Raw genomic sequence first — 288,358 nt, 5'->3', positions numbered from 1 at the left:
AGATACCTGTGTGAACAGTAACAGCACTAAGACAAAGAGTTACTAAAAGTACAAACATGTTTGGACTCCATATTGCTGTTTACAGCATCGTGATTGCTGTATACTCACCCCATCCTCTGCATCATGTCTACTTTGGAAGCTGTTTTGTGTCGAACAATTGTTTGATGCTGTCATCAGGAGCCCTGTGTGTCACTTTTCATCTAATCACATTTATTGTTTATCACTCTGTGGGTCCTTTTCATGGGCTGCTAGGGAGGAAATTGGGCCAAACAATTCAAGCTTTTGTGTGCTCATCTCTGGCAGGCCTTTTGCACTGTAGGGAGTTACCAGGGAGTTGGGCTGTTTCCATACAGGCTAGCTCCAGTGCCTTTGATCTGTTCATTATCAGACAAAGAGATAAGGAATCTCGGTAACACTTAACAATAAGGTTGTATTTGTTAAAATAAGTAAATATATTAGGTGACAAACAACGAACAAAATTAAACTTAATTTTATTTAACTAAGTTAATGTTAGTTGGTAGTTAATTGTAAGTTTATTATATGCATTATGTCCCTACCAACTTTCAAATAAATCCAACGCCCTTGGTTTAAGGGTTTACAGTGTTACATCATCATGTTTTTGCCAGTGCAACAAAGTTGCAAAATTAGATATCACTTTACACAGAAAAGTTTAGTAAGCTATTTTATCTCAGTAAAAGCTTTTTAACACATGTTGTTTACATCTTGTGGCTATACTTTTGAAACCGCAAGTATTTTAACGTTTCCGGATTGGCCCCATTCACTTCCATTGTAAGTGGCTCACTGTAACCCAGTTTTTGCTTCTTTTTCTTCTTTTTTTTTTTTAATAACTTGTTTTGAACCCAAAATATTCCTTTAATGTCATAAATCAGTGGTTTTAATATTCTAAGATTGTTGACGTTTCACAGGATTTGTTCAGGGGGTGAACATCACCAGATTAGAGACTGTAATCAGAGGGACAGTGGGTGGAGAAGCTCTACTCTCTGTCCGATATTCAAGCACCAGTCTGGATCGTCCTGTAATCAAATGGCAGCTGAAGAGGGACAAACCCATTACAGTGGTCCAGTCTATTGGCACAGAGATCATCGGTAACCTGCGGCCAGAATACAGAGACCGTATCCTTGTGTTTGAGAATGGCACACTGCTTGTTCATAACCTCAGGCTGTCGGACGAGGGCACCTATGAAGTGGAGATCTCTATCACCGATGACACCTTCACAGGAGAGTGCAGCATCGAGCTGACAGTTGATGGTGAGACCCTGCAGTTTTTCATTAGAGTGGTTTGGAGTAAACAAGACATTGTAGACATTGCAAAATCATAATGGGGAAATGATAAATCTATATGTTGGGAGATTATGTACTATTACTACTCTTAAAAAAATTGATGTGACAGTACCATAGTACAGGGATTGTATTGGATAATATGATGCAGTTTTTCCATAAAGTATTTGGATACTAAAGCCACAAAAAACATTTTACACTATAAATCCAAAAAGTATGTGGACACATGAACAGCATACACATATGTGTTTGTTTAACATTTCGTTTTAAAATCAAATGATTTAATCCCTCCGTTTGCTGTTCATTAGATGTTGTAACTGTGGGGATTAGCTACTCCCAGGCTCTGATGTTGCGTGTAGGGTCCTGGCTTGCTGTTCCAATTCATTCCACAGGTGTTCAGTAGGGTTCAGGTCTGGGCTTTGTGCTGGCCAGTCAAGTTCTTCCACACCAGACTCAGTGAATACTTTCTTTATTAAGGTGACCAGATTCCTGCTTGTGGAAAACAGGACAGCCCCCTTCCAGCAAAAATTAATTTAACGTGTCCTTACGTATGTGCATTCACATCTGTAACTGCTGTTACCTTGTACTTTTCACTGGCAGCAACTTTTCTCAGTGTGCGCTTTTATTTTAAGTTTATCGTAAAATGCACAGCAGTCCAGTCCAAAATTGAGACGTACGAAAAGCTTTGCATTCATGACTGTTACATTGAGTTGATCCGGTGTCCATGCTGCATTCATTAATGAGAACAGCTCACGAAAAACATCTGTCCATCTCTCAGACACAGCCGTCTTGTTCATGATCCATTGTCCAGTGACAATGTTTTTTGCGCAAGGCCACTCATCAAAGAGCGTGGTTTTGTCATTCAAACTGAGAGCGGGGATTCTGGAGTAGAAATGTATGAGGCAGGAGGATGAGAAATCATCGTCTTGCACGTCACAAGCTTCAACCAGGGCATCCAACTGCTTTTTAATTTCAGAGGGTATGAATGATTCCTCCAACCTGGCAAGACTTTTCTCAGATCAAGAATGTGCAAAGCTATGGCCGTGCACAACAGAGTGATTAGCAAAATGTCCTTAACTTGCGTGCACCTTGTCAGATTCTGAACTTTTCTTCACAAAAAAAAAACATTGCTAACACTTGGTGTGGCACACTTAATTTTAGCAGCATCCATATGCCAGAAGACTCAAAGTCTGAGGCACACAGTTTGCAAGAATGTAATTAAAAGGAGTAACATGAAGCACTGTTCTCTCAGAAACTACTGGAATAGCCAAACCTATCAAATAGAAGTGGGTGTCCACTTATGGTGATATAGTAGATGTTCTGTATGTTGTATTAGATGACAAAACCAAGTAGTACTGCAAACAAATGATACTAGACCTAAACTTTTCTTAATAATTTTTTTAATAACTGGTCAAAATGTGTTTTTAGTGGATTTAAGTCAGTTCCCTCAAGTTCATATAGGTGTCCTAGCAGAGTAACCACATGTATTTCACCAAATAAGTGGACACATTCTTAATTTCACAATCAGAACATGTCCATATTTTCTTTGATTAATTTTGCAAAGTATAACTATTTTTCTATAATGTAAAATATAGGATTTTGCTTAGTGTGTTTAAATAAATGCCACTTACTTTGATATTTTGTTTTTATTAATTTATTTTTAAGTGTGGTTTAAGTGTCCAAGTACTTTTGGGGGGCCACTGTACCATACTGAATGATTGCCATAATCATATTTGTTGTACTTACATGGTATTCCAATTCTATACATGGTATAATAGTGCTACGTGTCCATAAAACATGGTACTACCATGGAACCACATCCCATGTCCACAAACACATAGTTATGCCATGGTGCTTTGATGCTAGTGTATGACAATGGTTTCCTCAATCTAATTATATTAAAACGACAATTCACCCAGAAATGTAACTGTTTCATCATTCACTTACCCTTATGTTGTCCCAAATCTGTATGACTTTCTTCTGTGGAACATGAAAGGAGATGTTAGGGAGAATGTTAGATGTAGTGACCATTCACTTTCATTGAATGGAGAAAGAAAAGAGCCATGCCAATATTTTTCAATATATTGGCATGGCTCTTTGTACTTTATGGAATAAATAGTCAAATGGTTTTGGAACAACATGTGGGTGAGTAAATAATGATAGAATTTCCATGTTATGCATATATTCATAAATATTCATGCTAACAATGTAAACTCCATTAATAGCATTAATAATCTGATTCATCTGATTCATACTTTACAGAGCCTATCTCAAAGCCATACGTCCACATGGGCACATCCACTGTTCTGGAATTGACAGAGCATTTCATGCTAAACTGCACTCACGACACAGGCACCAAGACCACCTACAGCTGGACAAAAGGTGGCAAGCCATTACTAAATGAGACTCGCCTGCTCCTGTCCACTGATCAGAAGGTCCTGAACATCACGCGTGTTCAGATGGTTGATGACGATGTCTACATTTGCATGGTGGCGAACCCTCTTGGTAGCACGAAAAGCCTGCCAGTCAAACTCACAGTTTACAGTAAGAATGAGGAACATATAATGAATATAATGAATAAAGATACTGTAATGCACATTCAATGTCTTTTTATGAAATTTGCTGTTTCTTGTGGTTCATGTTACATGATTTTGATTCCTAAGAATATAGTAATTCCTAAGAATCAAAATGAAAAAAAAAAGATTCTTGTTTGCAGAAAGGAGTTCCCTTTATATTATACTGTCTATAGTGGGCATCTTTCTCCTTGTCACTCTCGTAACTGTGTGTGCTTGCTGGAAGCCATCAAAAAAGTAAGAGCCTATTTTTTTACTTCTCATTCCTTTTTCTTCTTTCCTTAAAGATATATTTCACCAAACACACAATGAAAATTCTGTCATTATTTACTCTGCCTCATATTGTCCCAAACATGTTTGCTATTTGTTTATTTATTTATATATTTGTGGAACGCACAAGTAGAATATTTGATAAATCTCCACGCAGATCATTTTCATACCTGGGGAATTCACAGTGACCACATCTGCCAAGCTCCAAAAAGTACAAAAAAGCCCAGAAATGTCCATAAATTAGTTGACTCAAGGCTCCTGAATGTGATTTATTTGTATGAGAAAAGATTGAAAGTTGTTATTCACTGAAAATGTATCCCTTTGTGGTTGCGCTCGAAATCTTCTTTACGCATACCCAAACTGGAGTACCACATTCTATGAAAGGTGAGAGATGCCGTCAATTACGTCAAACCTGGTGCAATGCTGTTTTTGAATCTGAATGTGAATGCAAGTTACATTTTAGGAAGATCAGTGAAATAACAACGTAAATTTATACGAGTATACAGGTTTGGAACAACGTGCATCATTTGTGGGTGAATTATGCCTTTATGTTGACAATATTGGTGTAAATAAACATGTAATTAAAAAAACTTATATTAGCAGATCAAAAAGAAATAGATCAAAAACTATGATACCAAGATCCATTCCACAAAACCACCACATCATATATCAAGACGTCAAGTCAGAAGGTATGTAATCAATATAATTCTGCTATTATTTTAGGTCTATTTACTCTCTAACTCTCATGAAAGTAATTGTCCACTGGGCAAACAAGCTTACTTCCCTGATGATTGATTCGGTAACACTTTATCAAGGGTTGTATTCATTAAGTGAGGCATAATGTACAGTCAGCCAGTTGTTACCACACAATGAACCCTGAAGGGGTTTATTTTGCGATTACAACCAGATTATGGTACATACTCCCACTTAAATTACACAGCTACTAACAAAAAAAAAAAAACTGGAATCAAACTCCGGTTTGCATCAGAGTTCTGTTTATGTTTATTTTGTGAAAATGACCATCTGACTCCTCAATATTCAGCCTATTACAAGACTACTTTCTAAATAAATAACTGCACATGAAAGTTTTATTTGAAATTACTTTGTTAGCTTACTTGTAGAGATTGCACAGTGATCCGAGAAGCAGGAAAGACGGCTCACAGAAACCGGATGAATGGACATCTTATTTCGGATGTGCGGTTGTTACAAAGCAGTATCTGACCACTGGATGGTGCCATTGACCAATCAGAATCATGAGAGAGAGCCCAGTAGTAACATTATTTAACTGTTAGGGTATCTGGAAGGAGGACCCAAGAGCAGAGGTGAGATATCACAAATAGTTTTATTTCAGTAGGAGAGGAGGGTAGGGGGGCGAACAGGGGCAATAGCTGGCTTAAGCCTGAGAAAGCAGCCTTGGAGGACTAAGCCAGGGATTGGAAGGAGAAGGACCAGGCCCAGAGGGGACATGACAAGGACCTGATTAGCTGATGGATCCTGGAGAGTAAACCAGACCAGTATGATGGACAGTCCAGACTTGGATGGAGAGCAGACCAGACAGGAAACCAAACCAGCGACCCACCGCAGGAGAACCAACAGATATGAGAGAGCCACAAGGAAGCCCGTGAAGAACCAGAGGGCTGGACGCTGATGAACCAGGACCAGAGAACCGGGGTGAGGAGTGAGCGCTAATCTGGAGTATATCTGAGAAACACTGAGGAGAAATGGCCAGGGATAACTTGGAAAAAAACACTGAATACAGACAAAAGACCACAGCACTAGAGAGTCAGCCATCAGAGTCCAAGTTACTAGCTTGGGAACCAAAATGGACTGGTAAAAGACAGCAAATGTTTGTAGTTTAAGAAGAGGGAGAGTGGTGATTAACAGAAAGGAATCCAGCTGCAGTAGACCACTATTAACGAGTGCCACCAGCTGAGCCGGGCAATTAACACAATGGCAGACTTGTGAGGCAGAGGGAAGCACACTAATACACACACAAAGAGCGGAGTTACCGGCTGATCAGCCCAAAACCTCACCAGTTAGCAACATTAATTATCATGAACTAACAATGAACAATGCTTTTACAGCACACTTCTTAATCTTGGTTAATGTTCATATCAACATAGACTAATTAATTTTTTAAATGAATTGATGTGTGTTAACATTAGTTAATGCATTATTAACAATCACAAATTAACAATGAACAAATTGTATTATTATTATTATTAATTAACAAATGAACAATTAACATTAACAATAAATTTTGATAATTATTGCTTATTGTTATGATGAGAATTTACTTATGTTAACAAAAAAAACCTAGTTTTTAAGTGTTACTACTGATCCCAATTTACTTGAAGCAATAAAAATAATGCTTTATTGGGCAATTTAAAGCCAAAATAAAATCTAAATTTACTCTCTTTACTTTCTTAATAAGTGTTTCTAGTAGTATTGTGAATTGTTCATTGGTCCGTGTTATTCCAAAGTTGAATAATGTTTGTCTTTTTAATTTTTAATCAAAAAATAAAAATAAAATAACTTGCTTTGCCACTGGAATGATTTTCCTGTGCCACCAAACACTCTTATTGTTCAACAATTCACCTCTAACCATCCAGAGACAAATACAGTGTGTGTGTGTGTGTGTGTGTGTGTGTGTGTGTGTGTGTGTGTGTGTGTGTGTGTGTGTGTATGTGTGTGCGTGTATTTATCACTTTGTGGGGACCAAATGTCCCCATAAGGATAGTAAAACCCCAAATGTTTGACCTTGTGGGGACATTTTGTCGGTCCCCATGAGGAAAACAGCTTATAAATCATACTAAATTATGTTTTTTGTAAATGTAAAAATGCAGAAAGTTTTCTGTGAGGGTTAGGTTTAGGGGTAGGGTTAGGTTTAGGGGATAGAATATAAAGTTTGTACAGTATAAAAACCATTATGTCTATGGAAAGTCCCCATAAAACATGGAAACACAACATGTGTGTGTGTGTGTGTGTGTGTGTGTGTGTGTATGTGTGTGTGTGTGTGTGTGTGTGTGTGTGTGTGTGTGTGTGTGTGTGTGTGTGTGTGTGTGTGTGTGTGTGTGTGTGTGTGTGTGAGTAAAGTGGTTTGCATATGCCATTTCATGTTGACTTTAAGCAGCATACTGTCTCCGGAACCTAATCTAAAAAAATTAATAATTTCATATGGATCTACACACATTCTTGCCCAGAGGACATTACTTTGAAGAGATTTATCATTGACAGTAATATCACAGCTTTTATTACCATATGTTTGCATTGTAATATTACTGTTCATTTATATATCTAGATGATGTCATCCCAATAATTACTGATCAGGGGCGTAGGAATCCTGTGTCACTCTTCATCCTAAAAGAAAAGGTATTACGGTATCATTATTTAGCTCACACTCTCAGCACATCCATTTATGTTTAAAAATAGAAATTCAAGTGGATAAGTGGTCCATTACCTCAACAGAGGTGTCTATTGTTCAGAAAGCGAACTATCTAGGACAGAGTGCTTCAAAAACAAGGATTTCTTTGTTTTTATATTAATATTCATGCATTCGCCACATATTCTAATATAGAATAGGTTAGGAGACTAGGCTGCATATTTTTGCTTTATAAGAATCACCAGAAGTCTTGACAACAAAAAAGTGCATGATTAGAATGAAAGTTCATTGGCATGTGCAGACTGCAAATGCATGAACTTTACAACCTCAGGATTCTCTTGCTGGTGAGTCAACGTCAACATGTGAAACATGCTCATCCAAAGGCATTGTGATTGGTAACAGTGCTCTACCACAAGAAAAAAACACATTGTAACTTGAAACTTTTAATGCAGTGTAAGAAGGCCTAAGTAATGTCTTGATCCAAACTTTTTACAGTTAATCACAGCAGCCCTTTTTTAATCTTGTGAATTGTGCCTAGAACACTGGTGTTAGTAGATCCAAATTTAGTTTGCAATGAAAGGGTGAATCTCACAAATAAATATATATTTAAATCATATTTAAAAAAAGAAATGTAGAAAAACAAAAAAAGAGTAGACCTTACTGGGTCATCAAGACTTTTTGCATTGTGACCTTGAGATTGCAGTTTTCTCCCAAAATTCTCATTACTGTGATAAAGTAATCAAAATCATCCTGTCCAGAATAGTGTTAGAATCAAAATAATAATAATACAAATTTAGCTAAACTAAATACATTTTCATTAACCTAAAACTAACTAAAATAATATAAAAATACTACAAATTAATTACAGAATATTAAAAAAATTGAAACCTTGAAAACCGTCTTCATTAAACATGAAAATGTTTCAAATGAAACCAGAAAATAAAAAACTAAAACTAACAGTCACAGACAGACTGAAAATGAACAAAACATAAACTAAATAAAACAATTGTAAAATAATAATTGTATACTATAATAAACCTGGTCCTAATACAATTGGTTCTTTTTTTCAGCATACATTACAAGAAGTACAACAAGCCTACCTTGTTGAATTGTACTTCAAAAATGTACTTTAAAATCATTACTGATTATTATTACTGCAGTTCTGTAATGAGGAGAATTAACATGTAAGTAGGCTATTAAGAATAGGGAAATTCTGAGAAATAATGGAAAATTATTTAGCATTTTATATTGATATTCATGTATTCACCACAACTATCTGTAAATGCATGTACTTGACATTTTCAGGATTCTTCAACTGGTGATCCAACCTCAGCATTTGAAACGTGCACCTCCAATGGCAGCAGCCCTCCCAGCTACAGCATCTCAATGCCTCCTCCAATCGACGAGCCACCAGCGCGCTCCTCTCGCAGATACCCTCGTACTCCCACTAAATCGCCCCCTACACACCACCGCCGGAGGAAGGGACAGAGCCAGAGCCCACCAGCCCCCTCCCCGTCTCACAGCCGAGGTTCCAACCGTTCTTCTCCACCGCTTGTGCCCACTTCTCTGGCCAGGAAGCCTGAAGTCCCATCCACACCTCCACAAGAAAGCAGAGGCTCTCCAAAAACATAGATACTGATGTACTGACCAAGTCTGCTGAACCCACATGCTGCAAAGAGACATTGACCTGCACAAATAAATATGCATCGTATGTAAAACTTTAAACACACAGTAGCCTATATAGTATGGTCCAAAGCAAAACCTTTAGGTTTTTTTCTCTCTCACTCTTTGTTAAGACACTTTTATTAAAATGCACTTTGTGAATGTTTAGTTTATCTGTAGGGTATCTTCCCAGTGAGAGATGCCTGGGTTCTGAATTGTGCACATGATGGCTTGACAAAGCAAAATTTCAAAATCCTTAACCCCTTTCTGACTCCTAGAGCTTTTATGCTACATGCACCAAATTCTGAAACCAGCCAGAACACCCTAGCAACTGCTGAGAAACCAGGCAGAACACCCTAGCAACCGCAGAGAAACCTGTCAGAAAACCCTAGCAACTGCCTAACTATACAGAACACCATACCAACTGCTTAGCAGAACACTTTACAATAGCAACTACCTAGCAACCAATCAAAACACTATTTCAGACCTGAACAGAATGCCCTAGCAACTACCTAGCAACCACTTAAACTTTAAAGGCCTATATTCCTTTAAACCTCTTCAAATGGCCCACGTATTCATACTACACAAGGATAATAAAACCTTCAAACTTCAAACTGTTGTAAACTTCCAGGCATGGTTTTGTCATGCCAACAGTCAAAGTTTGTCTTGATAAACAAACTTTCATTGTCTGTTTTCTTTTGGTAAATGTAAATGACAAGTAGAGTTGATTTGTAATGAAGATGGTGAATACAATTTTGAGAAATAACTATGATGTGGTTTAGTGCAATGTTTCTCTTCTTATAATTATCTAGGGCATTATGTAATCATGTCTCTCTAACTGAAGTTCATTCTGTTCCTGAAAGGGCAGAGACAATGTGCTTGCTAATTCACACAAAAGGCACAGTGGTCTCTTTGTTATTCATAGATTCATACCCGTTCATAAATGCCCAGTTGGGGACATGGAATGCTAAAAAAATAACCCTAACAATAATCTTGCTGTTTCTGGCCTGAACAAGCATTCAAAAAATGTAGTGACATCATCAATATATCACACCAGTGAGCTGGCCCAGTTCTACGGGGTGCTTGAGGGTGCTAGACGGACGTTAAAGCACCCTCAATTAAATAATGTTGGTGCATTATTGCGTATTCACTTTAACTACTAGAGCAACCCCAAAATATTCAGAAGCACCCTCAGAGATTTTGATCTGGAACCGTGCCTGCCAGTGAGGTTTTACAGGACTAGTGACACATTAAAAGAATAAATTCTGTAAACACTCTCTCTCTCCATGTTTATTACTGTATTCAAATGTTGACGGAATATAACGATTCTCACGAGCTTACAGCGGGAAACTCTTGAGGAAAACAAAACGATAAATGTCCTTCTTCTGCCACTGTAGTACCGAGTTTTTGCCCACAAGTCACCATTCCATGCATCCTCGATTTCAAGGACACATCTGGGTAATTTCCCTCACAGAAATGAGTGATAAGGAATAAGCCACTCTTTTGGATGCTCCAGTGTCTCCAGCCGGCCTATTTGGTGACTCTGTAAATAAGTTTGCTGAGCATTACGTCACAATTCAGCAGCAGTCACAGGCTATGAGACACTTTATGCCCAAACGGAGTATATCACAGTCGGTTTGCCCTCGCTCTGTTTCGAGCTAGCGCCCAACTAAAAGCCACATACCTGCTGCCACACAGGCACCTGCATATCAGCAAGCACAGCAAAAGAGTACTGACAGGCACAACCATTTGAAGCGGAAAGCAGAGCCTGCGGTTCACTCTGGGTCTGCTCCAAAAAAGGCTCGATTGGAGACACAAAACACTGTTCCCCAACTCCCCACTATTGTTTGTCGGGAATGTTGTTTCTGTGTCTTGCACTCAAATAAATGCAATAAAAAATGCAATAAGTGCAAAAAAGAATACAACATTCGTTGCAAATGCACGAGATGCTTACGCGTTCTCAATAAAGAGCCAATTTCTGCTCTTCAAAGCACACACATTATGCGCAACAGCTTCCCTTATGTGAGCGTTGCATCATATCATACAGTGAGCAAGCCAAATTGCCCTCTGTCCCATTACGAGAATGTGTGGCGAGCCCTAACGGGAATTTCAGAATGGGTGCAAAAATGATCAAACATGGTTATATGATCCATTTTTGCACCCTGGCCACCCTGTTACATTGGCGTTCTGTCTTCCATGGTTTCATCCGAAGACGCGCCTTTGTTACGAGCTGAAATACACAATCTCATCGTGAAAAACGCAATAGAGATCGTGCCAAATTGTCAAGCACAAAAAAGGGTTTTAAAACCGTTATTTTCTTGTTCCAAAGAAAGATGGCAGGCTTCGGCCAATCTTGGATCTGAAACATTTAGTCTTGCGCTACAAGACTGTTTTGATCAAGCGGACTGGGAGATGTTCCAGTCCGCCTCTGATGACGACATTGAGGTTTACGCTGACAGCGTAACGTGTTTCATCAGGAAGTGCGTAGAGGATGTTGTTCCAACCAAAACAATACGGATATACCCCAACCAGAAACCATGGGTTAACGGCGAGGTTCGCGCGGCACTCAATGCGCGGTATTCCGCTTTTAATTCTTCTAACACGGAGGAGCGTAAACAAGCCAGTTATGCCCTCCGTAACACTATCAGTGCAGCCAAACGCCAGTACAGGCACAAACTTGAAGGTCAGTTCAACACCACTGACTCCAGAAGTATGTGGCAGGGAATTAATACCATCACGGACTACAAACGGAATAAAGACTCCGCCGTGAACACCGCTGCATCTCTCCTGGACGAACTTAATACTTTTTATGCTTGTTTCGAGGACAACACCACCGCCCTCGCGGAGAGAGCACTCGCGGCTGATGCTACAGAGGTTGATTCACTCTCCGTCTCTGTTGTGGATGTAACCCGATCCTTCCGACGGGTGAACATCCGTAAAGCCGCGGGTCCAGACGGCATTCCGGGCTGCGTCATCAGAGCGTGCGCGAATCAACTGGCTGGTGTTTTTACGGTCATTTTCAATCTGTCCCTCTCCCTGTCTGTAGTCCCCACATGCTTTAAAACATCAACCATTGTGCCTGTACCGAAGCAAGCCATAATCACTTGCTTAAATGACTGGCGTCCTGTTGCTCTGACCCCCATCATCAGCAAATGCTTTGAGAGGTTAATCAGAGATTACATCTGCTCTTTTCTGCCCCCCTCTTTGGACCCATTGCAGTTTGCCTACCGCAACAACCGCTCCACTGACGATGCCATTGCATCTACACTACACACTGCTCTCTCCCATCTGGAAAAAAGGAACACATATGTGAGAATGCTGTTTGTAGACTACAGCTCAGCATTCAACAGCACAGTGCCCTCCAAGCTTGATATGAAACTCCGGGCTCTGGGCTTAAACAGCTCACTGTGCAGCTGGATCCTGGATTTCCTGTCAAACAGACGTCAGGTGGTTAGAATGGGCAGCAACATCTCCTCATCACTGACCCTCAACACTGGAGCCCCGCAGGGCTGTGTTCTCAGCCCACTCCTGTATTCCCTGTACACACATGACTGTGTGGCAACACAGCTCCGATGCCATCATTAAGTTTGCTGACAATACGACGGTGGTAGGTCTGATCACTGACAATGATGAAAGAGCCTACAGAGAGGAGGTGCACACTCTGACACGCTGGTGTCAGGAGCACAACCTCTCCCTCAACGTCAGTAAAACCAAGGAGCTTGTGGTGGACTTCAGGAGGAAAGACGGAGAACACAGCCCCATCACCATCAATGGAGCACCGGTGGAGAGAGTCAGCAGTTTCAAGTTCCTCGGTGTCCACATTACTGAGGAACTCACATGGTCCGTCCACACTGAGGCCGTTGTGAAGAAGGCTCACCAGTGCCTCTTCTTCCTGAGACGGCTGAGGAAGTTTGGAATGAACCACCACATCCTCACACGGTTCTACACCAGTACTGTAGAGAGCATCTTGACTGGCTGCATCATCGCCTGGTACGGCAATAGCACCACCCACAACTGCAAAGCCCTGCAAAGGGTGGTGCGAACTGCCAGAAACATCATCGGAGGTGAGCTTCCCTCCCTCCAGGACATATACACCAGGCGTGTGTGAAAAAAGCTCGGAGGATCATCAGAGACTCCAGCCACCCAAGTCATGGGCTGTTCTCACTGCTACCATCAGGTAGGCGGTATCGCAGCATCAGGACCCGCACCAGCCGACTACACGACAGCTTCTTACCCCAAGCAGTCAGACTGTTGAACACTTGATCTATCAGGATCAATAATTAGCACTGCACTTTATTAATCTATAATCTCACACCGGACTGTCAACATATTCTCCTCAATATACTACTTCATATATATATATATATATATATATATATATATATATTTCATATACTCCTTACTTATTGTATTGTATATTGTGTGTATTGTTTACTGTACATTGTATATAATTATTGTGTTGTGTAAGTATGTGTACATTTGATATGTAAATTGTGTTGTGTAAGTATGTTGTTTACTGTAATTGGTATATGTCTCGTCACTGTCATGACTGCTATGTTGCTCGGAACTGCACACAAGAATTTCACCTACTGTTGCACTTTTGTACATGGTAGTGTGACAATGAAGTGATTTGATTTGATTTAAATCATGCACTTATAAAGTGCCCATTCAAAATGATTACTCAGAAACAGATGTACTCCCACACGATTAGTTTGCGTCTCTAGATCTGAAGGATGCGTACTTTCATATCCAAACTGTACGACATCACAGGATGTTTCTGAGATTAGCGTTCGAGGGAACAGCATATCAATTCAAAGTTCTGCCCTCCCGACTGTCTCTGGCTCCTCGCTCATTCTCAAAGTGCCCCTCTGAGACTCAGGGTGCTTTAGCAACATGGACATCTCCTGCATTTTACCAGCGAGGTGTCACGCTGGGGAAAGTTGTCATGCAGCGTCTAAAGCTATCGGCTGTATCTAGACTTAAAGGCATTTCAGTCAGAAATATCAAACTGTCATGTCCTGCTTCGCTCAGACAACATGACAGTTGTTGCATATATAAACCGCCAAGATGGAATTCAGGAGACTTCACCCTCAAACTGTATTGAGGATTTGGGAAATATATATTTGCCCCAGTGGAGAATACCCAGTGTTCCCTCTGGTACTCAAAGTCCCAAGTTGTCAGGCGGAAAGTGGGGACCACAGATGTTTCCAACACAGCTTGGGGGGGGGCGGTGTGCGATGGACACCCAACTTTCGGCACCTGGACAGGTGCGAGGAGGGCATGGCATATCAACCGCCTAGAGCTATCGTCTGTAATTCTAGCCTTAAAGGCTTTTCAGTTGGAAATATTGAACTGTCATGTCCTGGTTCACTCAGACAACATGACAGTTGTGGCATATATAAACCGCCAAGGTGGAATTCATTCACTGTCACTGTTGAGACAGACGCGCCTATGGGGTGAGCATCATCCCTGAGAGCGACATATGTCCCAGGCCACCTGAATTGCAGCGCAGACCTACTGTCACACCAAGGGGTGATACCGGGCGAATGGAGACTTCATCCTCAAACTGTACTGAGGATTTGAGAAATATTTGGCAAAGCAGAAATCGTTCTATTTGCCTCTGTGGAGAATGCCCACTGTCTCCTTTGGTATTCGAAGTCACAAGCCCCGTTAGGAACAGATGCAATGGCACACAAATGGCCGACGAAACGCAAATATACGTATCCACTCTGTCATATGCAAAGTCCGAGAGGACAAAGAAACGGTTCTATTAGTTGCACCGAAATGGCCCATCCAGCCATGGTTTCCGGAAATGATGGAGATGCTGTACAGCTCACCATGGGAGATACCACTGAGGAGGGATATCCTCTCTTATGCGCAAGGCACAATCTGGCATCCCCAGCCCCAGCTGTGGAACGTTCAGTCATGAACACCATTTTACAAGCCAGAGTACCGTCCACAAGACGCCTCTACGCACTAAAATGGAAGGTGTTCTCTGATTGGTGTCTTTCACACAGCAAGGACCCAGTAAACTGCCCCATACAAGACATTTTTATATTTCTTCAAGAGCAATTAGACGCAGGACCCACCCTGTCAATGATCAAAGTGTATGTGGCAACTATATCTGCATATCACGCACATGACACTGTGCCTCTATATGCAAGCATGATTTAATCATAAAGTTCCTTAAAGGAGCAAGACGATTAAACCCACCTCGGCCGGCTATAGTCCCAACTATAGTCCTAAAATCTGAGGCCAGACCACACTACTGCTGGCTCTGGCCTCAGAAAAAAGGGTAGATTACCTGCATGCATTATCAGTCGACAATTCATATCTGGAGTTTGGCCCTGGTCTTTCAAGAGCCACTGTCAAACCCAGGAAAGTCTATGTACCCAAGGTCCTGACCACACCCTTCAAAGTGCAGGTGGTTCACCTTCAGGCCTTCTTCTTCTTTTAAGTCAGATGAGGAACAATCATTGCATTTGTTATGCCCTGTGTGGGTGCTACACCCATACGTTGAGCTCACCCGCCAGTTCAGACTGTCTGATCAGCTCTTTAATGCAATGGAGGACGCACAAAAGGAATGTCCGTCTCGAAGCAAAGACTTTTTCACTGGATTGTCGATGCAATACCCTGGCTTATGAGTCACAAGGTCAGACTTGCCCAATTGGTGTTAAAGCACACTCAACTAGAGGCATGGCCTCCTCATGGGCATGGTCGAATGGTGTGTCCTTACAAGACATATGTTTTGCAGCAGGATGGTCCTCACAAAACACATTCGCAAGGTTTTACAACCTAGACATAACGTCTCTTTCTTCACAAGTCCTCTCTGTTTGTATTTGCTATTTATTGGCCATACATATGTATGCCATTCCCTTTAAGTATGGGCTCCCCATCATTTACACAACTCCCTGCATTCAGCCTGTTATAATTCCACAAGTCACAAGCACTTAATTATAAATAAACTCCCTTCCTAACTGGGTTCATAAGGAGTTAATTCATACTATATGACTACAGTTCATATTTTCATCATGAGTGCTCTCCTCATGGCCAACATGAGGATCACTCACTGCGGCATGCTCTTGTCGGTCGCTGTCCCATAAGACTGAGCCATCATGTTTACTCTCTGGGAAGTTATGTCGTGGAGTCGTAAGGGAATGTCTCGGTTACATACGTAACCTCGGTTCCCTGAGATGAAGACTTCTTGAAGTACGAGCGATGCGCTCCTTGTTCTCAGTCAGAAATTCGGACGACAGTTTCACGCCAAAACAGGCGGGGCTCAAACACCATAGCCAATATTAGAATATTGCCGTTATTGTAGAGAGGTTTAAATAGGTTGTGTATGAAGGCACTCCCCATATGCGTAACTACACAATGTCTCATTCCCTCCGTCTCATGATCTCTGGCCACGATCAACCAAGTCAGAGCTCCCTCTACCAGGCAACTTTACGCCCTGAAGTGGTGCTTGTTCACGAATTGGTGTTCTTCCTGGTCTGAAGACCCACAGAGGTGAGCAGTCGGGACAGTGCTCTCATTTCTGCAGGAGAGGTTGGAGGGGAGGCTGTCCCCCTCCACCTTGAAGGTGTATGTTGCCACTATTACGGCCCACCACAATGCAGTAGACGGCAAGTCTAGTAGTAGCCCCTTTGTTGCTGCGTCTGGTATGTGCTTTGCGTATCTATTTGGACCGCACACAGAGCTTTAGACGTTCTGAGCAGATCTCTGTCTGCTTTGGCGGACAGCGGAAAGGGAACGCTATCTCCAAACAGAGGCTTTCCCACTGGGTGGTTGATGCCATAGCATTGGCCTATCACACCCAGGCTGCCCCCTTGCGGGCATCCTCATGGGCACTGGCCAAAGGACCTCCTTAGGCTTATCCCAGGAGATCCCACTAACTCGGCTCCCTGGATGACTCCTCCCTAGCCCTCTGGTCCGTGAATTCAGCGGAGGAATTCCCCGACCAAACCCAATGCGAGTACTCAAATTACTCTGTACAGGAATAGGTGCTCCACAGGTCGGGCCCCCGTGTGGACTTGTCCCTCTGTGTGTAATTTCCGCGGTACGGTCCCCTTGTGAGCGGACCTGTGTCTCCCTTGGGCAGTCCTCCCTGCCCCCTGGTCGCCATGTTTGTAGCAACTCCTCCCTCCCAATGAGGTAGGATCTACCACCACGCCATTCTCCACATGTGACTTAGAATCCCATGTGATGTATTCCACCACTCTTTACCTCCCCCAGCCTGGGCAGGTGTGGTCTCCGCAGGGTATTTCCCCCTGAAAGAATAGGAATTGGGAAAGAACGCCTTCCCCGATGCGTGTGATAGCGTTAAGATGGCCCCAGTCACTTTAACTCTATGCAAGAAACATACAGAGATAAAAGGCGTGGCTGGCGCGGCTTGCTCCCATGCTTGGCACGTCGCCTTGTTCCCCCCATATCGGGGTGTAGAGAACCAGAAGGCTATGACAATCTTATGGGGCGTTGGGGAAGGGTACGTGCAGTCTGACACGGCCTGCCGTTTTTGGCACGCAACTGCCTGCCTGCACCTATGTCAGCAGCTCACGTACACGGTTCAGCATGGCGTGATTAAAATTTGACCCCTAGTGTCGCTTCTGCGACACAGCGACAGATGGGAAACGTCTTGGATACTGTTGTAACCTCCGTTCCCTGATGGAGGAAATGAGACGTTGTGTGTTCGCTGAACCGAGCCACTGTTACGGCCGAACCTCACTGTAGGCTCCTCAGGCAAAATCCTGAATGAACAGACGCATTTCCCTCCCTTTATACCCATATGTCCGGGGGCTGGACATGCTAATTCTGTCTGCCAATTTCTCATTGGCCTTTTCTCAAGTTCAGAGATGCGCAAGGCTCTCAAGAGAGACCCCTAGTGTCGCTTCTTCAACACAACATCTCGTTCCCTCCATCAGGGAACGTAGGTTACAACAGTAACCTAAATGTTTAATTTAGTTCATAGCTCACATATTTCTAGACCCTAAATTCCCTTACATATAATGGTGTGAGAATGAGGGCACTTTAACGATTCCCTTCTAAATTCGGCATACCAAATACCCTTACATATGACAGCTTCTTTGAATTCTACACGCTCAATACCAGTTTCATGTACAACAGTAAAGAGAAGACTCAGGGGTGCAGGACTTTTGGGGAGAATTGCAAAGAAAAGGCCACTTTTGAAACAGAAAAACAAAAAGAAAAGGTTAGAGTGGGCAAAGAAACACAGACATTGGACAACAGATAACTGGAAAACTTAACCTCATTGAGCATTTGGGGGATCAGCTTGACTGTAAGGTGCATGAGAAGTGCCCGACAAGACAGTCACATCTATGGCAAGTGCTACAGGAAGTGTGGGGTGAAATGTCACCTGAGTATCTGGACAAACTGACAGCTGGAATGCCAAGGATCTGCAAAGCTGTCGCTGCTGCAAGTGGAATATTTTTTGACACTGTGAAGAAGTTCTGATTTTTTTATTTTTTATTGTAATAATAATTTTTAACATTATTAATGTCCTGACTAAACATTGTGATCAGTTGAATGCCACTTGGATGAATAAAAGTACCAATTTCTTTTCATAAGAGCAAAATCTGTACATTATTCCAAACTTTTGGCCACCAGTGTGTGTGTGTGTGTGTGTGTGTGTGTGTGTGTGTGTGTGTGTGTGTATGTATGTGTGTGTGTGAGCGTGTATTTATCACTTTGTGGGGACCAAATGTCCCCATAAGAATAGTAAAACCCGAAATTTTTGACCTTGTGGGGACATTTTGTCGGTCCCCATGAGGAAAACAGCTTATAAATCATACTAAATTATGTTTTTTGAAAATGTAAAAATGCAGAATGTTTTCTGTGAGGGTTAGGTTTAGGGGTAGGGTTAGGTTTAGGGGATAGAATATAAAGTTTGTACAGTATAAAAACCATTATGTCTATGGAAAGTCCCCATAAAACATGGAAACACAACATGTGTGTGTGTGTGTGTGTGTGTGTGTGTGTGTGTGTGTGTGTGTGTGTGTGTGTGTGTGTGTGTGTGTGTGTGTGTGTGTGTGTGTGTGTGTATGTGTGTGTGTACATATAAAATGTGTAAAATACTGTAATAGCACACTACTAATATTCTACTCTATATATTATCTGCTGCAGAAATAGAAATAGTAGTATGACAGCATAAGATTTGGAACATAGCAAATAAGGAACTAAATTACTTGGTGGAAGAATTGTTTATTCTTATAATTAGTAACAATAAATGTATGTGTGTATTGAACATTGGTGTTTTGTCAAATTGCTGTTGCAGACAACAAAGGTTGTGTGTTACAGTGATTTTACCACCATTGCGGGGTTCCCTGTCAGTTACTTGTATGAAAATAGCTGCAAAGAAAAACCTTCAGAATTAAGGGAAATTGTTTTCTCAAAACAATTAATAAAAAAATATTTTTTATACAGTATATATAGTATTGTATACTGTATATGGGAGCAGATCCAGTCTGCCAAGAGAGACAAGACCTCCATGCAGTCTGAATGGACCTGGCAAATGCCCATGGATCAGTTTGATTCCAGCTCATCCGCTATGCACTGGTGTTTTTCCATGTAACAGAGGTTAAGAGCTTGGTTGGTAGGTACTATGGGGACCTGAAAATATGTAATGCAATTTCTTCATTTGTTTTGACTATAAAAACTCTGCCAGTACAGTAAGACAAAATACACATGTTAAAAATACATTCTCTGAAAAAAAAAAATATCTTATCTACTTCAAGCATACTTCTCTGTCTGCTCATATGAATGTAACACATCATAAGAAAGGGTTTCACCACTGTTCAAATGTACTTTGGATCGCATCATTTATATGTATAAATGTTTTCCTTCTGAAAGGACTAAATATTAAATGAAACAAATGAAAATACAATGCAAAGTAATCCCTTCAGTAATCAAAATACTTTTTGAATGTAACTGTATTCTAATAACCAATTATTTAAATTGTAACTGTAGTGTAATACAGTTACTTATATTTTGTATTTTAAATACATAATCCTGTTACATGTATTCCGTAACTCCCCAACCCTGTGCAACACAGGAGTACACAACTGGTTGGCAGCAACTAGAATAAGGAATTGCAATGGGATGTTCAATCTCTCCCATCCTGTTCACAGCAGCATTCGAGATCATCCAAATTAGTGCCAGACTTCTGGCCTAAAGGAATCCGTGCTCAATCTGGGGTAAAACGGCCAGCAATGTGCAGCTATATGGATGATGTCACAAGTATCCTTTAGACTGCTGTATGTACAAACAGACTCTTAAAAAGGCTGGAAAAGCTTTTGGCATGGGCCATGGTGAAGATCGAGCCTGCAAAGTCACTTAGTCTTTCTTTTCGTATAGCAAGCATTGTAGAGCCTTCATTCCTCAAATAAATGATTGACTGTTTCTTTCTTTTTTTTGCCATTTTTGTTTACCTAATATTGACCTTTAGACATACCAGTCTATTCTGTGGGAACTCAAAAACAAACACAAAGACAATGTTAAGATTCATTTAATAGCTTAATAGCTTTCAACTGTGTTTGATATAATGGCAAGTGATTTTCTTGTTCCAAATTATCAATTTAGCATGATTACTCAAGGATAAGGTGTTGGAGTGATGGCTGCTGGAAGTGGTGCTGTTTTTTTTTTATTACATCAGTAATGTCCTGACTATACTTTGTGATCAGTTGAATGCCAATTTGGTGAATTAAAGATCCGATTTCCTTCCGAAACCTTTGGCCGTCGGTGTAGGTTTCCGCATTTCCCCCCAAAAATCTAGCATGAATGCAATGGTAAAACATGTAGAATTGTTCTGTAGAATTGTCTTTCTCCAACTCACAGATGAAAAGAGTTTAACGAACAGTTTTTTTTTTTTTTTTTTTTTTGCATTATTTATTTATTTTTTTCAGGCCCCGAGTCTTTTTTATTGATGCTCAAAACAGTACAGTAAAAAGTAACAGTCAACAACAAAATACATAAAAAAATATACATAAAAAAATAAAAATAAAAGCTTGGGGTGCACATAATATAAATATTATGATATATATAAAATATATTAACAAATTATGAGAATTACATGACGGTCACATCTGTTTTCTTTTTTTTCTTTTTTCTCCTTTTTCCCCCTCCCCCTTTTTTTTATCTTTTTTTCTTCTCTTTCTCTTTAAATGTTTTCCTCTTTTTTCCAAAAAACCATGTATTAAGCATAGTCAATTTTGCACAATCATAGGATACAGAATGACAAAATAAATAAATAAATAAATAAATACATTTAAAAAAAAAGGTTTAACGAACAGTTGCGTTGACTAGCGCAGCTCTGGTGACGTCACGGCATCACATGTTCACGCCACTGTTGATCCAGTGTGCGCCGCTGCCGGGTGTGGAAAACAGGAATGGCGGCTGCGAAACACCTTTAACACACACTCTCTCTCTCCGAGCTGATGATCAATGAATACTCATGTGACGTTGTAGAACAGAAAGAAGGTTATTAATAGCAGCCGGCTTTAGGCGCAGACGCACAACCGCGCGAAAGCAAACATGGAACTCTTTAGAAATTCAGAGCGCTTGAAGGGTTTTCCACATCTGGATTTCGGAAATAACAGCACGTCTTAAATGGAAAAGCGACTGTATATCTGGATTAGGATTGCCGGCCTCCAACCAACATGATCAAACGGACTTTTTAACTTGTGAGAAATGAACGGGATCGTTAGTTCTGATTAGTCAGCTGGTTTCGTTTGTTTCGAATATTTTAATTGTTCTTTCGAATATTTTAAGTTCGTTACGGGGTTTGTAGTTTTACATTTGCGTTTTTATACATCTTAATTGAAATGGAGCGTTTTATTAAACATTCATACCGTCAGACACACTTTACTTTAGCGTTTTAGCAAAGATACAAACAAAGGTACACATGTAAACATGAGATCTCCATTGGCCCCGGGCATCAGACTCATTACCTCTTTCTCTAGAGACAGCTGGTAAGTCCATGTAAACAAATGAAACTCACACGTTAGCTGTGGTGGGTTTAAAACGAGAGAAGATGCTTGACCCTTCATCGTGAGGGCTTTTATTTTAGCAGACATGACTATTGATTTTTGATAATGCTTTTGATTTTTAGCACTGCCTTAAAGTTGGTAACTAATCATCTATAATGGTTCCTAACAATAAATGCTAGTATTCTTTTCAGCATGACGAATACACATTTCAACATATCGAAGTCTCTTTATATAAGCACAATCACATTTTAAACATTCTTAACCATTATGGATATGTATCAATAATGGAAAATCAGATCTATTTCATTGCTTGTAATAACATCAGCTCTTAAGTGAAAGCACAGGGATGTTGAAGGTGTCTTTTTTTGCAACATGCACAGAGGTCAAACGGATTTACTCTTTGTGTTACCTGCAGGAAATGTTGAAATTTCAAATAGAGCTCTCAGTGTATGTGTGTTTGTGCTTGGTGAGGCTGTTTTCCTGTAAGTCACGTAATGTGGTACATTTCTATCACTGGTTGACTGTTTTTTCATTTGCAGCAAACACCTCCAAGTGTCTCCAGCTGTAGAAGACTTAGAAGCTCTCGCTCTGGAGTTACACTAACGTTTGTGCTACTGTACTTTTGACTTGTAAATCCTTTATTCAAGGCGTGTTTGTCTTTGATTTAGGTACCGGTTCTTCATCCTCGTCCTCACGTTTGTCTGCTACACCAGCTACCACATCTCACGAAAGCCTATCAGCATTGTCAAGGTAATAAAACATTAACAACAGAGTGATTGCAGCTCTGATCTGAAAAGACATGTGACAAACAGATTTGTTTTTCACATAATTTACATGATTACCTGTAATTACGTAGTACATTGTAAGGTGCTGCTTGATGTCATATAATTATGACATTTACAGTTGAAATCAGAAGTTTACATACATTTGGAAGTCATTAAAATTCATTTTTGAACCACTCCACAGATTTCATATTAGCAAACTATAGTTTTGGCAAGTCTTTTAGGACATCTTCTTTGTGCGTTTACAGACAGATTGTTTCACTTTTAATTGACTTTATCACAATTCCAGTGTATCAGAAGTTTAGACAAAAAACATTGTGGCAAAATGGCTTAAGGACAACAAAGTAACGATATGAGTGGCCATCAAAAAGCCTTGACCTCAATCCGGTTGAAAATTTGTGGACAGAACTGAAAAAGTGGGTTCTAACAAGGAGGCCTACAATCCTGACTCGGTTACACCAGTTCTGTATGGAAGAATGGGCCAAAATTCCAGCCACTTATTGTGAGAAGCTTGTGGAAGGCTACCCAAAATATTTGACCAAGTTAAACAATTTAAAGGCAATTCTACCAAATACTAACAAAGTGTATAAACTTCTGACCCACTGGTAATATGATGAAAGATATAAAAGCTGAAATAAATAATTATCTCTTCTATTATTCTGACATTTTACATTCTTAAAGCAAAGTAGTGATCCTAACTGACCTAAGACAGCTAATGTTTTCTACGATTAAATGTCAGGAATTGTGAAACACTTTAGCCAATTACATGTAAATTCAGTTTATGTACCGGTAAGCTTCTGGCTTCAACTGAATATATTTTTGTATTTACAGAGTCAGCTGCATAGAAACTGCTCTAATGTCATTCATCCAGCAGACCTCAACATTACTGACAATGACACCTGGTGTGATTGGGTCCCTTTTGGTGAGTTTCATTCTTTTATAATTTGCTTTCTTTTAGTGCATCCATCTGTCTGCTTATTTTAGGCCTCAAACAAAACACAAACAGCACTGAGGTATGCTAAAAGCTCCAGTTGTGTAAATCAATTAATATCTCTCTCTCTCAATACAGACCAGAATAATTACCAGAATCTGTTTGGAGTGCTGGACAATTGCTTCCTGGTTGCATATGCAATCGGCATGTTCTTTAGGTATGATGTTGGAGTTTCTTGGTAACGAATTTCAGAGAACTAGGTGCCCTGTATGTTGTTATAATCGGTGCATGGTAGATTACTTCTGAATTGTAATCTGGTACTGATTATAAATTACATGACTAAAATGTATTATCCAAATTATGTTATTTGGATAATACAAATGTTATCCATTACTACCCAGCACTGGTTAGAATAATAAGGATCACCACAGAAATAAGTCAGTAGTCACAAATGTAACCTGTTAAATTAAAATAAAATTACCCTAATTTACTGTAACATCAAGATACCAAATCAGTTATTCAAACATGCGTTGACTTTACAGAGCTGACTTGATTGTAAATGGAAAATTTCTGTTAAATTTACAGAAAAGGTGGTACTATGTGTAAAAAGTGCCTTTTTTGTGATCCTTGACAAAAAGTTAAGTTGCAACAAAAACAAATTATTATTTTTTTTTTTTGAGGTATAACACTTGGTTATAAATTGTTCTGACAGTGGGATGTTTGGAGAAAGATTGCCCCTGCGTTACTACTTGAGCACGGGGATGCTTCTCAGTGGGCTTTTCACTGTTCTGTTTGGTCTGGGTTTTTACTGGAAAATCCACTCACTTTGGTATTACTGCCTTATTCAGGTGAGCTACATGCCTTCATCTTCTCCCACTTTATGCAACTAAAAGCCAATATTTCCTAAAAAAAAAAAAAATGCATTTTAAGACCAAAATATTAGGAGAACTTAATTTTGTAATGTGTAAACCCAAAAAACAGAAGTGATTCTTATCTTGTGACATGTTGTTTTGTCAGGAACTAATTTACAAAGTGAAATTAAATAACATCATGGATCAGTAGATTAAAGACTGGAATGTATGTTATGCATTTCTGTTATGTTATGTATTTTCTAGACCAACATACATGTACGTTCCCAACATGTTTCTCTCGGTTATCTCACAGTAAACCACGAGTCATGTTGTTTTTAGTCACATGGTGAGCACATGACTGCATCTGTTGAGAATTACTTTCCTTCTTGGACATGTCAAGGCCATTTGCGAGTCAGGCTTGCTAATCACCTTGTTTTTTTTTTATCTTCTGTCTTTCCTTTACAGGCCATAAATGGGCTGGTGCAGACTACAGGCTGGCCAGCTGTGGTAGCATGTGTCGGGAACTGGTTTGGGAAGGGAAAGTAAGAGACTGTCATATTATGTGCTGTGTACGCAGTATTTATGCTGTTGACAGTGCAGAATCGTATCTGCATTTTCCATAAATGCAAGTAAATGCAGATCTCCACATAAATCATCCCTAACTATTGTCAATAAATCTAAAGCCAATTTTTTTTGTGTTAACCTCCTGAGACCCCCGTGTGACTGCTGTGTGCATTTTCCAGTTCTCTTTTGATTTGTAACTAGTAGCAGTTAATGAACAAGCAAAAAACAAAACCTAAACCATCTCTGTAGAATGACAGTATCAAGAATGACATTGTCAAGCCAACATAATAAGTAACAGTGTTTACTCTGTTTTCATTGTAACATCAATACATTTTTAGTTCATAAGATAGGGCTCATAATATGACCCTCTTTTGGAATAAAAAAACATTTATGTAGTTGTACTGTATATGTAGTCTTCATGATGGTCTTTGCATGCAGGCGTGGATTCATCATGGGCATATGGAACTCTCACACCTCAGTGGGGAACATATTGGGCTCTCTCATTGCTGGTGTCTATGTGTCATCCGCGTGGGGCCTGTCCTTCATTGTGCCTGGTATCATCATTGCTTCCACTGGAGTCCTCTGCTTTTTGTTCCTGGTTGACAGTAAGTCATGCATACACAGCTAGATCAGAGGAAATTGGCTTGTTTATATATGCATATCATGTTAAAATTAAGGAATAAAAGTGGAATATGAGGAAAACATATAAGCTGTGATAGTGCAGACTAAATTACATGCATGTAAACAAAGGGTTCAGTAATTCAACATACAGTGCTGTGAAAAATTATTTGCTCCCATCCTGATTTCTTCTGTTTTTATGTATATCTCTGTAAAGGGATTAATGGAAAGGAGGTGGCGAGAACCAGCTTGACAATATAAATAATAGTTTAATATAAAACTGTACCAAAAATACAAATTCACAATGTTGTCTATCTGTTGCACTGCAGCTTCCAGTCGGCCTTTTTCCCCCTCTGAGGCTTGATTAGCCTGATTAGGTGCTGGGTGTGCGGAACTGCCCCGCCCTCCACCCTGCCACATTCCTCCCTCGTTCTCTCAGGCCGCGGAGCCCCCAGCATGACGTACATTTTCCCTGTGGAGTGGCGTGCCTTCCACACTGTCTGCTGGCAGGTCATCCCTGTCTACCTGGATGAGGGAGGGGACAAGGGGTGGGAAACAAAAAAAAATGTCTGGCACCTACACACCATAATGTCAATCGTGCCAAATTAATAAAACATTTTAAAAAGAGAGTGAAAGGCCAACACGGAGTGGCAGTGGAAGTTAGAGAGAGAGAAAAAAAAAACACACTTACTCACCGGTTCTCAGATACGCCGTAGCTTGGTCCTCGGCCACTCATGTACCCTTTAACGGACGACAGGCTGACCTCCAGCCCCTGGCGGACGGAACTCCCCGCTGCGTTTTTGGCGGACATTAGGGGTCTCCCCTGCCCCTGGCAGCGATGACTGCTCCAGGCGGTTGGTTGGGAGCCCCTCCTCCCCCCGCGGTCAGTGGCCGTTCCTCCGCTTCCAGGCGGCTGGGCTCCTCCGGCGGGTGGCCGCGTCTGCTCTTTTAGGGTGGATGGTAGTGGCGAGGACTCTACTACGCCGCATCCCTCCTCCTTCCCGGATTTCGGCACCAGTGTAAAGGTATTAATGGAATGGAATGGAATGGAGGAGACGAGAACCGACTTGACAATATAAATAATAGTTTAATATAAAACTGAACCAAAAGACAAACACACAAAGGTGTCTGACAGCTGCCCGTAAATCTCTGTCGCACTGCAGCTTCCAATCTGCCTTTATCCCTATCTGAGGCTTGATTAGCCGGATTAGTGGGCAGGTGTGCGGAATCACGACCTGACCCCGCCCTCCGCCCTGCCACAATCTCATACTAAATTGTTTCAAAAATTCAAACAAACCATTTTTAAATGGTTATTTATTGAAGCAAAAAAAGTTATCCAATAAAAAGGATTTGCCCCCTTAGTTACTAAATCCCCAAATCTATGAAACTGCATTCATAATGGGGTTCAGCTGGACTAGACACACCCAGACCTGATTATTGCCACCCTGTTCAATCAAATCAACACCAAAATATTACTTTTTTAGCAGCATGAAATTGGCTAAAAGGTCTCACCCAGTAGCACACTATGCCAAGGTCAAAAGAAATTCCAGAAATGTTGAAGAAAAAGGTGATTTGAAATGAATTATTCTGGGAAGGGTTACAAAGCTATTTCAAAGGCTCTGTGACTCCAAAAACCACAGTGAGAGTCATTATCTCCAAATGGATAAAACATGGCACAATCTTCTCAGAAGTGTCCGATCTTACAAAATTCCTCCAAGAGCACAGCAAGGACTCATCCATGAAGTCACAAAAAAGCCAAGGAACTGCAGGCCTCTTTTGCATCAATAAACTGTCACTGTTCTTGACTCTCTCAGAAAGAGACTGGCTAAAAATGGCATGCATGAAAGAATGGCGAGGCGAAAACCACTGCTAACTCAGAAGAACATTAAGTATTGGTTGAATTTTGCCAAAACACACCTTGATGGTCTTTTGGGAGAATGTTCTGTGTACTGATGAGTCGAAAGTAAATCTGTTTGGAGGACAGGGGTCCCGTTACATCTCGCGTAATTCAAACACAGAATTCCATAAAAACAACCTTCGGTCAAGCACGGTGGTGGAAATGCTTTTCTGCTTCAGGGCCAGGATGTCTTGCAATAATTGAGGGAAACAGGATTTCTGCTCTTTACCAGAAAATCCTAAACGTCCGGCCATCAGTCTGAATTGAAGCTCAAGCGCAACTGGATTATGCAGCAAGACAACCGTCCAAAGCATAGGAGTAAGTCCACCTCTGAATGGATCAAAAGAAGCAAAATGCAAGTTTTAGAGTGGCTTAGTCAAAGTCATGACTTGAACCTCGACTGAGATACTGTGGCAGGACCTTAAATGAGCAGTTCATGCTCAAACCCTCCAATGTGGCTGAACAAAACCAGTTCTGGAAAGAAGAGTGGGCCAAAATTCCACCACAGAGTTGTGAAAGACTGTTTTCCAGTTATCAGAAGCATTTGGCTGCAAATAGTTGCTGCTAAAGGTGGCACAACCAGCTATTAAGTTTAAGGGGGAAGTTACTTTTCACATGGGTGATGTAGGATGTGTGTGTATTTGAAAACTATTTTGTTTTCTCCGGCTGCCTTTTTGTTTTTGGTTACATCTCGTTTGAGGATCTGAAAGATTCACAAAAACAGAAGAAATTTCACATCACTGTAGATGGGTTTGTTTTAATGACATTTATAAACACTTGTGAATGTTATCACTATAGAAACTGAACAGATAGTTTCAGATCAGTTTAAGACAAACACAATGAGGAATCAGGGGGTTTATGATAAACATTTGCTACAGTTACAAAAATTATATTCAGAATTATCTTACTGAAATATTTTTATCCCTAAAAATTGCAAGAATATAAAGGTACGTTTGTAAATTAATTAATTGCTATTTTCCAACATATTTGGGCCCACAAATAAATGTTCATGGTTTTTATTTTTCTTTAGCTTTTATTAAAAATTTTACAGTGTGTAACAATTTTTAAAATAACATGGAAAAGATAGGAACATTTGCTTTGATGTCAGCTTAGGTGCCTTCTCAAAAAATGCTGCAGTGTTACTTTTAGAGAAAGATTGTGAGACGATGCTAGACTTTAAATATGAAGTCACATGTCCTCCGTATTTGCAGGGACCCCCTTTTCAATATTTAAAAAAAAAAACATTTGCCGACTCAGTCATTGCTCTTGTCCTCAGTATCTTATATGTTGGCATCCCCCAGGACACAAATAACTTTTTAGGGTTAAGAAACTATGTCTTGCCTTAAACACAACATATCGTTTCTCTTTTCTAGAACCTGAAGATGTGAACTGCGCTCCACCACAACACCATGTGAGTTTACTTACATCACTGAGGTGTGAAATAGGACCATGATGAAATATTGGGAGCAGAACAATAATCTGATCACAATCGGAGACACTGAACAAAAAATGTAAATATTTGACAAATTGAGAATGTGACATGAAATCATTCATTACCCTTTAAGTAATCAACGCTGTTGTGAATTGGTTGAAAAATTATGTGTTGAAAGTAGAAATTGAAGTAACCATAATAAGAGTTTTTATATAAATACAAATTTAAAATCACATCCCAGGTGTATAGTGCCGTTGTTCTGAGTAAGTCACTGATATACACGATTTGACAAACGTTCTCATATTCTTATTCTGCTCTTTACAAAACATGCACAATATTACCTTCAAAGATGGACCATTTACAGGTTCTCATGTTTTTGTGTGTTTAGGAGAGTGTGGAGCAGGAACCTCTCCTGAGGAACTCATCCATTAATGAGGAGATCTTCAGCAATCACACCTCCACAGCCGTGGAGCCAGTGGAGGACCACACAGAGGCCATCAGCTTCTGTGAAGCGCTCAAGATTCCTGTGAGTTTCTTACAATTCTCACAGCACTCAGTCTGTTTCAATAGCTGTTTTACATTGAGTCGACCATATCCGTTTGGTGTCCTAAATCAGCCTGAATTAAAAGATCCAGTTTTAGCTTTCTCAACTATAAACGGCTTTACATATGTAATGCATGTATCTAAAGTTTCTCGAGCTATATTCTTCTGAATTTACATGCTATGTTTTTCATTTTCCAAACAACAACAACACAAGCGATTCATTCTAAGGAGACAGTAACATTCGTAGCACAGCTTTAGTGTATTCCAAAGTTGGCCATAAACTGCAAGTTAGGACAGGGCGCCACCTCACCAACATGCAAATGAAGTAATCATCATGTTTTCATGTCTTTGTTGCAAAACGTTCTGATACAGGGTGTGGTGGAGTTCTCCTTGTGTTTGCTTTTTGCCAAGTTGGTCAGCTACACCTTCCTCTACTGGCTTCCTTTATATATCGCTAATGTTGGTAAGAAATCTTTCATTAGATTCTCTCACAATCACCCTGGTCATAAAACGTCCATATCAATTCCAATATAAATTCTTTCTCAGCTCATTTTGATCCTAAAGAAGCTGGGGACCTGTCTACATTGTTTGATGTTGGAGGAATTGTGGGTAAGCACACAGACTTGACATCGGTCAACAAATAAGCCAGTTTGCTTTATGATTCACATGTGCTAATATTCAAGCACGATTGTTAAGAACAGGTGTTCTCTAAGCCTGTGTTTGTTCTTCTCTGTTAGGTGGCATCCTGGCTGGATTAATATCTGACTACAGTGGGGGCAGAGCCACTACCTGCTGTGCCATGTTGATCATTGCTGCTCCTATGGTGAGTGGCAGCTACAAAGTCACAGAATCCCAAAGTTAAACAGAAGTGTGCTGTTTGTCTGTACATCTTGAAGTTTGCTCAGAGTTTGAACAGACATCTGAAATCTTGAGCACACAACACCCACAAGCTGGTTTACCTGTGAAACTGTGTAAACACAGGTTTCTGTTTCCTTCAAACTGCTGTTTATTCCATGTTTACGTTTCTTTGTCTAGCTCTTCCTGTACAATAAGATCGGACAGAACAGCTTGCCAACAACCATTGGTGAGTATAGACACCCTAAAGAGTTCGACAATGATTTATTCCCAAACACATGGATTTTGCAGCTGCTGCACACTAAAATGTGATTTCAAAAATTCTAAATTTTGATTTGCCAAAAATGTACTTAATAGATTTTGAATAGATTTTCAAGGGGTACTTTTTATCATCCTTTTAGGACTTTTTTAACACATTACACAAACAGTAGTATGTTCTCCATTCATGTCAAATACTGTCACTGTGGTTTCTAAACCCATAACTACACATGCCTAAAATAGAATATGATTATGATACATTTCATAATCTGGGGCATTTTTGAAGCTTTCAGTGGCCTAAAGTTTTTTCCTCCCATGCGATGGTTAGTTTCCAACCCTATTTAGCACTAAATGGAATAAAATGCCATTAGAAGTGCATGCTGATGTCTTATTGCTGTTATGTGAATGGCAGGTTTAGTTCATTTTACTTTGTTCACTTTAAGCTTGCTTGTTTTTAAAATTAAAAGTAATAAGTTTTGCCTGGCTAAATCAGTACTAATTTACATTGTGTATGTGGTTTGTGAATTAACTCAAAGGCGCTGCACTGATGACTCTTATGCCAATACCACCTCCTATGCCCTTGTGTGACCTTTAGGCATGTTGCTGTGGTGTGGTGCTCTCGTGAATGGACCTTACGCCCTCATAACCACCGCTGTGTCAGCTGACCTAGTAAGCATTGTGCACCTTTCCGGTCATGTGTAAAGTCTAAAAAAATAAACAAATAAAGAAGATAAGCCAGCACTGACCTACAACTCTTGCTGTCAATAACTTTTCAATATACGCTTTTGTTGATGAAACAAGCATTTTGTATTGTAAATTTCATAAGGCTTCTTGTTGTTGTAGGGCACCCACGAGTGTCTACGAGGAAACTCGAGAGCACTGTCCACTGTAACAGCCATTATTGACGGCACTGGATCAATAGGTACTGTATGCAGGGAATGTGTGATCTTCATGCAAATTACTGACCTTACAATTAGTTAATGGGATAGTTCACTCAAAAAATGAGGATTCAGTTATCATGTACTCCCTCTTTTGTCATTCCAAACCCATATGACTTTCTGTCTTCTGTGGAACACATGAAGATACATTTTGAAGAATGTTGACGCTGAGCTGTTCCATATTATGAAAGTGAATGGTGACTGAGGTTGTCAGTTCCTAACATTTTGCTTATCATCTGCCTAACATTTTGTGTAATATATTTAATGGTCTCTAGGTGCTGCTATTGGACCTTTGTTGGCCGGTCTGATCTCTCCCACTGGTTGGAATAATGTTTTCTATATGCTCATTGCTGCTGATGTACTGGCTTGTCTGGTGAGACTTCAGATGTCATTGGTGTTTATTAACCTATAAATATAGATGTTATGTCTTATGTTTTAATGCTATGTTTTTGTTTTTTGTGGATGTAACTTTTTATTGTTTGTGGTTTGTTTTGTTTTTGTTTCGTCATGTATTTTATGTTCTGTTCTAAATTAACTCTAATTTATCGTATAGGATATTTCAGTATTATAATAGAAATGGTCTTTTAGTTTTTCATTTTTCCATGGTGATGAAATGGTGTATATTCAGTGTCTTTGTCTCACTGTCTCTATTTTTGAAGCTGTTGACAAGGCTCGTCTATAAGGAGATCCGAGGATGGTGTGGATACATAAGTTTGAGAGGGTGAACATCCACACTCATTCTTTATGCATTTATGATCAAAAAAATGTAAGGAGCCCCTCAAAATATTCACACTTAAACAGTGCTTTTGTTTAAAGGCATGGTTCATCCAAACATACAATTCTGTCATAATTTACTCACCCTTATGTTGTACCAAACCCATATTGCTGACTTTTGTTTCCTTGGAACACAATATGAGATGTTAGGCAGCATGTTAGACTCAGTCACCATTCACTTAAAAATAATAATTAAAAAAAAATATATATATAAAACATGCTTGTGGTAGATGTTCTATTGCTTTTTTTTTTTTTTTTAAGTGACCTTATTATTTTTAGCATTATCTTCCATTGCCAAATTACTCTTTTGCACCCTTATTTTTAACCTTCTATTTTAACCGAAGTCTTTTTAATGTGCAGGTTGATGCTGCTTGATTGCCATTATGTGTACTTGATATTAGAGGCAGCCAAAAATATAAATCGTGATGATCAAAAAGAGATGCAGTTCTCTAATTAATTAGGTCTTCCAGCAGTCAGTATGATTTAGTCATGGCTATTTTTAGTGGTTGCAAAGCAATTACAGATATTCTAAGAGCTTGTGACTTACCTGGGGATTTGTTAGTTTTCACTGTCTTCCCAAAGGATTGACAGCGTTCTGTGTGTTGAGGTGGAAAATGATTTTAAGCACTGTAAGTGCAATATCATTACATCTCTGACATCATTGTAATCAGTAAATTTTTATCTCATAATCAAAACTCTATGATAAATTTAACAAAAAAAATTAAACCCATTTTCATGCTGTTTATTAGAGAGTGGCTGATTTTCGATATTGTTTATTAGGTAACACTTTATAATAACTACACAGTATTAAGGATTTGTAAAGCAACAGTTTATAGTTAATTGATCATTTATACATGATTGTTCATCACTGTTAATGCTTTAATAGACTATATATAAATATTATGTTATTTGTTTATTCCCAGTTTGCAAACAATTTGTTTAAGTTCATATATGATAAGATTGATAATGTTTTTTTATCCTTAGTACACAACTTGTTAACCATACCTAACTAATGTGTTTTAATTGATGCAAACCAGTGGAAAAGAAGTGTTTATGAGAACATTTAGAAGGCATACTTTAATCATACAGTAGTAAATAAAGGTGTGTGTGTGTGTGTGTGTGTGTGTGTGTGTGTGTGTGTGTGTGTGTGTGTGTAATTGGATAGTGATTTATACTTGTATTACTTTTTAGGAACACTTACTATTACAGCAATGAATGCTTAATAAATTCGTAATAAATCACTGACTATTTGCTAGCAATGTATTTTGCATGACCTAATCTAAAGTGAGAACTGTATATGCCTAATTAAACATTTGTTAATGATCCATTACTCTTATAAATTGTTTACCAATATGAAAAAACCTTATCAATCTGAATATATATGTACTTTATTAAACAATAATAAACTGTTTGCATAACAGTGTAGGAACAAAGAGTTTAAAATGGTGAATTAAAAATAAACTAATGATTTCTGAAGACTTTATACCGTGTATTTATAAAGTGTTCCAGAATCAGATTGTTCATTATCGGTGATAACCAGTTAAAAAGCCAGTTATGGTCTGTCTCTCTTTTTTTTTTTGTAAAATTTTAAAATACATTTATAACACTAACATTTTAAATGGACTCCTTTGACACTTGAAATCAATAGTCAGATAATTATTCAGACTTGTGTTTTGTGTAACTGAAATACTGAGAGTATCTGATGACTACTGGGAAGTGTTTAATTTTGCACCATGTGTTTGCAGTGGTTTCATCTACGCTTTTATTTCAGGTTCAAAGAGATCTGAGCTGCCCGCAGAACAAGAGAATATCGCACCTGTGATAGAAATTTCCGGCAGCGTAACGACAAAAAGGGACCAAGGATTGATCCAACACGCTTAAGCCTTTTTTTGCTCCCGGGGTTATTTTATATGAAAATTGTAACATGAGACTTTCATCCTTTTATACTGACAACAGAACAAAGCTCACCTGCTGCCTTGAGGGAGGAGGAGAGTCACACACCCTCATCCACACCTGATCGAGACAACAAAAAAAAGAGAGAGAATCACTAACTTCATTGTAATACAGGATGTTTTAGTGCCTGATCCAAATGCACCTTTTTTCTATCATTAAATATGCCATCATTGCATTCTCCTTTTATCTGAGCTGTTTGTCTGTGATCATTTAAATATCACACCTGTTATGAACCACACATCTCAATATATGCACGACCTTTCTCACTAATGGATCGGTTTGCATGCAATATAGTGGGCACAAGTATTTGGACACACTACAATTCAAAATGTATGAATGTCTTTGCTTTATATAGCAAAATATAAAACCAAGTGGCATTTATTTTAAATAAATATAGCACAAATGTATTTTTAGCGAAAAAAAAATAAATAAATAAAAGACGTTTGTTTGGTTTCAAATGATAAAGCTATAGATAAATTGTTCAAAATTAAAAAGAGTATTTGGACACTTTATTTTGTGTTGTGCATAATCATGATACCTGTGTGAACTGTGAACTGACTTCACAAAATTACCTTGAGACCAGTTGGTTAAAATGTATTTTGTTTTGTAAAAGTTAGATTTTGAGAAACAGTCTAGTATCATTTGTTTGCAAATATCTTTATGCAATGACATTCGTGCACTTTTAAGTGTTCCTAGTATTTTTATGTCCAAAAGTGTCCAAACACTGTTTCACTGTCATTGGCCTGTTTGCTTATGTAGGTGAATCAGTGTCTTCCTCACAGTGGATACTGGGGTGCTAATCACCAACAATTACGCACAGCTTCTCAACCTGCATTCAGTATTTCCGTGTTTATATTCCAAGCAGCTTAGAGCATCAAGAGAATGGCTCTGAGGCTTTATTTTCTGTAAGGATGTTACTGATTTTCTAGCTTTAGGGAATTGATCTTATCAGCTTTTGACAAAGTGAGAACAGGCGAACATACCCATAACTTCAGAATGACTTCAAAATTATGGCGAATGGCATAAATACACTGCAGTAAATCCTTTTGGGTACAAGTTATCAAGACAAGCTTCATCCTGTAAATTTGTCTCAAACTTAATTAATGATTCTGAATGTAGAAGCAGACATTGTAATCAAAATAAAATAGTTACAAAAAAGTAGGCCCCTATATATTTTGAAATAAAAAAAAAAAAAATTAATATTAAATATACATTGGAGTCCAAAAAGAATGACACTTTTAAAATTCAAAATGTTTATTTTAATTAGGAAATAAATGGTCAGTTTTAGAAATTTTAACAGAAAAAAATATATATTCTGCATTGGGACACTAGGTTTGGGTCACTAATAAGCAAATTTGTGACTCTGACCATGTTAACTTCTTTTTTATAAAAAATCAGATTTCCTTGCTTTCATTGATTCACACTTATTCATAAATCACGCTGAAAAACGTGAATCATCAGGTTTTACACAAACTCCAGTGCATGATGTCATTAAAGCAAAAAGGCTACATACCAAATGCTACAAGATTTTTATTCAACTTTTCACTCTTTGTATTGCCTGTAAAATACTATTGTCATTCAATATTTTGTATTAAAATGCAAAAAAAGAAGCTTTTTCACTGATTGTCTCAGACTTCTGGACCCCATTGTATATAGATCACCTGTATTGTTCCTGAACAAACCTGTTTATGTGCATGCATGCTAATATTTAGATTAAACTTTTTACTTAAACATTATAAATTATATCAGCATACAAATTTAAGGCAAATATAATTTATAACTTTAACTATGTATTGAATTTGAGAAAGAGAGAGTGAAGCATTTTCACTAGTGATCTCAGAATTTTGGATCCCACTGTATATTTGCTTATATAGTTAAGCAGGTTAAATGCATGTTAGTTTTATTATTATTTAAATTATTTATTTTTCTATTTAACTTCATCACATTCAAATCAACTCAACTTTTATGCATATATAATGAAAATGTTTTATCAAATAAGACAAAAATTGAAAATAGAAGCATATACAATATACACAATTATTATTGTGTTGTGTAAATATGTTGTTTACTGTAATTGGTATATGTCTCGTCACTGTCATGACTGCTATGTTGCTCGGAACTGCACACAAGACTATCACCTACTTTTGCACTTGTGTACATGGTAGTGTGACAAAGTGATTTGATTTGATTTTTCACTGGTGGTCTCGACTTTTGAAATCTATTGTATATGTGTTATATGTGATTTATATCAGCCTTATAGTCACGTGCCTTCTTAACACTGTGTCAAGCCTGTAGTTTACTTGTTCACACACAGTACTCTTTGGTTAGATACACTTTTCTTAGTGTGTTTTTATAATGTGTCTTTTTGATAGGAAATCCCACCATCTTTAATATAAAAGATAAAGATGTCATGATTTAATGGTGTTCATACTAAATATTGTATTGTATAGACCGATATGTGCAATGCACTAATGGTCTGTTGTCAGATTTCAGTTTAGTACAGCATCTCACTATTCATCTACAAACAATATATCACTCAAATTATTCTTTGATCTGTATTTTAATACATTATAAATACAACACACATCAAATATGACCCCCAGCAGATTCATCAATGATCAAACATTGGGAGGATTGTATAATAATTGTACATATGTCCTTACCATTTTATTTATATTTATGTGTGTATGTTAGGATAGCTATTCCAAGTGTCATGACAAGGAACAGTGTTGTAATGGATAAGCAGTAGATGGCATCAGTAAACAGTCAGCTGTAACCGTTCCTTGGCAACACTGGATGGCCAACAGTACTTAAAGAGCAGCACTGAAAGTCCTGATGAATCTTCCTGCATCCAGCATCTCCATCAGCATCTCTGAGTGAATTTAGAGATTGAATGGCACATTCTCAGGTACGTCAACAGCTTTTATTTATGTGCTGTCAATATCAATTTTTGCTCTAAAAAATTATTTTAGCACCAAGTGGATATCAAGATCCATTGGATTCATGTCATGTGCACACTATGTAGCTTACATGTAATGCAGTCAGCTCTTGCATATCACCTGGTTTGTCCTATATGTAACTTCAGAAAGCAAATTATACAAGCGTTTTAATATGAAACATATAGTTAGAAATTTAGATTATGAGCATGACAAATTTAGTCAATAGATTAAATGAATGTTGTAGTATTTGGTATGTCTCTCTTTTGCTTCAATGACAGTATGCACTCAAGTTGCACAAGCTTGTGTAAAGCCTGATGGTCCACATTATGATTTCTGAATCTTCCAAAGATTATCTTGTGTGCTTAAATGGAAGCAAGAATATCTAATTAACATGGTCAGTTTTACATATAGTGCAGTATCTAAAACACATTTTATCCTTTTTTTTCTCTTAACATCTCTGTTTTCATTTTTTCTAAATTCTAAAACTTTAGTTCATTTCCAGGTTTAAATGGGAAATAAAAATGTAAATGGACTCCGCTGTATTGAAGGAGAATTGAAGGAGAAGACTGAATTGAAAGATGATTGATAATGAGTTAATATACTTTTTGTCCTCTTTTAGTGTTCTTCACTGGTCCAAAAAAGGTGGTAGCAATAGATTGAGGACAGTAGGATAACCATAATCATGGGGTCAAGCTCATCATCTTATGCCCCTAAAACTATTTATCTGGATGTGGATGGAAAGGTTCAAAGGGTGAGTCTCACAATTTCAAACCTAAAAGGCTGTTTGGTTAAGAATCTTAAACCACAGATAATAGGAACTTTAGGTGATGTTGTAACAATACAACAAGCATTCTATGTATCTGGACACTTCAAGGGAAAGTTCACTAAAAAATAAAAATTCTCTCATCATTTACTCACTCTTGTGCCATCTCATATGTGTGTGACTTTCTTTCTTCTGCAGAAACACAAATAAAGATTTTTACCAGAATATTTCAGCTCTGTAGGTCCATATAATGCAAGTGAATGGTGAACCGAACTTTGAAGGTCTAAAAATTACATAAAGTCAGCATAAACATAATCCATACGACTCTGGTGGTTTAATCCATCTCTTCAGAAGCGATGATATGTGTGGGTGTGAAACAGATCAATATGTAAGTCCTTTTTTAGGATAAATCTTCACTTTCACATTCTTTCTTTACAAATTCACATTCTTCATGCATATCGCCACTTACTGGGCATGGATGAAAATGTATAGTAAAAAAGGACTTAATTATGATATGTTTGTCACCCATATCTATAATTTCAATTCTGAAGAAATGAATTTAACCACTGGAGTCGGTTGGATTACTTTTATGCTGCTTTTATGTTCTTTATGGTGATTCAAAGTTCTGGTCACCATTCACTTGCATTGTATGGATCTACATAGATGAGATATTCTTCTAATAAGCTTTCTTTGTTTTCAGCAGAAGAAAGAAAGTCACACACATCTGGGATGGCATGATGTCAGTAAATGATGAGAGAATTTTCATTTTTTGGGTGAACTGTCCCTTTAAGACACTTAAAAACTTTTGAATGAATGTCATAGCATCAGAAAACAATACTGTATATCAAACCAAGCTACATTTATTTTAAAGAAGGACAGTTGAAACTTTTTGAAGTTGAAAAGTATTGTCAGATATACTGACACTTTGAGGTTGTTAAATGCAGTGAAACATGTCTATAGTTAATGTGGTTACTCTGCTAGGACACCAGTGAGAACTTGAGGAGAACCGGTTTCATACATCCACTCAAAATCTCTTCATGTCACTTCACTTCATAAAGGTCAACGTGTACCTTTTCAAGGATCATTACTTGAGTTAAAAATACACTGAGAGCCATTGTGGGTGACAGGTGCCTTTGACAAACAAGTCCCTGTGACACCTGCAAAGGGAAAATTCACATCTTTCCACTTAAACCCAGTATTGTGCTTAAGTAATCACTTCACTGGTGTTTCCATGTAAGGTTAGTCTCTAGGGATAACTTGCTCTTCATTTTTGAAGGTGCACAAATTTGATTGTTAGACATTTCTTAATGTTTACTTCTGATGGTTTTAGGTCATTTTCAGTCGACACTGTAGCCCATGTGACATCAAAGAGCTTCTTTGTTCATCATCCAATGTTGCCAGGTCAGCATCTTCTCATATGTAAAATTACACTTATTAATCTGATTTTAAGGATTTGTTTCCCCAAATGACACCCAATTTATTGTGCTCTTATATCTAGAAACACTGCTATACTTTTGGTTGACGTGGAAGGAGCACTGATATCTATCGACCCTGCCATGCCTACAAACACTCCAAAGTAAGTAAGGTTTTTTTACATAATTACAATGACAACAAAAAAAACATAGCAGTTTACTATTGTTGTTATTATTAATGAATAAATCAGAAGCAGTAAATACATACCTTCTTTGTCATTTTTTCTAGCAACTTGTATAAGGTCGTTCCCCATTGCGCAAGCCAGGGAGGAGGTATGAAAAGAGTTTGTTCTTAACTAATTTTACTAACAGAAAGGAATTGTTCACTCACTCCATGCCGTTCCAAACCCAATTGATTTTCTTCCGTTGAACAAAAAAGATTTTCGTGTACAAAAGGTCTTCATAAAAGCATCATAAACGCAAAGCTATCATTTGTTTCAGAAGACTTGCAATAGCACACAAGTCATATGGACTGCTTATATGGTACTCAAAAATCTTTTTTGAAAGAAAAATGTAAAGGATTATCATTATAATGAGCCAAGTAAAAAGGTTTGTAGAGATAGAAAATACAGCAATGGATCATAGGTATGCATTGTATCATATCAATAAACACCTTTTATTCTCTCAAAAGAGAAGGAAGACATGTTCCAGAATGTTCTGTCACAAGTGGCTGAACAATTCAGCAGGTGAGATTGTGTCATATCCTGTCACAATGAATGAGCATTTCTTGTATTTACAAATGCTTTGATTTAGATCAGTGTGTGCATGTTAATGAATGTGATCTGTGTTTCAGGGCCTTCAGGATAAATGAGCTGAAGTTGGAGGTGACCAATAGACTGGCCATGTTGGAGAAGAGAGTGGAATGTAAGTGTAGATATTATATGATGCACATTCTGACTGCTACTTGATGTTTTTGTGAGCTAATAGTCTGAATCTTTGTAATGAAACAGTGGAGGGGCTGAAAGTGGTAGAGATTGAGAGGTGTAAGAATGATCTGAGGAAACTAAGAGATGAGATGACCTCTAGAGGAGGAGTGAGGTATGAACACTGATCCTTTCTAATTTTTTGTTTTGTTTTGCTTTAATATTTGTTTTATTGTATTCACTTTTTTATTTTAGATTATTTATTATTATTATAGTATTGAACAAAATCTTCAATAATAGTCTAGTTTAGTTTTGTTTAGTCTTATGCTTTGCTCCGTTTTTTTGTTTCGTTTAGTTTAGTTTCGTTTAGTTTATCGTCTTCTTTTGCTTTGTTCTGTTTTTAGTTTACTTTAGTTTATAGTATTCTAATGCTTTACTTTGTTTTTAGTTTAGTTTACATTAGTTTAGTCTTCTTTTGCTTAGCGCTTTGCTTTGTTTTTAGTTTAGTTACGTTTAGTTTACTTTATTTTAATTTAGTTTAGTCTTCTTTTGCTTTGCTCTGTTTTAGTTTAGTTTACAGTCTTTTTTGCTTTGCTCTGTTTTTAGTTTAGTTTAATTTATAGTCTTTTTTGCTTTGCTCTGTTTTTAGTTTAGTTTAATTTATAGTCTTTTTTGCTTTGCTCTGTTTTTAGTTTAGTTTAATTTAGTTTACTTAAGTTCCCTATCTGTCACTCACTCGACGTTGTGTCGATGAAGTGACACTAGGGGTCACACTTGGGAGCCCGAGACACCTCTGATCTTTGTTAAAAGGCCAATGGGAATTTGCGAGTGGTATTTCCATGCCACTCCCTGGAACATACGGGTATAAAGGAGCTGGCGTGCGAACCGCTCATTCAGATTTTCCTCTTCAGAGCCGATCAGTCGCTATTCATTGAGCTGAATTCCCACGGCTTCCATTCACTTCTAATGGATTCTGATGGCGCATTACAGTGGCTTCTCCTCTCTCTGCACTGGTGCACTGCAGAGATCGCCCTTGGGTGCTTCAGCAGAACAAACTAAAAGAGTATATTCTAAAAGAGTATAAATCCTAAAAGAGTATATTCTAAAAGAGCAGCAGACATGGAAATGTCTTTTAAAAGACCCGTCATTTTAAAGATGCCTTTCCGCAAGTGTGTTATTCATAGTTGCGGTCGATATCTCTAGCCTTCTGTTGGCCACGATCGCTGTCTTTTGTGCCTGGGCACCACCCACATGGAGACATCGTTCGTGGATGGGTCATGTTCTCACTGTGAGAACATGACCATGGCAACGTTGCGGTTGCGGCTTGCCTTCATAAGCAAGCAAGCCACCCCAGCGGCTTCCTGCCTCGGTCCTCCTACCTACGAGTTTGAGGCCAGTGCTGCTAGTAATGGGGGCGATCTGGGGACCTCAATGGGACTACCTCTGCCAGGTAAATCCCCACGGACTTCCCATTCCCCAGCACGCTCATTTGCCCCAATCGGGCTTCCGAATGAGACCGCCGGCTCATCTCAGGGCGAGTTCGACCTCTTGTTCGGGGCCCGCAAAGGTGATGAGCTCTCGAGCGCAGCATCGGAGAGCAGGCTCATCCAGTTGGATGCAGAAACCTCTGCTGGGCAACACCCAACACATTTGCGAGGTTCTATCTCCGGGTTGAGCCGGTTTCGTCCCATGTCTTGGCAGGAACAAACAGGTAAGTCCAGGACAGTTGGCCGGGTGTATGGCTTGCGTATAGCATCTTTCACCTCCACTGAGCTGAAGACGTGTGCTGTTGACTTCCAGTAATGTTCACAAAATGTGTTCCCTGGATGACTTCCTCCTAGCCCCGGCTCAGTACATATGCTACTAACCCCTGTACTGAGATAGGTGGTACGCATGTTGGTTCCCCGTAGGCAACCCCATGCGACATATATCTTCTGCTAAATCGTTCCCGTGTTGGTAAACTGCATCTTCCTTGGGCAGAGGCCCCTCTGCCCTAGTCACCATGTTTGTAGAAAATCCTCCCCCGTTGGGTAGGACCTACCACGTGACTTCTCCACACGACATGCTTCCAACAAAGCTCGGCAAGACCATGTGATGTATTTCCACTCAAAATAAAACCCCCAACCCCCCACCCCCCCATCTGGGCGGGGTGTGGTCTCCGCGGTGTCTTCCCCTTGGGAATTTATTTACATAAGTGATATCCAACATAAACATGGCTTGACATGAACACATTACCAAACACACACAATACTTGACAAGACAATGGTAAACGTGAGGGCTTAAATACATAGACGTGGGAGAACGAGTTAACCGACAGAACAGACAGAACTGATGACAAGATAATTAAATAATAAACCAATGAAAACAAGACACATGAACATGGAGGGAACTGGAACCACATAACAAGGGACACATGACATGAAACAGGAAATAAACTTTCAAAATAAAAGACATGAAATACATGAACCAACAAAATACACAACAAGTTTAGTCTTTTTTCACTTTGCTCTTTGCTTTGCTTTGTTTTTTAGTTTAGTTTAGTTTAGTTTAGTTTACTCTTCTTTCACTTTGCTCTTTGCTTTGCTTTGTAGTTTAGTTTAGTTTAATTTACTCTTCTTTCACTTTGCTCTTTGCTTTGCTTTGTAGTTTAGTTTAGTTTAATTTACTCTTCTTTCACATTGCTCTTTGCTTTGCTTTGCTTTGTAGTTTAGTTTAGTTTAATTTAGTTTAGTTTAGTTTACTCTTCTTTCACTTTGCTCTTTGCTCTGCTTTGTAGTTTAGTTTAGTTTAATTTAGTTTAGTTTAGTTTAGTTTAGTTTACTCTTCCTTCGCTTTGCTCTTTGCTTTGCATTTGTTTTTAGTTTAGTTTAGTTTACTTTACATTATTTTAGTTTACTTTAGTGTAGTCTTCTTTTGCTTTGCTCTTTGCTTTAATGTGTTTTAGTTTAGTTTAGTTTACTGTAGTTTACTTTAGTTTACTTTAGTGTAGCCTTCTTTTGCTTTGCTCTTTGCTTTAATGTGTTTTAGTTTAGTTTACTTTAGTTTACTTTAGTGTAGTCTTCTTTTGCTTTGCTCTTTGCTTTAATGTGTTTTAGTTTAGTTTAGTTTACTGTAGTTTACTTTAGTTTACTTTAGTGTAGTCTTCTTTTGCTTTGCTCTTTGCTTTAATGTGTTTTAGTTTAGTTTAGTTTACTGTAGTTTACTGTAGTTTACTTTAGTTTACTTTAGTTTACTTTAGTGTAGTCTTCTTTTGCTTTGCTCTTTGCTTTAATGTGTTTAGTTTAGTTTACTGTAGTTTACTTTAGTTCACTTTAATTTAGACATCTTTTGCTTTGCTCTTTGCTTTAATGTGTTTTAGTTTAGTTTAGTTTACTGTAGTTTACTTTAGTTCACTTTAATTTAGACTTCTTTTGCTTTGCTCTTTGCTTTAATGTGTTTTAGTTTAGTTTAGTTTACTGTAGTTTACTTTAGTTTACTTTAGTGTAGTCTTCTTTTGCTTTGCTCTTTGCTTTAATGTGTTTAGCTTAGTTTACTGTAGTTTACTTTAGTTCACTTTAATTTAGACTTCTTTTGCTTTGCTCTTTGCTTTAATGTGTTTTAGTTTAGTTTAGTTTACTGTAGTTTACTTTAGTTCACTTTAATTTAGACTTCTTTTGCTTTGCTCTTTGCTTTAATGTGTTTTAGTTTAGTTTAGTTTACTGTAGTTTACTTTAGTTTACTTTAGTGTAGTCTTCTTTTGCTTTGCTCTTTGCTTTAATGTGTTTTAGTTTAGTTTAGTTTACTGTAGTTTACTTTAGTGTAGCCTTCTTTTGCTTTGCTCTTTGCTTTAATGTGTTTTTAGTTTAGTTTACTTTTAGTTTACTTTAGTGTAGTCTTCTTTTGCTTTGCTCTTTGCTTTAATGTGTTTTAGTTTAGTTTAGTTTACTGTAGTTTACTTTAGTTTACTTTAGTGTAGTCTTCTTTTGCTTTGCTCTTTGCTTTAATGTGTTTTAGTTTAGTTTAGTTTACTGTAGTTTACTGTAGTTTACTTTAGTTTACTTTAGTTTACTTTAGTGTAGTCTTCTTTTGCTTTGCTCTTTGCTTTAATGTGTTTAGTTTAGTTTACTGTAGTTTACTTTAGTTCACTTTAATTTAGACTTCTTTTGCTTTGCTCTTTGCTTTAATGTGTTTTAGTTTAGCTTAGTTTACTGTAGTTTACTTTAGTTCACTTTAATTTAGACTTCTTTTGCTTTGCTCTTTGCTTTAATGTGTTTTAGTTTAGTTTAGTTTACTGTAGTTTACTTTAGTTTACTTTAGTGTAGTCTTCTTTTGCTTTGCTCTTTGCTTTAATGTGTTTAGTTTAGTTTACTGTAGTTTACTTTAGTTTACTTTAGTGTAGTCTTCTTTTGCTTTGCTCTTTGCTTTAATGTGTTTAGTTTAGTTTACTGTAGTTTACTTTAGTTCACTTTAATTTAGACTTCTTTTGCTTTGCTCTTTGCTTTAATGTGTTTTAGTTTAGTTTAGTTTACTGTAGTTTACTTTAGTTCACTTTAATTTAGACTTCTTTTGCTTTGCTCTTTGCTTTAATGTGTTTTAGTTTAGTTTAGTTTACTGTAGTTTACTTTAGTTTACTTTAGTGTAGTCTTCTTTTGCTTTGCTCTTTGCTTTAATGTGTTTTAGTTTAGTTTACTGTAGTTTACTGTAGTTTACTTTAGTTTACTTTAGTGTAGTCTTCTTTTGCTTTGCTCTTTGCTTTAATGTGTTTAGTTTAGTTTACTGTAGTTTACTTTAGTTCACTTTAATTTAGACTTCTTTTGCTTTGCTCTTTGCTTTAATGTGTTTTAGTTTAGTTTAGTTTACTGTAGTTTACTTTAGTTTACTTTAGTGTAGTCTTCTTTTGCTTTGCTCTTTGCTTTAATGTGTTTTAGTTTAGTTTAGTTTACTGTAGTTTACTTTAGTTTACTTTAGTGTATGTGGCAGGGTGGAGGGCGGGGCCGGGTCGTGATCCTGCGCGCCCGGTCCCGTATTAGGCTAATTATCTGTCCCTGAGGTTTAAAGGCCGACAGCAGAGGGCTGTGCGAGAGAGAGAGATCGTTAGCGGACATGTCCGCCATGTGTGTTTGTTTATGTGTACTGTTAAGTTTTTCATTAAAATATTATTTATGTTGAAAAGCCGGTTCTCGCCTCCTCCTTGCCCCATCCTTGAGCTGTTTTACACTGGTGCCGAAAGCCCGGGAGGGAGGAGGGATACGCCGCAGTAGAGTTCTCGCCACTACCGTCCACTCTAACGGAGCAGCCGCGGCCATCTGCCGGGGGACAAGGAGCCCAGCCGCCTGAGCGAGGACGATGGCCGCCGACCGCGAGGGAGGAGGGGCTCCTAGCCGACCGCCTGGAGCGAGAGAACCGCTGCCAGGGGCGGAGGAGTCGCCTACCGGCCGCTGAAACGCGGCGGGGTTGGAGACCGCCGACCGCGAGCGGGGAGGGGCTCACTGCCGACCGCCTGGAGCGGGAGAACCGCTGCCAGGGGCGGGGGAGACCCCTTCTAGTCCCCGGGAACGCGGCGGGGTGTTCCGTCCGCCAGGGGCTGGAGGACTGCCGCGGATCCGCCCGGAGAGGCGCGGCTGTCGTCCGACAAAGGGTGGAGGAGTGGCCGAGGAACAAGCTGCGGCGTATCGGAGAACTGGCGAGTAAGAGTTTTTTTTTTTCTCATCTCTCTCTCTCCTCTCTCTCTCTCACTGTCGCTCTGCGTTGGCCTTTACCTCTCTTAAAATTTATAGTTTTGGGGGGGTACTACACTCTTACAGGAAGTACCCCCCCCCATTTTAATTAGTTCTGTTTCCCTCCCCTTGTCCCCTCCCTCGTCCAGGTAGATGGGGATGACCTGCCGGCAGACAGCGCGGAAGGCGCGCCCTTCCCCCAGGGAAAGAGGGGGATGTACGTCAGGCCGGGGGCTCCCCAGCCTGAGAGAACGGGGGAGGAATGTGGCAGGGTGGAGGGCGGGGCCGGGTCGTGATCCTGCGCGCCCGGTCCCGTATTAGGCTAATTATCTGTCCCTGAGGTTTAAAGGCCGACAGCAGAGGGCTGTGCGAGAGAGAGATCGTTAGCGGACATGTCCGCCATGTGTGTTTGTTTATGTGTACTGTTAAGTTTTTCATTAAAATATTATTTATGTTGAAAAGCCGGTTCTCGCCTCCTCCTTGCCCCATCCTTGAGCTGTTTTACAGTGTAGTCTTCTTTTGCTTTGCTCTTTGCTTTAATGTGTTTTAGTTTAGTTTAGTTTACTGTAGTTTACTTTAGTTTACTTTAGTGTAGTCTTCTTTTGCTTTGCTCTTTGCTTTAATGTGTTTTAGTTTAGTTTACTGTAGTTTACTGTAGTTTACTTTAGTGTAGTCTTCTTTTGCTTTGCTCTTTGCTTTAATGTGTTTAGTTTAGTTTACTGTAGTTTACTTTAGTTCACTTTAATTTAGACTTCTTTTGCTTTGCTCTTTGCTTTAATGTGTTTTAGTTTAGTTTAGTTTACTGTAGTTTACTTTAGTGTAGTCTTCTTTTGCTTTGCTCTTTGCTTTAATGTGTTTTAGTTTAGTTTAGTTTACTGTAGTTTACTTTAGTTTACTTTAGTGTAGTCTTCTTTTGCTTTGCTCTTTGCTTTAATGTGTTTAGTTTAGTTTACTGTAGTTTACTTTAGTTCACTTTAATTTAGACTTCTTTTGCTTTGCTCTTTGCTTTAATGTGTTTAGTTTAGTTTACTTTAGTTTACTTTAGTGTAGTCTTCTTTTGCTTTGCTCTTTGCTTTAATGTGTTTTAGTTTAGTTTAGTTTACTGTAGTTTACTTTAGTTTACTTTAGTGTAGTCTTCTTTTGCTTTGCTCTTTGCTTTAATGTGTTTTAGTTTAGTTTAGTTTACTGTAGTTTACTTTAGTTTACTTTAGTGTAGTCTTCTTTTGCTTTGCTCTTTGCTTTAATGTGTTTTAGTTTAGTTTAGTTTACTGTAGTTTACTTTAGTTTACTTTAGTGTAGTCTTCTTTTGCTTTGCTCTTTGCTTTAATGTGTTTTAGTTTAGTTTAGTTTACTGTAGTTTACTTTAGTTTACTTTAGTGTAGTCTTCTTTTGCTTTGCTCTTTGCTTTAATGTGTTTTAGTTTAGTTTACTGTAGTTTACTTTAGTTTACTTTAGTGTAGTCTTCTTTTGCTTTGCTCTTTGCTTTAATGTGTTTTAGTTTAGTTTAGTTTACTGTAGTTTACTTTAGTTTACTTTAGTGTAGCCTTCTTTTGCTTTGCTCTTTGCTTTAATGTGTTTTAGTTTAGTTTAGTTTACTGTAGTTTATTTTAGTTTACTTTAGTTTACTTTAGTGTAGTCTTTTGCTTTGCTCTTTGCTTTAATGTGTTTTAGTTTAGTTTAGTTTAGTTTACTGTAGTTTACTTTAGTTTACTTTAGTGTAGTCTTCTTTTGCTTTGCTCTTTGCTTTAATGTGTTTTAGTTTAGTTTAGTTTACTGTAGTTTACTTTAGTTTACTTTAGTGTAGTCTTCTTTTGCTTTGCTCTTTGCTTTAATGTGTTTTAGTTTAGTTTAGTTTACTGTAGTTTACTGCAGTTTACTGTAGTTTACTTTAGTTTACTTTAGTGTAGTCTTCTTTTGCTTTGCTCTTTGCTTTAATGTGTTTTAGTTTAGTTTACTGTAGTTTACTTTAGTTTACTTTAGTGTAGTCTTCTTTTGCTTTGCTCTTTGCTTTAATGTGTTTTAGTTTAGTTTAGTTTACTGTAGTTTACTTTAGTTTACTTTAGTGTAGTCTTCTTTTGCTTTGCTCTTTGCTTTAATGTGTTTTAGTTTAGTTTAGTTTACTGTAGTTTACTTTAGTTTACTTTAGTGTAGTCTTCTTTTGCTTTGCTCTTTGCTTTAATGTGTTTTAGTTTAGTTTAGTTTACTGTAGTTTACTGCAGTTTACTGTAGTTACTTTAGTTTACTTTAGTGTAGTCTTCTTTTGCTTTGCTCTTTGCTTTAATGTGTTTAGTTTAGTTTACTGTAGTTTACTTTAGTTTACTTTAGTGTAGTCTTCTTTTGCTTTGCTCTTTGCTTTAATGTGTTTTAGTTTAGTTTAGTTTACTGTAGTTTACTTTAGTTTACTTTAGTGTAGTCTTCTTTTGCTTTGCTCTTTGCTTTAATGTGTTTTAGTTTAGTTTAGTTTAGTTTACTGTAGTTTACTTTAGTTTACTTTAGTGTAGTCTTCTTTTGCTTTGCTCTTTGCTTTAATGTGTTTTAGTTTAGTTTACTGTAGTTTACTTTAGTTTACTTTAGTGTAGTCTTCTTTTGCTTTGCTCTTTGCTTTAATGTGTTTTAGTTTAGTTTAGTTTACTGTAGTTTACTGTAGTTTACTTTAGTTTACTTTAGTGTAGTCTTCTTTTGCTTTGCTCTTTGCTTTAATGTGTTTTAGTTTAGTTTAGTTTACTGTAGTTTACTTTAGTTTACTTTAGTGTAGTCTTCTTTTGCTTTGCTCTTTGCTTTAATGTGTTTTAGTTTAGTTTAGTTTACTGTAGTTTACTTTAGTTTACTTTAGTTTACTTTAGTGTAGCCTTCTTTTGCTTTGCTCTTTGCTTTAATGTGTTTAGTTTAGTTTACTGTAGTTTACTTTAGTTTACTTTAGTGTAGTCTTCTTTTGCTTTGCTCTTTGCTTTAATGTGTTTTAGTTTAGTTTAGTTTACTGTAGTTTATTTTAGTTTACTTTAGTGTAGTCTTCTTTTGCTTTGCTCTTTGCTTTAATGTGTTTAGTTTAGTTTACTGTAGTTTACTAAAGTTCACTTTAATTTAGACTTCTTTTGCGTTGCTCTTTGCTTTGTTTTTTGTTTAGTTTTGTTAAGCTTATCTTAGTTTTGTTTTGCTCTGTTTTCTTTTGCTTTGCTATTTTTTTCTTTTCTTTCTTTCTTTTCTGCTTTGCTTTCTTTTTTGCCTCATACATGCACAGTAATGCCATTAGTAACGTGCTTTCATTTGATTTGATTATTGTGTTCTGTTTAATCATTTTGACAATGTATTTATGTCCTGTTTTAATGGGTTATGCTGGCATTTATTTTATAAATAGAGTGACCTGCAACTGCAAATATAACTTTACCGATGATGGAAAGAAACTCTCTCCCAGGCGAGATGTCCCAAGCTATCCAAAGGTACAAATAGAAGACCTTACTAGTATTCCTTTTGTTTTATATAAACAAGGCCATATTAAACCATTATGTAAAACTGTATTTTCACATTCTCTTATGTCTACATGCAGTACACACTTTCTCAGGAAACTATAGAGGCTCTGAAAAAGCCCACCTTTGATGTATGGCATTGGGAACACAATGAGGTTTGTCATCTTAGTACAGTACGGTTACATGTGTTAACATTAGTAAACTACATTAGTTATCATGAACTAACAATGATCAATAAGTTTTCAGCATTTAGTAATATTTGGTTATGTTAATTTCTACATATACTAATAATGTTTTTATTAAAAGTTGGATTTGTTAACATTAGTTAATAGACTATAAACTAGCAATGAACAATTAAATAACAATAATAATTTCTTTGATAAATACTGTAATATTAAATTGTTTAAATGCTAGTTCATGAAACCTAATGCATTCACTAATGTAAACAAATGGAACCTTGTTGTAAACTGTTACCAGATATGTTTTGACATACTACATTGTTTTGATTTTTATTTATTTAATTTTAAATATTATTGATGACCAGATTGTGTACAGTTACAAAGAATTTATCAGTAAGATACTGATTGTTTGTATACTGAATTACTGTTGTTTACAGATGCTGAGCTGTTTGGAGTATATGTATCATGACCTTGGACTGGTTAAGGAGTTCAACATAAACCCTATAACTCTCAAAAGATGGCTGGTAAGATGATCTTTCTCTTGAAAATACTTGATCTGTAAAAGATATTGGATTTCTGAAAATCTCTGAAGTATTTCAATCCTATTCTATTGTGTTGTTGCTAATTAATAGCTGGGAATTCAAGAAAATTACCGCGACAACCCTTTCCACAACTTCCGCCATTGCTTCTGTGTAAGCCAGATGATGTATGGAATGCTACATCTGTGTAACCTTCAGGTGATGTGACATATTTATTGTTAAATGTGGTAGAGATTCATACATGCCAGATAAGCATGTAACTTGTTTTTGTTCTTTAGGAGAGGCTGACTAGGACTGACATGTGTATTCTGATGACTACAGCAGTGTGTCATGACTTGGACCACCCGGGATACAACAACACGTATGACACTGACATATCGCTCTTTCCAGAGATCAGAACCACTTACAACACTTAATGTTTGATCACATTTTATCACAATGCTTTAGATAGCAAAATATCAAACCAAGTGGCATTTATGGGAAAGTTCTCAGATTCAGTGGAACATACTGTACATGCATTAAAAATGTACTTGGGTAATTTTCATAAACATAATTGCAAAAATGTGAAGTTAGGTCTAGCGTCGTTTGTTTTTATATTTTATAATCTAATGCAATGAAATACATGTACATTTGTGTCCAAATACTTTTGGGGACCATTGTATTGTATGTATTAATAGACATCTCCTGTTTAAAACATTGTTTGTACCATGAGATACTAAGCACTGTATCTGAGAAGGGTCTTATGCCCCCTGTCATTCTATACTCAGATACCAGATTAATGCTCGCACTGACTTGGCAGTGCGTTATAATGACATCTCTCCACTGGAGAACCACCATTGTGCTGTGGCCTTCCAGATCCTTTCTATGCCCGAGTGCAACATATTTGCCAACATAGATCCTGAATCTTTCAAACAGATACGACAGGTACCTCTCATCCACCACTCATCCACCTGATGTTTGTGTGAAGCAAGTTTCATTGTTATTAGTGGTGACTGTATCACTATAACTATTGTTCATACTTCTGGTTGGGGATTTGAAGATCCCTCGTACCCTATTAAACTTTGGTGTGTAAACCATATCTCATATACTGTGAACTGGGAAATATTTTGTAAAGTAGCTTGTATGAAACAAGATCTAAAACAAGCCTGAAAATATTTTTGTGTCTGCTGTAGGCAATCATTACTCTGATTCTGGCGACGGATATGGCCAGACATGGAGAGATACTGAACTCCTTCAAACAGAAAGTGGACAACTTTGATTTTACCAATGAGGAGCATGTCAAATGTGTATGTGTTTCCCTGCTTTTTCCTCTGGTTCAACAACAATGACAGTATTACAGTAAATTGCTTCAAATACATGCTGGCTTTTTACAGTATGATATACATATTTCTTTGTTTTTGCAGCTCAAGATGGTCATGATCAAGTGTTGTGACATCTCCAATGAGGTCAGACCTACTGATGTGGCAGAGCCATGGGTGGACTGTCTTCTGGAAGAGTACTTTATGCAGGTATCTCCAGAGTGAAATGATTAATTTCATGCAAGTGCTTTGAAAATGAATGTGTTACAGGGATAATTGAAATTGAAAAAGGAAAATTATGTCATAATTTACTCACCCTCATGCTGTTCCAAATACATATGCAGAAAATTCTTCTGTAGAACACAAAAGGAGAAGTTTAGCAGAATGTTGATGCTGCTCTTTACCACACGATAAGAGTGAATTGTGACCAGAGGTTGCAAAGCTCCAGAAATGAAAAAAAGTGTCATAAAAGTAGCCCATATGACTTGTGCGCTGTACTTAAAGTCTTCTAAATCCATACAAAAGATTTGATTGAAAAAAGACAGAATTTTAAGTTGTTATTCATTGATAATATTGTCCTCTCCACTAACATGCACGTTTGTGTATATTCAAGAATAGGATGTTAAGACTTGTCTTGACAGGTTTGACATCATTTGTGACTAATGTCATTGGTTCTTGTGTGTCTTGCACAATTTAAACATGCGCATATTCATATCGCATAATTGAGCTTTGAAGCTGCGGCGTAAAGAGAAGATTTTCAGTGAATGGCAGCTTAAGGTTCGGTCTGTTCTACATGCAAAGCTATTGTATGGCTTCAGAAGACTTGGAGCAAAGTGCACAAGTTGTGTGGATTATAGTACTTCACATTCAAGTAAAAAATATATTTATTCAGGTTACGAATGACATAAGGGTGAATATTTATGATATTAGAGCTGTAAAAATTATCATGTTAAAACATGTGATTAATAAAAAAAAATTTTACAACCTGATTAATGACAAAATTTGACATTAGATTTTGAGATTTCATTCAGTTCTGAGTTTTTAACAGAGTTGGGTAGAGTAGACAAAAACTGTACTCAATTAAAAGTACTGGAGTTTGAAGCGCCATTAATCATAATCATACCATAAATGCAGCTTCACGATTGCTATATTAAAGTGGAAAGCCACAATTAGTATTGCTGAGGATGAGGGTTTAAAAGATTTAATGCTAATTGCAATGAATATGCAGCCTATGAGGACAAGATCTATCAATTAGTCAACCTCCCACTTACACTTTAGGAAATGTTTAATATAACTTGCATTGGTGCTATTTTAGTGCATTTCTGTCATTATACTGTGGTGTTTGGTTGGAAAGGAATTGACAGGAAAAAAGTTTATATATAATCACGGTTATCTATGAAAAATCATGTGATTAATTGCGATTCAATATTTTAATTGACTGTGAGCACTAAATTATATATATGATAATCTTGACTGCTTTTTGGGTTGATTTGGCAGAGCGATCGAGAGAAGTCAGAAGGTCTTCCTGTTGCTCCGTTTATGGACCGTGACAAAGTCACCAAACCAACGGCACAGATTGGCTTCATTAAATTTGTCCTCATCCCAATGTTTGAGACAGTCATGAAGGTGTGTATTCACAGACTGATTTATGAATTGGAATTTTAAATTGGAATATGTAATTCTAATGTCAAGACAACTGTCTGTGTTCAGCTCTTTCCTCAGATCGAGGAAATCATGGTACAGCCTTTGAGGGACTCTCGTGATCATTATGAAGAGCTAAAGCAGATTGATGATGCAATGTCAGCGGTAATGAGTCCTAGTATGCAGTAATGGAGAGCCTTTTTTTTTTGTCTTTTGAAGGAAAAAGTGTGAATGAGGCAAAAACAATCAGAGTGGACAAAGCCTAAAATTGAATTGCCAACTCAGTCTTTGAATAAGAGAAGCGTTGAGAGTAATCTCTGTGAGAATAATGTTTTAACCTCTGCTGTTAGCAACAATCATGACAATTTTTAGAACAATCATAATATGTACAGAATGGAAACCTCTTTTTGACTTTATTGTTTTGTACCTTGTGTTAATGTGATGTTTTGCCTTCAGGCACAGAAGAAGAAAACAGAGAGCATGTCTTTGGGTGGAAAGAAGAAATAGACAACCTGCTTCTTATATGGTATAAATGAATCACATGATAATAATTTACATTAATTAGACATTATTTTCATCAATTACAATTTCCTAAACAACATTCTGTCAAATACTGTATAATGTTTTCTCTGCTCATTAAACTGTGAACGGATCAATTATTTTATCATTTACAAATTTAAACACTTTTAAATTTTTAAATGACAGAATTGTCCCCTGCTATCATTCCTGCAACACAAAGCTTCTTATACCATGATTTCTTAAGTGCTCTGTCCTCATTTTCATGGTCCTGTCCTCTTCCTTTAGGGATCTCAAACTGATCCAGTTCCCAGTTTCCTGAAACTGAGGTCTAGAACTGTTTGGGCTCTCCAAGATCCAAAGAGAGTTTTGGACCTCTTCTGTGTATTGAGGCAAGAAGAATGTCCACAGAAGGCAAACAGCAGTAGTAAGGAGAGGGGTCAAGAAAACAGATCGATGCACCTCCCTGATCTCTGCCTGCATCATATTTGTCTATTGATGGACCACACTCTTATACTGGAATACACAGACTATCATTTAATTGCCAGCAAAAGCCTTCATCAGCCAATTAACAAAGGACAATGCATCTATGTGAACTTCTGCAGTTAATCCAGGATGGACTTCAAAGATATTTGTCATTAATCTTAAAGTTCATAAAAAATTATTTTATTTTTATTTTTAAAACACTGGACCACTTGTTCACTGGGTCGCTTACTTAATTTACAAATTTAAAACCATGACTTACACTGCACACAAATAACTAATACTGGCATTATATTCATGTTGTTTAGCCAGAGGGGAACTGACCCCCCCACAATGAGTCTGGTTTCTCCCAAGGTTATTTTTCTCCATTAACCAACATCTTATGGAGTTTTGTGTTCCTTGCCACATGCACCACCATCCGCATTCTGCCTTTATTCCTCTCGCAGGCTTGATTAGCCTGATAAGGGACCGAGTATGTAGAATGATGAGCTGGCCACGCCCTCCGCCCTGTCACAACATTTTACAATCATATTTAATCAAACTACACAATGATCACTGTAAGACTTTATAGATAGTATATATATACATTTTTTGTAAATGCACGATTTCCTGTAAAGCTGCTTTGAAACAATGTGTGTTGTGAAAAGCGCCATCCAAATAAAAATGATTATTGGGTACATATTTGTACCTAACAAATCACGGGATGAAACCGGCTCAACCCGGAGATTGTAAAATTTTGCAAAGGTATTGGGTGTAGCCCAGCCCGATGCTCTGCAGATGTCTGCTAGAGAGGTGCCATGGGCCAGTTCCCACGAGGATGCTCATATTCCCAAAGGGGCGGGCACGGCCTGGGCCTGGTATGCCAGAGCGATGGCATCCATGATGCAGTGGGCAAGCCTCTGTTTGCCGAAGCAGACAAAGAGCTGCTCTGAGCGTCTAAAGCTCTGCATGCGATCCAAGTAGCTGAGTAAAGCACACACCGGACACAGCAATGACAGCGTTGGGTCTACCTCCTCCAGAGGCAGCGCTTGCAGGCTCACAACCTGATCTCTGAAGGGGGTCGTGGGAACCTTGGGCAAATTGCTGGCCGGGGTCTCAAGATCACGTGAGAATCTGCCGGTCCGAACTTCAGGCAAGTGAGTGTCACGCCATTCTGCTGCCTCTTACTCAGCCCTTGGACAGACCTCATATTTTTGCAGGCAGGAGTGTCCTGATGCGTCGTGGTCACCACAGACACCTCCAAGTTGGGATGGGATGAGTGTGTAATGGGCACGCAGCCATTGTTTCCTTGAAGATGGCCCACCTGATTACTCTCACTTCCATCAAGAGGGTTGGGGACCTGCAAGCGTTTTCTCTCAGTGACACTTGCCTGAAGTTCGGTCCGGCAGATTCTCACGTGATCCTGAGACCCCATCATTTTTCGATTATTTTGAAACCAATGTCTAGACACAGGGAGGTTTTTGTCATCAACAAATAGAGGGTTGAGCTGAGAGGTGATTTGAGAGTCTCTGTAGTAGGAAATAAAAGCCAGGGATTGGTATGGCTGAATGGGGATTGGCAGACTGAAAATGAAAACTGAATGGATCTGTTGAAATGGATTCTGAAAACTTTAACAAAAGGTTTATGTGGCAGCTTAGACAGTGTCTCTGGACGTATTTGTGATGTCTATTTACTCTACAAAAATTATGATAGGTGATTGGATTAATATGGTTCTGTAAGCAGTATAACGTCTGTATTATTTTGTTTTCAGGCCTCAGTGTTTTGAGCTTTAGTCTTGACATGAATGCTCAGGCACTACTAATAAAGTTTTAAGCTGCCATTATGTGCTTTTTGGAGCTTCATAATATTGGTACCCATTCACTTGCATTGTATAGACTTAAAGAGCTGAAAACATCTTCTAAAAATCTTTGTTAGTGTTCTGCAGAAGAAAGAAAGTCATACACATCTGAGATGGCATGAGGGCGAGTAAATGATTAGAGAATTTTCACTTTTTGGGTGAACTATCCGTCTTCAGCCCCATTTTACCCTACTTTAAAGTCTTGACTACAGAAAGCTATGAACATTTCTGCCATTACTGCCCACAAAAAGAGAAATTTTACTGAACACACATTAAACTTGTTTGAACAGTGGTGTAACTACAGAGCAGGGTGTGCAGCCACATTCCTCCCAACCCCCCTTAAGGCAACAAATGTCCCCTAATCACTGAAGCTGTCTTCACTGCATTATAAATGGTGTTACTCTCATGAAGTTTATGTGGGAGCCAGAATAGAACTAGCCACTAGAGGGCAATGTACACAGGTGGTGAGTGTGGTGCTGGGGAACTGGTGCATAAGATGAGAGCAATGATCAAGTACAGGTGGTGGGAGAATGCGGTTCTTACCATTGGATTGTACCCTTTTTTCGGAGCATAAAGAACATCTCTACCACCCTTGCTTAAAGGCTTATAGGAAAGCCTCAACAGTATAGTCAGTGTGTTTTCTTTAAACCACATAATAAAAAAATAATAATAAAAATAATAAACTGTTGTTTTACTACATCCCAGAATACATTTTCACATTTGTTTGTGATTGCCATTGACACCCTTTGAAAAAGGGTATTTTCAGAGGTATTTATTTTTGTAATAATGCTTATTATCAGGTCTATCAGGAAGACTCGCAGACTTGAGTGAAATTTAAGATGACATTTATTTGATGAATATAAAACAGAAATGGAATGTCTCTCTTTTTTGCGTAGGACCCGTCTGGCGGTCCAAGAAGTTGTACTTGGAACCGTAATATCCTGCCGGAGATAGGAGACAGGGGCGAGGAGCCTACCCCCGTGCAGGACGGGACTCAACATGTGGTGGTGGGGTGGTGGAGGTTTCCGTGTTAGCACACTGAAACAGCAATGTGATAGATTGTGAGTAGACTTATAAAGCAACGGCTTACATGTGATTGGCTAGGAATTACCTCGCTAATGGTGTGATGATGTACAGCTCCTAGTCTTCCCGCTAAAACTACGCTGCGCTTACATTTTTTTGTCAACCTCATTTTGTTTATTAATTCCTAAGTGTGGCAGGGTGGAGGGCGGGGCTGGGTCGTGATCCTACGCACCCGGTCCCGTATGAGGCTAATCAAGCCCTTGAGGTATAAAGGTCGACTGAAGGGTGTCGTGCGGGAGAGAGAGATCGTTTACGGACATGTCCGTCATGTGTGTGTTTGTGTTTTCTTTTATGTTTACTATTAAACTATTATTTATATTGAAAAGCCGGTTCTCGCCTCCTCCTTTCCATTGAATACCTTTACACTAAATTTCATCAATGTATAAAAAAGTTAATCAATCATCAAATCACACAAAACAAGCATATTTGGAATAAAAGAAAACTGAATCATGCCCTTTTCATTTCAAAATAATACAAAATACAGTATATAAATACTGGTATATCAGTATCAACATATCAATAATCATCTTATACTATTCAATGTAGCCTAGACTTTATGCACTAGAAAATGCATGTATTGCATGATAGTCTATGGGCCAATTCATGATTACTTTTTTGTGCTTAGAATGGTTTATTTAAGACTGAATTAATATCTGATTACAATCTTTACAAAATGCATTATATTTCTGCCAATGCCCCTTCAGTCTCATTACAGTCAGCGCACTTTGCATGAGAATCAGCAATCTTTCAAACATTTGAACGTTCCCCACGACTGTGATTCCAGTGTAAATACAGTCATGTCCCCACTGTACATTAAAAAGTCTGTGTAGATGCACCTTTTCATGGTATACATGCCGCATCTGTTGCGGCTTCTCTGCTATGCCCTCCCTCATTTTGCCCCTTTAGCACAAAACTCCACCTACGTTTATTAAAACAAAACAAAACAAAACAAAAAGTTTGCACAGAGGACACAAGCCATTTGGACTGAGGTAACCCAGTTAGTTGCATTCATGGGTGAGGTCAATCAAATCTCTCGTTGCATCATTTTTAAAGAGTACAACTCTCTCTAAATTGAGAATAAAATCATCTCAAATAACTGTAATCTACTTTAACGCACCGTTTTTGGATCACTTGGTGAATATGAAACCTTCAGAGAGACATCCATGGACCATTTGGCAATGCAGCAGAATTTCACAGCAACTAAAGACTCTAGAGAAATGATCTATCTCTATTGGGCAAATCACACATCTGTGCTAATAAAGAGGTTATAATGCATTTATTCAAAGAGAGAAATGAGTTGATACACATCACATGATCCTTCAAACTCTTTCTCTTAAGAGCAGAAAACATTTGGGTTCCATTAGTAAATAACATTGTAACATGAACTAACAATTAACAATACGTTTACAGCATTTATAAATAGTTAATGTCAATTTCAACAGATACTAATACATCAAAAGTTGTATTTGTTAACTTTTGTTAATGCACTATGATGAACTAACATGAACTAACAATGATCAATTGCATATTTATTAACTTACATTAACAAAGATTAATACATGCTGTAAATATAATGCCAGCCTTTACATGTGCGCCATGCTATCTAAACAAATACAGCTATGCCAAGTTCAATCAAAGAGCAGCAAGCTCACTTTAAGTTTGCCAATGCACACACACACACACACACTGACTGGCAGCAAGGCACACATGCACTTATTCTCAAGCTTTACGAAGTTTGCCATCAGCCTATTGTTGTTTTATGCAAAAAGTCAGAGTGTGGATAGGACACACGAGGGCCTTATGCAAATCATCTGTCTATCGGCTTGTGTGGGATACTGAAGAGTTGAATACTCTTCTACTAAACCACTTTGTTAAATGTCTAAGTTTCTCTGTACCTTTCCGATACAGATGTACTGAGATTCTCTCTGAAGATCTTAAAAAAGCAACGTAGAACAAGGAGTATAATCTGGAAAGCAACATCCGTGGATCTCTCCAGTTAATAAGGCAAGTTCAGAAGTCCTTTTCAAAGTTCATGCCAATTTTAAAACTATGCTTTGCTTCACCGATGCCTGTTGTCTTCTCAAGCATGGACCGTTTTGTGGAATCATATTGTTTTGCATTGTACCTGTTCACAGCAGACTATATTGACAGATTTAAATGTTTTTGACTAGCAGAGATTAGGGTGGAGAGACAGAGTGATTGTGGTGAATGGGGATACCCTTGCTCGTATGAATATTACAACAAGCCCTTTACATAAAGGAGACCATTTGAAAGTTGGACACATTAGAATAAACCTCAAGATCATTTTACTGGCTGGGCTATACAATGAACTGCCCTAGTGTCTGCATAAAGTTGTGATCCTGTAGGAAAATCAGCTATATTTATCATTACAGATATTAAGATGAGCACAGACGCTGTTGAACAGACGGAATCTCAGCGTGAACAAGCTGGTAAGGAGCCGTTTCACTCTTGGGAATATTGTCCAACGTTGATATTTCACCTTTGCAATGGTAGAATTTCAACTTAACAAAAGTGTGGAGGCATTTCAATGGAAATAGCAAGTAATACGCACAAAGTTATTTGTGTTTTTCTTCTTGTCCTAGATAATTCTGTTAAATTAACATCAGTAATGTGTCATGAAACAGCACATGACTTGGGAAAATGACATTTACTAGGAAAACTCTCTTCTGAAATTTTTTTTACATTAGAAACATAGTTTTATTTATTTTTTAAGATTAAAAAAATTTCACTTCTTCCAAAGTTTTAATTTGTATCTTTGAATTCATATCCAATATTTGCACAGGTTTGTATTTCAAAATTGTTGTTTTCCTGTTATTTACCCCCTTTTTGCCTTTATTATGTGAGGTTAAATATGAAAAAAGCTTTTTGATTCAGCTTTACCTGTATTTAAAATGAGGATCATACATTTCATGAAGTGCCTCTGGGCTTTAATACAATGGTTAGTTTGTGGTTATGACCCAAACTTTAACTCTTTGTGTTGATGGGACATTAGTCATGCTCTCAGGCAAGTCTGTGCAAATGGCTTTGTGTCACCTTTAGCAGTAATTTCTCTGCAAAAATGGACTTCTAAGTTAATTATTATTATTATTATTAACTTTTATGTTTAATCCAAGATATAATTTCAAAAACACAAGAAAAGGATGCAACTTTTGTTTTGGGGTTTTACATCTTTAGGCGTGAGATGCGTGCGACTTAATGGATGTGAAGTGCACCAGGATGTATGTAGGGGTTTGTTTGCAGTGAAGCGCTCAGAGCCTCAGGCGATACTGAATCATGGTCTGGTTACAATGGCTCCTGTGAGGAACAGTTTTGCTGAAATGAGGATTCAGAGAGAGCAGAGTATTGTCTCTGTGTGTTAAATATATATTCCACTTGTGTTCCATCACCTTTGTGGTGTGAAGTGTTCGAGTCAGGTCATGTGATGACTACAAATATTTGAATTGTACAAGTATGGTGCTCATGTTTACAAATAGTCTTAATATTTCAATGTCTGACCCTTAAAAGCTAAAAACCAATGAAAACAATGTTTTATTTTCACAGTCCATGATCAGTTGATTTGAAGATTGCTTATAACGTATAATCGGTTATGGCACTTTCTTAACGAACAGGACTTGTGATGCCCTTTATGACCACAAAAGTTTGGGGTGTAATTGGATATGACGTCATTAAAATACAAGAAAGAGGTGAAAGCAAGTTTTATAATAGTAATGTTCTCATTTAAAGGTGTGAGTTTGTGTATATGTGTGTGAGAAAGAGGGAGATGCACCTGGAGGTCTGTAAGTATTCAAATGTGAAGGCCTCTAAAGGTTGCCGTGGAAACTGGCTCATTTGCATGATCTAATGATTTCCATACTGGAAGTTTGGCTCGGGAGAAGAGTAGATTTCCATATTGTGGGGTGACTGAGTGCTGTTCTAACCACGGCCTCATAGAGCTCGATTTGAATTTCAAATGAAGTGAGATTACCTGGTATTGACGACCTTTGAACCCCCTCCTTAAAATGTTTAAAGGAGATTTTGGGGGGTTTTATGGTATGGTTTAATACAGGCAATAAAAAGCAAATATTGAAAGACAAAGCTTACTGGAAACATTCTGTAAAATGAAAATGATGCAAAATGATTGTCTCAGCTGGCTCATCCAACTTTATACCCATCAGATGGATGGCAGACAAAATGTTAATACATAACTATTTTTTATTTTCTAGATATTGAACAAAATGGCATTAACTTCACCAGACAAGTAAGTATGCACATTGTTTTCCTCATGTTGTTCCAAACTCGTATGATTGTATTTCTTCTGTGAAACACAAATGTAGATGTTATGCAGGATGTAAGTCTCAGTCACCATTCAGTTTCATTGCATCTATTACCATACTTTGAAAGTGAATGGTGACTGAGGCTAACATTTTTCCTAAAAACGTCTCCTTTTGTGTCCCATGGGAAAAAAGGTCATACGGGTCTGAAGCGACATCAAAGTGAGTAAATGATGACAGAACTTTCATTTTTGAGTGAACTGTCCCTTTAAATGTACCGTTTTGGCATTCAGTGCACTGTTTCAAGTATTGGCACTCAAGAGTCTGAAAGCCTCCTATTTAAGGACAGATCTTTTGTAATGCTACACAGGACAATTCAGCCATAACGAATATAATTCATCAACTCTTCAAATCAGCCTGTCACACGGTGAGGACAGTAAAAAGTTGTGCACAGGAACTAGCTTCAAGCTCATAAGGGCATTTGCATACTCTGCCTGCGGAAAGGGAAGGAATGTTTGTTAGTCCCTTTTCTGTGGAACAAGTCAAGCAACCTTACTGGTCTCTGAGTACACATAAAGGGTGCATGTGTACACACACACACACATACACATGTTTGAGAACCACAACACAAAATTTAACTGACAAGCAGTGGTCCAAAAAGTATTTGGACACTTCAATTTATCAATTTCATTGCATTTATTGCAAAATATCAAACCAAGTGGCATCTGTACACAAATGATTGTAGACATTATCTCTGAACTAGCTAATTAACAGTTCTCCTCAAGTGTTCTAGCAGTGTGACCACAGGTGTAGGTCATCATATTAACTATGGACACATACCACTACATTTTGACAACCAGAAAGTGGCAAAATATTTTGCTTGAAAAGTGTATTTGTGCTGCCTATTTTGATTTTATAAATGTCATCTGGTTTGGTATTTTGTTGTATTGCAAATATATTTGTACATATTTAAGTGTGGCTTACTTTTAAGCACTGAATGTGTTTAATCCAACAAAATTGTTTATCTCTTTTGCAGATCAAGACGGAAAACCTGAACGATTCACCTCATTCTGGATCATCACACAAGACATGCCACATTACTCAGGGATCACCAGTGCCCGGTGGGCAGCTTACTGGGGTATGGCTTTCTCAACTTAACATAGAGAATCTGAAAGAAATAAGAAATTATAATGAGATCTTTTGCATGTGAATTAAGCACATCCTTCCCCCATTCTAATTGCCGTAATGCAAAATAATCTCATTTAATCCAAAAGATAGTTTTCTTGAACTTTTTTTGCCACTTTCATTGTTTTATTAGTCTGAAAAAACAAATCAGATTACAAGCATTTGCATACATTAAGTAAAACATAACTTCTATTTCATTGATGCTTTTCCATTCACATTTTCAAACAAACCAAAATTATACAAAAGAAAAAGATCATAATCTTAATCACAATTCTGTTTTAAAAATTAAATATCTAAAAATCTTAAAAAAAAAAAAAAAAAAGATTTAACAAAGAAGCAAAAGTGTGTACGATAATAAGACTTGTTTTCAGAGAATATATCTTGAGTTTATTTGTCTTACCCCACTGGCAAATATTTTTCAAATGACAAATATCTTCTTGTTTTAAGCATAAACTGCAAAAATCATTCAATGATTCAATTTAGCTTATCATGTAAATTGTATCTGGTTATAAGTACACGTGTACTGAAAAACAAGACAAAAACACTGATTATGAAAATTATTTTTGCTCTCATTTGGGTGATTCTAATGAAACCAGTCAAGAAAATGTCCTGGTCCTATTTTACTGCAAAATCAGAAGGAACAAATAAGAAAAATAAAAACATTTTGTCTGAAGAAAGAAAGCCTATTTTTAAGACCACTACAATTTTTAACGTGACATCATTTTTATGACAGTTTCATGCATTTTAACCCCCTAATTCTCATTACCGTAATGTGAAAAATAATATATATTATGTACATTTTAAGTATTTATTTATACCTGATAATGGTTCTCTATTAATTGGAGAATTTTGATTTAGAAAATCTTTGTACAAAAGCATCTTTTATATTATATTACAGTAAAACACGACTGTGTAACGGAATGAGAATTTCCATTGGGAATATTAAAATTAAAACGTCTGGACATGTTACAGTAATGTGAATTGAGGGCTACAATGTGCTTAAATGCCCTTAAAATCATGTCACAAAATAATCTTAGTGTAACGATTGAGCAACGAGGCAGACGAGGAGATGCGGATCCAAATGCAGTTTAGAATTTTATTAAATAAACAAACAAGTAAACATAAAGGAACAACCCTCAATGGGGAAAATAAAACATAAAACTGAAAACTAAACACAATGAAAACAAACAGAGAACTCGGGCAGGGAACACATACCAGGCAACAACAATCAACGAAAGACAAGGACTGAACCGAAAACCAGGATATAAATACACAAGGACAGGATGATTACAAATGATACACATGTGAGAACAATGAACAAAATGGCAGTGATGATGACAGGTGGATACTGGGAAGTGTAGTTCTTTTAAACAATAGACTAGTGAGACAGTGGAGCTAAACAAGGGACAAAAGTGAAAACTACGGAATGCAAAAGTGACAAAAATGGCAAACAAAAGGGCAACAGTGAAACGAGACAAGGTATACATAACACTTAGTAATATAACTAAATTTAGACTTATTTTTCTATATATATATATATATATATATATATATATATATATATAGATATATATATATATATATATATATATATATATATATATAGATTTTTATTTTATTTTTTATTATAGTTTTATTTTTCTGCATTGATTTGGGGTTGAATGACCAGGATATTTTTGACAGGTTTTGTGAGAACCACTTATTCGTTATTATATACAAAAATGATTCATGTGGCATTTTAAAAATATGAATGTGATGCAATGGCTGGTGTTTTTTAGGATCTGCCCTCCCTGCACTCTATACCCCAGCTCGTCCTTATGCCCGGATCTCACCTGTCCTCCCCCTCATCATTTCTGCTCTCTCAGGCCCAATCAGGACACCAAGGTCAGTGGATTTATCTGATCATATTAAGATGATCTTGTTCACTATTGTGCTCATTGAAAATATTCTCTACAGCTACATGAAATTAAGAAGTGTTTTCCACAGCACTGCTGCAGCCCAATCTACTTTCCTTGCCGTCCCAGTCTCAGACAGGACTGTTGCCACACCAGCCTGGTCTAGCACTCACTCCTCAGGTAAACTAACAGCCTAATGTAATGTTGGATTATTTATTTAAAGGTGCAAGGTATAATTTCTGGTCCTCTAACAGCAGACTAATACTTTTACATTTCCCACAAGGCAATGGGAAGGACAGGGCTGGCTGGCTCCTCTATGGATGGACATCTGGACATGTCTCACCTACAGGTCCCTAAACACATGGGTTCACAGCAGGACGAGCCCAATGACCTGGAGGAACTGGAGCAGTTTGCTAAAGCTTTCAAACAGAGGCGGATCAAACTCGGCTTTACCCAGGTAACGCTTTAAGTTTTAGATATTATTGTAGTTTTATTAATTAAATGTAATTGTTTATTTCATATTACATATTCTAATCATATTTTTAATATTTATGTTTAATTATTTAAATATAGTAAATAAATATTTAAATATAATGTAATAATTATTGTTTATATATGATATATAATTATCAATAATAATTAAATAATAGTTAATAATTACTGAATTTTTAAAAATCTAATCTTTAAGATCTTTACCTTTTAATTTCCTCAAAACTATTATAAATTTTATAATTTTAATATTAATTTAAAATATATATTATTAATATTTCTACAAATTAAATTGATTTGTTTTTATATTATAGCTTTATTATACTAATAATTTAAATAACAATTATTTTAATATAATAAAAGAATAAATAATATTCAAAATAATATAATAATAATAATAATAATGATTCACTTTTTAAACATCTAATCTTGAATATCCCTCCATTTGTATTTACTTAAGGGCACTGTAATATATTCAATAATTGTAATAATAGTTCTAAATGTGTTATTACTTTATATTTTTACTTAATTTGCTTATTTTCATATTTTAGCTATATTATGATCATGCTTTAAATAGCAATTATTTAAATATAAGAAAATAATGATATTTAATTAAACATAATTATTATATTTATTATTGTTTATATAGGCTGCTGTTTTCTAGTATTATTATTATTAAAATTTTAAAATATAGTAATTATAATAACTTGTGATAAATATAATTATAATATGTAATAATACAAATATAATCATGAATATCTTTACATTTTACTTTAAGGATTTTGACATCATTAATAATTGAATTATTCGTTTTAAATGTATGTGGACTTTATTCATTGATTAATCTCTATCAGTAAATAGACAATGCATTTAGAAAATGAGCAGCTGATACTCAACAAGCAGAACTGGAATTCATAGTGGCCTGTATTCACTGCTTCAGCTCTGCTCTGATGTTGTTCCAGGGTGACGTGGGTCTGGCTATGGGAAAACTGTATGGAAATGACTTCAGTCAGACTACCATCTCACGCTTTGAGGCACTCAATCTGAGTTTTAAAAACATGTGCAAGCTCAAGCCCTTGCTGGAGAAGTGGCTGAGTGACGCAGGTGCGTGCTGCAGCCCTCCTGTGAACACAACTCACTTTTTTTAAAGGAACAGTTCTCCCAAAAAGAAAATTCCATCATTATTTACTCACCCTCTTGTCTTCCAAACCCCTATTACATTTTCTGATTTTAGGCAGAATGTAATCTCAATGACGTCAGAAGATGTCAGACTCTAATATTCTGCCAAACATCTCCTTTTGTGCTCCACATATGAAAGAAAGTCATATGGGTTTGGAACAACATGATGACAGAATTTTTTTTTTGGAGTGAACTTTTCTATTAACCTTTGGTTACTGGACATCACTGAAATACCAATAATTTCCCGCTCCTCAGAAAACTCTCCATCTGACTCAATGACCAGCCCCGCCACGTTACCGCCCCTTATGGAGGGTTATGGGAGGAAGAGGAAAAAGAGAACAAGCATCGAAACTAACATCAAGCTCACACTAGAGAAACGCTTCTTAGATGTGAGTTTGCAATTTTTACTTCTCCTGTTACATTTCATCGCTGTCAGGCCCCATTCATGTCCATATGGGTGCTGCTTATCTACTGTTAAAGACCTCATGAAATGGCATGACAAGCAGTTTTCTTCCCTGTGATGACATACTTCCTTTGAAACAGGAAGTTGGGACAGGACATACTGTATTAGTCACTTTCAGCAATGGCAAAGTGTACCAGTTTGCTAGTAGCGCCCCTTGCTGGCTCTGACATAATCACACAATTTCTACCCTGTGCAGAACCCAAAGCCAAACTCTGAAGAGATCACACTCATCTCGGAGCAGCTGGGCATGGAGAAGGAAGTGGTGCGGGTGTGGTTCTGCAACCGGAGGCAAAAGGAGAAGAGGATATACTGCCCTGTCTCCACCTCACCTATAAAGTCTCACAACTACAATCCTCGTCTTGTGAGTCTGAGCAATCTGATATAAACCATACATTATAGAGAGAGCTGGGTGTCTGTCTGTTCCCACTCATCTTGCAGTGATTCATCTACTGCCTTAAAGCATTCTACAGTCTATTTTCTTCACTAATTTGGTTCCTTTCTTGTTTCAGCCTTCAACTTCGCGGTCATTCAGTCCACTTGCTTCTGGAGGTGGTGAGTATTGAGACAATCCATACTGTTGCCAGTTTCTGAATACATGCGCTTTTAGAGAGGCATTTGAAAATGTTTACGTGTTTGCTGAGGATACAACTTAATTTCTCCTGCAGTGTCTTCAAGCTCCTCCCCCGGCAGTCCGGGTCGAGGCTCCTCCCCCAACACTCTGTCCACCACATCCAGTCCGCTGATGTCACAGGGGGTCAACCAGAGTTTCAACTCCACAGGGTAAAACACTGTCAAACACCATAATTTACATTTCCTTTTTCAATTGATAAGATCATCAGAACTCTTAAAGGGATTGTTCGCTCAGTAATACAATTAATCTAAAACAAATGACTTTCTATTTTGTAAAACACATATGGAACAAAGGAGTTGACTCTCATTGTATGGAACAGAGCAGCTTGGAAATTCTGCTAGATCTATCCTGAGTGGGCTCATACAAAAACATAACATTTTTACTCCCACTGAGATAAATAAACGAACCAACGAACAATGTTATTAACATTTTTCCTAAGTTTAAAGCCCTAATCAAAAACTAGCCTTAAAGTGTAACCCCTTACTCAAACCCTAAACATAATAATGATTTTAATAACTTTTGTGTACCAAAGAAAAAAGAAAACATGGGGGTTTGGAACGAGAAGAGGAAAGCGTATTACATGTTGACATACATCAGTATTGCACAAATAAATATGGAATGAGCAATCAAATTTGTTCACTGACATTACTTTTCTCAAATAAAGTGTTGGATGCGAGGATAGCTACAATTTCATGCCTGTTTTGTATCGATTTGAAATTCTATTTGTTGATTAGAAGGTCTCTAAAGGAATAAAAGTCGTACCTTTTTGTATGAGTCAAGACGTACGATATCTTACTATTTTACCATCTTGTACGAATTATTAAGAGTTGTCATGTAGTACGTCGACCAGATCAGTGGTTCTGGTGGGTCGCAAATCTGTGCTGATGGGGTTGCAGACAGCAGTGAAAATACAATGCTAAATACAAATATTAAAATGAAGCTAACCATATATTCTTGTGTGTTAGGAAAGGAAAAATAAATAGGGTCATTTGAAGCAAGGATATACGTGGTTTGCGCTGACCACAATGTGTTTTGTGCAATTACTTATTAACAGCCAAGTGCATAAAACCATCAAAATTCAGGAGGCATTTAAAAACCATAATCGTTGTTTGTCTATTTCCTATTTATGTTTACTTTAAACACTAAACCATTTTTATATTGTGTTGGGTCGGTTTAGAACTGCTGTGCTAGATGACTCCCTGTGCATTTCAAGAAAAAAAAAAAGAAAATCACGAATTTTTATTTAAAGGAACAGTTCACACAAAAATGAAAATTCTCTCATCATTTACTCACCCTCATGCCATCCCAGATGTGTTTGACTTTCTTTCTGCAGCAGAACACAAATTAAGATTTTTAGAAGAGTATCTCAGCTCTATAGGTCCTTACATTACAAGTAAATGTTGATCAGACTTATGTTGCTCCAATAATCATATTAAGGAAACATTTATTTCTACATTTTCAGATGTGAAAGTGAAAGTCAAGATTTACTGTTTCTCACCCACACCCATTATATCGCTTCTGAAGATAGTTTCATGAGATATTCTTCTAAAAATTTACGTTTGTGTTCTGCACAAGTCAAACACATCTGGGATGGCATGACGGAATTTTCATTTTTGGGTGAACTGTCCCTTTAAGGGTAAACGATTCCTAAATCTATCAGCAAACGCCTACAACAATATTCCAGCTGCACTTAAACATGCTGCCATGTTAATTAAAGTGTCAGTAAAGGTCACATATGAATAATTTCACTCTTCCTCAGATCCTGGTATCGCTGGAACACCGCATCGTACCACCACTGAGCAACTCTGAAGACCTATGGCCTGAGGCAATAGCCTCTGACTTCATAACTCACCACACCAGAGAGTTCTCTGTGAAAGAAGGGAAAAAATATATTTTGAAATGTTTACAACCTGCACTAAACGTGGAGGCAAAACGCAGAGAACCACAGTTCTGTTTCTCATGATCTGAAGTTCAAAGGGCTTGTGAATAAAGCTTCACTGTTTATTACCAAAGGTAAAAAGCACTATGCAATGGCACATTGTTTAGATATGCAATCTTACTACAAAGAAAATGACTGCATTAGTGCAGAACCTTTAATGGGTATGAACCCCTACTTTGCATTCTGCTTTTCATGTGTGCTGATTTTGTTGGCAATGAAGGTTTAAATCTGGACTTTTTACTGGAAATTTGTTATTACAATGATGTGAAAACCAAACATTATCTTTTAAAGATCATTGATATTTGTATACATTGTTTACATATTGCTTTATTAGAAACATTTGTCAATGTTATTTTCAACTAAGTGTAATGCGATAATTTCATAATGAAGGTGTAAATGATCATTTTAGACACTAGTGCGCAGCAATATTCTTGTCAGTTTTTGGCCCTGATCGAGGTCAAGACTGAAACAGCTGGCACTAATGTGTAACATGTTAGGAACCTTATTTGGTAAATATAAACAGGCCTAAACAGTTTACAGTTCTTAGTGTATTTTTAAGCATGCACCTAGTTTTGTGTTTCAAAACATTTGAGAGGATTTCTAGCAGGGACAAACTTTTTTATATGCCTAGCATTTCACACTATTATTATGCAATGCTGTCCAAAGAATTTAAAGTTTCTTGAGTTTATTATTATTTTATGTATAAATAATAACATTACACCAATATTGTTTGTTTATTTGTTCTTTGCTCTTTTTTAAATGTGAATAACACTGTTGTATTTTTCAGTGCTAGAAAATGTGTTTCACGGTATGACTGTTATTAAAAATGAGTACTTAAACCATTTTTAAGACATTTTTTTTGAAAATCACAATTATTTGTCTTACCCCACTTTTTGTTTAAAATGGAATACTACTGTACTGCTTATTTACTGTACTACTGAATATTGCACAGTGTTCATTTGAATAATGCTTACCATTTGTTTTTATGTTAAAGGAATATTCTAGGGGTCAATACACGTTAAGCTCAATCAGCAGCATTTGTGGCATAATGATAATTACCACAAAAAAAATATTTTCAACTCGTCTCTCGTTTTTTTATTTTTAAAGCAAAAACCGTGGTTACAGTAAGGCACAGTAAGGCAATGGAAGTAACTGTGGCCAGTCCATACAAATAAAAAAATCACTGTCTCAAAAGTATTGCCAGCTTCTATATAGACATTGTGTTAATATTATTTTAGTGTAATAAAATCGCTTATGTACATTATCTGTTTAGCTATATCCAGTATTACAACTTCATTGACATGACTTTACAACTGCGATAAAAACGCTGTAAGCTATTTTATCACATTATAAAATCTAATGAACATGTGTATTGTTTACATCTTGTGGCTATACTTTTGATAAGGTGTGTATTTTAGCTTTTTTGGACTGGCCCCATTAAATTCCACTGTAAGTAACGTAACGGTGATTTTTCGAGGGACGAGTCGAAAATACTTTTTGTTGTAATTTACATTATGCCACAAGTGCTGTTGATGAACTTGTATTTATTTCTATTGAACCCAGAGTATGAAAACATTCAACAGTAAAGGTTTCGAACAGTAGTATGCTACATAGTCCTCACCATATTGCATATTTACTAGTCAAGCAAATAGCATATTTTTTTGACAGTCTATAGTCAGGATGTTTTCCAAAAATAATGCCATGAATTTATCAATTCACTTCATAAAAAGTACAGTAAACAAAAAAAAAAAGAAATCACTATTAGGTGTAGCCAACCTATGCCTTTAAAACAGCACCAGTTCTTCCAAGTAAACTTGAGCAAAGTTTTTTGTTTTTGGCAGTTCAGTTTTTTTTAAAAGCATCTTGGAGGAAAGGACTAAACTATTCTATTTGCAAAAGCATTGTTTGGAAATCTCAAATTGATATTTCCTATTTGACACACAAATAGAAGAAGATAAATAAACAGTCTGAAGAAAAAAAATGTGTATATATATATATATATATATATATATATATATATATATATATATATATATATATATATATATATATGTGTGTGTGTGTGTGTGTGTGTGTGTGTGTGTGTGTGAGCGTGTATTTATCACTTTGTGGGGACCAAATGTCCCCATAAGGATAGTAAAACCCGAAATTTTTGACCTTGTGGGGACATTTTGTCGGTCCCCATGAGGAAAACAGCTTATAAATCATACTAAATTATGTTTTTTGAAAATGTAAAAATGCAGAATGTTTTCTGTGAGGGTTAGGTTTAGGGGTAGGGTTAGGTTTAGGGGATAGAATATAAAGTTTGTACAGTATAAAAACCATTATGTCTATGGAAAGTCCCCATAAAACATGGAAACACAACATGTGTGTGTGTGTGTGTGTGTGTGTGTGTGTGTGTGTGTGTGTGTGTGTGTGTGTGTGTGTGTGTGTGTGTGTGTGTGTGTGTGTAATTTAGGACCACTGGGATGTTGTAGTGGGGTTAATGTTGATTCTGTGTATAAATGTTTTGTTTTTCTATGTTCAAATATGTGACTCAATAAAAATGGTTACTCTGAAATTCTACAATATACACTGCAAAGTCACACATTTTTTTTTCTTCAGACTGTTTATTTATCTTCTTCTATTTGTGTATATATATAAAATAATAATAATAATAATCACATATCCATAAATGACAGATATCCACCCCATTTCTCCACTAACAAGTTAAACTTCCCCATTCTTCTTCCCAACGCCGTGCACCACTCCTTAAATTAGGGTACTCTAGCCAACCTCCAACCCCTTAAAAGTACCCTTAAGATACAACTCTTTATGTGTCTATTTTCAACATCGATGACCACGCCATCGCCCAAAATAGAGTCTGGGGCAAAATTATACCCAAGTGCCCAATACATCACACACCAAACTCTGGACCTTCAACCAAAACTCCTGGATCTTAACACACCCCGAAAAGACATGGGTTATGTCTCCATTCTCTGAATGGCACTGCCAGCAGGTGGGTGTGTCTTTAAGTCCAAGACTATACAATCTAGAGGGGGTCCAATAGAACCAATGTCAAATCTTGAATTGCATAAGGCGCACCCTTGCGTCTCTACATGCAGACTTTAATTTTTTTTTAATCCTAGCCCACACCCCCTCCTCCAATACCAAGTTTAAATCTTTCTCCCATATATCTCTTGATAGAAGTTAAAGCTCCATACCCCAGACTCTGAATTAGCAGTGAGTAATACACTGATGCCTCGTGACCTTTTCCAAAAGCAGTAATCACCACTTCCAGATTATCTGCCACTTTGGTGGGTGCAAGCTACTCCCAAAAATAGTATAGAGCAAGTGGCTCTAAAAAAAAATTAAGAAATAAAATCTGTTCAGTTTCCTCGGAGAGTCAAACGAATGTTCAGTGAGCCGGCTGTTCATGAGTGCAGCAGATGACCTAATCCTTCCAATGTCCTGCCAAAAATAGTCCACAAAACAAACTCCAGCCAATAGGGGGCATAAGCACAAAGAATGATCAGATTCATCCAACTCTGTCCCAAATGAGTGTTACTCCACAAAACAAACTCCAGCCGCTAGGCAGAACCAGCACAAAAAGAAACAAAACAGGCGTCCAGACTCCTCTGACTTAGTGAATATTCAGTGAGTCAAGCTCACTAGACAGCAACATGAAAATCACCAAATGACTTACTCGCTCCATTGTCTCTATGACCGTCAGATAAATGATGTTCTGCCATGGTGGTCATCACAGTCATTATGTCTTTGGCTATGGCACTCCCCGCTGGCATCATTGTTACTGTGTTTTTCTCAAACTGAACTGGACACAGTGCAGTCTACATTAAATCACTCCAATTGCAAAGACAGATAATTTGACAATTAAAAACATTTCAGATATACTTAGGTCATTCACTTTATTTTTCAAAGTAATTAAAGTATATCCTAAGTAACAAAGTGAGCCTACAATGTAAGAAAATAAATACTCTACATTTAATATGACATCATGTGTGTGGTTGTTTTTTCTACATCTTCAATAGGATTTGTTTGCATATGGGGACCGAGGCTAGTTGTCCCAGGGGGTGCATCTCAGAAACTATAAGGTTTTATGACCAACTGCATAAATGGTTGTTTTCTCTAGCAATCGTTTTGTGTGTTGACAACCCATTAACATGTTGTAATAGCTTTTGGGAAAGTGCATACACGCACGCACGCACACAATAAGGCAAGGGTCAACTCAAACAGGGTTAGATACATTGGGATAATATTATTATTCATGCTTAAAAGCAAAAAAATAAATAAACAAATAAACATTTATACTGATGAAATAAGTCACATACGTAAGTATATGAAGTCACTGTGTTAATAAACTACAATTAACTTCTGTTGGCCAAAACAATGGTTTGACATGTTGTTGTTTTTTATGTTCCCGTTTCATTTTGAACATAAATCACAGTTTCCATGCTCTTAACATGTTATATAATAGATATAATATAACCATACCTTTCCGGAGTCTCCCGTATTTCACACCGATATCTCGCCCCCTCCCATTTTGTTATTTCTCTTGGGAAACTCCCGTAATTTGTATAACCCAAACCTCTTTAAATGAATAATCACATCAATATATTTTTCCAAAGCTGTCCAGTTGCCAGATCTTGAATGAAACACTACACACACACACACACACACACACACACACACAAATTTCAACCCATTTGTGACCTCAACCTGGCAACCTACAACCAATTGCGCTGTTCATATCTGCGCAGGTAGTAGACACGGGAAGTTGAGTCAAACTCAGAGGTGGCGGCAGCCGATTTTGTCGGGGCTTCAGCCCCGAATGTTTTGAGTGTAGACCCGAATGTATTTTGAAAAGTTGACTGACAAATATGAAACCGGACAAAAGCCTATGTAAACCTCCGAAATCATAAGTTGCCTTATTTCTTTGTCCTTTGGCTTTGCACATACTGCATACAGCCTGTAAAAATAGACATAGGCATAATCTTGCCTATAGAATAAGTTCCTTTGCTGTCGGTAGCCTATGGGCTACTCCGTTTATTCCTCTCTGTTGAATATGCAGCAGGTAGGGGAGGAGCTTGCACAGTCGTTGACATCAACTAACGTTACTTAGTGGCGAGTTAACAGCAGTTAGCAGGAAAGACAGCAAAAATTAAGCAAATGAGGCTTTGGGGATTTTTCCGAAAGAAGTCAGTGGGTAAGAATTCACATTTGTTTTTGTCCTTAAAGTCTGAAGATCATTATCTAGCTGGCTTTCACCCACAGTAGGCTAAACTTCAAGAGGTCCACTACCGACTGCCATTACATAGACTCTAGCCTCCTTGTATAGACTGACGCAACTTGGTAGCTTCTTATTAGCGCATTCGCCTCTCACGCCGGAGACTTCAGTTCTAGTCCCGTTCGGGGTGTACTTTTCTTGTTTATCAGGTGTTGTTTTCGCTAATGTAACCCACACAAGGTTACTGCAGTGCAATTCTCTACTCTGCCAGAGGGTGGCGCAAATTTTCTAGCAACACTCGCTTTTCCTTTCTTCCGGTGGAGACGTTGCGAGAAAATCTCAAGAACTGGTTGAAAGCTGTGAGAGAGTGAATTGAGCCGCATGACTCTGTAAGCTCAAGATAAGAGAGAGATCATCTGAACCTGACCCTCGCGGTCAGTGGCGAGCCAAACCCAGAAGTCGACTGAACGGACCAAGAGCCTGGTGTGGCCAGCCGTGGCATCTTTTGAGCCCTCATTATCCTGTTCCATCATTTGAGAAACAGATAAGATCACACGTAAACCTACCCGGGTAGTGAGAAGAACATACTTAAAGAAACACACACACACCAAGAACTTTCATGGACTCAAAAGGAAGCAACTTTAATTTAAGTTTGGCAAAATCTCACAAAGAGACACTTTTGTTTTGAGTTATTTATTTTGGGTCCCTTTGTTGTTCGCCTGTGCACTCAGAAAGCCGGCTTAGGTAGGCAGGGAATGTAAATAATTGTTTTATAATTTTGTACAATATATTTCTCAAACTTACCTGTTTTGTGTTGTCTGTTCTCTGCTGACCATTTACTACTTCAGGCTCCGTAGTCGTACCTAGAGTTTCTGATATTGGCCCAGTTTTACTTCATAGCTAATCAGATTAGTTATCAGTTATCACTTACCTACAAACACGGGTTACAAGTGGCGAGCCAGCCAAGGAGTGTAGTTATGCGTTAGCGGTGAACCACATTACAAGTTTGTGAAACTATTTTCAAGTGTGTAAGCTCTTTGTTATTTGTCTATAAATTATTCTTTACTAAAGATGGAGTTCATAATGAGCTCAGGTATCAAAGTCCCCAATGCAGTAATGGTGAGCGGTTTGCTTGAATCACCAGAAGATGAGGAGGTCATAGACTACCTTAAGGAGTATGGCTCCATGAGACGTGTCCCAGTTACTGACATTAACTCAGAGTTTTATAAAAACCTGATTATTGAGTATCAAGATGGTGCTGCTATTGAAGCCTTAGCCCCTCTTCTGCCTTACACACATGAACCTAAATGCAATACAGATGTAAAATACTATGTTCAAGCTCTAGCAAGTGTGTACACCACTAAAGTTGGCTGCAGTGTTACCAAAGCCTACCTTGATGAAATCAAGAAGTTAGCGAAACTGAGTGGAAGAGGCTTCGAAGAGGTGCTGAAAGACATGATGTCAGAGATCAGTGGGACAATTGAGACTGATAGCAGTGGTGATACTGAGTTTGTAGCCAAACAGCTCAATACATCTCTTGACACATTTGAACCCCCACACCCCCAGCTGCTCCCAGGTTCTTCTCAGGTACGGTTCATTCATGGTGGTGCTGAGCCATGCCCACCAGCTGATGTGAAGCGAAGTCTGTCCAGTGTGGAGGGCGACCTGAATCCACCCGAAATTCAAAAGGTCATTGTTGAGCACATTGTGAGGAGAGATGAATTAAACACACATTCACACTTTCCCATCAAGCTTCGTTCATTCTCTGGTAAGATCCCCAGACCCAGTAGTGAGACAGACTACGACACATGGTGTTCACATGTTGAGCTTCTCAGGAAAGACCCAACCATGTCTAATCTTCATAAATCACGGAAAATCTTTGAAAGTTTGCTCTCCCCTGCAGCAGATATTGTCAAAAGACTAAGCCCTGAAGCTACTCCTGAAACCTACCTTCAACTGCTGGACCTAGCCTTTGGAACCGTTGAGGGCGGAGAAGAGCTTTTAGCCCAGTTTATGAATACTCTTCAGGATCCTGGTGAAAAGGCCTCTACTTATCTCTGTCAGCCTTCAAGCTGCCCTGAACCTTGCTGTTAAGAGAGGAGGAGCTGCTGCTATAGAAGCAGATAGACACATTCTCAAACAGTTTTGTCGTGGGTGTTGGGACAACACCTTGCTCTCTGACCTCAACCTCGAAGAAAAGAAAAGTCACCCCCAGCATTTTCAGGGCTCCTGTTGTTAATCCGCACTGAGGAGAATAGGCAGGCAGCTAAAGCCACACGTATGAAGAAGCACCTTGTCTCACACAGGCAGCGGGCTATGGTAAGCTCTCAGAGTGCATGCGTCTGCAGTCAACAAGCAGCGTTCCAGCCTGAGTCCGACCCACTGACAGAGCTTAAACAGCAGGTGGCGTGTCTGCAGAGCCAACTCACCGCACTGATGTCTAAGAAAGTCAAGAAGACCCCGAAGACCAAGGGGAACACTGAGCATCCATCAGATGGGCCAGCATCTAAACTTGACCCTAGAGCACCAAGCTGGAAACCTACCAACTCAAAGACAAGCACCCAGCCGAGACCTTAGTATTGTTTCAAGTGCGGCGAGGACGGTCACACCTCCTCAGCTTGCAGTAACAATCCAAACCCCACTCTCTTCAATAAAAAAAAGAGATGAGTTGAGAGAAAAGCAGCGCCTCTGGGAGGCTAAAGAACATTCACCAGACAATAGGGATTTTTAGATGAAGTCTCAGTTGCAGGGCAAACTGAGGCTGGAGCAGTTCACCAACGCCCTGCTAAAGATAAACGTGATGACAAGTCCAAGTTCAGTGCTGCCTTGAACCAATCTTATATCCGAAAACACCCCTTCAGGGTCCCAGAAAAACTGATAGGCATGAAAATTACAGGCCAAGTTACCATCCAGGGTAAACCGTTCAGCTGTCTCCTTGACACAGGTTCTAAGTAACCACAGTCACCAAGTCTTTCTATGACTGAATACCTACCTAAGCAACAGATCGAACCACTCTATAACATTCTGGAAGTTGAAGGGGCCAATGGTCAACCTGTGCCCTACCTTGGATATGTTGAAATCACAATCATTTTCCCAGAACAGTTCCTTGGAGCTGAATATGAAGTCCCAACATTGGCCTTGGTTGTCCCAGACAGCGGTACTTCAGGGTACCAGATACTGATTGGCACAAACACACTTGATGTAGTGTATGGTATGTGCAGAGAGAAAAGGCCAGCAAGCTACCATCCTGTCCAGAACGGCTACAGGACGGTGCTGAAAGTACTTCAACTGCGACAGGAACAAAGCCATGACAGTAACATCGGACTGGTGAGGATGCAAGGTAGAGACGGAAAACTAATTCCAGCTGGAGGAACAGTTGTTCTGGAGGGAGTGGCATCAGTTAAAGGGTTCCATACTGAGAGGTCTGTCATCATGGAATACCCTTCATCATCTTCTCTGCCTGGAGGGCTGCTAGTAAAGCCTTGTTTCATTGATCTACAAAGCAGACAGCCAGGCAGACTACCAGTTGTGGTCTCAAATGAGTCGAACACGACATTATTATCCCAGCTAAGAGTGTGATTGCTGAGCTCAGTGCAATCCAGACCATTCTGTCTCACAAACAGTGTGTGACCAAGCCATCTGAACCAGAATGCTCCAAGGCAGCTGACCTAGCCTTTGACTTTGGTGAGTCCCCGGTCCCTCCAGAATGGAAAGACAGAATCACTCGAAAATTGAACGGCATGCCTGAGGTCTTCGCCCAGAACGACACTGATTTTGGAAGGACAGACAAAGTCAAGCATCATATCAAACTGTCCGATGAAACACCATTCAAACTCAGAGCTCGGCCGATACACCCACATGATGTAGAAGCTGTTCGACGACATCTTCAAGAGCTTCTCAATGCTGGGGTGATTCGTGAAAGTGAGTCTCCATTCTCCTCCCCAATCGTTGAGGTCAGGAAGAAGAATGGCCAGGTACGCCTCTGTATTGACTACAGGAAACTGAACATGCAGACGGTGAAAGACGCTTATGCACTTCCGAGGATGGATGACACCTTCACAGCACTCTCTGGTTCCAAGTGGTTCAGCGTCCTCGATCTAAAGTCTGGCTACTATCAGATCGAAGTTGACGAGATTGACAAGCCAAAGACCACCTTCGTATGCCCACTTGGTTTCTGGGAGTTTAATCGCATGCCTCAAGGAGTGACAAACGCCCCAAGTACCTTTCAGAGACTGATGGAAAAGTGCATGGGAGACATGAACTTGAAGGAAGTTGTCGTTTTCCTGGATGACTTGATAGTCTTCTCAAAACTTTAGAAGATCATGAAGCCAGACTCACCAAGGTTCTCGACCGCCTGAAGGAGTATGGGCTCAAGCTGTCCCCAGAAAAATGTCGATTCTTTCAGTCCTCAGTCCGATACTTGGGGCATGTGGTCTCAGAGCAGGAAGTGGAGACCGATCCAGAAAAGATTGCAGCCTAAAGACCTGGCCAATCCCTCAGCATCTAAAAGAATTAAAAGCCTTCCTCGGATTCTGTGGGTATTATAGGAAGTTCATCAAAGGCTATTCAAGTGTAATGAAACCCCTAAATGACTTAACATCTGGCTACCCACCTCTAGGGAAGCATACAAAGTCCAAGGAAAGTAGTGGCCAATACTTCCACCCCAAAGAACCATTTCTGAAACGCTGGACTCCCGCATGCCAACAGGCATTTGAGATGATCATCGGCAAGTTGACAACTTCCCCAGTTCTGGCCTTCGCAAATACTGCACTTCCTTACATCCTTCACACGGATGCAAGTTCCACCTGCCTCGGAGCGGCCTTATATCAGGAGCAGGAGGGACAGCTGCGTGTCATCGCCTACGCAAGCAGAGGGTTATCTCGTAGTGAGTCCCGCTATCCAGCTCACAAGCTCGAGTTTTTAGTGCTGAAATGGTCTGTAACAGAGAAGTTCAGTGACTACCTCTATGGCAACCAGTTCACAGTAGTCACCGACAGCAATCCTCTTACCTACATACTTACCTCAGCCAAACTCAATGCAACCAGCTACAGGTGGTTAGCTGCTCTCTCCACTTTCTCCTTTAAGCTCCAGTACCACCCCGGGAAGCAGAATGGAGATGCTGACGAACTATCGCGTCGTCCCCATGGCAATCTGCGTGACGACCCCCCATCTCAAAAAAAGTGGGAAAGGATCCGCCAGTTCACACAACACCATCTATCAGATCCAGATAACATTGAGGCTGTGGATCAGGGGGTTGTTCGTGCCATCTGTGAGAGACAACTTGTTTATTGTGCCAATGATGGAATGGGCAGTGATGGAGGTATTTCCCTCGTCGAGAGCCTTGCCATCTCTGGAGATGCTGTACCTGACAGCTTTGAGCAGGAAGATGAGCTTGGAGGGCTTCCCATCGTCCCGCATCTATCAGAGGCAGATCTCAGAGACAAACAGAGAGCTGACCAGTGCATTAAACATGTCATCTTCCAGATTGAGCGTGGCGAGAAACCACCGCCCGCTGTGAGAACTGAGCTTCCAGACCTACCTCTGTTATTGAGAGAGTTGAACAGGCTTGAACTGCGGAAAGGCATCCTCTATAGAACACGCCAAGAAGAAGGCCACACACAGTACCAGCTAGTCTTGCCTGAAGAACTACGTGAGACGGTCTTAACGAGCCTACATGATAACATGGGTCATATGGGAAAAGACCATACACTGGACTTGGTCAGAGCCAGATTCTATTGGCCGAGGATGGCCTCTGATATTGAGAAGAAAGTCAAGATGTGTAACAGGTGTGTGCTCAGGAAAACCTTACCTGAGAGGGCAGCACCTTTAGTGAACATAATGACAACACGACCGCTTGAACTGGTCTGCATGGACTTCTTGTCCATTGAACCGGACAGAAGTAACACGAAGGATATTCTCGTGATCACAGATCACTTCACAAAATACGCAGCGGCTATCCCAACACCAAACCAAAAGGCTCAAACGGTTGCAAAGTGCTTATGGGACAATTTCATCGTCCATTATGGTATTCCAGAGAAACTGCACAGCGACCAAGGTCCTGATTTTGAGTCGCGGCTAATCAAAGAACTGTGTGAAGTTGCAGGCATAAAGAAAATACTGAACAACTCCGCACTCACCCAAGGGGCAACCCGGTGGAACGTTTTAACCGCACACTGTTAGACATGCTTGGCACTCTGGAAAACCAGGATAAGTCACGCTGGAAGGATTTCGTGAAGCCTTTGGTCCACGCGTACAATTGTACCAGAAGTGAAGTGACTGGGTTCACACCATATGAGCTAATGTTCGGACGCCAGCCCCGCCTGCCGGTCGACCTTGCATTCGGCTTACCTGTCAAAGAAGAGCAACAGAAGTCACACTCCCAATATGTAAAGCATCTCAAATCCCACCTCGAGGAGAGCTACAAAATAGCTACAAGGAGTGCTGCCAAAGTAGCTGAAAAGAACAAAACAAGGTTCGACAAGCATGTGACTCCTTCTGCTCTGGACGTTGGAGACAGAGTACTTGTCAGGAATGTACGTATTCGAGGAAAGCACAAGCTCGCTGATAAATGGGAGTCCACTGTCCATGTGGTAGTGAGGAAAGCTGGAGATCTCCCCGTCTATACAGTAAAACCAGAGACCGGAGAAGGACCCTGGCGACGCTGCATCGAGACCTCTTGCTTCCATGTGGGTTCCTCCATGTAATAGAAGAGTGTGCACAACCTAAACCACTCGAGCCAAGAAGACACGCCAGAACACTCGTAGTGACCCAAGAGAAGTTGATCAGTCCTCAGATGAGGATAGTGATGATATTCCTGTTACCTGGTCCCAAAAGAACCAGTTCCAGAGGTAACCAGGTGTATTGTCTCATGAGATGTTCCAAGACACCATGGTACAAGCCATTCTAAAGAGAATCTGACGACAAACCTCAACAAGGTGACTGATGATGTTCCAGCTAGTGCGGATAGCCTACCTGATGTTACTCCAGTCAACCAAGTAACACTAAACCTACCTGAAAATGAACCTGTGGAAAAGAAAGACCTACCTGGAAATGAACCTGTGGAAAGAGAGACAAACTTACCTGACAATAACGACCTTGTGAAAGACTTGTCGGATGAGGACTATCTTGAACAACTTCCAGTCCTCTCTGACATGCCAGAATGTGATGAGACAAATGTTCTTGAAAATGAAGGAGAAGAGGAGATTAAGGAGACTGAGGAAAAAGCAGACAGTGTTGACTCGATCAGGAGATCCGAGAGGAATTGTCAGCCACCTAGGCGGCTTGACTACACTGAACTGGGAACCCCCTTAGTCACAGTGGTGAAGTCATTCTTCCAAGGGCTGACTACTGTCTGGAATGACATCATACGTGAGAGTAATGCATCAGCTCATTCCCCTGATCTGTCCCCTCCGGTGATACCTGTTTGAACATTGCTATGCACAGGGACGTGCATAAGTTTGGAGGGAAGAATGTAACCCACACAAGGTTACTGCAGTGCAATTCTCTACTCTGCCAGAGGGTGGCGCAAATTTTCTAGCAACACTCGCTTTCCTTTCTTCCGGTGGAGACGTTGCGAGAAAATCTCAAGAACTGGTTGAAAGCTGTGAGAGAGTGAATTGAGCCGCATGACTCTGTAAGCTCAAGATACCTCCGATTGGTTTTTTTTAGAGAGAGAGAGATCATCTGAACCTGACCCTCGCGGTCAGTGGCGAGCCAAACCCAGAAGTCGACTGAACGGACCAAGAGCCTGGTGTGGCCAGCCGTGGCATCTTTGGAGCCCCCATTATCCTGTTCCATCATTTGAGAAACAGATAAGATCACACGTAAACCTACCCGGGTAGTGAGAAGAACATACTTAAAGAAACACACACACACCAAGAACTTTCATGGACTCAAAAGGAAGCAACTTTAAATTAAGTTTGGCAAAATCTCACAAAGAGACACTTTTGTTTTGAGTTATTTATTTTGGGTCCCTTTATTGTGCTCTGTGCACTCAGAAAGCCGGCTTAGGTAGGCAGGGAATGTAAATAATTGTTTTATAATTTTGTACAATATATTTCTCAAACTTACCTGTTTTGTGTTGTCTGTTCTCTGCTGACCGTTTACTACTTCAGGCTCCGTAGTCGTACCTAGAGTTTCTGATATTGGCCCAGTTTTACTTCATAGCTAATCAGATTAGTTATCAGTTATCACTTACCTACAAACACGGGTTACACTAAGGATAACCAATAAGCATTAGCATAAAATGTATGTGTGACTTGTTTTGTGATATTAGTTTGTAGTAAATATACACTTTGATTTGATTAAATGGTTTTGTAGAGTGTAGCAAAGATGAGCTACAGACTGAGGAGCAGCAGATGTGCCAGAATCAGGCATGGAAACTGGTAACAATTAATAAGTCACTTTACTTTAGAGAAAGTTAAAAGTGAAACATTGTTTATCTCAATGATCCTAATGAAAGGATTTTGACAGATGAATTATTCTCATAGAGATGATGAGAATTATATATATTTCGATGCCATGGTGTGTCAATGAACTTAGACTAAAGTCATTCATGTATTGCTTTAACTTAGGATCTAATACATCATTTTGACTATTTATGTCAAAAAATATAAATTATTTATATTCAATATTTTTTTTACCTCACTTTACTCACTATAATATAACTCTTTTGTGATGACTTTATGGTAATGTACATGAAAATTCAAGAATCATGATAGATCTAAGGGCAATCCCACTGATCTGCTCTTCCCAATACATTTTCTTCAATGGTATTGGTCCACAATTTGAAATATGTAGCACTTGATGAATTAGTTGTTTGAAGCTGCAGTAGGATTACTGGTTTTGCCTCCATTGGTTCATTCTTATCAGTTTTTTGCCTAAAGAATTTCCAATGTATAAACTGTCTCTAGGTTCCCCTCATCTCCTGTGTCAGAAATGCAGCTGCAGTTTCCTTTTAGCATTTTTGGTTTTACATATATTTTCTAGTTAGTTACACACATCATTCATCATTTGTTAACATGCATACTTTGTTTAAGATTAGTCACACACATATATACTGATTAAGATTGCAACACACAACACAACGACCAACCAGTTTTATCACAGTAAAATAATTGACTGAACAACCCGCTCGTGCATAATTCTTAGCTAAATAAAAAAACATCCTGGTGTCACAGATGACAAACGGATTGACCAGTGTTTGGTGCAGTGGCATTACCTGAGAATCTCTAGAACAAGGGTTTTAAACAAGGGGTCCGCGACCCCTAGGGGGGCACTCGTAATAATCACTTGCGCATCACACCTAACCTAACCCTAACTCCTTAACCCTATACACATATTATGCAGTCTGCGTAGGGCACCAACTCCTTAGGGGGGCAACAGAAACTTCACCAGCTGCCCTTACTCGCACATTATACGTTATTAAAGGACCTGGTAGTAGTCGCAAAACACAAATGGTTGCCTCGCTGTCGCATGTCCCTGGCGAGAGAGAGAGGAGTATGTATTTTAGTCAATCCACATTCTGAAGTCCCACGAACCTGCAAGCCAAATCTTACAGTAATCCTTCCTGATATTTGTGCATCCCGTTTAATTATGTTATGAATTAAATGGAATGCTGAACATAGTTAAAGTTTGACGAAATTAGCCCATCATCCATGCTCATTACGAGCCAGTGGCTGAGCTAGGGGGTGGCCAGGGGTGGCCGTGGCCACCATGGACCGAAGCCTGGCCACCCCATTGGCCACTCCACTCGCAATTACTTTTTTAATATTTTTTTTGGTCAGTTTTGGCACAATTTAGTTCATTAGAGGTGAAATCATCTCTGTACAAACTTAACATGTGTGCACACCAAGGTCGCCAAACCTCTCCGTCCCAGTTGTCATTGTATCCACTCCCCCGCCCCCACAGTCCGACAATATGAAAATGCTGCCCAAACATTTCTTTGCCACCACAGACTGTAATAAAATGGAATTTCAACCCCAATCCATATTCCTGATGGGAATTTTTGAAGGATTCCAACATTAACATGTAAAAGAAAAGAAAAAAGTAATTTCAATCCCAATGGGATTTATTTGAAAAGATACATTAACGTATCAACGGGCCAAAAAAAAAAAACCTGCATGCTTTATTCAGTAGGGTTTTTATTTAACCTCATTAGCCCTCTGATTCGTGACTAATAAAATCAAAAGGGAAAAATATCTTAATGTTTATTTAAATGTCTGTGCTTTAAAAAAGAATATAAACACTTATTGTGTCCATCTTTCATAATTTTGCTCTTTGTTGAACATCTGTCTATTCTAATAGAGTATAATGGTAACTATTTGAGGGATTTTAGGGACCCATTGATCCTGCCTGATGAGACCTGCCTGAATGAGTCAGTGCAGGACACCTCCCTTTCCAGCGAGTATCAGGTATGAGTAAAGCAGTATTACATAGATCTCTGGTTTGCATGTTGATATTGATATTATGTCATGTAAATGGCCTGCTCATGCAAATATCTCCTCCAATTGAGAGATGATTTGTGTGTGGGAGAATGGAGCTGGGCTTAAAGGGACAGTTCACCCAAAAATGAAAGTTCTCTCATCATTTCATCACCCTCATGCCATCCCAGATGTGAATGACTTTCTTCTGCTTAACACTAAATATTTTTAAAAGAATTTCTCAGCTCTGTTGGTACAAACAGTGCAAGTGAATGGTGATCAGACCTTTGAAGCTCCCAAAACCACATAAAGGCAGCATAAAAGTAATCCATACAACTCCAGTTATTTAATTCTTGTCTTGAGAAGTTATATTATTGGTGTGGCTGAGAAACCGATCAATATTCAAGTCCTTTTTTTAACATAAATTCTTTCTGCCCAGTAAGTGACGATGTGCATGAAAAATGCAAATCGCCAAAAACAAAAGAGACGTAGAGATTTATGGTAAATGAAGGACAAATATTGATTGGTTTTACACCCACACTTAACATATAACTTCAGATGACATGGATTTAACCACTGTATTACTTTTTTGCCTTTTGTATGCTTTTGGACCCTGTAGACCTGCAATGTGAGCTGAGATATTCTTCCAAAAATCTTTGTGTTCTGCTGTAGAAAGAAAGTCATACACATCTGGGATGGCATGAGGGTGAGTAAATGATGAGAGAATTTTCATTTTTAGGTAAACTATCCCTTTAAAGTCAACATAAAATAAAACTAGACCTTATTTCCTTTTTTAACACACATTCTGGGTATTGTGCACAATTGATCAGTGCATATATATATTGCTTTCCTTTTCCACTTGCATTAGCAGGGCCACATGGATGGAGATAATATTAACCAATAGTCAAATAGCAATTGCTGCAGGTAATGCAGTCTTTCGAAAAAAAATCTTGCCAAGATTTAATGTAGTAATTTAATGCCTGGTAGCTGAAGGTTACAACAATAATCGCAAATAATGATACATATTTAAAAAAAGGTTCATTTTCATTCATTTTGCATGGTTTTCTTATGGACACCAGAACCAGAAAACAGGCAAAACCTGTGGATAAGCAATGGCCTATGATCTTCTTAGGCTTACAATGCTTTTGGAAACGCAGCCCAGAACAACTTGGCTAGCAACATTGCTCGAATTGAGGAGGGGCAGGGGTGATCCAGGACCTCCAGAAGGCATTAGGGACTCCCCATGAGCAATAAAGCCTTGATGGCTGTTTTAGCATCCATGTCTTAGTCTAACATGACATGACTGATCTTCACCTTTTAAAATCATATTCATGTTTTGTTATTCAGTGTCTCTCACATATACCATTTCCTGTTTTCTTTCTAGAGAGCACTTCCCCTTTATTCTAAACAGTACTTACTGTACTGAAAAATAAACATGGCTGCTTCCAAATCCAAATTCAAAAATATGTAATTTATGTTTAAGATCTTCAAGTAATTTCTAACACGAGCTTAACTCATATATCAAAAACTGACATTATAAAAATACATAGAAAAATCCAGAGGGAACACATTGTTTGAAACCCCTATTTCTCTTTTTAAATAAATATTCTGGGTTCGTTCAACCCAGAATATTGTGTGTAAGCTCAGTCAACAGCATTTGTGGCATAACGTTGATTACCGCAAAAATTAATTTCGACTTGTTCTTCCTTTTCTTTAAAAAAGAAAAAATCAAGTTTACAGTGAGGCACTTACAATAGAAGTGAATGGGGACAACTTTTGGAGGGTTTAAAGTCAGAAATGTGAAGCTTATAAATTCATAAAAGCACATATGTTAATTCTTCTGTTAAAACTTGTGTATTATTTGAGCTGTAAAGTTGTTTAAATTGTAATTTTTACAGTCGTTTTAGGGTTTGTTGACATTACATCATTATGGTAACCAAGTGCCTCACTTTTACCCAGATTTTTTCTTTTTTTTTTTCTTTTGTTTTTAAAGAAAAGGAGGGACGAGTCAATATATTTTTTGTGGTAATCAACATTATGCAACAAATGCTGTCGATTAAGCTTCACTTGTATTGAACTCGGAAAATTCCTTGAACGCATTAAAATATCAGGGAATTTAAGAGTTAATGCATATATATTTCTTGTTATGCTCAGATTTAAACTATTTCATCAGCCAGTCAGATATTTTAATTTGTGCGCCCAAGACCTATAAAGTGACTTGCTTTTTCTATTCTGGAAGATTCATGGGAATTCATTGTTTAAAGTAAGTTAGGAACCCATTCAAAAGGGGTTGAATTAAGCAATCTCACTTTCAACTGCACCTGTTTTACAGATTCAAGCATTGTTGGAGCTGTGATCCAGTTTTGTCCCACATGAAATTGTCAGGCTGGACAACTATTCTTTTTCCTTTATGAACTTCACATAAGAACTTTTTGTTCTTTTGGAGTTTTTCCAGAATGTTTTCATTGTGTAATCGTTTTCTTATCGTGGGTCTGTGTCCTTTATTTCTTATTTTCCCTTGTAAATAAAATGCATCAAACGATTACTGTAGCTCTTCATCCCAACCACAAGCGGGCAGTGTAACTGTGTTTACTGAAATATCACGCGCGAAAAGCCCCTGCAGTCGCCATGTAAACAAAACCAAAGTAGCCAAATGGGTGCATTTTACTGTTCAATCTGCAGGAAAACGGATTTTTCTGGAAAAGGACACATCTATGGAAAAAGCCACCAGAGTAAGCTTAAAATCGTTATCGTCAAATTCATGGAGAAGGTAAGTGTCCTAACTAGATAGCGGCAGATTTAGCCAAATTCACATTATTTGGACACTTAAAATGTAATGAATGATTACAGAAAATAATATGCTAAACCTGTCATTATTTACTTGTCATGGAAGTGTTTATACTGAATTTAAAGATTTTATTTCTTCACATTCCAGTAGGTAAGAAGTTTACATACACTGTTAGTATTTGGTAGCATTGCTTTTATATTGTTTAACTTGGGTTAAATGTTTTGGGTAGTCTTCCCCAAGCTTCTCACAATAAGTTTCTGGAATTTTGGCCCATTCTTTAGACAGAACTGGTGTAACTGAGTCAGGTTTGTAGGCCTCCTTACTCGCACATGCTTTTTCAGTTCTGCCCACAAATTTTGATTGAGGTCAGGGCTTTGTGATGGCCACTCCAATACCTTGACTTTGTTGTCCTTAAGCCATTTTGCCACAACTTTGGCGGTATGCATGGGGTCACTGTCCATTTGGAAGACCCATTGCCACCCCCACGCTTCACGGTTGGGATGGAGTTCTTTGCCTTGCAAGCCTCACCCTTTTTCCTCCAAACATAACGATGGTTATTATGGCCAAACAGTTACATTTTTGTTTCATCAGACCAGAGGACATTTCTCCAAAAAGATCTTTGTCCCCATGTGCACCTGCTCAATTTAATATGGCTTTTTATGGCAGTTTTGGAGCATTGGCTTCTTCCTCGCTGAGCAGCCTTTCAGATTATGTCGATATAGGACTAATTTTACTGTGGATATAGATACTTGTCTACCTGTTTCCTCCAGCATCTTCACAAGGTCCTTTGCTGTTGTTCTGGGATTGATTTGCACTTTTCACTCCAAACTACGTTCATCTCTAGGAGACAGAATGTGTCTCCTTCCTGAGCGGTATGATGGCTGCGTGGTCCCATGGTGTTTATACTTGCGTACTATTGTTTGTACAGATGAACGTGGTACCTTCAGGCATTTGGAAATTGCTTCTGATGAACCAGACTTGTGTAGGTCCACAAAATGTTTTCTGTGGTCTTGGCTGATTTCTTTTGATTTTCCCATGATGTCAAGCAAAAAGTCACTGAGTTTGATGGTAGGTCTTAAAATACATCAACAGGTACACCTAACTAATTCAATACACCTATCAGAAGCTAAAGGTTTGACATAATTTTCTGGAATTTTCCAAGCTGCTTAAAGGCACAGTTAACTTTGTGTATGTAAATTTCTGAACCACTGGATTTGTGATATAGTCAATTAAATGTGAATCAATCTGTCTGAAAACAATTGTTGGAAATATTACTTGTGTCATGCACAAAGTAGACATCCGAAAGGACTTTACAAAACTATAGTTTGCTAATATTAAATCTGTGGAGTGGTTAAAAAAAAAAAAAAAACTGGCATAAGGGAAAGTTAGCACTCCTGTTAATCGGCCAAGCAAATACCGTTATCGGCTAGTGCCGATAATCGCAAAATAGCCGAAGATCAGCCGATTAATCAGCCTATCACTAGTATGATGCATGTTATCGAATACCATACAGTTTACAGGGGTCAACAATAGAGCTTGTGGACAGATAGCTACAAACACGCATATAATATACTTTAATGTTATTGCAGGTCAAAGAAGCGCGGCGGACCATCAAAAATCCACAGGTAGAGAAATACAGTCCCAATCATGATGATAAACTCTGGTGTTATTGTTGCGGGCTGGAGGTGCAAAAACATGTTACTGACAGTAACATCACTGTGCTGCACGGAGGACTGCTTGAGCACATGAGCACGTAAGACCAGACCACACATGAGAAGAAAACGCATACAGAGTTTGCCGTGAACTCACTGAGCGCTTCTCATTTCAGGATAGAGCACCGGAAAAACACACACAAGTTCTGGTGGGAGAATAAAGGAGACCCCAAACTGAGAGACAAGTTCATCGTAACAAAGGAGGAAACTGATAGGTAGACTGCTTCATATTTGTGCAGAGCACAAAAAAAATATTTTTAGAATAATATTTCAGCTCTGTAGGTCCATACAATGCAAGTGAATGGTGACTAGAACTTTGAAGCTCCAAATACAACAAAGTTAGCATAAAAGTAATCCATAAGACTTCAGTGGTTTAATTAATGTCTTCTGAAGTGATCAATCAATTTTGGATGAAAACACCAAAATGTAACACTTTCACTATAAATCTTGAACTCCGCAGTCTACTTGGTGATCATGATTTCAAGCTCAATTACGCTTCCTATCTCTCTGCGCTTATGTCAAACACTAGCAAGTGTAACCAAGCTTGAAATCTTCATCTTGCCTTGAGACTACAATAGCAATTGGATTTATAGTGAAAAAGGAGTTACAGTTTGGTCTGTTCTTACCAAACATTTATTTAAGCACTTCAGAAGACCTTGATTTATCCACTAGAGACTTTTTAGAGCTTCAAAGTTTTTGTCACCATTGTATGGACCTACTGATCTGAGATATTCTTCTAAAAACCTTTTTGTGTTTTTTTTTTTTATATAAATGAAGAATGGATGTATTTTTTGTAGATTCAAGTCTGAGGTTACCAAGGCTCTAGAACAGTTTGAGGAAAACGGTGATGTGTTTATTAAAAAGGTAAAGATACAGTTTATTTTCTTTCAGTACCGCAAAAGTATTTTAAGCACAGAAGATTAAACGTGTTTAACCGTGATGGGCAATTGTTGTGTTTATCCTCAGCAAGCAGCAGTGATCCGCTCTCAGGTGCAGCACAGACTGGAGGTCCTGCAGGCATTATCAGAGGTTTGTGGTCCTGGGACGCTCCAATCGTATCCATATTTCAGTACTCATCCATTTGTTTTGTTTTTTATGAGAATATTAATTGGGAAATGTATATTGTATTTGTCAAAGTAATTCTCGTATTGGGTAAATGATGTTAAAAATACATGGGCCATTACTGTTGACTTTTCCTGAATCAAACTTAGCCTGATCCAGATTTGTTACAGCCTGCTGAACTGGGCCAGCACAACAATGAACACACAGCCAGGTAAAATACTTGTTAAAATAACTACATGTTTTATGTTTATGAGGGATGCTCTCCTTATTTACTGTTACGATACTCTTTAAAATATGCTAAGAGGCTGATTCAGTATACAGGATATTTTTGAACACAACTCGAGGGCAATGAAAATAATGGTTATGTTAGCTGAACTAATTAATCCAACAGATATGATTTCTGTCATTATTTCTTTATCAATTACATTATGAATAAAAATGACATAACGTTAAGTTTGTGTTTTGGTTGATACCTTTAGGCCGAAACGTACTCTACCCAAGTATGTGAACGCAGATGTTTCTAGCTCGCAAATGCAATTTCATGCATTGTTGCTTTAAAAAAATGTGTCTGACTGCAATTCATAACACAAAGCAAGTATGCTTTGCATTTTCAACATCGCCTCAAGGGCCGTCATAGCGGACACTCCTGGGCAAAAAATGGGCCAAACCCAAAATGGCAAAACATTTAGCTTTTAATGGTCTCCGCAACAAATCATAGAATAGAATAGAATCGAATCCTTAGAATAGAATCCTTTATTTTGGTCACACATTATACACACAGTTTTTTTGCATATATACATTGAAATTTATTTGTTTTCACATATCCCAGCTAAGCTGGGGTCAGAGTGCAGGGTCAGCCATGATACGGCGCCCCTGGAGCAGATAGGGTTAAGGGCCTTGCTCAAGGGCCCAACAGTGGCATCTTGTTGGTGCTGGGGCTTGAACCCCCGACCTTCTGGTCAGTAACCCTGAGCCTCAACCGCTGAGCCACCACTGCCACTGCCACTGTCATTGGTCAGGACATACAGTCCTGGTGCACTTCTATGCCTCCATTTGCTCATTAACTTTTGCTGTGGTGAACTGTTTGAGGGAAAAAGCTGGAAACATAATTCAAGATCTTAGAAAACAAGACTCTGAGAAGAACTATAACCAGAAGGATATCTAATGCAGATGTGGTGTTTAGAAGACGTGTTAATAAGCCATTACTGTCTCAGAAAAATATCAAAGACAGAATTAAGTTTTTGCCAGAATATGGAAAGGTTGATTCTGAGTGGTTCAGCAGAGTTGTGTGGAGTGACGCATCACAATTTTAGTTGCATGGTAATGCGCCAGAGAGGTGTCTTTGAAGGTCTGGTAAGAAATACAACAGTGAATGCATCTCTACCACAGTAAAGTGTGGAGGCGGTGTCATGGTGTGGGGAGTCTTTTCAGCTGCTGGAACTGGTGAGCTGCTTCGCTGTGAAAAGTCAATGAATGCTTGTGTACCACAGTTGAAAAGTTGTTTTCTAAAGCAGAATGATCAGATGTTATTTTTCAACACTGCAAAGACCACCAAGAAGTGGCTTGATACAAGTCCATCAGGCTCATGATTTGGCCTGGTCAGAGTCCAGATTTGAACCGTATAGAGAATATTTGGTCTCATCAACTGTTTGAAGCCATCAACATTTGAGTGGAACAACATTTTGTTTTTTTCTGTAAAAAGCTGTCCACAAGTTTACCCACAAGGCTTAAACATTTAAAGAACTCAAAGGGAGAAATATCTATTTATATTTCTAACAATATAATTATTGTGTTGTGTAAGTATGTGTCCATTTGATATGCAAAGTGTTGTTGTGTAAATATGTTGTTTACTGTAATTGGTATGTCTCGTCACTGTCATGACTGCTATGTTGCTCGGAACTGCACACAAGAATTTCACCTACTGTTGCACTTGTGTACGTGGTAGTGTGACAAAGTGATTTGATTTGAATCCCATACTAAGTTACTTTATTTGTTAAACATTTTTTATTTTTATTTTTTTGGTGGTTAAGACCATTAAAAGCTTAATATTTAGCCATTTTGGGCTTGGTCCGGGCCTGTCTTTTTTTTCTTTTTTTGCCCAGGAGCATATGTACAGTGTGTTCTCTTTTAAATCATCCACTGTAATGACTGAAAAACAGTTTGAAGATATTGATTAACCCTTATGCACTGTAGGTCATTTGACCGAAATAGTTTTTGTTTCTTCAATAAAACACTAGTTTTACGTAGTTACATATGTAACTGTGGTTCTGTGAATTCCGGATGACAGCCAGAGGCAGCGCCAGCTAGATGGGTTGAGAAAATATAACAACAAAGTCACGTTGTGACGTAGACAGAACAATAATATAATCTGCAGTAGCTTGGTACTCGGTCCCGGAATGCTTTCTCACACATTCCGAATGACAAAGGACTCTGGCGGTCATCCGGAATTCACAGAACCACAGTTACATACTTAACTAGCATTCAGTTTCATTCCTACTGACCGCCAGAGTCAGTGTTAAGCACTAATGGATGACACATACCAACACAGTCATGAGGAATGCCACCCACCTGAAGTCATCAAGGTTGCTCCAGAAGAACTGCAGAGCTCACACCATGAGAAGCATGTACCTTGTAGAACTGTGTAAATGTACATGGAGAAGTCCAGGTAGCAGCAGCACACAGATATCTGCCAACGCTTTATTGTTGTCCAACAAGTGTTGCAAAAAACTCAAGACCTTTGGAACAGTACAGTGAAATGGATCAATTCCCTTAAAGCTGTCGCGTTGAAGCAGCTCTGGCATTATCCACAGTAAAGACTACCGCTGGTTCACAATCTGCTAGAAGTGGGTTGTCCCCAGTGGCCAAAGCTGAATGCGAACCAGATCCAGACATCGCAAGAGAGTCCAGTGTAGTTCTGATAAAGGTTATGTACTGCACTGGAACCAAACAACACTTCGTCTCGTTCACTGTGAGACCCAACTTTTGAATGTGCTGTAACAATATCTTGCTGTTGCGTAGAGCATGCAGTTTTGTTGGGGAACGAAGCAACCAATTGTCCAAATAGGGCTGACTCCTTATGCCTTTGGACCAAAGAGGAGACAGGGCTACACTCATGCATCTTTTAAAAACACAGGCAGCCAGAGACAGACCAAATGGTAGAACTTTGAACTGGTAAACTTGATCCTGAAAGCTGAATCTCAGGAACTTCCTGTGGTGTGGTTTGGTGCAATAGGAACATGAAAGTAAGTGTCTTTTAAATCTACAAACCAGTCTCCTTTCATTATGGACCAAAGAATGTCTGCAGTGCGCAACATGCAGAAAGGAAGAGACTCTTAAAACCTCATCCGGTGAAACTACTATAGCTGCCACCGGTTGTTCAATTTCCGGAGCCCGCCCCACACCTATGGAGTCGGCCTCAGCCATTGAAGCTAGGGTACGGGTTGTCTTTGATCTCCTTTTAGGCACATTGTAACCTGTCAGAATGCTTAAACTCTGAAACAAAGTATTTACACTGTGGCATGGCAAATGCACTTGTATCTGATGTTTGCATGAAAAACACATTAGTCTGAATGGGTTGGACAGGTGACTTGTCCAGGCACAAACGTGACACCACCATCTGAAGCACTGTCAAAGTGTCATCTGCAGTGCACGGGCCTGTCCCGGGGGAATGAGTCGAACCCCTGCTCGAGTCACCTATAACAGACAGGCTGGAAAGAACTTCCTGAGAAGGAAGCTTTATAACCGCACAAACCAACTCCTCGTCATAAAAATGTGAATTGAAGGCACTCATGGAAAGAACATCCAAATCAATATTATGTGGAGGCTGGAAGTCACCCTCTTCCACTGGCATGTTCCCAGAGGACGTAGGTAACACTGGAGGATGGAGCGCTTGAAGACGTTTCATTTCTGCCATTTCTGATGAGAGATAGCAAATGCTCAGAATTTTCAGTTTGCGGAACAAATTTATTCTTCACCTACGGAGCACCAGCCGATAAGGCAACCGTTACCTTATCGTGGTCAGATACCAGCTACCGGATAGTACTGCGAAGCGCAGTGTATCTCCAGCACTAATAATCAGAAAATTAAATGATATACATAAGTTCTGTCCAGGCAAATGGTGAAGAGCACGGTGTCGGAGCTTGAGAGGGCAAGTCCTCGCTACTCTGGTAAGCTGCACTAAACAGCACGGAGAAACGACCTAACAGAGCGAGAAAGTGAAAGAGACTGAGTACCGAGCTACTGAGGATTATATTCTTGCTCCGTCTACATCACAACGTGACTTGTTATATTTTCTCAACCTATCTAGCTGGTGCTGCGATTATCCATTAGTGCTTAACACTGCTGCTGGCCGTCAGTAGGAATGAAACAGAATTGGTAATCTTTAACTAGTGGGTACAAAACTGGAGTTTATTTGATTATTGTAAGTGGTAGAAAAAAAAGTCACATTCGTCAACAAAATAAAACAATCAGACACAATGCTGAACACACACACCAAAATGAATTGGTATGAACATAACACATCTACAATCTGACTTTAATGATAATGTGGCATTATTGCAAAAACTGACAAATATAACCTTAAACCAAATAAAATGCTAAACTTTGACAAAAGTAGTCTTTGATAATGTTTAAATATATATCTAAATGTAGAACTTGTAGAAAATGTAGAAATCATCTCTTCAATCAAGTATGAATAGGTAGCTCTCTGTTGCCACTTAATGTTTATACTTGGAATTTCATCAGGTTTTCATATATTTTTAAAAATGAAAACCACAGTTTGATTTGAGACTTTAAGCTTTCAAAAGGTATATTATTTATGAGGATTGGGTCAGTATTTGAGAAAATATTAATAAAGTTCATGTTCAATGCCAAGTTCACAGTCACACAGTAAAATAAGGTCTAAATACCCCAAAAACCCACTCAAAATGCACAACTCTAGTCCTTTTACATGCTATGAAAGAGATGTAACAACTCTAACTTCAGTCAAGTAAAGAAATTACACCCTTAATGTGTCTGGTCACTTTTGACCAGGAACAACTGTAATGCGATTCAATAATGAACAAGGCATAAGGGTTAAGTAAGTCGACATACAGCCGTGGCCAAAAGTATTGGCAGTGACATACATTTTGTGTTTTGCAAAGTTTGCTGCTTCAGTATTTGTAGATAATTTTTTCACATGTTTCAATGGTATACTGGAAAACAATGATAAGCATTTCACAAGTTTGAAAGGTCAATATTTAAAGGTTTATTGGTCAATATTTACAGAGTTGACCCTTGTTCTTGATAACCTCTGGCATGCTGGATATCAGCTTCTGGGCTAAATCCTGACTGATGCGATCCATTCTTGCTTTATTAGTGATATAAGTTGATCACAATTTGTGGGCTTCTGCTTGTCCACTTGCCTTTTGAGGATTGACCACAGGTTCTCTATTGGATTAAGATCTGGGGAGTTGCCTGGCCTCGGATAAAAAATTTCAATGTAATGATCTGCAAGGCACTTCATTATCACTCTTGCCTTGTGACATGGTGCTCCATCATGCTGGAAAATGCACGGATCAAAATTATTCCTGGATCGTTGGGAGAAGTTGCTCTTGCAGGACGTTTTGATACCATTCTTTATTCATGGCAGTGTTTTTGGGCAGAATTGTGAGAGAGCCCACTCCCTTGGATGAAAAGCAACCCCACACATGGATGGTCTCAGGATGCTTCACTGTTGGCATGACACGGGATCTTTTCTTCTCAGGAATATCGATTTTCCAGATGTCCCAAACAGTCGGAAGGGGGCTTCATCAGAGAAAATAACTTTGCACCAGTCTTCTGCTGTCCAATCCTTGTACTTCCTGCAGAATTTCAGTCTGTCCTTGATGTTTTTCTTGGAGAGAAGTGGCTTCTTTGCTGCCCTTCTTGACACCAGGCCATTGTCCAAAAGTCTTCGCCTCACTGTGCGTGCAGAAACACTCACACCAACCTGCTGCCAATATTGAGCAAGTTCTGCACTGGTGGCGACACGATTCCGTAGCTGACTCCTCAGGAGGAGACGGTCCTGGTGCTTGCTGGACACTCTGGGACGTCCTGAAGCCTTCTTCACTGAGTTTGAACCTCTCTTCTTGAAGTTCTTGATGATCCGGTAAATGGTTCTTTCAGGTGCAATATTCGTTGTAGCCATTTTGATGCAAATCGATGATGGCCGCACTTCTTTCTTTAGAGGTAACCATTGCGAACAAGATCACTATGATTGGAAGCACTTATTCCCTCCTTCTATAGCAATCAGTCTGCTCTTATAATCCACCTGTGATTTCACCTGACTAGTATTCGTTCACACTTTCCCAGGTGCTGCTGATATGATTAGTGAAATGATGTTAGCTGGTAATTTTGTGCCAGGGCCAAAAAACTGTGAAATTTGGGTTTTTGTGATGGTACTTTTTTTTTCTTCTGGCCAATGAAGCTTTTTGCAATTTATTTAAAATGCATCTGATCATTCTGCACAATAATCTAGAAACAATGTGAATCAACACCACAACAACTGAAGCAGAAAACGATTGATGTCACTGCCAATACTTTTTGAAACGGCTGTATATTTATATTGACTTGCCTGAATTATAACATCTCGCCAGTGGAGTACCTTGGATCTTACAGGCTCCAGTGCAAAGCACCTATCAGGCCCCTTCTAACCTTCCCCCTTAATTGTTTTCGTGGTCCTCCTTGGTGGTCATTTTATGATCCCTCCCTTACAATATTACATATATTGTAATTTGCAATTTTTTTATCATTCTGGATCGAAAACGTTTTATGTGACTGTCTAAAGCATTCATTTATGTTTGAAAAGAAGTTCCCACAGTGGCACTTATGAAATGGGGGTGCTGTCAGAATCAAGCCATGACAATCTTGCATCACACAGTCAGTGGAATGAGTCCGGACTGGGCATAACTTTCATCGGTTACCAGGTAAACTCTGTTACTAATGCATACATGCAATAATTACTGATTGGATGATTTATTTTGATTGGCCATGTGCTTCCCTTATTTGCAGGACTCTTCCAGCAGTGGCAATGTCCATACTGGTGAGTAAAACTGATTTCGTATGGCTTTAGTCTTTGAGAAGATACTGACCAGAAGGACATTTGTGTTGTGTGTATTATAGGAGCGGTGCCACCGTGGCTACTGGAGGAGCCTGATGAGGGCTCAGGCAGCGGCCAGCAGGAAATGGGTCCCTCTCTTCAGGAGTTTCTCAAACACAGTATGTACTTCACTCTCATTATGACACTGTTTGGCTTTTTTGGTACAGAGGATAGGCTTTCAGTAAAACGGTATGTAATACTATGGCTATGAAAGCAATATTGCTTTACTACATACTGCCTACTTTTTTCCTTTTAAAATAGTATGTGAAACAGTATGCTTTATGCATCACTGTTTCAAACAGCACCATTGATCAAGTTTCCCTCCAAGTTGCGAAAAATCTTGAACACCTCAAAAGACAAATTTGCAAATATAGCAGCGTTTTCCATGTGTTCAAGAGAACAAAATTGTCACTTCCAGGGAAATTGGGAAATCATTCAGCCACATGACTTTTTGATGTGCATCTAGGAATGTATTTGTATGTGTTTTCATCATAGTGAAAAGCGCAAGTCCTCAGAATAAAAAATAAATAATCCATCAAGCATTTTTTTAATACATTTTTTGTGCATTTTGGAAACTTTATTCTTATAAAGGCAGTAACAATTAAATTTGACTTACTAATTGTCTGTTTTTGGGCTTTCACAAATAATTGTTATATCAATTGTCATATTTCTTAAAGTGCATGTGGCCTTCAGCTCAAGAAGCTATTTTTACTTATTAAATAATAAAATTGGTGTATGCAATTTCCTTTTAAGTCTTTAAAACCTATGTATGACATGAAAAATAATGTTTTAATTATCAAAATATTTCAAAATACTTAAAAGTATAATTGACCTAAAAGAGAGACCTATTTTAACTCATTTTTGGAACTTAAAAAAAATTATATATTTTTATTATACTATGCAATAGTAAAATATTTCTGTCCTAATTCTCCATGTTATTTTAAGGTTAAATCCGTGAGCCCTTTCTCATGAGGCAAATCCTTTTAAGATTTTGTGTCATTTGATCAGAAATGGAGCATGCGGCATTTCTGCGTCACTGTGTGCCATTTAAAACCATGTAGAACCCACTATGACCAAGAATTTTTGCTGTTAAACGATCGTTTAAAGTGAAGCTGGAGCACTTTGCATTCACTATCAAAATTATATTTGTTTGTTTATATTTATGTGTGAGTTTGTTGACCGCATGCGCATCAGAGCGCTTGAGAAGCACTTCATGCGTTCTTCCAGACAGAAGCTACTCTGGTTGACTTCTGCGGTGTGGCTCAGTGATGCTCTGAGTTCAGCAGAATTACACACAAATGCACTGTTGACAGCATTTATATATTCGCTGATTTCATTTATATATTCGCTTAAAATTGTCTTATTTTGGGCATTAAATTGTTATTGGAATTTGAAGTGCACAACAGTCGGTATAACTCAAATATCCACGATCAGACGATTATTTAATAATCGCGACAGGCCTAATTCTTATCGTGGTGTTTTCATCCAGCATTTTACGTCAATAACATGTGGACGAAACCTCTGCTGATCTCATTATGGTGGATATTTAATATAGCTTGTTAAAATAAGTGTTTTTTTTTTTTTTGTTTTTACATTTTATAAAAAATTCTGGATGCACCGATCCAATACCGATGTTTTTAAACGATACTGTGTGTTAGTCATGTTCTTTACTGTCAAGCTCCAAAAAGTACATAACAGAACAATTAAAAGACAATTAAAGTAGTTCATATGACTTGTGCATTTTATTCAAAGACACTTGAAGACGTGCAATAGCTCTGTGAATCACAAAAGGCTGTGTTTAATAAGTAAATATATAAAATGCACTCGCAGCTCCAGCGCATCAGTGAATGGCGCTGCTCTGTTTACACACACACACACGCTATTTTTAGCCTTCACGCTGTGCGCAATATTTATGCGCTACCCACGAAAAACATATATATATATATATATATAGAGATGTATATGCTCAAAAGTTCAGCTCATTTATATACATTTACAACGGCTCTGGAGATGCATTTTTATTTTTTACCAGAATTTGAATAAGCGAATTAAACTACTGTGAACTTAACAACAAACAGACACATACAGGACTCGCTGGACAGTTTAGAATGTCAAAAGAAAAGCGCGAGGGTTTAAAAGGTAAAGGTGCATGATTGAGATATATGACTATTATAATATATTATTATTTGTTTACAAATTATAATCATATTTAAGTTAAATGGGTTCTAAAAAATAACTGTGAATGGAAAAATAAAAACCTGACTTTTTGGTGCTCGGTTGTTTATTTTTTTAATTTTTGATTTTTTTTATTTAACCAGGAAGTCCCTTGAGATTTAAATCTCTTTTTCGAGGGAGACCTGGCCAAGAAAGCACACCGAACATGGTAAAAAAAAAAGTTAAAAGATCAATACAACAAAAACAGACATAAGACAAAAATAGGACATCATAATGAAAACAATGGACTACAATTACAGAATCCAGCTTATACATAGCAGTTGCACTCTTCAGTCATACACTTTTTTTTTTTTAATCAAAGATTTGAATTCACCCAAGGTAACAAGGTGATTTATATGTAATGTGGAGGGAATTCCATGACCAAGGTGCAAAATAAGAAAACGCTGTTTTACCCAAATTAGAGCAAATCCTGTGTACCCTGTAGAGTAGCGAGAATCATAACAGCTTTTGATAAGTGACAAAAGATTGCACAAATAAGGAAATAGTTTTCCCTGTATGGCTTTATAGACCATAAAAATATCAGTGATGCTGTCTCCTTAAGCTTAATCTAAAGCTAAAGCTTATTGCACATCATCATGGTAATATGCTATTCTAAAGATGAAATGTATTGGCATGAACTACATTATAATTTGAGATCAACATTTTAAGACTTTTCTGGCCCGTGTATTCGTTTCAGTCGTGCTATAAAGCATCTTTTTCTGTATCTTCCACAGAGGAACATGAGAAACTCCAGAAGCTTCCTCCTAACCGTGTGGGAGCAAACTTTAACCACAGCTCACACACTGATGCCAACTGGCTGCCATCGTTTGGAAGCGTGTGGAATAGTGGCAGGCGCTGGCAGTCTAAGTAAGATTTTTCTCCAAACTACTGCAAAAAAAATGGATAATTTTTTTTTTTTCTCTGTTACTGATACTTTTATTCCTCAGGCATCAGTTCAGAGAAGAGGAGGTCAAAACCAGGGGCAAGAGGAAGTGGGCAGATGCTAAGAAAGAAACAAAAAGGCCTCAGTAATGGAGATTTATGTGCTTAGATGGAGCTGACACATTAAGTTGCTTAATTCTTTGTGAACTACTGAAGTCAACTGTTTATGGCAAACTGTCATTTCCAGAAAATGACAAATGTTAGCATGTCCACAGTCAAGCATAGCATCTTCATTTATGGACAGTTGTGTCATGGAAAGTGTTTGTGTGTATATTGAATATCTCATATTGAGAAATACTTATAGGCCAATAATTAGCATACTTGGTGTTTAATTTAGCACCAGTTTTGATCATTAAATACAAATACTCGTAATGTTTTCATTTCAGCCGGTCTTAAGGCTTACAAAGTATTTATTTGGACAAGACATTAAATACACCATTTGTGTTTCCAGTTTATTGAATATATCTACTACAAATGAAGTTGTGTATTTTTCTTTTTGGTCATAAATCTAAAACAAAGTATCTTCCCGCTCTCCTCAAAGATATATGTGATAAAACGAAGACACAATGTGCAATATCATCTTTGAACAATACATCAAAGTTTAATAGAATCTCATCTATTCAGAGCTATTCATGTTCTCAACGGAAAGCCAAGAACATATTAATAATGCTCCATAATAATATAATAAAATACCTCAAACATCTAGACAGATAATAAAAATACAGATTACATTAATATTAAAAGGATTACATTTTTCTTCTTTTTAGTAGTTTCTGTTAAAATAATACATGACTGAATGCTTTAGAAAGCAAAAGAAGAAAAAATCAAACAAAATCCAGTCTCTGTAAGAGATGCAGTGTTGGTCATAATTGTACAATACATTACATTTAAAATGGACCATCAAGGGTCTTTATCTAGTTCCTGCATTGAAGCTTCTTTCTATTTACCTTCATTCTCAAACCACAAGACAGGTCGGCTCGAGCCCAACCCCATGACATAAGGAAAGTTCCGGTTTACTCACGGCCATAAGCCAGAGAAAACTCTTTCAGTAGCTTCATTAAACAGAATGTGGTTTATTAATTGAGGAATGAGTAGCGCAACAATCCACAGCCCTTTCTCAGACTCCTTATGATGTCACGGTATTAGATGCTAGCGTCACGCGCCTTCGTTGCCAGACAGCATTTTACTCCGCGTCATATCTTAGAGCAGCAAGATACCAAAAGTATCAGCCAAGCCTCTGGGCTCTCCTCTAAGAGAAACATGATTTTAAGAACGCTCATGATGATTAAGTTAATATTCTCTGTACATCGACTTGCAGCGCTCTAGAGTTACAGGACTTCAATCAAAACATTTTCGACACCACTCGCTGTCTCTAAATATTTCAATCGCACGTACTACATACCATTTTGAAAATATGTTTGAACATTCTGCTCTGCCATCCTTATAAAGCAAACATGCTGTGGATGATCCTTCTAATTCACTTGAGACAAGGTTAGGTCAAATATCTGTGACGATAGCTCAATAAAACTTCTTGTGACACTCATGCTGTATTTTCACTGGCTAACATTGACTCTAATCTCATCCAGTCAGAATAAGCAGGCAGTGCCGCACATCCCTGTTTGCATGTAGAATCTTAATACCACCAGTAAGTAGAATGGATATCTTGGAGCAGACATTTGCAGATTCACGCCAATGTTTTTTGTTTCATCCAATGTTCAAGAAAAATCTGGTTTATTTGGCTACTAGGAGTCTTTCTCAAGGAATGATGCATGTGCTTGAGTGAGAGGCAGTGACGTTTGCTTACATGGCCATCGCTGTCAGAGTACCATGATTTGATCTGCTGGTATGCAGATGGACAGCGATTTGGAGAGTGACTTGATCCGTCCTGTATTGTGAGTGTGCGAATGGAAACTCAAGATCTCCTGTCCATTCTGTCTCTGCACGGCTGCTGTGCAGCATCATCGTATAAGGACTTTGCTAGAGCAGGCTGTTGAACAGAATTATCAGTGTCTCTGTGTCTTCTCTGGTCTGAATAAACAGATGAGAGAGAGAGCCCCACGTCACTAACTTTCATCTGAAAGAGAGAGACAGACAGTTATTTTCTGAAATGAGTGATGCTTACCCATGCCAATTTCAGCACCACAATGCTAGGGTGTATTGAATGGTTTTGAAGCACGTTGTTATGGAATTGATAAGGTATTCTGTGTGGTTGCAATGCAGTTGCTGCGGTGTTCAGGAAGGTTTCTTACTTGCAAAAGAGCTCACACCCAAGTCTGTAGATATGGCTTGGGTCCCTCTTTCAATGCAAGTCTATGGGATTTTTGCCATTTTATCATCTGTCAGGTAATAAACGTAACTCCTTTTCATCATTTACTCACCCTCATGAAAACCCAGATTTGTATGATTTAAAAAAAAAAAAAAAAAACAGATGACTGAACTTTGAAGCTCCAAAAATCATATAAAAGCAGCACAAAAGTATTCCATAAGACTCCAGTAGTTTAATTCACGTCTTCAGAAGTGATATGTTAGATGTGGGTGAGAAACAGATCAATATTTTAATCCTTTTTTACTATAAATTCTCCTCCCTGCCCAGAAGGTGGCGATATGCTTGAAGAATTAAAAATTGCAAAGAAGAATGTGAAAGTGGAGATTTATATTATAAAAAGGACTAAAATATTGACCTGCTTCTCACCCACACTGATCTTATTACTTCTAAAAATATTAATTAAAACCACTAGAGTCTTATAGATTACTTTTATGCAAACTTTATGTGCTTTTTGGACCTTCAAAGTTCTGGTCACCATTCACTTGCATTGTATGGACCTACAGAGCTGAGATATTCCTCTAAAAATCTATATTTGTGTTCTGCAGAACAAAGAAATTCATACACATCTGGGATGAGAACTGTAAATGATGAGAGAATTTTTATTTTTGGTGAAACATCCATTTATACCCAAGTATAAGCAATAATTACTGTGAGGTTTGCCTCAGCAAGCACAACTAGTGAACCTTCATTGTTTGTGTAACAGCAAAATATACTAAACCTACCTTTGTTTTCCTCTGTGTCTGTAGCTTTTTCCTCTGATAGCCTTTGGCATAGTTGATTATACTTGATCTCTATATCCTGAAAATACAGAATGGAGTATAACAGCGACCCCTAGGTGTGAATTAAAAACTTTTCCACCACCTAGATTATCAGTCTCTCCAAAATCAACTATGGTTTGAAATCTAACTTGTAAATTGTACAGTAGCTGCATCAGTTTCTGTTACCTTCAGGTGTTGCAGGTTGACCTGTAGTAGACGTATGTGAGTCATGATCTGTCTGTTGAGGTTTGGTCCTGCACTGCTCTGGGACGAGGAAGAGAGGAGCTTCTTCAAGTCAATACCTGAGTCTCTACCAGCCACTGGCTCCAAGCTGCTGCCCATAACATCATCATCTGTGCTGCTCTCACCAGAGCCTCCGTACCCCTCCAGCACCATATAACTGCCTGCTGAGACTGAGAGAGAAAGAGTTAGATGATAGGATTTCCTATTACGTCATATATATGACGTTAACCTCTGTGTGTGTGTGTGTGTGTGATATATATATATATATATATATATATATATATATATATATATATATATATATATAAAACGTGTTCCCTCTACTTTTTCTTTTTGATAGGGAGAGGCGGAGTTTAGACTGCCTTTTTATCTAGCTGTCAGTGCAGCCACGGGTCAGATCGACAGTGACTACTAGCCAAATTAACCCATGTTGCCATGTATAATTTTATCACACGAGCCAAAAGGATTTGTAGCGGCGATGCCTCGTTCAGCATCGTCATCTACCCCTAAAAAGTGTAAAACATGAAATGTATGAAGTTAGCTATCCTCAGTTTGGCTTTGCGGTGGCTGGGACACTATAGCTCTTGCTCTCTGCCCTCATTTTGGTTGAGTGTTCCACATCTGTCTATTATGTAGTTTTACAAAAGTCATAAAAAGTGATAAAGTAATGAAAAGTCCTTAAAGTAAAATAAAGAAACTTTATTTTTTTCTATCTATCTATCTATCTATCTATCTATCTATCTATCTATCTATCTATCTATCTATGCATCCATCTCTCTCTCTCTCTCTCTCTCTTCTTAATATTAATATTATATATATATATATATATAAATGATAAAAGGTTAGGGATAGATAGTCATTATACCTCCACAAATATGTTCATGATTGGAGAGAATTGGGGGCCCAGGTTCCAAAAGGTTGAGAACCCCTTGCCTATTGGTACCTAAACCGTTAAAGGTGCACAAATGTAATTTTTGTTTCTGTTTCTAGGCCTTTATAGTGACACCTATTGGTGTGGATCCAGCATCACAAATGTTCATGGTTTTTGATGCCATTGTAGAACTACTTTATTTGCAGGTGTAGTTGTGAGCCCATTATTAATTACTATATTTTACAACAGAAAGTGTCTGACAATAGGGGTGTTACTAAAATAAAGTGGTTAGTATCAAAGTCCCTTTCACTGCAAGTTTGTTCACTCGGCGGCCATCTTTGGAACACTCCAAAACAAGTGACATACAAGTTACAGCTTCTATTTACTTTAATGAGGAAAGACCAAAATCTCTAAAATGATTGGTCAAGATTACAATCAAAGAACATATTTAAAATCAGCAGTCGAATCTGAAAACAGTGGTATCATAAATTGAGCTGGTTTAGCTCAGATCACGCTAAAGAAATGCTGGTTCATCTAATCAGCATGCGCGTTCTCGAGTTGACTGACAGGCGATGTCTGTATCTAAAAGGTGATTTTTGGTGGTATTTCCTTTTCTAAAATTCATTTTAATACCAGTGGTCCATCTCTGCTAAACTGTATCTGGTAGTATTCATCAGGTCATGTGATTTAAACATAGTGGGTTCTGTCAGTGGGGACCAATCTTATTTAGAAATTCTAAGCCAATTCTGATACAACTAGATTTATAGTAAATAAGGATATAATATTGATCTGTTTCACACCCACATCTATTATAACGCTGCTGAAAACATGTATTTAACCACTGGAACCGTATGGATTACTTTTATGATGCCTTTATGTGCTTTTTGGAGCTTCAAAGTTTTGTTCACCATTCACTTGCATTGTATGGTCCTACATGAGATATTCTTCTAAAACTCTTCATAAGTCATACACATCTGGGATGGCCTGAGAGCAAATACATGATGAGAGAATATTCATCTTTGGCTGAACTATTCCTTTAAATAAAAAGAAAAGAAAATCCCACATTTTCAATTTATTGTCAATATAAACCGCACTGTATTTGTACTATTCATTTCTTTAGAATTATTTTATTTTTTTAAACTTTGTGCACCTTTAAATCAGACATTTACTTTTTCCACCATTTCGTAAAATACTGTTAATACTATTAAAAAATATTTTCAATGTGAATTATTGAGATTAAGCTATTATAAAGTCACAGAAACAATCTAGCTTCTCCTCTACAAGAAAAAAACACACACCACAATCTTCAGGTGTCTCAAAGAAGCCTGTGTCTCCAGAAGGCAGTTCCTGTGTGTTCCCTCCTCTGGTCTCGCCTCTTTCTGACCTCTCAGTGCCATTCTCAATGGAGGACCCACTCACAGTGCTGTCCTGTGTCCCCTGCTGGAAGGTCGTCCTCTGCACATGCTCTTGATGCTCTTCTCTCTCAGTGTCTCTGTCTGTGTCCTCCTGACTAGACACATGGTTGATCAGGAGCTGTCTCAGTGCTGCCACTAATCAACACATAAAAGGGTGAGAAATAAATGGATCAGCAAAGTTAGAATAAATCTCAAACCCTGTTTACACCTGGTATTAACTTCTGTTTCAGGTTATCCTGTCATAAGTAGACAGCGCTAACTTTCATTGAGTGCGTTTACATGGACACCAGAAAACAGCGTGTTGCGAAATGTGGCTTATTGAGAGAAAGCTGGGTTCCTGTTTACATGTACTGTATAAGCAGTGTACTCTTAACTCGTGCATACATGCGGCTTGGTGAGAAAGCAGCGTTCTCCATAGCAACGTAATATCTCTGCGACGCTTGTGTAAATAACAAACACGGCATCTGAGAAAGACTTTGCTATTTTACACTCTGTTGCTTCGCTTTATTTACATATATTCCAAAGTTGTTGCGGTGTATGTTTCCTTAACTTTCTGTCGCGACCTGCTAGTTTATTGCGTATGTGCTTTCCATACTGAACTCCCGGAAATGTTGAAGTCTTTTTGCTTTGTTTACTTCTTGTTTGGCTCCATCCGATGACGTGTCACCTCGGTCTGTTCACGCACATGCGCACTCTTCAAAAACCTGAGAGAATGCCGCTTATGTGTTTACAAGGCCAGATGAGCCGCGCTCTTCAGTAAAAACCTAAGTGTGTTAAACCACTTTCTCTTAATCCTTTTAATGGCATAAGGATACCCACAATCTCATTTACATGGCGTTTCAGAACACAGCTTTCTGCAAAAACCCTGAAATGAATAGTTTTCTTAAGTGCATGTAAACAGGGTCATTGATGTTGAGATATCTGTTGCAGGGCTCCTTGTTCTACTTCTATATTATTCTCATTGCAAAAGCAATGTTTGGAAATCAATTATGTAGATTATGTATTTATAAGCAGAAGATATAAAATAACCATCTTAAGACAATTTTGTTTTTGTAAAACATCTAATGTGCCGCAGACTTTTGCAGAGTACTGTATGTCATGGTTTCATGGTGATGTTTTGCACTCACATGTTCTGAGAGCTTCATCCGCTCTCAGCGGCTGGAGCTCAAAGGCTTCGGCCTCGTCCTCATCTATGGCGATGCCCTGCCTCGAGCGCTGCTTCAGGAATGTCAGTCTCTCAGTCAGATCAGCCACTAAGAATGCTTCATCATCTTCACCCCGATCCTGTAGTGAGCTTTTATTCTCCTCCTCTTCCTCATCTGATTTGGTCTCAAATGGGTTGGTGCTAATTGGTGGGGTTTGCATGACCTCGGTGTCGTCTTTCTCTAGGCCTATACAAAGAAAATATACAACAACAAAAATTGCCTTCAGACGTAATCACTATATGCACAAAGTTTGTGGCATGAAATTTTGTTTGGGGGACTTAGTAGCGAGTAAATTAGATAGAGATTCGAGTTATGCTTGTAAAATAATAATTAGTATATATTACTTTTGGATAAACAGAAGTCTACACACACACGGTCCACAAATTCTTTGGTGTTGACTGTTCAACTGTCCATGGAGACTGTTCTGCCCTTATTTGAACAAGCTGCCACGTAATTACTGGACAGTCTATTAATACAGTACCAATTATTTCAGGTTTACCCATCTCTAAATGTCCCACATAAAAACTAGGGCTGTCGATTGAATGCATTCATTTAATGTGATTAATTATATAAAAAAATAACACTCAAAAAAGTAACAATTCATCATGTCCCCAGACTGAAATAAGGGTTAGTTCACCCAAAAATATATTTTTTTCTTCAAAGTTTTAAAAGTTCTTTCCACCATTCACTTGAATTGAAATTGAAAATCTGTGATGGCATGAGGGTTAAAAAGAGAATTAACATTTTTGGGTGAACTATCCCTTTAATACCATCAGAGCAATTAAATCTTAAAGTACCACCTGTTTTCAGCAGGGGGCAGTAAGCAAAACTCCAGCTGTATAGGCAAAGCGCAGCTGAACAGGCAAAAAAACACACTTAGGCTTGCTTGATACTAACACCAGCTCAAGATGAGGGTGCATTCTTGCGTTCACACAGCTGCACAGAAAGACATGCTTCTCTAAGTTTTAAACTATTTTTATCTTGACACAGTGACCTAACGACAAAACACAACCATAGTGAGGTGCTGCAAAAGCAATGGTCTGACTCATGTATACACTGACGCATCCTTAGACAAGCCCTTAAAATACATACCATGTCTAGGACAGATTGATGAATTCAATTGCTAAATGTATTGCTGTGGACTGTAGGCCAAAGAAAGGCCTATCTTCAATAAAAAATGGTAAATGGTCTACACTTGTATAGCGTAGACCATGTTCCACAAAGCGCATTACAGTGTGTCTCATTTACCCATTCTCTCCCATCGATGACAGCAGAGCCTGCCATTGGGAGCAAATTGGGGTTCAGTGTCTTGCCCAAGGACACTTTGGCATGTGGAGTCATGTGGGCCAGGAACTAAACCGCTAACCCTGCGATTAGTGGCCGACCCACTCTACCACCTTATTGATTATGTATATAAACTATACATTGCTTTCCAAAGCCACTTTTTGTATAGTCTTATTCATTCTTTACTTATCTACCACAATAATATAATGCATTTTTAATCTGAATTATTATATTTAAAATATATATCATGTTTATAATTATTTAAATATAAATATTCATAATTAGTCAAATATTATATATTGAACTTTTTTTTATTTGAGGTTTCCCCCAAGAACATATTTACAGTATTAATCAGCATATCATGTCATTTATTTGTTTAAACATTTTTAATCAATTGACAGCCCTAATAAAAACAAAACTGTGATTTGATTGCTTTACATGCCGATCATATCAATCTAAATGGGCAGGTCTTGGCCGGAATAATTTTTAAAGGATCATTTACCTGGTGACTGAATGCTCCCTAAGGAAATGGGCTCAGAGTCTTTAAGCTTCTGAACACCAGAGTTCATCAACTCAACCTCTTCACGTTCCCCACTGTGAAAACATGTCGCAAATTATCAGGTCAGTAAAACAGAGCGCCTTGAAAATTCACTCATGAATGATGAGGGGCCTTAAACTTACTCAGTCTGTGGTAATGGAATGATGTTGTGTAGTTTGGTCTTCATGCAGTCTGCTCTTTGTGTAATTAGACACTGCCACCTAGTGATGGGAAAATCAATCAAAATTCAAAAATGCATTGGGTTTTTAAGAGGCTTTTAAGGCTTTTTGCATCCTAAACCCTTTATGATCATTCAGGTCCAAAACATCAAATCCTGATGTAATAAATCAAATAAAGTGCTTATAATATACACCGATCAGCCACAACAAATAAAACCACCTGCCTAATAGCCACATAGTGGAACTGCCAAAACAGTTCCAACCCGCATCTCAGAATAGCATGGTGAGAAGAACAGCATCTCGGAATGCTATTCTGTGATGCAGGTTGGTGTGGTTTTGGCGACACGAGTGGGACCTACACAATATTAGGCAGGTGGTTTTAATGTTGTGGCTCATCGGTGTATATTAAAGCACTCTAAAATGGCAGATAAAAGAGTATCATGGGTAAAAAGTGCAGCACTCACGTCCTCTGCTCAGATACAGTCTGGGCCATTAACTCGTAGATATGGGCTCCATTATCAGACATAGAGATCACAAAGAATGACCTGTTGTCTGTAAAAGATTCAACACAATAAAGTTAGTTCAACTACACTCTTAAATATGCTAGCCGATGCGTTAGTTTCATGAAAAAGTCATAAATCACCTTTTAATTCTTTTGACTCAAGTGTAAATGATTTTAGGTAAGTGCTAATATTTCACAAATAGTTTTACCTAATGTACTTTTGACCAAATCACATCATCTTTACACAGCTGTTTGAGTGTCTTCAAATGCAGCGCTGCTTACCGGTGGCGACTGAGCGCACCATCACTGTGCTAAGTTTGATGATGGGGCTGAAGATGTGTTTGGTCTCTGCGGTTCCAGCCAGATTCTTACTGTGACATTTTAAGATCAACTTCTCATCCTGCCGCTGAAGTAGCACCAAGATATCCTCCAGCAGCAGTGTGTACAGCTCTGAACACACACACATTAGTCATTTCATTTAGATTTTACAGCAAAGGTGCCATATTATTAAATTTTGTAGGAATATTTTTGTCTGAATAAATGTCATAATTCTGTTTTTCATAACCATTTTCCATCCTCACGCCGAGCCTTACAATTAAACAGGTTTTGCTCTAGAACCTTTAAGAATTTTATATGAATGACCTCTGATATAATTGGCTAACCTCTAAATATGTGTAATGAGCACTAATGACTCCAGCAAGTTGCTGAATAATGAAAAGGCGCTGATGTGTAAATATGGGCATTCATATGTTCTTGTGCTTATGGTTGCAATGTCAATACCATGATGAATGAATGAAGCTTCCATAAATGGTCATAGTAGAACAAATTCTTTAATTTCATGTTTCCCATGATACATCCCCTTTAAAGACAGAACTTTTAAATTGGGTTTGATCAGTTATGAATTCTGTGACAAGGCACACCCACCAATAGTTTTGTCTTTGTTGACTTTCCAGGATAAGGGTCCTTCATGCACCATTTTCCTCTTAGTCAAGTCCAAATTCTAGATGGAAAGTAAAAAATATATATGTTTTGTTAATAACAATAGCTCACAGACAGACCAATTCATGTCAAGAGTGAATATTCACAGCAAACAAGACTTTGAATTGAAACAATGCATTCCTCTGGACCTATTTACACATCAGGGCCAAAATTCAGAAACATTCATTATGAAAACAGAATGAGTAATTTTTTCTCCATCTGCCGAAACAACTCACCAATAAGACTTCTAACATACCCATATCAAAATTTATATGACATAATCACTATCACTGAATTCGAGTGAAATTTGAATTAAAATAAAGTGAGTGATATTTGAATTATTACATTATTACACTCATTTACAAAGGTTCTCAATAGTCATTTTGAAACAGAAGTATGAAATCGTGACCACTCATGTGAGATGAAGAGTTCAGTCATATCAGTAACCTTATAAAAGCTCTTTTATTCTACACGGAGAGGGTCCCCTCATGGGAGCAGCCATGTTAGTGTCACATGAGCAGCTGAACACTACTCTCTTGATCTCAGTAACTGCCCTGTTATTGGACACTTTCATTCATGGATTAAATTAACCCTGGCTGACCTCGCATAGTGAATTTCTACAATGACATTAGTAACTGAAAACTACTGTGTTTGACTAATGCAGCATCCAGTCCACTAGGTGTCAGTGCAAGCCAATGTGTCACTTCGACATTCTTCAGTGTACCTTTAAGCATGCCAAATCTATATAGTCAGATGGGCATTAAAAAATGTGTTTTGCTCTTAGTGTGAATAAGCCTTTATATGTCTGCAATATTTAGTTTTTAAAGTACACAAAATGTGAGGACTGACCTTAAACTCAGAGATCATGGGATTCTCGCTCTGCTTCAGTGAGGACAGGTCCAGTCGTCTCTGGTAGTCTTCTAACCTCTGAGGGTGGTGGAGAAACAGGTATCAGTCTAGGATGCTTTGGTTTCATGACTGATCTTTCAATCTGACATGAGGTCAGTTATTCACAGTTTTTACTCACCTGTTTGTTCTCTGCTTCTTTCACCTCCTGGTTGACGTGAGTGAGGATTTTTCTGCAGCACTCGCCAGCCTGTTTCACTTTACTTCTCTCCTCTGGGTCCTCTGCAGTCACAACACATGACCATTAGTCAAATATTTCAATAACAACATATAACATTACTGTGTAATTAAACCTGTTGGAATTATTGCATAATCACCATATCACTATGTGATCTAATTTAATCTGAGACAAAACGAAGTTTACCTAAAAGTTTGCACCAACGAGGTGTTACAATCCACTGAAACAAACTCAAAAACACCTTCGTTTTGGCCAGAGTTTGTTTGAAATGATGTCACATGCTCTTTTTAGGTGTCTCAGAGTGAGAAATCTGGCTCATATATTAATGCTTTAATGAAACTCTGTTAAGTTTAGAAGCCTAACACAAAGGCAACTATATGACAACATTGATAAACCATCTAAAAAAAGGACAGGTGAATAATGTGGACATGGCCATTTGGCAGATTTGCAAATTCTTTCAAATTCATTACAATAATATTTATAATATTTATACTTCTGAAGGTGTGTTTTTAAGGTAACACTAAACAACAACAAAAAGACACTATAATTGATAAACAATTCTTTGAATGACAATTAATCAGTAAACAAAGCTAAATGATGGTGACATCACTAAATTAATATATTTAGTATAATTTAATAAAGTGGGTGCCGAACCTGTGTATTTGGCGATGTTCTCCAGCAGAAGAGGATACTTTGTGAGTCTCTGTGTCTCCACAGGAATAATGTCCTTCAGCTGCAGCCTGCGGCAATTTCGGTTGCTCTCCGCCTCCTGCAATACAAACACTTCTATATTAAAACTTCATTTGTTCTGTATTTCAGGCATGTACAATTTATTTGGGTGTACCTCTAGTTTCTCATTCCTTGGGTAATGGCATCATACGTATATAAGCAATGTGCTGTTCTAGTCCCAGAGAAAATATCTACGTTTGCGGTCTGGGACAAAGAGCTTCAATTGGATAATGGACTGGCATGGGGTAGGGTTTGGGGCCAATTTTTCTTTTAATCTCTTACATAACTCCCTGAAAACGCTTTCATATTGAAGTTTCCAAGGATCCCACAATAGAACTGTTGACAGACCATGATGCATATATTTTGGGGCTGCACCATCATGTCTGTATTTTGGTCCAGTTTGGCCTCAGCTTTATCTGATGCTCTGGGCCACAAAAATATTCCATCACCTTCTCTGTTCTTATTAATGATGGATCTTTGTTGCAGCTCTTGGTCACACATCACAAATTGCTTCTTGCTACACTCACAGCAGCCAAAAAATCCTTTAGGCATGGCCCACACCTACTGTGCCCTTTCACAAGACTATCAATCAATCAATTAACATTTATTTATAAAGCACATTTAAACACAACATTAGTTGTTCCAAAGTGCTGTACAATTGAGAAAATGAAACAATAATAAAGAGGAAATATATCAAGTATAAAAACAATAAAATACCACATATACATAAGAATCACAATCAATAAACATCCATCATTTAAACATTTTCAAAAGCTATAGAATAAATATATGATTTAAGGGAAGATTTTAAAATAGACCTCAAGTGATAGAGGAGACTATTCCAAAGTTTGGGTCCGGCCACAGAAAAGGCCCAATCACCCTTGGATATACATTGACAACAGGGGGACAGACAAAAATAACTGATTGTAAGATCTGAGTGCTCTGGTTGGGAGCAAGGGTTGAGAAGGTCAGAAATATATTTTGGTGCAAGACCAAACAATGCATTATAAACAAAAAGAAGGAATTTAAAATCAACCCTGAACTTAACATGAAGCCAGTGAAGAGATGCTAATATGGGGGAAATATGATCCTTCTTTTTTGACCCTGTTTAAAAGCTGGCTGCTGCATTTTGAACAATTTGTAATCAAGATAAAGCAGATTGAGAAAGGCCAAAGTACAGTAAATTACAATAGTCCAGCTATGATGTAATAAGAGGGTGGATCACAATTTCCAGATCTTTACTAGAAAGGAAATGTTTTAGCTTTGCAATAGATCAGAGATGAAAGAAGCTTCCCTTAATAACATCAATAATCTGTTTATCAAAAATAATTTATTCCATGATTCTTAACTTTCTTTTGTACATTGGAAGAAAGTGGACTTAACTGGGCTTTCAAGACAGGAGAGGAAGACATGGGACAGCCTAAAATCAACACTTCTGTTTTACCTTCATTTAACTGCAATAAATTATTCACTATCCAACATTTAATGTCTTCAAGGCACATTAGCAGATTCTCAAATGGGCAGTTAGTGTCTGGTATAACTGGGAGTCATCAGCACAGCAGTGATAAGCGATATAATATTTCTGAAAAATGTAACACAGTGGAAGCATATAAATGGTAAACAATTACAGACATAAAATGGATCCAGCTGATGAAAAGGGAAAAAGTGCCTAAATTTACAGAAAAGGTCCTATCTTTCAGATAAGAAGCAAACCACTTCAGGCCAGACCCTGGATGCAAACCATACACTCAAGGCGTTTGCGAAGGAAATTGTGGTCAATAGTGTCAAACGCAGCACTGAGATTCAACAAAACTAAAACAGTGTATGGACTGAAACATGTCTAAAATGTTACAATTGTTCAGGTAAGAGTGAAGCTGTGAATAAATGACTCTTTCCAAAAGCTTGGAAATAAAGGGCAAATTGAGCCTGTAATTACTTTGTATTGCTGAATCAAGATGGGAGATCAAAGCTGAATAAAGTTTACACAACTGCATGTTTAAACTAGCTGGAACTAGTCCAAAACCTAGGGAGCTATTAATTATAGCTGTCACGCTTGGACTAATCGTCTTAAAAACATCGTAACTCAGCGAGTATTGACGTTGACTCCCACCCCTGGAGTCGCGAGTTCGATTCCAGGGCATGCTGAGTGATTCCAGCCAGATCTCCTAAGCAACCAAATTGGCCCAGTTGCTAGGGAGGGTAGAGTCACATGAGGTAACATCCTTGTGGTCGCGATGAGTGGTTCTCACTCTCAATGTGGCACGTGGTAAGTTGTGCATGGATCACGGAGAATAGCATGAGCCTCCCATACTGTGAGTCTCTGCAGTGTAATGCACAGCGAGCCACATGATAAGATGCAGAAGCGGAGGCTACTGAGACTTGTCCTCCGCAACCTGGATTGAGGTGAGTAACCGTGCCACCAGGAGGACCTACTAAGTAGTGGGAATTGGGCATTCCAAACTGGGAGAAAAAGGGGATAAATATATCTATGAAAAGATGTGCAGGAAGAACATCAAACTTGCAACCTGAACATTTAATCATTGAAATGACATCAGCTAGCTGGGATGAGGAAACTGGCTGAAAGTGAGACCGACAGCTGGCAGGTGGAGATAATTGTGGAAATGCCAACTTAGAAGGTACAATAGTAGAATTTATATTTTTTATTTTGAGAATAAAATAAAATGTCTCATTAGTAAGAAAATACATTAGTAATGGGTTTTAAAACAAATAATTGGTCTTAAAGCTTTGGGTCTATTTGCATTATCAGCAATTCATTTTAAAAGAAATTGGATTTTGCCTCCTTTATGATGTTTGATAATTAATTAAACATGCCTTTAGAATATCATAGGAGACCTGAAGCTTGTCCCTTTTCCACTTTCGCTCCACTTTTCTACACTCTGAGAGTGCGGGTGACATCATTTAGCCAAGGCTGGGAGGCACCCTTTACTCTCCTTGGCTTAAGTAGAGCAACAATGTCAAGAGCAATAGAAAATTATTTATTAAAAGCTTTAACCAAATGTTTAGTGTCCGTATCATTTGAAACATCGTATGTGAAGTGTGATAAATAATTATCAGAAAATAAGTTGCCGGTGGAGGAATTAATAGCACAGGAATAGTGTAAAGGCTGAGAAAAGTTAGGTAAAGGACATGAACAAGCAGATTCAAACACAACTGAATAGTGGTCAGAAATACCAGCAACAGAAACCTCCAAATTTGAAACATAAAACCATGAGACAGCACAAGGTCTAATGTATGACCCAAATTATGTGTTGGATCATAGACTGATTGTACAAAGTAAGTGATACAAATACTTTTTTACAAAGGTTTGGATGGACAACAGAGGTGAACGTTAAAATCCCCAAGAATCAACAGTCTGTCACCATGAGTCACTAGATCTGAGATGAAAACAGAGAATTGATGGATAAACTTTTTATTAAATTTAACAGGTCTGTATACCAGTGCACATAGAATGGGGTCCATGATGTCAAACTTTAATAACTGGACCTCAAAGCTGGAAAACATGTCCATAGGCAAGTTTCGGCATTTAAAAAGAGTTTCTGAAAATAGTGACCACCATGTCCAGAAGTCCATGGAGAACTGAAGAAGGCACAATCTGTGGACTCTCCATTTCTCATCACTTGAACTGGTGGGGAAACAGCGATGTGTAGACCAGATAACCGAAATGTGGTAATGTTGAGGGATGCAGCCGGCATCCTCGAGCAGAGATCATGGCGAGATCTCCAGTGGACATACTGGGGACGACATGTGATTCCCAGGGTAGCACAATGATTGTAGACTCCAACAGGAAGAGAGAACAAGGAGTGCAGTCATTGTAAACCCACGGGAGAGTAATAAAGCACCATGTTGGGAAAACAATAAAAACACGGGTCAGCGAATAAGAACCAAGAACCACATGGACTGACGAAAATCAGCGATAAAGTTCCAGCATGCCAGAGTGATCAGTAGAAGACAAATCATCGATGGTGGCCCATCTACACAAGCTAGATTTAATTTCCACGCAGCCCAACTCACTGGTCAAATCAGAGCATGGTGATGCAGTGGGGGCATTGCATAGATCGCAGACAGACGAAAAGTCAATAGTCCATATAAAGGCATACAAGGCAAACTGTACATTCTATCGATTGCTTGTTTTCAATTTTCAGCATTGTGTGGGTAACTCAGTCCACTGTGAACTGGCACCGGTACCAAGACTATCCTTCATATTGTTGCATATAAGAGGTTGCGTGATAAACTCTGGGGAGCAAAGAGCACAACTATTGAAGCTTGGACAAATAATGCAGACTAATATTCTATCAGAAAATCTTTTTTTCCATGTAATTGCTTTACAATGATTAAAAAAAAAAACTGGATTCACCACTGGACATTAACTCTGGGACAACCCGCATTGGTTCCATCCGGTCCGGTAGACATCATGACAACGGTTGCCCAATCTCACTGTTTCTACACTTTAGGTTAGCAGCATGACAAAAAAACAGAGCAGTGTACACAGCAAGCACTTCTAAGCACATAGCACTGTCCGTTCAGCGCTGTATCCTTGAATTTCTTCTCTAGCACCAAACACGCTTCATTTAAGCTCTTTCACGCTCAGCAAACATCGCCTCTCTTCCCTAGCCCACGACAGATGCGTTATTTTAACAACAGTAGACCGTAGTGGAGAAATACAGTTAGCAGCAATATAGATTGATACTGGAATCTTTCACTAAAACACGCTGAAAACTAAAAAGAAAGCAAAGTGAAACAATCTTCATGTGTCTGATATTATAGTTTAGCTAACCAAGGTTTGTGACAGGACAATTTATGGTTCCAGGGCACCTTTAGACTAGAAAAGTTTGGTAGATTTGCATTTAAGAGAAAGTATAAAAATGGTTAGCACAGGCTTTTGCATTACCAACATTTTCTATATATATATATATATATATATATAAAAGTAGAGGTTCCCCTATAGTCCACTACTTTGATTGTCTTTGGGCCCCAAATGTCCTTATTCTTGCCCAGTTATTAAGAGACTTTTTGACTATTTATGATTAATTATTTTTTATTATTTAGTACTATTGCTGCCAACTTGGAAATGTATAATAATTACTCCCAAAAATTTGCATTTCTTACACATTGGCATTTTTCACAATGGCTACTGGACTTTAGTTGGGACATAAATGTTGAGGCCGGACCTCTTGGAACTTCAATTGAATACCCCTGTTAGACTGTTAGTGCACTGACCTGTATGAAAGAGTTGAAGCGCTGGTCTTTCTTCTGTTTGCTCTTGATGAGTTCCAGTGCGAAAGGCTGATTACTGCAGTATGTGCCTGTTGCTCTCTTGATCTTCTCTTCCTCTTCCCCACTGAACTTTAGGTAAAGACAGGAGTGAGTATGAAACTTCCTTCCTCGATCATTTTAGATGGTATCTACTTGATCAAACCTGGGGATTTATGGTCACTAGCTAGTCCAAGTTGGATTATGAGGCTGATCAAATGGACTATCAGTTGGTAGGGCAGATTTTGACCTGGTAGAACATCTTGGTTAAAGGAATATTCCAGGTTCAATACAAGTTAAATTCTATTGACAGAATTTGTGGCATAATGTTGATTATCACAAAAATTAATTTAGACTTGTCCATCCTTTTCTTTAAAAAAATCTAAAATTGAGGTTACAGTGAGGCTCTTACGATGGCAGTGAATGGGGGGCAATTTTTGGAGGGTTTAAAAGGCAGAAATGTGAAGCGTATCATTTTATTAAAGTATTTGCATCAATTCTTCTGTTAGAACTCATGTATTATTTGTGCTTTAAAGTTGTTTAAATTGTACTTTTTACAGTAATTTTAGGGTTTGTTGACATTAGATCATCATAGCAAAAAACTTTAAAAATTGGCTATATATAATTTTACCGTCTCGTATAGCTAATGCGCATGCGCGTTCTCAAGTTTATTGAAAGCCGATTTCTGTATCTAAAAGGTGATTGTATTTTTTTTTTTTTACATCCTTTCTACATCCATTGACCGTTGGCTGCCGTTGGGCGTTCCAATTTCTCCCATTAATTTTAATAGAAGTGGCCCGTCTCTGCTAAAAATACATTATTCACACTAGCGTCATCTTTGATTTTGAATGGGAATGACAACAAGGTAGTGAGATATAGACTTAAAATCTCTTCAATGGGGTATACTGCAGTTTAAAATGTTTTTGGACCGTTCTGCGGACAAAATATTTATACAATATCTGTTCAAAAACATTCAGTATACAAAGAACTCCAGACAACACGAGTTGTAGAAAATCAGATGTGATCTTGGAGCTTTAAACTGCTTTATACCGTTCATGTCATTGAAGAAAAGAGAGGGTAAGTCTCTCCCTCACAGCCTTGATGTCATTCCCATTAAAAATCAAAGATGTTGCTAGCATGATATGGTAAGGTCTATAGTCTCTGTTTTGACAAGCAGGAGATGTTCATGAAACAATGACATCTCTTGACATCACCAAAGAACAGTCCTTGAAATGGTCTTTACTTTTGAAAAAGTAATTGTTTTAATGTTCATAAATTTGCCCCCATTCACTTCCATTCTATGTTCCTCACTGTAACCCAGATTTTTGCTTTTTTTAAAGAAAAGGAGGGATGAGTCAATTTCTTTTTTGGGATATCAATATTCTTCCACAAATGCTTTTGATTGAGCTTAGCTTGTATTTAACTCTGAATATTCCTTAGAGCTGGAAGACTACCTTGGAACAGAAACAAGCCAGCTACCATGTTCCACTTGCAATCATAGCTTTAACCAAATTTTTGTCAAATAATATGCTTTCTAGGATGAGAACATCCCCTCGCCCTAGTACAACCTGCAATTCATGATTCATGTCTGTAAAGTAACTAAAAGCTATTGGCTATTTAAAAAAAAAAAGACAAGTCCTTCGATACATCCTGCCCCAACTTCTTGTTTCAACAGGAAATACGTCAACACAGGAAAGAAAATTGCCTTTCTTCAAGGCAGTTTTTGCTTGTTGTCATATCTATTTTCAAAAATGTTCTACATAAATCTTTCTTTCTTACCCAGGACAGCAGATCATCTCCTACTGTGTCAATTACCACCGTCTCATTCTTTTTCCGAATGGTTGTCATTTGTTCCATTAAGGAAACTGAAGATGAGAAGAAGGGAGTGTTACGAAGTAATTATTATTATGGCAGAAGTTTGAAAAATGAAGTAATTTGTAAAGTTCTAATAAGTTTTACTGTGCAGCTGAAGGATCTCGTCGAGGTTGGTGAAGATGTTTTTGATGTCTGCAGGAGGCAGGATGGTCTCTTTGCTCAGTGGCTGGTAAAACACAGTGTCCAGAACCCTCAGCATCCTCACATGTGCTCTCTCAGTATAGAACAACTCTGTGAAAAACGCAAGAGACATAAATCAAATAGTGTGCTCATACGAGTAAGCATGAGTGTTTGGTGAAATCAGATTACTTCTTCCATTTAATAATGTAGGGACCCACCTTAAATTTTTCCAGTAGTCCGGTAACAGTGGCTGTTCGGTTGTTAGTCATATTATGCTTTCATTTAACAATGGTTAATATAAAATCTAACATTAACGTCTAAAAAGGTTTTAGTGACATTTATTTGGCTGTCCAGCTTTTGTAAAGCCTACACTAGGACTGGGTGATGTCTTAAATTATATCTTGATATTTTTCAGCCTATTGACGAAATTCAATATATATATCAGTAATTATGTATTTGCTCTAAAATGGCTCAAAAGTTGTTGTTTTTTTTTAATCAGAGGAACCATCATTTTATCCAAACAGCCATTGTAGCCAAGAAGAATCTATATTTTAAAGACATTAAATAAAAACCTATTTAAATGATTATGATTAATTTTTCATTAAATAAACACAAGGGAGAATGAAATTCAATCATATTCATTGATATGCAAATATGCATTGATATATACAGTGCATCCGAAAGTATTCACAGCGCTTCACTTTTTCCACATTTTGTTATGTTACAGCCTTATTCCATAATTGATTAAATTCAATATTTTCCTCAAAATTCTACAAACAATACCCCATAATGACAACGTGAAAGAAGTTTGTTTGAAATGTTTGCAAATTTATTACAAAAAAAGAAATCACATGTACATAAGTATTCACAGCCTTTGCTCAATACTTTGTTGAAGCACCTTTGGCACCAATTACAGCTTCAAGTCTTTTTGTGTATGATGCTACAAGCTTGGCACACCTATTTTTGGGCAGTTTCTCCCATTCTTCTTTGCAGGACCTCTCAAGCTCCATCAGGTTGGATGGGGAGCACAGCCATTTTCAGATCTCTCCAGAGATGTTCAATCGGGTTCAAGTCTGGGGTCTGGCTGGGCCACTCAAGGACATTCACAGAGTTGTCCCGTAGCCACTCCTTTGTTATCTTGGCTGTGTGCTTAGGGTCGTTGTCCTGTTGGAAGATGAACCTTCGCCCCAGTCTGAGGTTCAGAGCGCTCTGTAGCAGGTTTTCATCAAGGATGTCTCTGTACATTGCTGCATTCATCTTTCCCTCGATCCTGACTAGTCTCCCAGTTCCTGCTGCAGAAAAACATCCCCTCACTGTAGGGATGGTATTGGCCAGGTGATGAGCGGTGCCTGGTTTCCTCCAAACATGAAGCTCGCCATTCAGGCCAAAGAGTTCAATCTTTGTTTCATCAGACCAGAGAATTTAGTTTCTCATGGTCTGAGAGTCCTGAGGTGTCTTTTGGCAAACTCCAGATGGGCTGTCATGTGCCTTTTACTGAGGAGTGTCTTCCATCTGGCCACTCTACCATACAGGCTGATGGTTGTTCTTCTGGAAGGTTCTCCTCTCTCCACAGAGATACGCTGGAGCTCTGTCAGAGTGACCATCGGGTTTTTGGTCACCACCCTGACTAAGGCCCTTCTCCCCCAAATCGCTCAGTTTGGCCGGGCGGCCAGCTCTAGGAAGAGTTATGGAGGGTCCAAACTTCTTCCATTTACGGATGATGGAGGCCACTGTGCTCATTGGGACCTTCAATGCTGCAGACATTTTTCTGTACCCTTCCCCAGATCTGTGCCTCGATACAATCCTGTCTCAGAAGTCTACAGACAATTCCTTGGACTTCATGGCTTGATTTGTGCTCTGACATGCACTGTTAACTGTGGGACCTTGTATAGACAGGTGTAAGTGCCTTTCCAAATCATCTCCAATCAACTGAATTTACCACAGGTGGACTCCAATCAAGTTGTAGAAACAGGATGCACCTGAGCTCAATTTTGAGTATCATGGCAAAGGCTGTGAATACTTATGTACATGTGATTTCTTTTTATTATTTTTAATAAATGTGCAAAGATTTCAAAAAATTTTCTTTCATGTTGGCATTATGGGGTATTGTTTGTAGAATGTTTAGGAAAATAATGAATTTAATCCATTTTGGAATAAGGCTGTAACATAACAAAATGTGGAAAAAGTGAAGCACTGTGAATACATTCCAGATGCACTGTAATTTAAAATAATACATAGTAGCTTTTCCCCACTTTTTCCCCCAATTTGGAATGCCCAATTCCCATTGTGCTTTTAAGTCCTCGTTGACGCATAACGGGTGGCGGAGGCCAAATCCCAATTGCCTCCGCGTCTGAGACCGTCAATCCACGCATCTTATCACGTGGCTTGAGCGCATTGCCACGGAGACATAGCTCGAGTGGAGGCTTCACGCTCAACTCACCACGTGCCCTACTGAGAACGAACCACATTATAGCAACAACGAAGAGGGTACCCCATGTGACTCTACCCTCCCTAGCAACCGGGCCAATTTGGTTGCTTAGGAGACCTGGCTCAGAACGATTCGAACTAGCGAACTACAGGGTTGATAGCCAGCATCTTTACCACTGAGCTACCCAGGTCCCTGATACGTGTTTTTACGTTACTACATTTTTGTGAATGAACAAGGAGTACAAAGCTATTTCACTCGCATATTTTTGAAACCCCAGTTTTGCATAATACAAAATTATCACTGTGGGACACATCAGTTTTATTATTATAATATAATGCTTAATTATCTTAATTATTCTGATGATTAGATTTGCATTATACCAAAGTAATATATTTCTGTCCTGTTTACTTCACCTCCACCTGGGGCTTTTATTTTGACACCGAAAGTGCTGTCGTATTTACTTCATCTTCACAAGGAGCTTTTAATTTTACACGGAAAAGGTGATGTGTGTTTGACAGTTTACAATATTCTGCATTTCCTAAAATGCTGCAATCATTTCCTTTTCTGTTATACAATGCTGCCCGCGTTTGTAGATTTGCATAATATCTTGCAGCGGTTACTAATGTTTGGAATTGCGTGAATGCTGATTTACTTTGATTTCACAATACATGTGAACTGATCTGAGAGCAATGCCATAAGCACAGTTCAGCATGTCACCAGTTTGTTCTGAATCATCTTTAAATCACAGCCTTTTGTGGAATAATAATCACATATGCCCAAATCGCCCAATAGCGTCTGGCTGCAGACTTGCACTCTCAGACTTGCACGCTCAGACACGAGCGCTTCCGCTGCAAGTGACGTCACTTGCACGCTCAGACACTAGCGCTTCCGCTTCAGCGTAAACTATTGACTTGTTAAAAGTTTAAATAATGTAAATCGCTGGTACAATTTTCTGAATTGGCTGCAAAATGACAATTTTATTATTATTATTATTACTGAACAAAACGAGCTAATGCCTGTCAGTCTAACTCTGTTTACTTTAAACAAAGACTGGCTCTGTCGGATTGAGAACAGATCATTCAAAAATCATTTCGTAAACATTATATATATATATATGCTTTTTCGTTACATGATAAGATTTTTACATTTTACCTTCATATACGCTATTTTTTTATCTCTGATACAAATAAAAATAAATTAATGTTATGCCTAACAACCACTCACGGTATTAAATACATAAAGGAAACTATTTAATAGAGTGCTATTACATGGTTTGCACGTTGAACCCAGTGTAGTTCAATAGCGTTTGGACCGTCCCGTCCTGTTTTAATGTCTACATTTTTTGTAAAATACGTACTGTAACATACATGCAATATTCGGTCATTCGACCTTGCATCTCAGTTCAGTTCAGCACAGCTCATTACATTAGCGCAAGCGCTTGTGTCTGAGCGTGCAAGTCTGAGAGTGCAAGTCTGCAGCCAGACCCTTCTCAAATCGCCATTTTTATGATATTTTGATTAATTGTGCAGCCCTGAAGGATCGAGAAATTAGGCTACTGATGCACTCTTAACGTAATGGCCAAATTAAAGCACATTAAAATTATCACGATATTCACAATATTGGTAAATTTTACATCAGCAAAATTATCTATATTATATCGTTAATATTCTATATATCGCCCAGCCCTAGTCTACACTTGACTTCAATGATGTCACTACATTTAATCACACAAGTGGTTTTGCAAAATGCAAACACATCACTTCAAATTGAAAATTATATACTTATATATTTGAACTAAGATAAGAATATGCTATTAAATTATAGGTTATGCCATGGCAGAAAACATCTCTGAACTGCACTAAACAGCATTAGAAATCTGTTCAAACATAGTAATAATTAAATAATCTCATTAAAGTCAAGAAAATGTAATTTAGTAACTACAAATTTTATTAGTTACTAATTACATTGTTTAGAGTAACTCCAACCTGTTCATACAGTGAACCACACTTCTCCATGGTGACTGCAGTGTCACTCACCGTTCATGACTTCCTGTCTCTTGATTTCCTGAGGGGTGAGTGTGGCCAACACGTCTCTGCTCACCATCGTCTGCCAGTGAGGATGCTCCAGCTCCACATCAGCTACCTGATCATCTTCACTTTGAACATCTCCAGAGCCCAGCGCCTCCATTCTGATGTACAAACACACCCCAGCAAATACAATGACAATCTGGCATCAATTCAGAATAACTAAACACAAACTAAACTGATCCCACCACAAATCAAAGCTTAAAAAAGCACAAAACACAAACCAGAAAAATGCAACAACCCTTTACAGTGAGTGCAAAACTCCAAATAGTAGTGATAGACCAATTAATCCATAAATTATTTGGCCATTTTTATGATTATGAGTATGCTTGGCCGTGCCCACTTAGGCAATTAAAAGAAATGATAGTTCTTAATTTGAGCGATCTTGATATCGATTCTTAAATCCCAAGATCGATCTTTCACTCAATGCACACAATTTTGCGCTATGCGACTGAAGTGAATATATTTGGCAACTGGCTGGTAAATGTTTACATGTCACTCACCAGTAATTGTGTAATTTAGTTGTGAAGTGTTCATCAGTGAGAGTTAAAGTTGTTCTGTGTAATGTGTGTTCAAGACGAGATCCACGTGACACATTTGTCATTGAATACTGTCTCTTTTAATACCCTTTCTGTTCTTTACAGTCAGTTGTTGATCAAAAACAACTACAAAAAACATTTAATTCTAATCATGCATCACACAGATGAGGTAAAACCATTCGAGTCTTCTCTAGTTAACGTGTGCTCATTTAAAGACGCTGATTACAGAAATGACGTTTTTTGTTAAAGTGACAGTACCGGTTTTAGCACGTGTTCAACAAATCAATGTAAATACTTGTAAATAGTACAAATTATTCAGCTTAACAATAAATATGTAACAAAAATAATATATGAAATATAAACTTTTAAATACATTTATTTATAAAAATAAAAAAAAGCCAAAATGATGAAAAATAAAATATAATTAATAAAATAAAGTTTTCCTAATGTACCTAGATTAAAGGTCCTCTGTATAATTAACAGTATTAGCTGTAAAATACTTTCTTTTGTATGCAAGCAAAAAGGACATTATAACTGAAATAAACCCAAATGAATCAATATCGAATTGAATCGGGAAATCTGTATCAATACCCAGCCCTAGAGCACTTCTCATCTGCTGTTATTAAACTGTGTAATACACATAATAACTATAACGCCTATAGGCCACCTTGCTGTTTTGATGTTGGCACTGGCCATTGAAAACCCCCAGCGATATTACAATGAATGATACAACCCACTTGTGTACTTATGAATGGGAGAATTTGCAACGCTCCATATGGAGGACAAAATAAACACTAAATCCCGCCTTAGAGTTGAAAGAGCCTATCCTCTTTTTATAGAAGCATCGTGCATGCGAATTTGCTGGACCAGCATGAAAAACAGTGTATCTTGCAAGCTTTGAGCTAAAGAAACACTATGATACCACTGTTGCCAAATTTGATTGCTGATTTGAAATATGTTATTTGATTATATCTTGACCAACGGTTTTGGGATTTATGTATTTGGCACAAAATACTGAAATACTGAGATTTCAGTTTTTCCGCTTTCAAGTAGATAGCAGCTGTCCTTCCATGACTAGAAATACTGTAGCTGTTACTGTTGCAAATATGGACATGATATGGGGACTTATAAACCCCATATTGATAAACCATTGAAACAGAGACCACTCACCTCCTGTCAGGCCTGGGGGTCCCTGTGTCCTGCGCCCTGTAAGGTATAACAGTCGAATTACCCTACAGAACAAACAATTCCTTAAAAAAAACTCACAAAAGCCCCATGTCATCATCAGTACTCCCTCTGTCTCCTGCAGAGCCCCGGTCATGAGGCAGCAGCTCTTCACAGATCATTGCCATCCTCTCTGTCTTCACAGAGTGTCTTTCCCAATAAGATCACTTACAGAGGGGAGCACTACACAATAACGCTTTGTTTCAGCCGTCGCATGCGTGTCTTCTCCACGGAGACAGAGGGAACAGAAATAGCTGTGAGGCCAGTGGTGTGGCCACTGAGAGATAGACTAGACTTCTCTTATAGACTAAACTGGCTCATTTTCAGACAGCGGCTGCTTGTCAGGATCTTCTGCAGGAATTTCTTATGCAAATCCCAAATGCAGAAAAGCTTCCAAAATGAGAGTGTTTTTAGGGTGAGTATTCTGCCCATTACAATGATGGATAAAGTGAATTAGGGTAATCTGGAAAATTTTGATTTCTGCAATTAATTGTGATAGTCACCCAAACACTTCAAACCAACAAATGATTTTTAGCATACAAAAATCACATGACAACCTACAGAGCAAGAAAATGGTAATGTTAACGACTTGTAATATAAACACCAGAACTTCACAATACCCAATGTCCAAGATTATGCTAATCCAACCATTTAGTATTACATATTTAAAACAATACAATGAAAACAAATTTAAAGGAATGTTCTAGGATCAATACAAGTTAAACTCAATCAACAGCATTTGTGGAATAATATTGATTACAACAAAAATGAATTTGGAATTGAGGTTAACAAAAATTGAGGCACTTACAATGGCAATGTATGGGGCTGTCCATAAACGTTAAAGCACACTTTAATGTTTCAAAAGTATAGCAACGAGACGTAAACAATATGCATGTTAATATTTACATATTTAAAATCCCATAATAATCTTTTGTGTAAATTTAATTTGTATCCTATTTAACTTTGTTGCCATGATGAAGAAATGCCGTAAACCCTAAAATTACTGTAGAAATGACGATTTAAACAACTTTACAATTCAAATAATGCACACATTTTGGCTGAAGAATCAACATCAAACTTCCTAATTCTGTTTCACACTCAAACCAGTTTAGATTTTGTATTCTGAACGGCAAAACCTGGATGAAATCTGATTTTTTTTTAAAACAAATCCAAACCATATTTGTATGGATTTTTGGAAACTTGTCAAACCGGAATAGTGCTGGGCGATAGGACGATGTAATTGGAAATCGACGATGACTTACAAAGATCCCGATTGCGGGACAATGAACAGACAATGATCGACAATATCGGGATACGCAAAACCATGGATCTGGGAAGTCTGCAAATATATTAGACGGCCAAGGTGTGAAACTACCACCCGCCACCCACAAAATAGGACGTGGCTGAATCCAGTCCGCAAGCTCCTCGTCCAAAAGTACGTAATGCTGTGTAATTTTGCTCATCAACCCGCAACAGGCTTTCGACCTATAAGACATCTTGGAGTCACACATGACAAGAAATGCTGTTAGTCAAAAAGACAATGAAGAAACACACTATTATATTTTCAAGGACAGGCAAAAGAAACGCCATCAATGTTTGTGTCTGATTCGCTCAGAGGTGTGCAGCACGAGCCTGTCTCATGGAAAACAAGCATGTAAAGAGTTATCACTCCCTTTTATTGGTTTCATTCGTCTGAAAACTGTTCGCAAGAATAATATCTTCTATGAGAATTCTGCAAATGATCTCAGTTCATCTCAGAAGGTGCTGTGAGTTTAGATTGCTTTATTTCCACGTGGTTGGCATGCATTGTGAACACAAATCTGCAGGTTCAGAAATATAAATCTTTGCATTATAGAAACAAAGGTGAAAGTGATTAAATCAAAGTAATACAAGACACATTCACCTTGAACCTAAAATTAAGTTTTATTTTATTTTCTTTAGGCAGCATTAATGGTTACCAATACGCAATACAAACACAAGCATTATTTTGAGAACACAAGGGAATTTATTAGGCACATTTATTTTGATTATTATCATCTTTACATTTATGATCGTTTTTAGTTCTTAATCTGTAGGCTATTAGTAATTTTCCACAAGTTGTCGTTGATGGATGCTTGCGTGATGGTAAATGTTTGGATTTGGGGAGGTGGTTAAATAAGATTTTTTTATTACTTCGTTATTTTATTGCTTTTTTCATTTAGTTTAAAGTGAAATTTGAATTTAGAAAAGTATTTTATGTTTTTCATGTTTCAATAAATGAATAAATATTTTTAAAGCAAAATTAATGAAGCAAAATCCTTCACTGACCCTCGGCAGGGGGTTGACGATGTAATTGGATATTGCAAACTTTTGAGACAATTATCGCTAAAATATTTTTTACTTATTGCCCAGTCCTAGATCGGAATTCAAATAAATGTTTCTGTCAACCAGGGCATCAAATATATTCAATGTCACACATAATGCACAGCAATGTCTAGGTATGGACAAACTGATCAGACATGAGCGGAAGTTAATTTACATCATTCTAATTACTATTGTAATCTACTTTAGGCATAATGTAGATATGCCTACAGATATTGATTATACTGTCTGAACAAATTGATTCGATTAGAATTTATTTGAGCACTTGCAAAACAGATTGGATTTGAAACATAAACAGAAATTGATGGATTCAGATTGGTCGACTCACTTGTCTGTCTCAGGCTCCTCCTCCTGCAGATGTTCCAGGGTACAGGGGCTGAAGTCAAAGTGAGTGTTTGAAGACGACGAGTCCTGTGGGTCTCCTGGGACAGCACCATCTCCCAGTCTGGACAGTGCTGAAGAAGGAACTCCACCTGATCCACAGCCAGAGACACAACTCTTATCAGAACAACATAAGCTCATGAAATCAGTGATGAGGGAGCTTTTTTTAATCAGACTCATCTTGAAAATGGCCTTCGCTGATTATTCATGTTTTGACCACTAATGTTGAAAATAAAACAAATAAAAAACATCAACTGTTTAACAATTCCAATTATGCATACAATAATTTTACTATTATTAAAACATATTAGAAATATCATAAATCTAATTGGATTCACGTTTAAACATGTAGCAGATGCTTTTACCCAAAATAATGTACAATTGTGGATCATCACGATCAATTTATTATAAAAGAGATAAAAATATCTGCAGTAAAACATTGGCAAGCTTCAAGAGAAAGCTAGATCAGCACAAAAGCAAGAGTAGAAGTAGAAGGAATGGGAAGGACAACAGATGGCCTTTAGAGCATCTGAGATAGTCTCACCAGTGTCAGAATCTCGGCTGATGCTGTCGGAGCTCTGTGCAGCTGGTGCACTGTGAGGAGGTGATGTGACCAGGGTAGCAGTGCCATCTGAGCCTTCACTGGACTGACTGCCCCGTACCGGAGGAGACGACCCTTCTGCCTGCTCCCCCACACCCAACGGCAATTGAGGCTTCTGTGAGCGCTGTCTCAACTCCAGAGCCTTGCTAACTGCAGAGAGAATGAGAAAGAGAGTTAAGGCCTACAAAATCAAAGAACGAACAGGTGTGACATCTTTTAGTCAGGCCAAAAAGATGTTTTTGAGTTTGTTTCAATGGTTCGTAACAGCTCGACTGGGGGAACCTTCAGGAAAACGTCATACTGCGGCTAAACACTTTCTTACTGCCATTGGTCCACATCATTGGTAGATGTGACATGGAGCTCCACCTACTTTGAGGACAACAACTAATTCCCATTCAGTCAGTTAAGTTTAGTCAACATGATCTACATCTCTACGATTGTTCAGGTAGAGACATTTTCCAACATTCCACATTTTTATTATTCTACATAATTAAATGAATATACACAAATACTCAAAGTACCCATTGACTCTATTGTTTGATATGCTGCTTTTCTCATTTGCCGTCAACAGTTGAAAGCCATTCACACAACTATTACCATTCTTTTGTGTGTATTCTACCCATTAACACACTTTTATACACCCATCTTTGCAGTAGTATCAGTGTCATCAAAAATTACATTAACAGAGTGTAATCTGACACTATTATAGCCATGTATAGCGTGCTAGTGCATTATGCATCATGAATTCAGAATTTAAACAAGACAAACTACACATCTACTGCACATGTTTTCCTTTCAATCATCATCCATTTGATTGAACAGCTTCTTTTACTGATCTCATGTGAATTCTACTCATAGAATGAGGCATGAATTCATTGATAACACATTTTAATGTCATATTAGTTAAGGTTTCACATGTAGTCTTGAGCATCCTCATATTTAAATGTACCTCTATACTCCTGCCCAAGCAGTGTGGTGGGTGTTTGAATGTTCGTAAACAGTATGTCGTTGCTCAGCTGTTTCAAATTTCTTATTGGCTCCGAGCAAATTAGAAGAACAATTTAGCCGTGAGTGTGCCGGGGCCTTTATTCTGACCCTGAATAAAATATCTATGCAAACCAGAGTCCCCTTACATATTCTCCAATGACTTTCCATGACTACAAAAATATTTTATAGAGATTGCCATCATAAAGAGCAATCTCTAGCCAATGCAATATTTTAAAGTGAAGAATAATTACATGACTTCTTAATGACTTTTTAAGATTCTATTACTTTCCATGACCATTCTCAGATGAGAGGCTTTTCCTGACATATGATCTGGCTAGAGGCCATATTGTGTACATATGGGTTTTTTTTTGTACACTAATTAGTGTACAAATTAGTGTTTCCCAGAGTTAGTCAAAATGTTCTTACACTAAGTCATAATTTAGTTTGCATGATTATTTTCCACCCTTTCTCTGACTTTCTCAGACCTTTAAGACATCTATATGCAAATTATCACTGTTATGATTGGTGAACTGCCCTGCAAAAGCAAAAGACCTTAACTCACTAGAGTGTGAAACTGAGAAAAATGACTTTAAAGTTTCTGTTTTGTCCAGACAAAAGTATTATAGGTAGGACTCCCAAAATTTCACAACTAGTTGCTATACAGAAGAAATGTTTGTATGCAAAAAATCTTGAGCTCAAAATTGACCTTTGACCCTTGTTTGGCAGTTACTGTACTCTGCCTTTGTATCATGTGCCAAAACCCAGGAGTCATGCAAAGGCAAAAGGTCAGTAACTGACATATAATCAATATTTACTTGCTGTTCACCATACTTACATCCATTATAAGAACACCTAACCAAGGTCTAGTCATCATGGTATTTGTTTTAAATTATATAGAAGACCTTTGGTTGTTCCTATTTAGTGCTATAATGATCAGGATAGTGCGGCAACACTAACACAGTTAAACAGTATAACAGATAAGTTACTTTGCAGTACAGTATGTACAGTATGAATAAATACAATACATAGTTTCACAATAAAGATAATTTAATTATAATTGAATACAAAGGTATATGTATTTAAATGCAAGATATAGAGTAATAATTAATTAAACATTGGACCAATACATTAGAGATTAGAGACTGCTCATTCCAAGTTTTTTACTGCGCCCAAATAAAATCTTACTGAAAGCTCATTTTTTGAGATATCAACCTAAAATTTGGAACACAACTTGTCCATAGGTATATATGACAAAGCATTCTTGAAATAAAACCATTTAAGTTTGCATAGTGATTTTCATGTCTATGCGAAAAAAGGGGGAGGGGTGACAGTTAAAGTGTTAAGGGCCACCAAACTGCTCAAGATGCACGACTTGGATTACTACTTTTTAATTCTGAGATAATATAGACAGAGTATACCGAAAAAAAGTTGGAATTACTTTTACTATTTAGGTTAGCCTACTTTGTACGGACGTTAGCGATAACTAGCTGTAAAATCTGACGTGAACACCTGCAAGAAGGAAATATGGCTCAAACACGTATGGATTGTTGTGGATACAGCAGATGACGTGCATTGCTATGGATTATATCTTCTATGGATTATATCGGATTGCATGGAAAGGTAGGATGCCTCTGTATTTCATATTTGGTTTTCAGCATCTGATGTGAGGCGAGTGTCAGCGTCAACGTTAGCGCTAATTTACGTGACACCGATTCAATTTAGCTAGCTCCGGGCTGTCACTGACATTGACAGATCTGAACCATCGCCCTATCACATCGCTATCACAGAGTAATAATACAAACAAGCAGTTGGCAGTCTACACTTTATTTCAAAGATGTGTCGTGTGTATGTTACGCGGTTTGGTGACAATAAAAGAGCGGTAATCTTTGACAGTATGACAAAGCCAGAGTACAGTAACATCACAGCGGCACCGTAACATCTCTCTTGATGCCAGGCGAAACAAAGTCAGAACGCCTTAAACTAAACTTAAGCGTGCTGGAACAAAGGCTAAGAGCCGTAACAACCGTTACGGCGTTCTGCTGTGGTTTCTCGTATGGTTTTGGATGTTACGGTTGTCATAGCCCTTTAATTTCTCGTTAAAACAATCAAATTGACTCACGATATTTATTCACATGATAAAGGAGGTCTTGAATACCCCAAAAATGACATTAACTCATTTTTGACCAAACATGATGTTACGGCGTTTTGCCTTTGTAGGGCAGTGAAGAACATCAAAGTATGCCTACATAGTATACTGTACAGTCTTTTATACTAGTAAACTCTTATTTCAAAAGAGCAAACAAAATCCTGTTTCCCATGGCATGTCCCCTTTAAATAAAAGTGGTAAATAGCTTATTTAATAGCTCATTTTATATTCACTAGCTAATGACTGCATAGCTTCAAAGACTTGTCATAACTGTACCTGCACATCATTAAACTGATTTTTCTGTATTAGTCTGACTGTATCTGACTAAAAGATTTTTCACAGATTTTCAAAATTAATCAATCAACTTACGTGAAGATGCATTAATCGCGCTCGGCCGTCTTGGAGGGAAGACACCAGAAAATCGTGGTTTCTTGGATTTCTCCTCACTTCCATCTTTCTCAGGCTTTATACTCTTCTGTTGGACACAAAGAGACTGGTTTGATTTCACTGGCTTCAAGCAGTCATGTTGAGACAGAGTGAGGAAGGTTGCTGAGAGTTTGTACCTTTATCTTAGGGAAAAGGTTCATTAGTTTGGGCTTGTGCTCCAGCCCTCGAGACTCTTTCACTTTAACACCCAACTGCTTCATATAAGACAGTATCACAAACTGTATTGTGGTACTGTGAGAGAGAAAAAGACAGACAGATAAAATGTACCTTCATAACATGCATGAATTGTCCCTGGTTTGCTAGTTTGGTGACAACACCTCTCTCACCAATACAATAACGTTTGCATCATGTGTCAGGATCTGGCATTCAAAGCTACTGATATCACTGGTCTACTGATATGGACCGTTTTGCGCTTTCATTCAGCAAAACTTTACTCAGACTGACCAAAATTTGAGACACGTTTTGTGCTAATAATATTTTGCTGTTTCTAGTCACTTTGCTGTGTTGCTCTGGGTATGGATAGGCCTTTACAGTGCCAACAGCAGCACAGAAAAACATTTCTTTGCAAATCATAGACAAATCTAAACAATTTAAAGGAAATGCCCATTTCTAATCCAAGGTTGAGAACAAATGAAGGTTATTGTCCTCTGGAAATTTCATTTGTATACATTTTTTTTGCTTTTCATTTATTAGATTTTATGTACAATTTTGAACATTCATATTAGGTGAGTGGAACATAGACAAAAGTGTTTTTGGTTGTAATCATTAGGTTATTTTTACTGATGTCATACTATACATTATTCATTTCATAATGTGTATTTCGATGTGGACCTTGAAACGACTAATGACCACTTTATGGAACATATTATGGATCCCGATAAAGAATTAAGTAATCCATATGACTCCCGTGGTTAAATCCATATGTTCAGAAGCAATATAACAGGTGTTGGTGAGAAACAGATCAACACTTAAATCCTTTTTTACAATCAATCTCCACTTTCACTTTCACATGTTTTTGACGATTTGCATTTTTCATGCATATCCCCACCTACTGGACAGGGAGGAGAATTTACAAGAAAATTGGACACAAATATTGATTTGTTTCTCACCCACACCTATCATATCTCTTCAGAAGATTAAAGATTTAACCACTGAAGTATTATGGATTATCTTTATGCTTCATTTATGTGCTTTTGGAGTTTCAAAAATGTGGCAATCATTCACTTGCATTGAATGGACCTACAGAGGTCAAACACATCTGGGATGGAAAGGATGAGGAAATGGTGAGAGAATTTTCATTTTTGGGTGAACTATCCCTTTCAGAAGTCTTGATCTGTCATTACTAGCTGAGGGAGCAAGATCTCGATTCAGTCCATGCAGAAATTCTTAACAGCATACTGAAAATAATTTTGTATGCTACCATCTCAGCCGACGAACATACAAAGCTGTTCTCACAGACACTAACTGTACAAGCCAAACAGATGACTTGTGCAATGCATAACTAGAGTCAGAGCCAGAGCAGAAATAGTCCTCACAGGCTCTACGTTCTTGTGTGCCATCTGGACAGACCCACAGTTCCTCTGTCCCCGCTGCTGTCGCAGGGCTCCATATGTTACAATAACTACCACTTACAATATTGCAGACCAGACTGGGCTGTAAATACAGAGCTTGTATTTTGGTATTTGAGCTTAATAATACCTATTAATACATGGATGTTTTCTTTTATTTCTACTGCATATGAAATAACTACCTCACATTAGGTCAGTGTACACTTACTGCATCGTTACTATGGTATCAGATGATAACACAATGATATTTTTATATATGCCATGGTACTAAAATTCATGTACCATGATTTTTACATGGCATGCCAAAGTATGATCAAGAATACCATGGTACTATCATAGTACTATTTTCTAAGTGATACACGATGGTACAGAATGCTTACCATTCATATACCATATACTTATCATGATACTTCAAACAATATCCTGGTATTACCATGGTAAATGTAAAAAAATAAATAAATTGCAATACCATGGTAAGTATTGGCTCTGCTAAATATTTCAAGTGGGAAAACAGTAACTTGATATTTGATTGAGTTTTAGTCTGTGTGGCTGTAAAGTGTTTATTTTGAGATGATGTAATGTGTCGGTCGTCGACATGAGAATTCCCCTTACCACTTATCTTCCTCTGTGGGCTGTGACGTCAATCTGAAATGAAACAAACCACCGTTTACCAAAGTGTGAGAGTACACACGCGCACACACACGCACACACACACACGACTTTCAGTGAGTTTCAGTTCTAATTTTTAGTAAGAGAAATTGACTTTAATTTAACCCTTGTGCTCTTATCAATAGAGAACCCTGTTCCATTAAATGTGGAACCCCCAATTTAAAAAAAAAAGAAATGTACTTCACTAAAGTACATTTCTTTTGGGATTTTATGTTATTTTGTTTTACCTTATTTTCCTCTAAATTACTCCATTCAACTTAACATAAAATAAGCAATTTTTTAAAATAATTTTCACTCCATTTCAGCAAGTTGAAAGACTTGCTGAAGTCTTCAAAATATCAAAATATGCATTGGGGGTCTTTGGTGAATGTGGAGTTTAGGAAAAGTCACCAAGCCCTGAAATGATAACAGTGAATAAGGGTTAAACCAAAAAAGGAATATATTTTCATATTACTCACAATGTATTTGAGTCATACAAAAAATACAACATTGTGTACTTCCCGAGGGCACAAACTACACACCCATTAATCATTGTGAATGACATAATGATCAAATAAAATATATAAAACTTTTGATTTTCTGATTATAAGTATATCAAAATATATTTTACATTTATTGCAAAATATTCTAATAAGCACAAATAAATAAGTAGTTTGGGCATGAAGGAAGATTAACTCAATTGCTTCATTTACGGAGCGTAATGGGAGTGGGCAGTAGCGTCCGGACTCATTTCGTGGGATTGGTTGTCCGTGGTTCTCTGACTGGTGGATATTTACTGCTGGACCACAGGATATCAAGTCGTTCACCAGGAATTCCACTAACAATATGATTTTTAAACACTGATGTTGACAGATTGGTGGCTTCAACAGAAGCCTATACCATCGATGAACAATCTCTGAGATCACGGTAAGTCTGTTGTCAAAGGTTTCTTATTGTTATTAATCAGTTCATCTATGGAAAAAATAAATTGGATTTTTACATCTGGAACTGGACTGTTCATCTACCTGTTTGCACTCTATAGTCTGTTTAATCTTGTCCTTCTACAAAATGGTTGCTTCTTGTGAGCCTCACAATGTTAAAATAACAAACAGCTGTTGGCGACAGGTTATACGCCAACTCTGTTAACATCATAATCACCTGTTTTCAAATAATGTAATGAGACAAGCTTAAAATGTCAACCCTGTGTTTGACATTTTCAATCACATCAACCATGATTTTTTGTGTAGTAAACAATTGATTCATCATCAGTTTCACTTGTTTTTAAAATGAAAAGCACACACACACAAACACAGCTCCAGAAAACAGAACTGAAGTGTGTGTGACTGTGGTTTGTGTAGGCACCAACCGCCAGACACAGAGAAACAGATAAAGAAGGGAAAAACAAAGATATTGTTAACAGCCTCATTTTTCACTACATAGAAAAGTTGATTTCTGACTCTGGTATATGCACACACAGATAGATGTCAGCGTGCATGTGTGCACTTACAGAACGTCCTCTAACTTGGAAATGATGTGCTCTGCGCAGGATCGCTCTTTCTCCAGAGCCGCCCGGTCTCTCATTCTCTCAGTGTCCAGACGGTTCAGCTCTGCTTCCGCCAGCGTCAGACCCATACTGCGTTTGTGTCTGCAACAATACAACAAAACATATAAGACAACATATTGGGGAAAAGGCCATACTGTACATGCAGGGAATCTGCCTCACTGGATGACGGAAACTTGGGCTTGTACGTTGCTATAGTACAGTGAGTATGTATGTGTGTGTGGAGGGCTTTATCATGTTCTTTATTGTGTGTGTGTGTGTGTGTGTGTGTGTGTGTGTGTGTGTGTGTGTGTGTGTTTAAGAAGAGTTTATCTTACCTAAAGTCCTCTAGATTTTTCTGGATGTCAGGTAGAAGTGTGTCCTGCAGCTGCTGAACGTACTGTCTGTGGGCGTCCTCTGAAATGGGCTCGGGTCTCTTCCGTTCGGCGTTAATCGAGTGTGCAGTCCGCTCTTCATTTGCAAACACATGCATAAAAATCGTTCTTATTACACGCAAAGCAACTGAACTGAAATGTCATTCTTCATGTCACATCCCAGATTCATAACATTCATGTAAACACGTCATCTGTATCAGTAATATCTGAAATCTTATGATGCTAAACCTTTTCTCTGAACTAAACACTGTCCAAATCGAGTAACGTTACTCATGCCAATCACTAGCTACTTGCTACAGTTTTATCTATCTAATGTAAACCTTAAATCCATTTTAGAAGAGTTTAGAGTATTTTGTGACTGAATCCATGAATGTGGTGAAATGTCGCTAGCGTTAGATTGCTACGTAGATATTTTAGTTCAACGATGTACAGTTTTCTGTGTACATTGGTTGATTATGGCATATTCGTTTTAGCTATGAGGGTTCAAGCACCTCCACCCCTAGCAAGAGGGACTGAAAGAAGCATCACTTGATGGCCCCGGTACTGTCCAGTATTTGATGTCTATCGAGCGGAACACTTTCAGATGTCTGAATCGATATTAGATTTCAACCCCCACTGTGAAGTGTATATCCTAATATGAATACATTTGTATGTAGCTGTAACTAAGGATGTTGATGTAATGCAATTTAAATACAGTTTCCTGTTGCGTGTCCTCATTCTGGCAACCCGCATGAGCTTCTAGTCTGGGGTGGGGCAGACAACTCATCTACATTTTGAATTTGGATTGCAGTACCCATTTCAAATGCTTGTTTTCAATCTTACATACAGCACCTTTAAAGGAATATTCCAGGTTTAATACAAGTTTAATACAATCGACATCATTTCTGGCATAATATTGATTACCATAATATTATTTTGACTCGCCCCTCCTATTCTTAAAAAACAAACAAAAAAGAAGCAAAATCGAGTTTACAGTGATGCACTTACAATGGAAGTGAATGGGGCCAATCGGTAAATGTTAAAATACTCACTTATTTCAAAAAAATACCCACAAGACATAAACAATATGTGTGTTAAAGGTGCACTCGGTAATTTTTGAAGTATGTCGAAGTGACTTACTTTTGCTAAGAGTGACACCTAGTGGACTGGATGCTGCATTAGTCAAACACAGTAGTTTTCAGTTACTAATATCATTGTAGAAATTCACTATGCGAGGTCAGCCAGGGTTAATTTAATCCATGAATGAAAGTGTCCAATAACAGGGCAGTTACTGAGATCAAGAGAGTAGTGTTCAGTTGGTCATGTGACACTAACATGGCTGCTCCCATGAGGGGACCCTCTCCGTGTAGAATAAAAGAGCTTTTATAAGGTTACTGATATGACTGAACTCTTCATCTCACATGAGTGGACACGATTTCATACTTCTGTTTCAAAATTACTATTCATTTCTTTAGAAGTAAAACCTTTTTAACGAAGGAAAAAAGTTATTTTTAATATATAAATGACTATTACTACTTTTTAATATTACCGAGTGCACCTTTAACGTGATTTTAGTGTGATAAAATAACTTTGTGTTACCTTTTCTGTGTAAAGTTATAGACAATTTTACAACTCCATTGCCACGACGAAGTCATCAAACCCCAAGACCCTAAAAACGACTGTAAGACTGATGATTTAAACAACTTAAAACTCAGATATTATTTGAGCTGTTAACAGAAGAATTAATGCAAGTGCTTTTATAAAATTACAAGCATCACATTTCAGCCTTTAAACTCTTAAGAAAATTTGCCCCATTCAGTTCCATTGTAAGTGCCTCACTGTAACCTCAATTTTTTGCTTTTTTTAAAGAAAAGGTGGGATGAGTCGAAATATAATTTTTTTTGGTTATCATCATTATGCCACAAATGCTGTCAGTTGAGCTTAACTTGTATTGAACCCAGAATATTTTCTTAAGTTTGACCAGTATATCAATTGCTTTATATCGTATGAATCATAAGCTTATAGATGGACTGTGACGCTCCTCACAGAATGATACCTTTATCAAATTGGTCAAAGGAGGAACGCCCTCTTAAACTTCATAGAAAATGAATCAACCACTAACAAAAGCCTTCATCGGCAAAAAAAACTTCATCAGTTTACTCATTTCGAGTACTCAAGTTCGAAACATAATGAACTAATATTGGCATTATATTCATTCATTTTCTGTTATAGCATAATTTAATGTACAGCTGCTTTGAAACAACGCCCGTTGTGAAAAGCGCTATACAAATCAATTTGACTTGACTTGATCTAATGCAATTACATGCATTCAGTGAGGCTGAAGTGTCCAAAAAGCTTTTGGGACCACTTTATTACCAATCAATCCATAATAAGTTGATTAAGGAGATGGCTGTCTATCTAGTTCAGGACAGATGTAGAGACCCTTGTATTCAGTTTAGTGGTCTAGTCTTACCCAAGTCAGCTATGATGGATTCAGGCACTGTAACTTTCAAACTCTGTATTAAAACAAAACACAAAGCTCATAGTTAGATATGACACCATCTACACAATGCTAAACAAGCTTAGATTTGTTTTAAGGTTCCTCACGGCTGTTTTGTCCATGAAGAAGGTATCCATGAGGATTCGGCGTGTTTCTTTGGAGCTGGTCTGCTTGTAGAGTTCAGTGTAGAGGTAGCACAGCTGCGGCGAGAAGATGAGAGACAATTAAATTATGCGACTTAATTGATCCGAGACCAGCATACATAAACAGCAGCCTGAGAATGGTATTACTGGAACACTACAAGTAATTTTATTTTGTTAGATGGTTGGAAATCCAGTTCTGTCTGAGACTGTTTGTGGACGACTGGTCTCACCAGCGGTGCAGGGTCAAACTGAGAGACCACATGATGGATGAAAGCTGCCAGGTGAGCTGGCCGAGACTTCAGGAGGTCTATGCTCTGAAAACAGCTACACAGGCCATTCATCTAGAGAAAAAGAGAGAGTCAGAGTTAAACACATGACAAGGCACCCGTGTTCTGTTTCATCCATTGTTTTGCACCTAGCTTGTTTTTCGCACAACACCTTGTTTTTAGGTGTCATAAAGACTGTACTTTCACTGTCACAAAAAAAAAAAGATTTTTTACTCACATTTGACACAAATTGGATATTGTTGCACAAATGTAAATGGAAAAATCAGCAAAAGATCAGATTTTTTTGCATCTGATCTGAGCCACTTCCAAATGTGGTTTTAAATCAGGTACATATCTGATATCTGGACATCTGACCTATGACTAAACATGTACATTCAATTCCCCTTGGTTTCCTCATGGCGTGTCCTTATGGAGCAGACGTGCCAGTAGGTGCTCGCACAAAAACTCAAAGGGAGAGCATCCCATTAATTTGAATCCTGTTTGAATCCTGTTTGAATTTGAATGTCTGTAATTTTCCCACACTTTTTCTGGACTGCGTGCTCCCCCGCTGGTAAAAATTACTGCGTGATTACCTACTATAAAACGGCCTGTAAAAATAAACCCTGGCAAAATTTATACCGTGCAATTTCACATGTTAATAAAAAGCCCGTAATTCTGCACTTTACAGCAATTGAGTCCTTATGGACTCCTTTAATGGTGCTTTGTACTTTTTAGGAGCTTGATAAATTAAATGGCTATTCATTTTTGTTATATGGACTGGAGAAGCAGCCTGGACATTAGATAGATGTCTCCTTTTGTGTTCTATAGAACAAGAAATTAAATGCAGGTTTTGAATAACATGAGGGTGAGTAAATGACAATTTTTAGGTGAAATATTTTTACATCTTTATCTTAAGCAAAACTACAATAAATGCATCCGCGGTTCATGATGTTGAGCATAGTCAAATAAAATCTTTATAGGGGACCTATTATGCTAAATTCACTTTTACATGGTGTTGGTACATAAATGTGTGTCATAAGTGTTCTGTTGTTGACTGTAAAAGTGAACATATGTGTCTTCATGTACTCTTGGCATCAGTGCCACTGAAGACGCAGTGGTCAAGCTGGACTGTTAATCTGGCATACCGTGAATTTTCCCTTTGGGCTGACGCACTTTAGGGCCAATCAGGGGCAGACTGGCCATCGGGAGAACTGAGCGGGCTGGTGGGTCAGCCGCGAAATGGTCCGAATGGGCCACCCCAATAGATGCATTAATAACATGGTATTATAAATGATCCACGGGGTATTTTGAGCTGAAACATCACAGCCATTCTGGGGACACCTGAGAGTTATATCACATCTTGTAAAAGGGGGCATAATAGGTCTCCTTTAAAACCTGGTATCTGTTCCAAAAAGTGAGCTGTCTTGTTATATAGAATGTAGATAGATAGCTACCTTTATAGAAAGCATCCTAACTGAAATGAAGCTTCATATGTGACTGATTTGAAATGCTCTACATAAGTATTAACTCTGTTTATTATCACTCACAGGCACCAAACAAATACATGTTATAAGACAGCCATGGACATCTCCTACCTGTTCCTGCTCTGTGTCAAAGTCATCATCCTCAGCACCAATGATACTTGGGACCACACGAGAGGAGGGGCTCCCCACACTTGACTGAGAGTCCTAAATTACAAATCCACATTTTACGCACAGAACTGAGAAACTACACATGTTGGTACGAGGTGAAGAGTTCACTCACTAGATCAGGCGTGTCTTCAGCATCCGGTGAAGGGCAAGAGTTGAGGCTGTCATGGGGTGTGGTCTTTGGGCTGTGGCAGGGGGTCTCTCTTTGGCATGGGCTCTCTGGGACAGAACTAGGAGTAATCTGTATGGATTCAGAGTAACCAGTATTAGAACACACGTGTGAAATATGGAGGGTGAGGCTGATGGAGGTCATTGGTTCTGGAGGGGTACTGACAGGGCTTGTTGTGTTGTTGGTCCATGACGGCTCCGTTCCTGCATTGCCCTGCCAGGAAGGGGGGCGATTGAAGTCACCCGCTCCATCCTCCAGTTCTCTTTCACCAGGCCTTGGAGATAAGGAGCCGTCCTACAACATAAATACAGAAACTCACAAAATGTTTGTCATCCACTGCCTTCAAGTAAGCTAATAAATAGTAAATAATTTTTTAATAAGTCATGTTATAGGCATATTATCGCACAATTAACACTGGCAGGTTGGTCATTACTCAGATGTGCAGTAGAGATTGAATTCAGTGTTCCTGCAGACTCTGTGGTCTTTTCACACATGATAATATTATTTCAAGTTAAATCAATATGTCCTTCTATTTACTTATTTGACAGGTAGTAGAGCTGCGTGATGAATGCACCAGCGTTCATGAACAGCAAAATGCTCTTTAGTCACAATGCCCTCTTGACGAGATATTGACGTAAACACAGCTGTTAATATATCCTAAGCAGTCAAAAATTTCAAAATATTGGATCTGTGAAATGTGTAAATGCAGCCTAATGTAAGCCTATTCTGACTGCATCAATGTAGTACTCATGTAGGTCTAATAATCACACAGTAATGATTGTCAATAATTTAAGTAGTTTTATATTGAATTAGATTACTTTTTTAATGTTTTTATATAATTTTATATTAATATTAGGGCTGTCAATTTAACGCGTTAATTCAGTGCGATTAATTTTACAAAAAAAAAAAACAGACCATAATAAGGAAGATTCCTGAGAAATGCAAGCTTGTAGTACCACCTGTTTACTCCAGAGGGCAGTAAGTGAAATTTCAGCTGTATGAGCAACGCTCAGTTTATACAGTGAAGAAAACACTTCAGTAGGCAGAACAACACAAACGTGTGTTACGTTCTTGCATTCAAAACACTCGAAGGAGCGCAAATGCGATCTAAGGGATCTCAAGATGTGTTTAAAGATTGTGTATTAAACTATATTTAACTTGACACAGTGACCTACACATTTTATGTTTATGACGCAACACACCCGAGACGCTACAAAAGCATATCTGACGCAGGTGTAAATTGACGGGCTCTTAAACAATCCCTCATAATAAATCTCCAACTGATTGACAAATTCACTTGTGAAATGGATTGCTTGACTTGATCTAATTACAACAGTTCACTGTTATAATTTTTTAAACATTTAAAGATAACTATGTATCATTATTTCATCATTATATATTGAATTATTGTTATATGAGGGGCTTTCTCAGCAAATATTTGTATATGCGAATAATCGCGATTAATTAATCGGGACACCGTGTAATTAATTCGATAATTTTTTTTATCAATTGACAGCCCTAATTAATATATAATTTTGTATATGTTTAGTTGCTACTCTTAAGAAAAACTTAAAGCACTGTTTATTCCGTTCACTACAGTATTTAATTGCTGGGTCTTGAATAATTCCTTTAAAAGCTTGAAGCATTTTTTTAAGCATATTTGCTTATTTATTTACCAGTGCAACACCAGGTTAACAAAGGTCTGTTAATGAATCTTTTTTCCCCCTCGTTTTGCTTTTCCCTTCACTTTAGTAAGTTAGAACTGAATGGCCTAAATGCAATTTAAGCACTTTAGTTGAACAATTTTGACACTTTACAAGTTTTTTGTTTTTGTCGCAATAACAACACAGTGCTGTTTGGTTTATAATGTATTAGCTAGGCACGCTAGTGGATTTAGGACTTTAATATATATTTATGATTTACAACTTAAACTTCCTACTTTTTGTTTATTGCATTTTTCAAATACACTGAAGCAAAGAAGATTTTGTCAGGACCTTTATTAAATTATATATTACTTTTGGTAGCCTAATGCTCAGGTTTTTTTATAATCACAAAAAAAAAAAAAAAAAAAAATCTAAATTGTAAAAAACAATCGGCATCTTTATTCTAAGCAAAAACATTGTGATTCTCAATTCATCCAGAATCTTGCAGCTCTAAAGCTGCGTACACACTGCCAATGACATCGCGCGTGACAGCGACTCCATCCCATTCATTTTCAATGAGAGCACAGCGACTTGAGCTGTCGCGACCGTTGGCGACTAGATGTCCAGCGACGCAACAAAGTTGAGACAAGTTCAACTTTATTCAAATGAACAACGACTAACGGAAGCGACAGCCAGTAGGAGAGAAGACGGGAGAGCTCACGTGATCCTTCTCTCTCTCTCTCTCAGCTCCTGCAGTAACGGAAAGATGGATGAAAGGCTAATTCTTGCTGTTAGCAATTTTCCAGTGCTCTATGATATGGATATGGTATATCCAGCCGCAGCTCTTGCACCAGCCGGTGGTACTCGCCGTGCTGACTCCGAGATTTAATCGTTTTGTGGACCCAGACAGACCGCCGTTTGCGTTTTTGCCGCTGATAAACAGCCGCTATGGCAAAGAGCACGCCTTGTTTCTCATTCATCTTTGATATAAAGCATTTTATGTACTGATTCCATTTATATTTAGTATTTTCCCTCCAAAATGTTTGCTTTTAGTGCCAAGAAAAGCGATTTGCTGTCAAGAGCAATGGAATGACATCCGTGAATGTCATTTATAAACGTTACTAGGCAACCAGTAGTGGGAACGCCCACTAGCGACTTCACCGCCAGTCGCTGGCAGTATGTAACAGGTAGCAGGGCGATACAAGATCAACAAGACAGAAATGAGTAATAATGCACAGCCTCTGTGTGTTTGGACACAGTCATAGCTGTCCATGCGCCGAATGAATGACAATCTGTCATTAAACAGTTGAGTCTATTATTATAACTGTGTGAGCTGACAGTTAATTTGCCTTAACACTTGCTTGTTGTATTTCTGTTACATTAAAGCTAACAAAATGGATAAATGAGAACAATCGACAAGTAAAACTGTCCATTTGCAGCATAACATTTTTGATTAACCTTATAAGTATGCAGGCATACCGATCCCACTAATATATATAATATCTATATTTAACTGAAATGTGTCTCAATCTTTTCAAAGACATTAAAAGAGAAATTGGTAACACAACAGTAAGGCTGTATTTTTTCCAAAAACATTCGTGTAACGTAGTTCAAAGGAAAGGAGGCGGCGAGAACCGGCTTGTCAATATAAATAATATTTTAATGATTAAACTTAAACAAAAGACAAAAACACACATACTGACGGACATGTCCGTAAACAATCTCTCTATCCCGCACCACCGCCAGCAATCGGCCTTTATACCTCTCGGAGGCTTAATTAGCCTAATAAGGGACCGGGTGTGTATAATCACGACCCCGCCCCGCCCTCCGCCCTGCCACAATTAGTAAAAATGAACTAACAATGAACAATACGTTTACAGAACTTATTAATCTTGGTTAATATTTACTTCTACATATATATACACACTTTAAAAGACAAATAGATACATTAACATTAGGTCATGCGTAATGAACTAACAATAACCAGTTAACATTTATCAAGTAAAAATAGTGTTCATTGTTCTTTCATTATATCTCATGCATTAATTTATGTTAACAAATCAAAACTGATTGCAAAGTGTTAACGGAACAATTTTCATGCCCAAGTTGCATTTGGTCACTAATTAGTTAAACATGAAATTTGGTTATATCTATGTTTAGGTGATTGAAGTTCTTGGGAGTATATTAAAACCACAATTATACACTAATTTTGTTTAAGTCTAAACAAAACAAATGCTACTGTTAAAACTACAAAGGTTATTGTCGGAAAACTCACTGCTTAAGCCAAGTGCACACTACACGACTTGCAGTCGGCGCCCTGCAACTCACAATCTTGATATCCATTGTGCAGGAGCGCACACAACACGACTGATCTCTGAGAGAAGAGTCTCTGATTTCATGCTTTCCAATACCTTGCTCTCCTCTTGTGCTCTATATTTAATTGCCCGTGGCTCACTGTCGGTCTCTCGATCGTCGGGAAAGTGCGCACCTGATGACATTGGTGGTTTGAAATCTGTCGTAGGGTCTGCAACTAGTCTGGGTGTGTCACAGGAGTGGGCAGACAACAAGGCCATTGTTGGTTGTGAGATCTGAGACTTCTCGTCGCAGACCAGTTGCCGACTCAAAACATCAAAGCAGTAGAGTGTAGTGTGCACAAAGCTTTAAGAACTCTACAAACTGAAGAAAAAATGTGTGTGTATGTATGGATGTGTGTGTGTGTACCTGTCCAGTCCCAGTGGGCTTGCTGAACTGCTCCTGGAGCTGTGGATTGTGCTTCTTGGCTTCCTGGATTTCCTTCAGTAGTTTAGGTGTGGGGATCCTGCTGTACTCCTCCGTCATGGCCTGTAATTCACACCAAATCCAGATTCTGATCAAACATCTCAGTGCGCTCTAAACACTCATTCATTTATCGTCATATAGAGGATATGAGATTGAAGTCTTTGTGAGCAGTCACAATGACACGTGGTTGATGATGTGGCACATATGTATGAGCTTAATGCCAGTCTTAACCACAGATGAGTCAGTCTATAATAATAGCTTCAGTTCTGCAAATTAAGATATAGTAATACTTTCCCATTATTCTCAATCATAGTGTGTTTTATATAACAGCATGACAGTACAGGAGAGTTTCTCAGAAAGGGTAAATTATTTCTGGTTATTTCCAACTTATTGTCAAAGACAATAATTCCTACTGCTAATCTCGTTCTAAACCCTTATGAGTTTCTGTCACAAAAAAGAGATCTAGTCACCATTTACTTCCATGGCATCTATTTTCATACAATGAAAATGAATGGTGACTAAGACCAACAATTTGCCTTTTGTGTTCCCACAGAAGAAAGGAAGTATATAGATGACTATATAGTAAATGTGAGTAAATGATGAATTTTTTTTTTTTTTGGCTGAACTACCCCTTTAATTATACACTTATATTGGAAGCTTAGCAAGCAACTAGAAGCAAAAAGGTGAAACTTAAGTTTTTGTTAAAGCACTTGAATTATTTCTTCAGTTAAAAGAAAACGTTTGCTGTTTGAGCTGTAAAGTTGACTAAATCATCCATATAATGTGGGACTTCTTTTCTAGGTGGATGAACTTCTGGTTATGCACTACCAATGTAATTCCTGTGGGTGGGGTTTGCAGAGCTAAGCTTCATGCAACAGTGCTTTATGGACAGTTACTTCACATCCCTTCCATGTTCCTGATAATCTTCTAAAAAGTATATTTAAAGGGATAGTTCACAAAAATTCTCTCATCATTTACTCACCCTCATGCCATCCCAGATGTGTATGACTTTCTTCAGCAGAACACAAATGAAGATTTTTAGAAGAATATTTCAGCTCTGTAGGTTCATACAATGCAAGTGAATGGTGACCAAAACATTGAAGCTCCACAAATCACATAAGTCAGCATAAAAGTAATCCATAAGACTTCAGTGGTTAATTAAGATCTTCAGAAGCGATATGATAGGTGTGGGTGAGAAACAGATCACTTTCACATTCTTCTTCTTGTGTTTTAGTTGATTAACATTCTTCATGCATAACACCCCCTACTGGGCAGGGAGAAGAATTTCAAGCAAAAAAGGACTTAAATATTTATTTGTTTCTCACCCACACCTATAATATCACTTCTGAAAATATTGATTAGAACACTGGAGTCTTATGGGACATTTCACTGCCTGTTAAAATACAGGACAATGCTCTTAATTTCGGCCAAAATATGGGTTGTCACAGCTAAAACGGGACCGTTGTAAACTCTAGCAGCAACAACCACCTCTCCCATTTAAGCCGTTGTCTGTGACAAATGTGTTCATATTTGAATACATCTATTGCTAGACTCTCACACATGGTAAACATCCACATGCATTGTTAATATGCCAAACTAATGTGGAAGTGCTAGCAAAAGCAACTGCAGATCTGTCCACATATACTCTGCAGTTTGTTAAAAAACAGTCATTTATTTTGTTTTTCCTGCAGTGTGAACAAAGCCAAAGGGGCAGATGAGTGAGTGATCGGTGACACAAGTGGAGATAAGACCTGTTCATTACTGCTCTTACCCATAAAGACAGAGGGGCTGATTTGCGCTCTGAGGGGCTGGGCGAGGAAGAGGAGCGGTCTGGGCCGATGGGTCCAGGGGAGTGAGGGGAAGTGAGTGAGAAGAGAGGCCCCTCCTCACCCTCACCATCCGACAGGGGTATCTGAGACAGTCCCGGCGGTCTCCCCAACACGGTCAGGGCTACATAGGAACCCGCTGTAAACACGTATACAAATTAAGTAATACACAAATAAGAGGTTAATTGCACACACAAAAAGAGATTAATGGGATACTCGTACACTAAAATCATCAATGGTACAATATTGTATTTCTTAAAGGGATAGTTGACACAAAATGTTTTATTAATCTGCTCAGCCTCACCCTATATTCTTCTGTGCAACACAAAAGTAGATGTTAGGTATTATGTTAGTGTTAGTCACTTTCAATGTGTCTTTATTCCAAAAAATGAAAGTGAATGGTGACTGGGACTCAAATTCTGCTAAACATCACTGTTTGTGTTTCATAGAAAAAGCTCATACAGGAATGGAACAACATCAGTTTGCATAAATGATGACAGAATTTTTTTTTAATAAACTATCCCTTTAAAAGGTGAATTAGTTCAGTCAAATGATTAATGTGAAGGATAGGCCACTTACATTTTATTAGCTTTACGACTTCTACATGATTTGAATGTGTTACTAATGTCCCGTTGACCTGTATGAAAAAAAGAATCATGTAAAACTGTCCATTACAGAAGTATTAAAGGGATAGTTCACACAAAAATTTTAATTCCCTTATCATTTACTCTCCCTCATGCCATCCCAGATATGTATGACTGTCTTTCTTCAGCAAAACACAAAGTTTTTTAAAAGAATGTTTCAGCTCTGTTGGTCCTCACAATGCAAGTGAATGGTGACCAGTTTGAAGGTCCAAAATGGACATAAAGGCAGCATAAATGTAATCCATAATGACTTCTGAAGCAATATAATAGGTGTGGGTGAGAAAGAGATCAATATTTAAGTCCTTTTTTACTAAAAATCTACACTTTCATTTTCACATTCAGCCACCTACTGGTTGGGACTGGCCAAATGTGGAGATTTATAGTAAAAAAAACACTTAAATATTGATCTGTTTCTCACCCACTCCTATCATATTGCTTCAGAAGACATGGATTAAACCACTGAAATCATATGGATTACTTTTCTGCTACCTTTATGCCCTTTTTGGACCTTCTGAGTTCTGGTCACCATTTACTTGCATTGTGAGGACCTACAGAGCTGAGATATTCTTCTAAAAATCTTAATTTGTGTTATGCTGAAGAAAGTCACACACATCTGGGATGGCATGAGGGTGAGTAAATGATGAGAGAATTTTCATTTTTGGGTGAACTATTCCTTTAAGGGATCACTGCATTATGTGATGTATTTATTAAAAAGGTGCACAAAGTAAGTTTTTCCACATTAAAGGAGTTATACACAAAGAAATGAAGAGTACTTGTGCCAAATAAAGTTTTGTCCATTTCCTTTTTGTTATACTTTAAAACACATACAGTATATGCAGTGTTTTTGGTGTGAATTTGAACAGACACAATTCCACATATCAGTTTTTAAGGGTTTCGATGCTATCCACGTTATTTATTATTCTCTGATACTTTCAGTAGCTGGAACAAATTAATCATGGATAACAAATTTACCTTGAAGTATACAGTGGGATTAGTATTAAAAAAACATTGACTTTTTCCAGATGCTGCATCAAAACAATAATAATTTGCTTAGTACTCCTTTAAAAGTCCTGGTAACATGTCTGTGTAATTTTTTATATATTTCTCCATGCTGCCAGCAGGAGGCACAGCGAGGTACCAGAGACATCATGTCCACAGGTGATTCTGTCTGGACAATGTCTGTGTATTGTTGCTCCAGGGCATAAAGACACAAGCCCCTAATAATAGTTTCTGAGGTTGTCAATCCAGTAGCTGGCACCCCTTTTGACCTAAATCTTGACTACTGACATTCAAATCTATTCCACAGATTTATAAATCTGAGCTAAATCACCTTTATGATTCGGTCGCCTGTCTGAACACCAGCTCGCATGGCAGCTCCATCTGTTTGCAAAAGAAGAGAAAAAGTCATCACAACTTTTAATGGAATGGGGGGAAAAAATAGATGTGGAAAAAAAGAGATGGTACCATGGTCATACCATTCTTTGAAGAACTTTGAGGTACCATGTAAATACCATTGCAAATGAATATCGTAATCATTGGTATATACCAAAGTACTATGGAATTACCATCTGATACCATCGCTGTATTACCACAGTACCGTACTTTTGTGTAAGGGTGGTCACCAGTAGCATTAATACAAACTTGTACTGCCTTGCTGCAGTGACCAGGCAAATAAGTATGTATTCAACACTGTTAGTATCTTAATAACACTGTATTGTTACGTAACTGACTAATTATCCAAGCATGGGTACTTAAATGAGTCAAATGTGTGTTAAATATCACTGACTTTAAATTAATATAATGTATGCTCAAGTTGCAAAGGGCCAAACAAGAACGACAAAAAAGGGATATAGTCTTTCTTACCCTCTTTCACTAGCTGAACAAACACAGGGTTATCTCCACTCACTGTCAGCCCAAAGCCATTCTCATCTTTCTGGATGATAACACAACGCTGCACGAGCCCTGAGAGAGAGAGAGAGTGAGAGAGATGGAGTGTAAGTGTTAAGGAACAGAAAGATATGGAGTGATCTTGAGAAAGGATGAGGACTTGGCAGGTACCAATCAAGGAGCTGGATAAAGTTGAGTGTGATTTTCTGGTCACACGTAGTGGATGCGTGTATGAGAAAGATGTTCACAATGAATAGAGACAGGGTAAATGCACTAAAACTGATTTCCTAAAAGGCCTTGAGCATGCCATGTGCACTCAGTCATAAAAGAGCTTTTCAATTATATAAACACAAAAAAAGTTTCTTTTCCTGTTCACAGCCATGCTCTTGACCTTACAGGACGTCTATGTAAGAAAACTAGAAAACTGTTTTAAACTCAAACATAAGCACTGCAAACCCAAACTCATTTTAGAGAACAAGAACGTTGAAGGAGAAATGAGTCAAACATTTAATACAAAAATCAACTTTATGAGGATATTCAATGAGAAAAATAAAAGCAATGGCTGAGTAAAGTCATTTCAGGAGGAGCAAATTATTATTTTGATGAAAGGGGACTCACTGATGAATGTACACAATTACACAATCTGTCCTTCGGATGAGACATAAAACCGATCTCTGCGGTCATTAAAAATACCAGGGCACTTCTCGTAAAAGAGTGGGGGTGTAAACCCGGTGTCCTGGCCAAATTCCCCCCATTCGCCCTTCTCAATCATGTCCTCCTAATAATCCCCATCAATATATTTGCTACATAACTCTACTCTCTCCTCACCACCAATAGCTAGTGTGTGTGGTGAGTGCACTGGTGCAATATGGCTGCTGTCACATCATCCAGGTGGATGCTGCACACTGGTGGTGGTTGAGGAGAGATCACAGTGTAAAGCGCTTTGTGTGTAGTGTCCAAAAAGCACTATATAAATGGAACATTCATTCAATTAGACCAGGAATGTGTATCAAGAAAGTAAACGGGTACATTTTTATATCACTTTGACTTTAAACTGGAACACACGTACAACCCCAATTCTGTAAAATTATGGGAAATGCTAATAAAAAAAATTATTATAAGATAAGACCCCTCATCCATGCACAGCCATACAGCAACAACCATTTATAAACCATAAGTCATGAAAGAGCAACAACGATCCCAAAAGATTGTGAATTTGCACAAAAGAAGATTTATTTAGGGAAGATTATGGTGTACCTACAAGTGTTGTATATCTGAGTCTTTATTTGCATTAGGGATGTGCATGAGTAATCGATTAATCGAGTGAAATGCAGTTTTCATATCTAAAAATGAAAATTCTCTCATCATTTACTCACCCTCATGCCATCCTAGATGTGTATGAATTTCTTTCTTCTGCTGAACACAAATGAAGATTTTTAGAAGAATATTTCAGCTCTGTAGGTCCTTACAATGCAAGTGAATGGGTGCCAAAAGCTTGAAGTCCACATAAAGGGAGTATAAAAGTAATCTATGTGACTCCACAGGTTAAATCCATGTGTTCAGACACGATTTTATAGGCGTGGGGGAGAAACAGATCAATATTGAAGTCATTTGTTTATCATATTTGAATTATATTTGATCATATCGCTTCTGAATATATGGATTTAAACATCAGAGTCATCTGGAGTACTTTTATGTTGCCCTATTTTGTATTTTGAAGCTTCAACATTTTGGCACCCATTCACTTACATTGTATGGACATACAGAGCTGAAATATTTCTCTAAAAATGTTCGTTTGTGTTCAGCAGATGAAAAAGAGTCATACACATCTGGGATGGCATAAGGTTGAGTAAATGATGAGAGAATTTTCATTTTTGGGTGAACTATCCCTTTAAACATCTTTAAACACTCGACTAGTAAAAAAATAAAATAAAAAGCATGTTTCCATGTGTGATTGCAAATATTTTTTGTCATTTTTTTTAATCTAAATATTGGCGTTTATGCACAGTGTTCGTTTTCATAAGAAAACAGGTTCAAAAGGTTGAAGGTTGACCTTACATTTTTAATATCAAGTAATCGATTACTTATTTTCGGACGCTGAGAGAATGAATGCACCGGCTCGGTCTTCTTGCAGTTGAAGACGAAGCAACTTTCTGCTCTTAAATTTATTCTGTGCATTGTCAAGTGCTTCATCAGATTTGTCGTATTTTCCGGTCTTGGCAGCAATTATCTTGTCGCAAATATTGCATTGCACGCAGTTGAAATCGAGCCTGGTGAAATGTAGCCACACTTTTGATCTTTTCCACATCTTCCACATCTTTTACATCTATGGGGTTGGGACGCATACACACTACAGCCTCACATGTGAGCCGTGTCTCTGGACATAACTGGCATAAACTAGTGTTTTTCCTTGACACCTAAACACAGCCAATCACCGGCACTTTTAGATTTGGGCACATCTAGCATGCTATATGCTCATCGTTGACGTTGACGAGATTAACCCCTTAGGTAATAAAATTTGGTACTGAACGACAAGACATTTTTTGATACTCGATTGTTTAGAGGCAATACGGTTGGTACCTAAAATGTATCAAACTCGATAGCCAGCCCTAGACATCACACAGATAAATGACTGGCTCTACAGCAAGACATCAATGCCTACTTTTCCATTATCACACCCTTGGCCCATCCGTCCACTGGTGCTCAGTCAGAAAGGTGAAGAGGAGATGGGCCTCCTATTTCTCTACACTAAACGGTACTTACACAGGACACCTTCTTCTGTCCATCTGGACTATTTTGAAAGTTTTTCTACATAAATATGAAATAAAACTGCTTTTTCCATTATCATGCATCTTGTGCCATTTTTGAAAGACGCAATGTCAAGTTACAACTCTAAAAGGAGACCTCACTTTTGTGTCTTGCTGTTTGGAGTGTAAACACTTCCTGAACGCATTCTTGCGCCCAACTGCACTATTTTTGTTTGTCTGTCTTACATAGACATGCACTAGAAGGATGTTTTTGACCGCTCTGATGTGTTTGCGGCGATGTGTTGTACAAACTCAACTTTTAAAAACATGTCAGTTCTGCTCCATTCCATTGCAGCCATGTCTCGTCCAGAGTAAACAGATGATGAAAGATGTGATAAGTCACTTCTCTGCTGTGGCCTCTATTGAAACATCCCAACATCAGGAAATTGTGACTAGAGTTTAACAAAATTCCTGATCGCATCAGTGGAGGATACGTGTCAGAGTCATGGTTTCAAATTCATGGTTTCATGGTTTCATGATGACATGTTTATATTTATAATTTATGGTGCTGCGTTGCTTGAGTGAACAGTTTGATACAATCAGATGAAATATGTTGGATGTGCTTTATGTGTAAACCCTAAAATTTTGCTTTTTATTGTGGTGGAGGTGAATAATTCCCTTCCAATTGAATTTCAAATGCAGTATTTATGGCTGTATTCAATGGGCTGCATGATGTTAGCCAATCATAACTGTGAGAGTTTATATTGAAGTTTAAAGGAGACGGACACAGAGGTCAAAACCGAGCTTTCAGACAGTGAGCCAGAGACATGGAGGAAAATTATCATATATTACTGAATTACGACATTTGTGGTGCAAAAAACATTAAAAGTGGACCTCAGGGAAAGTACATTCAGAAGTGTTGAATTGATAATCCAAATCACAAAAAAATAATTTGTTGTAGACTACAATGAGGCTAAAGGGTGATGTCCATAGGCCATGCGCTAAGAATTTAAAAATATGACAAAATAGGACAGTGACTCATCTCTCATATCCTGCATGGAAACTGTCATGGAGCACGACTCAAGGATATATTCTAAATTTTCTAAGAGGTAGGCACAGAATATCTGAAGCATATCTGAAACCTTGAGTAAAGAAAAGTCCAGCCATGCATCAAGAGCTAAAATTCTTGCACGCCATTTTAGAAAGACGAATTATTGTTTCAGTTTGACTGAAATCAAACTTTTAAAGTACATCTAAACCTTCTGAATGTGAGAAACTAATATTCAACTTCGTGTTGGTTGTCAAAACACGGTGTAATTGATCAACTAACCATTAGAATTGGCAAATTGAAATGTTTAAATATAGCATTTCTGCTTATTGATGTTCATACAGAAGTTTACAAAGACTTAAATGAGAATATAAGGCTCACACACACACACACACACCACAGCAAAACCCCAAAGTAGCAGCAGTGACTCCAAGACTCTTACCACAAGACTCTGGCCATCTGTCAGCTACTACACTTTGAACAGGCAGATCTGAGAACAGCCAACATGCGGTGCACATATACACACAGACAGCAGGAAAAAGCAAAAGAAATAATACGATTAATGAAAAGCACATTTAATAAGAATTTGGAAAAGTATTTGGACACATGAGCCATGCATACAAATTAATTGTCATTGCATTAAATAACAAACAAATCAAAGCAAGTGGCATCTAGACTTAGAACTAACCTGACTTTGAGCCTTTTTTTCCCCCAAAATTCCTTATAACCAACTAGTCTGGTCCCAAGGTGATTTTTAGTGGGTGTATAAAGACAGTTCCCTTTAAATTCACACGAGTCTCCGAGCAGATTAGTAGAACATCTACAGGACATTAACTATGGACAAGTTCCTCTAATATTTGGCAACCAGACTGTCTAAATACTTTGTCTGCATTTTGAACAGTATATCCATTATTTTATCATTTAAAAACTTCTTTTTGTAAAATGTTTTGTGTGGAAAGTGTGCCTGTGCTATTCTTTAAAAAGAATGCCATTTGGTTTGAAATCTTGCTAATACAATAGCATTCAGATTTTTCTATCTAAATATTTTTTGGGACCACTGCAGGTTGTATTACTGATGTACATATATGCATTTACAAATCTGTAGATATTCAACTAACATAACTGTGTTCATGCGACACACAAGCTTTTACCAAATTAAGAGGCATTTTGTCCATGACCAACAGACACTCCTTCCTTTCCACCCAAATCAATTTATAAAGCGATGACTCAAACGCATCAGAGACACACCCTACACATCCTCCTTGATGACTCAGCTAGATCCCTTGTTAAAATAAGCGGCCATCCTAAACTGAAAATTCCCTCTAATCGCCGCATTGCTGTGCATACCTACAGTCTCTCCACGGATTACAGCCCTGTGATTTGGAGCTTAGGATGGGTCGGGCCACTGACATAACAGCATAACCAGGGTGCTAAAATGATATTAAGATCAAAGCATTGGGAAGGAAAGTGTTAAACTCTCATACCGCATGGCAACATGGTTGCTGTGTTGCTTGATTCGTTCATTTCAGACATGTCTAGTTAATCCTATGCAAGATTATAGATTATAAATGAGTCATTAAGGGCCTATAGAGTGCAACAGTAAGATTCAGGAAGTCAAAATATTTTTTTTTCCCATTGGGGAATTGATTTGTAATGATAACTTATGAACATTTATAGACAGAAAAACTACACTACCCATGATACTGCAGAGAAGGATCCACCAAATCAGAGAGTTGTGGCAAACAAAGTGCACCAAAAGAGCTCTGCAGTCACCACACACTCTCGTGACACACTCAAGTTGTTCTCCCTATACTCTCAAACTACTTCCAAATTTGTACATATTAGAATAATTTGCAATAAACTTGAAATTTATAGTTTATATACTTATAAAAAAGTTTAAAATCTGTACTTTTACATTTTGTTATAGTTTTTAATTTGATTACTGCTGTCGCAATGCTTCATAGGATAGTAGTTCATGCTCTTGTGACAGACGTTCAGTATTCAATAGGGATGGGACGATATGGTTATCTCATAAATCGGTTCGATACAGTATACAATATAAGAGAAAAAGGTTTATTTCTTAACATTTTTGTGCAAAATGCAAATAATAATTTCTCATCAAAATAAAGTTCACAATACAGATGCTCAAATTTTAAATAATAAGAGTTTCCCATATGAAAAGGTGGCATAGTGGGCTAAAGCACATAACTGGTAATCAGAAGGTTGCTGGTTCGATCCCCACAGCCACCACCATTGTGTCCTTGAGCAAGGCACTGAAAGGTTGCTCCGGGGGGTTTGTCCCTGTAATAAATGCACTGTAAGTCGCTTTGGATAAAAGCGTCAGCCAAATGCATAAATGTTAATGTAAGTAAAAAAAAAAATAAAGAAATAAAGTAAAATAAGCTTATAAAAATACTGGGCTACATTCAGGCTGATCAGGTGCAGAACAAGCAATAGAACTGAACAGAACCTGTCCTGAAAAAGTATGTGGAAGTGTATATTTATTTTTGTAATAATTTGTTTGTCTTGATTATTATAATCACATTTTAACTTTTTAAAAATATACAAATTCTACATTCTATCAATTAGTATTCTATCATGAACTTTTATTTGTAAAAATGATATGAGCTGTCAATGTTTGAAATAATGTGTACAATTTAAAAGTAGAAACATTGAGTTTACATTCATTTGTATAACAAGCGCAAAAATGGTACTGTCACTTTAAGAGTTTAACGTGCAACTCACAGACTTGCGCACACACAGGTGTTCTGGTTCATTAACAAGAGAGTCTCGCTTTTTAGCACTAAGTGATTAAAATTTATATTTCTTTTTACTGTTTTACTTAACTGTAAAGAACATTAAGGTTGTTAAAAGACACATCATTCAATGAAAGTCTCATCTTTGATGGACACACATTACACGGAAGAAATGGTCAGTTTTAATCTCAAGCACTTTTCAACAAAACAAGTCAATTCATTTGAAAGAAGTTGTTAGTAGTTGTTAAATCTTATCCGTTTGACACACCTTTAAGTAAATAAAGTTTAATGAACTGACACATTTGTGTATTTTTAAAAAACGTTTTCTAGTTATGCTGACCTAAAATGACCATAAATTGAATTTACTTAAAAAGCATGATGCAAAAATGCTACAAACTGTACATAGTTTAAGTAAATCCAACACCTCATTTTTTTTTCAGTGAGGGCTGGGAATTGAATTGGTAATATTATATATCAATATGTATTGCGATTTTTAAATATTGTAATTCTTTGGTGCATTGTAATTTTATGTTTTAATATATTTAGCTGGTAACCCTTATTTTTCTTAGAAAGAAAATGTTTATATATACAGTCGGCAACACGTCATACACTGAGGGCGTGGTTAAGCATGGTGACCATACAGTAGTTATTCATTCCTATGAGGCAAAAAAGGAGAAATATCCAATATACTGAAAAGCATGACGATTACACATCAGACAAAATAAAATGCATCATAATCAAAGACAATCAGAAATTGATGTTTAATATATGGTTATGATGAGCTGGATTTTAGACCATTTCACAAGAGATTTCACTGTGGGCAGGGGTACCCACAGTGTGACACTGTATAAATAGAAACCAAGCGATCAACAAATTCTCCTTTCTTGTCGCAGTTGGTTACGACAAAACCTCTGATTTACATGAAATGGATGGCTTTTATTGCTTGTCGCTTTGCTGCGTAGAGTCTGGTTAGGACACTGTTTAAGTGTGATCAGGCCTTATGGGGGTGCATTGCTTAGTCTGATTCATGAACATATAATTCAAGAGGTGGCCAAAGGTCAAAGTCAATGTTAAGTGTTTAAACAAGGTGCTAGTCTGGCATATAAATAATGATTGACGTCCCTGTTGCCGCTTTGATGTCACAGGCATTTACATGCTTCTAGTGCAATTATTTTAACGCAGACTGAAGCAGTCCAGCAGCAGCTGTTCTTATTTACATGTCAGGTCTGCATTTAATCTCTCTACCAAAAAAAAAAATCCACAGACAAGCAGATCACTAGTGTTTGAAGCAACATGCACAATATCTGCTGAATCTACAAGCTGTCACAATCCAGACACATACATTTTGCTCTGAATAATCTGCGCAAAACATTTGTAGATTGTCCGATCCTTTAATGTGTTGTTTGCATAAATAATTTTACGTAACAGACAATTATTCACCTGTACACGCAAGAACTTGAACCGTTTTTAATGCAAAATCAACTCAAGTTCTAGCGTGAACACACGTGGCATCGTGTAAGAACTACTTTCATCACATTCATGAATGTGTTATGCAAGACTTTCACACCAAAACCCTTCGTATGCCATCAGAAGATTTGGAATATGCAGGACGAGTCGCATAAACTACTTCTAAGCAGGAATATCATAAAATAACGATACATCGATTACTGATCGGCACGTTATTTTATCGATACGTTATTGAGGCATCAATATATTAACTTGAGCCAACATTTAAATCTGAAGCCTAAATTGTATGCTTTCCAAATCACTGTCTATTGGCCTTAAGTTTAATGTAGTCTGGCATTATAGCTTTGGGAAACCACATTGGGGTGATACAACATTTACCGTAATTTCCGGACTATTGAGCGCACCTGAATATAAGCCGCACCCACTGATTTTTAAATAAAATATTATTTTGAACATAAATAAGCCGCACCTGTCTATAAGCCGCAGGTGCCTACCGGTACATTGAAACAAATGAACTTTACTCAGGCTTTAACGAAACACGGCTTGTAACAAAAACAAATAGGCTTTAACGAAACACGGTGTGGCAGCGGGGGCGTGGTCAAGCGCCCGTCCGGGAGAGAAAAGCGGTAAGGGTGCTTACACCTCAGCTAAATTATGTCTAACACCGGTGTCTAATTTCAGTAAGCATGGGGAGAGCGGCATAAAAAGGCAGCAGCCACAGAGCTGAGAGAGTGACACACGTCAGTCTAGTGTTGGCGCATAGAAGAATTGAGAAACTTTATAAAATTGATTGTAAACATTGCTGTGGCCATTAAAAGCCTTACCTGGAATGTCAAGTGCCCTGCTGAAAACTGTCACACTGGTGCCCGTGTGACAGTTTTCCCAAGAAGGACACGTGAAGCAGGGCACTTGAAATTAGACACCGGTGTTAGACATAATTCAGCGCAGGTGTAAGCGCCCTTACAGCTTTTCTCTCCCGGACGGGCGCTTGACCACGCCCCCGCTGCCACACACAGCTTGTAATAAAACATATGCAGTAAACAGTAGCCTACCAATAAAGTCATTGGTCACTATCTTTCTCGTCCTGTGCACTGAAACCACTGAAGTCATCTCCTTCGGTGTCGGAGTTAAATAGCCTCAGATTTAGTTGTCTTTTTGCACTGAGTCAATTCCTCACGCTGCTGTTTCCAGCGTCTTATCATCGACTCATTAAGACCAAGCTCCCGTGCAGCAGCCAGATCAATCGCCTTCAACTTGAAAGCTGCATCATATGCATTTCTCCATGTCTTTGCCATGGTGAGGGTGACAAAATTACTACCGTAATCAGAATGATGGGAAGTTTGAGCACGCTCTATTTAATCTAAACAGTAAACAAAAAAAGTTGTTTTGACCTTAACCCGTTCGGCAATTACATTGGTCTAATGAAAGCTTCACGCCACCAAAAAACTGAGCACGTCACAGAATGTTTTTTTTAATTTTTTTTATAAAATTTGAAAGCGGGAAAAATCCATATATTAGCCGCGTCATTGTATAAGCCGCGAGGTTCAAAGCGTGGGAAAAAAGTTGCGGCTTATAGTCCGGAAATTACGGTACTGAAGCCAGTCGCACACCGGACGAGAAGCACAGCGCCACTTCACGTGTAGAACAAGGCACCGGTTGTTACAAAGTTGAGAATCTAGTCACCATACACACAAAAGTTACGATGGTTTTGAGCTTGAAGAATAATTAAAGTGACGTCGATGAGTTTGCAGGTTAGTGTATGAAACGTCTGAATGTGCGCAAACTGAATGATTAGAAATGGTGACGTTTATCATGATATTTCTCTGTATGTAGCCTTGAATAGGTTTCGTTCAAACTGTCAAACCAGAAAAAGACATAGTTGTAACTGAAAATGCATTGTTAAGCTATATGAAAGATACATGTACACAATATATCATTCAGTGATGGCTAATCAATAATCTATGTCCTTTGATCATGATTTGGGTCAAATTGAATGGAAAACTAAACTAGTTGTGCTCCGTGGCGCTGCAGAATTTTGAACAGAGTCGTGGAGGGGGAGTTGAACCTTCATAGAAAATAATTTTCATATTTTACAATGCACCATGTCGTCCCCCAGACGTGTGCCGTGTGAGACCTCTTTTACGCTACCCTGCCACTCACACTTTACCAAAGTTGTGTTGAAATATGTATGTGATTTTCAGCAGTACCTTGATTGTCAACAGAGACGTCCATAGCTACCGAACAGATAAACGATGCTGCAATCCTAACGTTTGTTCATCAGGTATACGATCATCAAAAGAAAGAACAGCCATCTGTGCAAAAGTTGCGAAAGAGGTTTTATTGTCATATAATGTAGAAACTTTGACTCTTTTGACTTTAATGTATATTATTTAATAAAAGTGAAGGTTTAACATCTCCCTCGGTGCTGACGTGTCACACCTGCATTTCAGCGAAATCAGAGCTCAAGATTTCCGCACGAGTTGTACGTCCAACATAACTGCATTCCATTGCCGTTTCCCAAGTATTACGTTTAAAATTCCAAGTTAAATGGGAGGAAGCATGAATCATCACAGCAACAAACTCCAAAAGAGCGCATCGGGACTTTCAGTCCAGAGCAAAGATGGTGCTCTACAATCAGGAGAAGCACGCACACACATACACAAAGGCAAAATCTAGATGGACCACAGCTGAATGTAACATAATGCAGAGTCTTCGAAACTATTTTCCACTTATCACTGCATTTTAAAAACACGATGATTATGGTGTCACGGAAACCACGGTTAGCAGATTCACGGCTCAGAAACAGTGGTGTGCACTTACTAAGCTTATTACAGTCACCTGAAGGAAGAACAGAGATGCACGTTCTGAGCATTGTTTCGTTGAATTGACCAGCGAGCAGTAGTAGACAAAATGCCCATCACTTAGTTCTTACCTGTGGGGTCAAACTCATGCGAGGAGGGGACTGATGCCTTGTCGCTCTTGGGCTTCTTGTCTGGGGGATGGTCTTTGCTGAGAATACTTCCTGTCCTGTGCACACACACACAAATGGGAAAAGAGTCGCCAAATTGGGCTATTCTTATCCAGCAGCATACAAAAACTAGACAGGAAATGTGGATCCACTTACAAAAAGGTCACACTCATGACCCCTGTCTAAAAACAGGCACAGAGAGACCAGACAAAACATTTCTGACCAACACAATGCAAACTACTGTTCTCTGAGAATTCAGCCATTTATTACAAAGGCTTGTCATGACACCATAACAAACCTTGTAAATACGGGTGGGCAGTAAGAGCAAAGTCTTACATCATGGTATGAGTAATTAATATCACAGTAAAAACATAACATGACATAGTAACTTATGCTGGAAATTCAATGACAATTTGGTTTATACAGTATATTAAAGAAATATGCAGTAATGTCAATTTGGATAATCTAGTGAATTAAATACTTTTTATTTAGAATTGGATGGGCGTAGACCAAAAGATAAGAGTACTCAAAACAACTCTATGATAAGTCTGGCCTCAGTGTTCAAACAAATTCACTTAATGCAACACTTGAGTTTAAAACAATTGCTGACAATTCTACCATTGCAGGGTATATAATGTCAAACTTGTGAACAGAGAGAAACAAGTAAATAATTGAGAAGACACTGTTGTGGTTTATATTCACATTGTGTCACACTGATATCAGCAACAGCATTAGTGTTGTGTCTACCCTCACCAGCCCCTATCTCTGTCTGCAGAAAACCGGCATTAGCTATCTGTCGGGCTGCTGTGCCTCTGTCTGTAATGGCACTATGAGGGTGTTTGGATTTTTTCACTAAAGAAAGAGTTACATGGAGGTATTGCACTCACCTGCTCGCTTTTTTTGGAAACCTGGAAGACAAACAAAGTAGTTTTCAGAAAGTGTGAAACAAGTAATGCAAATATGCTAATGCTATTAAAGTCTGATCCTTGCAATTACTGTATTATAAAAGGTACACTCAGTAATCATTTCCCTATTAAAAACATTTTACTCAAAGAAATTAGTTGTAATTGTTAAACATATGTATAAAACTTATGACAACTCACATTAGATAAGGAGGACTCTAGTCATATCAGTTACATTCTAAAAGCAGTTTTGTTCCAGATGGAGGAGGAGCACCCTTGCGGGGGCTGCCATTTGTAGAATCACATGACCAGCTGAGTAACCGTCTTGTTATTGGACACTTTAACTCTTGGATTAAATTAATCATGGCTGATTTTTGAATAGTAAATTTCTACAATGGCATTTGTAACTAAAAACTATAGCTTTTGAATGCTGTTCTCTCCACACCACTAGATGACACTGTAAGTCCAAGATGACTCAAGCAAAATTTTACTGAGTGCACCTTAAAGTGCGAATGCTACAATATCACTTTAAAAATGAATGGATACACAACGTCGAAGTGAGCGACAGACGGGGAACGTCTAGGTTACTGTTGTAACCTCCGTTCCCTGATGGAGGGAACAAGACTTTGTGTCAAGTGAAGCGACAATAGGAGACTTCTTTGAAGGCCTAGTGTCACTTCACTCGACACAACGTCAAAGTGAGCGACAGACAGGAAACGTCTAGGTTACTGTTGTAACCTCCGTTCCCTGATGGAGGGAATGAAAACGTTGTGTCCCCCTGGCCACGACGCTGAACCAAGCCACTGCAATCTTCGAACCTTATTCTCGGCTCCTCAGTGGAAAACCTGAATGGGCAGATGCATGATTCCCTCCTTTTATACCCGTATGTCCGGGGGAGGGACATGCAAATTCTGTCAACCAATTTCTCATTGGCCTTTTCTCAAGTTCAGAGGTAACCGAGGCCTTCAAAGAAGTCCCTTAGTGTTGCTTCACTTGACACAACGTCGAAGTGAGCGTGGGGAAACAAGACAGTTCTGAGTAAATGACAAGATTTATTTTTGGGTGAATAATCCATTCAATTTGCTCTTTATTATGTGACTGTTATGTTGCCTATGTACTGGATGCAGTTGTGGTTTTAGTGCTGCATAATGTATTTGTCTTTCCATTTCCTGAAACTTTCCCCTGCCCCATCTGTTGCCCATAATCTGTTTGGTGCGTCTTGCCAATGGCTTCATGTCCCTTATGATCTGGATTTACTGCTTTAAAACATAAGACTAAAGGGTCACACAACGTCCTATCTTGTCAAACGAGTTTGAAACAACATGAGGGTGAGTAACTGATGACATAATTGTCACATTGGGGTGAACTATCCCTTTAATTACTGCGATATCTCAGCAGCAAGAGCTGTTGTATCTTATGAGGCTACTCTTAAGGAAGAACAGGAGGAGCCTCTTTACAGAAATAGCTCTGACTTCTTGTCCTCCCCTCCCTCTTAGCTCCATCCACGGGAGGTTTTTGTTTTTGTTGCTGTTCCTTCCCCTCCACAATGGAGCCCCGCACGGGAACAATAGCTTTCACGTCAGATCCGACCCACTACACAGCAGCCCTGTAGGCCTGATTCCCGGAAACAGAAAGGGTTTCTGGCAGGGTCCCCCGCTTCCTGATTGTTTGAATGGGGCAGGGGAATAATGGGATGGGTAAGAGTGAAGGCAGGGGGCAGGACTGGTCCAAAACAAAAATTCTCAGGGCTTTGCTCACTCTTTTGGGTCCTACATCTCTCCCTTTTCAAAGGCATTGCTCTGTCTTGCTATAGAATACTGTTTTAAAAGAATAACTCACCCTCTGTTGTTCCAAACCTGCCTGTATTTTTCTCCATTGAACTCAAAAGGAGATTTTAAGAATATTTATGGCAGCATCGACATGTCTCTTCCGGTTTGATGTCAATGATGCTTAGTCATGGCACGTACTAGAACCAATTATGTTGTCGCTCACCAGAGTGAGCAGCACTTACACCTCTGTGTGTCGCATGCCACAATTCAGCAGTTGTACATGTCAAGGAGAAGGTGACTACATCTGATGTTCACAAATGATATTTTTTAAGGACATCTGGTTTAACACTCACTCACGCACGTGTATAAAAGGCTCCTCACCTGTTCTATGTCCCACAACATTCCCCTGCCACCAACGGTGCATGCGTGTTTGTTTTTGTTCAACTGATGTTGTCATCACGCTTAAATTGGCACAAAAGTATACACAAGTTATTTGACTTCCTGAACAAGTGAGGACTTAAGTACAGGTTGCTTTCTCACATATGCGAACCTTGCCATTTTTCCATTGCAACCGAGCTCAGACCACCTCCCACAGGTAGTCTCGGTATACTCTGCACGCAATACAGCATACACATTTTTTAATGCAAACCATGCTTCGGACTAAACTGCCAGTGTGAAAGCCCCCTAGGAAACACTAAGTAAGCTGAACTTGGAACAGCGAAACAATGTTAATGACTCTACAGTGGTTGTAGACTTGTAATATGATTCCAGTGTAATAATGATTAAACTAAGCTGCTCAGAGCACATTTTGCAGCTCATTTTCCCTCCATCTGATGGCCAACAGCAGCCTCTGGATTACTGAGTCAATTGCAGGATTGTGGTATTATTTAAAACGATTTGTGCATATTTGCCTCTTGAAGCTCTTAAGCTTGTTAGTAAGAAACTGGACTTCCATCAAACACAAATGATCAATGTATTGCAGCTGACGAAGTAACAATGTCATTCTCGACAGTCAAAATGTACAGATGTACAAACCAGGGTCTATGCAGTATAAAAAAGGACCATGTCATGTTTTTAGAAATGGTGCCATGGTAACCTTGGTAATCCAATGTTTTTTTGGACATGTATAATGCTAATACAAAAGTTTTTGGATATGTACCATGGTAAGGAAAAGTTTTAAGTATAATGTTAAGACCTTTTGTGTTTTTGGACAAACAGGCCTTTACCTTGGTAACACAATATTTTTTGGAGATGTACCATGCTAATGCATGTTTTTGGACAAACAGGCCTAATACCATGGTTTTCAGATATGTTTCATGGTAATAACATGTTGTTCAGACAGTATCATGGTAAAACCATCTTTACTGGACATATACAGTATACCTATGTAATACCATGTTTTCTGGACATGGTAATATTGGGTTTTCTGGACATGGTACCATGGATATACCACATGTTTTGGGTATGTACAAAAGTAACTCCAAGTATTGTGGTATTGAGACCTTTTTATACCATAACGGAAGCATGGTAACTCCTTTACCATGGTACAATACTAAACTATAACATGGTAGTAATTTTTGTCAGTCTAGGTTCAATTAAAAGGATTTATGCGTCTAATAAGCCTCATTTCATCAGAGAGGAGGGCATTTGGTCTGATCATTTAAACAATAAAGGAGTTAATGAATAAGAAACACTGGGATCCATTTGTTTATTGTACCTTTTGTTTCATTCTAGTTTGTGGATAATTTCCCTAAATCCCTTTTTGCTAGCAAGTCTTTAAATATGAATGATCACGGTAGAACACGTCTCAAGTGTATGATGTGAACAGCGGCCACACCTTCTGCCCTATTGCCCCCTTTCACCGTCTCTCACTGTCTGAAAGTGCTTGAAGGATGGCTCTCATCTCCAAAGTGATCTCTCCTTCTGCCCCAATAAACCCGATGAGAGCGACAGAACGGGTGTGCTTGGAGATGCACATTTCTACACGCTACACTGTCTCTTCACATTTTATTATGATTAGGATGGGCTAGTGGGGGCAGGGAGAGAGAGGGGAAGAGAAAGAGTGGAGAAGTCTACTTGTAGACTTGTAAATTGAGGAAATCTTTTTACCCTAATTCCTTCAATATATTGCTTTGTGGTAAAGGTCTTGAAATATAGTGTGTAATTTTTCACGGTTAAAATACTTTCTCCACTTAAATGTGCAACAGCTATACAACCTTAAGAAAGTACATTTTAAGTAAGCCATTCATTGCAAGTAATTTTTGTTTGAGCGGCATGACATGCCAAATTCAGGATTGGTCGAGCAAAAAAAATTTGAGACATAAGCAGGGTGGAAGAGGTCTGCATAAATGTTTGGGAACCTGTATGGAAACTTTTATTTTTGCAATTCCATTAGGTGCCACTAGAGGCACAGAAATAACACACTTAGGCATGACACAATCTTTTGTGACTGAATCAAAGCTAAATGATGACAATATAAAGCATGGGTCGGGAACCTTTTTTCACTGAGGCGACAATTTTTTTATATTTGGTTGATGCATTTTTTCAAAAGAGCCAAACCACAAACGAATAATATACTATTTTCAAAAACAAGTTTTTCAATAAAATAAAATTTTTATATTGCCTATAGACTACTCAAAAACAAACAAACATGCAAAAATTAATAGGTAACATGTTGCAATATGGAATTGAGTACACGTGTTTGTGCGGGTCATTTTGCAATTGTTCATGAAATATGTAACTTTTGGGCTGGCCGATATGGAACATATAATTAATGATAATCGCATTTAAAATATCACGATATCCGATTATATGGTCAACCCCCAAGGTCAGTGAATATTTTGCTTTATTGATTTTGCTTTAAAATTTAATTAATTTATTGAAACACAAAAAACTTAAAAGACATTTCTAAATTCAAACTGTACTTTAAATGAAACGTAAAAAGCAATACAAATAACGAAGTGATAAAAAAATTATATATTTAACCACCTCCCCAAATCCAAAAATTTACTCTCTCCAACGGACACATTTGCCATCACGCAAGCATCCGTCAACAACACCTGGTGAAAATTTACTAATAAAACAGATAAAAGGGAGTGATAACTCTTTACATGCACTTGCTCCACGAGACAGGGTCCCGTTGCACTCCTCTGAACAAACAGTGAATCAGCCTTTTTTTTTTGTCTGTTCTTAAAAATATAATAAAGTGTGTTTCTTTAAGTGCGTCTTTTAGACTAACAGCATTTCTTGTCATGTGTCACTCCAAGATGTCTTATAGGTCACCCACCTGTTGCGGGTAGATGAGAAAAATTACCTGCTCATGAAATACATTTGGCGTGTCTTGGAGAAGTGCTTTCATTGCACTCGTGAATAGAAGAGCTCACTGCGCACACATCAAATCGGATGCGCATTGGCGGCTTTTTTTTTCGTCTGTTCTTCAAAATATAAATCACATTTCATCAAACACAGCAAACATCTTTGTGACGAATTTCTTTGTGTCGAATTTCCACAGTGGCTGCTGGTACATCAGAAAAATAGTCTGCATGAAAAATTTGTATTTGGCAGGTGTTCATTTCAAACCTTGTTCACCAGGAGTAGGCTGTACAACAAATTCGGGAGAAAGGAAACCAAAACAGTGTCTTTGACTTCAAGCTTTGCAATCGCACCCACACTTTCTGTTGGAAAATTATCTCTAGAATGTTTTAAATGATCATGTGTTGGTGAATGGTGAGACACCCAGCGAGCCATATGTTCCCGACCCCTGATATAAAGGAATAACATGCTCAAATCCATAGTCAAATAAAGTATATCATGTCAGTGCCCTGCATCTATTTGAATACAATGAAAGCAATCATAAGAAAGCATCTTCCATGATACTTCCAAGAAAGCTGTTAAGTAATTATTGCCCCTTAATAGCAACCTTAAACAACAAGATATGAATGGCAATTTTTTGCTTTTATTTGATGAGTTAAGTGTCGGGCAAAATTTTATTCTGGTCAGACTGGTGAACTACTGTAGATAAACAATAAATGTAGGAAAATAAATATATTGAAAAAAATGTAATCAGTTAACACTGACCTAAAGTTTGAGCAGTCTATCAGTATTTAAAACATTAAAAGATTACAGATGTACTTTAGGTTGGCCATAATTGTTCATGCTAGTAATTAATGCTTAGAAATTCAGAGCTTACATGAGCACTATGGGTGGGTGATATGAGCAATATCTTATATTACGATATGTATAATTTTATATCACGATAACAATATATATCACAATATAGTCATTTTTTCCTGGAAAATCACGAAAAATAGGTTTACATATTAAATAACCATATTTTAATGTCTATTTATGGATAATCCAGTCAATTAAATATAAAAATGAAAACTACTTCCTCTTTTATAATTTTCTCTTTAGATGGAACTTGACAAACATTTAAAAAAAAAAAAAAATCACTCAACTTGGTTTTAAATCAACCTTACAATAAACAAAAATCACATTTTGCCACATTTTAAGTCTGACATGTTGTTGACCAAAATTCTTATTATAAACTTCCCTAAAGATACTCAAAATCTTCGCAAAGCAACAAAGAAAATAATACATTAAGTAAACAAATATCCAATGAAAAGAAACACACAATGATTTAAATAATCTATATAAAGAATATATATGAACATGGCGGTTTGTTTCCTATTATGTAATATCAACAGAATTTGTAAAGGTGATAATGTTTAGTTTAAAAACATTATATTTTGCCACATATGAGTGTTGTAAAAAATTTCCTCATGAGTGTTGGTTAGACTGTTGGGCTGTCTAGCTGTGCCTCCATAGCACTTCAAAGTTAAAATTAAAATTAAAATAATAATGGGTCACATAAGATTTGGGTTTTATTAGTAGAGTGAGTTATCCCGTTCAATGTCTCTGGAGCACAAATATAGGGAAGCCTGTTGGCCTGGGCTCACATCCGCATACAAAGTACTGACTGCACTAATGGACTAAATTACAGCAAAAAAAAAAGAGAGTCCAGAGTGTGGCCGTCTTGAGTTCCACAATGACACATAGAAAGCAAACAGTTTTGAGCAGAGAATGAAGTGGATTCAAATGGGTCACATTAAGCTTTAATGTCAGCAGAACATCACTAAAATTCTTGCTGCCACCCTGTATATTTTTTCCTCGAAGTATGGACATCATACTAGGAAACCTTTTAGCAAAGCCATTTGACTTTACAAGGCATATTTTCCAAAAAATGGAAAACGATGGGTGTCACTTTTATACTTCTGGTTATGAGATGTCATTTTTGTCAATCAGTTGTCTCGACCTCAGATGTCACACTTTTTTGATGCATACAGTACACAAAAATGGGGAGACCATTCTCAAAATGATATGCTCCAATCTGATTACATGACTTCTATATGATAGAAATCCAGGTTTGTACAGGGTTTTAGCAATCCACCAAAAAATTATTGTCATGTTTATAAGTTCACATGCATAGAAGTCATATAAGTTCAAGGCTGCCACATTGAGCACTTCAGAGCAAGAATCTCAGAAAACAATGGGCAAGAGAAAGTCGAATATGAATCTGAATGTTTGTGAGTCCAAATATTTGTGTTAATGACAGTTGTTTGAGTATTAAACTGTGATTAAAGGGAGACTCCACTGCATTTCAAGTCTAGTTCCTTTGATGCCACTGTCAACATGCTAATGCTGCGGTCAGTGATTTATCTAACACTCATATCATATCCAAAGAAACAGCCTTTAAAAGGGTATCATCAAAATAAATGTTAAATAAGCACATTTGATGTCATATGAAGGGACAAACTGTTGAGATTTTAAATCTCTTGGCAGACTGTCCATGAGTCTCAGACAACAGAAAACTGAACGTTAACAATACTATGTTAACAAACACAAAGTATTGAGCTGGAATTATTGGCACTAATTAGTTGGTCCACAAGATGGCAACATTCAAAATTGAGCCGTTGTGGGGTCTGGGTTGCTCGGCGAGTATTGTTGCTGACTAACACCCCTGGAGTCGCGAGTTCGAATCCAGGGTGTTCTAAGTTACAATGGGGAACCTGGTAAGTTGTGCGTGGAGCCCCCACATGCCGTGTCATGCACAGCGAGCCATGTGATAAAATGCACGGATTGACAACTAAGATTGTCCTCCGCCACCCGGATTGAAGCGAAAAACCACGCCACCGAGAGGACCTACTAAGTAGTGGGAATTGGGCATTCCAAAACAAAAATGTAATCACAGCTAAAATTCAGGAGACGAAGAAAGAAACAACAACAGTGGATGTGCATGTCAGGGGCGATGCTAGGAGTGGGCTTACCTTGCTTAAACCACAAATGTTTTGGAAAAAGCTTCGAAGTAAAACCCTTTAGAACTGCAAATCTGCATTGTGCGCATCAAACATTTTCTCCTCTTAAGTTCATTCACTCCTGACAAGAACCGCCCACTCAGACGTGTGATTGACATGTAAACTGGCCATTCTTCAATAAGAAGTTTACATACGATCCAGCCAGTGATAATGGAACATTTGGATGTAACCTCTGTGCACTTGTCTTGGGGATTATTTGAATATTGAAATGGACAAAAGAAAAAAAAGACGTAAAACAGCTCTTCAAAAGCAAGATGCAGCTGCTTCAGGTATGCGTTACTTGTGGATGATTTTCTACAGTGGTCGAATAAAGCATTTGGTAGATCTGAAATGTTTTCAATCCAGTTAATTTTATGCTCGGGCATTCATTTAATTTTTTGTATTCTTTAACAAACAAGATTGAAAATGAACTTCATTTAAAAATGGACTCTTTGCCAGACTCTTAAATATACAAGTGTATCATGATACATACATGGATGTCTCTGGGCTATGCCCTGGATGACCACTGACCCTAGAACCACCCCTGGTGCACATCAAGAGTCTGAAACCTGTTTATGGGTCTTAACTCCTGAAGAGAATCAGTCCATCTGTCGACCGTCTGTGTCTGTACGCATAGTCAAAATAAATATACTTTGAAAGGCTGAGCGTTCAACTGTACACAGATGCTAGGCGTTCGAGTCAAAACCAAAGTATACTTTGGGCTTAAGACCAACCAAACAATCTGAATTTGCTTTTGAGTGACACTGTGGGAAAAGTCAATGAAAAATTGTCTATAAAAAGGACCATGTGCCTCATTTACTAACTGTGTATTTACAGGTATTTGTGCAACAATTCAGTAAAAATGTTGTACTAAGAAATCATGATTCATCAGTAAGATCACTTAAATGTTATGTTAAAAAAAAAGACACCACACACACATGCAAAAATCACTGACTGCCGAAGCAATAAAACACAGATAGTGGATTTTACCAATATTGATATCTAAGGTGGGGGAAAATGCATATAACTACTTAACCGGCCGATAGTTTTTAAAATCGATTTAAAGAATGTTAAAAAAAAATGAATAGTCTTTCCTTACTATTACTTAACTATCACCTATAGGCTAAAATCAATTGAAAATGTGAAAAACACTGCATGGACTTGGTAATGGCAGGTCAGAGCCTGAGGTCAATGGTCAAAGTCTCTAGAGGAACACAAGCCAAGGCAAACAGCTGATTCACCAGCAGCTGAACTGAACTGCAGTCTCGAACCCACTGCCATTGTAGCAGTACAATCCCAGACATGAGCTTCTGCCTTCAGCTAACAGCATTCCAGTACTGATCACAGACCAGTTTCACTGAATTCTCACTTAATTAATTTACTAAATAAATAATTTTATTAACGAGTGCAAAACTACTGCGGCGGATGTTCCAAAAAAACAAAACATGATTTACACTTCAGAGTCTAAAGTTCCGTCACAGCAGTGCGAGACAGATTTATAATGTTGCGTGCCTCGGCAGCTCCCTCGGGCCAATCGCTTTAGGTCTCCATCAATTTGATTACTGACGGCATACATTCAAAAGTGACATTTGACCTCAGTAGAGTCTTGCTGTATGTGCCACTCAATAAAGAGATCTAACAGAACTTAAAATACATTATGGCTATAATAGTACGTTAACCCCAGTGCTACTTCAGTCAAAAAAAATGCACAACATTACATTAACCTACAGTTACACTTTATCATGCAAGCTTACAATGTAAGTCAGACATCATAATAGTCTTAAGAATTTCTAAAAACCCAGCAGCTTTTTACAACTGAAAGGCATCAAAGTTGTTATTGAAATTTAAAATATGAGGAAACGACCAAGAATCTACCTGTAGTTGTGTGAATGATGTGCATTGATTTACCGGTATGTATGCATTTGGCAGATGCTTCTATCCAAAGGGACTTACAGTGCATTCAAGATACACATTTTTTCAGTTTGTGTTGCCTGGAAATCAAACCCTTGATCTTGGCGTTGCTAATGCCATGCTCTACCAATTGAGATATAGGAACTCTTGCTGGGAAATGGCTTAAAGGGGTGATTTCTTAATCAGTGGAACTTTCACCAACCAGTAATTGTTGCCAATTAGCTTCAAAATGTTTAAAACAAGAAGTAAAATAACATGTTTGATTTTTAACTAGATATCTTTTCCATAGGGTTTTTCACTTTTCTATCTACCTGAATTTTTGCTACTGAGGTATATATCAGACAAGCTGTTAAATATCTTGTATTAGTACTTTGTGACTTGTGATATTAAAATATGTTTAAAATAAGTGACACAAGAAGTCAGCACAGAACTAGATTACAAGCAAAGTCATTAAAAAAGTGACTTAAAATCATTATAAATCACTGTTTTGGTTAATTTGACAATGCCAAAAGAATCAAACGCAATGTATATAAATTTAGCCTAATATATCACCCAGCCCTAACTCCACTCACATAGAATTGTTTATGAAGCGGATTTGTGCATCTAATAACAGATGGCTGATATATATGCATTTCAATTACACACTATACTGATACAATGACGAAATAGTGTGAAAGAAAGCCAGAGAGAGAGAGAGAGATACACAGAGAGATGCATCCATACTCACTGTGTTGCTGACAATGTCTGTTGTTTGGCATCAAAGTGTGTGATTCATCATCTCACAGATCAATATTTCAAGCATGCTCCATAAGCTCAATTATATCTGACTGAACCCTACTATACCAGCTTGCTCATTTAACCAAACGAACAAGCCAACCATTGAATGTCCAGCCAGGAAATTATTTGCTACCAAAGACAGTAACCAAAAAGACAAAGAGCTCAATAAAACATTAAGCGTCAATCAAAACAACAAAACGTCTTTATTGCCAAAAATTCTACAAGCTCTCAAATCCAAACATTAATACCAGTGCTCGAATGGTAACACCCATGAGGCATTAAGGACTCCCCATAAGAAGTAAAAAATTAAAGTACTATTTAATTTACACAGTTAGGATACAGTACATTTAGTGAATTAATTACAATAATCAGGGTTCTACAGTAAGAGTGTCTTTTACTCACATTCGCGAGAGACCACTACTGCTTGTGAATGCAAAAAATTATTTGGCTGCACGGCACGAGTAACAGCTGATCTAACACGCAAAGTTATGAACTTATTATTGCAGCCTACCATGAGAATTGATCTAATGTATCTTCCCTAATAAACCAAATACTTTTAAAAGAGGCGTTAGTTATTTTTGCATTAAAAGCACCTTTTTTTCACTCTCACATGGCTGCGAGCGCTGTCCTCTCCCTCCCTCTCTTTCTTTCATGCACACGCACAGACCGAGTGAGAGATATACCCTGTGAAGATGGTTTAAGATGAGTTTCTTGCTTGTTTTTATGCATCAAAATGAGAGACAGCATTTTGAATAATGACGGATTAATCTCACGATCACAGGAAAGCTGGCTGTTGCGTGGACAAGTGCTTGTGGGTTTCTATTTCTTGGATCTTCAATGGTCATGAAAATGTTATAACATTATAACCACGCACTGCAGGACTGTAAAAATCTCTTAAAATGGCATTCTTTGTTGATGCTTTATAAAGAGACCATCAAGCAGCCGTATGGCTCTGCATCAATGTGTAATAGACCAGCAGAAATGTCAACCACTAGAAATGTATCAAGTATCAAGTCTATCACAGTTATGCAAAATCTGTGGCAATGCACATTACCAAATATGGCTGCAAATAACAATTATTTTGATAATCAATTATTCGACTGTTCGGCAATTATTGCAATGATTAATCATCAACTCTTCACCAAATATTCAGCTTGTGCCCCGACTTAAAAAGTTGTTTAAAACGTGCTTACTAACAATAAAGTAAAATAATCTTTTAAAAATATCTCTAAATGTCATTCACTGAATTAAAGGGGGGAAAATACTTTGTATTAAGTTCAATTCAGTAAAGAAATTCAATGCAAAAAAAATATTTTGTATATAAGTGTATTTTTTTTTTTCACTTGGTCATACTTATGCGAGGGCAGTAAAGACAAAATATACTTACATTCAAGATCTATTCTCTAAAAGCAAGACCAAATCCATCTTTAAACACACAAAAAACAAACTCTCTCTTATTAATGCAGTGTATTGCCAATTTTCTTCATAATAAGAAATACAGTGACATGCATTATGATTTAATAAGTTGCGAGCCATCATGTTATAATCTAGCGTGCGCACTCGAGGGATGAGCGTCCCGCAACAGACTGTGCCTCAACCTGGTGCGGTTTCAATCGCAGATCTGACAGCACAGAAAAATTACCGTTTTGGAGTTTAAGTTATTTACATGATCTGCTTCCGTATTATTTGAACTTTAATAAAGCTATAACGCATTAAATAACTGCATGTAAGATGTAACGCTGGGGTGTTTCCTTTAAAGACGCTCGACATGTTTTGCTCCAGCTCAAATTATTCCACAATGAGAGGGTTTCTGTATTTCCTTTTTTGTATTTTTGCATTATAATTCCTTCATACTTTGCGATCTACATCATCTTAAGCTGTTTGGAAAGTTTAGAGTGCATCTGGACTGTGAGCCGTTCAATTCTTCCTCTCCTCATTCAGACATGAACTACAGTGCTGCTCTCACTAGTCATCATTAGAGTTCAATGTGATGATATATGAGATCAAATGACTAATCATCGTTGTTGATAATTGATTGAATACGCACTTCAGAGGAAGATATTATACGAGCGAGTACGGGAAGAAAACGCTGGATATTCGTGAGGTTTGTGAATTACAGCCGTTTAAACTAAATATAAACATATTTGCAGACAGTATATGATAGATGTTTTATTGATATTTGCCTTTTTATTATTAGACAACACAGTTAAGTGTTGAGGAGAGAGATGGAGAATGAAACATGCAAGTATTTTAACGTGTCATGGCACTGATATGTGTTGTACACCGGTCTATTATTGTAATAACATGATGGCACGTAACAACAAAACTAACTAATTGGTCTACATGTCTCAGACACTCCTTCACATGCAAGCGGGCAATTATCTGCCCTCGTGGCCTGAAGATACCTATCGGCCAAACTGGCAAATTATTTCATTAATTTTCAGGAAACATTCAGAATATCGCCCTCTGTGATATATCAGTCGACAACAAGGTTTATAAAGTGACAGCAGTGAGGTTTGAACTTATCTACTGGCCAAAATGTTTTTTAAAAATCTGAAAAAATTGGCAGCATGCTTTGAAACACTCCGAGGCAGTAGTTAAGAGCTCCAAAATCTTTTGGAGTGTCCATGACACCGCTCTATTTATAGAAACCTGATTACGAAAAAAAGACTTAACAACAATACACTCTTGTCCTGAATGCCAAATACACCAGACAATTCCTGAGGGGTGATTCAATTGTTGGCTTTTGTACAGCCAGGCTCAAGAGTCATGCAGTTTTATCTACTAAAGTCTAAGAGTAAAACATACCACTAATGACTGAAAACTATTATAGCGCCCATGTACTAATATATAAACTAAAAGCATTGCTTTCTCAAATAACAGCTCTCAGTAGCTCTGTTATAAAACTTATTGGGCTACACACTAAGACAGCATTTAAAAGTGTCACAATGATGCACCCAATGCAAAGGCTGTTTCAAACATTGGGCAGCAATTATGCGTTTGAGATACCTTGTTTTGGCAAAATTCTAAGGCAGGATTGCATGTTTCTTTCACAGAGAAGGCAATCCACTTAGTTAGGATACTGCCTTTAGGCCAGAATTCACTCTACATCTACATTCTCAAAGTCCATGAAGGCAGATGCTTCTAACAACGCAAGCATAACTTTGTGCATTGTTGTGTTCCAAAATGCTAACACAATGCAAGAATGCATTGCATTCTCAACATTTCCACAAGGGCGCTATAGTGGACATCATAATGAACTGACTGCTTCTACAGTGAGTTATCTCTTTCAAGTCAACTACCCTCATGGAGGAGCAACGGTTTGAAGACAGTATTGCTGAGCAAGTACATTAAAGTCAATACATTCATAGCAACTAAAAAATAACGCATCTACTTCAACAGCACATACTTCTGCAAGGTACTCTATTGACCCCTTGAGTACTGAGGTTTTTTACCACAGAACACACATTAAGCATGTTCATCTGGAACCAGCTGCTTGCATCCGCATATGCATACTTTAATTTAGTATAATTCTGGCCTTAAAAGGCAGCTGCATTTGTATGCACTAGACAGCAAAACAGATCACTAGATTGTTATTCACTAGAGCTTTAGAGAATGTTAGATCTTATAAAATGTAGTCTTTCCTGTCTCATAAATTACTACAGTTTTCCCCAAGACAGAAATGCCAAAACGCTTTCAGCAACCCATAAAACAACTGCTGCTTAATTTAAGCAGATGAAAATGTAAGTATGGATGGAGAGAGAGAGATCTGAGAACAGAAGGAAAGAATGCTTTCAAGCCCAGTTAAGCACTGCAGCAGGAATGAGATTGTGGACACTGAGAGCTATACTGAATAGCAAAATCGCTCACTTCACGTCTAGGCTATGAAGTAGTTTCCAGGCAACTCCCGGGTCTGTCAGTAGCCACTGCCTCCTCTAGTTGATGGATTTCAATAGTGCAGGCATATCCCCAGAGCTGTAACACCGGGGGAGGTCGGCTTGTGCACTTTGTTGGGAGAACAAAAACAAAAGGCTGGGCTCAGCAGTTGCTTTTGTCACTGGCTACTTACAGAGAGTGTATTGAAATTTTGAACAGTACCCTACAGCTGGGGCCTTTTCAGGTGTAGCAACATACCACTCACTCTCACAGTTATCTGCATGGTCTAATGACAAGAGACAATTAAGCTTTGATGATTTCCAACTGATGACAAATTAAATCTTATAACAATATTGTTGAGAAACACCTTGGGTATGATCAGCTATTCTATAACTACAAATCCACCTCTGTTGAGAATACAACATGATTTATATTTTCAATAGAGCTGCACTGTTGACAGACCATTATTGAAACCAATCCTGAAACCATCAATAACAATCTTAAAATTCAATATCATATTTTTTGGTAAGACTGAAGAATTAGGGGACTGTGATTTTGCCAAGTACAACATGTCCCTAGATCAACATCTTTTTCAAACAAACACCCCAACCCTATCACCAACCCCAACCAATACCTACTTCGATAATCAGAAAGAAACAATAGGTTCATAGGAATGTTGTATGAGCCCTTAACCCCAGCCCTATTTCTAACCCAAACCCTAAAATCTGATTTCCCTAATCCTAACACAACTGACTGGTTAATAGAAATGTTGTTCCAGAAACAAAATAGATGTTCCAAAAATGATTCAGTAATATGTGCTATTTGGCCAACAGCAGCAACTAGATGCTCAAACTGAAAGCAGAAATTCACAATGAGAATTTCCTGTTAATTATTATGTAACAATGCACAATCTGATCCAGCCAGATATTTAGTCATGTCTGAATCCCTGAGTCATGCCATCATCTGTGAGAGTCCAACAGAGACGGGAGCAGGCAGACATGCAGTGCCTTGGTTCTGAGGTAGGGTTTGGTAACAGTCTGTTGGAACAGGAAGCAGACAGGCAAGAATATTGTGTAGAACACGTAGCAGGGTGGAGTGACCAAGCCTTTCTTATCTCCCTCTCAGAAGCAGATGTTGCCAGCTGCGCAGAGCAGAGATAGTAATCGGGGTGTGTTGAGACTCGCTCCACTGGGCTGGAGAGCAAAGAGGTGGGGGAAGAGAGAGGGATGCAGAAAAACAGCACTGCAGGCCCTAGAGCAGGTATTTACACTAGTGACCCTTTGAGTTTACTGCATCTCATCTGGTTAAAATTGGGTACATACACCCAAGCACAGTCACAGTGATGTCACCGCAGAACACAAGTGTCAAACTCGCAACATTTCAAGTGGCCCGCGAGATCTTTTCTAAAACGTAGGATGGCAGGGGATCTCAACTTTTCACTGAACAATCAGTTAGCACTTTCCTCATGAATATTAATGAGCCTTACCCTGTCATCTTTATGTTTTGGAGCGCATTTTGCTTGCTTCAAGTGGCGTGAAATAGCTCTACATGGGACAATTACCAACAGGGCTTAATCATAGCAGCAAGAGGGAAGAGCAGGTGCAGTAATTCACGGACAGGTCTCAAACGAACAACTGACTATTTTAAATGCACCTGTGAACCAGTGAGATGCACGCTGGGGATTGTGAAACCCATTTGAATGCGATACAGTATAGTCTGTTGCAAAATTCTTATGTCTAAGTGATAAAACTAGTTTAAAACGAACAGCAAACTCATTATAAACAGCACTTACAATGAAAACAGGAGAATACAAATTACTCCAAGATGGCCCCAAGTTTGGCTGCTGCACTGCAAGCTCTGACCCAATTTTGCAGTTTTTTGTTTGTTTTGTCTACAATTCTTATGTTTTAATTTCAGATGTTTTCTGCCTTATTGTCTATGACAGACAAGCACTATTTGTTATTGGTTCTTTAAATTGCACAACGAAAACCGGACTCTGAATTCCTCAATGCTGACCCGCTGTTTTTAAACACAACAGTGGAGCCCTTTGTCTGGGCCGCCCAGCCTCGGAAGCAGAGCCAGAAAAGGGGAAGGACAGCTGGCATCCTCGTCAGACTAAGACGCCGCAAAAGCAAAAGAAGGTGATGTATGTTTTATGATCAACAAATCCTGGTGCAATCAGAGAAACATACTTCCTATCAAGTCTTTCTGCTCTCCTGATCTGGAATTCCTCATGCATCTGTGTTTGCTATTCTGGCAACTGAACTAGGAGATGTTCCAGTCCGCCTTCGATATTGATACTGAGGTGTACGCAGATACTATAACGTGTTTCATCAGTAAGTGCACAGATAATGTATTGCTGACCAATATGGATCTACCCCAACCAGAAACCAAGGATTAATAGTGATGTCCATGTGGCCCTTTAAGCGCGGACCTCTGCTTTTAATTCCTGGAACACGAAGGACCACAAACAAGCCAGTTATGCATGAACCAACTGGCTGGTGTTTTTACAGATATTTTCAATCTTTCCAGCTCCCCATCTGTGGTCCCCACATGCTTTAAAATGTCCACCATTATGCCTGTACCTAAGCAATCCAAAATCACTTGCTTAAATTACTGGCACCCTGTTACTCTGACCCCCATCATCAGCAAATGCTTTGAGAGGCTAATCAGAGATTACATCTGCTCTGCGCTGCCATCCTCACTGGACCCACTGCAGTTTGCTTACTGCAGCAACCGCTCCACTGATGATGCCATAGCAAACACCTTACACACTGCTCTCTCCCACCTGGAAAAAAGGAACACAAATGTGAGAATGCTGTTTATGGACTACAGCTCAGCATTCAATACCATTGTGCCCTCCAAGCTTGACCTGAAATCCCAGGTCTGAGCCTGGACAGCTCCCTGTGCAGCTTGATCCTGGACTTCCTGTCAGGCAGATGCCAGGTGGTCAGAATGGGCAGTAACATCTATTCCCTGCTGACCCTCAACACTGGTGCTCCGCAGGGCTGACAGCACACCCCGATCACCATCGACAGGACACCGGTGGAGCGGGTCAACAGCTTTAAATTCCTCTGTTCATATCAATGAGGACCTCACATGGCAGTTGTGAAGGCGGCTCATCTGTGACTTTTCTTCCTCAGGTGACTGAAAAAGTTTTTCAGGTATGAAAAAGTTATAAGCAACAACATCCTCAGAGCGTACTACACATGCATTGTGAAGAGCACTCTAACTGGCTCCATCACCGCCTGGTAGGGGAATTGCTCCGCCCTCAACCGCAAAGCTCTGCAGAGGGTGGTACAATCTTCCCAACACATCATTGTAGGTTAGCTTCCATCCCTCCAGGACATCCACCCCAGGCGGTGTATTAGGAAAGCTTGGAGGACCATCAGAGACTCCAGCCACCAGAGCCATGGACTGCTCTCGCTGCTACCTTCAGGCAGACAGCATCACAGCATCAGGTCCCACACCAGCAGTTTGTGGGACAGCTTCTATCTGCAGGTCATCAGACTGTTGAACTCAAAAATAACCCCACCCCATCTTCCCATGCATTGCACTTTATAAGTATTTATAATATATCAGTTACACTGCTCTCACACTGATCATGTAACACAGTACTGTATGTCTCATGTACCGTTCCGCACAGGCATACACTCCAGCATTATAGAATGCACTTTCATCACTACTATGTGTCCCTTAGCACTCCATTTGCACTACTGTATACTGCATTGCTCATCCTGCATGATCACACTTGATAAATTGTATTGTTTTATGCGCACTACACCAATCATCCACAACATTTAACCCTTTCCCCGCCAAACACGGAATTTTCCGTGTTTTATGAAAAAACGCTTCCCCGCCAAACACGGAAATTTCCGGGTTTCCGTGTTTTAGGTGTTATACGGTAAGGAAGACCCCTGCGCATGTTTTGAAAGAGTACGCAACTCTTTGATCAAAGAAACAGACTGCGATCGTCTCAAACATGAAGAAGTGGAGTATGAGAAGCTCAAAATATCAGACATAAACATGCCTTTTTCTCAGCTTTTTGTCTGAAATGTTGTTTTTTGACAAAACCTACCTCTGTTCAAGTCGCAATAAAAAAAGAACAAATGAAGATAAAATAAAATCGTTTAGCGAAAATCGTCCAAAACTCTGGCGGTGGCTGGCAACTTTTTTTAAAAAACGCTGGCGGGAAAGAGTTAAACCACCTTAGTATTTCTGTAACTGCTGATGTTCTGGGATTTTCACACAATGGTCTCTAGAATTTACTCAGAATGGTCCCAAACACAAAAAACTTCCAGTGTGTGGCAGTTTTGCCAATGGATGCACCTTGTTGATGAGAGTGGTCAACATATAATGGCCAGACTGGTTTTGAACTGACAAAGTCTACGGTAACTCAGAAAACCACTCTGTACAATTGTGGTAAGAAGAATATCATCTCAAGAGCGCTGTTCTTAGATGAGGGTCAGTGCTGTTTTGATGGCACGAGGGGGACGTACACAATATTAGGTAGGTGGTTTTAATGTTGTGGCTGATCGGTGTATATATCTCATTCTATATATTCAGTATATTTCATATATTCATAAATGAGTCCTCGTGCACTTTACATTGTATATTATCCATACATTAGTACTATATCCAAGTGTATATCTGTGTACATTGTGTATATATAAATATTGTTCATAATGTACATGTGTCTATTGTGTATTTTGTGGTCTATTTGTCCACACTGCATAGTTGGTGAGCATCCACTCAAGATTTTCACACCTGTACTCTCGTGGATATGGTGTTGTGACAACAAAGGGATTTTATAAATTTTTGATTAGAAGGCTTTTCAATTCACAGATCACAACACTTACAAAAATGTACCATGGATTTACTGCAGTAACAATAACTGTACTGTATTAACTAGGGTAGTTGTGGCAGAAAAAGTTTCTAAATCTATTTAGACTGCTGTTTTTTCCATTACAAAATTGACAGTTCTTTATATAGAAACCATAGTTACTAATCATGGTAGTGAGGAGCTATGCATGGTTTTACATGGTTACCATGAAATATTACAAATACCATTGTTAAAACTGAATACTATGGAAGTCTTAATAAATTAGGTTAAGGATGTATGTTCAATAAACAGACTGCTCTGTCGAGGGATGTGCCACGGTGGTCGACTAATCAGTTGTTGTGTGTTGACAAAAAACATTAATATTTTTAGAGATGGTAGTTTTAATAGGAGATGAAATTCTCAAATTTATATAGAGACACAGCTTCTTGGAGAGTGTTTTTGTGTGATTATAGCTTAATGTGCTAAAAAATGAATAATAATCAGCACAGAGAAACTTTCTGCAAGCATTTTTATTTCTTTAATGCTTTAAGTTTTGTCATTTATGCATCGCTAATGTTTTAGCCATCAAAACAGCACATCAACAATACATTACAAGATGATCAATATCGGACATTAAATCCTCTGCTGTGAATAATATCCATGTTTATGTGAAGTGCTTTGGAGAGATTTAAGTCTTCTGTTGATTCTGTCTAACATTGCTTTAATAAATAGTTGCAGTAATAACAGCTTCGTGAACTAGAAATAGATGTTGTGTACCCGCAATATTACATTTCAGTTCTGCGTCTTTGAATGAACAGCAAGAATTGCCCTGATGAAGTCCAGTTACATTGAAGTACGTCATTCTGCACTCAGGATGTGCATAAGTGGTTTTGTGCTGCTCTGTATTAGAGCATTTCTCATTTCTTACTTCTCTTACATATAGTTTTGCGCAATCAGATTTTATAGCTTTGTAGCTATAAATTAGTAACCATGATGAAGTGCTGTGCTTGGCGTCCACATGTCCCTCTGAAACATGTCTGATCGGGGTCTTGGGAATATAATGGAGCCTAATTATCCATTATCCTAAACACTGACACAACCGACCAGCCGATTATGAAAATTGTTAGTTTATCACATCCCTAGTTCTGTCCTAAAAACCTCATTTTATTTGTCACACTCACTTTCACACCCAAAGGAAACATTTTTTGCTAAATGTATTTGAAAGCATGTAACCACAATCCATCAATGTCTATCCTTATTGCCATAGCAAGCATTGAACTATATATTGCCACACATAACAGGTCTCTAAGATCTTATAGGCAACAAGAGATTTTGACCTCTACCATAACATTACAGCTATAACCGCATCATGCAATTAGTCGGCTTCATGAGTCATTATGACAGCATAGTGGCATTCAGAGGCTTTTAAGTCTCTTGGCTGTGTCTGCATTCACTTCGGTCTCATAAAGCATGGGTGACCTTTGCCAATCCATAAATCCTCTGGTTCTGAGGCTGATGCTTCTATTGAAAAAAAGCGGCAACTACAAGCTTTTTTCTCGTAAACTCAATTTTTCACATTCTCATATTCCTGCACATGTAGCCTGTGTTATGTTAGACAGTGAGTCATTCCATCCCTCTTTAATGACATACGCTTTGATCAATGCTTTAATGATTAGGACAGACTGAAGTAACTGACCTTTCACAAGTCTGACACTCTAAGGGAATACCAAAATTCTGAGACAAAGTTAAAATATGACAAAAATTATCAAAACCTCATTAATTATAGAAAACAACGGTGCAAAGACATTTTAAAAAGTTGGTCTATGGCAGTGATCTAACTGTTATTTTTTTATCAAACTCCAAATTAAAAGCATTTGGAGAGCTCTAGAGTAACTGATCTCAAAATAGATGAAATGAGAAATTACACAGGACTCATTCTTGCTTAAAACAACAAGAATTTTGTTTTAAAAATTAGACAAGCATGTGACGGAATGAAACAAAATGCAAGACCCTTTGGAAAAAGTTACACCGTTTTCAACTTGACACTGTGTCCTTAAAATCTGGAGAATGCTTCCTTTGTGAACGGCTCCTAAACCTCAACAAGCACCTCGTTCCAGAGACAGAAGTGTGCCAGCAGGTCTGGTGAGTCAGCAGTCAGCACATCCCAAAGTCAGAGCTAAAGAGGTCCATTTCTTTCCTAACTACTCTTCTGGCACAGGAGGATAGGAAAGCTGCAGCGACATTACTTGCCGTTTCCAAGGTGACGCAGCTGGGAGAGTCAAAGGGCTTGTCACGTGTGTTTAGCACGAGGAATCTGTGTGCTGTTCTGGCCCCAATATCTCCAGCCTCCAAATACAGACTGCTCCCACAGCCACTTCCTACTTTTTCAACACGGGTCTTTAACCCCCATCCCTGTCTCTCTCACTCGCTTTCGCAGGCTCTCCCCAGCCACACTTCCTGTGGGAACTGTAGGCAGCAAAGTTATTTGAGAGATTAACATCCTACAGCGCTTTGACTTTAAATAGGCCTACTACTATAGTTATTAAACTAAAACTCCTTACACTGTGATATCATGTATTGCTCTATAAATTAATAATTTGGTGCCATTGAGTGCAAACCTTGTACGTGTCAAAAACCAATGTATGTGATGGGGACACATTGAATCATTAATACAATCAGTATTTAGTAGGGTGGGTAAAAATATAGTTTTTCCTATTAATTGTGATCTTCATCTGAATGATCTCAATATCGATTCTTAAATCCCAAGATTGATCTTTCACTCAATGCACAACCCTCTACTAAAATGAGAGGAAATCATTCGCATTAGCAAGTTTTGCACAATGCGACTAAAGTGAATATATTTGGCAACTGGCTGGTAAATGTTTATATTTCACTCACCAGTAATTGTGTAATTTATTTGTGAAGTGTTCATCAGTGAGAGTTAAAGTTGTTCTGTGTAATGTGTGTTCAAGACGAGATCCACGCGACACATTTGTCATTGAATACTGTCTCTTTTAATACCCTTTCTGTTCTTTACAGTCAGTTGTTGATCAAAAACAACTACAAAAAACATTTTATTCTAATCATGCATCACACAGATGAGGTAAAACCATTCGAGTCTTCTCTAGTTAACATGCGCTCATTTAAAGACGCTGATTACAGAAATGACGTTTTTTGTTAAAGTGACAGTACCGGTTTTAGCACGTGTTCAACAAATCAATGTAAATACTTGTAAATTGTACAAATTATGGAATTTAACAATAAATAAGTAACAAAAATAATATATGAAATATAACATTTTATTTATTGATTGAATGCATTTATTTGAAAAAAAAAAAAAAAAAAGCCAAAATGTGACCAAAATGTTGAAAAAGTAATAAAATATAATTAGTAAAATTCATATTTTCCTAATGTACCTAGTTAAAAGGTCATGGATATTTGAAGATGCATAAGATTGTGTTCCATTACACAAGCTTATATTATGATTGATTACTATAAATTTCATACCTAAAATACTATGGCTGCGTATTGATACAGATTTCCTGATTACATTTTATTCCGATTCACTCTCGATTTAAATATGAAAAATAAATTCTTAAAAAAGGAATTTTCCAGGTTCAATACAACCGACAGCATTTGTGGCATAATGTTCATTACCACAACAATTTATTTTGGCTCGTCTCTCCTTTTCTTTAAAAAAAAAGCACAAATTTGTGTTGCATTGAGGCACTTACAATTGAAGTGAATGGGGCCATTTTTTGAACGTTAAAATACTCACTGTTTCAAAAGTATAGCCACAAGACATAAACAATATGCATGTACACATGATTGTAGTGTGATAAAATTAACTTACAAACCTTTTCTGTGTAAAGCTATATCCAATTTTACAACTTTGTTACCATGACAATGTAAAGTCAACAAAACCTAAAACAACTGTAAAAAACAACAATTTAAACAACTTAACAGCTCAAACAATACACAAGTTTTAACAGAAGAATAAATTGCTTTTAAAACATAAGCTTCACATTTCTGTTTAAACCCTTCAAAAAATTGCCACATTCACTACCACTGTAATTGTCTCGATGTAACCTTGATTTATGCTTTTTTTTAAGAAAAAGGAGGAACAAGTCAAAATAAATGTTTGTGGTAATCAATATTATGCTACAAATGCTTTCAATTGAGCTTAACGTGTATTGAGAAAATAATGTGATTGCATCTGACATTGCTTAAAGGAATGTTCCAGGCTAAATTAATTTGAAGGCATTTGTGGCATTATGTTTATTACCACTGAACATATTTTGGACATTTATTTTAAAAAGCAAAGCAAAAAGTGTGGTAAGGCACACAGTATAGAAGTGAATGTGGCCAGTCCACAAACATTAAAAACAAACTGTTTAAAAATGATTGCCAGAAGTTGTAAACATCCTGTGTTTTACAGCAGAATTGAACTATACAGCACTAATTTCTGTGAAGAATTCAGGTTCCTATCTGGGTCCCCACCAGAGATAATGAAGCGAAAATGAGGGGAATTTTAAAAAATTGCACTTTCTAAACGCAGTAAAAAAATAAATAAGAGAAGTCTCAAACCTGAAATGTTCTGCAATCACACAATACTTACCTAGGTACCACCTAAAAAAATTTAGACTGAGACTCGAACCCCTCCCATTATAATTTTACCCTAAAAGTGGAACTTTGAGCAATCTTGAGCATTACATTAGGACTTAAGTTCTAAGTCTAAGGAACAAGAATGTTCAAAATGTTTATATATGTACATGTACCTTGTAATGTGCTCTAGAGATGAGTTTTTGTTTCAAGGAACTAGGACCATCATGAGATATTGAGGTTTCCTTAAACAGCTGTATAACCAACATTTGTTGTGTGCCATGACCCAAAGATGGCCGTCGTGGTTAAATAAAGTAAAATAAAAATAAAAAACTGGTGGTTTTGCAAAACCAATACATAGAGGTAATCACAACACTTTTGAAACAATGTGTTTTTTAACATTTATGAACTGGCCCCATTCACTTTCATTAAGTGACTTAGTGTAACTAAGAGTTTTGCTTTTTTAAATAAACAATAGAGTCAAATCATTTATTTTTGTTATTCAACATTATGCCACTGGCACTAGATCCGTCCCCTCCCCATCTATTTCAGTTCCCAGATTCACTGTAACCACAAAGTGAGAGATTGAAGTCTTCTTTGCGTCACTAATATCGCCAGACTCTTTCCTAGATTTAAAATTAGCTAACAGCCAATTCTTAATGAAACATGTGTTTATTATTCCCAAATGAATGCTACAGAACATTTGTGAGTGAACTCTTCTCTTCCAGTGTCTTGCTTGCTGGGGTGTAGTTCACAATTAGTTCCGGGTTCTACCAGCTTAGCAAGCCAGAGTATGTCAGACGCACGGAGAGGTGGTATTAAATGAAAATACTTTTGACAAGTGCAAAATGTCCATTTTAAATTGTTCATAAAATTCTTATCCTGACTCATGCCATTTGTGTGACGAATGAACCACAAGTAACATCGTTCCGGGATTTCCATTTTGACTCATTTGATCAGACTGTCAAGAATTAAGGCATTTTATTAAAAACTGAATTTTAAAGAGCAAAATCAAAAACAAAATATTTCCAAGATGAAAACTGGACATCCCTCATGGAATAAAACATGAAAATATAATGGTTGTGTGACAACAATGCAGCATACTAATGTTTGAAATGTTTATACTGTAGTTGCATAATGCGTTATGCCAGAGATCATTTAACCTGAGATGGAGCACTTGTATTAAAACGAATGGGAGAAATTGGAACACCCAATTTGGCGGACATAGAAAAAGAAGTCCAGCCTTATAGGTAAAAAAGCCATTCACCTTTTAGATACAGACATCGCCTTTCAGTCAACTCAACCATAGGGGTGGGATACAAGGTAACTGGTGATATGATATTATATCAATATCTATGTCATTGCGATTCTTTATTTTTTGTGTATTGCGTTTCAGATATTTTGTGATATTTATCAAGGTTCAAGGTGAACGTGTCTTGTATTATGTTATGATTTCGTCTTCGTTTCTTCAATATAAAAGACATATTACTGAACCTGCAGAGTTGCGTTCACAATGCATGTTTTTGTTTCACTAATTTGTAATATCTTGTTGTTTTTTTATTGTTAATAATATAGTTACACACAATATATAACTCTCTGGCTTTTAATTTTGAGTAACTTGTCTTTGGGCAAGTTCACAGCAGTTTAACAGGCTTCTCAAAAGCGTGTGTGTTAGGGGTGTGTGATATATATCGTCTACGATAATATCGCAATTGTTGTTTTAACGATATGCAAAATCACATTATCGAGTATGTCACTCATTTTCAAAAACCAATCAAAAAGCCGTATTAAGTGTCCACGAATTCCCTGCATGCAGTAGTAAAGTAGCATATACTACTGCACATGCGCATTCAGATCGTGATGTTTCACATTATATTGCGGTGTGTATGACAGAAGTTCAAAATGAGAGAAGAACAGGCGAGAGGATATCATCAAACACCAACAACCTCGCAATCCACGCTAGATTTAATTGCTAGACGTTGTTCGTCATCAATAGCATGGAGGTGGTTTGGTTTTGAAAGGTCAGATGCTAGTCAAAAGACCGCAATCTGCAAACTGTGCTGAAAATTGGTTACAGTCAAAAACAGCTCGACGACCAACCTGTTTCACCATCTTCGAACTACCCACTACACTGAATATGAGGAATATGAAAAGCTTCGCGAGTCAATTGAACACAACACGTCTGCAGCTGACAGGGTAAAAGCAAAAAAACACACTCAACAAACTTTGGCTGAATAATTGATTAATAATATCAACAATCAATATCATCATGTTATGCTATTATTATGTTGTAAGAGGGAACTAGATCAATATAAGACTTCTACAAAACATTTTTTGTGCATAACTTTCTGTCTGACAGCAGTGGAAATCTTCTGCATGTCAAAGCTTTAATCTGCTTAGAAAGGCTTTTTGTGTTTTATTTTTTTAAATAGTGCAAGTATGAAGAATAGGGGTGGGTGAAGGTATTGTTTTTCCGATTAATCGTGATCTTCAATATTGTGCGTTTATCGTTATTGGCAAAATCCCAGAAAATATCAAGATATAATTTTTTGTCAATATCGCACATCCCTAGTATGTGTGTGTGTGTGTGTGTGTGTGTGTGTGTGTGTGTGTGTGTGTGTGTGTGTCAACAACAGAGCATCGCTCATTTGCTGAAAGTCTCTTGAAGCCATACATGTGAATCGCAAAAGGATGTTTTTAAAAGGGAAAATACTGTCTGCTAGAGCCTGACCGATAAGGGATTTTTGAGACCGAAAACCGATTTTAGAGGGGGAAAATTCACCGATTACCGATATGGTCGCTGATATAGTTAATTTTTGAGCTGGAATGAAAATGGACCTTTTCTATGTGGATTGTGCATCAATATGACTATGCAAAGGTACTCAGATGGCTACTTTCTTAAACATTTTTATCAAAGAATATTTGACATTATTATTATGCATTTTCAACAAATTCTAGAAATTAACACTGACAAACTAATGAATAAAAATACAATAAATAGCCAAATAAACATCAGTACTGTATGTTCAGTATCAGTCAATTGTATATCAGCAATAAATGCTGATATATCGGTGAAAGTCTAATATCGGCCGATAAATCGGTTGGGCACCACTTTCGGCATGTGTGGCATGTGCTGTACAAGCAGACAGTATTTTCCCTTTAAATACATCCTTTTGCAATTCACATGTATGGCTTCAAGAGACTTTGAATATAATGCAGGAGTCATATCATATTAACTACTTTATTAGTGCTTGTATGATTCTTTAATGTCACATTGGAGCTTGACTGTAACAACCAAGACACACAATAACACACAATACCGGAGCACTGGAAAATGCACTAATGACCAAAAGAGTGATCACTTCACTTCTAGGGATGTGGACTTTAATGTGCAACATAAACAATGTTTTTTTCCGGATCTTTGACTAACTATAATGTTGCCAAACTCTGGATTTGAAAGAGGAAGGCGGATTTAAAATAGCCCCTGACGCATTCATGCTGTCAACAACTTTTCCCTGTTGTGGGTGATGTCAAAGGATTTCTGTTCAGTCTCAGTGGTTAAGCATAATATCTGTGCTAAGACACTGTTGTAGAAGTTGAACCTTATAAATAATGTTGATTTTTGGCAAGGGAATATATATGGTTTTTTCAGGCCGATGCAGATCTTTTGAAATCCGGGTCGGCTGATGGCCGATTAATGCTTGTTTTTAACCTCTTATTTGAACCTTTTATTTGAAAGATAAAATGTAACACAAATAATTATTAAGATAGACAAAATTTCTCAAGAAATACATTTATTGAACACTTGACCAATCTGCACTTGTACACTTAAATTAAAAATGTATAATGTAAAAACATATTGTATAAATAAAGTATAACAAATATATTAAATAAACAAAGCAGGTGTTACGAACTGCTCCGAGACACGAAGGTTGAGATCCAAATGCAGCTTTAATTAAGGGGCAATCCAGACACGTAATCCAATATTCAGAGCATTCAAGAGAAGCACAGGCATAACTAGGGATGGGTATCGTTAAGGTTTTAATGGTATTACTATCTTACCGATACTGCTTATCGATCCGTACTTTAACGGTATTCTTAACGGTTCTTTTATATATATATATATATATATATATATATATATATTACACAAAGATAAACGTTATATAGGCAGAGTGATTTAATTTCAGGAAGGTCTACTAACATTACTGTTCAGGTGTGGTCTAAAAAGAAATCTAATAAAGTAATCAATTGTAAAATAACACTGCATAGTTTATCATAGATAGATTAATGCCCATTAATGCAGAAGTTATTCATTCAAGAGCTGTAAGTGATTTTCTCTTTCCCTTTTGTTGTTTGATTCGCAGTAATGGCTCAATCGTCAGCATGTTTATTTGATTGCTTCCCCTTTAAGACCGAGTCTAATAGGCTCCTGATGTACCATATTTTCTCCCAACTATTTCCATAACTACGTCCATTTAAGACATAAACTGTGTTTAAGTGAATCTCCAAGCCGGTCGTTTAGACATATTTTTCTGTATAGTTGATCGTTTAGACGCGCACATGAAACCCAAAATAGCCTATACTTTGCTTGTCTCGTTGCGGTGTGTTTCGGAGCGCGCGCCGCCTTGGGAGTTTTAGGGAGAAATGTCAGTGCACCGCTGTGAAGGGAAGGAAGTTGTGCTAGACAGAATGGGGCTTATGTATAAATATTCTTTTTATAATCTTTGGAAGGCGAAATCTAAAATAAAATCAGACTAATATCACAGATCTAAACCAGGCTACGATTGAATGTTTAGTTCTGTCACTCATTAAGCAGGGCTCGCTGTGCGCGAGATCTCTCGCTCTCTCTCTGACTGACTGCGAATAGCTAAATTGCATCACAGACCAATGGTTTCATAGAATTATTATACATAGAAATGGCTGGCGAGATAAAATAACTTTCTCTTTATAGCAATAATAAATGTATTTTCTTAATTTCTCCAGTACCGACAGCAGAACCGGTAACGTCCGAGCTTACCAAAGCCAGTTCTTCACTAGCCTATACTGCGTTGGTATCTTTTTTATTACTTATTTCTCTGCATTGAGTGACAACCCTCTCAAATATAAGACACACAAACAGAACAAATAAAAGTCTCAGATTCACTGTCTGTAATTGCTAAATTCTTGCTTACTTATTGTGACATGATAGCAACCCTTCTGCTGTGATAATGCAACTTCAACTACGCTATCAATATCCAAAGTAGCCGAACGTCATGTCGCATTTTTTCTCGAAGTTGGCAGTAACATATCAAAAGTTTTTATTTAAATATAAAGGAGTTATACAAATTTAATCCATACCGTTTTCTCCTAGGAACTTAGCTCCTTCCTTAGGCACTGGATGAGGTCTGCTCACTCTGCTGGAAAATGACTCTAGGGGCAGCGTGCGTCGAACACGTGTTCCACAACAACACTAGGCTGCCCACAGATGCGCCTGCCTAATAATCGGCTTGGATATTGGCCGATACCGATTATGTTAAAAAAATGCAAAAAAATCGGCCGATTAATCGGTCGACCTCTAATAACTACAATATCGTGAGGGAAAATATTGCAATTATATTCCAAATTGCAAGGTGAGGTTGCGAGGTGCGGTGCGAAAGTGAGAGGTGATCGTCTGTTACATGACCGTGTCAGCACAGGTAGCCATTGGAGTTTCTGGTGCCCCCTTAGGGAGTTGGTGCCCTACACAGACTGCGTAATATGCGTATAGGGAGCGGCGGTACTGCCAGAAAATATTTGCAATTTTTTTTTTATTGTATTGATTATATATTTTTATTATTATTTCAGACATTATTTCATGTTCCAAAAGAAAATAAACAAAATCAGCTTAATCTTAACAAATTCAAAGTAATAAGATAGTATTGTGTGGGGAACAAAGTGAAAAATATGTGTTTATGACTGTTGATTTGCTGTTTTGCTTGTGATTTGTGTGAAACTGAATAAAACTCGCTGTTGTAGTTCCTCTAGTGTTTATTTCACCAGAAAACTGCTGTGATACATAGAATGAGGCATGTAAAAGTGATTTTGCAAAAAGCTTGAGACCAGGTTGAAAAATAAAGTGTAATACGAGTTAAATCAGTATTTATGTGAGATTTAAACAAATATAATAATGTTGACTATATTATTAAAACTAATGATAGCATTAAAAAAGAATCACGCCATCAAAACTGCAAATACAAGCAGTTTTAATGAAATACTGTCTGTTTTCCAAGCATTTCTCAATCTCTCACAGACAAACACAACAACACTCATGCACATTTTCAGCACAGCCAATGAGAACGGCACATAAAATGCTGATGAGAGCTGCTGACCATCAGCTGACCAAACAGAGCAAAGCCTCCCTTCCACCAACAAAACCAGCCAAGCTGGGAAAGCTCAGCAGGTGGCTCTGCTGCTTACCCCTCCTGTGCGGACTGCAAATGTAAACCTTTAAGACTAGCAAATGTTTGAACTCTGCTTAGGATAGATCAGCACTATCACATCAAATAGCCTACGTGTGTGTAAGCTGTCACAGGGAGTCCAACAGAAACCAGGAACCAGCAGAGTAGCAAGATTTGTGTCAATCTGACTACACAAAACGAGCACCCGTCAACACAGCAGGATGTTCCTGATGGTATCTCTTTGTCATGTGCTGAGGATCTGATTATGATCTTTCAGAATCAAAGCTCAGTCAGACTTCCCTCCAACCGTCTGTCTGAAATGTATCGGTGACAACCTAACTTCTGATAAAGATCAGGCCAAACAGTGACTAAATGTGGTTACTAAAGATCGAATTCATTCATATTGTGAGGATCATATTACTTTACGTTTTCTGCATGTGGCAATGCATTTCCATCAATATACACATAAACCTAAGACGCTGTCAAGTGCGAAGATCATATACTTGGTAAGGTTTCATAACTAGTAGGTTTATTTATAAAATATCATTAGAAAATTCAGCAAAAAACTAAACAAAAACAAACTGAGACCTGTGCCAGACACACACCGACAACTGCACACGGAGTCTCAAACACATCAAACATAAACAAAAGACATTTCTGAGCATATTGTTCTACCGTAAAATCCTTAATTGTGCATTCATACAATAATTTTATCCCAAACATGTAAAATCCGTGACATTCCGCATTTTATACGTTAGTTAATACCATTTTTAGGACTGGATTTCACATCAGGGAAATGATAGGGACTTACGGATGGCAGGTTTAAAATAAACGGCCCTTCATTTTGCAGGTTTATATACTAGTTCCACATTACAGACTTACAAATCACTTATTGTACAATTTCTATAGGTGTTGTCTAAGCAAAAAAAAAGCTGTTACTGGTAAACAAGTCCTAACATCTTTATTAGCATCTTGTGATTTCAAAAGAGCTGTTCAGAGAGAAAAGTCCAAAGCACTTAAAATGAGAAGTAATACAAAATGACCATGTCATAGATAAAGTAAAGCCACTTCAAGCCATCCCATGATGTACTGCTGGTGGCTGGCAGCTCTGTCAGGAAGAGCTTGTGGCCTGGCCATGCAGTTGACAGATGTTTATTAGCATGTTATTAGCAATGTTCAGCAAGCTACTAGCTTGAACACAAATGCTACAAATAAGAATACACCCGTTTTTGGTCTTTTTTACCATACTCTGTACTGGGAGGTTTCGAGGACTCAAGCGTATGTTTGATATAATTATTTGTAACATCCACTGAATAATAAATACACTAAAGACAACGTTATGCCATGCAAAGCAGACTGACATGCATTTTTTGTTCTGTGACCATGTATTAAAAATGAACCACACTTTTCCTAAAAAAAATTAAAAAGGTTTGCAGTCATGAAGGGCTGAAAACTAGTCATGAATTCAAGATCTAAACAAAGGCAATGTAGATATCTGAATTTCACTAAAGCTGGCACCACAGTAGCCGATTTATTCAGTGATTTTCAGGTGCAAGCTTAATCCCAGCCAGGCGGAAGGAAAAGAAGCGCACATTAGCGTCTGCTGATAGCGTCTACATTTTTTTATTCTCTTGTGGTACTCCTGTTGTTATTTTGGCAAGATACTTGTAACAGGAAATGAGAGAGAGAGAGAGAGAGAGAGAGAGAGAGAGAGTTGCACTGAGAATGTATGTTTGTCACGCCTCCACCATTCTTAATCAGCAAGTGTGGAATGCCTCCGACTGAAGAGAATGTCATCTCAACAAATGAGTCTGCATGTGTGGCACCCTCTGCCAAAATATAGTTGTTTGGAGTCTGCTAGGCTGGCTGCAGCGTAGAGGTGTTGGAGGTGTATATATTTGCTTTCATTTCATCTCTAAATTATCTTTGGAGGGTGTGGCTAATTCAATGGCTCAGTCAAGTGAAAGCTTCAGAAGGCAAAAATCGCTTATAGCACATTTAAAGGGGCATCCAGCAGTTCTTTATCTAGCGTTAGCATTGCTCTTCTTTGTGTATTTTAAGTCCCAATGTTACAGTGATGTTAGACTTTGTACTGCCATCTTTCGATGTGGATAAGCATGATCGTCTCTGGTGCCCCCGCCAGCTAAGGAAAATAATTTGCATTGAAGAAAATGTCAGCATTTGAGGTAATTATAAAGTTGTTTATTACTCCTATAATATAATAGCATTGCCTAAAAACAAACATCAGAATTCAAGTGAACAGGCTTTTACAGTTAAGCACAGATTATTACTGTCTCTCACATCAATAATATTTTACTTATCTTTCAATTACCTTTATTAGAGAACTGCTTTGCCTAAAATAAACCTCAATTATCTATCAATACAGAATTTTATGATGATCAAATTTAGCAAGTCCATGAATACTGTATTTGAAGAAATCGTTTTTATTATTTTTTATTATTATTTATTATTATTTTTGCTGCTTCATCAGTACAGCTACTGGATCTCCCATTGTCTCCACTGCTGAACCACGATAAATAAATATGTTCCATTGTGTTCTGCCACCATGACAAATTCTTTGTGTGTGTTAGCATACTTGGCAAAAAAGCTCATTCTGATTGTTTTTGCTCTTCGTGTCATCAAACAACAATGTTCTAAGCATAGCCAAGCATCTCTATATACACATACGGCAGCAAATTAGTGTGAGGATTCTCTTCTTCTACGTTTAGTGAAACACTGCGGGCCATATGATTTCCATATGGCGAAACACATTGAAGGGGTGACCCAAAGAAAACTAGAAGAGTATGGTCTTCACAAAAACACAATTCATTCGTTAATGTGTAAAACTTTTTAAATTGGCTCCAAACTACTGAATGCACCTTTAAGATAACATATACTATTCAAGTACCTGAACACGCAACCAATGGAATCTAGCTAGAAGTGTTTCTTTTGAAAACCAAGAAATACACAACTTGAATGGCTTCTTCATTATGATACAGATTTCCCGATTCAATTTGATTCCGATTCACAAAGCTCTCTATTCGTTTCAATTCCGATTTCGATTCATATGGGTTTATTTCAGTTATAATATCCCTTTTCCTTACATATAAAATAAATGATCTCCCAGCTAATGCTACTTTCCTAATACTTAAAATATAATTAATAAAATTACTTTTTTTTTTTTACATTTTCCTAATTTGGGTCACATTTTGGCTTTTAAAAAATTAACAAATACATTTATTCAATCAATATATAAGATATTATTTTGATATATTACTTTTGTTACATATTTTTTGTTAAATTCCATAATTTGTACTATTTACAAGTATTTACATTGATTTGTTGAACACATGCTAATACCGGTACTGTCACTTTAACAAAAAACTTCATTTCTGTAATCAGCGTCTTTAAATGAGCGCATGTTAACTAGAGAAGACTCAAATGGTTTTACCTCATCTGTGTGATGCATGATTAGAATAAAATGTTTTTTGTAGTTGTTTTTGATCAACAACTGACTGTAAAGAACAGAAAGGGTATTAAAAGAGACAGTATTCAATGACAAATGTGTCACGTGGATCTCGTCTTGAACACACATTACACAGAACAACTTTAACTCTCACTGATGAACACTTCACAAATAAATTACACAATTACTGGTGAGTGAAATGTAAACATTTACTAGTCAGTTGCCAAATATATTCACTTTAGTCGCATAGTGCAAAATTTTGTTGCAAATGGGAGTGATTTCCTCTCATTGTAGTAGAGGGTTGTGAAGATCACGATTAATCGGAAAAACAATACCTTCACCCACCCCTATTCTTCATACTTGCACTATTTAAAAAAATAAAACAGAAAAAGCCTTTCTAAGGGCTTTGAGATTAAAGCGTTGACATGCAGAAGATTTCCACTGCTGTCAGACAGAAAGTTATGCAGAAAAATAATGTGAGTTGAGTGCAGCATGGAGTCTCTGCCTAGAAGAGCAAAGATACATTTTTATTCAAAAGCAGCCTGTAGAATTATTCTTCTCCAATAATGTCAACATGCCACATGTCCTTTTAACTCAATGCCAAAACTCCCAGACTGAGCTTCTAAATGCCCAGTGGAGGAACCCATTCTATCAATGCAGCACAAATACACTTGGTTATAATATTTATTATTTATAGATACATTAATGTTCTATGAATCTCAAGAAATACATCAAGAAAATGTCCAGGTCATATTTAACCCAATATCAATTATATGTATTATATGAAATTACATTTTGCATAAAGTAAATGAAGTCTACATTTAGGACTATAAAGACTTTCTGCTTTGCAACATTATTCTCAGGACACTAACATATCTGGACAGTTTACTTTTCCCATAGTTTTAAATTATGATTTTCATTACTCTAATAGTCTATTCTGTACAGTTAAAAAGATTCTGCTGATACAATTATTTTTTTATTAAAATCAGTGAAACTAAAAGACAGTACCATGTGAGCCCTACTATGATGTTGCTTTACAATTGAATAATATAATTTTCTCACACTGCGGTAATGAGATTATAATAATGACTAACTTTTTCAAATTGTGGAAATGAGATTATAATAATGACTAACTTTTTCAAATTGCGGTAATGAGATTATAATAATGACTAACTTTTTCAAATTGCGGTAATGAGATTATAATAATGACTAACTTTTTCAAACTGCGGTAATGACATTATAACAATGACCAGCCTAACTTTTTCAAATTGTGGAAATGAGATTATAATAATGACTAACTTTTTCAAATTGCGGTAATGAGATTATAATAATGACCAACTTTTTCAAATTGCGGTAATGAGATTATAATAATGACTATCTTTTTCAAATTGTGGTAATGAGATTATAATAATGACCAACTTTTTCAAATTGCGGTAATGAGATTATAATAATGACCAACTTTTTCAAATTGCGGTAATGAGATTATAATAATGACCAACTTTTTCAAATTGCGGTAATGAGATTATAATAATGACTAACTTTTTCAAATTGCGGTAATGAGATTATAATAATGACTAACTTTTTCAAATTGCGGTAATGAGATTATAATAATGACCAACTTTTTCAAATTGCGGTAATGAGAATTGGGGGTTAAAATGTGCAAATATGTTCAAAATATAAATTTCATATTTGTTTCTTTTGAATTTGGAGTAAAACAGGACCAGTGGCCGGATTCACGAAACGTTCTTCTTAACTTGTAACTTAAGAAAAAAAATATTTTGTATTCCTGAATACACTTCTTAAGAAAGTTCTTATCTGTTTTCTTAAGATGTTTTTTTCTTAAGAGGCATTCAAATTCTTGAAAAACTATTTCTTATATATCATCGTAAATAACATCTTACGGTTAGGACAATCTCACAGTTGTCTTAAATTCTAAAAGGTAAGATGTTTAATGAATTTACTGGGTTTTTATACAAATTTAATACAAATTTTTCAACAAATTTGTTGTTTGGCTATTAGACAAGGCAGGCCCATGAGCAGGCTGATCAGAAAATGACAAAGCCTGTCTTTTCATTCCTAAAAACAAAATTCCGATGTTCTTAAGAAAATATTTTAGAACTTCTTAAGAATTTTTTTCTTAAGAACATTTTTGTGAATCCAGCCCCAGGACACATTCTAGACCAGTTTTGTGAGAACCACCCATATATGCACTAGACACCCTGACTGATGCTTATCTGAACTTTTGTTTTCCCAATAACAAATAGTTATCAGGTAAGTTTACGCAATCAGACGTGAAGGTGAAAAAGCCTGATGATAGATGGGGATGTTTACATAAGAGCAGGTGTTCTGTACCAGCCTGGAAAGGAGAAGGTAACCTGTATCTCCGGTTCACTATCAAGAAGGATCTCCTAACAAAACCAGCTCAGACACGGGGCGTTCGGGAGAACCGGCACCAATGAAATGAAATGAGCCGCCGCAATAGGCAGAACGGGGATCAAAACGGCGCCGCAATATGATGAAGGGGGCAGCGATATGCAGAAAAGGACAGGGAAGACTACACCAACAACTGTTGGGCCAGAATTCCCTCCCAGCCCAACAACTTTTGGGCCAGATTCTATGTAAAATCCGAGGTCGATATCTCTTCCCAGTCCGCCCCTGCTCAGACATACAATAAACTGAGAGACTGTTTTTGTTTTTTTTGCCCTGCTGGCCAAGACATACGTCACTACTGAAGCAGGAGGGATATAGAAAGCACAGAAAAGGGTGTGTAGACAACGACAAAAGTGCTCTATAGCAAAGGCACCATTTGCAGGAACAGCTCACCAAAGAAAAATAGGGCTATGGATTTGATGCGTTCATTTAGAGAAATTAATTACATAAAAATAGTGCGTTAAAAATTAACACATTTAATCGTGCCACCTGACATGTACATAAATTCCATAATAAAATATGGATTTTCCTAACATACGAGCTATAGTTCATCTGTTTTCATGAGCCATGTCAATAGGTGGCAGCGCGACTCAACAACCCTCACAAGCAGTGCAGCTAACGAACTAGATAGGTACATTTCCTGAAGAAAATGTGAGTGGTGCTTGCCGTGCAAAACTCGTCAAATAGCATGTTATAACTTGAAAAGAACAAAAATTATGGTCATAAATAAATCAACCCAGAAGTCTGTACTATTTTCTGGTGCAGAGATATGTGATTTGTTACTCGGTTGCTAGGGTAAGCCCATGTGGTTGCTATGCAGTTACCAAGGTAATACAAAACATGGCTCCTTTCCATCCTGAGTGAAATAAGTCAACCTGGAAGTCTCTACTATTTTCTGGTGCAGAGATATGTGATTTGTTACTTGGTTGCTAGGGTAACCCCATCTGGTTGCTAGGCAGTTACCATAGTGATACTAATCAAGTCTCCTTGCCATCCTGAGTGAAATAAAACAACCCAGAAGTCTCTCTGATTTTCTGGTTCAGAGATATAGTTATTGCTTAACGGTTGCTAGGTTACTCTGTGTAGTTGCTAGGGAGTGGCTTGGCAGCTGCCAATCATGAAACTCCAAAGGCTGCTTTTCAGTATGAAAGATATAAACCAACTCCCATGCCTCTGTGACATTCAGAATGGAAGATATCCCTCTATGGATTTTGGTTTCTAAGGTGCACGACAATGGTTGCAAGGGAGGGGCTAGGAAGTGTTGAGGTGATTCATGATTGGCTGTTTGCTGCCCCGAGTCAAACGAGACGACCCTTGTGTTTCTATAACACTATTATATAATAATAATAAGAAGAAGAAAAATAAGTATGTGAGATTACAATAGTGATGCTTTGCAAGCACCACTAATGAGAAGCAAGCACAACAAAATACAGGAATATTGAGACGATTTTGTTCTCAAATCACTTCACACATATTCAACAAAATCAGGGACAATACACACAAGAACCAATGTGCACGATTTCTTCTCCTCTACCTTTTCTCCTGCCTTGTTTAAACTCTCGCCAGGCAGCGCAGCGCTTCATGCACGGAGCTTTCCACAGTTAAGTCAGTTTCAAATGGGGAAAAGATTAATTGATACTCAAGTTTCGGTTTGTTCCTCACATAACACTATCGAATGGCTTCAGAAGAATTTAAATAAGGCACGAGTGATATGAATTACTTTTTTTAGATGGGTGTGAGTGCACGCGGATCAATTTTCTGAAGGGGAGATGTGCAGGAGCGGGGGATTGTCTGGCGGAGAATGTTCCACGACCGCTATCGGCACTTCAACAACATATAACGCGTGGAGAAGGGCAGTTGGTGGACCTTTTGGTGTGGGCTTAATCACGTACTCAGGGACACCACATGACGCCATTGGTCTAAGGTCCATTTTTATATCAGTGGTTATTAGCAGAAGTTTTCCCCAATATAATTAATCAGGGGGAAATTATTCTCCAGAAGTTCGCTTCCAAAACAGCGAAGATGGCACTGTCACGTGGTACCTGTTACTTTTCTCAGCGCTGGCCAGGATGGGCCAATCACAGTAATTTATTGTTACTGGAAGTTTATTTTTTAAAAATGATTTTATAGATACTGCTGAGCCGGATTTACTTTTACAGGAATGAAGTATTGCAATGATTCGTTTTTATTAAATATATCAATCCAGTGTAAAATGTCTTCAATTTTGCAATTTGTTCATGCCCAGGGGTTTAAAATATATATATAGCTCTGTCATCATTTACTCACCCACATGTTACTCCTAACCCATATTACTTTATTTCTTCCATATATCCCCAAAAGTCTCCACTATTTTGTCTGATACTTTCTATGTTATTGGCAGTGAATGATGACTGAAGCTTTCAAGCTCCAAAATGACTCAACAAAAATGTAATAAGTGATCCATTCAAATTCTACGTCTTATTTGAACTCCTCTGAAGTCATACAATATATTTGTGTGAGGAACAGACCGAAATTTAAGTCATTATTCACTGATATTTAACAACATTGATAAAAAATTCTTCTTTTGTGTAACATGGAAAAAAGGAAACAGCTTTGTAACAACAATGAGGGTGAGTAAATAAGACAGATTTTGGGGTGAACTGTTCCTTTTAAGGCACAAATCGTTGTTCTCAGAACACAGATTATGCCAGTGAAATCAATAAGATGACAACACTTCTAGTTTACACAGCATGCTTCTGCATTTCATTCTATGAAACATTTGTGGCGGTTATAGGTACCATCTCAAGATGTGGAAAACCACAAGATGAGAGTCACGTTGAGCCCACCGGGCTTCACCAGTGGAGTTCTTAAGAGCAGCACCCCCAAAACACAGCAGCCACCTGAGTGACATACTGACCACAAATCTCCAGGGCTTTCTGTCACAAGCAACAATCAACAGCCCAAGTTACACATCAATCCATCCATTGTGCTCTGAATGACTAATGCATTGACAAACAAACTAAATAACATGCTTTCAAATTAAACTGGCTACTTTAAATCGTGTTACATTTGGACAAATCGGAAGCACAAATGACAGATTCTAAACAAATTATTGCTGAGCCAAGATGTCTACTTGATGGTACAACTGTTTATAATGTAAAAGTGTACTGCCAGGTCATACGGTCACAATCGGTTGCCTTATTTTTCCACTATGGAGATTCTACTGGTGGGTAAACAATGAATATACTCTGTTATAAATTATATGATCGCACATCGCACAAGACTAGAGAAAAGATTTAAACCTGAACAGACTACATCATCATGCTTAAAAGTAATAGTTCACCCAAAAATTACAATTCTCTCATCATTTATTCACCCTCCTGCTATACCAGATGTGTATGACTTTCTTCTGCAAACACAAATATTTTAAAAGAATATTTCAGCTCTGTAGGTCCATACAATGTAAGTGAATGGTGACCAGAACTTTGAAGCTCCAAAAATCAAATAAAGGCAGCATAAAAGTAATCCATAAAACTCCAGTGGTTTAATCCATGTCTTCAGAAGCGATATGATAAGTGTCCTTTTTACTATAATCTCCACCTTTGACCAGCCCTGATCAATAGGTGGTGATATGCACAAAGACGATACTTCTGAAGACATGGATTTAACCACTGAATTACTTTTATGTTTCCTTTATGTGATTTTTGGAGCTTCTAAGTTGTGGTCACAATTCACTTGCATTGTATGTGCCTACAGAGCTGAAATATTCTTAATAATATACAATATACTGTATTGTATATACTGTACATTGTATATTGTGTTGTGTAAATCTGATGTTTATTGTAAATTGGTATATGTCTCATCACTGCTATGTTGCTCGGAACTGCACCCAAGACATTCACCCACTGTTGCACTTGTGTATATGGTTGTGTGACAATAAAGGGATTTTATTTTTTTTAGATTTGCTGAAGTCATGCACATATGGGATGGCCTGAGGGTGAGTAAAAGAGAGTTTTCATCTTTGGGTGTTCTATCCCTTTAACCATGGTTTTATTACAATAATACTGTAGTAACCATGACCGTAGTAACCATGGTTATTTTAGCGATTACTATGGTCGTTTACCGTAAATACCATGGTTAAACTATGGTGACTGTATTAAAACTATGGTTATGGTTAATTAGGGTTAATCATAAGGTTCATTGATAGTATCAGATGGGAATAACATGATACTCTGAGATGTATGCTGAATGATTACCATATCCATATACCAAGGTATTTTACATGGTATCTAAGGTACATCACAGTAAACATGACTGATTGCCATATTCATATGCAAAGTTGTTTACATAAGGTGCATGGTAAAATTCCACGGTATTCCCATGTCCAGTAAACATGGTGTGATCATAGTACCATAGTACATCTTTATTGAAATGATCCTGTGGCTGTCTGTGTTATACTCCCACGAGAACAGTGAAGCCAGAAGTAAATGTGACGTTGAAGCCTCAATCATGCAATGTTTGGTATAAAGATAAACAGTGCCATCACTTACGCAAACATGATCATATAAACACAACTGTGTAAATATTATGTCATCAATTACCTCTCAGCAAGCGTGGACTGTGTGCCGCTCATTGGGCTTTTCTTTCTTTGATTTTCTTCAGCTCTTATCCAATCAGCATTTCACCATGCTAAAACACCTTTGCGTTTGAAAGATGAAACAATAAACAACAACAACCGGGTGGCGCATTGACAGTTCGTCTGTCTATATGTGCAGGAATGTCTTCTCCTCTTGAATAAAAGCACAGGTTTATGTGTCTTGGTTGTAGTAGTCCGAGTCATTTGACTGTGGCTCTTCAGGAGAGCACAAACGCAAAGGAAATCGATAGATGATCAATGGAGAAAACTCTCTGTCTGTAGCGAGACGCTTTACAGCCAAAATGCCTCCACACAGACCGACAGATCCCCTTTGCCTGTGTGGATACAGTCGCCTCTGTTGATCCCAACCTAAACTGGAATAACTACAGCGAAACAAGCTGCTGTTAATATGTTGCCTTAGAAATTACACCGACTGTCCGGTTGCATGTCGAGTGAGTCCAATGGTCTTCAGTCATTCAGTGGAAATGTTACAGTCCCAAATGTTACTACAAATGTTAAGACGTAACTCTCTATCGTTCTCCATTGAAATACTTCCAATTCGGCATTCCTAAAGTGAAGCTAATCCCATAGGCGGAAATCTCAGTACTGTAAAAACACGTAAGTTTGAGGTACAGACTGCACAACCAACTGTATCGGTATTGTAACACTAAAGTAAGTCGGTAAACTAAAAGTATTTAATATTTTTAGGCCCTTAAACACACTGAATGGACTTTTTTTCCACCATAAGAATGTGTCTGGCCACTCCGATCTGTGTAGTTTTACTCAAATGATTGATTTAAACATTCACACGGTCCAATCTTTCATTGTAATTCCCTAGGTAGTCCAACTTTCGAAAAAGAAAAACAAATTCCGTCAGAACACGTTGAAAATCCTTTGATGTTTGCGCGAGGGACGGGCTCATATGCAGCGGTGTAGTTCCCAATTCAGGAATTCCGTTCAAAACGGTTTTGTTTCAAAGCCGCGACGAAATCAATACAAACTCGACGGATGTGCAACACATATTTTCCTTCCGCGAGAGAATTCCCCTCATTTCTGGAATTATTTGTTTGGAAACTTTGGCTTAGTCGGGTCCTTCCCTTCTTGTCTCCATGTTTTCTGAATTTCAGTAGTTTTTTTTTTTTTTGGCCGTTCTTTTTTCACTAAAATAGGAAGACAACGAATTCTGTCACTAAAAACGCAAAGAAATAAAACACACAAACATACGTGCAGTTATGTGTGTCTGGTTCGCGTGTTACGAAGAATGAAAACGTTTAAGAAAATAAATAATCACAGATAATTCCCGACTTCCAGTAAAATTACAACCCCGATTCCTACGCGTACGCCGCTTCACCGCTTTATCTTTGTGTATCCTTCCGCTTACCCTTCAGCACTATCGTTTCCCAAGTGTTTGTGGAATACTAATTTATGTTAATAATAATAATAATAATAATAATAATAATAATAATAATACAGTAAAACAGTAACAATAATAGGGTAAAACGGGGCAAAAGGACCCCCGGGGTAAAAGGGCACATTTTGACTTTGTTTATAGAATACTGAAGGTGTTATAATAGAATTATTATGAAAATATGTTCAAAGTGGGCTCACCTTAACTGATCTAATCACAATGGAGATTTGTTTATAGAATGCTGAAGGTGTTATAATAGAATTATTATGAAAATATGTTCAAAGTGGGCTCGCCTTGACTGATCTAATCACAATGGAGATTTGTTTATAGAATGCTGAAGGTGTTATAATAGAATTATTATGAAAATATGTTCAAAGTGGGCTCGCCTTGACTGATCTAATCACAATGGAGATTTGTTTATAGAATGCTGAAGGTGTTATAATAGAATTATTATGAAAATATGTTCAAAGTGGGCTCACCTTAACTGATCTAATCACAATGGAGATTTGTTTATAGAATGCTGAAGGTGTTATAATAGAATTATTATGAAAATATGTTCAAAGTGGGCTCGCCTTGACTGATCTAATCACAATGGAGATTTGTTTATAGAATGCTGAAGGTGTTATAATAGAATTATTATGAAAATATGTTCAAAGTGGGCTCGCCTTGACTGATCTAATCACAATGGAGATTTGTTTATAGAATGCTGAAGGTGTTATAATAGAATTATTATGAAAATATGTTCAAAGTGGGCTCGCCTTGACTGATCTAATCACAATGGAGATTTGTTTATAGAATGCTGAAGGTGTTATAATAGAATTATTATGAAAATATGTTCAAAGTGGGCTCACCTTAACTGATCTAATCACAATGGAGATTTGTTTATAGAATGCTGAAGGTGTTATAATAGAATTATTATGAAAATATGTTCAAAGTGGGCTCACCTTGATGATCCAATCGCAATGGAGATTTGTTTATAGAATGCTGAAGGTGTTATGAATAGAATTATTATGAAAATATGTTCAAAGTGGGCTCGCCTTGACTGATCTAATCACAATGGAGATTTGTTTATAGAATGCTGAAGGTGTTATAATAGAATTATTATGAAAATATGTTCAAAGTGGGCTCGCCTTGACTGATCTAATCACAATGGAGATTTGTTTATAGAATGCTGAAGGTGTTATGAATAGAATTATTATGAAAATATGTTCAAAGTGGGCTCGCCTTGACTGATCTAATCACAATGGAGATTTGTTTATAGAATGCTGAAGGTGTTATGAATAGAATTATTATGAAAATATGTTCAAAGTGGGCTCACCTTGATGATCCAATCACAATGGAGATTTGTTTATAGAATGCTGAAGGTGTTATGAATAGAATTATTATGAAAATATGTTCAAAGTGGGCTCGCCTTGACTGATCTAATCACAATGGAGATTTGTTTATAGAATGCTGAAGGTGTTATGAATAGAATTATTATGAAAATATGTTCAAAGTGGGCTCGCCTTGACTGATCTAATCACAATGGAGATTTGTTTATAGAATGCTGAAGGTGTTATGAATAGAATTATTATGAAAATATGTTCAAAGTGGGCTCGCCTTGACTGATCTAATCACAATGGAGATTTGTTTATAGAATGCTGAAGGTGTTATGAATAGAATTATTATGAAAATATGTTCAAAGTGGGCTCACCTTGATGATCCAATCACAATGGAGATTTGTTTATAGAATGCTGAAGGTGTTATGAATAGAATTATTATGAAAATATGTTCAAAGTGGGCTCGCCTTGACTGATCTAATCACAATGGAGATTTGTTTATAGAATGCTGAAGGTGTTATGAATAGAATTATTATGAAAATATGTTCAAAGTGGGCTCGCCTTGACTGATCTAATCACAATGGAGATTTGTTTATAGAATGCTGAAGGAGTTATGAATAGAATTATTATGAAAATATGTTCAAAGTGGGCTCACCTTGATGATCCAATCGCAATGGAGATTTGTTTATAGAATGCTGAAGGTGTTATGAATAGAATTATTATGAAAATATGTTCAAAGTGGGCTCGCCTTGACTGATATAATCACAATGGAGATTTGTTTATAGAATGCTGAAGGTGTTATGAATAGAATTATTATGAAAATATGTTCAAAGTGGGCTCGCCTTGACTGATATAATCACAATGGAGATTTGTTTACAGAATGCTGAAGGTGTTATGAATAGAATTATTATGAAAATATGTTCAAAGTGGGCTCGCCTTGACTGATATAATCACAATGGAGATTTGTTTACAGACTGCTGAAGGTGTTATGAATAGAATTATTATGAAAATATGTTCAAAGTGGGCTCACCTTGACTGATCCAATCACAATGGAGATTTGTTTATAGAATGCTGAAGGTGTTATGAATAGAATTATTATGAAAATATGTTCAAAGTGGGCTCGCCTTGACTGATCCAATCACAATGGAGATTTGTTTATAGAATGCAGAAGGTGTTTTGAATAGAATTATTATGAAAATATGTTCAAAGTGGGCTCGCCTTGACTGATCTAATCACAATGGAGATTTGTTTATAGAATGCTGAAGGTGTTATGAATAGAATTATTATGAAAATATGTTCAAAGTGTGCTCACCTTGACTGATCCAATCACAATGGAGATTTGTTTATAGAATGCTGAAGGTGTTATGAATAGAATTATTATGAAAATATGTTCAAAGTGGGCTCGCCTTGACTGATCCAATCACAATGGAGATTTGTTTATAGAATGCTGAAGGTGTTATGAATAGAATTATTATGAAAATATGTTCAAAGTGGGCTCGCCTTGACTGATCCAATCACAATGGAGATTTGTTTATAGAATGCTGAAGGTGTTATGAATAGAATTATTATGAAAATATGTTCAAAGTGGGCTCGCCTTGACTGATCTAATCACAATGGAGATTTGTTTATAGAATGCTGAAGGTGTTATGAATAGAATTATTATGAAAATATGTTCAAAGTGGGCTCAGCCTTGACTGATCTAATCACAATGGAGATTTGTTTATAGAATGCTGAAGGTGTTATGAATAGAATTATTATGAAAATATGTTCAAAGTGGGCTCACCTTGATGATCCAATCACAATGGAGATTTGTTTATAGAATGCTGAAGGTGTTATGAATAGAATTATTATGAAAATATGTTCAAAGTGGGCTCACCTTGACTGATCTAATCACAATGGAGATTTGTTTATAGAATGCTGAAGGTGTTATGAATAGAATTATTATGAAAATATGTTCAAAGTGTGCTCACCTTGACTGATCCAATCACAATGGAGATTTGTTTATAGAATGCTGAAGGTGTTATGAATAGAATTATTATGAAAATATGTTCAAAGTGGGCTCACCTTGACTGATCTAATCACAATGGAGATTTGTTTATAGAATGCTGAAGGTGTTATGAATAGAATTATTATGAAAATATGTTCAAAGTGGGCTCACCTTGACTGATCTAATCACAATGGAGATTTGTTTATAGAATGCTGAAGGTGTTATGAATAGAATTATTATGAAAATATGTTCAAAGTGGGCTCACCTTGACTGATCTAATCACAATGGAGATTTGTTTATAGAATGCTGAAGGTGTTATGAATAGAATTATTATGAAAATATGTTCAAAGTGGGCTCACCTTGACTGATCTAATCACAATGGAGATTTGTTTATAGAATGCTGAAGGTGTTATGAATAGAATTATTATGAAAATATGTTCAAAGTGGGCTCACCTTGACTGATCTAATCACAATGGAGATTTGTTTATAGAATGCTGAAGGTGTTATGAATAGAATTATTATGAAAATATGTTCAAAGTGTGCTCACCTTGACTGATCTAATCACAATGGAGATTTGTTTATAGAATGCTGAAGGTGTTATGAATAGAATTATTATGAAAATATGTTCAAAGTGGGCTCACCTTGATGATCCAATCGCAATGGAGATTTGTTTATAGAATGCTTATAGAAATTAGCAGGAAATGGTGCACCTTTTTCTAAAGTAGTTATTTTGCATATGCATTATCTTAATTTGTCACTAAAAAGCATCATGTTGTCTCAAAATTATTTGCATAAGTTGACAAATTCTGCACTATAACTACTGCCCCCAGTAGTTGCACGTTTTTACATTTTTTAAAATGTTGTGCTTTACATATAATGGATCAACAGAGACAATGCTAAGATTTATCAGTTAAATTCAATTACCATAAGATGAGGATAACAATTAAACAGAAATACAAATCTAATCAGATTTAGGAGAAAAAGAGACACTTGATACATTTATTTGGCTACACAGACAAATTTATATATATTTCGCCATCTAGTGGCTAAATTAACAGGATACCAAAGTGCCAAATAAAACAATAAAATTAAATAAATAAAACAAAACACACACACACACACACACACACAAAAACACTAATTTAGTATTAATTTACAATTTCTTGTTCGACTTAAAATGTCAGTAGATTGCACACTTTTCAAATCTATGAATGAGGATAAATCTATTGTTTATAATGGTAACATTTACAAATGTCTGTGTAAAGTATGCTGTTGTTGGCAGTGTTTTGGGGTCTGACAAAGGACATTTAAAATAATGTATAGTGTTAAAAATAAAAATCCAAGCAGTAGGCCTAAATCATATTTTGACACACTATTATGTAATTACACCATACTTCTGTTTAATAATCAGGCCAACAGGAATGCTGTTAGTTAACAAATACACACAGCTGTATATAGTATATCAGATATAAATTCTAATTTTCCATGTTAATATATTATCAAATAAAGCTTTGCATTTTTTTTTTTTCACCAGTGTTCATCTGCTGTTACCTTGTGCAGGAAATCCCCTGAAAGCAGCAGAGTGTGCGGAGGTGGTTTGATCTAAGAAAAAGCAGGAATCATAAGTATCATAAGAACAGCTTCTTGGCTTCTTGTTCTGCACTCTTCACAATATGTTATGCTGGAGGACCTTTAGTCACAAGCTTATTCCACAATGGAACTCTAAGAAATACTCCTGAGGCTCCTATCTGCCGGTTGTGGCATCTCCGTGATGTGACCACCTGCAAGTTACTCTTGTATGGACTAGCATTGACGTGCGCAAGCACATCCTCTCTCATTCAGGCTCAATATTGCATTTGGAGATTTCCACCATGTGTGTAATAATACACTGTTCTGTTTCATTGCACTGTTTTAGGGCTCAGCAATAAGAATGGCCCGATGGCCCAGGGCCAGTGTGAGACAGTTTAAACTGTCACAGCATTGTCACTACATCTTACATATGTTGATTATGCACATATGTTTTTATGTCTTGCGAATTGAATTGAGTAAAATATCAGCCAGGTTACATTATCTAGTTGGTCGATAGATCTGGCTGGTTCAAATAGCAAGAATGATTTGTGATAGTCTGAGAAGCATCAGTTTGTTTTTAAATTTCTGAAAAAATCTATGAATGGTATAACATCACTTTCCAGCAAAAGCTTTCAAATTGTTTTACAAACCTTATAAACCTAATAAATTATTGTAAATTGTTAGTTTTTGACAAATTGACAAATAAGGTTGTCTGAGATGACAAATATGAGAAATCTTTTACAAATCTAGTTTTAAAACACCAGAAATGTAGAAGAGTAATCTTTTTTGCTGTTGTTTTCATACATTTTTTAATAAAAGTTATAGCATTTTCTTTAATGTCTTTAAAAAATGTCAAGTGGTGTAACAATCATGTAAAATATATTTAAATAATCTCACCAAAATTCAACTGATCACAAATTATAGTCAGGACATTACTGATGTAAAAAACAGCACCATCACTATTTGAAAAATGTCATTTTTGATCAAATCTAGCACCTTATCCTTGAGTAATCATGTTAAATTGATAATTTGGTACTAAAAAAAATCACTTGCCATTATATCAAACACAGTTGAAAGATATTTGGTTTGTTAAATGAAGCTTAACATTGTCTCTGTGTTTGTTTTTGAGTTGCCACAGTATTCAATAGACTGGCATGTCTTCAGGTCGATATTAGGTCAAAAATTGCTTTCTCTCAAAATTGCTTTCTCTAGAAACTCGTCAGTCAATCATTGTTTTGAGGAATGAAGGAGATACAATGCTTGAAACTGTCCCCAAAAAACTGAAGATTTCACACAAAGGTGAACACTACAGTCTTCAAAGACAAAGGACAACTGGCTCTAACAAGGACAGAAAGAGATGTGAAGTCCAGATGTACAAATAAACAAGAGGATAAGTACATCAGAGTCTCTAGTTTGAGAAATAGACGCCTCACATGTCCTCAGCTGACAGCTTCATTGAATTCTACCCGCTCAACACCAGTTTCATGTACAACAGTAAAGAGAAGACTCAGGGTGCAGGACTTATGGGAAGAAATGCAAAGAAAAAGACACTTTTGAAACAGGAAAAAAAAAAAGTAAAGGTTTGAGTGGGCAAAGAAACACAGACATTGGACAACAGATAATTGGAAAAGAGTGTTATGGATCTTAACCCCATTGAGGTTTTGTGGGATCAGCTAGACTGTAAGGTGTGTGAGAAGTGCCGACAAGACAGTCTTGCACATCTATGGCAAGTGCCAGGGCCGGACTGGGACACAATTTCAGGCTGGGAAATCTTACACCCATCCAGGCCATCCTATGCACCCAAATAAAATTTAGAAACATGGACAACCTTGTTTTTTTTCCCCCAAAAATTATATTTATTTCACAGTATGACCATAACATAAAAACATAAACAACCAACCTAGAAGTAAAGCAGTCCTAATATCAAATGGGTCTGCACATAACGTCCTGTGCACTGCAATTACAACTGCAATAAATATTGTTATGAGATTGATGTTTTAAATAAATGTTTGAAAAAAAATGCAATACTTAAACATTAAACTAAACCGCCAATAGATGGCGGCAAGTGACAGTCTTAATTAGTGAGTCATTCATACAAAAGATTCGTTCAAAACGCTGAATCATTCAGTAACAAAACACTGCTGTAGCTTTCCTTTGGAACTATTTTAGTCGGTGAAATAGATCAAAAACAGTTAATATGGTTTGTGTCTAAAATGTAAGTAACTTAATAATAAATATTAACTACGCTACTTGTTTATTGAACAATACATTCAATGTAACATTTTCAATCGTGATAATATTCAGCAAAACAGCTCCCTTAGTTGTGTTATGTTAAAATAAATCATATGTTATAAATAAAAAAAAACAACAATTAGAATTTTTACCTCAGTACATTGCTTCTGTGAGTTTTCTGTGTGCACTCATTTGTTTTGATTTGTCCACCGAATGTAACGTTAGGACGGTGCTGCTCGCATTTTCTGTTTAACCGCTTGTCTGAGGCGTAAAGTCCAATCGTAGCCTTGCCAGTCAAGACACACAGATTCATGATTTTTTTTTTTATTATTGTTATTAATATTAATAATATTTTTTAATGAATGACGAATTCAAAAATGATCACTGGTAAATGTAGTAATATAAAATAATAATAATAATAAAAAAAAAAAAAAAACGCTGGCTGGCAGCAGGCCAACTTAGTCGCCAGGCCAGCGGGAATTGTCCCGGTGCTCCCGATTGCCAGTCCGGGCCTGGCAAGTGCTACAGAAAGTGTGGGGTGAAAGGTCACCTGAGTATCTGGACAAACTGACAGCTGGAATAACAAAGATCTGCAAAGATGTCACTGTTGCACATGGAGGATTTTTTTACTCTTTTAAGTAGTTTAAGAAGTTCTGAACTTTTCTTTCAAATTGTAATTGTAATTTTTAATGTTATTAATGTCCTGACTAAACATAGTGCCACTCTGAATGCCACTTTGGTGAATAAAAGTACCAATTTCTTACATAAGAGCAAAATCACTACATTATTCCAAACTTGGACATCAGTGTATATATATATATATATATATATATATATATATATATATGCTACTACAATTAAAATGATTTTGTTGTTGTTATTGTGAGGCCAGTTAAAATATTGGCTGGACAAATCTAGAAACACTAAAATCAGCACTTTAGCACTTTACAGGTAGGTTTTATTTGTTAACATTAAATAAATACATTTGTTAACATGAACTAACTTTTAATGCACTTACTACTTCTAAACATTTACCGATTCTTCTGATTCTGCCCCACAGACTGACCTTGAAACTGTCAACATTGCCCCCCTAAACATACAAGTGTCCCACAAGATTGTATCATTAGGCCCTGCCTAATGCATTAACATATGTTAATAAATCAATCTTGTTGTAAAGTGTTAACCAAAATGTGTATGTTTCTGTACAGTTGTTTTTTGTGCACTGTGGTTTGGTTTTGTGTTAATAAGGTCTACCTACTACACATAAATCAGTTATACAAAATGTTTCAGCCCAAATGCAGAATTATCTATTGCACTTTAGAAGCATGTCCATTGGTATCATCAAATTTGTGCTGTTCTTTCCATCGCCTGTATTTGGCTTGAGTTTTCCGGCAGGCAAAGCGTGCAATGTCTACCATGAAGATCCATGACAGGGAGTAAATAGCCACCCCACCTACTTTCATGATTAGTGATGGCTTTGGAGAGGTTAATTCACAGTACAGCATTCTGCTCCCAACACAGATCCTCACCGAGGCAAACAGAACAATGAAGAGCAGGTCCACCACATCTCCAGCTAAACTGTCATAGAGGCCCATACGCTTCAGAAACCAGCGGGCCTGCAAGAGCGGGTTGGTAATCTCACTGCCGAAGAGAACTGCACAGGTCTCGATGCCTGATTCGCCCAATCCCAGAGCAAGCAGGATCCCAAGGATGCTCATGGTGTGGTGGGCCAGCATCACTGGACCCTCCGTGCGGAAGTACACACACCAAGCCATGTCAAAGAGGAAGTATCCCAGGCTGAGGACCAGAGCCAGGATCTGGAGAGATGTGTTTTCAGTACCTGGCAACAAGAGCAGTCCGAAGTCAGAGCCAATGAAATCCTGAAGGGTTTATTCACCCTTTTTTTCAATAAAGGACTATATTTGCCCCTTGTAAATAATTTTACATTTATGAGGGCATAGCTTTTATGATATGAGATTTTGTCCATTTATGTCAAATATTTAAACTGAATTATTAATTTAAAATATCTCTACAGTGTATATACCTACAGTGTAAATTGACCAATCATATACCTATAACTAAATAGACCTTGAATAGAATATTATGAAATATATCGAAGCTAAATATGGGTTTTTCAGCCCTTTCAGCCCAGTGAATTTCAAGAAGGTAGAATACCATTAAAACATTTTCAAACTCAAATTATTTAATTTGACTACTAACAATATCTGACAGTGTATGTACATGCATTACAGAAAATGAATATCATTTTTGTTTATTTAAAAAAAAAGATATCTGAAATTCATGGAAAATCCCACAACAGTGTGATGGAAATTACATTTTTAACAGTTTTTAAATAAAATAGCTTTCCATCCTAAATACACAGAATTAAATGAAGTCTTTGCATATTTTGGCAAAATTAGAACTTGATTGGAAACGATTGAAAAAAGAATATACAGTATGTTAACACACAGTATATACAGTATACAGCCGTGCTCCACCAAATATTTGATTATATCTTTTCATGTGACAACACTGAAGAAATGACACTTTGCTGCAATGTAAAATGGTGAGTTTACAGCTTGTATAACAGTGTCATACAAGTGTCACACAGTGTTGTATAACTCAACACACAGCCATTAATGTCTAAACCGCTGGGAACAAAAGTGAGTACACCCCTAAGTGAAAATGTCTAAATTGGGCCCTAAGTGTCAATATTTTGTGTGGCCACCATTATTTTGCAGCACTGCTTTAACCCTCTTGGTCATGGAGTTCACCAGAGCTTCACAGGTTGCCACTGGAGTCCTCTTCCACTCCTCCATGACGACATCACGGAGCTGGCGGATGTTAGAGACCTTGTGCTGCTCCACCTTCCGTTTGAAGATGCCCCACAGATGCTCAATAGGGTTTAGGTCTGGAGACATGCTTAGCCAGTCCATCACCTTCACCCTCAGCTTCTTTAGCAAGGCAGTGGTCGTCTTGGAGGTGTGTTTGGGGTCGTTATCATGCTGGAATACTGCCCTGCGGCCCAGAAGGGAGGGGATCGTGCTCTGCTTCAGAATGTCACAGTACATGTTGGCATTCGTGGTTCCCTCAATGAACTGTAGCTCCCCAGTGCCGGCAGCACTCATGCAGCCCCAAACCATGACACTCCCACCACCATGCTTGACTGTAGGCAAGACATACTTGTCTTTGTACTCCTCACCTGGTTTCCGCCACAGACGCTTGACACCATCTGAACCAAATAAGTTTATCTTGGTCTCATCAGACCACAGGACATGGTTCCAGTAATCCATGTCCTTAGTCTGCTTGTCTTCAGCAAACTGTTTGCGGGCTTTCTTGTGCATCATCTTTAGAAGAATCTCCCTTAAGGGACGACAGCCATGCAGACCATTTTGATGCCATGTGCGGCGTATGGTCTGAGCACTGACAGGCTGACCCCCACCCCTTCAACCTCTGGTGCAATGCTGGCAGCACTCATACGTCTATTTCCCAAAGACAACCTCTAGATATGACGCTGAGCACGTGCACTCAACTTCTTTGATCGACCATGGTGAGGCCTGTTCTGAGTGGAACCTGTCCTGTTAAACCACTGTATGGTCTTGGCCACCATGCTGCAGCTCAGTGTCAGGATCTTGGCAATCTTCTTATAGCCTAGGCCATCTTTATGTAGAGCAACAATTCTTTTTTTCAGATCCTCAGAGAGTTCTTTGCCATGAGGTGCCATGTTGAACTTCCAGTGACCAGTATGAGGGAGTGTGAACACCAAATTGAACACACCTGCTCCCCATTCACACCTGAGACCTTGTAACACTAACAAGTCACGTGACACCGGAGAGGAAAAATGGCTAATTGGGCCAAATTTTGACGTTTTCACTTAGGGGTGTACTCACTTTTGTTGCCAGCGGTTTAGACATTAATGGCTGTGTGTTGAGTTATTTTGAGGGGACAGCAAATTTACACTGTTATACAAGCTGTACACTCACTACTTTACATTGTAGCAAAGTGTCATTTCTTCAGTGTTGTCACATGAAAAGGTATAATCAAATATTTACAAAAATGTGAGGGGTGTACTCACTTTTGTGAGATACTGTATATGGTCTGTGTTGGTGCAAAGGAAAACACTAGCTCATCTGAAAGATTGCTGGACATAGGATTCAGAAGACCGTGGTTCAAGCTCAATAAACCATGCAAGCTGACACGTGGGACGAAAGTCTCACAGAAGCCCCAGAAATTATGTGTTTGCTTTAGAAAATATGCTTTTAATTTGGCTTTTGTTTTTAAAACACTATCGGTTTAGTATAAGGATGTCTGTTAACCTCTCATTGATCTATTTGGAGACTATTGGTTAGGTTTAGGTTAAAATTCCAGGTTAGGGAGGTACGTTTTAATCATGAAAACATCCATTCAACTTAAAACCTCTTCTGACAGCATTATCATTTCAATTGCTTTTGGTGCCCCACGCTAGACATTTCACTGGGAAACTTCAGCCAACCATGTTATACAGCATGGTCACGTAAATTTTGTGAGCTCAGACTGAGATTTTTGGTGCTTATCCTTGTAGAACGAATGGGTGGTTGCCAATGCATTGCTATGGGGCTGATAAGGTACTGTATTCTGAATGGTGTTTACTATGGTATTCTTGATGGTTACTTACTACAGCCCAAGTCACAAGAATTATTCTGGTACCCAGATGTGCCTCGGGTCCCACCTTCATTGTATGTTTATGTGATTTTTCAACCATTTTTATGTCTACCAGGCTTAATTCTAAAGTCTAATCACTTTTTACACAATTTAAGATATCATTCATTATCATAGTATTTTATCTTACATGTGAGACGAGCTACACAAAGATGTTTAAGACTTGGAATTGTCGAAAAACCCCTAACCCACATTTTAAGCAATAGTAATAGTGATGCTTTCCATCAATAATTCGTAATGCTTAATAAATAACTAAAAATCAGGAAGGAAGGCGAACTCACCTGGGTGTGTGAACGGCCATGGCCCAGCAATGAACCCAATATAGGCAGTCACACATACAATCAGGATGCCATGGAGCAGAGTTACCAGTCTGCAGTTCCACTCCTTATCTCTCTCACTATTTAAATGACACAGCAACAAGTACAGAAAGAGCCAGCCAATCAGGCTGCAACTCATCTCCACAATGAATAAGGGCATCTCTACACTGGAAAGTCAAAATATATAGAAATGTTAATAAGACACATTATCTGTGCAGTGCCAGTATTGCTGCCTGCATACAACCAATAGGCTTGCGGATGAATGTATCAACAATTTTGACGTGTGATGATTTGGCAATGATTTAGACGTAACTTCTTCAGACATATTACTAATGACTATCATCTCAATTGTGTGAGTTAATTGCTCATATGTATTTTGTAGAGATTCCATTAACAAACCTTAAATAAAGTTCATCACGTATATGAACTGAAACATCCTTCAAGCTCAACGCTGCTTGCTAACTCCATGAAAATAATTCCAGGCTTCACCTCATCTCTCATTCTGGCATTGCAGCATTGTCAAGTCATCCAGTTGCAAGTGACATCCCCAGACATGCACTCAGCAATGTTCTCCTACAGAAAACTCCTTTCTGCCCAAAAGTGGCCTGACACAGTAGACACAATCACAGCCTAACAATGCTTCTGATCGCTCACTTCCTCTTCTCTATGCGGCTTCAAGCAGCTTAAGCCTCTTATGAGATTAGACTCTTTACTCCCAATATGCCCCATCGCAGCTAAATTCCTAACAACATGGAGCCATTCGTCTGCCCATTCTATGGTATATAGTAGGAAGATTTGTGCTCTTCTAAACTTCCAACAGTTTAATTTAATTCAAGCTCTACCGTAGTAAGGAAGGAAGTTGGTAATGGATCAAGTAGGAAAGTATAGCGCAATGTCATTGATTGTATCAGTTACTGGGTGAGCCTTACAGGCATGGCATAGGATTACTGTGATAGTGTACTAACAAATGAGATTGAGATGTGCTTCTGCTAATAGTGCAACGCATACAGGCAAATCCAATGCACAATCAGGGGCGTAGCAATCATTTAAAAGTGCACTTAAAGTACAGTATTTATATATGTAATGGGATCAGGATGGGCAAGGAGGAGGCGGGAACCCGCAGGACAGTCAACATAACTTTAATGACGTAACTGAACTTAAAACATTGTAAAACAAGCATAAACACACACAGCGCGGCCACATGTGTCTCTCTCTCTCTCCAGAACTGGCATCTACAGCTCCCCTTTATCTCTCTCTCCAGCTGATTAGTTGACTCAACACCGGCCAAGCACCCTCATGGCCCGGCCACGCCCTCCTCCTCGTCACACTCCTCCCCTGCCCGGTTCAGGCCAAAGCGCCATCCAGACTGGCCTACTATCTCCTGCCCATCTCTGGAGGGGAGGCGCTGCCCTACCAGCCAATCCGGCAGCCGATGGTCCACCCCGCCTCCTGGGAACCTGGTGATATACGAGGGGTGGGAGAGGGGAGAGAGGATAGGGAAAGTGCGAGCAGGAGAAACAGAGACAGAGAGAGAGGAGAGAGAGAGAGAGAAAAACTTGCTCGCCAGTCTCCATCCACTCCTCCGACCTCTGGGGGACGACAGCCGCTCCTCCCCGGCAGGGCGGCAGTGAGTCCTCCAACCCCTGGCAGATGGAACGGCTCCTCCCGTACCTTGTGGATGGCAGCAGTTCCTCCTACTCACGGCGGATGGCCGGCATGACTCTTCTGTCACCCAGCAGACCGCCACAGCTCCGCCCCTGGCCGATGGCAGCAGCGATGACTACATGACAGCGCATCCCTCCTTCTTCCCAGGTTTCAGCACCAATATAATGGGTTCACGATTGGCAAGGAGGAGGCTGGAACAGGGAGGACAGTCAACAGAACTTTAATGATGTAAGTGAACTTAAAACAACATAAAACAAACACACGACCACGTGTGTCACTCTCTCTCCCGAACTGGCATCTCCGGCTCCCCTTTATCACTCTCTCGGCCTGGCCACGCCCTCCTACTTGTCACAATATATTACACTATTTATGAATATACAAGTATTATATAAGTATTATAAACTTTATAGTATTTATATAGTATATAGTAAGCATTTGTAGTTTTTTAAAGATTCAAGTATTGCAAATTAAATGCAAAATGAGTTCAGAGCCATTTAATGATTCAGTGAGCATTTCTGGTGATGTCACCTGGTGATGTCTTGTGCGAAATGAGTTAGTCACTGAATCAATGATAAAAAGAAAATTTTAATCCTTTAAAATGTTTATGTCTACAGATGCTGTAATGCTGCCAATCATGAACGATATGCTGATAACTGGTTTATGTGTTTCTCATCTCTAGACTATTAATTTAGATCAACATCAATGCCGATAAAAAACATGGATAAATGATAAGTTTAAAGCATCTTTGTCGAAATGAACAGAACCGTGTTGACTAGATTGTCTGTCTGACTGACTGCCTATTACGCAAGGGTTGTTTCGGCTAATGAATCTCACCTGTGATTGGCTTATTCAGTCCAAAGTAACAAAACACAAAGAAAACTGTATACAAATACACCATTTGGACTCGATATGGGTTTAGCTTGGAAAAGTGTGGGGGACCGAATTACCTTTTTTAAAGAGTGCAGGGGACATGTACCCCACATCCACCCTGGCTGCTACACCCTTGATGCACATAACTATTCCAACATAAACAACATTCTTGATTATTGTCAGAATTGTACATAACATTTCATGCATAATGAAGTCTTTTCTTCTTTTAATTGAAAGAATTTTGTTTTTGTTTTTGTTCGCTCCTTGACAAGTGTATAGTCTCACACTGTAAAAAGCATCCCTTTGCCCTTGAAGTGTGTCCTGGGAATGGGGGACACAGACAGGTATCTGAGTCCCAGCATTAATCCACATGCAGCTCAGCTATAATCTGACACTGAGGAAGATTATTAACTGCCAGCAGGACCTGGGGGAAATAATCAGTTTATTCATGCAACAGATGTTTATTTTGTTAACTGCAGCATTATCAGTCTTAATTCATCAGTATTCTTTCAACCTTTGGTTCAGCCAAGAAAATTAGTTGATGAACATGGCAATACAGTAATCATACAAGTCATTGAGCAATGTTATTATTGACTTCACTAATAAAATGTATGCTACAATATAGAGGTAATATCAATAGTGGATTTTGCCAATATGATAACTAAGGTGGTGGAAAAGGCAGATAATAGATTAATCGGCCGATAGTTCTGAAATAGATTAATTGAAGAATGTTAAAAAATGTCATAGTCTTTCCTTACTGTGAAGTGCACAAATAGAGAGGCTACAAGAGTCCAAAATGAGTAAAATCCGAGATGTATGTTTGTTGCTCAACCAAAATCCCAATAATAACCGGAAAAGGAATAATAATAAGATTTGGTGCATAACGTTGGATTTTTAATTATAAACAATCTCGAAAAACAATGGGGTATTTATGTGCTTCCAGCTCACATAAACAAACAAGCAAGGGCGTAGCCAGGAAATTACTTTTGGGTAGGCCTCAATAAAAATGGATAGTGCAAGTTTTTGCCCAGATTTTTCTCTCCAAATTTTCCTTTGCAACCAGTTTTTTCACAACTCTACTTGATGACCAGTAGAGGACAGCCTTGCTCTTTTCTTTCAAATCTACCCATCATGAAATAGAACATGTCTGACAAATAGATGAAGCTGAATTAAACATTGTGCATGCTAATTTTAATGTGTCTTGCTGTTATGAGTAACAGTGACAGAATGTCAGTTCTATCATCCCGTTACAACACAATCATGTTGTTTTATGTGCATATTCTACTGCACACTTATTGACAATGTATTAGTGTTTCCTTTTCTGACATTGTGTGTCTATTGTGTCTTATAGGCTATGGATTGCCAAATTAAATTGACCATGTGAGTAAGTATAACACTATTAATTATTAGCTATGGACACCTTAAAAATAAGCCAAGTAGTTTGTTTATAAGCAAAGAGGGGCTATTCAGCACTAATTCAATTTTCCACCGCTGCTATTTTGCTACAACACTTTATAGAACATTTTATAATATTTAAGAGCAGTGTATTCTGTAAGATTGAATGACTGTGCAAATATGCCTATTGTAGGCCGTGGTCTCAATAAAAGATACCGTGTAAATTGTGGTTTGAAAAAAAAAAAATCCCCTCGGGTCTGCCGAGAACAGTCAGTGCAGGACAGCTCACTTCAGCAGATGGACTCTGTAAAACACTTTCTGCACTTCTGAACTAAAGTGTGCCAAAGAAAACACAACTGGACAAAGAGCCGGCTGACCAGGCATGTGTAATTCAATTTTCTTTGGTTTGCTTCTAAACATATCCATTACAGTGAATATTTCCAAGAAGCCAGAAACAGACATTGAATTGCATATCTTTATTTGTATTTTTATTGTATTTTTTTGGCCAAAAAATGTAGACAATTATATAAAAAATGCAAGCATCAAACCACAGGTACAACTTACAACCAACAAGAAACATGGCATTACTTTGTTTGTGAGCACTCTACAATGATAATGATAGTTTCAGCTAATAAAACATATTTTATCTCACATGGACAGGTAAGGAAAGGTCTACAGGCCAGTGTAATATGCAGTGGTTAAACAGTGTTCTGACAATAGTCTTAAATGGCAAGCACTAATCTTTAGAAAACATAAAGACCGATGAACTGCAATTTTAACAATGCAACTCTTGCAAACAAAAAAGTGCCTGTGTTTTACTGTTACATCTATTAATGCAAAGGCTTTTTAAGAGAACGTGACTTTTAAACAACAAAAAAGCAAACACAAAAATGCAAAAACGTTCAGCCATAATGAAAAACTTTACGATTTGTCCAAGCATGGTTTTAGGGGCTGGTAATAATAGTCATTAGTATGTACTGTATAGCATGTGCATCACGTCCTCCTGACTCCTTACTGCACAAATTCAACATCATGTCAGTGAAACAGTATTAACTATGTACATTAAAATAAGTAATGCCTGGTGTCTCACAAATGCACTTTTCCAAACCTAAAAATGAAACGGTATCTCACAAAAAAACATTTTAAGGAGCAAAACGTTTTCAGGCTAAAACATAATTCTTCTCTTTATGAAACGTACAAATATTCATGGCATTTTATTGAAATAACACTTTCCCCTTCAACAAATACATAGACATGCGCAGAACATACAAGAGGCAATGCAAAGATTTCAGTGTAACTATCATTGAGGTGAAATGAAGACACATTTCCTCAGGCACTGCAGTTGAGGCAGAAATAGAGGGAGCTGCAATATCCCACAGCAGTCAAAACACAAAGAGCTACAATTTCCTTCCCTACGACTATTTACAAACAGTACAAGAGTTCTGCAGTAGTTTGATGAAGTTGGACCATGTATCATTTTGGTATTTATTTGGACAGGGGTTCTTATTGTGAAGGGCTGTGGGTTTATGATATGATATGGGTATATTGATGTTATTCTCAGTGTCTCTTAGGTAATGTTTTCACTTAAATTACAACATCTAACATTTAAATTAGCACTGAACTTTGCTTGACTTTTTGGTCCTTTGTGATTACTGGAATATTACAATATAAGAAGAATGGTTCTGTACTTATGTCATATGTTTCAGAAATGTGACTAATAATCCAACTGATTTTAATAAACCAAATATTGTTCTTCTTACGTTTCTGGGCTGTTATGAATGAACAGAAACTAAAATATTTGCTGAACAGAGTTTAAAAGCACACAAAGGTCACAAGTAGGATCGGTAACTAAATATATTTATATTATATACATTTCTGATGTCTAAAAAGGGCATTGTGACATTGGGTCTCATTCATGAAACAAGCGGAATGAATTTCTATGCGAACCGTTCTTAAAACTGTTCTTACGTAAACTGACGCTTTCAATTGGATGAAACAATTTACGTAAGAATGGTTTCACGAACAATTTACACAGGAGTTTGTTCCGCTTGTGTTTCATGAATGAGGTCAAATGGCTTGAACTGGTCAACATTTGAAGAAAAGCAGACGTTGGAGAATCAGTAGAAAATGGACACCGATCTTCCTTAATGGATCAGCTTGCTTAAGTCCCATTTACCCAAATGTAAAACAGAAGTACAGTCCACTTTATCCAGAAAAGATGGCTGCAGCACAAGAAGTCCTCCAGGTCGTAAGACTTGATTGTTGGGCCAGCAGGGAGGCACAAAATAGGGTCTTTAATTGCTGATAAGCCTCCGGTTTATGAGCTTAGAGTAATGTTCTTTACCCCAGGAAAGAGTTGTAAAAAATAACATTAGTTCAGGTGAAATAAAGACCACAAACAAACCCCAAGGTAATCTCATTCTAATAATTGCTGATGTGTAATTTTTCACTATCTACTAACTATTGTGGCACTATCAAAACATTCCTCTGTTTGAGCAGCCTATCCAGTTTGAAACAGCAACACTGGTTCAGCCAATGGCCTGAGTTTGGGGCGGGACTATCTGTTTATCAACCAATGGAAAACAGGTAGAGTTTTATTAAATCTGTCTGAAAACTGTCTGTTTGGTGACAATGGGGATGCAGAAATCGCACACTTGTCTTTACCCACTATGATCATTAATCTTTGACTAATGATTTAGTTCTTGAAATCTCAGTACTCACAGTTACCTGGTCAGTGGGTGGTTTGTTGTCACCATTGACTCCCTTTAGTAACACAGACTCTTCCATCTTTTTTGCCTTCATCTCTACAACGATGTCATCCGTGTTCGTCTTCTCCTTGGTGCTGTAGGCATTAATGATGTAGAGATTAACATACTGAAACACCAGACTGCACCGTTTGGTTGCACAAATTATTCAATGATGTTTTACTGTTCCTGAAGGAAACAGCAGAGCTTGCAAGGTGGCAAAAAAGTTTGTTTAAGCTTTAGTTACGGTATGTGTAAATGAAATGCTGCATTGGAGCAGCGCTGCCATTGTCAGGTTAAATCATGGGGTTTAGAATATACTCTTAACAATAATGTTTGAGGAAAATAAATACACTGCTGCCTTGCAAACACTGTTAGAGCATGACAAAAACATTACCAAAGCTTTGCTATGAGGGAGTCAAATTACCCAAATTACCATGGAAAAAAAGATTGTTTTTAATGTTAATACTATGGTACTTTGAAATATACCATGGTACTAAATGATTACATTTACATTTATGCATTTGGAGATGATTTTATACAAAGCGACTTACAGTGCACTTATAACAGGGACAATCCCCCCAGAGCAACCTGGAGTTAAGTGCCTTGCTCAAGGGCACAATGGTGGTGTCTGTGGGGATCGAACCAGCAACCTTCTGATTACCAGTTATGTGCTTTAGCCCACTACGCCACCACAAAAGTACTTAAAAGGTATGTGGCAGGGCGGAGGGCCCGGTCCCGTATTAGGCTAATCAAGCCTTCGAGAGGGATAAAGGTCAACTGCAGAGGATCGTGCGGGAGAGAGAGATAGTTTACGGACATGTCCGCCATGTGTGTGTTTGTGTCCTTGTTTTAAGTTTACCAATTAAACTATTATTTATATTGTCAAGCTGGTTCTCGCCTCCTCCTTTCCATTGATCCGTTTACACGGTACTTCAAAGAAAGCCATGTTATTACCAAGTATGTCCAAAATTTTTATTACCTTTGTAAATGTATCAAAAATGTGTAAAATGTTTTGTAAGTGTATACTTGAAAGCCATATTCATTTACTATATGTATCTGACATAGTAGGAATGGCAATCATAAAGAATTAAACAATTCTGGTTCTGATTCATCTTAATGGTTCCATTAAAAATACTTTTGATGCAGAAAAGTCTGGAAATAAGAAATGCATTTTGTTGTTGTTACAAAAGAAAACATGGAACAAGTTCCGAATTTAAAAAAGAAAATGGTTCTTGTTTCCAAATTCTATGACACTGTGATATTAAAATAGATGGAAAGGAAAAACTGTTTTACATACATTTCTTGCTTGCCTGAGTGTCCACAAGGTAACTTGCCCTTTTTATACAGGAAGTAGAAGATACTGCCCAGGATGGCCAGCAACAGAATGCTTACAATGATCACCACAATAATCACACCACTATTATCCACTGGAGAGAGAGAATGAAGGACGCCAACATTAGTATGACTAACTGAAGTCTGATAACCAATGACCTATTATCATTTCAACAAAAGACAATAAATGCATGCTGGAATGCAATAAAAGTATAAATACATTCTCTGAAATGCAAATGAAATACAATACTAGATCATATTAAGAGCAATGGACAAATTTGCTGTATTTTTTACATAAACAATGGGTGGAACATTTAAATAAAACATTTTATTTGTATACATTTAACATGTGCCACATTACAAGGACGTATGACCTTACATATGAGACAAGTTTGGTATGAACTATGTGAAATATATAATGAGAGCGGTTAAGTAAAATGCACTAAGAGATGAGTCCTAATAGTCAACTTAAGTAAATTATGGAGCGCCATTCTAAGGAAGCGTCATCAAATGCTATAAATAAACATAAAGAGACCACAAACAATTGTCTGGGAATGAATTTTATGAGTTAAATCTACTCAATAAAACAGCAGGCCGCTACCACAATGTTCACCATAATAGCTTAATAGTCACGGCTCTAGCCCAGCACTTCAAAACATTTGTTTAAATATTCACATTGAACTAATTATAAATTCATCTTGGAAAAACATTTGGTGCTGGATCCAGCCTTGCTTTCTGAAGTAATGCCTGCTTCAATTTCTGCTTGCTTTTTTTACTCTCTGACTTTTCTTCACTCAGAATTTTAAATATGCCCAGAGGCTGGCACGAAGAGCCAAGCTAACCGAGCTAATGCGGAGGCTTCACCATATAAAATCTATGAATTATTCAAGTACCTCAGCTGATCATTCATTGTTTGATTGATATGGGCTTTGAACTTGGAGTTGGTTTAAAACTAGCAATCCATTCTAACAGAACAGAAAGAATTTTTACCTGAAGTTTTTCTCGCCGTTGGAGTCTGAGAGAACGGAACTGGTGGAACACAAGGGACAACATTAACATTTTTAATTCACAAACCAAATATTAACAATCAAATAAATTCAAACAAGGGATGTGCACAAAAATTATATAGCAAATACATTTTTGCTTGCATTGAGCATTGTTGAATTACACTGTTCTCTCTGTATGTCACCACATCTTACAGTGACAATTAAGTCCATTGGGGGGCGCTGTGGATGTGCGTGTTGTTGAGGTGTTGGATGAGAGAAGTTTCAAGCAAAGCAGAGTGTGGATTCTTATATATTTATACTCATTATTATTTAAGTGTTCTGATCTGCTTTTATTATGGAAAAAATGTGGAGCGTTGCGTGAAGCTCATCAGTTTGATCATTAACGGCCCCAATATACTTCATACGAAATTGAAGAATGAACTGGTGTGACGTGATTTTGAACAAAATCTGGCCAAAAGAGTTTTTGTTCCAGAGGTATATCAGGGAACGCATTTGATCAAAAGCCAATTTTCAAATTTTTTTCCAGAATAACATGTGAAATTATACAAATGTGATAGCCTTTATATAGACTCAGAGTTTTTACTGTATAGGCATTACCCTTGTTAGCTCCAGGTGAGTGTTTTTTTTTTTTTTTTCATATTCATATTGTTTATTTCATTCCCCCACCCCAAAAAATGTAATGAAAATGCACGAACCCACCCCAATGTTGTTCCAAAAAAATTTATTTTCTTTCTTCCATGGAACACAAAAGGAGAAATTTTGAAGAATGTCCACACTGCTCTTTTTCATACAATGAAAGCGTATAGTGACCAGGGGTTTTCAAAAAGCTGAGATTTGAGAGCAATGATGAAGGACAAGATTTTCTGTTAATAACTACGTATGCAGGGGCCTGGGTATCTCATTGGTAAAGACACTGGCTACCACCCCTGGAGTTCACAAGTTTTAATCCAGGACATGCTGAGTGACTCCAGCCAGGTCTCCTAAGCAACCAAATTGGCCCGGTTGCTAGGGAGGTTTGAGTCACATGGGATAACCTCCTTGCGGTCGCTATATTGTGGTTCATTCTCGGTGGGGCGCATAGTGAGTTGGGTGTGGATGGCGTGAAGCCTCCACATGCGTTATGTCTCCGTGACAACGTGCTTAACAAGCCACGTGCTAATATGCACAGGTTGACGTTCTCAGACGTGGAGGCAGCTGGGATTCGTCCTCCGCCATCCGGATTGAGATGAATCACTATGTGACCACGAGGACTTACAAAGCACATTGGGATTTGGGCATTCCAAATTGGGAGAAAAAGGGAAAAAAACAAAATATGTTTTTATAAATAAATAACTACGTAAGCTCAGTTCCTTAAAAAGCGATCATATGGACTCAGAAGATCTTGAATATACTGTATGAGCTGTTTGGACAACTTTTATGGTGCTTCTAATTTCCCACTCTTTGGGGCTTGTCAACTTGTGGTCCCTATAAGTTTTCATTGTATGGAAAAGAGCAGCAATAATATTCTTCGAAATATCTCCTTTTGTGTTCCAAAAGGAAAGTCACACAGGATAAGTAAATTATAAAAAAAAAAAATGATAAAAGCAGAGGTACTCTCAAAAGCAGGATGTAAAATAATAAAAAGAAGCCGAAGACAAAGGCAAACAGACGGTGTACATAAAAGAAGAAAATTGAGTCTTACTGCTTCTGATGTTGTATGTCTCTGTCTCTATTCCAAAGTCATTTGATGAGTTGCAGGTGGCTACAGTGTCAGCACTGACTTTAAGCATCACAACACTGTAGATTTGATCCTCCGTCTCTCTTTTAACCACCTCACGCCAGCTCTGAGCAAAACACACACACACACACGCACACACACACACACACACACACACACACACACACACACACACACACACACACATGTTGTGTTTCCATGTTTTATGGGGACTTTCCATAGACATAATGGTTTTTATACTGTACAAACTTTATATTCTATCCCCTAAACCTAACCCTACCCCTAAACCTAACCCTCACAGAAAACTTTCTGCATTTTTACATTTTCAAAAAACATAATTTAGTATGATTTATAAGCTGTTTTCCTCATGGGGACCGACAAAATGTCCCCACAAGGTCAAAAATTTCGGGTTTTACTATCCTTATGGGGACATTTGGTCCCCACAAAGTGATAAATACATGCAGCTCACACATACACACACACACACACACACACACACACACACACACACACACACACACACACACACACACACACAAAGTCGTCAATCCAAAAAACTCCCTGTAACATGAGCAGAGTTCAGAGAGCTGGTAGATAAGCTATGTATGTTACCTGACTGCCAGTGATGCTCCAGGTTATGGCAGGTTTGGGGTGACCTCTCACCTCACAGGTCAAATTTACCCACACCCCCACTCTTTCAGTCAGCTCAATCTCCCTCTCTGCATCCTTCATCTGAGGTGCACCTGTAGAAAGATATCCAGTAACAGAGCTTTAAATATGCAGCTTTACACAAATGCTGATTAATTGCTATAAGGCTACAAATTATTTATAGGACTTTACATAGTAATATGAGTAGACTGCGTTCTGATCCTGAATATCATCTGTTTTAGTTACTTGATGAGCACTTGTTTACCCTGTACAATGATATTGACAGAACCGCTGGTCTGTAGGCCTGGGAGGGACAGTACTGTCACCTCACAGTCGTATTGTCCTGCAGTGTCAAACGTGGCATCGTGCAGCTGCAGTATGTGTCCTCTTCCGATCTCAAGTCCATCCTGCACACACAAATGGATACAAACAAATATAGAGATGAATAGATGGATTTCAAAGAAGCTATAAAGCACAACCAGAAAGTGAATGAGAGTGTCTAAAGTTCTGAATGGAAGCGTGAATCTGTGAATGGAGAACCATTTCGGTGTTACCTTAAACCACACAGTAGAGGTCTCTAAAGACGACAGCGCATTGCAGGTGGCTGTCAGACTCTCCCCTTTCAGCATGACCTCCGAGTCTTTGGGCACCACCACAGCTGGGTCCAGATCTGCACAAACATACATAAACACTCAACAATTCAGAGTTAAAACCTTGTTGTGAGAACTGACTAATTAAATCCAATTTAATTTAATTACAGCCTTAAAATCAACTTGAGAGAATGTGTTCTCTTCTGAGATACTATCAATGCTTTTGTGTTAAGACCCAAGTTCTCTTTGTATGCTCTCTTTGAAAATGAATATTACAATTTTGTGTTAATAAAGGTCTATGGAAACTATGGAACACAAAACAATTACATTACAGAACTCCCAAATTAGGCAATGAATATCTACTTAACAGAGGTGTAAAAAGCTTGCTCTGACAATAATTCAATTCCATTATGATTATTTTCTTTAATAAGCAAGGAATGAATGTCCCTCCCTCTCGTCATTGTCACCCCACCTCTGAGGGCCGTCCTTCAGCCAGGCTCACGACGGTAGTGGGCAGGAGAGAGAAGAGGCGCATAATTAATAAGTCTTGTTTGGACAGTGGGGAAATGAGGCACACCTGATTGTGTGTTTATCCTCATCACCACTGCCAATAAAATGTAGAGCACGCCTCTTCTCGGGAGGCCGGCTTCAATTCTCCATGTGTGCACACACTGGCATCTTCATAGGCCTAGGAGCAGAGCTGGGCGGGTTCGGCCGAGTTAAATGCATTGCCGGACCCGCTCCTTGGACCCCCGGCATTAATTATATGCGATGCCGGGGAGGACAGCATGAATTAAGGACGACGGGCTAGAGACCGGGCCACCTTGCCCTCTCACCTGCCGCGTGCCTTGGAAGACTGGCCGCCAAGGACGACGCCACCCCACGCGCCTCGGACCAAGGTGAGGAGCGCATGTGGCCGTCGGACCCCGCACACGCCTGGGCCATTCCATGAGCACTTCCCCAACCTGCCAGGTTCCCCTTTATTTTCAACACTATTCCCCCTGGACACTATTTATTCCCATTTTTTGGACACCACATCCACTGTGTCTGTCTCTTGCTCACCCTACTGCAATAATTTTTTATGGTAATAAACATTTACGCTACAAATGTTGTCGATCAAGCTTAACTTGTATTGAACCCAGAACATTCCTTTAAATTCTGTAATCCATGCATATATTTTTCATTTTCAGATGGTCGGATGCATTTTTACTAATCTGTTACTTAATAAACACATTAAATACAGAACACACTACTGAATGTAGGGACTGCTGAGTAGATTTACAGTGAGTGTGCAATGTGGTATATGACTGGGACTGCAGTAAGCTGAATAACTCACAGTGTACAGTAAGTTGCATGGTGTCCACCACCTCATCCTGATCCAGTGCATCCTGGTCCAGAGAGTGACATTCATACACACCGCTGTCTGCCCGAGACACCTCCTTCAGAACCAGCAGACCCTGAAAGGATTCCAGCTCCACATCGGACTATTACAAAGACAAAAAACACAGTGTTAATGTCTATTACACTGAAATTAAGAAGCATACTCATTTGAGGTTCCCTTAGAGCTTCTTAACTAATTTAAAGTCACTTTATAGAGCTGCATGTTTCTGAATTTCACGTAAAACCTGCCACAATTTAGTTACATTATTTCATATGTGAAGAGTGCGATTACACACAAGTTTTTAGGTACAGTACCAAAAAAATTTTTCTCTAAACATCATAGAGAAGGTGGAGAATGGTCGTGTAAAACTCTCATACAGCTGTTATTGGTGCAATAAATCTTGACCAACATTAAAGGGATAGCTCACCCAAATATGAAAATTCTCCGTATATGACATGCTTTCTTCTGCAGAAAAACAGATTAAGATTTTTTTTTTTTTTTAAAAATCAGCTCTGTAGGTCCATACAATGTAAGTGAATGGTGACCAGAACTTTGAAGATCCAAAAAGCACATAAAGGCAGCATAAAAGTAATCCATACAACTCCAGTGGTTTAATCCATGTCTTCTGAAGCAATCTTATCAGTTTTTTATGAGAACAGAGAAAAATGTAACTCCTTTTCACTTTAAATCTCCACCTTTGACCAGCTCTGACCATTAGGAGTATATGAATGAAGAATCTGAATCACCAAAAAAAACAAAAGAATAATTTGGAAGGGAAAGTGAAGATTTATAGTATTCTCACCCACACCTATCATATCACTTCTGAAGACATGGATTAAACCACATCATATGGATTACTTTTATCCAGCCTTTTTGTGCTTTTTTGAACTTCAAAGTTCTGGTCACCATTAACTTGCATTGTATGGACCTACAGAGCTGAAATATTCTTCTAAAAATCTTCATTTGTTTTCTGCTAAAGAAAGAAAGACATACACATCTGGTTCAGTAAATTATAAGAGGATATTCAATTTTGGGTGAACTATCCCTTTAAAAGTGGACCTCAAGGGTAAAAAAATTGTTTTTATATGTTTTTCAAGGAAGTCAGTATGCTATATTTAGAAGTCATTTTACAGTAATTTGAATTAAACTTATGAAAAACATACATACAGTTACATAAAGTCAGTACTTGTACTGTTAACTCTGTGCATATCAAGCACATTGTCTGGGCCAGATGTTGCCTATGCATGATTTCTCAATGATTTACAGCCTCCCATAAAGAAATAAAATGGTCAGAATAAAAGAAAAAAAAAGTGAGTCCATTCTTACTTGTTCTCTGTTGAAAGTGATGGGTGCTGGGGGGTTCCCATCGCCTTGGCAACGGATCTCCACTGTGTCCCCCTCTTTGACCAAGCCCTCAGGCGATTCTCTCCACAGCTCGACGCTGGTCGTGGGGTCTACGGGACATACGCACATACACAAAGACCCAGAGGCCATGAATCATTATGCATTCAGCATAATGCAAGTCTTGAAAAAAAAATTCGGTCCATAATGAAAGTCAAAAAGCTGTGTGAAGGGACACATCACAGCCATTCAAAACATATATGATGGAGTAGGACTTTGGGCCAATGAGATTTCACTGTGTGCCGAGCCCAGCGCAACATACAGAAATAGAGAACAAGAGACCCACAATACTGTACGTTATGTTGCCTGCCACGTTGCTTTTTTGTGTTGAGTCTGGTTAGGACAAGTCATAATAATGCACTTTACTAAAACAAATGACTAACAGAGAACATCCAATCAGAAAAGGACTCACAATGAACAGTAATGTTGACTCCTTTGGACTCGGATGTCCTGACAGCTCCTGGCACAAAGTAGCTGACCTCACAAGAAAAGTGGGCGTCCTTGTCTTCCTTAATCACTTTATAATGCAGATCACTCTGAACGGTATACAGACCACTGGATTCCTTCGTGACTAGAGTTACAATGTTCACCACTGAGATCATCAAAAACAGATACACATACACATTAATGGCAACATCATTTACTCACATTACTTACATCCTTTATGTGATTTAAAAAAAAACTTGGTGTTCTGCAGAAAAAATAAAGTTATACACATCTGGGATGTCATGATGGTGAGTAAATAATGAGAGAATTTTCTTTTTTGGGTGAACTATCCCTTCTAGGTGGTATTGCTTCTTAGACAATAATAGCTGGTTTTATGCTAGTCCAAGGTGATCTAACAGCTTTAATGATATTGACCAAGATGGTCTACCAGGACAAACCCAGCACACCAGCTCATGAACCAACCTGACCAGCTTGGACCAGCTATTGACTATAAATGACCAGCTAGCACCAGCTAGAAACCATGTAAAGCCAGCTACCACCTAAAAGTCAATACAAATCAGTGTTTGTGATGCATTTTACTTCTGTAATGTGACATATTTTGGAGTGGCAGGATATTCTATGAGAAAAAATAAAAGGGTGGGATTTAAGTTGATTGGATCATGGTTGAAGGTAGAGGTCTGCATTCCCGCAGAACTCCCACAGCACCCGACGGGCCTGATTAGATAACATTTTCGAGTTCAAAGCAAACTGTACTTCCAAAGAGCATGCAGTCAGAGAAGAGCCTGAAAAATCCTGAAAAAGAGCCTGTTTTTTTATACAGTATATTGTTCATTTCTGATACAAAACAACACAATAATAATTATTTTATTTTGCAATGAATTCATTTTTGATAACAATGAACAGAAAATACGAAGTAAAATGTGCAGGAAGTCAATGGGGCTTTAGAAAAATGGAAGAGCAAAGATTGGTGCGTTCCATTCTGAAGTGATCATCCCTATGCCCTATTCTCTTCGAAGACTTTACCATCCACTGTGAGAGCATTGAAAGGCTAAAAGGTGTGGGGCTCAAAAATAAGAGTCATTTGGGACTCAATTCTTAAGTCATTTTTATTGGAAATTCGGTATGGAGCAATCTTACTCTCTCTTCAAAAGGCCCTTCGGAGGGTGATTTATCTGTGTCAACAAAGGATGTGAAACTCGGACTGGAAAATGGTCAATTTAGTGTTAAGAATCCAACCTCAGGCAAGTCGGATGGGCATCATTCGATAATAGCAATAACAGAAAAATAAAACTGTTGTCTATTTCTTTGGCTTTTGCCTACATGCTGGGTTGCAGGAATGGGAGTGGTTGGGAAGAAATTCACTACGGCAGAGAGCGGGTGAACGTGGGAGTCAAATTTAGCGGGAGTATTCATGAACAGTCCAGCAAAGACTTCTAGTTGGAGGTATGAGGGGAGGCTGGAAAATTAAGAGGGCTTGGTGATGTTGGACAAAGAAATGAAAGCTGTTTCAGAGGCAGACCAAGTTAGTAGATATTGATTTAAGTTTTACATATTTACAGATTTAGACAAGTTTAGACAAGGTCCATGTGAAACATGTAAATGTTACTCACGGCCATTAACAGGGTGAATGGGGATGTGATCACGGTACCATGTGATGTTTGGTTTGGGGAAGCCGTCTCTGGTCTCACATGATGCAATCTAACCAAATAAAAGACAAGTCAGCTTAAACTCACCAGATACATAATTGAATTGTCTATTAAATAACAATTGAATATGCACACAGGACAAATTTGGGTGTATGACATACCTTAGCTGGAGAGATTCCAGACACAGAAATTCCAGACAGAACACCTTCAATCACAGGAGGCTCCGGAGGGGCTGAAAACAACATATAACACAGTCATTTTTAACTAGTTTACACCGTGTCAAAAACAGGCGTGATGTGTCAACTTTTGAATGACAAGTAATTTGTCTGTTAACACTGAGAATGAAAATGCTATGAAATGTGACAAAATCACTCATTTCACTGCCAATCAGATCATGTCTGATTTAGAATTTTGGGCCAATGAGATTACAGGTAGAGAACAAAGAAAGGCAACCAGAAGTGGCTGACAGTAAACTGATGGCCCATTCTATTTTGCGCTGCATGTACTGGCACTACTCTTGCCAACAAGACGGAAAAAAACCCCAGTTTAGACCATCCGTTTTGACGCATCCAGTGTAGACAGCCTCAAGCCGTTTCAGCACATTGTCCTGTGTAGACAGGGTGTTTCACTTACTATTCTTACAAATAGCAGGCAGTAGAGCCTACAGTGTACAGTATATGTACAGTATTCAGAAAGTAGTACAATAATATTCAATTCCAAACAAATCCACAGAAAACAAGCAACCAACAACATTTTTCAGTTGTGGTTGGTCAACACAGAATCTCTAAATAGCGTTGAAGTGATAGGATTTATCACGTCATAACCACATTAGTAAGGACACAGTGTTATGAGAATGTTCTGGAACAGTAGAAACTTACCAAACACCCTTAAGAGCGTCTTGCCCTCTCCGTTGCCAGCTGCCATCCCACTGACCTGGCAGAAGAACTCTCTCTCATCAGATAGTTTAACGTCTTGAACGGTCAGAGTTTCTCCATCACTGTTTGACCTGATAGTGATCCGATTGCTGTAGCTTGTGTTGGCATCAACCTTCTGCACGGTCAGGTCGCTGTAGGAGATCCTTATACGATTACCTCCAGGAGCCTGCTGATGAGGATGAGAAATGGAAATTAGTGTTCAATACGTGCTTTATCAGCAATGCATTGAGTGTACTGGCTGAAAGAGTGTGAGAGGTTTTTGGACTCACCACAAACCACTGCACCATCACCATACTTGGTTCCTCAGTGAAGGTGTACAGGCAGGGGATCTCTGCAGTCTCATCCATATAAACCTCTACAGTGTCATCCATCCTCAGATCCACCAGGGCACAAGCTGCCAAAGACAAACACATTGAGCTGCAGTGCTTCAGGCAACATTAAAACAAAGGCTGCATTACCAACACAAAATTAAACAAGCTTTCAAAGCATTTCATTCAGAATGTGTGCTAATGTTTAAGTCACAGCCTTTAGAGCAGGGGTGGGCAAAAATGTTGGTAAAGGGGCCATATAATTATAGCACTTTTAATGTTTGTCGCAAAGCGGGCCAGTTTACTTATTTTATTCTCAAAACATTACTAAAAGGGTCATGATGCGTGTCTCATCAATGGTTTGGCTTTCCATTTAGCACACAACTGAATAAAACAGGCTTCATGAGCAGGGCCGTAGCTGCGTAATCTGGACCTGTGCGCCCTTAGAACCATTACTCCCTTTCACCCCTCTAGCTACAGCCCTGTTCATGAGTATGATAAATGATTACGGCAAGAGTTAAATTAACATACGGGTGCGAAGGGACTTCAACATTTCTAAATTACACAAATCAAAAAATACACATTTGTCCATTGCTTGCTTTTGCTCACGAGTCAATGATTACACCTCCGCATGTCAATGATGCCGAGATCTTTGTTTATATTTGATTAAAGTTCATCACTGAGAAGGTTTGCTCACAAACTTAGTAGCACAAAGCAGCCTCGAGAATGGACACGGAGTGTCGCTAAGTTTGTTCAAAGGGGAAAGCAAGAGCAAAAAAGAGAGCGCACTTGCATGCATGGTTGCCAGATTTCCTCATGAAGCAAGATTTTCAACGAGAGGGATTTTATCCATTAGAAATATATTGGAACATGAAAAGTGGGCGTTTCATACCAGTTTGCAGTGAATTGTGAAGGAATACTCCCCTCCTGAAACACCGCTGGCAGCCTTGGTAAGGACAGCCAAAAAGGGAAAAATGTACATTTTAAAAATATATTAGTCACAGCGTTGTTTGAACGACTAGTCGACAAAGGACGTCCTATCTTTTTAGACTGGTTTCGGCTTCACTTGACCCTGATCTGGCACGTTACTTAGGGTGATTCTTCAAGCTGTTAAAAATAAAGAAATAAATCAACAAAAAATGTAACACTGCCGCTAAACCTATAGGGCTGCCGATTTAACACGTTAATTTAGTGTGATTAATTCTATAAAAAATAACCTGTTAAAATTTTTTACAGATTTAATCAGGACACCTAACTAGTATGTCAATTCCGTAATAAAAGTACGTGTTTTCCTACTATAGGAGCAATTCAAGCTTAAAGGAATATTCCAGGTTCAATGCAAGTTAAGCTGAATTGACAGCATTTGTGGCGTAATGTTGATTACTTCAAAAATATATTTTGAATCGTCCCTCTTTTTCTTTAAAAAAAGCAAAAATGAAGGTTACAGTGAGGCACTTACAATGGAAGTGAATGGGGGCAATTTTTGGAGGGTTTAAAAGCAGAAATGTAAAGTTTATAACTTTATAAAATCACATACATTAACTATTCTGTTAAAACTGGTGTATTATTTTAGCTGTAAAACTGATATTTGTAAAGTTGGGATTTGTTGACTACATCGTCATGGCAGCAAAGTTGCAAAATGTTATATAAAATGTACACAGAAAATATTAGTAAGTGATTTTATCACACTAAATTGAATACATTTATGGCTATTATTTGAAACAGCAAATATTTTAACATTCCAAAATTGTCACCCATTCACTTCCATTGTAAGTGTCTCACTGTAACTTTTTATAAAGAATAGAAGGGACAAGTCTACATATATTTTTGTGGTAAAATCAATATTATGCCACAAATGCTTTCAAATGAGCTTAACCTTTTTTGAACCCGGATTCACATTTCACATTCACATTTCAAGTATATGCGTTTTTATGAGCCTCGTCAGCAGGGGGCAATTGAGCGTACCTAAACAAACCTTACAGCACAATACAATGTATTGACTTCTAAAGCCACTCTATTCAATGCTTTACTCATCTGCCACAATAATGCAATATATTTCAATCTGATTATCTGAATCATTATACTTATTATAAGCCCAACACTCTATATTCATAAATACCGTATATACAAGGAAAAAACTATGTTCTAGTCAACCTCACTGGTCAACTATGAAGATTATGAAGCAAACCTTTTTTTCTAGAATAACGTGTATTGATGAATCATACACAATAAAAACAGGAACATGTACTTATTAAGTAAATATTATTTCATTTCAAGCACAAATGTATTTTTTTGGAATAACACACTGATGAATTGTGCACAAGAAGACCATGAACATGTACTAAGAATGACAAATCAATCTTATCAATTCATGTCTTTATCATTATCATGAAATTAACAAACATGCAAGGTTAAGGGATAGGTGTTCAAATTCTGCGGAAACCTGCAAAGCATCCTGCAGAATTCCGTGAGCGCACAATACATGCAGGTTTACTTATGATATGGTACAATAAGTAAGTCACTGTCTTTGTTGTTATCCTTTGGTGATTCTTATCAGGTATGACAAAAACCACATGGAATCAGGCCTGGATATTTGGGATGGTTGCCAGGGTGGGTCAACCTCATGACTGGTGTGTCTAGACAGAGGTGTTTCTGTCCCTGTGAATTCGAACGAAATTACCAGTCTGTGGAGCTGGGCCTACATGGAATAATTTACTACACTACTTGTAGGGGGGAAATATGGTTAAATGTGTTCAGTTGAGCTGAAAGTACTAAACTATTAGTAGCTGAAAAAATTACCAAATTAGTCAAAATATTTCTAAACAAATAGTGCTGTAGAATTTTACAGGTATGATTGACAGTCTGCAAATGTGGATTCAATGCAGTTTTACTGATGACCCACATTTGTAGATGCATTGATCTTGCAGTAACTAAAAGCTAAAATGCTCTGGCACAGCTTCACTTGGCTGGCAATATTAGGTTGAAGAATATACCAGGCAACCATACCAAATCAGCACTGACCGTGTCATAGAAAAATAGGCAAAATCACATAATCCATTCCAGTCTGACAACCACCAAAAATCTATGTCAGGCTGTTGCATATTATGACTCTCAAAAGCATTTTCATGGAGGGGATAAAACACAGTCCATTAAGTTGCTTCATTACACACAGTGAATTGTCTTTGCTGGAATATGAAAAACCATTAATATGCGTGTCTGCACCATGCAATAAAAGCTTTCAATGGACAGCTCATTCAAAAATGAAAATCCTGTCATCATTTACTCACCCTCATTACAAACTTGTATGCCTTTAGGATTTCTGTAGAACATTTCTGAAGACACGAAATGTTCTCCGTATTGCTCTTTTCCATACAATGACAGTGAGTGGGGCACTGGGGCTGTCAAGCTTAAAAAATGACCATAAAAGCACCATAAAACACCATATAAATGTGCACATGACTAGGGAGCTATATTCCAAGTCTTCTGAAGTCATGTAATAGCTTTCCATGAAGACAGCACTGCAATTTTCTTATTTGCACCAGAGATGAGCTACACCAGATTGTACACCTATGATATTAAACACGTTGTAATGTTTTGAATTTAACACATGTACGACCATGAATTAGACAAAGTTTTAATATGGCTTTACAACACTTGAAATACAGAGCATTAATTGTATAGGCTACTTTTATGGTGTGTTTTTTTTCTGTGGACCTCAACAGTCCCAGTCCCCATTCACTTTCATTGTATGGAAAAGAGCTGCTTGGACATTCGGCTAACTTTCTTCTTTTGTTTTCCACAGAAGAAAGTAAGTCTAAAGTTTGGAGAGACATAAGGGAGAGTAAAAGATGACAGAATTTCCATTTTTGGATTAACTATTCTATTCTATTTTTAACCATTCCATTTTTAAAATCCTCCCTCTGCTTACTGTATGGGTGCCTCTATTGTGGCAACACTGAGGTTTTGAGTGGCAGACAAAGCACTGCCGGTGGCTGCCACCACACCAACTGAAAAAACACAGACTTGTGTGTGATGAATATATGTGAGCGGCTCTGCTTTCACAGCACACCTCCCAGTGAAGCGCATAGAGAAAGAAAATAATTTTTAAGGCCCAGATTTTGTGAAAATCCTCTTGGGACTTAGACATGACCGATATCTTTCATTTTCTCATCTTCCATTTCTCAGATAGCAGTGATCAAAACAAACGTCCAGCCACTATGACTTTTCAAATGTCACTCTCTGCCCTCAACAGCTTTTTTGTATTAGAAGAAAGCCATTTTTTCTCCTCTCACCCCCTCTAGATCTCTGCAACCTGCTCTCTCAGCATGTAGAAAATAGGCCTGAACATAAAAGATGACTTTTTAATTGGAAACATCTGAGAAGCTGGGAGCTGGGCTGGTGGGGTGCCGTGGAGATGGGTTATTATGGGATTTCCACATCCTTGGCGAATGACTGGTTGAGAGGAGAGACGTTGGTGAGAGTTCAAGGGTGAAGCAGCTACACAGCAACCCCATCACTCGTTGTGCCCCCCTCTGCAATATGAGGTCAGTGGCACAGCTACTGCAGGGAAGGAGGGGGTCTTGCTGTTTCAAAAACATCCGAGATGAGTTGCCCTCCATGATCACACAGGCTTATGATTTGTGCATTTCAGCTCAACAAGTGTGTACATTTTGTTATGTTAAATTAGTTTGATCCCAGCTGTGTAAAGACAACTACAAGAAAACCTAAGTTTTATCGGTTTATTCCCGCTCAAAAACACTTTGGTTTTGTGGCGCTTTCAAAATATTGCTCTGATTCGACCAGCCCAACATAACAATACAAGACAATTTACGCTAATGCCCGCTATAGCGCCCCTTGTGGCAATGCTGAGAATGCAACACATATTTACTGTTTGTCATGCATTTTGAAACGCTACAAGCATTTGTGTCCACAAACTTGAATCGGTGCTGCGATATGCCAAAGAGGGCCGCAATATGGGACACACATCACACGCAAACTAGACCCCCGCTAATTTATTTTTATTATATTTTCATAATTTACCACGTTAAAAGGTTCCCTGTACAATCTACAGCATTATCTAGGACCAAATTTATTTTGTTGTGAAAGCAAAATGGACATTTAACTGAAATATACCCAAATGAATCAGAATCAAAACAAATCAAGTGCTTATGAATCAGAATCAGAATCAAATCAGCAAATCTGTGCCGATACTCAACCCTAATTCTCAGGTAAATTTATCTTTTTTCAAATATGTTTAGATATTTTAACAGGAAAACAAAAATGATAATCCTATAAGAACAGGATGTTTGCAGTGAATAAAATCACTAGAACTGATCTTGGTAACACTTTACAAGGTTAAGTAAAGTGTAAGTATATATGTAAGTTAAGTATAAGGTTCCATTCGTTAACATTAGATAATGCCTTAGGTACATGAACTAACAAATCTAGCGTTCAGCGTTAGTTCAGGCAGGCCGCGTAGTCAAGCTCAGCTATCAGCTGATACTCAGTCTATCAGCTGATCCGATTCATACGCCTTCAATTAGTTTCTTTCAATCAAGGGCCTTATTTAAAGGCATTTTCCAGTCTGTCTGCTTAGCTGCTTCCACGGCATGCTTGCAACCCACCTCCTCCCCTAGCTCCTCCTTTAACTCTGTTTAACTTAATCAGTGTCATTCTGTTTTCACTGATGCATGCTCTGTTCTCAATTGGGGATTTGTTTGCTGCTTTCCCAGTTCTAAATGGGAGATTGTCCCCAGAAGCTGCTGCTGTTACCTGACTAGCTTTCATGGAGCTCATGAAAAGGATGGGTAATTCAGAACAGAGCCATACCGCCAAATGTAACTTAAACAATCATGCAAATAAATATTTTGGAAAAATTATTGTTTTTTGGTATTTTTGACTCAAGTGGTCCTGACTGAATTAACAATATATTTCTTACAGCATTTATTAATTTTTTTTAATGTTAGTTAATATAAATATGTGTTTTATGTGTTTTAGTTTAGTTTAGTTTAGTTCATGTTAGTTCATTGTGCATTACTAGAAAATGTTTTAGTATATTTAAATACTAAAGCTGCACTATGAATTATTTTTTGGTTAAAAATAATAATAATAATAATAATAATAATAATAATAATAATAACAATGTCCTTCCCTCCCCCAATTAATTTTGGTAAGCCTATAAAAATAATTAGTATTTTGAGCTGTTGGTTTATGTCGTTCCGCTTTGCATCATGATGTCATGTCCGTAAACACAGGAAAGAAACACAGGATGGCTTTGCTGCAGTCTGGATGGATGTTTATCTAAGTTGTGTACCTGCTATAATGCTCGGAATTAAATATAGAATGTTGTCTGATAAAGTTGTTATGCATTTATGAATCGAACATTACTCTTGTGTTTACAGATCGCGATCCGTTGTCAGAGAAAGTTACTGTGCATGTTTACTAATGAATATGACTTCTGAAATTGACTTCTTGTACATATAATTTTCATGTTTAATAAAGTATATTTTATCCCCATTATAGCTCGTTTTATGTTTTTAGTTTACAGTGTTATTAGACCTACTGTTTCACTTGCTTTATCAACTATCAACGTGTTCATTGTTTTGTTTTAGTCACAGTTTAAGTATTTTGACAAAAACCTTCTTTAAAAATAGTCAATATTTCATCATGTTATATTCATTAATTTTAGTCAGTTTTCCAAAAATGACATACAATTTTAGTTAATGAAAATAATATCTTTTACTTGATGATGATTTGCAAAATGGACAAAATAAAGTGTCAAACGCTAACAGACCAAACTACTAATCAAATATTAAAATATTTAAAAAACACAATGTATGAACATTTTCTAGTGTAAACGTGTATCTAACATACAGTATAAATGTACATACTGTCCTTGTTGTGAAAAACCTGAGCTCTTGAAATAATAATGAATAGACTGAAGTATTAGCTACTTTTTAGAAGTTAGCCTACTAGGGGGCCTGGGTAACTCAGTGAGTACTGATGCTGACTGCCACCCTTGGAGTCACGAGTTTGAATCCAGGGCGTGCTGAGTGACTCCAGCCAGGTCTCCTAAGCAACCAAATTGGACCGGTTACTATGGAGGGTAGAGTCACATAGGGTAACTGCATTTAATTAAGGTATTTACCCCGTTTTAAAGCTTTTCATTTGGCCAGTGTTAGTGCGGTTAACTTACACAGCTCAAGCGGAGAAATTGAATTTTTGTCTCATCTTCGTTATCGTTGACGAAATCAAAAAACCTATTGTCAACAAACATTTTCATCACTGATTTTGTTGCCAAGAATAATGTAAAAATGCTTCTTACACTGAACTCGAATCAGCAGTATTACGAGTTTCACCCCTTAAGTTAATAGTCATTAACAAACATTAATAGTCAATAAAACACTTGAATAATCATATTAAAATATACTGGTAACTGGTGGTGATTCAGGAGAGTCCCCTGTTCTCTATGTAAAAGCACTTTGAGTGTAGTGTCAGAAAAGTGTACAATTAATTCATTCAAAATATGTACATAAGAGTGTTATTTATGTTCACCAAAGCAAATAATATTTCATTTTTAAATGTTTAATCATATAACAATTATATCAACATGAAAATAGCACGTTATAACTCCAGCTCTGAATATCTTCCAGTCATGATCACACACAGGTGATGTCCAAGTAAGCTGAAATCATGAGATTCAAATGCCAGAGGAGTAGTGTCGAAACACATCAGACGTAAAGTGTTCTTCCGCACGCAAATTGCTAGCAATTTTAAATTTCAACCACAGATGTCGCTAAAGAGCACAACGTTACTTAGTGCAGCTTTAACTAAGATTAATAAATTCTTAATAAGTATTGTTCATTGTTTTATTCATGTTAACTAATGTTGTTAACTAGTGTTACCAAATAGAACCTTATTGTAAAGTGTTACCCTGCACTCTAATAATCATACAGCCTCAATTATCATTCACAACAGACTATGAATAGGTTAATTCAACACATCTCTGACAGGATTTCAGCAGGGTTTTTAGAGGATCAGGCCTGACAGTGAACTCTCGGGATTTGGATTTGTATGTTGGAAGGAGGAGGGATGTCCGTCTCAGGAAGCTCCGTCTCAGGGGATTTGTGCCAGTTCGCTTGTGCTGAATCACAAAAACACAAATCAGGAGGCCACACGGCTCAGCGTGTGCATGTGCATACGTGTATGTGTGTGTGTGTGTGCACTGCATTATGAGAAGTATGCTGGGTGTCATTTATACTAGATTTCATTTTATGTAATTTTATGCAACTGTTACATTTCTACTTGATGTAACTCTTAAAATGAGTTTTGTTGGTGTTACCTAATGCATTCAGTGATGCTAAATAATATTTCTGAGTTGAATCAAACCAGTTCAGTTAGATGTTAGGTAGCCTAAATGCATGTTTATTGTGGAAACATCATAATTAAGTGGTTTCAAGTCACAAATGTTATTTAATCTGACTGAATTAGATTTCACCAATGAAAGTATTTTTTATGGATTAAACTGAGTAGAAATTAATCCAAGTAGATAGGAGCTAAACTTATATGCCTATTGGCTTCATAAACAATAGCTGCCTGGGAGCATTGCCAAGATGGCTGCCGAGTGACTTGCCTTAAATGCACTTTGCTGTGACCCATTGACCTCTTTGATCTCAGGTGTATGCGGGCTTTGCTAGATGATTCCCTCCCTTTCATCGAGACTGTCATGCTTACCTCTTTCTAGTGCTCTTTGCCTTTCTCTCGCAAAGCTTATGGATTCCTAAACCAGCAGACTTTAAAGAAAGTTTAAAGGTGGAAAGACCCTCGATTTAGAAGTCTGAAACTATAGATTAGCAAACGTTACTTGGATTTCAACTTCAAAAGCCAGGTATTGACAAAGATGGTCAAAGATCAGTGGATCCTTCAGCACGGAGGTTATCTTTGAGAAAACTAGAGAGATCAAACACAGAGGCTTGTTTGGTGCCCTGTGGTACTAATTTGATCTACACGGGAGGTCTGTTGTGACACATTAGTGCCAGTCTGGACCTCAAACAAAGGGGGAGGGCAACAATTTGAAAGACAGCCTGCTCACATGTTAGGCTAACACAGAACAGAACCCAAATGTACTAGATAAAGGGTTAGTTCACCAGGGCTGGTTTGAGTATTTCTATAACTGCTGATCTCCTGGGATTTTCACACACAACAGTCACTAGAATTTACTCTGAATGGTCCATAAATAAAAAACATCCAATGAGGGGCAGTTCTGTGGACAGAAATGCCTTGTTGATGAGAGAGGTCAACAGAGAATGGCCAGACTGGTTCTAACTGACAAAGTCTACAGCAACTCAGATAACCACTCTGTACAATTGTGTTGAGAAGAATATCATCTCTGAATGTTATTCTGAGATGCGGGTTGGTACTGTTTTGGTGGCACGAGGGGGACCTACACAATATAAGGAAGGTAGTTTTAATGTTGTGGCTGATCTGTGTATATTGCGCTATATTGCAAGTCTACTGAAGCCATACAATAGCTTCCCGCCTTTTTCCACTCAGTGCTACTGTATGACTTTAGAAGTCTTCGGATGTAGCACTCAAGTTATCTGTACTATTTTAATGGTGCTTTTTTGTCTTTACACAGCCCTTTTTCACTTTAACCTTTTTGTTGTATGTTATATGATATGGTGTGTGAGTGGTGGTGTCGTAGTGGCCTAAAGCACTAATCTGTTAAGCAGAAGGTTGTCGGTTCGAGCCCCACATTGACCACCATTGTGTCCTTGAGCAAGGCACTTAACTCCAGGTTGCTCCGGGGGGATTGTCCCTGTTATAAGGGCTCTGAAATTTGCTTTGGATAAAAGTGTCTACCAAATGTGTAAATGTAAATATGGTCCATTTTCCTATCACAGGTCACTGAAGACTCAATCAACAGTCTTCTCAGAGCTCACTGGTTTTGCCTTTGAAAGGGATGCAGTTTGTATTTGCTCGCTGGCTTTTGCGTATGTCTTGAAGTTTAGAGAGTCACACAGCAAGAATGAAACACAGCTGGAGATGTAATTTATCTCAGCTGGAGTCGAAACAGAAGCTCATCTGCTTTGCTACCAAGCAGACAGACTGGTGTTGTGACTACTGTCAGGGACACAACATATAAATATGGCACATTAATGAGAGTGGCATACACCATTGTTTGTGGTTCTATTGTTTAGGTGTTTATCTACTGTCCCATTTTGAATAATAACATGTTTTTAGAGGAGTGGGACAAAATCTGATTCAGCTTTCCACAATTCCTGTATCCCTGCTGCCTTATGCACACAAACACCACGCACACAGACAGACACGCCACACAAGCTAAGTCATCATCCTGTGAAAACAATGTGGTTTCAGGCATCCTTACTCTTGTTATTTGAGACTCTGTCAGCACGTCCAAATATTCACTGGTGGTTTCCAGCCGTGGGTTTGCTGTGGGTGCGTGGGCCGACTGCCCCAACTGTTAATAACACGGCACAGTGCTTTGACAAACGTGGGCTTTAGGTATCTGTCTTCTGTCTCACTCACTTTTATTTTCTCTGTTTTTCTCACTCTCAGATAAAAATCATTCAGCCCTTGCTTAGACCCCCTCTGAAGGGGATCTGACAAGATATTCTAAACCTAATCCGATTATACAGTTGTATTTAAGGAAAAAATCAGTGTTAACTTGTTTGTGTCGGGCTATCTCAAAATATTTAGTGGAAAAATTTAGGAAAGCATAACTTGAGGACACACAAGTGAACTTCTGGTAACCTCCATGTTTACCTGAATGGGCTCATATGGGATGTTTTAGAGCAGTTGTTCTCAACTGGTGGGTCACGTGTCATGATCCAAAGTTGGGTTGCAGGCCTGTTCTAATAGGGTTTCGGTCATCAGGCGGGAAAAAAAGCTATGTTAATTGTAAATAATAAAATGTGACTTATTATATAGAGAAACATGTTTTTTGTGGTTGACATCAAAGGCTGTGCATTTAACCAAACTCTATGGTATTATGCCACAAATGTATCTGTCACTCAGTAAAATCTAGTCAGATTAGACACATGCCAACCCGGACATGCTCGGATTCTTGGAAACAATTTACAAAATTGTACAAGTTGAAAGAAAATATGACCCAGACAATACAATGAATGAGTTACGGGTTTAGTACCATGTTGGATCGCCACTTGATGAAAGAAAAAACTGGGTCTTGGAGTAAAATCAGTTGAGAACCACTGTTCTGGACTTAGATATGTGCTTTAGCTGGAGATCCCCAGGTGTGGGAACAATGGCTTACGTTTGAAGGTCAAGGGTGGATGGACACAGTCGGGGGGCCTCGGCACTCTCAGTGAAGCTGTGATAGAGGGTAGATAGGTTGTTCGAGGCTGGGGTGGGGTAATAAAGGGAGGGAGGGAGTGAGTGAGGAAGAGAGAAAGCCAGCAGCCCTGAAAATGGGGTGTGAACCCAGAATGGGACCAGCGGGATGTGACTGTGAGTTTAATAAGGCTTTGTGTGTGGGTGGGTTTACTTAGCAATAGGCTACAACTTTAGATACAAAACTGTCCCTAGAAGCTAGCTAAATGTAACAAAAACATCCTCAAAGGTGAAAGTTATTCATAAATAAAGTGTTCCTTTTTGTTCTATAAATGAAAAAGGTTATTTTAGGATAAGGGTTTGGATAAGGTTTAGTCTGTCATAATAATTATCAGTAGCTTTATAAATATATATCTTAGGGCTGTCAATGAATTACATTTTTTAATCGAATTAATTACATGGTGTCCCGATTAATTAATCGCAATTAATCGCATATACAAATATTTGCTGAGAAAGACCCTCTTATAACAATAATTCAATATATAATGATGAAATAATTATACATAGTTATCTTTAAATCTATATATATATATATATATATATATATATATATATATATATATATATATATATATATATATATATATATATATATATATATATTGGCATACAGTTCACGGCAATCCATTTCACAAGTGAATTTGTCAATCAGTTCGAGATTTATAATGAGGAATTGTTTAAGAGCCCGTCAATTTACACCTGCGTCAGATATGCTTGTGTAGCGTCTCGGGTGTGTTGCGTCATAAACATAACATTTTTAGGACACTGTGTCAAGTTAAATATAGTTTCATACTTGGAACACATCTTGAGATCTCTTAGTTCGGATTTGCGCTCCATCAAGTTTTTTGAATGCAAGAACATAACGCATGTTTGTGTTGTTCTGCCTACTGAAGTGTTTTCTTCACTGTATAAACTGTGCATTGCTCATACAGCTGAAGTTCACTTACTGCCCTCTGGAGTAAACAGTTGGTACTACAAGCTTGCATTTCTCAGGAATCTTCCTTATTACTGTCCGGGCATTGCGATTAATTGTGTTATTTTTTTTAACGTGTTATTTTTAATAACATTAATTGCACTGAATTAATGCGTTAAATCGACAGCCCTAATATACAGTATATACTGTATATATACACATGCACAAGCAAGTTCTAACATTGCATGCACAGTCACACAAAAAGTTGACAGTAACTTTTAAATGCATTACAGTGTTTGCAAGGTAGCACTATATTGATATTCCTCAAATGTTGTTTTATTTTTCTACATCTCCACAATTTCCTGCCATTAATTAGGCTCAAAATGTGTAAAAACTTTGACTTTGCTTTGTAGATAATTTCAGCCTTAGGTGTGCTATCTGTGTTTGGGTTTATATATATATATAAATATTATACTTATTATCTCTCATTAACTCTAATTGACAGAATGCTCGCCATTCAAATTGCAGGCTAACCAACAGCAATAAGTCATCATACAAACTGAATTTCGATTTGGTCTTTTACTTCTATTTAATTACTATAAATGCCTTTGTACTGCAAAGGTGGAACTGAATTATGTACCATATTATAGCTATATTATGTGTGGATTCACATGCATAGCCAACACATGTAGTAAGTGTCATGAAAAAGGCAAATCGCAAAACTAAACCTAAACCCCGATTTACCTAAAACTTTAACAATATCCTTCACTGCTTGCAAGCGCTGACATTTCCTTCTGTAAATGCAAAAACAGTTTTCTTGGTAGACTGATCCTATAAAAGTAACTCGCATAGAATTTCACAGAAGTATTGCAATTTTAGTACAATGTTGTTGTAGTCATAATGAACTTCGTACTACTAAAACTACTAAAGGCATTTGATCAAGTTTTCTTTCTTAATAATGCTGATCTGTGCAATATTTAAATATTGGTGTTACACTGGTAGTCTGCCTCTATCATTAGCACTTTGTCTTAACAAGCCAGACTTAATGCAACGCTAATTTGCTGTTTGTCCTGACAAGTTTCACACAAATATTGCTGAGCGTGCTTTTTGAAAGAGCAAAATTACTCCCACTGGTGCAGCACATCTCCCTATGAATATTTCACCAGCCTTCATTCAAGCTGAGCCCCTTCAAGAGCTAAATTAATGTTTTATTTAAAGACAACACTCTAAATATGCTGCAGATCAATATTCTCATGTGTCCACCAACAGGATCTGCAGTGTGGATTTAAGGCAATCTAATTTAAGGGAAAATTTCACCAAAAAATGAACATTCTGTCATCATTTACGGACATCATTAATCATGTTTCGGAACACAAAAGAAGAGAATAGGCAGAATGTTAGGTAATGACAGTCTACATCACCATTCACCTTTATTGTTTTGAAAAAAAGACTAAAACAACATCAAATAACTTCTGAATGCATTGTGTTTTATGGTGATCTCTAAATGGCATTCAATAAAAATATCAGTGTACTGGTGACAACACTCACTATTACAGTCTGAAATAGGCTGATTCTGTAGTATGCCAGATCTGTGTCCCAAGAGGCCAATCAAAACCTAATTAACATAACAAAGAGGGCCTATCAGGAATAACCCCCCAGGCACATTAAATAACAACTGCTCTATTAGAAGCCCCTGATTAGCTGAGAGGCTGAAGCTATTTGCCCAATGGGGCAGAACCACAAGTGAGAATTCCACTTTAAAACTAATTTTCACATTTGTGTACCTCAACAGGAGAATGACAGAATTATTTTAGCAAAGGTAACGTTGTGCAACTGCACAGACATAACTAGATTGTAACCTTTTCAGAAAAAATACATGAGCTGCAAAGGTCGCCGCCGCTGCAATGCTAGTGTGTTGTGGGTTGTTCACAGAAGGCATTACTGTTCGGTTGCTAGGGTGTTGTTGGTGATTGATTAGGTGTGGCTAGGTGGTTGCGTACTGAATTAGTAAAAAAGAACCCATCCCCAAGTCTCTATGATATATTGGTCCCTAGATATATTATTATTTTGGTCCCTCCTTCAAAGAAAGACAATGGGAATTTTTTATGAGATTTTTTATCTGTTGCTATATTTTCATCATCCAACATGCAAAAATTCTAAATGTGATCACTTACATTTATGCAGACGCTTTTATCCAAAGCGACTTACAGTGCAATTATTACAGGGACAATCCCCCCAGAGCAACCTGGAGTTAAGTGCCTTACTCAAGGACACAATGGTGGTGGCCGTGGGGTTAGAACCTGTGACCTTCTGATTAACAGCCCTGTGCTTTCGTAAAAGTAGTGGAACACATTACATTTTAAATTCTTGTAATCAGATTACAGTTACTGACTTTCAGTTAAGTGAATTACTTTTAAGCGCATTACTTGGGTTAAAGATATTTCTATATTTTTTCAGGACAGAACAGGAGTTCTGCCTGATGGGGCCGTGACCGTATCGGCCTGCCTACACTATCAGTGTTTTGTGTACCCTTTTTGTGTGAGCGCACAGGTCTGGTTGTTAGGGACTGCGGTGTGCGTGTAACTGCCGGGCGCTCTACGGTGATGTCATGGTCCTGTCAAACTGTCAGGTTAGGTTTTGTCTGAAGAGGACCATGGCATCATCGTCCCATGTCTGTCTTGTGTTTCATGCTCATGCTTTGTGTGGTGATGTCATGGTCCTGGCACCTTGCCAGGTTGTGTGTTTTGTCTAACGAGGACCGTGGCATCATTGTCTGTTTTTGTCAAATCATGTTTATGTTTTGCCCTTATGTGTTTCAGGTGCCACTGATTGTTTCCATGGGAATGCTGATCATTACAACCTTCAGCTGCGAGCGGCAACTGACCCTTGTTTGTTTCCCTGCTTATTTAAATCCCCTAATGTGTCATGTCCAATGTCGGGTCATTGTTTGTTACTGTGACTGTTCAAAGTGAGGGTACCGTTTGCTGTTAAGTGTTAACTGTGCTCTCTTGTAGTTGGAGCTTGCTCGTGTGTCTGTTGGTTGGCTGTCTGTAGAGGAGTGGTTATACCTTCTCATTTGCCACCGCCTTTGCCTGAACTGAAGCCCTATTCCCAAAGAGGAGGATTCCTCGGTCTCTGTCCGCATCTCAGGGGAGAATCTCACTGTTTTTGTTTTTTAATAAATCCTGTTGACTGTTTTCCTCTGCTTTTGGGTCCTGTTTCTAGACCTCGGTGACAATTATTTTGAATTCTTGTAACAGAAAAACTTTTCTGTGAAAAATGTTTTAGAAAGTAACTTAAAAGTAAAATAATTAGTAATATGACAAATATTTGATGATGTAATCAGCATGGCAATTTGATTACAATTTTAGAGAATAACATTTTTTTGGTTCCACAGAAGAAAGAAAGTCATATGAGTTTAGAACAATGTGAGGGTAATTAATGACAATATTTAAATTTTTGGGTGAAACATTTGCGGTCAGGATAAAAAAAATAAAAAAATAACCCTAAATACAAGTAATAATAGTTATGTCACCACTAATAACACAAACCAGAAACAGTGTTGAATGCTGTGTGCATTCTTGCAATTATTTTTGTGGCCTGAATATCCGAAGCTGCTAAAGCAATTAATATCACATGGAATAAAAGACTGGAGTCATAAGTACTAAAGGAAACTGTCAATGTGTGAGTCTGGGTGGTTTACAGGAGGGGAGGGTGGAGCAGGCGGCCGTGTGCTCATTAGCGATCGAGTGAACCTGTGATCACTCTGCAATTCTCTTTGAGGGCATTAGACTGTCTCTGCAAGTGGTGGGAGCCACCCGCCCAGCGCTCCCTTGATTTGGTACAGTAAGGGGCATATCTACACCCCCACCCTGGCCCCAGCCCTCTGATGGGTGTGATGAAAGGCATGATGGAAAATGGATCCGGCTTTGTTGTGGGCTTGTTAATATTTGTCAGAGTGCAGAGGAGGGTTGGGAGTGATGCAGCCGGTGATCATCTTGATACCTTCGAGCGACGGAGAGTCTAATGATTGACTGGGCCAAGGCATGCAAGGACCCAAGTTGGCCCTAAATTGCAGATTTCTGGCCTTTTTTAATATTCCAGTTGCTTTCAACTTTATAATGCTATTCCACATGAAAGCTACAGCCCATAAAAGTCGCACTAGGGTTGTTATGAAATATACAGTAGGGCAGAGGCATTGATTTTTTTTTCATGCTGTGAGTGTGGTATTCTGTTATTTTTGGAGGGCTCCTCCTCACACACTCTTCCTCTCGCACCACTTGCCAATCCATCACCCTTTTAAGCACACTCCTCCAGACAAGAGGGTCTTTTGTTAAGATCTCGCTTGTCACGAGAGTTGACGTGATACTGAGCTGCTATTTAAAGAGCTGTTATAACAGCAGTCCAGGACGGCTGATATATGGTTTTGTCTTAAGTCTCATTTTACCTGACCTTCTCTGTTTAATGTCAGCAAAGCTTATCCACCATGGTGTGGTTATTAAGTAAAGATAACATGGAAAACAACCTCACTTTCTCCTGAAATGCCATTTTTGTTCGACTTCTTTAGAGACCTGTATATATACATTATGAGAGGCACCAGTGTCTTTTGGGTTGGTTTCTCCAGGTTTTATGACTTCTGTTGTTTGTGTAACAATCTACTATGTTGTGATAAAATTTCCAATTGATATTTTAATAATGAAATTATATGAAATACAATAACAGTTCAATTCAGTAAAAATGTTATATTCTCTTATTAGTGGTGCTTCACTTGCTGCTGAGTAAACGATTCAAAAACTAAAAAAGCACATCAGACTTGCTTGAAAAAATAGTTTTCTGTGTTCCAATGAGCTTCTTCTTTTACAGAAGATCTGACAAGACGTCAAGCTGTTCTGAATGCTTTCATCTGATCGCAATCAGCTGTATATCACCACAAACGCTGAATATAATCCAAAGTGATTCTGTCACCAAGCGTTTTTCCTGCGTATTTCTCCAACACTACAATTACTTAAAAATCAGAAAGTGGAGGCACAACAGTCTTTTTTTATTGAACGTAATTTTTTCACTCACTGAAAGTTGCATATGGACATACAAGTTCTACGGCAAGCCTCGAGGGGATAAAAACACATTCACACACTTCCACTCAATTTCACTCAATTTCACGCAAGGTATGTTCCTCCATGAATCACTTCCTAAATCACACTTTTTCATTTGTTTATGCTCACATGGTACTCGTGTTGTTATTTCAGCGAGCTCCATGTGACAGGGAACCAGAAAGAGAGAGTTGCGATGAGTTGGTATGCTTGTCACCCCCTCCAAAAAATATTCAAAAGGGATTTTCTCCTTTTCTCCCCAATATGCTCTAAGTCCTCATGGTGGCATAGTGAATCTGGGTGGTGGAAGATAAATCTCAGTTGGATCCACATCTGAGACCGTCAATCTGCGCATCTTATAACATGGCTTGTTGAGGGTGTTACCGCAAAGATCTGAACAAAACATTTGGCAAGTGTTACACACTCAGCTAACATTTTGTTGTTTTGTTCTATTGTGATGCTGGATTTAGTAACCGCACAGCAACACCCTGGCAACAATCCACAACATCAGAGTATCATAACAGCACAAGGAAACTCAAGTTTTATTCAGAAAATATTTAAATCTAGTTCTATGTGATGGTAATTGTTTTGCACTGTATTAAGTCTTCAGAGTTTGACTGATAATTAGACTATTGACATTTATCCAGCCAAGGACAGTGAGCACTTTTTACATTTTTCTAGTCAATATTGTTGTTTGATTTTTTTTTTTCTTTTTCTCCCAATTTGTAATACCCAATTCCCAATGTGCTCCAAGTCCTCATGGTGGCGTAGTGACTGGACTCAATCCGGGTGGTGGAGGACAAATCAATCTTATCACGTGGCTTGTTGAATGCATTAACGTGGAGACATAGGGGATACATTTACATATTTGGCAGACGCTTTTATCCAAAGTGACTTACAGTGCACTTATTACAGGGACAATCCCCCCGGAGCAACCTGGAGTTAAGGGCCTTACTCAAGGGCCCAACAGTGGCATCTTGGTGGTGCTGGGGCTTGAACCCCCGACCTTCTGGTCAGTAACCCTGAGCCTCAACCACTGAGCCACCACTGCCCAGGATACCTTGGAGGCTTCCCACCATCCACCACGGCATCCATGCAACCCCATTATAGTGACCAGAGGAGATTACCCTCTGTGACTCCCTAGCAACCGGACCAATTTGGTTGCTTAGGAGACCCAGCTGGAGTCACTCAGGACGTCCTTGGATTCGAACTAGCGAACTCCAGGGGTGGTAGCCAGCATCTGTAACACTGGGCTACCAGGCCACATTGTTGTTTGATTAATATTTAGGACAGGCCTACAATAGACATTAGCAGTTCTATTAGGCTGCATTTACACATTGCTCATATCTAATATTGTTAGATAAAAGATATTTGTCCCGTTCTTCCACTCACATAATACATAGCAGTTGTGCATCAAGAGCGGCATTTTGACCAAGAAGCACATTTAAATGTTCACCCGCACAGCTGCATTCACCACAAGACAAGAGCGCTCTACTGTATCGAGCATGCGCAGACATATGCATAAAGTGTTAGAAAATAGCCGGCTGTAGTCAAACAGTGTGCGACTGAATTGAGTCAATATTGAAAGGAGCAGAGATTTACCCAGTTTGGGAACCACTGCTTTAGAGTACGCACACTCAACAGTGTTTTGTGTTTAACAGTGTTCAACTAATGTTTTGTGTTTTTCTCCAGTGCAAGCTCAGACAAATCGTAGCCTCTGGGAAGGGACATGATTAAGAATAATGGTGATTGAAATAATCACTTTGGGTCTTCTATATTGAAGTCAAATCAGTTCAAAAACATACCAGTTGAAACAGGAAACATTATGACTCTTTCCTGCTTTTGCGCTCAATGCCCCTCAGGTTAGTCTGGGATTAACAGAGATTTCAAGTTAATATCTGTACATCAGCTCTGTGCCTCATGGTGCGAGCAACAAGATAAATGATTGTTTCTTTCCTAATGCTGCTCTTCCCCCGAACTGAGTTAATTTCATTAGACGCCAACACTGTGAACTCTCGGCCCTTCCAGTTAAGTCTGCAGCAGACTTTAGCAACACACTGATAAAACCAAAATCAAATCCCCATCTGCACTCACAATAAACAAACACTGTTTCTCATTAAAACACAGGCTTATAAAGAAATCTCATATCTATTCACCATTCAATACCATCACAATACCACTGACTCTCTGTATCTAATGCAAAAACTAGGAGTAAATGGGGTTCACACGAGCTCTTCTGTTTAAAAATAGATTGGTGGAATGTAACCGCATGGAGCTGAATGTAGGGGTCTCAAGAAGTGTTTTAAAAAGTTGATAAAAACTATTTCTAATTGGATATGCTGTCTTAAAGGAATGTTGTCAATCAACAAAATTTTTGTCACGTTGATTAGCACAAAACTTATTTTGACACAACCCTCATTTATTTATTTAAAAAAAACCAAATGTTACAAAAGGCACTTACAATGGAAGTGAATAGGGTTAGTTTCAAGTTTCAAAAGCATAGCCACAAAACATCAACATTATAAATGTTGTCATGATTTTAGTGTGATGAAATCACTTAGTAAGTTTATTGGCATTACGTTGTTATGGTAACAAAGCTGTAATTGTGGATATATCTTAGGCCTATACACAGATAAGATTATTATGCTAATTAATTGCACTAAAATCATGTTAACATGTGTAACGTTTATATCTTGCATCTTTACTTTTTAAAAAGTAGGCATTTTAATGAGTATGGAATGGCTCCATTAACTCCCATAATAAATGCTTTACAATAACCACATTTATTTTGCTTTTTTTTTTTTTTAAATAAAATAAAAAATAAACAAGGGACGAGTCGAAATTATCTTTTGTGGTATTCAACATTATTCCACAAATGCTGTCAATTGAGCTTAATTTACTGTATATTAAACCTGAAACATGCCTTTTAAACACTCCCTACCATGAGTCTTTAGAACATCCTTTGTATTACAATACATTACTTAGCCCATAGAACTTGTGCATAATTTAATACAAACAGTCTGTTGATAATAATAATAAAATAATAATAATTTATAAATATTTAATATTTGTTTAAGATAAAGTGTGTAATTTCTGCACATGTAGATTCTCCAACATACTGTTTCTGATTTTATTGTGAGATCAGTCCATCCATCAGCCAGTGGCTAGCAAAATAAGTCAAACCATCACTCCATTGGTTGAGCCAAAGTTGCTTTATTTGGCCACTCAAACACATGGAAAACATGCAAGTGTCACAGAGCCACAGTTTTTACACTTTTAGTCATTTCTATATTTTAAACTGGGACAGGAGAAATAATTTTAACATCGAAATAATGACACACATCACCTTTACAAACGAACCTATAAATAAATCATAGAAATAAATTGCAATGCAACAAAAAAAACTAAATGTGACACGACGCTCAAAGACTAACGCATGTGTATATAGACAAGCAATTAAAAAAACTGCGCAGAAGGAATGCAAGCATGCATCCTATGACGTGGGTCTGATACAATTATCACCGCATTTTATAGATGTTGTATCAAGTTAACAGAAGTTCTTTGAAAAACTAATCTCGAAATACCTGTTCCATTCCATTTTGCTGTGTGTTGCAGCGTACTGTCTGAATGGCCTTATTCTGTTTAAATATTGATCTACAAACCACATACGCACAAGAGCACTATTATCCACAGCTTTTCTTGTTTCAAAGTCACATTGATGCAACAACAGCTTTGAGAAAAGATTCTGTTTTGCTTTTACTGTGTTGTTTACGATGTTTAAAGCACACTGTTAAAGGGCTTTATTGGATAAAAACAGTGTAAACAGCGTTTAAGAGGCTGGGTGACCCTGACATGACACACAGTGGCAAACAACAGCCGCATCTCTCTGATTCCCATTTAAATGACAGACACAGCTGGTCAAAGGGAGTGTGCTTTGTGGCACCTGTTGCTTGCCCATTTGTCCAGTGATTTGTGGCATCAGAAGAGGCGGACTGGCCATAGGGATAACCAGGACTTCTACCAGGACTCCTCCCGGCTATTGGGCAGGTTTTTATTTAAAATCCACGGCCGATTTCTCTTCCCAGTCCGCCCCTGGGCATCGGTGGGATCGGTGAAAAGTGTACAGGCAGGGGGTGGGACCACACACCCTGGCTGACAACCACAGCTCCTGTTTTTCCCACTCTATATATATGTCTTTTAGAAACATGAACCAAAAGCATAACTATGTTTTCTCTCATCAGGGGAGGTACACAATCCAGCAGCTCATTCATAGGTCTCTTTCACTGGTGACATGGAATGCGGAAGCAGCTGGTGTCCCCAATAGGATCATGATAGCTGATGTTTTGGCATTAGAAACACATTTTTAACAGCATTGCTGCTTTCAAGCTCATGTTTCCCTCCTGCTTGACTGGATGGTACCAATAAGAACAAAAGTTTGGATAATATTGTTAAATGCTCTACAGTAATCTTGTAATCTGTTTTTCACTGATTTGCTTAATGTATACATTACATCCTTAAAGGAATATTTGAGCTCTGTAGGTCCATACAATGCAAGTAAATAGGTGCCAATGTTTTGAAGCTCCAAAAAGCACATATAGCCATCATTAAAGTAATCCATATGACTCCAGCAGTGTCACATATAAATGTTTTTTTCACGTTCTTCATTTAGTTATGTTTTTTATTTTTACATTTTGTTGTCATGCTTCCTGTACCTGTTTCATGTCATATGGTTCCCTTGTCATATGACCCTCTTGTTTCACCATGGGCACGTTCAAGTTAAAAACGGTGCGCAACGTTTTGCTACGGTTTCCGGGTTGAACGTCATGTTTCCTGGAAACGGCGTGCACCGGTGTGCAACGGGGTTTGAGATGCGTTTTCTCTTGTTTGGTGGGAGTGTCAGAACTGCAGTCCAATCAGCAGCAACATGTATATAAAGCACGCGGAATTAAAGTGAACTCACACAATGGGTTCAAATAAAGTATTTTATAAATGTGTTCGATGCAGCTCGGTTTACGCATCAACTGAGGATATTAGAAGACATGTTTGTCGTAAGTTTTATTGTAAAATATAGGATATCAACATAATGATGTAGTTGTTTAGGCTATATTTTTAGCTTCATTGCAAGTGTATGACGTTTGGTATAGAAATAAACAATGGTAATTAAGTGCTTTTCCTAAAAATGAGAAAGAAAATACAGGGTATTAAAACAGTATGAACTACAAATCAAGTCAGTATGTGAGGCTAAATAGATGTTTTAGTCTGAATTAGGTAAGATGTGTGCTTCCATTTCAGTTTCCACAAATCCCTTCACTCGATTGGGAAGTTCTCTCGTGTTCTGGGCGGCAAGTGCAGTAACTGTAACATCGGGTATATTTTGCAGTATTAAACACATATTTATACCGACTTCATCAGGCTCCGAAAATTCTTCACAAAGAACACAAAGAATGGCCTTCTCAGCTGCCATAGTTGCAACTCTTGCGTCATCAGAACAGTGCGTTCAACGCAACACCGTTTCTGTTTAAAAAACGTTGTGCAACGTTTTGTCGGCGCTGAACGCAGCCCATGTTTATTAGTCATTATCTTTTCATTGGTTTGTGTATGAGTCTTGTTATCAGTTCTGTTTTGTCATTGGTTCTTTTTTCATTGCCTAGTTATCTTGTTATTAGTTTAGTTTTCAACTTGATTGTCATGTTACCCTTGTCTGTGTATTTATAGCCCTCATGTTCTCTTGTCCGGGGTCAAGTATTGTGCTGGTGTAACATTGTGTCAGTCTTCATGCTGTCAAGTCATTGTTGATAGTGAAGTTTATTCAGTTTTGGTTTACTCTATATTCCAATTTGTTTTTACTTTGGACAAACGTCTTTGGATTTGTAAATAAACTGCTCTTGGGTTCTCTCAAATTTTGTGGTGAACTTTTGTGATTTGGCCAAAGAGGTAAACTAAGTTACTTTGAAATTTACCATTTTGGACTAGAGCCTGTCAAGTCTTGTTTGCCTCAAGGCCAATTCACATGGACTCTGGTGGAATTGATGGACTATGCCCTGGTGCTGAGCGGTTTGTTTTTCACTGTGGGAGTGGCTGATGAGGGATTCAGCACTTCCTCAATATCTTCCACATCTGAGCCTGCCATGAGCCAGAGTTGTAAGCCTTGGCTGTCCCAGGGCCAGCGTTGAAAGCCTCTGCGGCCATGTCTACCCCGTCATGCCATGTTAACACGCCTGCCATTCCTACCTTGTCATGCCTAGTCATGAGGCCTGCCTTGCCACGTAGCCATGTCTGCCTTGTCATGCCAAACTGTAATGTCTGCCAAGCCAAGCTGCTACACCTGCCATGCCTAGTCAAGTAGCCACGCCTTGCCATGTCACCAAGTCGGCCCTGCCTTGTCTGTGCTCACGACCATGGAGACTGTTACCCTGCCACTGCCTGTGCTCACAGCCACTAAGAATGTTGCCCTGTCATGGCCAATCCCTGAGACTTACCGGGACCGCCCGATATTCCCCTCCAAGTCCGGTAGGCCAACGTCATCACTGACTGTGAAAGCCTACATGTGCTACTGTACAGGCTGCCTCCGCCCTGCATTCCATGGTTCTCCTGCAAGTTCACCAAGCCAAGGCACGTAAAGGTCGGCACCTGGGTAGTCCCGATCCCGATGTGCTGCAGGAACTGCACCCTGCCTCCAACCTTGCTCTCAGAGCTATGAAGGTCACTACGCAAGCACTCGGGTGGGCGATGGCCACCCTTGTGGTCCAGGAATGCCATCTGTGGCTGAATTTGGTCGAAATGCGTGACATTGACAAGGCACACTTTCTCAACGCCCCCGTCTCCCAGTTCGGCCTCTTCGGTGACACCGTCGACGACTTCGGCCAGCAGTTTTCGGCGGTGAAGATGGAAACTATATCTCACATCATGCCGCGCCACCAGTTCAACGCAGCCTGCGCCCTGTCTGCCTGCCAAAAGTGTCCCCCTGCGACTAGAAAACAGCCAGCTCCACTTCAAAAGCGCCCCGCAGGCGGTTTACGCCCCCCGTCTCCAGGACCCTCTCTAGGATTCGTGAAGCTCCTAAGCGCCCCTGAGACGGAAGACCCGGACAGTCAGATGTTTGCTCCGGAGCTGGTACCAAGACCACTCCGTCCCCCGGTGGAGGGCCAGGAGGAAAACCCTTGTTTTCCTTATTCTTCGCTGCCACACCCCCTTCGGGCTGCGGTACCCACATTGTTAATAAAAGAGCGATTTTCTCACTTCCTGGGTCACCGAGCCGGTGCGCGCCGTTCTCAAGGCACCCTGGCACCAAAGTCTTACAGCCCAGGCTCCACGGACGCAGTCTTCTCACTTCCGGACCCGCGACTGTCCAGCCCCGGCAGGCCAGTGCTGACGAGTTCCAAAGACATCCCTACAGCTGCGTGGAGCAAGGTAAGTGGATTGAGTTTTTCTCAGCATCCAAGCCTCGGGATGTGCTTCTGCCTCCCGACTCGAATTTCGGTGAGCACCAATTGATTTCAGCAGAAATTTCAACCTCCTGTTTCCGAATTCACAGTGTGATCAGTCACCCACAACACTCTTGCATCATGGCGGCGACTTTTCCACAGGCAAGTAAAACAAAGCTATACTTTATTTTCATTGATAACGGTTTGAGGATTTGTAAACAAATGATTGTTACTTTGCCATACTTATCTTTTAACTCAAACTAATACTGAGAAGGGAGAGCCATGTGACCTTTAGTTATCTTTTTCAAAGATAAGACCAGTCACCTTGATCTGTGAGCAAAAGCAAGCTATAAAGAAAAAAAAACACATCATAGCATTCCTATTTTGGTGTGTGGCCAAATGAATAATGTGTTCTTAATCGTATCTGCTTTAGTCATCAATTCAGAATGTCTCTCTCAAGAGGAATGACAACAATAGAAATTAAAAAGTTGTGTAGCACAGAATCGCAAGCCACAAAAATACTGGTAGTCACAATATTTTTTTTTTTATGCCAGTATTGTAAATACAGTAGGTCTACTACTACACATGTTGCATACACAACTGCTGTGGGAGCAAAAATTACTTTGCAAAAACTGTCATTTGAATTAAAGTCATGTCTGCAATAACTAAATAGTACATAATACTAGGGATGTGCCGATATAATTTTTTTGAGAATGAGTACGTGTACCATTACTTAATTTTTGGTACTCGCCGATACCGAGTCCAATACCTTTGTTTTGTTTTGTAAACTCCATATCAACAGATTTTTTTTTTTTTTTTTCAATTTTATCATCAAAACTTTTCTCAAATTAAAATATAGCACTTAATTTTCAAGATAATATTTTTATCAAATGAAGTGCTTATACACAGAACCTCACAGAACAATACAAAATGTTATTGTTATATTTTGTCAAATATTATCTTTGTCGAATATTAAATTTCTTTACAGATGTGATATATTTCTGTCATAATTATAAATAATATAAATCTACCTTTTAAAACTGAGCTTTTATTTTGAAGTGTTTCTGTATTGTTATGAATAGGAGCTCTGGCGTTATGACAGCAGCTTCTCGCTCTGGAAATGCCGGTCGCTACGTGAATCAAAGTGATTATTAAACCGCAAATGGCTGCTATTTAATTAAATAAGAATGTACTCTGTATGTGCCTCACACAACAATGTAAATTTGCAATCTGTTTACTGTCATCTGCCACAAACAGAGTGTGCGATGCCCATGATGGTTTTTTCCCTGTATGAGCCAAGGAGGAGCTTCAACAGGTATGAGCAACCGGCATCAGAACAACACTGTCTCCACACATTCACATGCGCTCACATTTGAATTACATGCAAACTATATATCTATCTCAATAAATCACAGCTTTTGTGGTTAAATAATCTCAAGTGGACATAATGTGATTTTAATTTGTGGGCTGAATGTTTACGTAATAGCATTTGTACTGTACATCAGAAGGTATCGGTTTTTGGTATCAGAGCATTTTTTTTACGAGTACCAGTACATGAGCGCGGTATTGGTACATCCCTAAATAATACCATATACTATTGAACAATCAGTTAAATGTAAGGTTTTCTCCTGCTTCAAACAAACAAATCTGATGGAATTACACCATCAGAATGTTTACATTCAGAGTTGGATTTCAGTTGGACTAAAACAATAATTAATCTTCCTAAAATATCACGTAAATTTTTCCGACTGAAAGGCAGATTTTTGCGAAGTCAGACTAACAAACCTATATAATGCGACTGTAGCTTGGCTTTGTCCACAACTGGCCTTGGCATTGTGCCAGGGCTGCCGCTGGCCAAATTGATGCCCTACGCAGAGTTCCAGGTGGATGGGCGTGAAGTCTGTGTTCAGCAACTGCTTTTGGGTCCTTGAATAACGTATAACGTGTGAGTAAGGGCAGCTGGTGGACTTTCTGGTGCCCTCCTAGGGTAAAATGGTGCCCCTCCCAAGGGAGTCGGTGCCCTACGCAGACTGCTTAGTATGCGTGTAGGGAGTGGCGTTACTGCATTGTGCACATGCACTGAGCCGTAAACCAGGCCTGATGCAATAAAGTGCCAAGAGATAAAATATCTTCCATGTTAATGAGTTTGACCGGTTGTTGTGATTCGCTTGATTTCTATCAGTTAGCTCCACCCACAGTGAAACCCCAAAATCCCACTCCACACTGCTGTATATTAAGCATCAAATATGCTTGACTGCCTGTGATCTTGTATTATTTGGGAGCATTTTAGCTTTCAATGTGGACTGACAAATTACTTTGGTGCTGTGCCTCATGAAATGAAATGCAACATTGGCTTTGTGATTCAGTTTGGATGGGATTAAATATACTATAACTAGTAACGTATCAAAAGACATAATTAATATATGTATATTTAATATAACTTAGTTTCCCTCTAAAATATGAATTCTGATTTCAACTCATTAAGTGTCATTTAAAAGGCTATATTAGACACATGAGCCAGAGTAGTAGGATTAGCACAGATCTTTCATCACTGGCAGTCCAGAAGTAAATATCCTCAAATATGCAGTTTGGTGCCATTCCAAATCTTCATAAAATATGGCAGGCACTTTGTCTTGGACGTCTTCCTATGAAGTCTCGCCAGTTCATATAGACGCTGTCAGTCGCAGTGTCATTCATTTGCCACCCTGCTGAAATGGAGTGAATCCAAAGAGCTGTTTGGGAATACTCAAAGTTGAATGATGGCCTTTTCTTCTCCAAGACTTCTGGAATGTGGAATTTTAATTACTTTAAATGTACTTTATAATTACAGAATATTTACAGTAATTTCATAAATTATTCTCAAACAATCCTAAATCTAATTACTTTTAACAGCAACAGTTTATTAAAAAGGGTCAAATATTTCATCTCATCTCACTTATTAAAGCAAATATTTCAAAGTTTTTACTTTCAGGTCAGTGGAGATATGACAGATATACAAAAATTTGATTCAGTGGCCAGTGAACCAGAAAAGACCAGCTAACCATATTAGGCTGGTTTTAGCTGTTCTTTTTTCTGAAGGGATATTCCAGATTAAAATTCAACTCAAGATCTTTCAACAGCAATTGTGCGGTGAATTACTTCAAAATAATTTTGACTCACCCCTCCATATGAAAAACAGTATTGAAAACCAATTGTTCTTCTACAGTAATACGCTTACAATGGAAGCCTTGCAGACAAGTGGGCTAAAGGGTGTAAAAATGTCAAGCTCATATTTTTTTAAAACATTTTAGTCTTCAGTCAAAACATTTTTGTCATCTGAGCTGTCATCTGAATCACCTAACCTGACCTTTTGAGATGAGACTATTTTTTTAGGTGGATGAACAACTGGATATGTCATGATGTGAGTTGACATTTTGGAAATAACTTGGCACAAATAAAGCTTGGTAAGGAACTCTATTACACCAGTCTCATGCTAACACCTGTAATGTTTAAAGTGTAAAGTGTTACAATTATACTTTTGAAACAGAGTGATATTTACATATTTTAAACTCTTACTAACGTCTTTTTAAAGACGTGTATTTATCAAGATGCCCTTCCGCCTTTGCATTGTTCCTGGATGCGGCACATATCTCTCCACTTCTGCCGGCCATATGTGCTGCCTTGTGTGTCTGGTTTGCGATCACACCAAGGCAGCATTTGTGGATGGTTCATGTACTCATTGCGAGAACCTGACCATGGCATCGTTGCTGTCGCGGCTTTCCTTTCTCAAAGAAAACGCCACTCCAGCCACCTCCCGCGTTTCCTCTTCTTCCCACGGGATTGAGGACGACCCGGCTGGTGGTGGAGGCGATTTGGGGAGTTCAGCAGGGACGGTTTTGCTGGGTAAATCCCCACGAACCACCCGCCCCCAAGCAGCCCAGCTCGCTCAATTACTTCTGTCCGTGCTCGACGTGAGACCGGCTCGCCAAACGGCCAGTCTGATGTATCTGTTGGGGCCATGGAGTAAAATGATGACGTCACCGCTGCATCGGAGAGCGTCGCAGTGTCAGTGTCAGCTCGGTCTATTCGGTGACACCGTTGAAGACTTCAGCCAGGAGTTTTCAGTGGTGAAGAAGCAGACGTATCCAACATATCTTACCTCGGCACCGGTCTACATCCAGCCAAGCCCCGTCTACTCGCCGAGGGTGTCCCCCTGCGGCAGCAAGAAACCAGCAGGTAGCTCCGCTGCAACCAGGGCACAGTTCTCAGCCCCAGCGTAGAGCCACCCGCAGGAAGCGGATTCGCTCCATCTCAGGACCCGGAAGGCTCCCAAGCATCCCTGAGACGGACTGCCCAGGGGACGATATGTTTGCTCAGGAGCTGGTAGCCAGACCACTCCTTCCCCACAGGTGGAGAATCCTTGGTTTCTGTTTTTTTCTGTTCTGTTCAGAACGCCGGTCGGCCGGTTCTGCCGAGTCCATAGGACGCCTTACCAGGACCTCCTCCTCAGTCACTAACCCGCCCCCCGGGTACGTGGAGCAAGGTAAGTGGCTTTAGTACCTTCTCAGCACACATGCCACAGGTCACAACTTTACCTCCCGACACAACACTACCTGCTCCCCACTGCTGCGAAGCCCAACCGGGTATGTCAAAAACAATCGTCCCTTTAGTGCCCCTCGTGCAGAGTCTGGATGCGTGGATTAGAGCATCTCTTTTCTCAGCATGGAGTTAGACTAAGTCTCAATGGTAGCACGCCTCACAAACGAGCGCGCGCAGTCTATGCTAAATTGCCTCTCATCATTCAAAATAGGCACTGTGGTCCCCCTAAAACAGTTGCAGAGGCTCCTGGGGCATATAGCATCCTCAGCAGCCACCTGATGGAGGGAATGAGACGTTGTGTCCCCCTTGCCACAACACTGTACCAATCCGCTGTAATGGCCGAATCTTGTTTTCGGCACCTCAGTGCAGAACCTGACTGAACAGAGGCACATCCCGCCTTTTATACCCATATGTCCGGGGGCGGAACATGCTAATTCTGTTCACCAATTTGGCATTGGCCTTTTTCATATTCAAAGGTATCCGAGGCTCCCGAAAGAAGCCCTTGTGTCACTACAATCAACACAACATCTCGTTCCCTCCATCAGCGAATGGGGGTTACACTAGTAACCTAGACATTTTCCACTGCATGTCCCATTGGTGATGTGAGTTTCCTGTACCTCATCTCAATAATTAAATGCATGATTGTGTGCTTGTTTTGGTTATTTTGGCCTGTCAATGTTACAGTTCCTGGCATCAGCTGTGCGAGCAGATGCCAGTCGGTTGGAGGTGGAGTCGACTTGCTGCGCAGTGGACTCCCACACTGGAGGGGGGCACTGACTCATCTTCCTTATCAACTTTTGGCCTTTTGCAGAAATCTATACTCCAGGCTATTCTAAAAAAGGTTCTTTGTTGGTATGATCACACACTGAGAATCATTCAGAGCTACAATTTGTACTTCTGTAGATACATGATGAAAAATGGACAGGATAAGAAATGTCCAAGAAACAGTCTACCCAACCACAGGATAAAAGTCTTAAAGTGTCAAGGATCAGCAGCAACTAGCTGTGCTACCTCCAGAAAAATTAATAATTTAAAAGATTTTAATCATCACTGTGCTCAGGTATGTCAATACTGTTACACGATAGTCTTAACAAGGTCTTTCATAGCTTGCATGAGTCTCTGAATTATTTATTCATAAAGGTAGCATCAAATTGTGAAGATATGCTGAGATTATTATAAGTGATGCTGTAATGTAACTATTTTTTTTTTCATTACACTTCACACTTTAAATTCCACATTTTGTCCACTGATTGTTGGGGAACATTGTTGGAATTCTGTTGAATGGGCTTAGACGTGGTCAAATGTGTTTGGCTAAATGGAGCCTTTTATTTAAATATTAGATTTTCAAAACGTTTTTAAATGCCTTTAATAAGGTAAAACAAACTTGCAGGTTTTGGGAAATGTGTACATTTTTGCGAAGACCAGGCTGTTGAATTCTGTATAAATCTGTTGGCGCAGAGTCCATATTAGAAGTCCTACTGATTTCTAATGGTTGGCAGGATTCACACTGGAAAAACGTGATTAAGGAGATATTCTCTCTCTCTGTCAATATTCAAATATATTTATGATACGTGACAGTGGGATTTTATGCATATCATCATAAAATGAATCTGGATGGACAAAGCTGCTATAACATTATCATTGAAATCAATCTGTGAATCCTACCATTTGAGGTGACATTAATGATAAACGAATGGATTATATCACCATTAATGAGCAGTTTGTAAGCAGCACGGCACATTTCAAGAGCGTACAGGTCAAAATGTCGCATAAAAATAGAAAAATTTAGTTATTTACATGATCTGCTTCCGTCTTATTTGAACTTTAATAAAGATACAATGCATTAAATATAACTGCATTTAGATTTAAGGTTGGGGTGTTTCCTTTAAAGAGTTCCAGCTCCACTTATTCCACAACGAGAGTGCTTCTGTATTTACTTGGTTTGTATTTTTGCATTATAATTCCCTCATAATTTGCGATCTACATCATCTGAAGTTGTTTGGAATGTTTAGAGTGCGTCTGGAGTGTGATCTGTGTAATTCTTCCTCTCCTCATTCAGGTGCAAACTGCAGTGCTGCTCTCACGAGTCATCATTAAGAGTTTAATGTGATCTCATGTTACATTAAATTGGATCAAACAATTATTCGACAATGACATTTTTGTCGTCAATTTTTTATTGTCGACGTTTTTAATAACGCGGACTAATCGTTTCAGCCTCATCATGAGGACCTACTAAATAGTTGGAATTGGGCATTCCAAACTGGGAAAAAAGGGGATAAAATAAGATAAAGCATTTACGTTAAGTGAAGTGGCACTAACTGTATACTGCAGAAGCAGTGGGATGTGTTATATACGGTTGCTGGTGTTTCCCCCTTTGGATTGAAATCTTTGTAGACATTTTCCCAGTCTCAATAGGGAAACCCCAAACTAATTCCAAATCTCAATATGTGAATTTCTTTAAAAAAAAACTTCTCACTGTCCAAAGTTTTATTAAAATTCATATTATCCATTATAGACACAACCACCAAATTAAGATGCTGGGATTCAGACATGTGTTTGAAACATGGGAAACCCACACATTGAGAAATAAACAATACCATATAAGGGGTAAATTCTAAACAGTTTTTAGGGATCTTAAAGGGCACTGCATGAAGGGGACGCCACGCGAAAAATACTAAATATTTAATGTTATGCACACATAAGTCTGATTCAAATGAAGGTTTTAGAGAAAATACTATTTACGTATTAATGGTAAAAAATAGTTTGACACCGGCAGTATTTTGAAGCTTTAGTATCACGATACTACCGTGGCACTGGTATACCGTGCAACCCTACCGGCGAGGCACAGAGTCCACAAGACCTCTGAAGGTGTACTGTGATATCTGGCACAAAGATGTTAGCAAATGATCCTTTAAGTCTTGTAAGTTGCGAGGTGGGGCCTCCATGAATCAGACTTGTTAGTACACCACATCCCATAGATGCTCAATCTGATTGAGATCTGGGGAATTTGGTGGCCTTTGTCATGTTCCTCAAACAATTCCAGAACAATTTTTGCAGTGTGGCAGGGCGCATAAACCTGCTGAAAAGGCCACTGACATTGGGGAATACTGTTGCCATGAAGGGGTGTACGTGGTCTGCAACAATCTTTAGGTTGGTGGTTTATGTCATAGTAACATCCACATGAATGCCAGAACCCAATGATTCCTAGCAGAACATTGCCCAGAGCATCACACTGCCTCCGCCAGCCTGAATTCTTCCCATGGTGCATCAAGCTGCCATCACTACCCCAGGTACACGACGTATACTCACCCAGCCATCCACGTGATCTAAAAGAAAACGTGATTCATCAGACCAAGCCACATTTTTCCATTGCTCCATGGTCCAGTTCTGATGTTCCTAACCTAGCCTTGACTGACCCTGTCCCAGTTCACCGGCTGTCCATCCTTGGACTAACCACTGCATACCGGGAACACCCCACAAGACCTGCCGTTTTTTGGAGATGCTCTGACCCAGTCATCTAGCCATAACAATTTGGCCCTTGACTACCACCAGATCCTTATGCTTGCCCATTTTTCCTGCTTTCAACACATTCAAATTCAAGAACTGACTGTTCACTTGCAGCCTAATATATCCCACCCCTTCACAGGTGCCATTGTAACAAGATAAGAAATGTTATTCACTTTATCAGTCCGTGTTTTTAATGTTGTGGCTGATCAGTGTATACTTTTGATGTATTAGTTTATGTTGAAATTAACATTAACTAAGATTAAATGCTGTAAAAGTATTGTTCAATGTTAGTTCATACTTAAGTAATGTTGATAATTAATGTTAAAGGTGCAATATGTAAAATGTTTCATGTAATATTCACCTTTTTTTTTTACCAATGTGTGAACGGCTTGTAACGCAACTTAAAAAATTAGCCCTTCCCGGACTTCATAGGTTGCCTATTAAAGGGAGCGGGTCGCTTTTGCCGGGAAAATCCAAAGGATGTGACGTTTATGCATGCTCCCGAGAGCCTTGCCTCAGACAATAGCTTGTCTTCCACTATTCAACAGCTTCAACAGACAGTCTGCAACACTAGGTAACGTTATCATAGAGATGGAATCCAGCAAACATCCGGCTCCCAGCACAACACTGACTCCTACACAAACTCCCAGTAAGCCAAAACAAATTTATCTACTGAATCCCGTCTGGCTAAGCAGGAACATGATCGTGGTCGAGCGAAAACTAGAGTGAACATCGGCATGGCATTTGATTCCTGGAGGGACCTTCGTTCGGTTTTGGGGATCAAAACCGACCCTGAATTGGCATTCTTCTTATTGGACAGGTAAGCTTACATAACTGCAAAGCATTAGAAATATAGTGCTAAAGTATTAATAAGAAATAAAGTATTGCTCTGTGTAATTTTATCTAACTTGATCTTGCCTGCTAATGCTGACGAATTGCAAGCTACCTTGCTTCGTAACTTTTAAATAATTTCAACAATCTTCTCTTTATGCTAAAAGTCTGGTTTATGTCAATGTTTATCTGTAATTATTCAGCAAGGTAAACTAAAATGATACATGAAATGAATGATAGACAATGGTCAAGATAATGCAAAAAGCTCCGTTCATTAGTGTAACTTAACTTGGTTATACAGAAAATATGTACATTCCATTATTATAAAACAATAGTGCATCGATATATCAAAATTACAGTTGTAATGGAATCACATCAATACTGAATTGTGTCAACATATTTATAATGTACAGTCTATTATATAAACAGCTATGTCATCATCCACCTAATTTAGCTAACAGCTATTGATAAAGCTGGCTAGCTGGCTAACGCCGACATAGGCTATCGTATAAATGCAGTCAATGTATAATGCAAAGTGATTACTTCAAACTACAGTCTCGCATAGTCAGCCCTATATCCACACTTTGTTTTAGCCCTGATCCAACACCAGAGAGTCAAATATAATATGCAGTCTCAAAGTTTGTAGAAAAAACAATCATAACTGTGTAATTTTAATTATGCTACCTCATCTGTTGGCATGATGCCGGTGAAACATGTTCAGTCTCTTTGTACATTACGTCATTGTTTTGGTCGATGCTCGTGTCCCTATGGAGTGTGTGCTTGCGATCACGAGCAACAGGTAGATGGCTGCAGTTCACTTAATGGCCACAGGTGTCATTAATAACAAGGGTTTCTGAATCTGACATACTGCACCTTTAACAAATTAAACCTTATTATAAAGTATAAAAGTAAATTTCATGCTGCTCTGTGTTCATTGAAAGTTGAAGTATGGAATGTAAAAAAAAAAACTTACTCCAATCCAGCTTATTATGTAGCATAAGTAAGCCATATTGTTTGTTGATTCCCTTGTGTTAAAGTGTAAAAACTGCAGCACTTTGGCACTATCAAAACTTTCCTCGGTTTGTTTGAGCATCCCAACCTGCCTGACTCAGCAACTCTGACTCAAGCAATGGTGCTAGACTGACCAACTGAAAACAAAGAAACCTGTTTGAAAACAGTTTTTATTTTTGCAATTCCATTTGGTGGCAATAGTTGTACAGAATTATTCACTTCATCTATAATTTTTCGCAATAATCCACCAATGGGTCTGTACATGTGGCAGTGATCTAGCAAGATAAACAAAGAAAACGGTTCCTAGCTCATTTTGATAGATATTGTGACAGTTGAAATGGGACAGATAGTCTCTGTGGAGGGTCTAACATCCCAACCACAATCTCAGTCATGACTCATTGGCACCCTGTCATTTGCTAAAGAAATATTTAAAAATCAAGTATAATTTGCATTTGTGCAAGAGCAGAGCCAACACAGACATCTTAGCCAAGCATATCATGTATCATAGAAGATCTGATAGTAAGGTGTGAGGTCATACTGCAACCAGGTCATTTCAACTAAGATTCACAATACACAAATACTTTCAAGTTGTAATGAAGTGTGTGGCAAGAAAATATGTGACAATGTATCCATTCATTTAGTGTCTATGTAGAGTGAAACCACATTGCACACTGTATTTCAGTCCAGTAGAAACAGAACCTTTGCAAACATTAATAGGGAATTCACTAAGAATGATAGCATTGTTCACATTATTTATAAGCACTTTCAGTCTTGTTTTAGCTCCCAATTCACTAAAGAAAATATGAAAATCAGGCGATTGCACAACAGGGCCAAAAATGTATTGCTGAATACAAATAAATTTCAATTCCCCAACTTGTGAGTCGGTTCTTAGTGCTAAATGATCACAAAAGAAATCAACATGTTGCTTCCGAATGTTAATGCACCCTGAAATCGACTGAATAACTGAAAATCGCCATCTCCCATTGCATTTTTACTCCACTGACAATTAGGTTTAGGGTTGTGGTTAAGGACTAAAAAGTAAACTAAAAAAAACAACTTGAAACTGGAGCTCACACATTCCCAAACATTTAAACATTCCAGATTCGGCCACTGGAGGCAGTGGTTTGAATTTTATTAAGCAAAGACCGATTTTAGCAGCAGAACTTTTGACCAAATGTCGCCAAATTCGAAGTGTGTTCAGTCTGTACTTTACTGAGACTGTACAGTGTTACTTCACCATTTGGCTCTTTAAAATGACAAATGTGTGCTTGGATGCACCATGTATCTGGATTATAACACTTTTCTCCATCATTAATAATCATCAATTCATAAATTACTGCTGCTATGAATGCTAGAAAATGTACACAACATTTTTATGAATCTCTTAAATGAAATTACTTTTCAAACATACATTACTCAGCAGTTAGAGCACAATGTTAATTGCACCATGCAAATAGTGCTGAGGTCTGTGAATAAAGTGCATACTATAATAAGCCTAATTTGAAGTGTTTGAGCTGAAAAGAATGTCAAATACTCATTTTAAATGCTCATGGCGCAATGCTATTTTAGCGCAATTAGTGCCTGGTGAAGTTGGATTGTAATAGTCAGAGAAACATATTTTTGTACTGAGTTTGACCATGCAATAAAGTGATGAAACTGCTTAGTGAATTCACCCAACAATATGCACATTCATTCGTTGCAATAAAGTGTGTGGCAAGAAAATAAAAGTTAGCCTACTTGTGTAAGCTCAAATCCATTCAATTTGTTTTTCTACAAAGAGTAGGAATTGAACCTTTGCAAAAGTAAAGTGTGTATACAACAAGGGAGAGTCCAGACTCATGAGGTACATTTTTAGGTAAATGTCTCAAAGCAGATCATAAATCTGGGCCCTACGGGACCGTAAGGGGCCCTTGAGAGTGACTCTGGAAGCAGAAACTCACAGGGTGAGAGGTTTAGGACTTAAGACATCAGACATAAATACAGGCCCCTAAGACCCACCAGGAAGACTGCTAATCGCTGCACTTATTTACCATCAACAAGAATGTATCTAGCTTTCAATTCAATGGGTGAACCTATTTTATCTAACATAGTCGCATGTCTGAGAGAACTGAAGAACTCAACTGAGTAACTATTCTAAAAGAATTCTGTCAACATGGGTGAGCTCAAGTCAGCACCTCCCTGAGGCATGTATTTGATTAAGTCTGACATGAACAGTTAAAATGCATCCATGAGTGTGTTTGACACCACCTGGTTGAGGTAGCACAGAGATGAACAGTCCATTAGTGTCTTCTGATGCTCTTAAAAAACAAGGGTCTCCTTCAAGACTTGTGGAGGGAAATGTGTGACAACTGGGCAACAGCTGCATCTGATGATATTTGTCATTCATCTTCTCTGCTAATACTCAATTTCACTTCTATCAATGGGGCTTGGACCTTCTATTTGATCTAGCTTTGATGTTCACTAAATTCATTTGCAAAGAATAACCAAGGGAGATTTAGACGTATAAATGAGATAAGCCTATTTGGAGTCAAGAAAGTGTATAACTATCATGTTTAAGGATGGATCCGTTGCATTGTGACTTTGAAACTTCAGAACCAGTATCATAATCAGAATGAGCTTTATTGCCAAGTGTTATCACGTACACACATCATTTTTTGGGGTGTTAGGAGAAACAAGTGCACAAAGAACATTACAGTGAGACAGAATATAAAACAAGGTAAGAGTATAAATAGACATACAAATAATAGGACATATAAAAGAATGGCATATGTACATGTGCAAGTGGTAATGTATGTGCAAGGTTTTGTATTTACATATGTACATGAGATATGTATTTACATTATTGCAGTATGGGGGAGTCCTGAGGCAGTTTAATTGTTCATGAGGAAAATGGCGACAGGGTAAAAACTCTGTAGCGCCAGCCAGAGGGCAACAGTTCAGAGAGGGAGTGGGCAAGGTGTGTGGGGTCCAGAGTGATTCTACCTACAGGTTTCCTCACTCTGGATAAGTACAGGTCTTAGAAGGTGGGCAGGGGGGCACCAATAATCCTCTTAGCAGTCCTGGCAGACCGTTGTAGTTTCCTTCTGTCAGTTACAGATGTTCACAGGACAGACTGAGTAGAACTGTTTCAGCAGGTCCTGTGGCAGGTTGAACTTCCTCAGCTGGCAAAGAAAGTACAATCTCTGCTGAGCCTTCTTCACAATGGAGTCTATGTGGGTGTCCCACTTCAGGTCCTGAGAAATAGTAGAGCCCAGTGGCCGGATTCACGAAAGGTTCTTAAGAAGAAATGTATTCTTAACTACCATTTTCTTCTTTACTTGTAACTTAAGAAAAAAAAAGCCTTTTAAAGAGGCATTCAAATTCTCAAACTATTTCTTATATATCGTCGTAAATAACATCTTACGGTTAGGATAATCTCACAGTTGTCATAAATTATAAAAGGTAAGATGTTTAATGAATTTACTGGGTTTTTCATGTTGAGTCTGAAGTCGCAATGGACTGTTTAAGTAGAAATGTTATTTTAGACGAATTATATTTTTATTTTCAGCTTGTAATCCATGTAAATGTTATCACCAAATTCAAACAATACATTTTGCTTAATGTGGTGACCAATAATGCTATTTCAAACGAATGCGCTACATATAACGCTCTCTCTCCACGATCTTTAAAGTTCATTGAAACATAATAATTATAACATTAGAAAGTTGAGACTTTCTTTTTCACCCCCCTCTCACATCCCAATCGGAGTTTGGCACAGCCGAGACAGCCTCCGCCAGCTTGTGTGGGGGGATTTCCCCTGAAGTCCACTATCATCTCCACTGTTTTCAGTTCAGCTCAAGGTTGTTGTGACCGCACCAGACAGCCAGTTGATCAACCTCCCATCTGTATGTAGACTCGTCACCATCACGGATAAGGCTGATAACTGTGGTGTCATCTGCAAACTTCAGGAGCTTGATAGTGGGGTCTTTTGCAGTGCCGTCATTCGTGTACAGGGAGAAGAGCAGTGGAGAGAGAACGTTTTTCTGAGGAGCACCAGTGATAATAGTGAGGGTCCCTGATGTGAGTTTCCCCAGTCTTACAAGTTGCTACCTATCTGTCAGAAAGCTGGTAATATATTGACAGATTGGAGTGGGCACAGAGAGCTGGGTCAGTTTGGTTGAGAGAATATCAGGAATGATGGGATTGAAGGCCACAAATAGGATCCTTGCATAAGTCCCAGGTCTGATGAGGTGGTACAGGATATAATGCAGTCCCATATTAACAGCATCATCCACAGACCTGTTTGATCAGTAAGCAAACTGAAGGGGGTCCAGCAGGGGTCCAGTGATTTCCTTCAGGCAGGCCAAAACCAGTCTCTCAAATTACTTCATGACCACAGACGTGAGAGCGTCAGGTCTGTAGTCATTAAGTTGTGTGATTTTTGTTTTTTCGGGGACTGGAATGAAGGTGGAGCATTTGAAAGAGCAGGGAACTTCACACTGCTCCAGTGATCTATTGAAGATCTGTGTGAAGATGGGGGCCAGTTGGTCAGCGCAGACTTTCAGACAGACAGGTGAAACACAGACTGGGCCTGAAGGTTTCCTAGTCTTTTGTTGCTGAAAGACCTGGCACACATCCTCCTAACAGACCATACAGTAAGCACAAATTGAGTAGCAGGAGGGGGAGGAGGGGGGTTCCAGGAGGTGTTGGTGTGTGTGTGTGAAGTGAAGATCAGAGCAGAGGAGGGGTGTGAGACTGGGCTTTTCAAACCTGCAGTAAAACACATTCAGTTCATCAACCATTAGTTGACTCTCTACAGAGTGAGGGAGAGGTTTCTTGTACTTGGTGTTGCTTTTTGGGCCTTTACGCACAGATGCAGGATCGTTGGCTGAAAACTGTTGTTTCAACTTTTCAGAGTAGCTTCTTTTAACCACTTTTTTCCTGATTTGATAATTTGGCTCCTTCTGTACTCTGTACTTTGTTAATTTTCGTTCTAAAAAGGGATAGTTCACCCAAAAATGTAAATTATCTCCTAATTTACTCATGCTCATGCCACCCCAGATTTGTCTGACTTTCTTTCTTCTACAGAACACAAATGATGATTTAGAAAGAATATCACAGCCCAGTAGGTCCATTCAATGCCAACCACTGTAGTCTTATGGATAACTTTTATGATGATTTATGTGATTTTTGGAGCTTCAAAATGTTGGCACCGATTCATTTGCATTGTTTGGAGCAAAATTGCTGAGATATTCTTCTTTAAAAATTTGCACAGTTTGAGACATTGTTGAGATCTCTTTTAAAACTCTAAAGATGTAGTAGACACATCAAAGATTACTAAGGGTTCTTTTTTCTTGAAAAACATCTGAGAAGCAGGAAAAAAGTCTTTCTCCATTTGTTCTCCATTTAATCTCAACTGAGATATTAAAGTGATCTCATTTGTGATTTTTCTGTCCTGCAAGGAGAGCTGAACATTTCTTGATGTGTTGCCAGTTATGACCCACAAAAGTTACATGAAATAAGTTTATTTTACATAAAATAATCAATTCTGATCTGTACATGAAAAACCACTTCTTTGCAATCGAGAGGCTCCTATTCTGGACATGTCATGTCGGGTCTGATATGCTTCTCTCATTGAATAATAGGACAGTAAGACGTCACCTCGGCTGAATCCAGCTGTTCTGACTGGTAACCATTTCCATGTGAGTAAAACTGTCTGGTGCCCAGGCCATGAATTGTTAGTATTGCCTTTCTCTGTTATTAATGGCACCTTAGCTCATATTAACTCCAACAGTTCAGGGATTTTAGGGTACACATCATTAAAATAAATTACAGTGAATCAATCAAACAGAATAATACAAATGCTCAAATGTCTCACTGCATTGCACCACATTTGTTGTGTAACGTGTGTGCAGCTCTCAGCTTTAAGAAATGACTTTAACACTGATATTATCCTTAGTCTTATTGTAAAATATTCGCCGTATAGTGTTACCTTACTTTGCCAGAGGAAAATTATCATGTCAACAAAGGATCAAATAACAAATGTTGCATCCAGAACCCAGGGGGAAACCTTGGAAATAAAATGGCCACTGTCAAGAATTGATAGATAGGACTGTTGCAACCATTACATTTTTCGTGGTTTGAGGTTGCTGTAAAATATGCTATGTTGTCATTAAGGATCATTCAGAGTTCAGTATAGAGCTGCTAGTGCACACTTTAAATACACTGAGACAGCTGGCAGTCACACTACTGTACATTTAACAAACATACATAAGAATACCACTTGTAATCTGGGCCTTTATTTCATTTAAAAAACACATATATTAATTCCTCAAAAAGTTCAGATTTGCAAATATATTTATGTAGTATATGCATGTACACTTAAAGTCACAAACATATAGCCTAGTAAGAAAGGCACAAATAAACATTCTCTTTGTTGTATGGTTCATTCAATGATATTGTTGCTTTAGAATGCCTATAAATTACAGTACAATGCCACCATTTCCATACAGGCCTTCATTGCCAGACATATTCCCAGCTGAGAGCAACTACAAAGACATGCATTACCACAACAGCATGGCTTGAGAGGGACTATGCATTGTGGGTGTGCATTATTGAATATGCATGTGCATATGCACACACTCATATCTAGGTACTGAATGTGCCAGTATGAACCCACTATGCTTGATTGGCAGATCTACAGGGAGTCAGGGAAAGAATGAAGAGAGGGCTGCTGATGGCAGGATGTTGGCACGGTGCCCACAGCTGTGGGTGAGGGGAGATATTACTCCTTCGAACGGATCTGTGATCAGTTTTTGCAGCTTATCCTACAATATGCTGGTAACAGTTTGAATAAGGGACACTGAGCATGAATCAGCCTAAAACAGCAACTAGTTTGAACCACTGTGGAGCATATGGGCCTCCAATCTGGTAAACTTTTGGTCAGAAAAGGGCAGTCAATTCCAGACAAGGAACAACCATACTGGTATATCTTTGAAACGAGAAACAAAAGCCTTCTTTTGGGCTACACAAACACCCCCAAAAGTGGAATCCAACAAGATGCACCTCTGGGAGATAAAGGTCAAAGTGCTTATGTGGTTTTGGATGACATGTCAAGATTTCACACATCAGAGTGGAAGCACTCACACTGTTAGCTTTTATTTTACTGATATTACTGAAATAAGTGAGCACTAACCTTTACCAGTGGGTTATCTATTAAACTGTGCAAACAAATCACTCATCCAGCCATATTAACATTATTTGTTCACACATAACATCAGAGATGCTTAAAATGCTTTCTCCTGCTCCAGCTTAATAAGAGACAACTATAAGCAATCGTTCACTTGTTGATTCCTCAAAAACTGTAAACACTGTTATTATTGCTCTGTTTCTTTGAGCATCCCGAACTGTTAGACATATCAACACTGCTTCAACTAATGTTGTGAGCTTGGGGCAGGACTGTGTTTGTCCAATGAATGGGGAGTGTTTGGGAAACCTGTTTGAAAACAATGACTTTTTTTACACACTTTTATATTAATCAGGTCCTTTTTTGTTCTCAGCTCTGACCATAGCTTATAGACATAGACCATAGACACAGTATAACATGTTGAAGACATAAAATGTTATGGGTGTGGTGGTTCTGGAGGAATTTTTGCCTTCGGTTATCAGAGAAGTGCAATGAATCATGACGGTTCCTTTGTCTCAAAAGATACTTGAATAGAGGCACAAGATGACATACATCTTGATAAAATTTCAAAAAGCACTGAAATACATCTCATGCTGTCATACCACATAATAAGACATGTGCAGGATCACATGCCACTCACACCTGATGAGTTTGTGATGTGTCCAGTATAATTAAAGCTGAAGTGTACAATTTCTGTGACACTAGAGTCACCAACAGAATTCCAAAAATATTATTGTTTACTTTTGCCACAAAAATACACACTTTAAATAAATAAAATTTTTATGCACCAGAAACAAGACTTGAGTGTGGGCTCTTTTGACTTGGGCCAGTAAGCAACCATGCAGAACAACTTAACAACTACCCACAACACCTTAGCAACTTTATCATGAATACTGCGATGATTTTAATGAGCCTTTTATTTAAATTTCATAGAGTGCATCAGTTGACTAATTTCATGATCCTTTAGGGCTGTATAATTAATCAAAATAACACCACAATGGAGATATGATCATATGTGATTATTTAACTGCCAAAGGCTGCGATTAAAGACAGATAAACATGGTCTGTGTGCACTTCAAAATGAACCAGTAATGCGTTGATCTGTGTGCACGTGCGGGGGCGGCGGGCTCATAGGCTAGTGTTTTTAGCACAGTTCACCTGCATTGTAATCTCAGTACTTCAAGTTCAAGCATTCATGCAAGTTTTCACCTTGTTCATTCACAAAGAAAAATGTTTTAGTAACAATATATGAAGGTAAATATTAACCTTTCATATATGACTGTATGTTAAATAGAAGTATAAACTTGCAAACCAATGAAAATTATTACATTTCATTTTCCCTTGTGTAAATTTAGTGAAAAACTGTGGGAAACACGCCTTCATCATTTTTAAATAGATTTTAATTTAATGCCTTTGAAATATTAATTCTACATGGCTACAATGGCTGTTTATATGATATGATGGTTCCTTTGATTAAAAAAACTAAACACTTTTATGCTATTTCAGAGCAAAAACATAATTAGCAAGATATATACAGAATTTCATCAATTTGCTGAAAAAACATCAAGATATAAATTCTGAAGCCATATCGCTCAGCCCTAAACACACACTTTTCTTAAGAAAGCATAAAAAAAAGTTAACTAACTAAAAACAATTTTATATAAAATATTCAGCAAACTTGACCAAAGAGAATTACCTTGCAACTACCTTGAAAAACAAAAACAGCAACTGCAGGAATGTCTGCAAATATCAATAAAGATTTTGGAATAAGTAAAACACATGAAGGGCCTGAAGCCACTGGCTCCCTCTGAATGGGCTGGTAGCCAAGACTGAGTGAAGGGTATGAGGGAGATGCATGTGGGAGGAGGCATCTACGACTGTGGGGGATGGGGGCAGACAGAAAGACTCGAGGTGCTACTATTGTGAAGTGTAATTTCTGTAACATGAGCAACCTACTAACTCACAGACACACATGCACAAGCATCACAAAACCCACATCCAGAAAAACTCAAGTACATCTGCCTCACCAACATGAGTTAGCTACCAGGTGTGTGCAGCTGTCTGAGGATTTTATCGTAAAGAGAGGGACAGAAAGACGGAAAGCGAGGCGGTGATTTAGAGGGTGATTTTGGAGAAGACATTATCTAAGGACTTCCAGAATCCCACTTGCATTGTGAGGATTGCATTGCCAGATTGCAGATCAGTTCCTGGCCAGTGATGTGCCCCGCAGATGGGGCTTCACCAAAAATGAACAATTTCAAGTTGGACATTGCATTTTGGAAGGGTGCGCTAAGCTCATTATAAGCCTGAAGAATAATAATGAGATAAAGCTAAAGAATCACAAGGGACATGGTCTGCAAAATTAATCCTTTTATCAGTACATCCTATGTATTTCCCATTTATTTTAATGGCATTAGTAAATCTGGCCACAGTTGGCGTCTGTAACGCTGTTGCATGAAGCATATAATTGCTATTGATCTAAAACATGATTATTTTGAATATATGATATAATTGGGGATTGGGGAACATTTTCCTGTACAGTCCATGTCAAATACAGAAGTAGAAAAAGTAGCGTAAGTATTCTGTATTTCAATATTAAAGGAATAGTTCACCAAAAAAGGAAAATTCTGAACACAAAAGCTTCCAAGAACCAAGCTGCTCTTTTCCATATATAAAAATATAAATATACACATCAGAATATAGTGGCTGTACAAATCCAAAAAGGACAAAAATGCACCATTAAAGTTGTCCATACAACTCTATATTCTGCAATATTCTAATACAACAGCTCTGAGAAACACACTGAAAAACGTCAGTTGTTCCCTGATGGAGGGAACGAGACGTGTGGCGAAGAAGCGACACTAGGGGTATCTCTTGAGCGCCTTTTGCATCTCTGATCTATGAGAAAAGGCCAATGAGAAATTAGCAGACAGAAATTCCGTGGCTATGAGTGGCGCGCAGACCTGAGGAACAAATCGTTAAGCCGCGAAGGCTGTGGGGAGGACGGAAGGTTCCAGTCCAGCCCCACGCTGGCGGCGGCCCGGGCAAGCATGTCAAGCATTTCCCCTCCTTTATACCCATATGTCCGGAGGTGGGACATGCCAATTGTGTATGCCAATTTCTCGTTGGCCTTTGCTTAGTGTCGCTTCTTTGACACAACGTCGAAGTGAGCGACAGACGGGGAACATGACAAGTAAGATTTACTTAATTTTATTTTTGCATCCTTTTGCTAGCAGTTTGCTCACAAGTAAATTTTAATGGTATAAAATGAAGTGAAATCTATTTAATTTCATTACATACTATTGACTGAAATGAGAGAGAATACATTTTACTTAAACATTTCAGCAAATTTTCTTACAACTCTTTAAATAAGTTTAGTAAAATTTAAATGATAATTTAACTAGAACATTACATGTTTTGAATGTTTATAATAAAGATGTTAAAATATGTGCCATATGACATATCAAAGCTTTCCACAGGAAAGATTAAAGGGATAGTTCACCCAAAAATGAAAATCCTCTCATTATTTACTCACCCTCATGATATCAGTTTGGTATGACTTTCTTTCTTTACCAGAACACATCTGAATAAAATTAGAAAAATATCTCAGCTCAGTAGGTCCATAAAATGTACTTGTATGGTGATTCGACATTTGAAGCTCCATAAATCACAGACAGTCATCATAAACATCATCCATACACCTCCAGCTGTTAAATTAATGTATTCTTTAGTGACACAATTGCTTTTGGGGCAAAAAAGATAAATATTTAAGTACTTTCTAACTAAAATCCAATGCTTCTGGTAAGCTTCACAAGAGGGTGGAGTTCAAGCAATGTCTCGTGCAATGTATTCACGTTGGCATGCTACAGATAAATACAGATCTAAAAGAAACCCAACAAAGCTTCCTCCTTCTCACTTGTATACAGCGCTGCTATTCCATATGTTGCACATGCCTCATTACTCGCGTGTTTCATGTGACAACGTGATTACATCACATGTGCATACCGCTGCTGACTAAAAGCGATGATTAACAGTTAAAAAAGTACTTACATCTTGATATTTTTCGCACCAAATAGAGCTGCACAAACAGACCTCAAGACTTGTTGGACAAAACACAATGATGCGATTAATAATTTTATAATCATCACTTAATAATTATCAGATTTTATTTTTATCATGAACAGGTGATTTTTTTTTATAGAAAATGAACTTCAGATTTCACAAAACAAGAACTTTAATACTTTAGGATTGATAAATGGGAATGCATTTTAAAATAACAAATAATCATAGGTTCACGCGTTTGAATATGCGCAAGTACAAATTCGATTTGAGCACTTCAGTGACTAACAACTTAAACTTCAGTCTGTTCCTCAGTACAGTCCCAGGTCACTATTTGCTTTCATTGTGTGGAAAAGAGCAGCTTTGAAATTATATTTAAAATATATCACTGGAAGAAAACAAGTCATACATTTTGAAACAACATGAGGAAAAGTTAATGATGGTCTTTATTAATGATGATGCAATTTCATTTTTGGCTGAACTAGATTATTCCTTTTATATTGTCTAGCTGTGTTATTGTCATTAAATAACCTACAACAAAAGAGCTGGCACAATTTTAATGCAACAAAGCTAATTTACCATTTCTTTTATGGCTTTCTAAAATAAAAACTTTTTGTCTGCGAGAAAGTGAGGGAGAGGGGCAGAAGGAGCTGGCATCCATCCACTGCAAATTCTTCACCCCCTTCGTTGCACTTTATTGTTATTCATTCTCACGCTTCATTAATATGGTCAGTCTTCACATCTGATTTCAATTAACAAGCAGTCGCTACAAAACACGTTAACCTACAATTTAAAACATAACAGTATATTCTTTCAACACACTCTCATGGCGAAATAGTCAAGATTCATCAGATTTTTCAAAATTTTGCTAATTCGTATGATATCGTACGACTTTGTTTGACTTTCAAAACATCCAATGACGTCACTGGACATTGTTTCCTTCTAATACACAATGATGACTTGCTTCAGTCACACACATCATGTTTACACACTCTACTGATCGGTTAGGTTATAAGGGGTTTGGGTAAGGGCATAATATTAAGAAGTATGTCCTTAACGCCTCGTGCACGGAACTCGCGCTTACTTCTGCGTTACACATCCAGGCATTTGGATGTGATGAAATCGTACAAATTTATACAAATACAATCGTACGAAATCATACAAAATAGCCAACTCGTAAAATATGTAATAATTTTCATAAGATCGGTTTGACTCTTTAGTTAGATCTAAACTTGAAATGGTTACTGTGCTACTAAAGGCAGGTTGTGGCATGAATCTACATGAATTATTTAATGAAAAAGCATAATACACACTGCCTGGCAGCTCTGAGAGCCCTTGCCTGCCCATGGCCACAGCAAGTTTGACACATTTCCCAGACCAGAATTAAAATGTAAAATGTCCAAGCCCACAGCCAACAGAAAATGTGGACATTAAGACCAGCCTATTCTGGTCTGGATTCCTTCACAATGTGGCTAGACACTACTGTTCTTCTCTCTTGAAATGGGAAAACATTCACTGCTTTAAGGTTTCCATCTGTTCAAATACAGCTCAGATTAGACTAAATGACAAAGACAAACACAGAGCCACATCCTTTCAAAGGCACAATTGGTGAAGTCACAAAAAGCTATGATAAGAGCACACTCGTCAGATAAAGACCTAACCCTACAAACCCACCTGTGGCCCTCAAACACTCACACCTAAAGCCACCATCGCATAGTCTGCTTCCTCCAATATATAGGGGGGCATTTAGCTGAGGAATTCCATCGCCATTGTTTTGGTTGTGTTCTAAGCAGGCAACTTCAAGGTGTGGCCTGCGGTGCTGTCGACTAGCCTGTGTCTCACCTCATCACTATAGAAATTTTAGCACAGTATCAGGTCCAGGTAACATGAATTTTATGATGTAATCAAAAGACCTGGCAAGAGATATATCAAAAGTTTATGGTGTATGGTTGACATTAATGCATTTCTTATTTGATCGATCAAAGAGGTCTTTGAAGAGTCTTTGATCAAAGACTCACCCTCATGTTGTTCCAAACCCATATGACTTTCTTTCTTCTGCAGAACACAATTCATGTTAGAATTTTAAGTTTCAGTCCCCATTGCCGGTCAGTAATGATGACAGAATTTTCATTTTTGGGTGAACTATCCATTTAAATTTTGAGTAAAGGAAACTGGCTCTACATGTGTACCTCTTTGCTATGCACTACAAAGCAACATTCATATTTAAAATGAGGATACAAGACAGTACACTACAAACTGAACTTTGAAATATGAATTCTACATGTAGTGTAATAAGGGACTAAAAGACTAGTGCACAATTTAAGACTTAGCACCAACAATTAAACAGACATTCTCTGAACATATTGCACAATATTTGTTATTACTGGCAAACATGTTTACAATCAATAACAGAAGTTAAAATGCTTGGTTTGGTCCAGTTAATTTCTTGCTGCCCCCTGCTGGTTAAGAGTCATTAATGGCTGAATGCAATTGGATTAGAATGGAGTTTAGAAAGATTAACTCTTAAACTCAAGATTAATCTACTTATCAGTCAGCATGAGACCAGAAGATGAAGACTGACATATCTAAAACATTATTCAATATACATCAGTAATATAAGTTCAATGCAATGCCACTGATATTTCATATGGCCTTGTACTCACTATACAGAGTTGTCCATAAACATGGGGACAAAACAATAAGTGTCACATAGTTGCAAATAATGACAACCTAAACCCAATTATGCAAGGGTCTCACCCTTTATCTTATCCACACGTTGTTGCTCACTGAGGCTGAACATCATAACCACAATACAGATTATCCCTGTCAGGACACCACCACTAATTTGCACCTTCTGCGCCACCAAAACAATGAGCCCATAGGCTTTAACATGATATTCACTGTCACGAGTGATAGACAGGGGCTGAACTCAGGATTGTAGGGATACAGTGCCCCCTTACATCAGGAACAGCCACTCGATTGTACCGTTTCCACTCTGGGTCAAGGGCTTCTATGGCTTCTGTGCAGGAAGTCTAAGGCATGGCATCTATGTGGCTGGTACACAATGCAGCTGGTATGAGCTTGAATTTGAGGGATTGAGTATAAAATGGGGGGTTACTAAAAATCTACATTATGGCGGATGCCTTATATTGGAACTTTTTACTCAAAGCTCTGGCTTTCACTTTTGATTGGCAGGGTCTTGATATGGAGATATTTCTCATTGTTCATAGGGTTAGGGTGGAAAAGAACCTCTTTTTCAATTAGTCTGTTAAATTAATTCAATATCGTCGGATGTTAATCCTCTTATTATTGGGTCTTGCATGGTAAATTAAAACCAGATTTGTACATTTTCTGATGAAAAGTGTAAAAGTCTGTCCCAAAATGCTAAGGTTTATTCCCCCCAGGGTGTTGCTCTGTGGTTGCTAAAGTGTTGTTCTAGGTAGTCACTAGGTGTTGTTTATTGGCCCAAATAAAAGAGCCCACAAATCTTTATGAACCCTATTCTGGTCCCTCCTTCAATTTAAATCTATTGGATTGGTATGTCCATTTTATTATGTGTCAGGCAAAAATTGTAAGTTAAACTGTTTAGAAAAGTAAAAGTAAATTTTGCATCAATTCAAGAGCGAACACATTTCCCTTTAGAACTATAATCACGCTCACAAACAATGATGAATGTGATTCGGAGAATGTATTTTGCTCAAAAATGACTATTTATTTTCATTGATGTTTAGGTCTAGGATTGGTGACTGGGTCAAGGGGGTAGGATAAATAAAATATGCATTCCTGTTGACTGTATTTCTTCATTTGCAACTAAAATACAACTCGCTTTTGGCGCCCCTTTGTGGACATTACACCTGGAAACTAGAGCTCACAATTGCCCATACGTTCAAGCTTTGGCCAGTGGGGGCAGTGATTACAATTTCAGTAAGCACAGATCGATTTTAGCAAAAGAACATTCGACCAGCTGTTGCCGAATTCACAGTGCGATCAGTCTGACACAAATAGAGGTGTAAGACTAGGACACGTCTTACACTTCTCTTACACATAGTCTGTGGGCCAACGAATTCCTAAATGTTTCTACATAGGCCTGCAATTTAATTATTTTATTTTTTTTAATTAATCCTTGACAAAATACAGAACAATTCATGCCACTAACTCGATTATCAAAGCCAGTTTTCAACATATATTTTTCATCCTCATCATATGGTCACCATGTCTGGATGCCACTCTCAATGTCAATTTCGTGGATGAAAAATCACGCCCCTACATAGAGGAAGCAAGGTGACCCCTCTATCTAACGGGGTGTCCAGTCAATAATCCCAGAACAGACAGCTTTGGTTCATCTGCTGGGGCAGAGGGGACCTTATTAACACAAGGTGAACAGAAGGGAAAGACAGGCGCTTGTTAAGACCCTTTAATGCAGCAACCAGCATAACAGTACACTTGCTGATCCACTCTGGACAAAACAGATTGGGAAAAATATAAGGAGAGGTGTTGAGCCTATATGATTGGATGAAAAGAGTGTGGAAGGGTGCCCTAGGTAGTAAACAAAAACTAGAAGGACATATATAGATGGACAAGAACAGGATTATACAGTGGGGGTTTCCTCAGGAGAAGGGTTATTTCACTGGTTGTCTGGGTCATGTCCTAAACCTACAGTGCAATAACATGAGAGCATACAGTAGAATGAGACATAAAGGGAATGCTGCAAAGATAAGAGCATGTTCAGTGTTTTTACATTAAGCTATATCTGGGTCTAGAGGAAGTATATTACAAATATAATTTTGCTCATCGTGAAACACTGTTATATCTCTCAATCTCTCATACCAGCACATTCCTGAGCAGATTATATCTGAGCAGAGACACAACAAAGCTGTTGTCTCATGACTCCAGATGTAGAAATATAACCAGATGCAACTACAAATTGCCTAATTATGAATGATTTGGGGGGCCTGGGTAGCTCAGCGAGTACTGACGCTGACCACCACCCCTGGAGTCGCGAGTTCGAATCCAGTGTGTGGTGAGTGACTCCAGCCAGGTTTTCTAAGCAACCAAATTGGCCCGGTTGCTAGGGAGGGTACAGCACATGGGGTAACCTCCTTGTGGTCACTATAATGTGGTTTGCTCTCAGGCGTGGAGGCAACTGGGGGCTTTCACACTTTTATTTTAACTTTTTTCAAAAAAGGCACGTTTGCTGCGTGCGGTCTGATTCCAAGTGCGATTGTTATTTTGGTGCAGTTATGCACAGCAGAGTGAACGACAACTGCGTATATGTGCGCTTCATGGCGTTACTCATAAGATGTCCAGGGGAAGGCGGCTTCCTGCTGCTTGCAAATGGCGTTTTTTGAGGAGACAGCTGATTGCAAGGATTTCATTTGCATCTTTGTTTACACTGCATGCTTATACCCGTGTCCAAGGTGAAGTTATCGCCACTGTCATCTCCTATTATACCCTATGTTTATAACATATAATAGTATTTATATATCGTATTTATAAGATAGAAAGACAGACTGACAGACAGTATAGTGTTGATTGTACTTGTATGTTACTGTGGTGTCATTGCTTTTTTTGGGACTTCCAGGAATGAAACACGCATTTGCGGGGTTACTTTACTTCCTGTACGTGTGCGCACCCGAGTCCAAGTAGCATTCACATTCATGCGAATCGCGCTACAGTTCCATTGCAACCGAACTCAGACCACCTCCTACACTGTAATATTTATTTGGACCTACAGGTAGGACCAACATGTAGTCTCGTGTTCGGTACCGCGGTGCGCTCCCCGGTCCGCATGACAACCCATTTTTTGGATCAAACCGTGCTCTGTTTCGAACTAATCTGCCAGTGTGAAAGCACACTGAGATTCGTCCTCCGCCACCCGGATTGAGGCGAGTCACTACGTCACCAAGAGGATTTAGAGCGCATTGGGAATTGGGCATTCCAAATTGGGAGAAAAAAAGTATGAATGATTTGAGGTATAACACTTGCACTGTTGCAGTGATAAATAATATTTGCTTTACTAGAATAAATATTATATATAATTCATGACCTTTTCTCACGTGCAGTTTGTTTTGATGACAGACTTAAATCATTTGGCAAAGGTGAAAACGAGATATACATTTGACTAGAGTAACTGATAACAGTTTGTATAACTCTATTACACACATAACAATGTTGAACAGAGCAGTTTAAACACAAAACTGTCGTATTAGCTCTGCAGCATCCCTAAACCTCGTCCACGCGCATCCCGTTCAAAAGCGCGAGACCCGCTGCTGCAGAAAAGTTTCTCACAGAATCCAAATACTACTATAAACACCAGCGCGCGGAAATATAAGGTGGAAATGTCTTACCTTGCCAAGCCATGACGAGCATTTGAAGACCCAACAGTAAAAGTGAAGTGTTTGTCAGAGCCATGTTTCTGGCGTTATCCATCCAGCCGATGAATGAAGTGCACTGAAGAAGCACAACAGTGTTTGGCGAGGAGGCGCGCGCAAGACAGAGGATAGAGAGAGAGAGAGAGAGAGAGAGAGAGAGTGAGTGAGAGAGAGAGAGAGTGAGTGAGAGAGTATATTTATGCACACAATTCATAAATATACAATGTCTAGTTTTCTCAAATTTTCTTGTGGTTGATTATGTACTATCACTAACAATAAAAGTAGCCTACCATCGTAATGCCATGACGTTGTTTTTCTGTGATTGTAATGCCATGGTATTCTTTGAAGTACTTTGGAGTAACATGTAGTAAATCCCATTCAGTGCTGGGATCTA

The 288,358-nt window shown here is 38.2% G+C and overlaps 8 protein-coding genes across 11 annotated transcripts in view; 5 read left to right on the top strand and 3 right to left on the bottom strand.

Annotated features, from left to right (window-relative positions):
- Positions 1 to 9,747, top strand: part of LOC127643112 (hepatocyte cell adhesion molecule-like) — a 10,462-nt gene extending 715 nt beyond the window's left edge. The window contains exons 2-7 of the mRNA XM_052125689.1: positions 927 to 1,268; positions 3,561 to 3,842; positions 4,015 to 4,108; positions 4,742 to 4,830; positions 7,443 to 7,513; positions 8,829 to 9,747. Of these exons, the coding sequence (XP_051981649.1) occupies positions 927 to 1,268; positions 3,561 to 3,842; positions 4,015 to 4,108; positions 4,742 to 4,830; positions 7,443 to 7,513; positions 8,829 to 9,155 (1,205 nt within the window). The 3' untranslated portion in view covers positions 9,156 to 9,747. The remainder of the gene's footprint in view (positions 1 to 926; positions 1,269 to 3,560; positions 3,843 to 4,014; positions 4,109 to 4,741; positions 4,831 to 7,442; positions 7,514 to 8,828) is intronic.
- Positions 9,748 to 21,544: 11,797 nt separating this feature from the next.
- Positions 21,545 to 34,773, top strand: LOC127643176 (glucose-6-phosphate exchanger SLC37A2-like). Of its 3 annotated transcripts, XM_052125774.1 has the most exons (18): positions 21,545 to 22,168; positions 22,855 to 22,936; positions 23,800 to 23,890; positions 24,038 to 24,116; positions 24,612 to 24,747; positions 25,216 to 25,292; positions 25,753 to 25,919; positions 29,203 to 29,240; positions 29,650 to 29,787; positions 30,177 to 30,267; positions 30,351 to 30,413; positions 30,542 to 30,627; positions 30,840 to 30,888; positions 31,513 to 31,586; positions 31,761 to 31,839; positions 32,131 to 32,228; positions 32,515 to 32,621; positions 34,401 to 34,773. In XM_052125774.1, the coding sequence occupies exons 1-17, from the start codon at positions 22,110 to 22,112 to the stop codon at positions 32,578 to 32,580; spliced, it is 1,473 nt and encodes a 490-aa protein (XP_051981734.1). In that variant the 5' UTR covers positions 21,545 to 22,109; the 3' UTR covers positions 32,581 to 32,621; positions 34,401 to 34,773. The 3 variants fall into 3 exon arrangements, with proteins under 3 accessions (XP_051981734.1, XP_051981735.1, XP_051981736.1); XM_052125775.1 differs by lacking the exons at positions 32,131 to 32,228; positions 32,515 to 32,621; XM_052125776.1 differs by lacking the exons at positions 31,761 to 31,839; positions 32,131 to 32,228; positions 32,515 to 32,621; positions 34,401 to 34,773 and having other exon boundaries at positions 31,454 to 31,579.
- A 2,648-nt stretch (positions 34,774 to 37,421) lies between these two features.
- On the top strand, positions 37,422 to 57,588 carry LOC127639969 (high affinity cGMP-specific 3',5'-cyclic phosphodiesterase 9A-like). The gene is made up of 20 exons (XM_052122334.1): positions 37,422 to 37,490; positions 38,141 to 38,272; positions 39,615 to 39,685; positions 39,783 to 39,860; positions 39,986 to 40,029; positions 40,388 to 40,442; positions 40,550 to 40,620; positions 40,707 to 40,794; positions 49,671 to 49,752; positions 49,860 to 49,934; positions 50,396 to 50,482; positions 50,591 to 50,695; positions 50,776 to 50,858; positions 51,265 to 51,421; positions 51,670 to 51,783; positions 51,901 to 52,005; positions 53,293 to 53,421; positions 53,506 to 53,601; positions 53,893 to 53,962; positions 54,241 to 57,588. The coding sequence occupies exons 2-19, from the start codon at positions 38,204 to 38,206 to the stop codon at positions 53,941 to 53,943; spliced, it is 1,560 nt and encodes a 519-aa protein (XP_051978294.1). The 5' UTR covers positions 37,422 to 37,490; positions 38,141 to 38,203; the 3' UTR covers positions 53,944 to 53,962; positions 54,241 to 57,588.
- Positions 57,589 to 59,057: 1,469 nt separating this feature from the next.
- On the top strand, positions 59,058 to 70,242 carry LOC127642916 (POU domain, class 2, transcription factor 3-like). The gene is made up of 13 exons (XM_052125362.1): positions 59,058 to 59,359; positions 59,749 to 59,805; positions 61,579 to 61,613; positions 62,663 to 62,764; positions 64,590 to 64,695; positions 64,798 to 64,886; positions 64,990 to 65,163; positions 66,158 to 66,299; positions 66,630 to 66,763; positions 67,034 to 67,198; positions 67,347 to 67,389; positions 67,503 to 67,617; positions 69,228 to 70,242. The coding sequence occupies exons 2-13, from the start codon at positions 59,757 to 59,759 to the stop codon at positions 69,265 to 69,267; spliced, it is 1,194 nt and encodes a 397-aa protein (XP_051981322.1). The 5' UTR covers positions 59,058 to 59,359; positions 59,749 to 59,756; the 3' UTR covers positions 69,268 to 70,242.
- Positions 70,243 to 87,665: 17,423 nt separating this feature from the next.
- Positions 87,666 to 101,039, top strand: LOC127637678 (centrosomal AT-AC splicing factor-like). Its single transcript, XM_052118870.1, has 11 exons — positions 87,666 to 87,822; positions 89,430 to 89,593; positions 89,669 to 89,767; positions 90,350 to 90,416; positions 90,519 to 90,581; positions 90,764 to 90,825; positions 97,441 to 97,558; positions 97,644 to 97,674; positions 97,755 to 97,850; positions 100,680 to 100,812; positions 100,893 to 101,039. The coding sequence occupies exons 1-11, from the start codon at positions 87,706 to 87,708 to the stop codon at positions 100,975 to 100,977; spliced, it is 1,035 nt and encodes a 344-aa protein (XP_051974830.1). The 5' UTR covers positions 87,666 to 87,705; the 3' UTR covers positions 100,978 to 101,039.
- Positions 101,040 to 101,044: 5 nt separating this feature from the next.
- LOC127637669 (rho guanine nucleotide exchange factor 12-like) lies at positions 101,045 to 205,337 on the bottom strand. The gene is made up of 39 exons (XM_052118857.1): positions 203,992 to 205,337; positions 162,972 to 162,992; positions 162,049 to 162,143; positions 151,075 to 151,173; positions 150,542 to 150,591; positions 149,147 to 149,204; positions 148,513 to 148,706; positions 146,685 to 146,804; positions 142,486 to 142,614; positions 142,267 to 142,392; positions 142,098 to 142,190; positions 140,467 to 140,577; positions 140,201 to 140,293; positions 140,067 to 140,109; positions 137,558 to 137,690; positions 137,187 to 137,324; positions 135,644 to 135,676; positions 133,580 to 133,694; positions 133,386 to 133,491; positions 129,827 to 130,033; positions 129,230 to 129,374; positions 126,487 to 126,522; positions 124,730 to 124,881; positions 120,230 to 120,376; positions 120,050 to 120,135; positions 118,238 to 118,363; positions 112,925 to 113,039; positions 112,214 to 112,314; positions 112,036 to 112,113; positions 111,133 to 111,208; positions 110,491 to 110,658; positions 110,171 to 110,258; positions 109,671 to 109,748; positions 109,492 to 109,583; positions 107,628 to 107,891; positions 106,384 to 106,635; positions 104,158 to 104,384; positions 103,936 to 104,011; positions 101,045 to 102,961 (listed from the first exon to the last, which is right to left on the bottom strand). Exons 1-39 carry the CDS (start codon positions 204,021 to 204,023, stop codon positions 102,951 to 102,953), a joined length of 4,314 nt encoding a protein of 1,437 aa, XP_051974817.1. The 5' UTR covers positions 204,024 to 205,337; the 3' UTR covers positions 101,045 to 102,950.
- Positions 205,338 to 213,434: 8,097 nt separating this feature from the next.
- On the bottom strand, positions 213,435 to 218,178 carry LOC127643154 (TLC domain-containing protein 5). The gene is made up of 3 exons (XM_052125746.1): positions 217,956 to 218,178; positions 217,521 to 217,723; positions 213,435 to 214,381 (listed from the first exon to the last, which is right to left on the bottom strand). The coding sequence occupies exons 2-3, from the start codon at positions 217,714 to 217,716 to the stop codon at positions 213,849 to 213,851; spliced, it is 729 nt and encodes a 242-aa protein (XP_051981706.1). The 5' UTR covers positions 217,717 to 217,723; positions 217,956 to 218,178; the 3' UTR covers positions 213,435 to 213,848.
- Positions 218,179 to 221,958: 3,780 nt separating this feature from the next.
- LOC127641942 (cell surface glycoprotein MUC18-like) lies at positions 221,959 to 288,064 on the bottom strand. 2 transcript variants are annotated; one of them, XM_052124715.1, is made up of 16 exons: positions 287,941 to 288,064; positions 235,607 to 235,731; positions 235,281 to 235,506; positions 234,564 to 234,634; positions 234,367 to 234,454; positions 232,722 to 232,901; positions 232,235 to 232,362; positions 230,864 to 231,011; positions 229,492 to 229,607; positions 229,203 to 229,344; positions 228,902 to 229,032; positions 228,254 to 228,395; positions 226,556 to 226,594; positions 225,531 to 225,660; positions 224,214 to 224,328; positions 221,959 to 223,824 (listed from the first exon to the last, which is right to left on the bottom strand). In XM_052124715.1, the coding sequence occupies exons 1-16, from the start codon at positions 288,020 to 288,022 to the stop codon at positions 223,804 to 223,806; spliced, it is 1,884 nt and encodes a 627-aa protein (XP_051980675.1). In that variant the 5' UTR covers positions 288,023 to 288,064; the 3' UTR covers positions 221,959 to 223,803. The 2 variants fall into 2 exon arrangements, with proteins under 2 accessions (XP_051980675.1, XP_051980682.1); XM_052124722.1 differs by having other exon boundaries at positions 235,281 to 235,503.
- Between the last annotated feature and the right edge of the window lie 294 nt (positions 288,065 to 288,358).

The sequence above is a fragment of the Xyrauchen texanus genome, chromosome 4 (assembly GCF_025860055.1).
Source record: "Xyrauchen texanus isolate HMW12.3.18 chromosome 4, RBS_HiC_50CHRs, whole genome shotgun sequence".
Lineage (NCBI taxonomy): Eukaryota > Metazoa > Chordata > Actinopteri > Cypriniformes > Catostomidae > Xyrauchen > Xyrauchen texanus.
Note: the sequence above shows the minus strand (reverse complement) of the source record. Positions and strands in the feature narration are given on the sequence as shown.

Bases quoted from the DNA above. Each gene is read 5' to 3' on its own strand.
- LOC127643176 (XM_052125774.1), top strand. From the start codon at position 22,110: ATGAGATCTCCATTGGCCCCGGGCATCAGACTCATTACCTCTTTCTCT. The intron at 29,788-30,176 runs GTGAGTTTCTTA...GTTCTGATACAG, and splicing joins GTGAAGCGCTCAAGATTCCT to GGTGTGGTGGAGTTCTCCTT. The intron at 30,414-30,541 runs GTAAGCACACAG...CTTCTCTGTTAG, and splicing joins TGATGTTGGAGGAATTGTGG to GTGGCATCCTGGCTGGATTA.
- LOC127639969 (XM_052122334.1), top strand. From the start codon at position 38,204: ATGGGGTCAAGCTCATCATCTTATGCCCCTAAAACTATTTATCTGGAT. The intron at 50,696-50,775 runs GTGATGTGACAT...TTTGTTCTTTAG, and splicing joins TACATCTGTGTAACCTTCAG to GAGAGGCTGACTAGGACTGA. The intron at 53,422-53,505 runs GTGTGTATTCAC...GTCTGTGTTCAG, and splicing joins TGTTTGAGACAGTCATGAAG to CTCTTTCCTCAGATCGAGGA.
- LOC127642916 (XM_052125362.1), top strand. From the start codon at position 59,757: ATGAGCACAGACGCTGTTGAACAGACGGAATCTCAGCGTGAACAAGCT. The intron at 66,764-67,033 runs GTGAGTTTGCAA...TACCCTGTGCAG, and splicing joins TAGAGAAACGCTTCTTAGAT to AACCCAAAGCCAAACTCTGA. The intron at 67,199-67,346 runs GTGAGTCTGAGC...TTCTTGTTTCAG, and splicing joins ACAACTACAATCCTCGTCTT to CCTTCAACTTCGCGGTCATT.
- LOC127637678 (XM_052118870.1), top strand. From the start codon at position 87,706: ATGGGTGCATTTTACTGTTCAATCTGCAGGAAAACGGATTTTTCTGGA. The intron at 89,768-90,349 runs GTAGACTGCTTC...TATTTTTTGTAG, and splicing joins ACAAAGGAGGAAACTGATAG to ATTCAAGTCTGAGGTTACCA. The intron at 97,675-97,754 runs GTGAGTAAAACT...TGTGTATTATAG, and splicing joins CAGTGGCAATGTCCATACTG to GAGCGGTGCCACCGTGGCTA.
- LOC127637669 (XM_052118857.1), bottom strand. From the start codon at position 204,023: ATGAGCGGCACACAGTCCACGCTTGCTGAGAG. The intron at 162,144-162,971 runs GTGAGTGCAATA...GTGTGTGCACAG, and splicing joins TTTCCAAAAAAAGCGAGCAG to GACAGGAAGTATTCTCAGCA. The intron at 104,012-104,157 runs GTAACAGAAACT...CTGTATTTTCAG, and splicing joins TCAACCTGCAACACCTGAAG to GATATAGAGATCAAGTATAA.
- LOC127643154 (XM_052125746.1), bottom strand. From the start codon at position 217,716: ATGCCCTTATTCATTGTGGAGATGAGTTGCAGCCTGATTGGCTGGCTC. The intron at 214,382-217,520 runs GTGAGTTCGCCT...TCTTGTTGCCAG, and splicing joins ATGGCCGTTCACACACCCAG to GTACTGAAAACACATCTCTC.
- LOC127641942 (XM_052124715.1), bottom strand. From the start codon at position 288,022: ATGGATAACGCCAGAAACATGGCTCTGACAAACACTTCACTTTTACTG. The intron at 229,345-229,491 runs GTAACACCGAAA...TTGTGTGTGCAG, and splicing joins CCTCTACTGTGTGGTTTAAG to GATGGACTTGAGATCGGAAG. The intron at 225,661-226,555 runs GTAAAAATTCTT...CTCTCTCTCCAG, and splicing joins AACGGCGAGAAAAACTTCAG to TGGATAATAGTGGTGTGATT.